Here is a 244,684-nt window from a genome sequence, read left to right as displayed (position 1 = left end):
TGTGTTTTCGAACCAAGTTAAATTAACACATTTCTCAAACAAATGAAACAACCATTTATACTTATTTCAATGTGACTCGTAATGCAACATGAACATCTATCGAAAGTTACTTCCAAACTTGAAACCACACATGTCACTTAAAACGTCCAACACGTTAGGTCCCACACTTACTTATAGATCAAACAATAGGAGTCCATGCAGTTGGCAGTGGCAGTTTGACGTTCTGGAACCAGGAATTTATATACCTAATATAGCCTCCCTGCTAGAATCTGCTGGTGGTTCCCTCAGATTGACGAGTCCTTATGGGAGGCTGCTGGGAGGCTCTAAGCCTCACCGCCCCTGTCTGTCTGGGATTCACGGGCTCCACGCGCACCCGCCGACACGTCAGAAGCTTGACAACATTCTTCCGAAAGCGTTCATTCATAAAGGCATATATGATAGGATTGTAGCAAGCACTGCTCAGAGCGAACCATTGGAGGAAGTACTTGAGTATGAGGTTGCTCTGGGACGCCTTCAAGCTTTCTTCTCTGCCGATGACGTCAAAGAGAAGAAGCGGCGTCCAGCAGCAAGCAAATAGCACCACCACCAGCACCATCATCATCACCGCTTTTTTCTTGTACCGGGTCCTTAGGTCCTCGGCTGTCGGTATCCGAGCCCCAATGGTCCTCTTGGACCACAGCCGCCAGATGACGATTCCGTAGGTGACCGCTATGAAGGAGAGCGGGAGGACCAGGAGCACAACCAGCGTTAGCCACATCTCCAGAGACGCCAGGAGGCCTCTGTCAGACCCGTAACAGAGGTGGGCCTCTGACTCACAGTTGTCTCCCTTGCAGATGTCGTAGATGTTGTATAGCAGAGCATAGGGTATGCTGGCGGAGATTGAGACGACCCAGACGCAAAGAAGAAGTATGACCGCTCGCTTTGGGTTCTTGGTGGCGTTCAATTTGAGAGGATGAATAATAGCATTGTAGCGATCTAATGCAATGCAACACAACGTCAGAGAACTAGAAGCTACAGACAAATTGGTCATGAACGGCATGGCTTTACAGGCAAATCCCCCAAGTATCCAGTATTTTGCCAACGCGTTTCCGATATTGATAGGAGAACAAGTTACGGTTATTAGAAAGTCACTGACAGCAAGTGAAACTATAAACACATTCATGACGGAACGCATGTGGCGGTGGAATACAAAGGACATGATTACTAATGTATTTCCTAAGAAAGAAACCGCCAGCGAAACGGTGTAGACGGCCACTAGCACATATTTCGCCTGTTCTGCTATATCTTGGATGGACTTGATGGCCAGACGGGACTCCTGTCCGTGCCGAGACATTATGCCGAGGACCCCCTCACAGTACGTCTTGTCCGTCCCGTTGCTCTTTTTCAGCAGTCTCTGACACACTCTGGTCAACAGGCGGTACTTGTCCATTCTTCCTTCTACCACACAACACGGTGCACAGTCCTTTTGAACAATGCTTGTGTCTGTCCAGTGAAAGTAAATGTTATCTGGATATAATATGATTGATGTTGACATTGCAGATTCCATATCTGCTTCCTACCCCAGATGGCCTTTTAATGGTGGACGTCACAGGAAGTGTAGGATGTAGCACCCGATCGATCCATCGGCCACGGCGGTTCAGGCTGTGGGGAATAATCCGGGAGCTGGGTATCATGTTTGCATAGATGCACGTCGATGGGGAAGTATCGAGTAGTCTCTGACAGGCTTCCGACTAAGACCGGTGCAGAACGGAAACACCCAAATGTGATCTCTCTCCCTCTTCAACGACAAAAACTTCCCTATCTGTGTTTGCTTGTAGTGGATGCGAAATGTCATGGTTGGTTAGTGAGAATCAGGTATTAAATGCGAGATATTACCAATGAGGACACGGATATAGGTGAAATTATTTTCAATAATACTCACTGAGACTTTTAACAACTGTTCAAATCTTTTCATTATTTGTGAAGATGTCCACAGCAACAGGGCGTCATATATTCGTAAATAATTGAAGATGACCTAATCTAATGTTATACGTCACGTCGCTTTTATGTGATGCCGTGCCAACAATAGCGTATCTGAGATGATGTCATGGCGCTTTTAAGTGTCGCCGTGCCAACAATAGCGTATGTGAGCTGACGTCATGGCGTTGTTATGTGACGTCGTGCTAACAATAGCGTATCTGAGCTGACGTCATGGCGCTTTTATGTGATGCTGTGCCAACAATAGCGTATCTGAGATGATGGCATGGCGCTTTTATGTGATGCCGTGCCATCAATCGCGTATCTGAGCTGACGTCATGGCGCTTTTATGTGATGCCGTGCCATCAATCGCGTATCTGAGCTGATGTCATGGCGCTTTTATGTGATGCCGTGCCATCAATCACGTATCTGAGCTGATGTCATGGCGCTTTTATGTGATGCCGTGCCAACAATAGCGTATCTGAGCTGACGTCATGGCGCTTTTATGTGATGCTGTGCCAACAATAGCGTATCTGAGCTGATGTCATGGCGCTTTTATGTGATGCTGTCAACAATAGCGTATCTGAGCTGATGTCATGGCGCTTTTATGTGATGCCGTGCCAACAATAGCGAATCTGAGCTGACGTCATGTCGCTTTTATGTGATGCCGTGCAAACAATAGCGTATGTGAGCTGACGTCATGGCGCTTTTATGTGATGCCGTGTCAACAATAGCTATATATAGCGTATGTGAGCTGATGGCATGGCGCTTTTATGTGATGCCGTGCCATCAATCGCGTATCTGAGCTGACGTCATGGCGCTTTTATGTGATGCCGTGCCAACAATAGCGTATCTGAGCTGACGTCATGGCGCTTTAATGTGATGCTGTGCCAACAATAGCGTATCTGAGCTGATGTCATGGCGCTTTTATGTGATGCTGTCAACAATAGCGTATGTGAGTTGACATCATGTCGCTTTTATGTGATGCTGTGCTAACAATAGCGTATGTGAGGTGACGTCATGGCGTTGTTATGTGACGTCTGGAAAACAATAGCGTATGGGAACTGTCGTCTGCATTGGAGAAAAGGAAATCCGCTGCTTTAAAAAAAAATCATAAAACGTTACTGAGGGTAATGTAATGAAAAATCTACTGACAACTCTGAATCATGGATCATCTGTCCCTCGTGAATTAATGTTGAAAGTTTCTCGACATGGCCAATTAATTCAGACGGGACGGATACTCCGTAATCCCTCGTAGCTCGTACGTTGTTCTGTAATTAGTAATTAGTTCTGTAATTAGTAAACGAGAACCTATAGGCTGCTGATAATCAGAGCTATAGAATCACCCCTAGTGAGGGTCGCGCGAAGTTAACTTTGTAATCAGGCTTCTAAATGTTCGATTTGAGTGAGCGAAGCATTCAGATATACATACTGTAACCACTGCTTGTACTAGTCCGGACTGAAGCCGAGTTATTGTGCTAGCCCACTGAGATACCATGCCGCAGTTAAACATGAATACCCCACTCAGACACATTATACTGACTCAGAGCCGACCAGTCCTTGTTTTAGCCTCTTAATGGCGAGCGACAGACAGAGTAACAACTAGGGTTAAGGCATAGAGTGAGTTTGGTTATACGCCGCTTTTAGCAATATTCCAGCAAAATTACGGCAGGGGACACCAGAAATCTGCTACTATGTGGGGAATCGAAGTCCATACCACACAACCAACTAAAACCACACAATCCTTCCGACTCCCAAACAACCAATCAATATTCACGGCAGAACTAATGGGCATGGCCTCAGCCCTCCATAATCAAGAATCCAAAAAACACAAAAAAATCCTAATACTTACCGACTCCCTAAGTGGACTGCAAGCCCTCCAAAACAAAAATACCAAAAAACGACCTAAATTAATAAATCAAATACTTAAAAGCTCCAACGACCTAACTAAGGCAGGCAAACAAATAACCTTCTTGTGGATACCCGCCCACGTAGGAATATCGGTAATGAAAACGCCGATAAAGCAGCTAAACTAGAAACCCCAGAACACGCACTTATCCACTGCACACACTACCTAACACATCGAACCGCATTACAAACCACCCTCAATCTAAACAAGGCTCTAACTCTAGAAGCAATACTAAACCCACAAAATAAACTAGAAAACTTCAAGGCCTTAGGCGTATTCTTAATCAAAACGGAACTAATTAAACGCATCTAAAAACACAATAATCTACCAAATCAAAATCACATAAACAAACAAACATCCACCATACCCAGCTCCCTTAGTTCTCCTCCCCAATACCATCGGCATCTATTCCAAATCTCAAATTTCCCAAATTCTATATAAGCAACCCCTAAAACCCCCCTCTTGGGTTGCACAGACCACTTTCGCCCCTTTCGGAAACACATTAAATGGCCGGGCCGGGCCCGTGTGCGAAATACGCATCAGTCGGAAAGCGCACGTTAAATCTCCAAAGTAAGTAAGTAAGTAAGTAACAGTGGCGTTGTACCGTGTGCGAAATAGGCTGCAGTCGGAAAGCGCACGTAAAATCTCCAATATAAGTAAGTAAGTAAGTAACAGTGGTGTTGAATACATAGTTTTTTGTTTTCAGCATATGTCTAAGTTTATTCCTGCTATCCAAAATGTCTTATTTCTATATAAATACGATGTATAATAATGCGCGCAAAGGCCTTTCGCATTTTTCGCATTTAATACACGCTTGCGTTAATTTCAAGATTTACAATATCTGATTTCTGTATCACAGGGTTCAAACTACCCTATAAGATGAGGTAAAATGGGGCTTAACATCGCGTGCGTGCATGTGTGTGTGTGTGGCTGCTTGTACTAGTCCGGACTGAAGCCGAGTTATTGTGCTAGCCCACTGAGATACCATGCCGCAGTTAAACATGAATACCCCACTCAGACACATTATACTGACTCAGAGCCGACCAGTCCTTGTTTTAGCCTCTTAATGGCGAGCGACAGACAGAGTAACAACTAGGGTTAAGGGTTAACCTAGAGTTTCATCTCTCCCAGCTATCCAGACCGCGCGCTTCCCACATGGTTCGGGGGCGGTCCGGTACCCTAATGGTTAAAGCGTTCGCTCGTCACGCCGAGGACCCGACATGGGTACAATATGTGAAGCCCATTTTTGGTGTCCCCTGTCGTGATATTGCTGGAATATTGCTAAACGCGGCGTTAAACCATACTCACTCACTCACCCAAACATGTTAAATGTAGTCTTAAAAAATATGATTTAATGTGTGTTCCGTGTTACACGTTTAATGATGATGTAACACGTCTTCCCCAACAACCATCAAGGATGATGTAACACGTCTTCCCCAACAACCATCAAGGATGATGTAACACGTCTTCCCCAACAACCATCAAGGATGATGTAACACGATTTCCCCAACAACCATCAGGGATAATGTAACACGTCTTCCCCAACAACCATCAAGGATGATGTAACACGTCTTCCCCAACAACCATCAAGGATGATGTAACACGTCTTCCCCAACAACCATCAAGGATGATGTAACACGTCTTCCCCAACAACCATCAGGTATGATGTAACACGTCTTCCCCAACAACCATCAGGTATGATGTAACACGTCTTCCCCAACAACGATCAGGGATGATGTAACACGTCTTCCCCAACAACCATCAGGGATAATGTAACACGTCTTCCCCAACAACCATCAGGTATGATGTAACACGTCTTCCCCAACAACCATCAGGGATGATGTAACACGTCTTCCCCAACAACCATCAGGTATGATGTAACACGTCTTCCCCAACAACCATCAGGGATGATGTAACACGATTTCCCCAACAACCATCAGGTATGATGTAACACGTCTTCCCCAACAACCATCAGGGATAATGTAACACGTCTTCCCCAACAACCATCAGGGATGATGTAACACGTCTTCCCCAACAACCATCAGGGATGATGTAACACGATTTCCCCAACAACCATCAGGGATGATGTAACACGTCTTCCCCAACAACCATCAGGTATGATGTAACACGTCTTCCCCAACAACCATCAAGGATGATGTAACACGTCTTCCCCAACAACCATCAGGGATGATGTAACACGTCTTCCCCAACAACCATCAGGTATGATGTAACACGTCTTCCCCAACAACCATCAGGTATGATGTAACACGTCTTCCCCAACAACCATCAGATATGATGTAACACGTCTTCCCCAACAACCATCAGGTATGATGTAACACGTCTTCCCCAACAACCATCAGGTATGATGTAACACGTCTTCCCCAACAACCATCAGGGATGATGTAACACGATTTCCCCAACAACCATCAGGGATAATGTAACACGTCTTCCCCAACAACGATCTCAAAACTCAAGACTCTTTTATTCTGTAATAAAGGCCTCCAGCCCAGAGTACATGTGTATATAATCAAGTCACAACAATTTTAAGTTACAAACAACAATTACAATCATTAAGAAGAGATCTACTATAATCATCAAGAGGAGGTGAAGCATTCGTAAACTGTATGTAGAGTTGTCTCCCTTTAACCTATGCGATAAACCTGCCTTGCCTGAGTGCATTTAACAATATAAAGTGCTAAGGATTCTGATAAAGAATTATCTGTCATAACTTTCTCAAATTTGTCGAGAGTACAAAGATTACTAGTACAAATACTTGGCAAAAGCATATTTCTGAATTTGTCATACAAATAACATGATGTAATAAAATGGACTTCATCCTCCACTCAGATTATCAAAACAATATTTACATACTCTATCCTCTCCAGCAACACGTCTTCCCCAACAACGATCAAGGATGATGTAACACGAACGTCTCAAACAACCGACACATGTAATAATTTTGACATTTCATTACTTCCCAGTTTTTATTTGTTGTGGATCCATCTTCATACACACACACACACACACACACACACACACACACACACACACACACACACACACACACACACACACATATATATATATATATATATATATATATATATATATATATATATACTGAGTCAAATTAAAAACTTCACATTTTTAAAAGTAATCCCATATATGATATACAACGGACAAATGTATCAGAGAAGGTAATTTTTAATCATTAATGTCCAAAGAAGGATTTGAATTAACGGTGGTAACCATAATTTGTCCCAAGCACCTACGGCATTCGGTAATAACATCAACAGTTTAAATCATAAGTCCCAAGCACGAGGATATGATGGCACACAAGTTCAGTAGCGTGTATGGCCACCATGTGCGTTGACACCTGCCACACAACGCCTCCGCATGGACCTTGTAGTGCTTGTGAACACATGATTGGGAAGACGACGCCATTGTTGCTGCAAAATGGTGATAAGATCTTGCACATTCTGTGGTTGGTTCTGGAGAGTGCGCAGACTTCTGCCAAGAGCATCCCAGACGTGTTCGATGGGATTGAGGTCGGGAGACCTTGACGGCCAGTCCATGACGTTGACTCCCGCATTCTGAAGGAAATTCCATGTCAAAATTGCTGTGTGGGGTCGTGTTGGAAGATCAAACCGGGTCCATGTGCTGCCATAAAAGGCAGAAGTTCTGGTGCCAGGACCTGGTCGCGGTAAGCAGCAGCTTTGAGGATGCCACGGATGACAAGAAGCCTGGAACGTGCATTGCCACAGAAAGCACCCAACACCATGACACTCCCGCCTTTAAATATGTCAACTTCCTTTACACAATGCTGGGCGTAACGTTCATGACGGCGCCTCCACACCCTCGCCCTATCATCAGCAAATCGAAGATTAAATCGGGATTCATCACTGAAGACGACTTGATTCCAATTCCTCTGAGCCCATCGTAAGTGTCGCTGTGCCCACAATTGACGTTGACGTCTGTGTAATTGAGTCAGAATCGGCCCGCAGTATGGCCGTCGTGCTTGAAGTTGAGCAGTTCTCAGACGGTATAGTATATCATGGTAATTAATGGGAGGAAATTTTGTATTACTGGTGCCCCTTAGATATTGTTTTAACAAGCCGCCACCATACTTTTTCACCGTACGCATCATTAATTTTACTATCAATCTTGAGTACATATTTTCTCTTTGCAGTGCGAACATAGGAGATTACACGGTTCCTTGTTGGACGACATGTAGTCCAGTCAGAATCTAAGTTACGCTTTTTAGCAACCTTATGAATTCTGTTACGTTTCCTGATCAGTCAACGTATCTCACTAGTGATCCATAGTGGATCATTTGGTCTAATTGTTACACACTTGCCTAAACCTAGACCAATTATGGTGAGTTCATAAACAACCGCCATAAACCGAAGGGAACTAGCTTCTCAAATAAGATATTCCTCAATGACGACCTGACCAAAGCTCGATCCAAACTTTCTGCCAGATGCAGGACTCTCCTAAAAGATGGCAAGATCAACGGTACTTGGACCAGGGGTGGTGTGATTTTTGTCAAGATGAAGGACGACCACTTACTTCGTTTTTCCAAAATCAGCAGTTTCTCTCAATTTGAAGAATCACTGAGATTAAAGGTGGTGGTCAAGTTGTCACAGATTTCCGAGGATACCCGTGAAAATGAGTGAAGATGATAAGACCCGTGAAAATGAGTGAAGATGATAAGACCCGTGAACATGAGTGAAGATGATAAGATGTAACTGTTTGATCATGAGGATCATTTATCAGAGTAATTTCGTTCAAAATGACTGCTACTTAATCGCCTTGCAAAGTCGCTCCAGCCTAAACCATTGATGGTGTTTTGTTTTGATGTGATCTGACTGACTGACTGACTGATATAGGAGATTTAACGTGCGCTTTCCGACTGTAGCGTATTTCGCACACGGGCCTGGCCGGGCCATTTAGTGTATTGCGAAAAGGGTGAAAGTGGTGTGTGCAACCCAAGAGGGGGCTTTTTAGGGGTTGCTTATATTGAATTTTTGGAATTTTTAAAATTTGGAATAAATGCCGAAGTGGGTGGAGGAGGGAACTAAGGGAGCCGGGTGAGGTGGGTGTTTGTATGTTTATTGGATTTTGGATTGGTAGATTAATGAGTTTTTAGATGCGCTTAATTAGATCTGTTTTGATTAGGAATACGCCTAGGTCCTTGAAGTTTTCTGGTTTATTTTGAGGGTTTAGTATTTCATCTAGAGTAGGAGCCTTATTTAGATTGAGGGTGGTTTGTAGAGTGGTTCTGTGTTTGGTAGTGGGTGCAGTGGATGAGTGCGTGTTCTGTGGTTTCGGTTTGTTTGCAGTGGGGGCAGTTTCCTGTGGTGTGTCTTTTAAGTTTTTTAAGGTGGTTATTTAGGTTCGTGTGTCCTGTTTGGATTTTTGTAATTAATCTGTCAATTGTTTTTTAGGGGTGTAGGATTCTAGGTTTGGTTAGTGGTTTTCTGAGTACTTTTTTTATTTGGCTATTTGAGTTTTGATATTGATTATGCCTTTTTTTGGTAATTTTTTGTTTGTTTACACTTTTAATTTCTGATGTTGAGATGGGTAGGTTTAGGCTTATTTCTGGTATTTTGAGAGATAATCCAGCTGCTTTATCGGCGTTTTCGTTGCCGTCAATTCCTACGTGGGCGGGGATACGCAAGAAGGTTATTTGTTTGCCTGCTTTTGTTGGAGTCGTTGGAGCTTTTAAGTATTTGGTTTATTAATTTAGGTCGGTTGTTTTTAGATTGTTGGTTATGCAGGGCTGAGGCCATGCCCATAAGTTCTGCCGTGAATATAGATTGGTTGTTAGGGAGTCGGTAACATTGTGTGGATTTAACTGGTTGTGTGGTATGGACTCCGAAGCCTGTGTGGTTGGAGATCGGGTCTGAAGATCCGTCCGTGTATATGTAACACCAATTTGGCCAATTTTCGTGTATGTATGCAAGTGTGGTGGTTTTAGTTAAGTTTGGGTCGGTTTGTTTATTTATTTGGTTAGCTAGCGTTGTGTCTATATTGGGTATTTTGAGTTTAGGGGTGAATATATTTGATTTTTTGCAGTTTTGTTTAAGATTTTGAGTTTGGTGTTCATTGAGGTAGTTAGTTATTCTTTGGGATATTGGGGTGAGTAAGAAGCTTGGTTTCTTGGGCTAATGTTTTGGTTAATTAAGTTTTGGATGAGAGGGTTTGTTTGGGACGCGGCCCAGAATTAAGGCTTAGATGTTCCCTGCGTAGATTTAGTGGCATTTCCCCTGTAACGGGCCTGAAGTGAGGTGTAGGAGGTGCCATGTTGGGTGCGTGTATTTATTTTAAGGGCTTGGTATTGTATTGAGTCAAGTTTTTTAGATAGAGAATTGTTAAGGGTATTGTATATGGCGCAGCGGTGTCGGGCCGGGAAGTCGAAAATCTATTTACCAGTAGTACCGGAAAGGCGAATGGAGGGGTAAGGGACTGGGGACTGGGAAGGCGAATGAAAAGATCAGTGATGTGTACCCTCGTTATGTATACAACGGACTCTTATACATTGAGGACACTGGGGTGTTGTGAGACGGAAAAGTGAAGAAAGAGATAAAAAAAATTGAACTCAGAGAATGTGATTACTAACTTCCATTGAACTCGTGAGACGGACAAATAAAGAAAGAGATAATCTACTAAAATTGTTAAAATTGAACTCAGAGAATGTGATTACTTACTTCCATTGAACTCAGATTAAGTAATCTAGTAAAGAAACGATGAAGCTATAACAACACGCGGGAATCAGTTAATCTCTACTACTATATCTTGTATTGAGAAGATACGACTTTAATGCAAAAGTTGTTTGAATTGTGAGTAGGATGTCTCTTTGTTCTGAAACCCAAGTAAGAAGTATATAAGATTTTTATATGTACAAGATCATTAACGCTCAAAACGATGGCTAATACACAGGTACGTTTGATTTCCATCGACTCTGTTCGTGGCGGCAAGCATCTTTACTACAGTGGTCATAAGTATCGTATTAACAAGAAGACTTTGGAGGCTCCCCAGTTAGAGCCGGTGAGACATCTTAGTGTGTTAAGGTCTTTGCTGCATCTAGTTTTTAGGTTTTGGACGTGAGCCTCCCAGGTGAGGTGTTGACCAAAAATGAGTCCTAAGAATTTGGTTTGTTTTTGGAGTTTGATTGTTTGGTTGTTTAGCTGGAGGATTGGGTAGGCAGGTTTCATGTTTTTGTATGTTTGAATACTACTCCTGTTGTTTTATCTGAGTTAAGGGAGAAGCCCCAGTTGTCTGCCCATTGTTGTATTTTATTTAGAGATTTTGGGATTAAAGTTTTCTGCCGTTTTAATGCGGATCCATAGGGTTCCGTCATCCGCGAATTTTGAAGTGTTTAGTTTAGGGGATAAGCCCTCGAAGAGATCATTTATCATTATATTGAAGAGGGTTGGGCTGAGGATGCTGCCCTGGGGAGTACCATTTTCTAGGGGACACTGGTTCGATAGCGTATGGTCTATACCCACGGTTATTTTGCGATTGTTTAGGAAATCTTGGATGAAGTTTATTATTTGGCCATTTAGTCCTATTTTTTTTAGTTTTTGTATTAGCCCGTGGTGCCATACCATGTCGAGGAATATGCCTATGGTGTATTGCTTGTTTAGTTGTCCTGTTTTTATATAAAAAAAAATTAATGTGATCTGTTGAGGGCGGTAATTGTAACACAACAGAAGTGTAGTAAGCTCTGATTGGATGACCTTTGTTGTCACGAGGGATAGTCTCGTTTCTGTTTCTTTCATTCATGGACACATACCAATCAGATTGTCTTTCCGTTGGGCTCCTCCCATTTATTGATTTTACTTTCTGCCGTGCGAGTGAACGGGCATCGACGGGTGTGCGAGATTTCTCCAGGCGTGGGAAACCAGTACTACGATTATAGATATGTTGTGGGTGACATTATGGTGGGATGATACAATCCTCAACGATATAATTTGACATGTTTCTATTGAATACATATTCAAGGACTGCTCGCCGAAACCAAGCGTTATTTATTTAGATTCAGGTGCAATTTAATTCATTTTATTTGACTTTTGTATTGAATAGCTGACACCGAGAATAACTAACCGAGTGAGATCTTATTCGTGGAAATGTAATCTCTCACTTTAATCGTTAATGTAATACACCGGAACCAGTTGTGTATGTATGCTACGGTGACATGCACATCATGCCATTTGTTGATTAGTTTGGCGTTTATTGTGTTTTCTTACTGCAAGATACCATTTGCTCAACTAAATATACTCTACAGCCTGAACATGATTTTAAAACTATACAAGATGAATATTGCACTGCCCACTGTCTCCCGCTCATATGGTTTGTATTGCTTGTTAGTTTCCTATATAATGGGGGTTGATATATGCCAGTATCGAATGGCAGTCGGGCGCTTTGCAACTATTCTTTATGCTAGAAATAGGCGCCGTTTTGACAAGTTTTTGTGTTTTTGTATAGTTTTATACCCATGTTTAGGGGTTCGTCACTTCTTAATAATATCAATATTGCTGCTATGCTCGGGGAATATTCACCCACATCCGGGACCTCTTACTATTGTACATCTGAACATAAGGAGCTTGAAGGATAAGGTTGATCTATTAACAGCAGAATACGGTAATTTCGACATTATCTGCCTTTGCGAAACCTGGTTACATCCTGGCATATCAAATGATGAGATTATGATATCTGGTTACCATCCACCGATTCGCAAAGACAGACCTACAAGGGGTGGAGGGGTCGCAGTGTATGTAAAAGATAACCTGTATTTTACGCATGTCCCCGGTCTTGATCATCCAAACTTAGCAGCTTTATGGATTGAGGTCATTGTTAATAATAATAAATTGTTGATTGGAACATTCTATAGAGGGGACCTCAGGAACTACTACTGGGACTTAATTGATGAATCATTTGCGAAAGCTGCTGATAAAAACATTAAAATGATTGTAGTAGGTGACTTTAATGCTAATATACTTAACAGACGTAACGACAAAATTGAATATTTACAATTATTTTACAACCTAATACATCTTGTTGCTGAACCTACACGAGTAACTGATACTACTAGTACTTTGCTTGATCTCATTTTTACCTTAGCATTGTACATGAATCAGGTGTTCTTCCTCCAGTATGCAGTGATCATAGTCCAGTATTCGTTTCCCTCAGGTTTGGAAAGGCACGTAAGGAATCTTTAAAGCGAATTATATATGATTATAACCATGCTGACTACGATGGCCTAAGTGATTGTATTGCTGCCACTTATTGGGGAAATATTATTGACCACACTGATATTGAAATGTCTATTTCACTATTTACTTCAAAATTATTACAGTTGATAGATCTGTACATACCCCCAAAAGAAGTGGTTGTACGACCAGGGGATTATTCTTGGATGAATGGCTACTTGCGTAAGCTGATGACAAATAGAAATCGATTGCATAGGACTGCTAAAAGAAGAAAGTAACAGATTGATTGGGAGCGCTTCAGATTAGCACGGAACAAATTTATTACTGAAGTTAGGAAAGCTAAGCGCGCTTATGATTTGAAATTAGATGATACTATTAATTCAGAATGTGGTACTAAATCATGGTGGCGCTTAATTAAAAACTTTATACAGCATAATAGAAATTCAAATACACAATCCCCTCCTATTATGATTAATGGAGACGTTGTTGATCATCCAAATGATATTGCTGAGGCTTTTAATGACTTCTTTATTCAACAAGCCCACGTTGAAGAACCCGAGAAGAAAACTAATAACTTACATGAACCTGTAAATAAACTTAACGACTTGCTCTTGTCTGAAAAAGAAGTCCATGATATTTTATTAAGTCTAAATACTACCAAAGCTAAAGGTCCAGATAATATTGGTAATAAGCTTTCAAAAACAATTAGCTATACCTCTATGTGCTCCCATTACTTTGCTGTTCAATTCATCGCTACGACTTTCCTCCTTTCCCTGTCAATGGGAAAAATCTCTTATTGTTCCAATCCATAAAAAGGTAGTGTTCATGATTGTAATAATTATAGACCATTATATTACCTTCTCTTTCTAAGGTATTTGAAAAATGTGTATTTAAGCATGTCATTTTTTCCTTTGATAATGATATCATAACCACTTCACAATCGGGATTCAAACCTAGAGATTCAACTGTTTATCAGTTAACTGAATTATATCACGTGATCTCCAAAGCCTTGGATGATGGAAAGGAAGTTCGCGCCATATTTTGTGATATAGGCGTTTGATAGTGTTTGGCATGAAGTCTTATTAGTTAAATTAAAGTCAACAGGGATAGGCGATAATCTTCTGGACTGGTTTGGAAGTTATCTTTGTAATAGACAACAGTCTGTAGTAATTAATGGCTATATGTCAAATTATAAACCTGTTCTAGCCGGAGTGCCACAGGGCTCAGTTTTAGGACCTCTGTTATTCCTTATTTATATTAATGATCTGACCCATGGGATAACCAGTAATATGAAACTTTTTGCGGATGATACATCTTTATTTTTAATTATTGAAGATCCTGAATCCACAGCCGCTATATTGAATAGTGATTTAGAATGTATATCAAACTGGGCAAGTAAATGGCAGGTGAAATTTAGTCCTTCCAAAACGGAAGCCATGTTATTTTCTACTAAAATTAATCCTAGTCCTAAATTACCTCTGCGAATGAATGATATTCTTATACCTGAAGTAAGTGATCATAAACATCTAGGACTTGTATTCCAGGAAGATGAAAAATGGCACAAACACATTGATTATATTGTACGTAAAGTGAGCCCATTAATTAATTGTTTGCGTAGCCTGAAATACCGTCTAAATCGAAGAACGCTCGAAACCATGTACAAATCTTTTATTTTACCTATTTTTGATTATTGTGATAATGAACAAGTAAAACTATTGGAAAATTAACACTTGGATGCTCTACGAACAATATGTGGAGCAGTACGAGGAACCAGTCACAAAAAAACTTTATAGGGAAACGGTATCTTGCTTTCAATTTTATTTCATTTTGTGTTACTCATTAATGTCTGCTCTATAGACTTCATTACAATCTACATGTATGATGTACAATATTAGGAGAAGCATTAATATAGGCCTTTTTGGCCTGTTTGCTAATCCTTTTTCCATTTTGTAACGTTATGTAATGTAAAATCTGAACATTAATGGAAATAAATTACTGTTTAAATCACATTTGTTAGGAATATGATTATTACATACGTCAGTAATTGTCCGGGTAAAACATTCTGCCATAACGTCAACATTTCTGGATGATAACAAACGATCCCACTTTGTCTCAGTTAAGCTATCAATAATGTCTTCATTATCAGCCATGTTGTAATTATAGATTTTTCTTTTAAAATTTGCATTGCTTGGTATGTTTGCCTTAATTTTAACGAATATAGGACAATGATCACTGCATATAGGATCGGATACACCCGAACTCCACACACTGTCTGCATTAGTTACGAACAGTAAATCAATCAGAGTTCTGGAGGTAGGTGTAATCCTGGTGGGCTCAGTTATAATTTGGGTCAACCCATATATTGCTTTAAGTGATCTATTTTGCTCTTACTTTCTCTAAGAATATCTAGATTAAAGTCCCCAGCTATAATAGTTGGTATATTCAAATCTATTGCATTACATATAGAATGATCTATCAACTCCCAGTAGGCCTCGCTTTTATCTGCCCTATAGAATGTCCCTACTACGTATTTACTGGTCTTGCATCTTACCTGTACCTATAATGCTTCGAGTCCATTTACGGACAGATGATCCATGTTTTTAACACATAAATTGTTTTTTACATATACAGCTACATCCCCCCTCGACTTGGTCGATCTTTTCTAATTGGCAAATGAAAACCTGGAATTGAAATATCAACAGTAGGTATGCCTCCATGCAGCCAAGTTTCGGTTAAGCAAATAATATCGTATGAATGAAATTCAGTGCAGAGTAGATCTACCTTGTCCTTTAAACTCTTTACATTTAGATGAACAATCTTTAAATTACCATATTTTACTGGCCCAGGGTTTGGATAAACATCCCCGCAACATAAGAGAAGTATCACCACTATAATAGACGTTCTTAGCTTATAGATACAACACGAAGAGAGAAACAGCAAGTACTTTGTAAACTTTGCAAGATGCATTGCTATAAAGGCGAGAAGCAAATATTCCCACCGCCTGTCTATAATGCTTATAGATACAACACGAAGAGAGAAACAGCAAGTACTTTGTAAATTTGCAAGATGCATTGCTATAAAGGCGAGAAGCAAATATTCCCACCGCCTGTCTATAATGCGTTATATCTACCGGCATCTGTTTTTAACAGAATATATTTGTTTTCTATAGAGGCAGGCGGGGAGGTTACGCGAAGTATAAATTTTCAATGCTGAAGTGTACTATATATAACCAAAACCTGACAACAGAAAGCTGAATGAAAACTACAGAGAGAAAGAATGTTACAACACTCACAGACAAAACATGACCAACACAAAATGAACTTTCGAAACATAAACAAAATCTATATACATCAACCGAAATTGTCGGTTGTAGAATAATAATAAAAGATCAATTGGGTAACTATAAGAAGAAAGGATAAAATCAAAGTTACCATAGTTTGGTGTAGAGTAATGAGAAACTAACTGAGAGAGGGGAATAATATAAGATCTGTTTTCATAACAGATTGTGTGAACGGAAGTAGTAGATAAATTTAATATAAAACAAAAATAGATGGATAAATAACAATAATAATATGAATAAACTGAGCTCACGCCAGGGGCAAGTCTAGGTTCTGGCACACCTGGGTTAATTGCACGGACTCGGCACGTGCACATGGACTGACTACTGTGTGTCGCACACCTGGCTAATTTGCACGGACTCGGCACGTGCACATGAAATGAACAAGCCACAACGATCAAAATTAGCCTTGGTTGGGATATCCTTCAAATATCAAGGAATATGCACCAAATTAAAGATTAAGGACATGATGGAGCAAATGTTCATGCGGACCATATCCAGGTAAGTTAAGAGTTAATCTGCTAACAAGACCAGAATACTAGAGATTATGCTATACGCTGCGTTTGAAGATACACATGGCCCTTGTAGTATGATATGGGTTGGCGACGCACATTGTATACATAGTTAATCACGCATAGCTGTACCGAGTAAGAAAGGCTAGTGAAGGGCAATAACGACACATACCGAGAAGTAGCCTACTTGTACCAACTGCCATAACGCATAAGCCAGGTGAGTGTCATATAGGTGGGTCACATCCCCACACAATGTTGACCTATACATTCAAGTACAATGGTAAAAACACAATGTACATTGTAATATATAAACGTTGATTTTATAGGTTACCATGTCAACATATCACACGTTCAAGTATAACGGTTAACTCACTATATACACTGTAATATATAAACGTTGATTTTATAGGTAACATATCACACGTTCGAGTTTGATGGTTAACTCACAATATACATTGTAATGCATATAAACTACCGTCCAAAAGAAACTTGGCAGCCTATTTGAAGTTCGATAGCGAAACAACACCAAAACATAAACGATCAGAATAAACTGTATTGTAAACATGAATATTTACCACAACCTTTGGCAGAAAGTCATAACAATAACATGACAAGTGAATTAAATATGGCTGGTAATTTTCAGGTGGGGTATGCAAAACAGTTTTTCATTACACGTGCAAATGACTAGCTCGGCACAAAATGACTATAGATGGTGTTTGTGTCACCCTAGTAGCGTGTGTGACCTCCATTGGCTTGAATGCAGGCAAATACTCTCCTACGAACTGAATTTGTCAGTCGCATGATGACGTCACGTGGGATGCGTCGCCATTCTTCGTGGAGGGCCTGGATGAGTTTATTCCTGGTGGTTGGAGGTTGTTGTCGTCGTCGAATTTGCCTGTCCATGAAATCCCAAAGGTGCTCTATGGGATTAAGGTCTGGTGAACGATCTGGCCAGGGCAACACATGGAAATTGTTGACATTAAGAATGTTTTGCATAATGTTAGCAGTATGTGGCCTAGCATTGTCATGCTGGAACACAATACCCTGTGGTTGTTGACGAAGAAATGGAAGCACAACAACGCGTAAAACCTGATCCATGTAGCGTACGGCATTCAAGTTACCGTTAATGATGACCAATGGCGTCCTCTCATCAGCATAAATGCCACCCCACACCATGACACTCATACCACCGAAGGGTACGACCTCTTCGACACAACAACGAGCAGTACGTTCGCCTCTTCGACGATACACACGGTGTCTGCCATCAGAATGGAACATACAGAACCTACTCTCGTCAGTGAAGAGGACACGCTGCCAATCACGTCGTTGCCAACGCCTAACTGTTCGCATCTCTAACAGATAAACTTCGCAGTTTTTCTAGCGATTGTTCACGTGCAATTTTAAAAAAACGCGAATAATGATTTTACTTCCAAATTCACTTTCCCACAACAACACGTGCACTACACTTCAGTAATTACACGAGTTTTTATTCGATGGGTTTAGGCGACTGGTTTTGGCTTGGTTGCGTTTGGGTGAAAGTATCTGTGTTTTAATAATTTCATTTTTCAAGTTGCCAAGATTTTTTTGGACGCTAGTTTACGTTGATTTTATAGGTCCCATGTCACACGTTCGATTACAATGGTAAACTCACAATATACATTGTAATATATCAACTTTGATATTCTAGGTCAACAGTTTGTTGTATGAGGTCATCCCGGCACATACTAATTGTCACTCAGTGTCACACGTTATTCCATGTCACACAATGTAACACAATATTAGCCGCTGGCCTATGTGTAAGTAATATCGTGAATAGCATGTCGTAGAAAAAAAAGGCACTCAACTAAGTCAGTTCCGATGAGTATTTATACACCCTGACATCCTGCTACGCACATACATATGTCAGAATCCCTGTATCATGAGTTAAGGCATTTACGTCCAATGGCTAAAATAATCAGTGTTTACGAAGACTACATGTACATTAGCCATTCTCAGTGATTATGATAACCGATATTTATACTTGAAAATGGGACGAGTTTCATTTGACAACAGGTAATCACATCATAGCATCATCATTATCGTCGTCGTCGGCATCGGTGTAGTATTCCGGTGGTCCTGTGTTTCCCTGTGTGAGTTTGAACCGCATTTTAAGCTTGAGTGATTGGGTTAACGTATTGAGTTGGGACTTCCTGGTGATGAGGACTACTTTATCGTCAAGTTTCTTCACAAATATCACTCCGTCACGGACCCATGTTCCAGATAAGCGTTTGTCAGCTACAAGCATACCGATTTCTGCAGCTAGTCTCGCTGGCTCGTGGGTTAGATCATCATTAATGAAAACCTTTGGTTGTCGACCCTTCAGTTTAGATTGGTTTTGCATGACCTCGCGTTTTGTCCGATAGGAGACGAACTTGTCCAAGATAGGGCGGGGCTTTTCGGGGAATTTGGCAGGGTCACCAGTTATATGAGAACGGTCGATGTCTCGAAGATCAACTTTAACACCGAGATCTCTAAATAAGTTTTGCACTATAGTGTCTGTATTTTCACCATGCTTCTGTGGTATGCCAGACACTCTGATGTTGTTACATCGGCCATATTGGTACAGTTCATCAATTTGAGCGTCTTTCGATGCCATCCTCTGGGTCAGATCAGTAACTTTAATGTTATTTGGCCTAGTGATGTGGCAGTGTTATGTAGTTTAGTTATGTGTCAATGTTGCGTAGCCTACTGCTGAGGCAATGATGTGTGGCTTAGTGCTGTGGCTTAGTGCTGTGGCAATGTTATGTGGTTTAGTGTTTGGGCAAAGTTATTTGGCCTAGTGATGTGGCAATGTTATGTACTTTAGTTATGTGGCAATGTTGCGTAGCCTAGTGCTGAGGTAATGTTATGACGCTGTGGCAATGTTATGTGGTTTAGTGTTTAGGCAATGTGGTTTTTTTTTGTTGGGGAAATGCTATGTGGTCTGGTGTAGCGGCAAACTTATGTGATCTAGTGTTTAGGCAATCGTATGAGGTTTAATGTTTGGGCAATGTTATGTGTTCTAGTGTAGCGGCAATATTATGTGATCTAGTGTTTGGGCAATCTTATGTGGCCAAGTGTAGGGGCAATGTTGTGTTATTTAGTGTAGGGGAAATGCTGTGTTGTTCACTTAACAGGCAATTTTATGTGGTCTAGTGTAGGGGCACTGTTGTGTTGTTAAGCGTAGGTGCAAAGTTGTGTGGTCTAGTTTAGGATCAGTGTTGTGTTTTTTAATGAACGGGCACAGTTGCGTTTTTAGTGGAGGGTCAGTGTTGTATTGTTTAGTGCAGTGCAATGTTGTGTTGTTTAGTGTAGTGGCAATGTAGTGTAATTTAGTGAGCGGGCAATGTTGCGTTTGTCATGTAGGTGCAATGTTGTTTATTGTATGAGCTATGTTATGTGGCCTAGTGTAGGGACAGCGTTGTATTGTATATAGTTGGAGCAATGTTGGGTTGTCTAGTAGAGGCAATGTTATGTGGCCTAGTGTAGGGACAGTGTTGTATTGTATATAGTTGGAGCAATGTTGGGTTGTCTAGTAGAGGCAATGTTATGTGGCCTAGTGTAGGGACAGTGTTGTATTGTATAAAGTTGGGGCAATGTTGGGTTGTTTACTGTAGAGGCAATGTTATGTGGCCTAGTGTAGGGACAGCGTTGTATTGTATATAGTTGGAGCAATGTTGGGTTGTCTAGTAGAGGCAATGTTATGTGGCCTAGTGTAGGGACAGTGTTGTATTGTATATAGTTGGAGCAATGTTGGGTTGTCTAGTAGAGGCAATGTTATGTGGCCTAGTGTAGGGACAGTGTTGTATTGTATAAAGTTGGGGCAATGTTGGGTTGTTTACTGTAGAGGCAATGTTATGTGGCCTAGTGAAGGGACAGTGTTGTATTGTATAAAGTTGGGGCAATGTTGGGTTGTCTAGTAGAGGCAATGTTATGTGGCCTAGTGTAGGGACAGTGTTGTATTGTATATAGTTGGGGCAATGTTGGGTTGTTTACTGTATGAGCTATGTTATGTGGCCTAGTGTAGGGACAGTGTTGTATTGTATATAGTTGGGGCAATGTTGGGTTGTTTACTGTATGAGCTATGTTAAGTGGCCTAGTGTAGGGACAGTTTGTATTGTATATAGTTGGGGCAATGTTGGGTTGTTTACTGTATGAGCTATGTTATGTGGCCTTGTGTAGGGACAGCGTTGTATTGTATATAGTTGGGGCAATGTTGGGTTGTTTACTGTATGAGCTATGTTATGTGGCCTAGTGTAGGGACAGTGTTGTATTGTATGTAGTTGGGGCAATGTTGGGTTGTTTACTGTATGAGCTATGTTATGTGGCCTAGTGTAGGGACAGTGTTGTATTGTATAAAGTTGGGGCAATGTTGGGTTGTCTAGTAGAGGCAATGTTATGTGGCCTAGTGTAGGGACAGTGTTGTATTGTATAAAGTTGGGGCAATGTTGGGTTGTCTAGTAGAGGCAATGTTATGTGGCCTAGTGTAGGGACAGTGTTGTATTGTATATAGTTGGGGCAATGTTGGGTTGTCTAGTAGAGGCAATGTTATGTGGCCTAGTGTAGGGACAGTGTTGTATTGTATATAGTTGGGGCAATGTTGGGTTGTTTACTGTATGAGCTATGTTATGTGGCCTAGTGTAGGGACAGTGTTGTATTGTATATAGTTGGGGCAATGTTGGGTTGTTTACTGTATGAGCTATGTTATGTGGCCTTGTGTAGGGACAGCGTTGTATTGTATATAGTTGGGGCAATGTTGGGTTGTTTACTGTATGAGCTATGTTATGTGGCCTAGTGTAGGGACAGTGTTGTATTGTATATAGTTGGGGCAATGTTGGGTTGTTTACTGTATGAGCTATGTTATGTGGCCTAGTGTAGGGACAGTGTTGTATTGTATATAGTTGGGGCAATGTTGGGTTGTTTACTGTATGAGCTATGTTATGTGGCCTTGTGTAGGGACAGCGTTGTATTGTATATAGTTGGGGCAATGTTGGGTTGTTTACTGTATGAGCTATGTTATGTGGCCTAGTGTAGGGACAGTGTTGTATTGTATATAGTTGGGGCAATGTTTGGTTGTTTACTGTATGAGCTATGTTATGTGGCCTAGTGTAGGGACAGTGTTGTATTGTATATAGTTGGGGCAATGTTGGGTTGTTTACTGTATGAGCTATGTTATGTGGCCTTGTGTAGGGACAGCGTTGTATTGTATATAGTTGGGGCAATGTTGGGTTGTTTACTGTATGAGCTATGTTATGTGGCCTAGTGTAGGGACAGTGTTGTATTGTATATAGTTGGGGCAATGTTTGGTTGTTTACTGTATGAGCTATGTTATGTGGCCTAGTGTAGGGACAGTGTTGTATTGTATATAGTTGGGGCAATGTTGGGTTGTTTACTGTATGAGCTATGTTATGTGGCCTAGTGTAGGGACAGTGTTGTATTGTATAAAGTTGGGGCAATGTTGGGTTGTCTAGTAGAGGCAATGTTATGTGGCCTAGTGTAGGGACAGTGTTGTATTGTATATAGTTGGGGCAATGTTGGGTTGTTTACTGTATGAGCTATGTTATGTGGCCTAGTGTAGGGACAGCGTTGTATTGTATAAAGTTGGGGCAATGTTGGGTTGTCTAGTAGAGGCAATGTTATGTGGCCTAGTGTAGGGACAGTGTTGTATTGTATATAGTTGGGGCAATGTTGGGTTGTTTACTGTATGAGCTATGTTATGTGGCCTAGTGTAGGGACAGCGTTGTATTGTGTATAGTTTGGGCAATGTTGGGTTGTCTACTGTATGAGCTATGTTATGTGGCCTAGTGTAGGGACAGTGTTGTATTGTATATAGTTGGGGCAATATTGGATTGTTTACTGTATGAGCTATGTTATGTGGCCTAGTGTAGGGACAGTGTTGTGTTGTATATAGCTGGGGGAATGTTGGGTTGTCTACTGTAGAGGCAATGTTACGTGATCTAGTGTACGGGCAATGTTGTGTTGTTTTGGATAGGGGCACTGTTGTGTTGTTTGGTGTAGGGGCAATGTAAATTTGAGGGACTGAATGTTAGGTAGAAAGTTTTCTTCCGAAACTGGAAACAATCATACATATTTTTCATCATAGAGTAGCGGCCAACCCTTAAACAGATACCTATTTAAAGAGTAACCCTCCGCCAATTCATCTGTCAACTTCTAAGTTATGCCTGTCAAACAACTCTACATGGAGACGTGACAATCAACATCATAAACAGCCTCGTCTGACCAGGGAAGAATCACATTCAAACCAGCAACCACCTCACCTTATCTCTCTGATGTATGCAATTGTTGCTACTGTTTATCCTCCACCTACCATATATATTCTGTACCATGTTCAGTATTCAGCCTTGCTTGACAACGGCATATGGATCTATACCGAAACGCCGCCTTTACAGTAAATTCGGAAGCTGTTATCCATAAATTATCTCCACTTTGTCATCCGTCAACTTCGACGTAATGCCTATTAAACAATTTAAAGATAATGTAACCTCCCTATGTACATTCATGTCGTTTGATATATCAAAATCTGACTGAAAGCTTTAGGAACGTAAACAAAATTCCACAATTAATGTAGGTATAATATAATGTATGAAAATTTAGTAAATATGATCCCACCCCTCTATCCCCCATCGTCTTAAAAGAACAAATGTATAATTACAAACTAAAATAAATACTATCACAACACCAACATTCTTGTACACCAAATTGTTTTATTTAAACACATGAATCGTTTTATTATCTTACATATATGAGCTTGAGAAATTTGACTTATCCATTATGTTCTTCTTTGATAGGCACTTAGAAGTTGGAGTACTAAGTAAGGATAAGAATTTATGGATGAACAACTTCTTTATTACAATTAAGAGCGACGTTTCGGTGTAGGTTCCAACACCGTTATCAAGCAAGTGATTTACAGAGTACTTACTTACTTACTTTGGAGATTTAACGTGCGCTTTCCGACTGATGCGTATTTCGCATACGGGCACGGCCCGGCCATTTAATGTGTTACCGAAAGGGGCGAAAGTGGTCTGTGCAACCCAAGAGGGGGCTTTAGAGGTTGCTTATATAGAATTTGGGAATTTTGATATTTGGAATAGATGCCGATGGGGTTGGGTAGGAGAACTATGGGAGCTGGGTATGGTGGGTGTTTGTTTGTTTATGTGATTTTGATTTGGTAGATTATTGTGTTTTTAGATGCGTTTTATTAGTTCCGTTTTGATTAAGAATACGCCTAAGGCCTTGAAGTTTTCTAGTTTATTTTGTGGGTTTAGTATTGCTTCTAGAGTGAGAGCCTTGTTTAGATTGAGGGTGGTTTGTAATGCGGTTCGATGTGTTAGGTAGTGTGTGCAGTGGATGAGTGCGTGTTCTGGGGTTTCTAGTTGTTTGCCGTGTGGGCAGTTACCTGTAGGGTGTTGTTTTTTTTAGTTGGTTATTTAGGTTGGTGTGTCCTGTTTGGAGTTTAGTGATTACTCTGTCGATTTTTTTTGATGGATGGAGAATGTTTGGTTTGGTTAGTGGTTTGCTGAGTACTTTTTTGATTTGGCTATTTGAGTTTAGATATAGGTTATGCCATTTTTTGGTGATTTTTTGTTTGTTTACACTTTTAATTTCTGATTTTGAGATGGGTAAGTTTAAGCTTATTTCTTGGATTTTGAGGGATAGTTTAGCTGCTTTATCGGCGTTTTCATTACCGTATATTCCTACGTGGGCGGGTATCCACAAGAAGGTTATTTGTTTGCCTGCCTTAGTTAGGTCGTTGGAGCTTTTAAGTATTTGATTTAATAATTTAGGTCGGTTTTTGGTATTTTTGTTTTGGAGGGCTCGCAGTCCACTTAGGGAGTCGATAAGTATTAAGATTTTTTTGGTGTTTTTTTTATTCTTGATTATGGAGGGCTGAGGCCATGCCCATTAGTTCTGCCGTGAATATTGATTGGTTGTTTGGGAGTCGGAAGGATTGTGGTTTTAGTTGGTTGTGTGGTATGGACTCCGAAACCTGTGTGTTTGGAGATCGGAACTGAAGATCCGTCCGTGTAAATGTGACACCAATTTGGCCAATTTTCGTGTATGTATGCTAGTGCGGTGGTTTTAGCTATGTTTGGGTCGGTTTGTTTATTTATTTGGCTAGCTAGTGTTGTGTCTATTTGGGGTATTTTAAGTTTAGGGGTGAAGATATTTGATTGTTTGAAGGTTTGTTTAAGATTTTTAATTTGGTGTTCATTTAGGTAGTTTGTTATTCTTTGGGATATTGGGGTAAGTAAGGAGTGTTTACGAGCTAGAGCTTGGTTTTAGGGGCTGATGTTTTGGTTTTATACCAGTGTAAAATACACTCAATATTGTTCCAATATGTTACGTAAATATTAGCGTTTTCTGATATAATTATTAGCTAAATATAAATGGAATTAAAATATTCATAAAGGTTTCATTACCTACAACATATCAACAAGCAATTAAATCTGGTAGACGTTCACGTGTCACACTGAACACTGACAGCTACATAGCAGGCTACAGAGATGTAAGATGGACGTATCCATCAAACCCATCGCGCTCAGTGAATTCTATTGTCCAGAGGCCGTAGTCGCGCCGGCGTAGAAGTTATTATTATGTAATAATACAGCATCACTACCTCGTGACGTATCGTCCGTCGGTCAAGAACTAGATGAAGACAATGCACAATTCATTGACTAGGGAATCACTCAAAGTCAAAATGTACGAGGCGATTACTATAAAAGTCAAGCATCTCCGCTGGTCAGTACACAACACCACTGACAGTAAACTGCTTGACTGTAATCGTTCCTCTTCTTCTTATTAAGGTAAGAAACATTTTATTATTTGATACATTTGGTCCTATATTATATATATGTGTGTGATATATTCTAGATAGTCTGTGTTTCTATAGATGGTTAACTCTAACAAGCTAATGTAAGATTGTGGAGACACATTTGCACTGTGCATGTGCACTGGTCCCTTGTATGTTTAAATAATGAAGCGTTCATTATTACCTATGTACGTATGAAAGACCAAACACAATAACGTGCGTGTTTGAGATATTTGTTTACCAGAACTTGTATGTACTATGAATAGATGTTTACTATACTTTGTATGTTTTATGAAATGTGTTTAGCACCACATGTGTCCGTAAATGAGCAGTAATTACCTATTAATTGAATATGATTTTCCATTATCAATATCCGAATATACACGGTATCAGAACACAATATGTATCAAATAAATGTCATGAAAGTAACGTTAATCGGGTGGTATGTTGAACGATAAAGGCACAGACAGTTAGTCTGTATATCTAATGTTCGGCCGTTACAGAAACTGTTACTTTATCATATTTTGATACAAACGATGACAAAGCATTGATGAACTTAGAAATCAAATTAACATCGTGATAAGTCAACTCCATGCAAATGATACTATTCTGATTATCAATATCGTTCATATCCGACATCTATATGTTTTATTATACTTGGTTTGAGGTTATTGTTATTATCATTTATCGCGTATATGTCTATCTACATTTAGTAAATAGCGCGTCTTTCTTCAGGCGTAATAAGCCAAGCGTATTTATAGTGACGTTACTTACAAATGCAGTCACAGGTCATAATGTTGGTGTCATGATGTAATGCTCTCTCTAGACATGAAAGTGTGCTTAGCTCTACCTATAGCTATATCCCCTACCTTTCCAGCTTTCCCCCTCAAGTATTATAACCGTTGCTTATTCGATCGTTCTATCATTATTCTATATGTTTCATGTATTCATACTATTATCATTCTATGTACCATGTATTGCTATTATGTCTCTTGTATTCTGTATTATAAAACACAACACCACTGACGGTAAACTGCTTGACTGTAATCGTTCCTCTTCTTCTTATTAAGGTATAATCAAGTTCCCAAACCCGGGACAAAAGCTTGATTATAGTTGGTGGAAACAAATTCGATCTCGACCTCGAAAAACACTACATGTCTAGAGGAGCGACACCAACGAACTTTTACCAACTGCGCAAATTAGGACCTGTCCAAGAAGAACTAGAACAATCACATACCAAGCTAACACAACTAGAACAACCACAAGCACAACTCCAACAAGAACAACTGCAAGAAGAACAAGAACAAACACAAGTACAACAAGAAGAACAAGAACATCTACAAGAACAGCTACAAGAAGAACAAGAACAAGAGCACCCACAACTCATTCAGCATAACCAGCCCCTACAACTACAAAGGAGACCTTATCACACCAACATGGCCACTGTATTCGCCCTGCAGACACTGCCTGAATTCCACGGCAAGGAACAAGACTGTGCCACTACCTGGCTCAACAGCTTTGACCAGTGGGCCCTGCTAAATGACATGGATGATGACCAGAAAAAAAGAGCTGCCTTTATGCTGTGTATGAAGGATGGTGCACAGATGTGGCTGACAAAGCTAGAGGCAGCTAAAAAAGACACGTTTCATCATTTATATGCCTCCTTTAAATCAAAATATGTAACAAAGAAGAAGTTCAATGCTGCTAATCTGCGCCCGGTACAGAAAGACGATGAAACAATTGAAGATTATCTTCTTAGGGCCCTCTCATACTTTCGTCACATCAATATGGACGAAACGTACGTTGTAACCCTTATTATGGACGGGTTACAACAAAGCATAAAAGATATTGTTTTGATGCATGACCCCCACACCCTGGATAATTTAGAAGCCAAATGTAAAATGGCAGAAGCCATTATAACAAACAGGAAACATTCGACAGTCGTCAATGGCATATCAGCTAAGGATGAACAGATAAGCAACCTGGTGGATGTCCTGAAGGTTATGCTGATTTCATCCCAAAAGCCATCCCCTGACCAAGTGACAATGGCCGGACATGAACGGTATAGACGACCCTTCAGAACTCGCCCTCAACATCAACAGTATCAACAGGAACCTTTACAGTACCAACAGGCGGAGCATCTTCAACCTGAATATGAACATCCTGGACTTCGGTCATCGCGACCACCAACAAATAACTGTAGGCCTTATCGACCTCAACAATTTCAGCCTATGCAGCTGAATTCTTCCCAGGACCCCTCCCGACAGTACCAGCCAAGACGTCAGAGTCAACAGAACAGGAGCAACAGAGCTGCTGCAAGAGCGGCATACTCACACTCGCCATGCTACCATTGTGGTGAGTATTGTAATGGGTTCAATTGTGCAGGATTTCATTCAGTATGTCTTAATTGTAATATGGTCAACAACCATACAACTAGAATGTGTAGGAAGGCTCAAAAAGCCCAATTCATTACACCCAATGTCATGTCAAATAGAGATACCCATAACCCATCCCAATGCAACCCCTCCCATACTGCCTAGGGATACTCGCCTGACACTTTGTCACATGCAAATGTCAGGCATACACAGCAAAGCATATCTTTGGTTGCACCTCTACATAAGAACACCATACTGGTTCATTTTGATGACAAAAGAACAAATGCACTCATAGACACAGGCGCATCCATCAGTTGTATTAGCCAAAATCTTTTAAACAAAATTCAGTTAGGTAATTCACAATTAAACAAATCCCCCATTCACGAAGTGGTTGGATTTGGAGGTGAAAGACAAACCATTTTAGGCACCATAAAATTGTGTTTTTCTGTAGGTCACCTAACGCTTTTACACCGCTTTTATGTCTTTGCAAAGCTGCACCATTCACTCATATTAGGAATGGACTTTCTTGAAAATAACAAAGTTACTGTAGACCTTGGTTCTCGAACCGTTTCTATTCATGATGGGTTAACCTTTGTCTCACTGGTTCAAGCTAATACAGGTTTAGCTCGTGCTTACAAACCAATCACCATACCACCTAGAGGACAAATGGACATTCCAGTTCGAATTTCTCGGAACACAGATGACACAGTTCTTTTATTGGAACCCACTCAAAATCTGATTAATCACAATCTACAAGGTGCAAAGTGTCTGGTACAAAGACAGAAAGGTAAAACCGCATTTCGTTTACTAAATCCAACTTACAGCACCATTAGCTTACCAGCTTGTACAGTTCTTGCAACAGTAAGTGAAGTAGATGTCACTTCCATTCAGACTTTGTATGAGGGAGATGATTCAGTAAGCGTTCTGTCTATCTCAAGTAACAACAGCAACCAAGGTAAATCTACCAATAATATCGACTTTGATCTTTCCACTTCTGATCTCTCACCTCTACAAAAGAGCCAACTGAACACTTTTCTTCAAGACAACAGAGAAGTCTTTGCTGAAAACTGGCATGAGCTGGGGAAAACCAACTTGTACCACCACAAGATAGAAACAGGAGATGCTCGACCCATACGACTCCCGTTTTATAGACAGAATCCAGAAATTCGAAAAGAATGTTCCAGACAGGTACAGGACATGCTTGACGCAGGTATCATTGAACCAAGTCGCTCAGATTGGAGAAGCCCTGTTGTCATGGTCAAGAAGAAATTGGGTGAGTATCGCTTTGCCGTTGATTTCCGAAAATTGAACAGCGTTACTCAAGTCGAATTCTTCCCTCTGCCTCGTTTTGAAGATGTGGTGGACACTATTGCAGAAACTCAAGCTCAGATATTCTCAGTTTTGGACTGCGCCAGTGGATTTTGGAAAATACCAATGGACCCAGACACAAAACACAAGTCAGCCTTTATTACGCCGGAGGGAGTGTTTCAGTGGAACCGGATGCCTTTTGGGTTGACCAATGCACCCATGTCCTTCCAGATGTTGATGACAGATGTCCTACGTGAGATGAACTGGAGGTTCGCGCTCGTATACGTCGATGACATAATAATCTACTCAAGGAACTTTGAGGAACATCTAAAGCACCTCAAACAGGTTTTCCAGAAGCTCCGACAGGCAGGTCTTACACTGAAACCGAGTAAATGCAAATTTGCTGAAAAGAAGGTAACTTATCTGGGCCATGTCTTCAGTAAGGATGGCATTGAGGTAGACAAAACCAAAATCGAAGCAGTAAGAAGCATGCCAGCTCCAAGAAATCAACAAGAGGTACGACAGGTCATTGGACTTGCCAACTATTATAGGAAATTTGTTCAAGGGTTTTCGCAAATTGCTGCACCTCTTAATCAGTTGCTTAGAAAAGTAGCAAAGTTCAATTGGGATGAAAAATGTCAACATGCCTTTGCAAAGCTCAAAATTGCCCTTACATCTGCACCTGTTCTGGTGTATCCAGATGTAACAAAACCCTTCATTTTAACCACAGATGCTAGTGGAACCAGTTTAGGCTATATCTTAGGACAGCTTAATGACAAAGAATGCGAAAATGTGATTTCCTATGGCGGTAGATCCTTAAATGAAAGCGAAAGGAAATGGACAGTCACAGAACTGGAATGTCTCGCAGTTTTGGAAGGAATAAAAGCATTCCGAGTTTACCTCGCATCTCAAAGATTTACAGTGGTAACAGACCACAAAGCCCTCACATGGCTTCACAAATTTAAGCAAACAGGTTCAGGTCGTTTAGCTAGATGGGCTCTCCAACTCCAGGAATACACATTTGACATTATTCACAGAGAAGGAAAGAAAAACCAAAATGCTGATGCATTATCAAAGCGACCCTATCCTCCACAAGAACCAGCTTCCAAGAATGAGAATGATGACACATCAGTTGTAAGTATATCTCCAGGAATGCATGCCGATTCTCATGAGGAACAAGCAGACCCAACTTCTTGTTCGTCCCATACAATTCAAACCGCCAAGTTCATAAAGACAACGTTTGAATATACAAGTGACAAGCAGGAGATGGTAGCATCTGCTTCCTTAATTGACACATCAGCGCCTGACCTTCATGATATTGCACAAAGACAAAGAGAATGTCCAGACTTCAAACACATCATCCATTACTTGGAAACGTCTGAGATACCATCACATTTTACAGACAAGAAAAGCAAAGGATTGGTGCACAAGTCAGTAGAGTATGACTTGAAAAATGGAGTACTATACCATTTCTATCAAATCAGAGGTAAGAACATTCCCTCGTCTGAGAGACATATCACTCAGATTGCTTTACCAAAGATCTTCAGACCAGACGCCTTGAAGTCGTACCATGACTCCCTTGCTGGTGGATGTCACAAGGGTCGTGATGCCACAAGAGCTGCATTGATTCAGAAATACTTCTGGCCTCGTCTTTATCAAGATGTTGAAGACTACATCAGATCTTGTGATGCTTGTCAACGATCAAAACGTACATATCACAACAGACCAGCACCATTGACACCATTACCAGTTGAAGAACCTTTCTCTTGCCTCCATATGGATTTCATAGGTCCAATCACACAGTCGCCGGAAGGATATAAACACATCCTTTTGATTGTTGATGCGTTCGGTGGATGGTGTGAAGCCTTTCCAAAAAAGACACAAGATGCTAAGGAAGTTGCTACTAAATTGTATAATGAGATCTTTACACGTTATGGGGCACCTCGTACCATTGTGTCTGACCGTGGAGCAGCCTTCATGTCAAAACTGGTTTCAGCTATTTGTGAACTATTTCAGGTCACACGTCATAGCACCAGTTCATATCATCCCATGTCAAATGCTTCTTGTGAGCATCGTAACGCCGTCATAGAGCAAGCCTTGAAAACATACTGCAATGAAAAACATTCAAACTGGCCTGAGTTGATTCCAAGCATCATGATGACCTTTAGGACTACACAATCAGAATCGTCTGGGTTCTCACCTTTTCATCTCTTGTTTGGGAGAGAAATGATCTTGCCCTTTGACACATCATTGATCCCTAAAGAAACTCTTAGTCAAGATGCAGATGCCCATCTTAAATCAACCATTGAACATCTGAAGATGGTACACAAAATTGCATCGACAAACATCAGAAAGAGCCAGGAGAGAAATAAACATTACTATGACAGAAAGGCCAAAGAACCCTGCTTCAAACTTCAAGATCAAGTTTTGCTGAAGAATGAAAAGAAGCAGCCTGGCTTATCCGCAAAACTACAGCCCAAGTACATAGGACCTTACTACATAGTTAGATTAGGAGCCAATTATACATACAAGCTACGGTGTTGCCGAACAAACAAACCCATGAAAAGCATGATAAATGCAAACAGATTGATCCGGTATGATGATCCAAGAGACAGATCAACACACCTAGAACATCACTACCAAGAACAAGCACAAAACGAACAACACAGATCTCAACCACAACAAGACACCCAAACCAACAATCAGAAAAGACAAGAAACCAGCCAAGCACCCAACCAAACAGATCAAGGACAACAACGGTCAGGTGAAAAAGATCAATTTCAATCATCTGACTATATTGAAGTCGATAAGATCTTGTCATCGAAATGGGTAAATGGTACAAGAATGTACCATGTGAAGTGGAAAGAGGATGGCACCACCTCATGGGAACCAGATTCGCATGTTGGTGAGTATGCCAAACGACAATTCCACAGCTCAAAAACCATGTCAGGTAGAGAGAGGAAACGACCACGGAAATCATACTTTACAAAGAAATAGATCACAGAGATATAGTATTCAACACCTGGTATACCATTTTAATTTTTTTTTTTTTTTTTGTATGTGCACATACATCATAGTTCCATTCCATCCCTCCCTTCCCCTTTTTGTCCAGGAAAATTATTGTAGATCTGTCTTGCTATAAAAGTGCTAGAAGGTATTGTTGGCCGCTTTACCTCACCCCTACCCATGAGACAGCTACATCATTTTTTTTTCTCTTTAGCACTTCCAGGACCACTGTGGATCTACTTCTTGCTACTGTTGAGTATGCTTCTCCCATTTGCGGTTTCCTCAGCTCCAGATATCGTCCAGAGACTGAACTATGGTATTGTCTTCAAACCAGTCTTTGCTCATCCATATGTTACATTGGGTACAGAACAATGGCTTCATACTTTTGAACTGCCCCTCCCAGAACATGTTCACATGCCAATGCGTCCAAAATGCCATTCCGAATCGCACAAATGTACTGCATTGAATAATGTTAACACGATTCTACACTCAACTCAAACCGATGTCATGACAACACTCAATGAAACAGTCAAACTTGTGCATACATTGGTTCCACACACAACCTTTCCATCGCCAAGCAAAACTAAACGTGCTATATTTTCTTTTATAGGTGATCTGTCTCGATCACTTTTTAACACAGCCACACTTGACGATGTGAAGGTTTTAGCTGAACACATCAATGCCCTTACAAAGGATCGTTCTCGTATCACCAATGCTTTAAGTCAACATTCAGAACATCTTTCATCGTTTATGGCATCAGTTGATAACAGGTTCCAAAATATTATTCGTGGGATGAAACAAAACCACGACGATATATCTAATATCACATATTCGGTAAATGCAGCTCTTTCGATCCTTCAAGCTGAAAACGTATTTATGTCTTCTCTGCTTACCAAACACATGATGCAATCATCACATTTAAAACACCAACTCTACCAGCTTAGTTCAGGTGTTCAAGATCCAGCAAAAGGAAAACTTTCTCCACTCCTTGTACAACCACAGGACATGAGACACAGTATTCGGCAAATAACTGCCATTATACATGACAAATACAAAACGTTTACACTGATGCACCAAAACACAAATTACTATTATTCACAGGCTGATTTCATCTTTGCTCGACACCACAAGAACTTATATGTTTCTGTTCAATTCCCCATCTCAGCTATGAAATTACCAATGTCTCTTTATGAAATTATTTCTCTTCCTGTTCCCATTAACTCCACTTCAGCTCATGCTAACCAACTTTTAGATTTACCCAAATATTTAGCTATTTCTTCAGATGGTCAATATCATGTTCCCTTAACATACAAACATCTTTCCCAGTGTCAAGGATTCAAACAATTACAATGTCCTTTCAAACTCGCCTTGATACCTAACACCCAGTCGTCCTGTGTTATGTCCTTGTTTCATAACAAAGTAAAAGATGTTAAACAGTTTTGCAACTTCCGTTTTCTCATCACTACCAAACAGTCTAATTTCATTCAAATATCCCCTTCCAAAGTACTAGTTTATCATGTTCCTCTAATTTCATTGGACTGCGAGTCAGGTTTAAAAATGGTAAAAGGTTGTAATTTCTGCATATTGTCCATTCCATGTCGATGTGCGCTATCCACCCAATCACTATTTATTCCTGCAAGTCTTAATTCATGCAGTAACGCAAGTGACACTGTTACTCCTTCTCATCCAGTCAATTTGGCCTTGCTACAGCATTTCTTTGAGGACAATACATTAGAATCACTTACAGGAACCACCACCTACCTATCTCCTGTCAAAGTTGAAATTCCAGACTTTCACATTTATTCACACAATTTTTCGAACATCATAGCTAATGACCATAATAGTCACCTCAATCTCAGACGCATGGCTGAGAGCGCTAAAAAGGACCAACTCATTTTCCAAACACTTACTGAACCCTTATTGGATGGTCAAATAAACTTACAAACGTCATGGTTAGATGGTAAGTCTATGATTTCCTATGCTTCCTTATTCATGGTATGTGTATTATCCATTATCAGTTTTTGGATGTTTTTAAGATTGCGCGCTCTTACAGCAATGATATAATACTGTTTACACAAACTCCATCTGCCAAAGCCTTGGGAGATCCGACCGTTCCATCCTTTAAATATTCATTTGAGACCACGCCCCCTCCCTCCTCACCAGTCTACATTGATGTAGACTATGCTTTCCCCTTAGCATCATTATTGGTTGGTATCTGTACATTGCTTGTACTTCTTCTGTTCATTTCCAAATTGATTAAGAAGCGTTCCCACACCACTGAGCTACATTTGGAAATCACCACAGGTTCTGCGTGTGTTATTATCCCTATAATCAAACTGTCCCTCTGTCCGTCATATTGGCATCTGACACACCCTATTACCATCGATAATTTATCCCTTACTGGAACATTTTGGCCGACCCTTTCTCTTAACTGGCCAGGATTCAAAATTGAAAACAAATTTTCGGGTAAAAGCATATTAGTAAGTTCTACTCTAAATGTACCATTCCTTTCTGGTAAAACATTGAAGACCGTCTTAAAGCAACCCTTTCAAGCCCACATTCTGGTTGTACATCAAAGATTCTTCACCGTGCTGGAACCAGAGATTATCAGTGACAAAATGTATCCAGACATGTGAATACTGAACCCATTACAGTACTTATCACCATGCCTTTATATAATTATGTATTTTTGTATAGATTCCATATGTTATTAGTCTTATATTCAATTTGTCATTGTTTAACATGTTCTTTAATTCAGCTTTTGAGGCCAAAAGCTAAAACACACAAGAGGGAAATTATACCAGTGTAAAATACACTCAATATTGTTCCAATATGTTACGTAAATATTAGCGTTTTCTGATATAATTATTAGCTAAATATAAATGGAATTAAAATATTCATAAAGGTTTCATTACCTACAACATATCAACAAGCAATTAAATCTGGTAGACGTTCACGTGTCACACTGAACACTGACAGCTACATAGCAGGCTACAGTGATGTAAGATGGACGTATCCATCAAACCCATCGCGCTCAGTGAATTCTTTTGTCCAGAGGCCGTAGTCGCGCCGGCGTAGAAGTTATTATTATGTAATAATACAGCATCACTACCTCGTGACGTATCGTCCGTCGGTCAAGAACTAGATGAAGACAATGCACAATTCATTGACTAGGGAATCACTCAAAGTCAAAATGTACGAGGCGATTACTATAAAAGTCAAGCATCTCCGCTGGTCAGTACACAACACCACTGACAGTAAACTGCTTGACTGTAATCGTTCCTCTTCTTCTTATTAAGGTAAGAAACATTTTATTATTTGATACATTTGGTCCTATATTATATATATGTGTGTGATATATTCTAGATAGTCTGTGTTTCTATAGATGGTTAACTCTAACAAGCTAATGTAAGATTGTGGAGACATATTTGCACTGTGCAATGAAGCGTTCATTATTACCTATGTACGTATGAAAGATCAAACACAATAACGTGCGTGTTTGAGATATTTGTTTACCAGAACTTGTATGTACTATGAATAGATGTTTACTATACTTTGTATGTTTTATGAAATGTGTTTAGCACCACATGTGTCCGTAAATGAGCATTAATTACCTATTAATTGAATATGATTTTCCATTATCAATATCCGAATATGCACGGTATCAGAACACAATATGTATCAAATAAATGTCATGAAAGTAACGTTAATCGGGTGGTATGTTGAACGATAAAGACACAGACAGTTAGTCTGTATATCTAATGTTCGGCCGTTACAGAAACTGTTACTTTATCATATTTTGATACAAACGATGACAAAGCATTGATGAGCTTAGAAATCAAATCTAACATCGTGATAAGTCAACTCCATGCAAATGATACTATTCTGATTATCAATATCGTTCATATCCTACATCTACATGTTTTATTATACTTGGTTTGAGGTTATTGTTATTATCATTTATCGCGTATATGTCTATCTACATTTAGTAAATAGCGCGTCTTACTTCAGGCGTAATAAGCCAAGCGTATTTATAGTGACGTTACTTACAAATGCAGTCACAGGTCATAATGTTGGTGTTATGATGTAATGCTCTCTCTAGACATGAAAGTGTGCTTAGCTTTGCCTATAGCTATATCCCCTACCTTTCCAGCTTCCCCCCTCAAGTATTATAACCGTTGCTTATTCGATCGTTCTATCATTATTCTATATGTTTCATGTATTCATACTATTATCATTCTATGTACCATGTATTGCTATTATGTCTCTTGTATTCTGTATTATAAAAGACAACACCACTGACGGTAAACTGCTTGACTGTAATCGTCCTCTTCTTCTTATTAAGGTATAATCAAGTTCCCAAACCCGGGACAAAAGCTTGATTATAGTTTATTAAGTTTTGGATGAGAGGGTTTGATTGGGACGCGGCCCAGAAATTTAAGCTTAGCTGTTCCCTGCGTAGACTTAGTGGCATTTCTCCTGTTAAGGCCTGAAGTGAAGTGTAGGAGGTGCCATGTTGGGTGCGTGTAATTAGTTTGAGAGCCTGATATTGTATTGAGTCAAGTTTTTTAGATAGAGAGTTGTTTAGGGTGTTGTATATGGCGCAGCCGTAGTCTAGTTTTGATCTAATTAGTGATATGTAGAGTGAGGGGAGGGTATCTTTGGAGGCTCCCCAGTTAGAGCCAGTTAGGCATCTTAGGGTTTTTAGGTCTTTACTGCATTTAGTTGTTAGGTTTTGGATGTGAGCATCACAGGTGAGATGTTCATCGAAAATAAGTCTTAAGAATTTGGGGGTTTTTTTAAACTTGATTGTTTGGTTGTTTAGCTGGAGGATTCAGGAGGCGGGTTTCATGTTTTTATGTTTAAATACTATTCCTGTTGTTTTTTCTGAGTTAAGGGAGAAGCCCAATTTGTCAGCCCTTTGTTGTATTTTATTAAGAGATTTTTGAAATAAATTTTGGGCCATTTTCATGCTTTTAGTGCGGATCCAGAGGGCTCCATCATCCGCGAATTTTGATGTGTTTACTTTAGGGGATAGGCCCTCGAATAGATCGTTTATCATTATATTGAAGAGAGTGGGGCTGAGGATACTGCCCTGGGGAGTGCCATTTTCTAGGTGACATTGGTCTGATAGTGTTTGGTCTATACCCACGGTTATTTTACGTCCTGGATGTAATTTATTATCTGACCTTTGAGTCCTATTTTTTTAAGTTTTTGTATTAGCCCGTCGTGCCATACCATGTCGAAAGCTTTAGATAAGTCTAAGAAGATGCCTGTGGTATATTGTTTATTTAGTTGTCCTGTCTTAATATCCTGCTCTAGTCGGGCGAGGTTATCTAGGGTTGAGCGGCCAGGAGTGAAACCGCTTTGATCTGGGTTTATGATGTTATTTTGGGTTAGGTAATGTTGTAATCCATTTTTAGCCATTGATTCCATTACTTTACATAAGTTTGAAGTTAGGGATATTGGTCTATATGAGTTAGCTTGATTAGCTGGTTTATTAGGTTTAGGGATTGGTATGACTAGGGCCTGTTTCCAGGGAGTAGGAACCTGTCCGTTTAGGTAGATGAGATTGTATAGTTTGAGTAGTGCCTGGAGTAGTTTAGAAGGGAGTTTTATAATTATTTGGTAAGAAGTTAGGTCTAATCCTGGGGCTGTGCCCTTTTTTCTGTTTTGGATTACGTAGAGGAGCTCCTCCATTGTGTAGGGTTGGTTTATTTCTAGATTGTTATTGTTTGGTTCTTTTGTGGGTTTGTTTTCTGTTTTAAGTTTATCTTGGAATTTTTGGCTGAAGTTGGTGTTACTGCTAACGGCCGAAAAGTGGTTGGCGAGTTTATTTGCTTTTTGGGCGGGGTTGGTTGAGTTGTTAATGTGAGGTTTTTTTTAATGTCATTTTAAGCCTCTAATGGCGTGGATTTTGCGCCAGACCGTTCTGTCATCTGTACGGTTATTTATACTTTCGCAGAATTTTTTCCAGTCTCTACTTTTGGCTATTTGGACTAGTTTTTGAATTTGGTGGTTTAGTTCGTGGGCTATGTTTAGATGTTTGTAGTCGCGTTTTGCTTTATTGAAGGCTGATTTACGTTTTCGTCTAGTCTGTTCTATTTCCTCATTCCACCATGGTACCGTCGGTTTGCCTGTCTTAGATATTTTGCAGGGGATGGAGGTTTTGGCTGCGTTTATTATATAGTCTGTTAGGTTTTTACAATAGGTTTCTGGATCATTATTTTCTATTTCGTTTAAGTTATCTTCGTTGCAGATATCTTGGAATTGGTCCCAGTTAGCTTTATTGTAATGGAATTTTGGTTCTTGGTTTTCTGTTTGGATTGGTACGTTTGTATTTCCTATGGTTATGTTTATGGGGAAGTGGTCACTACCTAGCGGGACGTCGTGCACTTCCCATTGAGTACTTTGAGTACTTGAGCGGTGCATATGGTTAGGTCGATAGCCGACTTTTTTTGGTTTATCTTATCGTACCTCGTGGGTTGGTTGCTATTTAGGAGTACTAGGTCGTTTGTTTCTATCCATTCGGAGATTTATTTGCCATGATTATCTATTTTATCATCTATGCTCCATGTAGGATGGTGAGCGTTAAAGTATCCTAGGAATATAGTAGATTTATCGCTTATTTGGAGTAGTTTGTTTAGATCCTCAGGTTGGACTTTTCGCCCAGTGGTAAATATTTATGATGTTTATGTTTCGGTTATTTAATGTGATTTTAATGCCGTTGGCTTCTAGGTTTGGCGTGTCTATTTTTATTTCTTCGTAAATCATATCTTCCCTGATAAATATGATAAGTCCTCCTGCGGCTCTTCTTGTTTTGGGTTTAGCTCTGACAGTTCTAACTGAGTTGTAGTAGTAGGTAGTGTGAATTTGGATTTTTTTGAGAATTTGGTTTCCTGGATACAAGCAATGTGAGGGCCTTTATTTAGTTTAAATTTAGTTTTTAGTTCATGGCCGTGGGAGGTGAGTCCGTTGGCGTTCCACTGAAAAATATTTAGTCTTTCCATTATTGGGTTCGGGTGATTGGTGATTTAGTTATTAGTTTTTAATTTATTCGGTGAGTTCTTTTAGATGGAGGTTAAAGAGGAAGAGGGAAGATTGGTTAATTTTAGATTGAAAGCTACTTTGCGGAAGGATTTCATTCTAGCTTTTGGTGAGTTTTGACTATGCATGTATGCTAGGAGTAAGGTGAGGTTATTTAGGTTTTAGATGTTGGCTGGCTGGGAAGTTTGGTTTGTTTTATTTGGAGTAGAGTCTATTGTTTCCTCAGTAGTGGGGAAATCTTCGTCATCGGTTAGATTAGGTTTAGCTGTTTAAGTTTCCATGGGGGAGGCATGTGATGTGGAGGGTTGTGTAGGTGTTTACGGGATGGGTGTAGCTGATGATTTCTTAGTGTTTGTGTTTTGTTGTTGTGCTTGCTTGTGGGGGAGTGTTGTTGCCATGTGGGCTGTAGGGTGCTTGGATGAGGGTCGTGGTGTGGCGGTCGTTTTGTGGTTTGTTTTGCATGCGGGGGTTGATGTTTTTGCTATGTGAGATGTGGGAGAGTTTGTGGTTGGATGAGTGGCTGCTTGTGTGCGTGAGGTGGGTGCGGTTTCTCGGTAGGGGCCCCAGACAGAGCTGTCGGTTATTGGTGTGGTGTTTGTTTGTGGGATGGTGTTTGGGTGTGGTGTAGGGAGGAGTGGTTTGGATGCGGGTGTAGCAAATTTTCGTGTTTGGATTTTAGCCGTGTCTATGTTTATGTGTTTGTTGGCCTGCTGGGTGAGTGTGTCTGTGTTGGATGGATTTGCAGTGGATGTTCTTTATTACAATTAAGAGCGACGTTTCAGTGTAGGTTCTAAAACCGTTATCAAGCAAGTGTTTTACAGAGTGTGTTTGGCAAGTATATATACAAGTAGGAGGCAATGTTTATACAGTAGAGTAGATATTGTAATACTGGAGTAGAGAAGCCTGTTATGTACACACAAAGGTAGTGATGACAATCATCGGTGAAGTCAGTGACATAAACAAAGGATGAAGCCAGTAATATAAACAACGGGATTATGGCTGATTGGGGTCTTTGATGAGTTGATGGTACGCCGGGGGTATGTAATAGCCTTGGTCACGGTTGATTGAGGGCTGAAGTCTTTTGATGTTGATGGCTTCTTGTAGTTTCCTGATCTTGAAGTCTTTGAGGTTGGTGGCGAGGGTTGTGACACTACTGTGAACTACAAGAAGTCATCAACATACATACATAACAGGCTTCTCTACTCCAGTATAACAATATAACACTACCTAACACATCGAACCGCATTACAAACCACCCTCAGTCTAAACAAGGCTCTCACTCTAGAAGCAATACTAAACCCACAAAATAAACTAGTAAACCTCAAGGCCTTAGGCGTATTCTTAACCAAAACGGAACTAATAAAACGCATCTAAAAACACAATAATCTACCAAATCAAAATCACATAAACAAACTAACACCCACCATACCCAGCTCCCATAGTTCTCCTCCCCAACCCCATCGGCATCTATTCCAAATATCAAAATTCCCAAATTCTGTATAAGCAACCCCTAAACCCCCCTCTTGGGTTGCACAGACCACTTTCGCCCCTTTCGGAAACACATTAAATGCCTGGCCGGGCCCGAGTGCGAAATACGCATCAGTCGGAAAGCGCACGTTAAATCTCCAAAGTAAGTAAGTACTCTGTAAATCACTTGCTTGATAACGGTTTTAGAACCTACACTGAAACGTCGCTCTTAATTGTAATAAAGAAGTTGTTCATCCATGAATTCTTATCCTTACTTATCCAATATGGCGGACAAAATAGCCTCCAAGATGGCCGTCAATACAGGAAAAAGACACTATTTCATCTTCACTTCGGAATGTATAAGAAATTTAAATGTCTGACTTCGACCAGGAACTCCATCTATCATGTTATTGTCATATATAAGATAATTATCGTCGATGTTATATCATATAATTGCTGATCATATTGACTTACTTTCAAGTGTCAATGTGAAGCACTCATTTGCAATTGCTTCAATATTGGTCAGTAACTCATTAACAAATCCCCTTTTAGGCAATACAGTAAAATGCATTTAGTCAATGCCAATGTCACTGTCGCTCAAACCTTCAGGTTCATCATCATGTGCAGAGTTTTGGCAACCAGAGCAGGTGCTGTGTTCAGTAGTTGCAGTCCAGAGACTTTCTGGAGACGACATATGATCTGTAGCTTGAAAGCATCTTCTGTTGGTGGAAGCATTGTAGCTGCCTTGTCAGTGTTGGAAGCCTGGACAGAGCCTAGGTCATCCAGGGTGCTCAAAAGGACGAATGCTCTAGCAGAGTTTAGGGACACTTCTAGGGGGCTCAATACAAACTGACGAGTTGTTCATCATTTCAACATGTATCAGCTAGTTGAGAAAGCTGTCTTCTTTCAGTTTATAACCAGACATCACCATCAGGATATAACGTATTGTTTCACAATGTGCTTCTTGATCACAATTACCAGCATGTAACTTCCTTTCCCGGTTCACTCACAAATAAATAACAGAAAATACCCAGTCTCGATTATCTCAGCTCAGAACAATTACGCTATTGAAGCTCCCAAGCAGTGTATCGTTAAGTGTCACAAGAATGTGAGTTCAAATAATTTTCATAAGATCTTGTTGCGCAGTTGAACTGAATGTTTGAGCGTGGTTTAACTTAAATGAAAACTTATCTTAAAATTGTATGACTTACCTTTTTTGAATGAAACAAGGAGTGAGTGAGTGAGTTTGGTTTAATATATTCCAGCTATATCGCGGCGTGTCAGCTTAATGTGGGAGGAAAGCCTGAAAGCTCAGACGTTTATCACTGCGGTGAAACCCACGAGTACGGGTTTGGTGCTGACAAACCTAGGAACATAATCGGGGCGAACCGGGAATCGAACCCACAATCATAGGTTTCTGGCGTGCCGAAGGGACGCAACTCTGCACAGCGAATCGCGGCGCCTCAGACGACTGGGCCACCCGTGCCCCCGAATGAAACTAGGAACTAAACGTGATAACCTATAAAAAACTATGAAAATCTATAAGGAACTAAACATGATTACCTGTTATTATGTGAAGGAAAGATGAATAAACCTCAAATGAAAGAAACTAAATATCTAGAACTAATTCTAACAGTCACTGTATGTTTGTATGCTTCTGTGGACCGCCTCCGTGGTCTAGTGGTAGAGTGTCAGCCCGGAGAGGGAAAGGTCCGGGGTTCGATCCCCGACCGCGTCATACCAAAAGACGTAAAAGATGGTACTTGTTGTTACCCCGTCTGGCGCTCGACATTAAGGGGCTAAAACAAGGACTGGTCGGCTCGGTGTCAGTATACTGTGTCTGAGTGGGGTATTCATGTTAAACTGCGGCTTGGTATCTCAGTGAGCTAGCACTATAAATCGGCATCAGTCCGGACTAGTACAAGCAGCCACACAAACACACACACACACACACGTACATGCACGTCGCTATATAAGTGCAATAATCTTGGACGCGACGTTAAACCCCATTTCACCTCACCTGTACGCTTATGTGTCTAACACCAACTCTCTAACGATCTAACTAACCAGCTCTCTAACGAACTCTGGCCAACTAACAAATTGATGCGCGCTACCGCCTTATATTTGTTCACAACCCTCACATTTCACGTGCAGTCACAGCCATACATGTACGTTGGTGTGTTCAGGCGATGCGATCGTTATGCATCGGGTGCGTTTTGGAGAACAGATTCTTTATTTAAAACTAACATGACTGCACGTGAAGCGCGATCTATAGGCTCCGGGTGCGTTTTGGAGCACTCTTTTAATGAACAAACATGTCTTCAGAACACAGCTCATATTTAGTCATCTAATATGATCTCTGTCTTCATATTAGTAGTGGGCACTCGCCACCGACCCACCCATCCCTCTCTCTAACCCTCTCAACTATTTATACAGTTTTGGTAGTTGGTGTATCATGCTCTGGGGCTCTAAGCAAGAGCTTAAACATGTCTGTTCAAATATGTACATTTCTACAATCCTTGCTCGACTCTTGTTTGCTATCAAAGCAAAGTAAATGTGTTCCGATTGGACATCACACAATGATTGACATTTCTCTTCTGACTCTTCTAGACTCTTGATATAACGATTGTTACGGCAGTGGATATATGTAAACATACCTCGAGTTGACTCGCAAGCGGGAGGGGGTAACTAATGAATGACACCAATAACTATATTCCACACTTTTCATGAGCATGTTATGTTCAAAATATATTTTGGGATTTTGAGCACCTGACATGTCTTTAGGAGGAGGAGGAGAGAGGGAGGGAGGAGGAGGAGGAGGAGGAGGAGGTTGGTTCTTTGTTTTGGTTTGAGGGTCGTCAAAGCAAAGGATGAAAAGCGTTCTTTCGGGAGAGATGGATGGCCCTGTAAAGGTCCGTTTCGGAGACCCACTCACTCGGGGCTGCGCTGCAAAGGCACGGATGGCCTGACACCTGTCTCCTGACAGGACACTTACTGATGTGGCATAGCAGCTGCATGTAGGTGTCCTTCAGGACAGTGTTACAGTAGATGCACTGAAATGTACCATCCCGTGCCCTTGCGCCAAGGGCGTATACTGGCAGGCACCCTTTGCACTTGTTGCATTGCCATGGAGGTAGCGATGGCAATGCTGCTACTGCTTCTTTCTCCAAGTCCCAGCGGCAATGGGTGCACAACTGAAACGAGCACCAGATCCCAGTTTTCCATGTTGATCTCGTAGAATGCAGTGTGTGAGAGGCTTCGCTCTTGTTTTATAGGAAAGGGACTGACACCCTGCTTCTTGGTTGGTTCGCCACGCAGCGCCCCGATTGGTTCATTCTGGCGCCTGGCCTGCACCTCAGTTTTCCAAAATGGACCGACCCTTGTGTTTCTTTTCCATAGGAAAGGGATTTTACCATGGGAGAGAATCAATCAGAGCCCACAACGGTCCGAGCGCAGCCTCTGATTGGTCCACAACCCAGGCTTCTGATTGGTCAGATTTCGATCCTATTATTTTGGGTATTCATGTTTTTAAGTAGACGGTCGTCTGAATGCTAAGGGTAGACCGTCATGGGCAGACATGGATGTGGTGCGGGAATGCCTACGTGGTGTACGTTGTGTCCCCATGCAAATCGTGGTGTCATGTGTGTGTCTTCAAACAGACGTTTATCCATATGATTATTCCTATTAGTTATACCGAGGTGTTGGCACTCGTGTATGCCTATATGCGTACTGTCACGCGTGTTTCCATGCACACGTGATGTACTTCGTGTCTCCATGCAAACGTAGTGTCACGCGTCTCTCCATGCAAAACGTGGTGTCATGTGTGTGTCTTCAAACAGACGTTTATCAAAATGATTATTTATCATAATTATATTTAGATGGATAGAGAGAGATAGATAGACATACGAGGTGTTTGACTCGTGTCTCTATGCAAACATGATGTAACTCGTGTACGTATACATACATTCATACACACACACACACACACACACACATACAAACATACATAGAGGCGTACAATTGTGGTGTCACTCGTAGGCGTGTGCCTCCAAGAGGACTGGGGAGGGTGTGGGTTCTTTTGGATTGTTGTTTGTGTTGGCAAAGCAAAGGATGAAAGCGTTCTTTCAGGTGAGATGGGTGGCCCTGAAAAGGGCCGTTTTGAAGAAGAAGAAGAAGAAGAAGAAGAAAAAAACTTTTCTGCTACTGTCCAAGAAGCAACATCATGTCCAGTCTTATTGCAAGACAAGGATCGTCGAAGCGTAATTTGCTGCCATCTGGGTATGTCATCTGGGTGCCCTGCGTGGCACAACTTGTGGGTCCAACAAAGAAAAGCTTGTTGGTAACAGGAAGCAGAAATAGACTGAACCATCCACAACAACAGCAGTAACAGCAACAGCAGCAGCAGACAAACGGGAACTTGAACGGGAACTTGAACCGGAACAGGAACAGGAACACAGGAAACGGGAAACGTCCTCCTAGGCAGTCGGCCATGCTACACCATTCGTGTTCCTCTGATCGAAATCTGACCAATCAGAAGCCTGGGTTTTCCACCAATCAGAGGCCGCCTTTGCCCTGGGCACCCAGATGACACCATAAGCAGTCAAGATAAGCAGAAGACTCCCCATGGCCCATGTTACAACTGCCAAGTCGTGGGTCATTTCGCTGCAGATTGCCCAGAACCCAGTCGAAAGAAGACTTCAGCAGCGTCGTTCATGTCGACACCAGTGACACCAGTGACACAAGTGACACAAGAGCTTCATCTCATAGAAGCCCTGCATATCGATGTCCGTGCCCTAAAACTCCTTATGGGCATTACACGAGGTCTAGGAAAAAAACAAACGCGACAGAAGCCCCTCAAGAAAGCACTCTTCAAAGCGCCGACGACGTCATCAGTCTGAGGAGGAGGAAGAGGTAGAGGATGAAGAAGATAGATCATCTGAGCAAAGACTAACGCATGGGACATGCTGCTCCACTGTTTTTCCAGTTTCCAATCGTTTCCTGTTTCCAGTTTTTGTAGTGTTCCAGTGTTCCTACAGTTTCTTACCGTTTCCAGTTTCCAGTTTGTTTTCCAACGGCCCTTTTCAGGGCCACCCATCTCTCCCAAAAGGACGCTTTTCATCCTTTGCTTTGACGACCCTCAAAGCAAAACAAAGAACCCACCTCCTCCTCCTCCCTTCCTCCTTCCTCCTCTCCCTCCTCCTCCTCCTCCCTCCCTCCCTCCCTCCTCCGGATGTGACGTGCTCTTGGAGGTGCGCACGACTCCCGGAAACGGACATGTCGCCATCTTGGATAAGCGCGCCACCGGAAACGGAAGTACCGCCATCTTGGATGCGCACGCATCACCGGAACCGGAAGTGACGTTATCACGGGTGCGCAAGGACTGGGTAGATAGATGCCCTGGACACGGTTCATTCCCTCATCAGTTGTTTAAAAAATCATTGATTTTAGTTAAACATTTAATAATATCCTTGTGCTGTTACAGCGTAACAGTTTTCCGCAAAGTATGCTCCCTGACTGTCGGAACTCTCCTGTGCACGAGTCAAATTTGTTGTTGCGTAAACGAGACAAACCACGCCGTCCGCTCTCGCAATAAGAAAAATTAGGTTTTGACCACTTGTGACACACCACATTGTGAGTATTGGCAGTATATGTATGATAGTATGGTTGAAATTGTTTGTGTACAGTTTAATCAGGCTGTCATAGGATAATATGTCATGAATTCGCTTTGACAAGCCTTGTAATGTGACTAGGTTTTCGCGCGTTTTTTGAATATGCTGACGTATTCAATTTATGTGTTCGATTTCCCTTATAATTTATTGTCGCATAAGGTTATATGTAAAAGGATATTTCTTACGTTGTTTAGGTGTGTCTTTAAGGCATTTTGGACTAATAGTTGTTATATTTGTTGTATAGCAAATTACCGTAATTATCTTAAAATGTGGACACATTTTGTTAAACACATGATATCATATGCTAGCGACCAGGTTAAGTAACCATTTGTGTTTGTATTTCTTACAGCCTTTTACCCTTTATGAGAACCTCCATCTACAGAATAAACACCTTCAAATCTGATGACACTTGTACCATCATTTCTTGAATGGAAGAGGTTCGGGGTTATCTGACTTGTAGCTCGCAAGGGTGATGCAAGTACAATCCTATACAGAAATGGTATTTGCAAACGTTGACATGTATGTGTTGTGTAAAGCTATTATTAATTCCCTATTAACAATGGGTATAAAAATTGCACATTTTGACAAAATGGGGGTTGGGATAACACATTACCATTTTTTTCAAAAATCATAAAAGTTATGTGGAATATGAACACTGCCATCTCATAATAAGACGTGTCGGCTCATTTTGAGAGATAAAATGGATTAGCGGATAATACTAATAATTCATATCAGTTAATTTTCCATTAATTGGAAAGTGAAAATAGAGCGAAATTTACCATTGTTTGGCTTATTTTTACTAAAACCTTAATTTGTGAGAGTCTTTAATTAAGTTTACTCTGTGTAAACTATCATACATGATAAAATAAGAACTCAATAAATACACTACCTTTTAAGGGGACGTTATTTGTATTTGATTTTGTTCTGTGTTTTTTTCATAACAAAAATGGGCATTTGGACCCCAGAACATGTTGCAGCATCTCCCACCAAAACACTTGACCACAATCATCATTTTCTAGTCTGTTGGATGCAAAAACATAAAGAAATCTAAGTTTGCTTTGTATTACTATGGTGTGGAGTATGTCGGCAGTTTGAGGGTATGGCCACTGCTCTAATAATGCTCAAGAGTGAAAACTGTCAACCGCTTAGGAACATTGCTTGGCAACGGGTTGTTGACTACATGTCTAAAGTAAGAACAATAATCACGCATTGTCTATTGTTGGTGTTTGATGTACAAGTCAGCCAGCAAAGTTACCCAGCCAGCAAAGCAACACGTTCAACCCTAAGACTCTGACATTTAATATAGTTATTAAATATATATATAGTTAAGCCTCAGATCTACAGAGAACCTGGTATCTAGTGTGCATTGCGTGAATCTCCAGTTAATACCCTTTAACTGATTTCACATTTTGATGGAAGTGTTGAGATTATCGCTTTTGGGGGGTCGTCTTACTCTTGGAGGACAGCATGTGTTACGTCACGATGGCTGAAGTGTAGACAACGGACATTTCTCAGGAAGGCGAAGTCCTCCACACGTCAGAGACTCACAAAGGATCCATAATTATGGTATAACACAGAGTGAAAAGGAGGGTCCATCATTGTGGTAAATTACAATGAGACAAGGAAGGTCCATCATTGCTGTATAACGCAGTGGGACAAGGAAGGTCTTTCATTGCGGTGGCATAATACAGTGGGACAAGAAGGGTCCATCATTTCGGTGGTATAACTCAGTGAGGCAAGAAGGGTCCATTATTGTTGTATACCACAGTGAAGCAAGGAGAGTCCTTCATTGTGGTATAACACAGTGAGACAAGGAAGGTCCTTCATTGCGGTGGTATGACATAGTGAGACAAGAAGGGTCCATCATTGCGGTGGTATAACACAGTGGGACAAGGAAGGTCCTTCATTGCGGTGGTATGACATAGTGAGACAAGAAGGGTCCATCATTGCGGTGGTATAACACAGTGAGACAAGAAGGGTCCATCATTGTGGTGGTATAACATAGTGAGACAAGAAGGGTCCATCATTGCGGTGGTATAACACAGTGAGACAAGAAGGGTCCATCATTGCGGTGGTATAACATAGAGAGACAAGAAGGGTCGATCATTGCGGTGGTATAACACAGTGAGACAAGAAGGGTCCATCATTGTGGTGGTATAACATAGTGAGGCAAGAAGGGTCCATCATTGTGGTGGTCTTACACAGTGAGACAAGGAAGGTCCATCATTGTGGTATAACACAGTGAGACTAGAAGGGTCCATTATTGTTGTATAACATAGAGAGACAAGGAAGGTCCATCATTGCGGTATAACACAGTGAGACAAGAAAAGACCATCATTGCGGTATAACAGAGAGATAAGAAGGGTCCATCAGCTTACTCAGGATAGCATGTGCACGTCACGACAGCTGAAGTGTGAACAACTGATATTTCTCACAAACGCGAAGTCCCCTAAGACATTAAATCTAGCCATGCACTGCTTCAAAACAGCGAAGCGAGGAGGAACCTTCATTATGTTATAACACAGTGAGATAAGAAGGGACCAGTATTGCGGTATAACATAGTGAGACAAGAAGGGACCAGTATTGTGTTATAACACAGTGAAGCAAGGAGAGTCTTATCATTGTGGTAGAACAATTTGAGGCAAGGAGGGTCCATCTTTGTTGTGAAATAACACAGTGAAAAAGGAAAGGTCCATTATGATTGTGGTATAACACAGAGAGACAAGGATGATTCATCATTGAGGTTGTAAAAGAAAGTGAGACACGGAGCGTCTACCCTTGTGGTGGTATGACACGGTGAGACAAGGAGGGTCCATCATTATGGTGGTATGACACGGTGAGACAAGGAGGGTCCATCATTATGGTGGTATGATACGGTGAGACAAGGAGGGTCCATCATTATGGTGGTATGATACGGTGAGACAAGGAGCGTCCATCAGTGTGGAATAACACGGTGAGACAAGGATGTACGCGCCTTCCTCCAGCCCCAACACAAGCTTGGACGCCCTGTTTCAGTGGTTGGAAGAGAGTGCCCATCCAACATCTCTGCAGGAGACCACTGGCCTCATCTGCATGTACGTCGCTTCCGCATCTTTCGCCATAGCCGACAACATCATCGTTCTCGTCATCCTTGGCCAGACCTTGGGCCGCCGGTCCCAGATATTCGTTTACCAGATGAACCTTGCCCTGGCAGACCTACTGATTTCCGTGTTCTGCGTACCCTTCACCTTCGCTCAGGCCCACGTGGGGTACTGGGCGTTCGGGAGCATCACCTGCCCCCTCATCCTCTTCTTACAGCTGTGTTTTGTAAACGTCAGTGCCTACACAAACGTAGCCATAGGTATGGACAGGTAAGTACAAGATAAGTATTTTACTAGTATCATTTAGTTCAGGAGTTAACATTTTTTCACCAGATTGATTTGCCCCCTGGTTAGTGCCTAGCGTTGTCTGCGTTCCATGCCAAGAGCGTTCAGATTTGTGACGTCCCTATTGTAATGACAGAAACACTGCTTAAACTCTCCAGGGCCCACTTGCACAAAGCGATCTGAGTGCTGAGACTATCGTAAGCCTATGTTAAAGTATGGGAGTTACAATCATCTTAGCGCTAAGATCACTTTGTGCAAGTGGGCCCTGAAGGTTATTTATTCTTACAACGTTAACAATAATTAAGATATTTTTCCTATTTATTATGAATTGAATCTTTTAAATAAAATTTCTTAGTAATGCATTTATTGGTCACTTAGGTTCTTTGGGGTTATTTTCCCCCTCAAGTGGAAGCCCACAGTGAACCAGCGGAAGGTGATTGTGTTTCTGGTGTGGTCCTTCTCCGCCATGATCGCCTTCCCGGAGGTCGTTGTAGGTCGGAGCAAAGAGCAGGACCTGGGAAATGGCACCCAGCCGCTGTGTAACGAGTACTGGCGGACCCCGAGACAGAAGGAGATGTACACCCTGGCTGTGGTCCTCCTCACCCTCATCCTGCCCCTCACAACGCTCGTCATCACCTACTCGTGCGTGGTGTACAGGCTGTGGATCCGGGAGACGCCGGGCAACGCCGACATCAGGAGGGACAGGAGGCGGTTGTCCTCGAAGAAGAAGGTGAGACGCTGAGTTGACTGACTGAGACGTTGTGTTGACTGACTGAGACCCTGAGTTGACTGACTGAGACGCTGAGTTGACTGACTGATACGTTGTGTTGACTGATTGAGACGCTGAGTTGACTGACTGAGACGTTGAGTTGACTGACTGAGACGCTGAGTTGACTGACTGAGACGTTGTGTTGACTGACTGAGACGTTGTGTTGACTGACTGAGACCCTGAGTTGACTGACTGATACGTTGTGTTGACTGACTGAGACGCTGAGTTGACTGACTGAGACGTTGAGTTGACTGACTGAGACGCTGAGTTGACTGACTGAGACGTTGTGTTGACTGACTGAGACGTTGTGCTGACTGAGATGTTGTGCTGACTGAGATGTTATGACTGAGATGTTGTTATGACTGATTGAAGTGTTGTGTTGACTTGTCTTGGTATTTGTACACGATACAGCACGCACCGTCTTGTTTTGGTGTCTATACACGATACAGCTCGGGCTGTCAGGTCTCGGTGCTTTACACAAAATAGCTCATTTGTATACTGGCTTGTTTTGGTGTTTATGTATGCTACAATTTGGACGCACCTGTATGGTAGCAATGTCTTTAAACAACTGTTGGTTTCAATGTGGTCTCAGCTCTTACATTACTGTGTATGTCGACATATACCTTACTGCCTGCGTTCTCTGTACAGGTGACCCGGATGTTGATCATCGTGGTTGTCATGTTCGCCGTGTGCTGGCTGCCACTTCATCTGTTCAACCTCCTCGTCGACTTTTACCCCGACCTCCTCCATTCCGCCCCCGAACACGTTGTTCAAACGGTGTTTTTTTCCTTCCACTGGGTCGCCATGTCACACGCCTTTATCAACCCTGTCATCTACCTCACGGCAGACGCTGACTTCAGAGTAAGATCACATTGTCTGCTGTAACTCAGTAGTCGTGTGGAACTGGCAATCCCTGCCGCACAGGGGCTGTAGCCCGTAATAGTTGTCGAGTGCATGGAATTAGGTGTACTGGAAATGTGGTTGTTATTTATTCTAGTGAAGTTCTAGATTACCTTAAAGTGTCAATGTGAACTGCTGTTATACTGAACATATCCATGTCATGTTCACAAAGCATTCCCAATACGTCACTAAGCACAACAACGTTAACTTTTCATTTTGAAAAAATCAAAATGTACGCCACAGCAGGATCTTCAGCCCACGCACTGACTTCAACTCCTCAGACACCATTGACTTGGGGCTCCAAATGGTTGATTCGGGATGGGGGCACGTATATCCATGTGTTAGGAATCAAACCCGTGACGAGCGAACACTTTAACTATTGGAAGTTCCGACCACCCAATTAAAAAACGCATTTGTATTACACAGAGTATGAAAGCTTTGACACTGAGCTCATGAAAAGAGATAATACCTTGAATCCCTTCCATCCAGCTCCCCTGTACAACCCCTCTTGAATCCCTTCCATCTAGCTCCCCTGTACAACCTCTGTTGAATCCCTTCCATCCAGCTCCTCTGTACAACCCCTGTTGAATCCCTTCCATCCAGCTCCCCTGTACAACCCCTGTTGAATCCCTTCCATCCAGCTCCCCTGTACAACCCCTATTGAATCCCTTCCATCTAGCTCCCCTGTACAAACCCTGTTGAATCCCTTCCATCCAGCTCCTCTGTACAGCCCCTGTTGAATCCCTTCCATCCAGCTCCCCTGTACAACCCCGGGTTGAATCCCTTCCATCCAGCTCCCCTGTACAACCCGTTGAATCCCTTCCATCCAGCTCCCCTGAACAACTGTTGAATCCCTTCCATCCAGCTCCCCTGAACAACTGTTGAATCCCTTCCATCCAGCTCCCCTGTACAACCCCTGTTGAATTCCTTCCATCCAGCTCCCCTGTACAACCCCTGTTAAATCCCTTCAATCCTGCTCCCCTATACAACCCGTGTTGAATTCCTTCCATCCAGCTCCTCTGTACAGCCCCTGTTGAATCCCTTCCATCCAGCTCCCCTGTACAACCCCTGTTGAATTCCTTCCATCAAGCTCCCCTGTACAACCCCTGTTGAATCCCTTCCATCCAGCTCCCCTGTACAACCCCTGTTGAATCTCTTCCATCCAGCTTCCCTGTACAACCCCTGTTGAATCCCTTCCATCCAGCTCCCCTGTACAACTACTGTTGAATCCCTTCCATCCAGCTCCCCTGTTGAATCCCTTCCATCCAGCTCCTCTGTACAACTGTTGAATCCCTTCCATCCAGCTCCCCTGTACAACAACTGTTGAAATTCTTCCATCCGGATCCCCTGTACAACCCCCGTTGAATCCCTTCCATCCAGCTCCCCTGTACAACCTCTGTAGAATCTCTTCCATCAAGCTTCCCTGTACAACCCCTGTTGAATCCCTTCCATCCAGCTCCCCTGTTGCATCCCTTCCATCCAGCTCCTCTGTACAACAACTGTTGAATCCCTTCCATCCAGCCCCCCTGTACAACCCCTGTTGAATCCCTTCCATCATGCTCTTCTGTACAACAACTGTTGAATCTCTTCCATCCAGCTCCACTGTACAACCCCATTGAATCTCTTCCATCCAGCTCCCCTGTACAACAACTGTTGAATCCCTTCCATCCAGCTCCCCTGTACAACCCCTGTTGAATCTCTTCGATCCAGCTCCCCTAACCCCTGTTGAATCCCTTCCATCCAGCTCCCCTGTTGAATCCCTTCCATCCAGCTCCCCTCTACAACCTCTGTTGAATCCCTTCCATCCAGCTCCCCTGTACAACCCGTTGAATCCCTTCCATCCAGCTCCCTTGTACAACCCTTTGAATCCCTTCCATCCAGCTCCCCTGTACAACTGTTGAATCCCTTCCATCCAGCTCCCCTGTACAGCCCCTGTTGAATCCCTTCCATCCAGCTCCCCTGTACAACCCGTTGAATACCTTCCATCCAGCTCCCTTGTACAACCCTTTGAATCCCTTCCATCCAGCTCCCCTGTACAACTGTTGAATCCCTTCCATCCAGCTCCCCTGTACAGCCCCTGTTGAATCCCTTCCATCCAGCTCCCCTGTACAACCCGTTGAATCCCTTCCATCCAGCTCCCTTGTACAACCCTTTGAATCCCTTCCATCCAGCTCCCCTGTACAACTGTTGAATCCCTTCCATCCAGCTCCCCTGTACAGCCCCTGTTGAATCCCTTCCATCCAGCTCCCCTGTACAACCCCTGTTGAATCCCTTCCATCCAGCTCCCTTGTACAACCCTTTGAATCCCTTCCATCCAGCTCCCCTGTACAACTGTTGAATCCCTTCCATCCAGCTCCCCTGTACAACTGTTGAATCCCTTCCATCCAGCTCCCCTGTACAAGCCGTTGAATCCCTTCCATCCAGCTCCCCTGTACAAGCCGTTGAATCCCTTCCATCCAGCTCCCCTGTACAACTGTTGAATCCCTTCCATCCAGCTCCCCTGTACAACTGTTGAATCCCTTCCATCCAGCTCCCTTGTACAAGTCGTTGAATCCCTTCCATCCAGCTCCTCTGTACAACAACTGTTGAATCCCTTCCATCCAGCTCCCCTGTACAACCCCTGTTCAATCCCTTCCATCATGCTCCCCTATACAAACCCCTGTTGAATCTCTTCCATCCAGCTCCACTGTACAACCCCTGTTGAATCCCTTCCATCCAGCTCCCCTGTACAACCCCTGTTGAATCCCTTCCATCCAGCTCCACTGTACAACCCCTGTTGAATCCCTTCCATCCAGCTCCCCTGTACAACTACTGTTGAATCTCTTCCATCCAGCTCCACTGTACAACCCCATTGAATCTCTTCCATCCAGCTCCCCTGTACAACCACTGTTGAATCCCTTCCATCCAGCTCACCTGTTGAATCCCTTCCATCCAGCTCCCCTGTACAGCAACTGTTGAATCCCTTCCATCCAGCTCACCTGTAAAACCCCTGTTGAATCCCTTCCATCCAGCTCACCTGTTGATTCCCTTCCATCCAGTAAGGCTTGTGATAGCCTTTGTAAGACAACAATATTGATTTATTGACATTTTTTTTAAGTAAGGCTTGTGATATCGTCTGTATGACAACAATATTGATTCAAGGACATTGTTTATAGTAAGGCTTGTGATAGCCTCTGTAGGAGAATAATATTGATTCAAGGACATTGTTTAAAGTAAATCTCGTGGTAGCCTCTGTATGACAACAATATTGATTCAAGGACATGGTTTGAAGTTAGGCTTGTGATAGCCTCTGTATGACAACAATACTGATTGAAGCACATTGTTTGAAGAAAGGCTTGTGATAGCGTCTGTATGACCGCAATATTGATTCAAGGACATTGTTTGAAGTAAAGCTTGTGATAGCGTCTGTATGACAACAATATTGATTCAAGGACATTGTTTGAAGAAAGGCTTGTGATAGCGTCTGTATGACAACAATACTGATTGAAGCACATTGTTTGAAGAAAGGCTTGTGATAGCGTCTGTATGACAACAATATTGATTCAAGGACATTGTTTGAAGAAAGGCTTGTGATAGCGTCTGTATGACAACAATATTGATTCAAGGACATTGTTTGAAGTAAGGCTTGTGATAGCCTTTGTAAGACAACAATATTGATTCAAGGACATTGTTTGAAGTTAGGATTGTGATAGCCTCTGTATGACAACAATACTGGATTTTGATAGCCTGTGTATGACAACAATACTGATTGAAGGACATTGTTTGAAGTTAGGCTTGTGATAGCATACACCTCCCCTGTACAACCCCTGTTAAATCCCTTTATTCCTGCTCCCCTATACAACCTCTGTTGAATCCCTTCCATCAAGCTTCCCTGTACAACCCCTGTTGAATCCCATCCATCCAGCTTCCCTGTACAACCCCTATTGAATCCCTTCCATCCAGCTCCCCTATACAAACCCCTGTTGAATCCCTTCAATCCAGCTCCTCTGTACAACCCCTGTTGAATCCCTTCTATCCAGCTCCCCTGTACAACCCCTGTTGAATCTCTTCCATCAAGCTTCCCTGTACAACCCCTGTTGAATCCCTTCCATCCAGCTCCCCTGTTGAATCCCTTCCATCCAGCTCCTCTGTACAACAACTGTTGAATCCCTTCCATCCAGCTCCCCTGTACAACCCCTGTTCAATCCCTTCCATCATGCTCCTCTGTACAACAACTGTTGAATCTCTTCCATCCAGCTCCCCTGTACAACTACTGTTGAATCCCTTCCATTCAGCTCACCTGTTGAATCCCTTCCATCCAGCTCCCCTGTACAACAACTGTTGATTCCCTTCCATCCAGCTCCCCTGTAAAACCCCTGTTGAATCTCTTCCATCCAGCTCCCCTGTTGAATTCCTTCCATCCAGCTCCCCTGTACAACCCCTGTTGAATCCCTTCCATCCAGCTCCCCTGTTGAATCCCTTCCATCATGCTCCCCTGTACAACAACTTTTGAATCCCTTCCATCCAGCTCCCCTGTACAACCCCTGTTGAATCCCTTCCATCCAGCTCCCCTGTACAACCCCTGTTGAAATTCTTCCATCCAGATCCCCTGTACAAACCCTGGACAACCGGCATTGATTCCATTCCATCAAGCTCCCTGAGAAACCCTTCCACCCACCTTTTCCTGTACAACCATGCAAGCATGTCCATCTGTCCATCCGCCCAGCACAAAGAGTTACACGTTGCACGCAGTATCACAGCTAGTCCCCAGATCAAAACATTACACGTTGCACGCAGTATCACAGCTAGTCCCCAGATCAAAACAGTGTGAAACCTTGTGATATTGCATGACACAGTGTGTGTCTTGTTACAGATTAAAGTATGGAAGCTCCTGACGTGCCGAAACCCCAATTGTGTCCGCCGCCGGCTCATGTCCAATACGACAACACGGAAGTCTGCCCTGCCGCTCACTTCCATCAGGAGGGCAAATCCCACCACACCAGAACCACAACACAGGAGCAACGGGAGGGACGAACACGCCAATGCCCCCCTCACACCCTCATTCAGTGCAGCCAAGCAGTTATTCTGAGAAGAAACATAGTTTCCCTTTCCTTCCTTGGCAACCTGTACGGCATCTCCTCCCTCCACAGGGCTGCTTGTGATAGCCTCTGAATAACAACAATATTGATTCAAGGTCATTGTATGAAGTTAGGCTTGTGATATCGTCTGTGTGACAATATTGATTCAAGGACATTGTTTGAAGTAAGGCTTGTGATAGCCTCTGTATGACAACAATATTGATTTATTGACATTTTTTTAAGTAAGGCTTGTGATATCGTCTGTATGACAACAATATTGATTCGAGGACATGGTTTGAAGTTAGGCTTGTGATAGCCTCTGTATGACAACAATATTGATTTATTGACATTTTTTTTAAGTAAGGCTTGTGATATCGTCTGTATGACAACAATATTGATTCAAGGACATTGTTTGAAGTAAGGCTTGTGATAGCCTTTGTAAGACAACAATATTGATTTATTGACATTTTTTTTAAGTAAGGCTTGTGATATCGTCTGTATGACAATATTGATTCAAGGACATTGTTAAAGTAAGGCTTGTGATAGCCTTTGTAAGACAACAATATTGATTCAAGGACATTGTTTATAGTAAGGCTTGTGATAGCCTCTGTAGGAGAATAATATTGATTCAAGGACATTGTTTAAAGTAAATCTCATGGTAGCCTCTGTATGACAACAATATTGATTCAAGGACATGGTTTGAAGTTAGGCTTGCGATAGCCTCTGTATGACAACAATACTGATTGAAGCACTTTGTTTGAAGAAAGGCTTGTGATAGCGTCTGTATGACCGCAATATTGATTCAAGGACATTGTTTAAAGTAAAGCTTGTGATAGCGTCTGTATGACAACAATATTGATTCAAGGACATTGTTTGAAGAAAGGCTTGTGATAGCGTATGTATGACAACAATACTGATTGAAGCACATTGTTTGAAGAAAGGCTTGTGATAGCGTCTGTATGACAACAATATTGATTCACGGACATTGTTTGAAGAAAGGCTTGTGATAGCGTCTGTATGACAACAATATTGATTCAAGGACATTGTTTGAAGTAAGGCTTGTGATAGCGTCTGTATGACAACAATATTGATTCAAGGACATTGTTTGAAGTTAGGATTGTGATAGCCTCTGTATGACAACAATTCTGGATTTTGATAGCGTCTGTATGACAACAATACTGATTGAAGGACATTGTTTGAAGTTAGGCTTGTGATAGCCTCTGTATGACAACAATACTGATTGAAGCACACTGTTTGAAGTTAGGCTTGTGATAGCCTCTGTATGACAAGAATACTGATTATCACACTGTTTGAAGTTTGGCTTGTGATAGCCTCTGTATGACAACAATATTGATTCCAGGACATTGTTTATAGTAAGGCTTGTGATAGTCTCTGTAGGAGAATAATATTGATTCAAAGACATTGTTTAAAGTTAATCTCGTGGTATTCTCTGTATGACAACAATACTGATTGAAGCACACTGTTTGAAGTTAGGCTTGTTATAGCCTCTGTATGACAAGAATACTGATTGAAGCACATTGTTTGAAGTAAGGCTTGTGATAGCGTCTGTATGACAACAATATTGATTCAAGGACATTGTTTGAAGTTAGGCTTGTGATAGCCTCTGTATGACAAGAATATTGATTCAAGGACATTGTTTGAAGTAAGACTTGTGATAGCATCTGTATGATAAGAATATTGATTGAAGGACATTGTTTGAAATGCGGCTCATGATAGCCTCTGTATGACAACAATACTTATTCAAGGACATTGTTTGAAGTTAGGCTTGTGATAGCATCTGTATGACAACAATATTGATTCAAGGACATTGTTTGAAGTTAGGCTTGTGATAGCATCTGTATGACAACAATATTGATTCAAGGACATTGTTTGAAGTTAGGCTTGTGATAGCATCTGTATGACAACAATATTGATTCAAGGACATTGTTTGAAGTTAGGCTCATGATAGCCTCTGTATGACAACAATACTTATTCAAGGACATTGTTTGAAGTTAGGCTTGTGATAGCATCTGTATGACAAGAATACTGATTGAAGGACATTGTTTATGTTAGACTTGTGATAGCCTCTGTATGACAAGAATATTGATTCAAGGACATTGTTTGAAGTTAGGCTTGTGATAGCCTCTGTATGACAAGAATATTGATTCAAGGACATTGTTTGAAGTTAGGCTTGTGATAGCATCTGTATGACAAGAATATTGATTCAAGGACATTGTTTGAAGTTAGGCTTGTGATAGCATCTGTATGACAAGAATACTGATTGAAGGACATTGTTTATGTTAGACTTGTGATAGTCTCTGTATGACTATTGACTTAAGGACATTGTTTGAAGTTTGGCTTGTGGTAGCCTCTGCATGACAACAGTATTGATTCAAGGACATTGTTTGAAGTTAGGCTTGTGATAGCCTCTGTGTAACAAGAATATTGATTCAAGGACATTGTTTATGTTAGACTTGTGATAGTCTCTGTATGACTATCGACTTAAGGACATTGTTTGAAGTTTGGCTTGTGGTAGCCTCTGCATGACAACATTATTGATTCAAGGACTTCATCTGAAAACAGCCCTTGGTTGAAGTTAGCAGTTGGTGATGTTATAAAAAGACAACAAGAAATAATATAACAAACAATGTGTATTTTTATTTTTTTTATTTTTCTTCAAATATCTTAATTCATGGTATAAAGGTATAATTGTGCAAACCAGGAATGTACATATGAAGTCACTCCATTGAAGCCGAGAAATAATCTAGCATTGTGCAAATATGTTGCAAGGGGAATCTCTTAAACTCATGACAACATATTCATCTCAAATAAGAGGCAAACTTAAAAAATAAAAGTAATTAAACGACAAATTCATTACATTTTTGGTTTTTCCTTTTTCATACTAAATACAGGAAAGCACTGCTATATGTATTTAGTATCACATTTATAAAACATGTATAAAACCCTCAATAAAATGTCCTAAAAGGAAATCTCTGCAATGACCTCACAGCTTGGTAACTTCGGACTGAGTTTGCCTGAACCAAGAGAGCACTCTTGGTAACCTCACGTTGATCAGTCTATCTCCAATAGTCATTCCTGCCTTAACGATGAGCAGAGGCTCAACATATATGAGCCCTTGTGTTATAGAATCTCTGCTATTCAGATCACGCCATCTGAAGCTTCCTTCCTCAAACATGATCATGTCTGTCTGAAGCTGAAGTAAGGAAGGTGTTTGCATCACATACTATGCAACAACATTATTATCCAAATCTTAGAACTAACTCTCAAAACTCCAATAATCCAACTGATTAACATATTATGGCATTATGTTATGGACTTTATTATGTCTCAATCACAGCAAATATAGGAAAAAAACAAATTAAATAGAAGATCTAGAATAACATAATAAATATTTAATAATGACATGCATTATCCCAGAGAAATATGAAAGGTCTGATCATACATGTATTGACAAAATATTGTGTAAAGTGGATAGTATGTATCTATTCTCATAGAACACAAAACAGTGTGTATTTATAGTGTATCTACTTGTATACAACTCAACTGTGTAAAAGCACAACTATTTGAACAACACAATGCACAATTTACTGATAGGGTTTGTCTTGTTGTAACACAATATTGTGTAATATTGATATTGTATCTATTTGTATACAACACAGCACAGTGTCATTTTGATAGTGTATATATTTGATTTCCTCACACTGGTGAGTTATCTGACATGATCTAGGTGTCAGTAATATCCGGAAGCATAGTACAAGAAAACCCTGTACCACCACTCATTTAATACATTCATATCCTCCATATTTAAGGGGTGGTCGGGTAGCCTGGAGGTTAAAGCGTTTACTCGTCACGCCGAAAACCTGGGTTCGGTTCCCAACATGGGTACAATGTGTAGAGCCCATTTCTGGTGTCTCGCGCTGTGATATTGCTGGAATATTGCTGGAATATTGATAAAAGCAGCATAAAACCATACTCACTCACTCACTCACTCCATATTTAATCTCTAAACAAACATAAGAGAACAAGGTAGACCTGGAACCCTCTATCAGATCATACTGGGGAGCAGTTCACACTGGTAATCAGTTGGTAGGCTAGCTGGTAGGGGAATCAGTTTGTAGGCTAGGCAGTAGGGGAATCAGTTGGTAGGCTAGCTGATAGCGGTATCAGTTGGTAGGCTAGCTGATAGGGGAATCAGTTTGTAGGCTAGGCAGTAGGGGAATCAGTTGGTAGGCTAGCTGATAGCGGTATCAGTTGGTAGGCTAGCTGGTAGGGGAATCAGTTTGTAGGCTAGGCAGTAGGGGAATCAGTTGGTAGGCTAGCTGATAGCGGTATCAGTTGGTAGGCTAGCTGATAGGGGAATCAGTTGGTAAGCTAGCTGATAGGGGAATCAGTTGGTAGGCTAGCTGATAGGGGAATCAGTTGGTAGGCTAGCTGATAGGGGTATCAGTTGGTAGGCTAGGCAGTAGGGGAATCAGTTGGTAGGCTAGGCAGTAGGGGAATCAGTTGGTAGGCTAGCTGACAGGGAAAGCAGCCAAGCACTGGAGTCAGACCGAAGTGTTCCCTGCCCTCACAGGTGATGACACGAGCTGGGCTACTGAGTATCTGTGTCAGTTGGTCAGGCTCAGCAAGGCCTCCATACAGGCAGTGTAGCAGAACAAATACTGATCCTGGGAAGAGAAATTGTCACCATTAACATTTGTCATTAAAGACAGACTATCTGAATGTCAGATCATGTCATAACAAAATGAAACACAACAATGTGCAACAAGTCAGCTTGACTATATCTCAATGATACATGCAGACACAGCAATGTAATGAGTAATGATGACATCTTCAACATGACAGCAATGATAAAATTGGATCAGATTTCCATGAGCAATTTTTTACACACCATTGCTGGAATAACATACATATAATTTCAGCTTAAAAAGCCATAAGGACTAGGTTTAAGAGGAAATTTCGAAAATGAAGTAAGTCTAGATTATTGGGGGTATGTGGAGGGGTAGACTGTATCAGGGGCAAACAGAATCAAACAAACATATTGTTCCTAATACAACATACATACTGCATAGTTATGAAATTTAAAATCAGATTAAAATTCTGGGAGAGCTTTATAGCTGGGAACACCATTTCAAAGTTTCAATAATGTTAAAGCGATAAATGTCGGACGGATGGACAAAGTGATAATACACTATACCCCCAAAAAGAATCGCAAGGTCTATAATGAATTTGAACATATTTATTTTCGAATACTTGTGAACACAATATTTAACAGCCGAGAATGTCAAGGTTTTACACAGATTTAGGGGAAAATTTGAAGGATTAAAGTCAGTGTCTCGTAAGCCCACCACAAGCGTTAATGATGGCGACACATCTTCCGCTGCGATATCCGCCTAGGTTGGAGGTCATTGAGACGTCTTTGGATCTCATCCCACAAGTGTTCTTTTGGATTCAAATCCGAACTGAGGGCAGGCCAAGGCATGGTGATGATGTTATGCTGCCTTAGGATGTCTCTAGTGGCTCTAGCCATATAGGGACTAGCTCTGTCCTACTGGAATACATGGCGTCGATGATGGGCGAAAAAGGGATAGACGTAAGGTCGGAGGACTTGGTCAATGTTGGCTGCGCTGTGACACCATTACCCCTGCCTGGACCAATATTTGGGAAGACCACAGGTGCAGGTCTTTGGTTCAGTCCACTGCTGCCCCTCATCATGATGCTTGGGGCTCCCCATGGGTTTCTTTCAAGTACACAAGCGTCTGCAAATCATTCACCTACCATCCTACCATCTGCCATCGACACAAATAAGACTTTCATCAGAGAAGATGATGTTTCTCCATTGCAGATGACGCCAATGTTGACGCTGTGTTGCCTATCGGAGATGTACCTGACCATGTCTGTCTGTAAGGAGGGGCACTCGAACAGGTCGCTGAGAAAAGATTATTGCTGGCGACTAAATGACGTCACACTGCATGGGCACTGATAGGTTGCTGGTGGCTGCCAATTGTCTGCCAAGTTGTTTCAGTGGCGCAGAGGAAACGGTTCTGCAGGTTCTGATGGCGATGCATGTTAAATCTTGTCGAGGCGTGACTCAGAGCCAACAACTACATGGACGGTCGTCGGTGCTGTTGGTGGTGTTGAGTCGTTGCTGCAATCGATATATTTTGTAATGTGCACATTAAGATGATTTGCGATAACCTGTGCACTCTGACCAACATTCAGTCTTCCAACAGCCTGTTGTCCCTCGTTGGCAGTTAATCTTACCATTGCTACTGTATCGATCTAATGACAGGGTTAGGGTAGCTTTTCCACCCATAGCTATCTCATTTTGCACATGCTTCTTGATTTGCACGAGAAATGTTCGCAACCTCTACCACAGACGTTTGTGAGGTTGCATTTGCGGTTTCAAGAAGGGTATGATGCAAGTAAAGGTTTACTTACACTCAATTCCCAAACAAAATGTATCCGAGCTAATATGACTTGTATCACAAATGTTTATAGATATTGTGTTCCTATAGGAGTTAAGTGTATTTGAGCCAAATGAGCTATCACATTATAACAGTGAAGCCAAAGTGAACCTATCATATAACAGTGAAGCCAAAGTGAACCTATCATATAACAGTGAAGCCAAAGTGAACCTATCACATAACAGTGAAGCAACAGTGAACCTATCACATAATAACAGTGAAGCCAAAGTGAACCTATCACATAACAGTGAAGCAACAGTGAACCTATCACATTACAGTGAAGCCAATGTGAACCTATCACATAACAGTGAAGCCACAGTGAACCTATTACATAACAGTGAAGCAACAGTGAACCTATCATAAAACAGTGAAGCCAAAGTGAACCTATCACATAAAAGTGAAGCCACAGTGAACCTATCACATAATAACAGTGAAGCCAAAGTGAACCTATCACATAACAGTGAAGCCACAGTGAACCTATCACATAACAGTGAAGCCAAAGTGAACCTATCATATAACAGTGAAGCCAAAGTGAACCTATCACATAAAAGTGAAGCCACAGTGAACCTATCACATAATAACAGTGAAGCCAAAGTGAACCTATCACATAATAACAGTGAAGCCAAAGTGAACCTATCACATAACAGTGAAGCAACAGTGAACCTATCACTTTTCAACAGTGAAGCCACAGTAAACCTATCACATAATAACAGTGAAGTCAATGTGAACCTATCACATAACAGTGAAGCCACAGTGAACCTATCACAAAACAACACTGAAGCCAAAGTGAACCTATCACATAACAGTGAAGCAACAGTGAACCTATCATATAACAGTGAAGCCAAAGTGAACCTATCACATAAAAGTGAAGCCACAGTGAACCTATCACATAATAACAGTGAAGCCAAAGTGAACCTATCACATAATAACAGTGAAGCCAAAGTGAACCTATCACATAACAGTGAAGCAACAGTGAACCTATCACTTTTCAACAGTGAAGCCACAGTAAACCTATCACATAATAACAGTGAAGTCAATGTGAACCTATCACATAACAGTGAAGCCACAGTGAACCTATCACAAAACAACACTGAAGCCAAAGTGAACCTATCATATAACAGTGAAGCCAAAGTGAACCTATCACATAACAGTGAAGCCAATGTGAACCTATCACATAACAGTGAAGCCACAGTGAACCTATCACATTACAGTGAAGCCAATGTGAACCTATCACATAACAGTGAAGCCACAGTGCACCTATCACATAACAACACTGAAGCCAAAGTGAACCTATCACATAACAGTGAAGTCAATGTGAACCTATCACATAACAGTGAAGCCACAGTGAACCTATCACATAACAGTGAAGCCACAGTGAACCTATCACATAACAGTGAAGCCACAGTGCACCTATCACATTACAGTGAAGCCACAGTGAACCTATCACATAACAGTGAAGCCAAAGTGAACCTATCACATAACAGTGAAGCCAAAGTGAACCTATCACATAACAGTGAAGTCAATGTGAACCTATCACATAACAGTGAAGCCACAGTGAACCTATCACATTACAGTGAAGCCAATGTGAACCTATCACATAACAGTGAAGCCACAGTGCACCTATCACATAACAGTGAAGCCAAAGTGAACCTATCACATAACAGTGAAGCCACAGTGCACCTATCACATTACAGTGAAGCCAATGTGAACCTATCACATAACAGTGAAGCCACAGTGCACCTATCACATAACAACACTGAAGCCAAAGTGAACCTATCATATAACAGTGAAGCCAAAGTGAACATATCACATAACAGTGAAGCCACAGTGAACCTATGACATAACAACAGTGAAGCCAAAGTGAACCTATCACTTTAGAACAGTGAAACCAAAGTGAACCAATCACTTTTCAACAGTGAAGCCACAGTAAACCTATCACATAATAACAGTGAAGCCAATGTGAACCTATCACATAACAGTGAAGCCACAGTGAACCTATCACATAACAGTGAAGCCACAGTGAACCTATCACATAACAGTGAAGCCACAGTGAACCTATCACATAACAGTGAAGCCAAAGTGAACCTATCACATAACAGTGAAGCCAAAGAGAACCTATCATATAACAACACTGAAGCCACAATGAACCTATCACATAACAGTGAAGCCACAGTGAACCTATCACATAACATTGAAGCCACAGTGAACCTATCACATAACAGTGAAGCCACAGTGAACCTATCACATAACAGTGAAGCCAAAGAGAACCTATCATATAACAACACTGAAGCCACAATGAACCTATCACATAACAGTGAAGCCACAGTGAACCTATCACATAACAGTGAAGCCACAGTGAACCTATCACATAACAGTGAAGCCACAGTGAACCTATCACATAACAGTGAAGCCAAAGAGAACCTATCATATAACAACACTGAAGCCACAATGAACCTATCACATAACAGTGAAGCCACAGTAAACCTATCACATAATAACAGTGAAGCCAATGTGAACCTATCACATAACAGTGAAACCAAAGTGAACCTATCACATAACAGTGAAGCCAAAGAGAACCTATCATATAACAGTGAAGCCAAAGTGAACCTATCTCATAACAGTGAAGCAACAGTGAACCTATCACATAATAACAGTGAAGCCAAAGTGAACCTATCATATAACAGTGAAGCCACAGTGAACCTATCACATTACAGTGAAGCCAATGTGAACCTATCACATAACAGTGAAGCCACAGTGAACCTATCACAAAACAACACTGAAGCCAAAGTGAACCTATCATATAACAGTGAAGCCAAAGTGAACCTATCACATAACAGTGAAGTCAATGTGAACCTATCACATAACATTGAAGCCACAGTGGACCTATCACATTACAGTGAAGCCAATGTGAACCTATCACATAACAGTGAAGCCACAGTGCACCTATCACATAACAACACTGAAGCCACAATGAACCTATGACATAACAGTGGAGCCAAAGTGAACGTATCACATAACAGTGAAGCCACAGTGAACCTATCACATAACAGTGAAGCCACAGTGAACCTATGACATAACAACAGTGAAGCCAAAGTGAACCTATCACTTTAGAACAGTGAAACCAAAGTGAACCAATCACTTTTCAACAGTGAAGCCACAGTAAACCTATCACATAATAACAGTGAAGCCAATGTGAACCTATCACATAACAGTGAAGCCACAGTGAACCTATCACAAAACAACACTGAAGCCAAAGTGAACCTATCATATAACAGTGAAGCCAAAGTGAACCTATCACATAACAGTGAAGTCAATGTGAACCTATCACATAACATTGAAGCCACAGTGGACCTATCACATTACAGTGAAGCCAATGTGAACCTATCACATAACAGTGAAGCCACAGTGAACCTATCACATAACAGTGAAGCCACAGTGAACCTATCACATAACATTGAAGCCACAGTGAACCTATCACATAACAGTGAAGCCACAGTGAACCTATCACATAACAGTGAAGCCAAAGAGAACCTATCATATAACAACACTGAAGCCACAATGAACCTATCACATAACAGTGAAGCCACAGTGAACCTATCACAAAACAGTGAAGCCACAGTGAACCTATCACATAACAGTGAAACCAAAGTGAACCTATCACATAACAGTGAAGCCAAAGAGAACCTATCATATAACAGTGAGGCCAAAGTGAACCTATCTCATAACAGTGAAGCAACAGTGAACCTATCACATAATAACAGTGAAGCCAAAGTGAACCTATCATATAACAGTGAAGCCAAAGTGAACCTATCATATAACAGTGAAGCCAAAGTGAACCTATCATATAACAGTGAAGCCAAAGTGAACCTATCTCATAACAGTGAAGCCACATGAGCTACACATTATGGATTGTATGAAGGAAAAGGACAATCTTCCTTCATGATGGTCTACTCACCTTGGTCTGGATCATTCCACATCTTTGTCTGCGTAGATCACTAACTATGTTAAATATATCAAACTGAAAATAAAATAAAATAGGGAGTTACATTGTGGCCAGATCAAGCAAAGAAACATTTCGAGGAGAGTTGATAACTTTGCTGTTCCTCTCCTGCCTTTTCTCACACAGCTGTTTTGTTGTTGGTATCCTGGTGCTCAGTTTAGGCTACAGTAAGTTGTAAACTGACTTAAACAACAAACAGGAGTAAAATGTTGGTATCCTGGTACTCATTGTAGGCTACAGTAAGTTGCAAACTGACTTAAACAACAAACAGGAGTAAAATGTTGGTATCCTGGTACTCATTGTAGGCTACAGTAAGTTGCAAACTGACTTAAACAACAAACAGGAGTAAAATGTTGGTATCCTGGTACTCATTGTAGGCTACAGTAAGCTGCAAACTGACTTAAACAACAAACAGGAGTAAAATGTTGGTATCCTGGTACTCATTGAAGGCTACAGTAAGTTGCAAACTGACTTAAACAACAAACAGGAGTAAAATGTTGGTATCCTGGTACTCATTGTAGGCTACAGTAAGCTGCAAACTGACTTAAACAACAAACAGGAGTAAAATGTTGGTATCCTGGTACTCATTGTAGGCTACAGTAAGTTGCAAACTGACTTAAACAACAAACAGGAGTAAAATGTTGGTATCCTGGTACTCATTGTAGGCTACAGTAAGTTGTAAACTGACTTAAACAACAAACAGGAGTAAAATGTTGGTATCCTGGTACTCATTGTAGGCTACAGTAAGTTGTAAACTGATTTAAACAACAAACAGGAGTAAAATGTTGGTATCCTGGTACTCATTGTAGGCTACAGTAAGTTGTAAACTGACTTAAACAACAAACAGGAGTAAAATGTTGGTATCCTGGTACTCATTGTAGGCTACAGTAAGTTGCAAACTGACTTAAACAACAAACAGGAGTAAAATGTTGGTATCCTGGTACTCATTGTAGGCTACAGTAAGTTGCAAACTGACTTAAACAACAAACAGGAGTAAAATGTTGGTATCCTGGTACTCATTGTAGGCTACAGTAAGTTGTAAACTGACTTAAACAACAAACAGGAGTAAAATGTTGGTATCCTGGTACTCATTGTAGGCTACAGTAAGTTGCAAACTGACTTAAACAACAAACAGGAGTAAAATGTTGGTATCCTGGTACTCATTGTAGGCTACAGTAAGTTGCAAACTGACTTAAACAACAAACAGGAGTAAAATGTTGGTATCCTGGTACTCATTGTAGGCTACAGTAAGTTGTAAACTGACTTAAACAACAAACAGGAGTAAAATGTTGGTATCCTGGTTCTCAGTTTAGGCTACAGTAAGTTGTAAACTGACTTAAACAACAAACAGGAGTAAAATGTTGGTATCCTGGTACTCAATGTAGGCTACAGTAAGTTGTAAACTGACTTAAACAACAAACAGGAATTAAATGTTGGTATCCTGGTACTCATTGTAGGCTACAGTAAGTTGTAAACTGACTTAAACAACAAACAGGAGTAAAATGTTGGTATCCTGGTTCTCAGTTTAGGCTACAGTAAGTTGTAAACTGACTTAAACAACAAACAGGAGTAAAATGTTGGTATCCTGGTACTCATTGTAGGCTACAGTAAGTTGCAAACTGACTTAAACAACAAACAGGAGTAAAATGTTGGTATCCTGGTTCTCAGTTTAGGCTACAGTAAGTTGTAAACTGACTTAAACAACAAACAGGAGTAAAATGTTGGTATCCTGGTACTCATTGTAGGCTACAGTAAGTTGCAAACTGACTTAAACAACAAACAGGAGTAAAATGTTGGTATCCTGGTACTCATTGTAGGCTACAGTAAGTTGTAAACTGACTTAAACAACAAACAGGAGTAAAATGTTGGTATCCTGGTACTCATTGTAGGCTACAGTAAGTTGTAAACTGATTTAAACAACAAACAGGAGTAAAATGTTGGTATCCTGGTACTCATTGTAGGCTACAGTAAGTTGTAAACTGACTTAAACAACAAACAGGAGTAAAATGTTGGTATCCTGGTACTCGTTGTAGGCTACAGTAAGTTGCAAACTGACTTAAACAACAAACAGGAGTAAAATGTTGGTATCCTGGTACTCATTGTAGGCTACAGTAAGTTGCAAACTGACTTAAACAACAAACAGGAGTAAAATGTTGGTATCCTGGTACTCATTGTAGGCTACATTAAGTTGTAAACTGACTTAAACAACAAACAGGAGTAAAATGTTGGTATCCTGGTACTCATTGTAGGCTACAGTAAGTTGCAAACTGACTTAAACAACAAACAGGAGTAAATGTTGGTATCCTGGTACTCATTGTAGGCTACAGTAAGTTGCAAACTGACTTAAACAACAAACAGGAGTAAAATGTTGGTATCCTGGTACTCATTGTAGGCTACAGTAAGTTGTAAACTGACTTAAACAACAAACAGGAGTAAAATGTTGGTATCCTGGTACTCATTGTAGGCTACAGTAAGTTGCAAACTGACTTAAACAACAAACAGGAGTAAAATGTTGGTATCCTGGTACTCGTTGTAGGCTACAGTAAGTTGTAAACTGACTTAAACAACAAACAGGAGTAAAATGTTGGTATCCTGGTACTCATTGTAGGCTACAGTAAGTTGCAAACTGACTTAAACAACAAACAGGAGTAAAATGTTGGTATCCTGGTACTCATTGTAGGCTACAGTAAGTTGCAAACTGACTTAAACAACAAACAGGAGTAAAATGTTGGTATCAAAGAAATGAGAGGCACACACTTATGTACCTTATATAATTGGTCGTAAGCCAAGTTTCAAGATCAAGTTTGTTTGTTTGTTTGCTTGATGCTTAAAGCAACACTCAGCAATATTCCAGCTGTATGACACGGGTATGTAAAGCACTCAGTCTCGACCAGACTATCCAGTGACTGACATCATCAAAATCTAAAGATCATGTATTTATTTATGTGAGATGTATTTATTCATACGAGAAGTATTTACTTAGGTAAGATGTATTTAATCATGTGAGATGTATTTATTTATGTGAGATGTATTTATTTATGTGAGATGTATCTATTCATGTGAGATGTATATATGTTTATTTAAGACATAAATATTTATGTGAGATGTATTTATTTATGTGAGATGTATTTATTTTGGTGAGATGTATATATTCATGAGATATATATATACTTATGCGAAGTATTTATTTAAGTGAGATGTATATATATTTATGTGAGATGTATTTATGAAGATGAGATATATATATATATATCAATGTTAGATATATTTATTTAGGTAAGATGTATTTATTCATGATATATATATATATGTGTGTGTGAGATGTATGAGAGATGTATTAATGAAGACGAGATATACATTGAAGATGTATTTATTCATGTGATATATATATATGTATATATTTATTTATGTGAGATATATTTATTCATGACATATATTCATGATGTATATATATACATATTCATGTGAGAAGTATTTATTTATTTTTTTAGCATGAATAAATACATCTTACCTAAATAGATACATCTATATATATATATATATATATATTCATGTGAGAAGTATTTATTTATTTTTTTAGCATGAATAAATACATCTTACCTAAATAGATACATCTCTCTCTCTATATATATATATTCATGTGAGAAGTATTTATTTATGGGCAACAAAGACAAAAACATACAACCTTCAAGTTGGACTCTATGTGAGCGAGGGTGGTGTCGATGGTGATGAGGGAGCCAGTGCGTCCGATGCCTGCACTGCAGTGGAGGAGTATGGGACCGCTGTGATGGTAGAGGTGCATCAGCTGGAGATACTGCAACAACAACACTTAACATCAACTCTCATCAACACTCTACAACAACACAACACACTGCAGCAACTACGTTCTAACCTATACAACACACCACATCAACACAACACACTACAGCAACAACGTTCTGACCTATAGAACGCACCACGTCAACACAACACACTGCAGCAACTACGTTCTGACCTATACAACACACCACGTCCACACCACACACTGCAGCAACAACGTTCTGACCTATACAACACAACACAACACACTGCAGCAACTATGTTCTGACCTATACAACACACCACATCAACACAACACACTACAGCAACAACGTTCTGACCTATACAACACAACACAACACACTGCAGCAACTATGTTCTGACCTATACAACACACCACATCAACACAACACACTGCAGCAACAACGTTCTGACCTATACAACACGCCACATCGACACAACACACTGCAGCAACTACGTTCTCACCTATACAACACACCACGTCAACACCACACACTGCAGCAACTACGTTCTGACCCATACAACTCACCACATCAACACAACACACTGCAGCAACTACGTTCTCACCTATACAACACACCACGTCAACACCACACACTGCAGCAACTACGTTCTGACCCATACAACTCACCACGTCAACACAACACACTGCAGCAACTACGTTCTGACCTATACAACACACCACGTCAACACAACACACTGCAGCAACAACGTTCTGACCTATACAACACGCCACATCAACACAACACACTGCAGCAACTACGTTCTCACCTATACAACACACCACGTCAACACCACACACTGCAGCAACTACGTTCTGACCTATACAACTCACCACGTCAACACAACACACTGCAGCAACAACGTTCTGACCTATACAACACACCACTTCAACACAACACACTGCAGCAACTATGTTCTGACCTATACAACACACCACGTCACACAACACACTGCAGCAACAACGTTCTAACGTATACAACTCACCATGTGAACTCAACACACTGCAGCAACAACGTTCTGACCTATACAACACACCACGTCAACAAAACACACTGCAGCAACAACGTTCTAACCTATACAACACACCATGTCAACAAAACACACTGCAGCAACAACGTTCTAACCTATACAACTCACCACGTCAACACAACACACTGCAGCAACTACGTTCTGACCTATACAACACACCATGTCAACAAAACACACTGCAGCAACAACGTTCTAACCTATACAACTCACCACGTCAACAAAACACACTGCAGCAACAACGTTCTAACCTATACAACTCACCACGTCAACACAACACACTGCAGCAACTACGTTCTGACCTATACAACACACCATGTCAACAAAACACACTGCAGCAACAACGTTCTAACCTATACAACTCACCATGTGAACCCAACACACTGCAGCAACAACGTTCTGACCTATACAACTCACCACGTCAACACAACACACTGCAGCAACAACGTTCTGACCTATACAACACACCACGTCAACACAACACACTGCAGCAACAACGTTCTAACCTATACACGCACCACGTCAACACAACACACTGCAGCAACAACGTTCTGACCTATACAACACACCACATGAACACAACACACTGCAGCAACAACGTTCTAACCTATACAACGCACCACGTCAACAAAACACACTACAGCAACAACGTTCTGACCTATACAACACAACACAACACACGGCAGCAACAACGTTCTGACCTATACAACACACCACATGAACACAACACACTGCAGCAACAACGTTCTAACCTATACAACGCACCACGTCAACACAACACACTGCAGCAACAACGTTCTGACCTATACAACACGCCACATCAACACAACACAACTGACTACAGGTTTGATCAGCTGGAGATACTGCAACCACAACACTTAACATCAACTCTCATCAACACTTTACAACAACACAACACACTGCAGCAACAACGTTCTGACCTATACAACACACCACATCAACACAACACACTACAGCAACAACGTTCTGACCTATACAACACAACACAACACACGGCAGCAACAACGTTCTTACCTATACAACACACCACATCAACACAACACACTGCAGCAACAACGTTCTGCCCCATACAACTCACCACATCAACACAACACACTGCAGCAACTATGTTCTGACCTATACAAAACACCACATCAACACAACACACTGCAGCAACAACGTTCTGACCTATACAACACACCACATCAACACAACACACTGCAGCAACTATGTTCTGAGCTATACAACACACCACATCAACACAACACACTACAGCAACAATGTTCTGACCTATACAACACAACACAACACACGGCAGCAACTACGTTCTGACCTATACAACACACCACATCAACACAACACACTGCAGCAACAACGTTCTGCCCCATACAACTCACCACATCAACACAACACACTGCAGCAACTATGTTCTGACCTATACAACACACCACATCAACACAACACACTGCAGCAACAACGTTCTGACCTATACAACTCACCACGTCAACACAACACACTGCAGCAACTACGTTCGCACCTATACAACACACCACGTCAACACCACACACTGCAGCAACTACGTTCTGACCTATACAACTCACCACGTCAACACCACACACTGCAGCAACTACGTTCTGACCTATACAATATGGGAGAGTTGATCAGCTGCCTATACATGTACTGACTGTAGACAGCTGGGAGAGTTGATCAGCTGCCATATACATGTACTGACTATAGACAGCTGGGAGAGTTGATCAGTGGCTATTTACATGTACTGACTATAGACAGCTGGGAGACTTGATCAGCTGCCATATACATGTGCTGACTATAGACAGCTGGGAGAGTTGATCAGCTGCCATATACATGTGCTGACTATAGACAGCTGGGAGAGTTGATCAGCTGCCTATACATGTACTGACTATAGACAGCTGGGAGAGTTGATCAGCTGCCATATACATGTGCTGACTATAGACAGCTGGGAGAGTTGATCAGCTGCCTATACATGTACTGACTATAGACAGCTGGGAGAGTTGATCAGCTGCCATATACATGTACTGACTATAGACAGCTGGGAGAGTTGATCAGCTGCCATATACATGTACTGACTATAGACAGCTGGGAGAGTTGATCAGCTGCCATATACATGTACTGACTATAGACAGCTGGGAGACTTGATCAGCTGCCTATACATGTACTGACTATAGACAGCTGGGAGAGTTGATCAGCTGCCATATACATGTGCTGACTATAGACAGCTGGGAGAGTTGATCAGCTGCCTATACATGTACTGACTATAGACAGCTGGGAGAGTTGATCAGCTGCCATATACATGTGCTGACTATAGACAGCTGGGAGAGTTGATCAGCTGCCTATACATGTAGAGTCACTTTATTCACATTACATTTTCAAATACCATAATCGACGTAATAAGTGCCCTGCTTTAATAAGCGCCCACAGCGATATTTGCAAATATATTGGCAAGTGAACAAACCCAAACAAAACTTATTTATTCGTCTATAATACGCAGTCGTGTGTCATATGCACACTTAATTATGGGCAGTTAAATTCTGGAAAAATATATCTGTCGTATATAAACTTTCAAATTTTTTTTTTCACAAAAATAATATTCTAATAAGAGCCCCCTATTTCAAAGTTTGAGAGCGCCCTGTGTGCTTATTACATTGAATACAGTAGCTAATGGCAACAAACATGGTTCTATGTAGAGGTACTCGTATTCTCACCTGCAGGAGGGGCAGTGCCGTGTCCGGAACCCCGTGGTCTGGCCAAGTCACAAAGTTCAGGTGAGCTACATTCATCATCATCTTTGATTCACACTCATGTATGACAATATGGCGGATATGAACATTGTCCATGACCTGATGGGACTTGAGGCTCACAGTCAGGCTGCAACATAGGAACACATGACGACTTGACAATATTCTAGGACTGTGACATGCCCAGATAGAGCCTCAGTAGTAACCCTGTCACACGCCCAGACTGAGCCTCAGTAGTAACCCCGTCACAAGCCCAGACTGAGCCTCAGTAGTAACCCTGTCACACGCCCAGACTGAGCCTCAGTAGTAACCCCGTCACAAGCCCAGATAGAGCGTCAGTAGTAACCCCGTCACAAGCCCAGACTGAGCCTCAGTAGTAACCCCGTCACACGCCCAGACTGAGCCTCAGTAGTAACCCCGTCACAAGCCCAGACTGAGCCTCAGTAGTAACCCTGTCACACGCCCAGACTGAGCCTCAGTAGTAACCCTGTCACACGCCCAGACTGAGCCTCAGTAGTAACCCCGTCACAAGCCCAGACTGAGCCTCAGTAGTAACCCTGTCACACGCCCAGACTGAGCCTCAGTAGTAACCCTGTCACACGCCCAGACTGAGCCTCAGTAGTAACCCCATCACAAGCCCAGACTGAGCCTCAGTAGTAACCCCGTCACACGCCCAGACTGAGCCTCAGTAGTAACCCCGTCACAAGCCCAGATAGAGCGTCAGTAGTAACCCTGTCACATATCCAGATACAGCCTCAGCAAAAACCCTGTCACATGCCCAGATAGAGCCTCAGTAGTAACCCTGTCACACGCCCAGACTGAGCCTCAGTAGTAACCCCGTCACAAGCCCAGATAGAGCGTCAGTAGTAACCCTGTCACATATCCAGATACAGCCTCAGCAAAAACCCTGTCACATGCCCAGATAGACCCTCAGTAGTAACCCTGTCACAGGCCCAGGTAGTGCCTCAGTAGTAACCCTGTCACACATCCAGATAGAGCCTCAGCAAAAACTCTGTCACACGCCCAGATAGACCCTCAGTAGTAACCCTGTCACACATCCAGATAGACACTGAATAGAAAACTTGTCACACATCAAGAAAGAGCCTCAGCAAAAACCCTGTCACACGCCCAGGTAGAGCCTCAGCAAAAACCCTGTCACACACCCAGACTGAGCCTCAGTAGTAACCCTGTCACACGCCCAGATAGAGCCTCAGTAGTAACCCCGTCACACACCCAGATACAGCCTCAGTAGTAACCCTGTCACACGCTCAGATAGAGCCTCAGTAGTAACCCTGTCGCACACCCAGATACAGACTAAGTAGTAACCCTGTCACACACCCAGACTGAGCCTCAGTAGTAACCCCCTCACAAGCCCAGATACAGCCTCAGTAGTAACCCTGTCACACACCCAGATAGAGCCTCAGTAGTAACCCTGTCACACACCCAGACTGAGCCTCAGTAGTAACCCTGTCACACGCCCAGACTGAGCCTCAGTAGTAACCCCGTCACAAGCCCAGATACAGCCTCAGTAGTAACCCCGTCACAAGCCCAGATACAGCCTCAGCAGTAACCCTGAAACACACCCACATAGAGCCTCAGTAGTAACCCTGTCACACGCCCAGACTGAGCCTCAGTAGTAACCCCGTCACAAGCCCAGACTGAGCCTCAGTAGTAACCCTGTCACAAGCCCAGATACAGCCTCAGTAGTAACCCTGTCACACACCCAGATACAGCCTCAGCAAAAACACTGTCACACACCCAGACTGAGCCTCAGTAGTAACCCCGTCACAAGCCCAGATACAGCCTCAGTAGTAACCCTGTCACACACCCAGATAGAGCCTCAGTAGTAACCCTGTCACACGCTCAGATAGAGCCTCAGTAGTAACCCTGTCGCACACCCAGATACAGACTCAGTAGTAACCCTGTCACACACCCAGACTGAGCCTCAGTAGTAACCCCCTCACAAGCCCAGATACAGCCTCAGTAGTAACCCTGTCACACACCCAGACTGAGCCTCAGTAGTAACCCCGTCACAAGCCCAGATACAACCTCAGTAGTAACCCTGTCACAAGCCCAGATAGAGCCTCAGCAAAAACCATGTCACACACCCAGACTGAGCCTCAGTAGTAACCCTGTCACCCACCCAGACTGAGCCTCAGTAGTAACCCCGTCACAAGTCCAGATACAGGCTCAGTAGTAACCCTGTCACAAGCCCAGATACAGCCTCAGTAGTAACCCTGTCACACACCCAGATAGAGCCTCAGTAGTAACCCTGTCACACACCCAGACTTAGCCTCAGTAGTAACCCCGTCACAAGCCCAGATACAGCCTCAGTAGTAACCCTGTCACACACCCAGATAGAGCCTCAGTAGTAACCCTGTCACACACCCAGACTGAGCCTCAGTAGTAACCCCGTCACAAGCCCAGATACAGCCTCAGTAGTAACCCTGAAACACACCCACATAGAGCCTCAGTAGTAACCCTGTCACACGCCCAGACTGAGCCTCAGTAGTAACCCTGTCACACGCCCTTATACAGCCTCAGCAGTAACCCTGAAACACACCCAGATAGAGCCTCAGTAGTAACCCCATCACAAGCCCAGATACAGCCTCAGCAGTAACCCTGAAACACACCCAGACTGAGCCTCAGTAGTAACCCTGTCACACGCCCAGATACAGCCTCAGCAGTAACCCTGTCACACACCCAGACTGAGCCTCAGTAGTAACCCCGTCACAAGCCCAGATACAGACTCAGCAGTAACCCTGAAACACACCCTGATACAGCCTCAGTAGTAACCCCGTCACACACCCAGATACAACCTCAGTAGTAACCCTGAAACACACCCAGATACAGCCTCAGTAGTAACCCTGTCACACACCCAGATACAGCCTCAGTAGTAACCCTGTCACACACCCAGATACAGCCTCAGTAGTAACCCTGAAACACACCCAGATCGAGCCTCACTAGTAACCATGTGACATGCCAAGATAGAGCGTCAGTAGTAACCCTGTCACACACCCAGATAGACACAGAGTCTACCTGCTTGTCAGAGACACGGAGTCTACCTAACTGTCAGAGACACAGAGTCTTCCAGCATATCAGAGACACGGATTCTCCTTACCTATCAGAGACACAGTCTACCTACCTGTCAGACACACAAAGTCTACCAGCCTGTCAGAGACACAGAGTCCATCTGACTGTCAGATACACAGAGTCTACCTGCCTGTCAGAGACAAGGAGTCTATCAGCCTGTCAGAGACACGGAGTCTACCTACCTGTCAGAGACACAGAGTCAGAGACACATAGTGAGAGACACAGAGTCTACCAGCCTATCAGAGACACATAGTCAGAGACACAGAGTCTACCTACCTGTCAGAGACACAGCGTTTATCAGCCTGTCAGAGACACGGAGTCTACCTACCTGTCAGAGACACAGAGTCTACCTCCCTGTCAGAGACACAGAGTTTACCAGCCTGTCAGAGACATGGATTTCTACCAGCCTGTCAGAGAAACAGAGTCTACCAGCCTGTCAGAGACACAGTCCATCTGCCTGTCAGAGACACAGAGTTTACCAGCCTGTCAGATACATGGATTTCTACCAGCCTGTCAGAGAAACACAGTTTACCAGCCTGTCAGAGACACAGTCTACCTGCCTGTCAGAGACACAGAGTCAGAGACACATAGTGATAGATACAGAGTCTACCAGCCTGTCAGAGACACAGTCTACCAGCCTGTCAGAGACAAAGAGTCTACCAGCCTGTCAGAGACACATAGTGAGAGATACAGAGTCCATCTGCCTGTCAGAGATACAGAGTCCATCTGCCTGTCAGAGACACAGAGTCCATCTGACTGTCAGAGACACAGAGTCTACCAGCCTGTCAGAGACACAGTCTACCTGCCTGTCAGAGACAAGGAGTCTATCAGCCTGTCAGAGACACGGAGTCTACCTACCTGTCAGAGACACAGAGTCAGAGACACATAGTGAGAGACACAGAGTCTACCAGCCTATCAGAGACACATAGTCAGAGACACAGAGTCTACCTACCTGTCAGAGACACAGCGTTTATCAGCCTGTCAGAGACACGGAGTCTACCTACCTGTCAGAGACACAGAGTCAGAGACACATAGTGATAGATACAGAGTCTACCAGCCTGTCAGAGACACAGTCTACCAGCCTGTCAGAGACAAAGAGTCTACCAGCCTGTCAGAGACACATAGTGAGAGATACAGAGTCCATCTGCCTGTCAGAGATACAGAGTCCATCTGCCTGTCAGAGACACAGAGTCCATCTGACTGTCAGAGACACAGAGTCTACCAGCCTGTCAGAGACACAGTCTACCTGCCTGTCAGAGACAAGGAGTCTATCAGCCTGTCAGAGACACGGAGTCTACCTACCTGTCAGAGACACAGAGTCAGAGACACATAGTGAGAGACACAGAGTCTACCAGCCTATCAGAGACACATAGTCAGAGACACAGAGTCTACCTACCTGTCAGAGACACAGCGTTTATCAGCCTGTCAGAGACACAGAGTCAGAGACACATAGTGAGAGACACAGAGTCTACCTCCCTGTCAGAGACACAGAGTTTACCAGCCTGTCAGATACATGGATTTCTACCAGCCTGTCAGAGACACAGTCTACCTGCCTGTCAGAGACACAGAGTCAGAGACACATAGTGATAGATACAGAGTCCATCTGCCTGTCAGAGATACAGAGTCTACCAGCCTGTCAGAGACACAGTCTACCTGCCTGTCAGAGACACAGAGTCAGAGACACATAGTGATAGATACAGAGTCCATCTGCCTGTCAGAGATACAGAGTCTACCAGCCTGTCAGAGACACAGTCTACCAGCCTGTCAGAGACAAAGAGTCTACCAGCCTGTCAGAGACACATAGTGAGAGATACAGAGTCCATCTGCCTGTCAGAGATACAGAGTCCATCTGCCTGTCAGAGACACAGAGTCTACCTGCCTATCAGAGACACGGATTCTCCCTACATGTCAGAGACACAGAGTCTACAAGCCTGTCAGACACGGAGTCTACCTACCTGTCAGAGACACAGAGTCTACCTAGTTGTCAGAGACACAGAGTCTACCAGCCTGTCAGAGACACAGAGTCAGAGACACAGAGTCCATCTGACTGTCAGAGACACAGAGTCTACCAGCCTGTCAGAGACACAGTCTACCTGCCTGTCAGAGACACAGAGTCAGAGACACATAGTGAGAGATACAGAGTCCATCTGCCTGTCAGAGACACAGAGTCTACCAGCCTGTCAGAGACACAGAGTCAGAGACACATAGTGAGAGATACAGGGTCATGAATGGAAGATGTGGGTCAGACTCAGAAGTTGGAGACTATACGTTTATTGGCCATCAAGGTGCTAGCGTCATAGATTACATAATCTGTTCATCTGGGTTGTTTGACGTATGCTGTAATTTCACCATTGTATCACGCACGGAATCCTGTCATCTTCCTGTCATGGCGAGCTTATATACTTCTGTGCAGACTAAACCCGTGCAAGCTCATGGTAATAAGAAGGCTTCCAAATTCGTTTGGGTCAATGATAAAGCTGACCAATTTATGTATAACTTGTTGAGCAGTGAATGCTACTCTTTATTAGAAAAGGCTGTTGACGAAGTGTTACACAATATAGACGAAAGTGTTAGATACATGTCAGAGGCCTTGTGCACGGCAGCAAGCGACATGAAAAGAGTGTGTACTTCTAACACATCTAGTCAACAGTGGTTTGACCGTGAATGTGAGCTACTCAAAAAGGAAAGATGTAAATATTTAAACAATTTTAGGAGAAAAAAGGATAATAACTCATTATATGAGTATAATTATATTAGAAATAAATATAATAGTGTATGCAGAGAAAAGAAAACGAATTTTTTCAAAGAGAAACAGGAAAAACTTGAACATTGTATACGCGATTCTAAACAATTTTGGGCCACTCTTAAAGGGCTAAATACTAATCGTTATACACAAAACAATATTCCAATTGATGATTGGTTTAACTATTTCAGGGATCTGTTTTCAACTTCTACAGAGAACGAGGAAAGATGTTTTGATATCGACGAATGGAATGTATTTGATAACTCTTTTTGTCAGTTAACTTCAGATATTCTTGATTCACCTATAACAAGAAATGAAATTTCAGAAAGCATCGCAAACTTAAAAAGCAATAAAGCAGCTGGTGAAGATAATTTAATTCCTGAATTTTTTAAATATTCGTCCGATATTCTCCTCCCCTACCTTGAAATTCTTTTTAACGTTATGCTTGAAAAGACTTATTTTCCAGAACAGTGGACTCTGGGGATAATAATTCCTTTGCACAAACAGGGATCAACTAATGTCACCAATAACTATAGGGGTATAACTCTTTTGAGTGTTTTCAGTAAGATTTTTACCAGTATTATACACAAACGTTTAGTATTTTGGACAGATTCCTTTAATAAGATAGATGAAGCACAAGCCGGTTTCAGGCATGGATACTCTACAATTGATAATGTATTTGTATTGCAGACACTTGTACAGAGATATTTAGCACGAAAAGGAGAAAAAATGTATGCTATATTTGTTGATTTTGCTAAGGCGTTTGACTCAATTAACAGAAACATGTTGTGGTCCCTTTGCAAATCTCAAGGTATCAGTACTAAAATTGGTAAATTACTATGTTGTATATATCACAATGTGAAGGTCTGTGTTCGAAACAATAACACCTTATCTGATTCCTTCTACTGTAATATTGGGGTTAGACAAGGATGTATTCTAAGTCCATTCCTGTTTTCATTTTTCATAAATGAACTTTTGATACAAATATCTGAAAATTGTAACGAGGGTATCCAACTCCATCCAGAAACTATTAAACTTTTCCTACTCCTTTTTGCTGATGATATAGTTATGTTCTCGAGCACAGTACCTGGACTTCAAAAGTTAATAAATGAACTTGAGTATTATTGTAACAAATGGAAATTGAAGGTCAATATCGATAAGACAAAGGTTGTAGTTTTCAAAAATGGAGGGAAATTATCCAAACGAGAAAAATGGCTATATAAAGGTGAAAAACTTGAGGTTGTAAGAAGTTACAAATATTTGGGGGTACATTTTACAAATCGACTTACTTGGTCACTGCATTGCAACAAAGCCGCACTACAAGCCAAAAAGATTTTAATTGGCATTTTACAAAACCTAAAACCCCTTGGAAATATTAGCTTTGAAACATTCTCTAAGATTTTCGACACTAAGATCAGTCCTATTTTACTCTATGGTGCTGAAGTCTGGGGCCTAGAGAACTATGATACAATAGAGAAGGTTCATCTATTTGCGTATAAAAGATTTCTAGGAGTAAATTCCAACACTCCAAATGTTACAGTTTACGGGGAATCTGGGAGATACACAATGTATATATTCAGTTACATAAAAGTAATAAAATATTGGATAAAATTGCTTAAAATGCCAAATACCAGATTCCCAAAGAAATGCTATAACATGATGATTCTTTACGATAGCAGAGGTAAAAATAACTGGGCCTCGGGTGTCAAAAAGATACTCCAATCTTGCAGGTATGAGTACATTTGGAGAGAGCAACATGTAACAGTACCAGATCGTTTTATATATAATTTAAGACAAAGGCTAAAAGATATGTATTTTCAAAAGTGGTACTCTTCACTAAACTTACATAATAAGTTAAAGCATTACACCTGTTTTAAATCATTCATTCTGACCGAAAAATATCTTTTGGATATAAATGTTAAGAAATTCCGAACGGCACTATCCCGTTTCAGATGTAGTTCTCATGACCTTCTAATAGAAAAAGGTAGACATTTAGCGATACCAAGGGAAAACAGATTGTGTAAATATTGTACTTGCCAAGAGATAGAAGATGAATACCATTTTTTGCTAGTCTGTCCATTGTATGCAAATATCAGAAAAGAATACATACATAAATATTTTTATCTGAATCCTAGAATAGACAAATTTTATATCCTCATGTCATCCCAAAATGAAACAGTCACAAAATATCTTTCAATGTATATATATCATGCAATGAACATCAGATCCTCTGCACTATAGATGTGATATTTTGTTACGATATATGTAATTCCTATTGCACCCATTGCTACTGTATGTATATATGTACTATAGGCCAATGGCCTTTTCAGTACTCGAAATAAAGATTGACATTGATACAGGGTCTGCCAGCCTGTCAGAGACACAGAGTCTATATACCTGTCAGAGACACAGAGTCTACCTACCTGTCAGAGACACAGAGTATACCTACCTGTCAGAGACACAGAGTCTACCAGCCTGTCAGAGACACAGTCTACCAGCCTGTAAGAGACACAGAGTCTACCAGCCTGTCAGAGACACAGAGTCTACCTACCTGTCAGAGACAAAGAGTCTACCAGCCTGTCAGAGACACAGAGTCTACCAGCCTGTCAGAGACACAGAGTATACCTACCTGTCAGAGACACAGATTCAGAGACACATAGTGAGAGATACAGAGTCCATCTGCCTGTCAGAGACACAGTCTACCAGCCTGTCAGAGACACAGAGTCTACCAGCCTGTCAGAGACACAGAGTCAGAGACACATAGTGAGAGATACAGGGTCTACCAGCCTGTCAGAGACACGGAGTCTACCTACCTGTCAGAGACACAGAGTCAGAGACACATAGTGAGAGACACAGAGTCTACCAGCCTATCAGAGACACATAGTCAGAGACAAAGAGTCTACCTACCTGTCAGAGACACAGAGTTTATCAGCCTGTCAGAGACACAGAGTCTACCTACCTGTCAGAGACACAGAGTCTACCTCCCTGTCAGAGACACAGAGTTTACCAGCCTGTCAGATACATGGATTTCTACCAGCCTGTCAGAGAAACAGAGTCTACCAGCCTGTCAGAGACACAGTCCATCTGCCTGTCAGAGACACAGAGTTTACCAGCCTGTCAGATACACGGATTTCTACCAGCCTGTCAGAGACAAAGAGTCTATCTGCCTGTCAGAGACACAGAGTCTACCTGCCTATCAGAGACACGGTTTCTCCCTACTCGGAGTCTACTTACCTGTCAGAGACACAGAGTCTACCTAGTTGTCAGAGACACAGAGTCTACCAGCCTGTCAGAGACACAGAGTCCATCTGACAGTCAGAGACACAGAGTCTACAAGCCTGTCAGACACGGAGTCTACCTAGTTGTCAGAGACACAGAGTCTACCAGCCTGTCACAGACACAGAGTCAGAGACACAGAGTCCATCTGACTGTCAGAGACACAGAGTCTACAGCCTGTCAGAAACACAAAGTCTAACAGTCTGTCAGAGACACAGAGTCCATCTGCCTGTCAGAGACACATAGTCTACTAGCCTGTCAGAGTCACAGTCTACCTGCCTGACAGAGACACATAGTGAGAGACACAGAGTCTACCTGCCTGTCAGAGACACAGATTCTACCTGCCTATCAGAGACACGGATTCTCCCTTCATGTCAGAGACACAGAGTCTACAAGCCTGTCAGACACGGAGTCTACCTACCTGTCAGAGACACAGAGTTTACCTAGTTGTCAGAGACACAGAGTCTACCAGCCTGTCAGAGACACAGAGTCTACCAGCCTGTCAGAGACACAGTCTACCTGCCTGTCAGAGACACAGAGTCAGAGACACATAGTGAGAGATACAGAGTCCATCTGCCTGTCAGAGACACAGAGTCTACCAGCCTGTCAGAGACACAGAGTCTACCAGCCTGTCAGAGACACAGAGTATACCTACCTGTCAGAGACACAGAGTCAGAGACACATAGTGAGAGGTACAGAGTTTATCTGCCTGTCAGAGACACAGAGTCTACCAGCCTGTCAGGGACACAGTCTACCTGCCTGTCAGAGACACAGAGTCAGAGACACATAGTGAGAGATACAGAGTCCATCTGCCTGTCAGAGACACAGAGTCTACCAGCCTGTCAGAGACACAGAGTCTACCAGCCTGTCAGAGACACAGAGTATACCTACCTGTCAGAGACACAGTCTACCTGCCTGTCAGAGACACAGAGTCAGAGACACATAGTGAGAGATACAGAGTTTATCTGCCTGTCAGAGACACAGAGTCTACCAGCCTGTCAGGGACACAGTCTACCTGCCTGTCAGAGACACAGAGTCAGAGACACATAGTGAGAGATACAGAGTCCATCTGCCTGTCAGAGACACAGTCTACCAGCCTGTCAGAGACACAGAGTCTACCAGCCTGTCAGAGACACAGTCTACCAGCCTGTCAGAGACACAGAGTATACCTACCTGTCAGAGACACAGTCTACCAGCCTGTCAGAGACACAGAGTCTACCTACCTGTCAGAGACACAGAGTATACCTACCTGTCAGAGACACAGAGTCAGAGACACATAGTGAGAGATACAGAGTCCATCTGCCTGTCAGAGACACAGTCTACCAGCCTGTCAGAGACACAGAGTCTACCAGCCTGTCAGAGACACAGAGTCAGAGACACATAGTGAGAGATACAGGGTCTACCAGCCTGTCAGAGACACAGAGTCTATCTACCTGTCAGAGACACAGAGTGTACCTTCCTGTCAGAGACACAGAGTATACCTACCTGTCAGAGACACAGAGTCTACCAGCCTGTCAGAGACACAGTCTACCAGCCTGTAAGAGACACAGAGCCTACCAGCCTGTCAGAGACACAGAGTCTACCTACCTGTCAGAGACAAAGAGTCTATCTGCCTGTCAGATACACGGATTTCTACCAGCCTGTCAGAGACAAAGAGTCTATCTGCCTGTCAGAGACACAGAGTCTACCAGCCTGTCAGAGACACAGAGTCTACCAGCCTGTCAGAGACACAGAGTCTACCTACCTATCAGAGACAATAAGAGGAAGTTGTGGAAGTAACTATAACAATATATGTACCTATCTGAGACACTAAGGGGCATGTCGGTGGCCTCGGGCCAGTAGCGGTGACATTTGACCCGCTCGGCCTCCACGTCCAGTGTGAGCATGCCAATAACATCTGCCTGTTGCTGCCACACCATGTTCCAGAAGTCAGCAGTGGTGTGGGGCAGTGGGCCTTGACACGCGATGTACTGCAGGGTGTCAATGCCAACATTCACATCCAGGTGACTGGCATTGATAAAATCCTCAGTTCCTAACAAGTGAACTCGGTTAAAGTCAACTGAAATCAAATCAATATCATGAATAAATGGCTGTGAAATGGAATAACTTGAATGTGTTTTTTAAATCCTAAAAACATATGTACCCACTCTTTTTATTCATACATTAGTTCAAATTGTTACTATAAATCTGTTTGCAAATCTGAAACACAATAATATACCAGTACATGTTCTGATTAGTGCATCAAAGAAGGAGCATTACAGTTGATGCCATGTTGACTCTTTATGGCAGATAAGACAACTGACCTTGTAACAGCAGTTTGGCTGATAGATTGCTGTGTGCAAGCAGATGCAGTATGTAAGTAGATGCACCCATAATGAGTGAGTGAGTAAGTGAGTGAGTGAGTTGAGTTTAACGCCAATTTAACCCACAATCATAGGTTTCTGTAGTGCCCAAGGGATGCAACTCTGCACAGCGAATTGCGGCGCCTTAGATGACTGGGCCACCCTTGTCCCCCACCCATAATGACAATCTTTAGCTTTATGCTCAGTAGAAAAACTCTTAAGAATTTCCAAATTGTTTCCATGGAAACACTTGAAATTAAAAAAAACCTACAAATTGAACAGTATGAAAAGGCAGTAGTAACGCATGTGGTCATTGCACATGTGTAGTTTCATGTGTAAATACCAGTCAAGCAGGACTGGTTGACCACGGTATAAAAATCTATACTGAAACGTCACTTTTTACAGTATTAAAGAGGTTGTTACCCATTAAATTGTTTCTACCTTGGCATTCTAGAAGTTGGTAAGTAAGAAAACGTACAACTTTATGGATAACAACTTCTGGTTTATTGTATTTAGCGACATTACAGTGAAGATTCTTACACTGTTATCAAGGTGGAGTGACAACAAGTAAGTGATGAGAGGTAATTATCCATGTTTGTTGTGACAAGCAGCAGTTTACATTAACAACAGGTGATAGATAACAAGGCGCATACAGATAAGTGGATGAAGCCAGGTGTACAGTAAGCTTGGAAGATGGTTCTAAGGGATGGGGAGCCAGTGAAGATGGTATCGATGCCTGCTTGGTGCTGATTTGATGAGAGGTGTTGCTAATGTAGGGTAGGGTGATTGTGATGAGACATACTCTGGTCTGGTAGATTTGGGTTCAGGCTGGAGTTTGTACAACCAACCTCCAAGCTAATGCAGACAGCAAATTAGCCCTCTCAGACTACCAGCATAAATTCTCCAGCCATCAAATTCAGACAGACAAAGTCCAAATCTATTCAGCCAAACATTGGGACTTCATCAAAAGAAAACTCTAATAAGCTACGGAAATCTGCCGTCACAAACCTTGGATCAACAGTGATCAAGGGTATTACATCTTGTCTGCCTATGAGGATCTAATCAAGCAATAGACTTTTTTAATTAGGATCCAATCCTCTTGTCACAACTGTTGAATCTTTTTAATCCTTATCATACTGTAGATCTGGCTTCATCCTCTTTGTGCTTCATTACCTGTGTGCTATTTGTTATTCTTACTGTACATCTGGCTTTAACCAATTATCTGTGTGCTACTTGTTATCTATTATCTTTGTTGTTAATCTGCTGCTTATCACAACCTGTCCTACATATATATATACTTCTCATCACTTGGTTGTGACAGGCAAACCGATGGTACCATGGTGGAATGAGGAAATAGAACAGACTAGACGAAAACGTAAATCAGCCTTCAATAAAGCAAAACGCGACTACAAATATTTAAACATAGCCCACGAACTAAACCACCAGGTTCAAAAACTAGTCCAAATAGCCAAAAGTAGAGACTGGAAAAAATTCTGCGAAGGTATAAATAACCGTACAGATGCCAGAACGGTCTGGCGCAAAATCCACGCCATCAGAGGCTTAAAACGACATAAAAAAAACCCTAACATTGACAACTCAACCAACCCCGCCCAAAAAGCAAATAATCTCGCCAACCACTTTTCGGCCGTTAGCAGTAACACCAACTTCAGTAAAAAATTCCAAGATAAACTTAAAACAGAAAACAAACCCACAAAAGAACCAAACAATAACAATCTAGAAATAAATCAACCCTACACAATGGAGGAGCTCCTCTACGTAATCCAAAACAGGAAAAAGGGCACAGCCCAAGGATTAGACCTAACTTCTTACCAAATAATTAAAAAACTCCCCCTAAAACTACTCCAGGCACTAATCAAACTATACAATCTCATCTACCTAAACGGACAGGTTCCTACTCCCTGGAAACAGGCCCTAGTCATACCAATCCCTAAACCTAATAAACCAGCTAATCAAGCTAACTCATATAGACCAATATCCCTAACTTCAAACTTATGTAAAGTAATGGAATCAATGGCTAAAAATAGATTACAACATTACTTAACCCAAAATAACATCATAAACCCAGATCAAAGCGGTTTCACTCCTGGCCGCTCAACCCTAGATAACCTCACCCGACTAGAACAAGATATTAAGACAGGACAGCTAAATAAACAATATACCACAGGCATCTTCTTAGACTTCTCTAAAGCTTTCGACATGGTATGGCACGATGGGCTAATACAAAAACTTAAAAAAATAGGACTCAAAGGTCAGATAATAAATTACATCCAGGACTTCCTAAACAATCGTAAAATAACCGTGGGTATAGACCAAACTCTATCGGACCAATGTCCCCTAGAAAATGGTACTCCACAGGGCAGTATCCTCAGCCCCACCCTCTTCAATATAATGATAAACGATCTATTCGAGGGCCTATCCCCTAAAGTAAACACATCAAAATTCGCGGATGATGGAGCCATCTGGATCCGCACTAAAAGCATGAACATGATCCAAAATTTACTCCAAAAATCTCTTAATAAAATACAACAGTGGGCTGACAAATGGGGCTTCTCCCTTAACTCAGAAAAAACAACAGGAATAGTATTCAAACATAAAAACATGAAACCCGCCTCCCCAATCCTCCAGCTAAACAATCAAACAATCAAATTTCAAAAACAAACCAAATTCTTAGGACTTATTTTCGATGAACATCTCACCTGGGATGCTCACATCCAAAACCTAACAACTAAATGCAGTAAAGACCTAAACACCCTAAGATGCCTAACTGGTTCTAACTGGGGAGCATCCAAAGATACCCTCCTCTCTCTCTACATATGACTAATTAGATCAAAACTAGACTACGGCTGCGCCATATACAACACCCTAAACAACTCTCTATCTAAAAAACTTGACTCAATACAATATCAGGCTCTCAAACTAATTACACGCACCCAACATGGCACCTCCTACACCTCACTTCAGGCCTTAACAGGAGAAATGCCACTAAGTCTACGCAGGGAACAGCTAAGCTTAAATTTCTGGGCCGCGTCCCAATCAAACCCTCTCATCCAAAACTAAATAAACCAAAACATCAGCCCCAAAAACCAAGCTCTAGCTCGTAAACACCCCTTACTTACCCCAATATCCCAAAGAATAACAAACTACCTAAATGAACACCAAATTAAAAATCTTAAACAAAACTGCAAACAATCAAGTATCTTCACCCCTAAACTTAAAATACCCAAAATAGACACAACACTAGCTAGCCAAATAAATAAACAAACCGACCCAAACATAGCTAAAACTACCACACTAGCATACATACACGAAAATTGGCCAAATTGGTGTCACATTTACACGGACGGATCCTCAGATCCGACCTCCAAACACACAGGTTTCGGAGTCCATACCACACAACCAACTAAAACCACACAATCCTTCCGACTCCCAAACAACCAATCAATATTCACGGCAGAACTAATGGGCATGGCCTCAGCCCTCCATAATCAAGAATCCAAAAACCACAAAAAAATCCTAATACTTACCGACTCCCTAAGTGGACTGCAAGCCCTCCAAAACAAAAATACCAAAAACCGACCTAAATTAATAAATCAAATACTTAAAAGCTCCAACGACCTAACTAAGGCAGGCAAACAAATAACCTTCTTGTGGATACCCGCCCACGTAGGAATATACGGTAATGAAAACGCCGATAAAGCAGCTAAACTATCCCTCAAAATCCCAGAAATAAGCTTAAACTTACCCATCTCAAAATCAGAAATTAAAAGTGTAAACAAGCAAAAAATCACCAAAAAATGGCATAACCTATATCTAAACTCAAATAGCCAAATCAAAAAAGTGCTCAGCAAACCACTAACCAAACCAAAAATTCTCCATCCATCCAAAAAAATCGACAGAGTAATCACAAAACTCCAAACAGGACACACCAACCTAAATAACCACCTAAAAAATTTTAAAAAACACACTACAGGTAACTGCCCACACTGCAAACAACCAGAAACCCCAGAACACGCACTCATCCACTGCACACACTACCTAACACATCGAACCGCATTACAAACCACCCTCAATCTAAACAAGGCTCTAACTCTAGAAGCAATACTAAACCCACAAAATAAACTAGAAAACTTCAAGGCCTTAGGCGTATTCTTAATCAAAACGGAACTAATAAAACGCATCTAAAAACACAATAACTCACCAAATCAAAATCACATAAACAAACAAACATCCACCATACCCAGCTCCCTTAGTTCTCCTCCCCAATCCCATCGGCATCTATTCCAAATCTCAAAATTCCCAAATTCTATATAAGCAACCCCTAAAACCCCCCTCTTGGGTTGCACAGACCACCTTCGCCCCTTTTGGAAACACATTAAATGGCCTGGCCGGGCCCGTGTGCGAAATACGCATCAGTCGGAAAGCGCACGTTAAATCTCCAAAGTAAGTAAGTAAGTAAGTAACTTGGTTGTTGTCACTCAAGCTTGATGTCAGTGGCCAAACATTGCTGTATGAGAGTAAGTCCAAATTACCAGGGAAAGGTAACAAAATAAAATCTAGAAAACCTAAAAATAGAAAAAGGCTGCAGTGAAGCTGATGAGCAATGCATATGCCAAGTTTTGATGAGAAAGGTTTTGAAAGTTTTTAAGTTAAGGCTAGGAAATTAACCCCACCCTCGTCTAAGTCAAAATTCTTTCGTTTGAAACATAAATTTATTTTTTTGACAAATCTTAAATTAGTAAGAGGCGCCAGTTAAGCTGATGAGCAATGCACATGTCAAGTTTCATTGAAAAACATCTACCCACAAACATCCATGTCTACCCACAAACACCCATGTCTACCCACAACCGCCCATATCTACCAACCACCACCCATGTCTACTACAAACCACCCAAGTCTACCTACAAACATCCATGTCTATCCACAAACACCCATGTCTACCCACAACCGCCCATATCTACCAACCACCACCCATGTCTACTACAAACCACCCAAGTCTACCTACAAACATCCATGTCTACCCACAAACACCCATGTCTACCCACAACCGCCCATATCTACCAACAACCACCCATGTCTACTACCAACCACCCATGTCTGCCTACAAACATCCATGTCTACCCACAAACACCCATGTCTACCCACAACCGCCCATATCTACCAACAACCACCCATGTCTACTAATAACCATCCAAGTCTACCAACAACCACCCTTATCTACCTACAAACACCCATATCTACTCACAAACACTCATGTCTACCCAAAAACACCCATATCTACTCACAAATACCCATATCAACCCACAAACACCCATATCTACTCACAAACACCAATATCTACCACCAACCACCCATATCAACCCACAAACACCCATATCTACCCACAACCACCCATATCTACTCACAAACTACCATATCTACCAACAATCACCCATATCTACCCACAAACACTCATATCTACCCACAAACACCCATATCCACTCACAAACACCCATATCAACCAACATCTACCAACAACCACCCATATCTAACCACAAACACTCATGTCTACCAACAACCATCCATATCTACCGACAACCACCCATATCTACCAACAACCACCCATATCTAACCACAACCACCCATATCTACCAACAACCACCCATATCTACCGACAACCCTGACAGCTATATTGACAATGAATGCACTCACAGGGCAGGACATTTCTGTATCTGTTCTTGTGTCTGTTGTCTGGTAACCGGGCATCCTCACTTTCATCTGTAGGCTGCAAATGGCGCAGATTCTGGAAAAATTCATAAATAGTGTCAGTTCAACATGCAATGTAGGTTAATATTAGTGTTTGTGAGTATACTTAATGTTCCACAGCAATGAAGTGCATGCAAAAACTGAAAGACCCATCCCAACCTATTCCTGAAAGCCTCCACACTTTCTGTAAACAGTAGGTATGATCCTGAGGATGATGTTTACCTTTGAAATGACATGTATAAGAAGATGAAAATGTGAACCATACTTTAAGAATGGCCTTCTCTGAGACCTTGGCCTCATATGGATGTCACTCACAAAATTTTCTGATCTAATCTGAACCCACTTTAGGAAGACTTGACCTGTGGGTGTTTCTCCCCTCCCTTTGTGTGGTAACAAGTTGTCATGACCTGAGCGTTTCTACCCTATCTTTGTGTGAAGACACCCTGTGTTGACCTGTGAGTGTTTCTACCCTATCTTTGTGTGAAGACACCCCGTCATGACCTGTGGGTGTTTCTACCCTCCCTTTGTGTGAAGACACCCTATGATGGCCTGTAAGTGTGTTTCTCCCCTCCCTTTGTGTGAAGACACCCTGTCATGACCTGTGAGTGTTTCTTTGCCTTCTCCCCTCCCTTTGTGTGAAGACACCCTATCATGGCCTGTGTTTCTCCCCTCCCTTTGTGTGAAGACACCCTGTCATGACCTGTGAGTGTTTCTTTGCCTTCTCCTCCCCCCCCCCCCCTTGTGTGAAGACACCCTATCATGGCCTGTGTTTCTCCCCTCCCTTTGTGTGAAGACACCCTGTCATGACCTGTGGATGTGACTCCCCTCCCTTTGTGTGAAGACACCCTGTCATGGCCTGTGTGTTTCTCCCCACCCTTTGTGTGAAGACACCTTGTCCTGACCTATGAGTTTTTCTCCACTCCCTTTGTGTGAAGACACCCTGTCTTGACCTGTGGGTGTTTCTCCCCTCCCTTTGTGTGAAAACACCCTGTCTGGACCTGTGAGTGTTTCTACCCTCCCTTTGTGTGAAGACACCCTGTGTTGACCTGTGAGTGTTTCTACCCTCCCTTTGTGTGAAGAAAACCTGTCTTGACTTGAGGCTGATTCTTTCCTCCCTTTGTGTGAAGACACCCTGTGTTGACCTGTGAGTGTTTCTCCCCTCCCTTTGTGTGAAGACACCCTGTCTTGACCTGTGGAAGTTACTCCCCTCCCTTTGTGTGAAGAAAACCTGTCATTACCTGTGGGTGATTCTCCCCTCCCTTTGTGTGAAGACACCCTGTCTTGACCTGTGAGTGTTTCTCCCCTCCCTTTGTGTGAAGACAACCTGTCTTGACCTGTGGGTGATTCTCCCCTCCCTTTGTGTGAAGACACCCTGTCGTTACCTGTGGGTGATTCCCCCCCCCCCCCTTTTGTGTGAAGACACCCTGTCATTACCTGTGGGTGTTTTTCCCCTCCCTTTGTGTGAAGACACCCTGTCTTGACCTCTAAGTGTTTCTACCCTATCTTTGTGTGAATACACCCTGTCATGGCCTGTGGGTGTTTTTCCCCTCCCTTTGTGTGAAGACACCCTGTCTTGACCTGTGGGTGATTCTCCCCTCCTTTTGTGTGAAGACACCCTGTCTTGACCTGTGGGTGATTCTCCCCTCCCTTTGTGTGAAGACACCCTGTCGTTACCTGTGGGTGTTTTTCCCCTCCCTTTGTGTGAAGACACCCTGTCTTGACCTGTGGGTGATTCTCCCCTCCCTTTGAGTGAAGACACCCTGTCTTGACCTGTGGGTGATTCTCCCCTCCCTTTCAGTGAAGACACCCTGTCGTTACCTGTGGGTGTTTTTCCCCTCCCTTTGTGTGAAGACACCCTGTCATTACCTGTGGGTGATTCTCCCCTCCCTTTGAGTGAAGACACCCTGTCTTGACCTGTGGGTGATTCTCCCCTCCCTTTGAGTGAAGACACCCTGTCTTGACCTGTGGGTGATTCTCCCCTCTCTTTGAGTGAAGACAACCTGTCTTGACCTGTGGGTGATTCTCCCCTCCCTTTGTGTGAAGACAACCTGTCTTGACTTGTGGGTGATTCTCCCCTCCCTTTGTGTGAATACACCCTGTCTTGACTTGTGGGTGTTTTTCCCCTCCCTTTGTGTGAAGACACCCTGTCTTGACCTCTAAGTGTTTCTACCCTATCTTTGTGTGAATACACCCTGTCATGGCCTGTGGGTGATTCTCCCCTCCCTTTGTGTGAAGACACCCTGTCTTGACCTGTGGGTGATTCTCCCCTCCCTTTGTGTGAAGACACCCTGTCTTGACCTGTGGGTGATTCTCCCCTCCTTTTGTGTGAAGACACCCTGTCTTGACCTGTGGGTGATTCTCCCCTCCCTTTGTGTGAAGACACCCTGTCGTTACCTGTGGGTGTTTTTCCCCTCCCTTTGTGTGAAGACACCCTGTCTTGACCTGTGGGTGATTCTCCCCTCCCTTTGAGTGAAGACACCCTGTCTTGACCTGTGGGTGATTCTCCCCTCCCTTTCAGTGAAGACACCCTGTCGTTACCTGTGGGTGTTTTTCCCCTCCCTTTGTGTGAATACACCCTGTCATTACCTGTGGGTGATTCTCCCCTCCCTTTGAGTGAAGACACCCTGTCTTGACCTGTGGGTGATTCTCCCCTCCCTTTGTGTGAAGACACCCTGTCATTACCTGTGGGTGTTTTTCCCCACCCTTTGTGTGAAGACACCCTGTCTTGACTTGTGGGTGATTCTCCCCTCCTTTTGTGTGAAGACACCCTGTCTTGACCTGTGGGTGATTCTCCCCTCCCTTTGTGTGAAGACACCCTGTCGTTACCTGTGGGTGATTCTCCCCTCCTTTTGTGTGAAGACACCCTGTCGTTACCTGTGGGTGTTTTTCCCCACCCTTTGTGTGAAGACACCCTGTCTTGACCTGTGGGTGATTCTCCCCTCCCTTTGAGTGAAGACACCCTGTCTTGACCTGTGGGTGATTCTCCCCTCTCTTTGAGTGAAGACACCCTGTCTTGACCTGTGGGTGATTCTCCCCTCCCTTTGTGTGAAGACAACCTGTCTTGACTTGTGGGTGATTCTCCCCTCCCTTTGTGTGAATACACCCTGTCTTGACTTGTGGGTGATTCTCCCCTCCCTTTGTGTGAAGACACCCTGTCATTACCTGTGGGTGTTTTTCCCCAGCCTTTGTGTGAAGACACCCTGTCTTGACCTGTGGGTGATTCTCCCCTCCCTTTGTGTGAAGAAAACCTGTCATGACCTGAGGGTGTTTCTCCCCTCCCTTTGAGTGAAGACACCCTGTCTTGACCTGTGGGCGATTCTCCCCTCCCTTTGTGTGAAGACACCTTGTCATGACCTGTGGATGATTCTCCCCTCCCTTTGTGTGAAGACAACCTGTCTTGACTTGTGGGTGATTCTCCCCTCCTTTTGTGTGAAGAAACCCTGTCTTGACTTGTGGGTGATTCTCCCCTCCCTTTGTGTGAAGACACCCTGTCTTGACCTGTGGGTGATTCTCCCCTCCTTTTGTGTGAAGACACCCTGTCTTGACTTGTGGGTGATTCTCCCCTCCCTTTGTGTGAAGACACCCTGTCTTGACCTGTGGGTGATTCTCCCCTCCCTTTGTGTGAAGACACCCTGTCATGACCTGTGAGTGTTTCTTTGCCTTCTCCCCTCCCTTTGTGTGAAGACACCCTGTCTTGACTTGTGGGTGTTTTTCCCCTCCCTTTGTGTGAAGACACCCTGTCTTGACCTGTGGATGTTACTCCCCTCCCTTTGTTTGAAGACACCTTGCCATGACCTGTGGGTGGCAACTCTTCTCCATTACCCCTATGATCTGGACACGTGACTCCCCTCAGCTGAAGATCTGTGTTCCTACCATAAACTCCTCCAGGGGGTCCTCCTGCTCCACCTTATCTGTCAGCTGCTGCAGCAGTGCCAGAATCACATCCTCATCATCCTCAGCCATTGACATCAATGGGAGAGAACTCAGCCACTCGTCTGTGATCAGGTTTGGAACAGTCAGTGGAAGTTTGCGAATGTCATTCAGATGAGAATCAACTGTAATTAGTTTATAATTACTATCATCAAAGAGTCCATTGACATCATTTGTCTCCTGTGAATTCTCAGACATGTGATTGTTGCCCATGTCTGAGTTTGGTGTTCGTAAATCATGGGCCATGAAACCGCTGTCAATGGAGTCGTTCCTAAAGATGGCCACATCGACAGAGTCATTGTCAGTGGTGTCTTTGCCCACACTGTCCACAACACTCACATCTGACTTGATATCAATGAAGGTTGGACCTGGTCTGAAACAGTAGGATACAATTTACTAAAGTTTAATACAGTTAGGATTCTAATAATAAAACTCTCACCATATACCATCCTACAGATTTGGGCCCCCATACTCTGCATCTATTTTACAGCTGGCAATGACAGGATCAATGTCACAGATGGTAATTTTTGTTTGTTTGTTGTTTAATGCAGAACTTCGCAATATTCCAGCCATATGACGGCGGTCTGTAAAAAAACAAGTCTGGACCCGACAATTCAGTGATTGATATCATGAGCATTGATCCACTCAACTGGGATATGATGACAAGCATCAACCAAGTCAGGTAGCCTGACCACCCAATCCGTTAGTCTCCTCTTACAACAAACAAAGTCGCCTCTAACTACAAGCTTGGGTTGCTGAAGACCTATTCTATCCCGGATTGTCACAGGTCCATGACTGGATCTATGTCACAGGCGACAATGACTGGATCTATGTCACAGATGGCAATGAATGGATCCATGTCACAGGCACCAATGACTGGATCTATGTCACAGATGGCAATGACTGCATCTATGTGACAGATGACAATGACTGGATCTATGTCAAGGCACAAATGACTGGATCTATATCACAGATGGCAATGAATGGATCTATGTCACAGACACCAATGATTGGATCTATGTCACAGATGGCAATAAAAAGGATCTATGTCACAGATGGAAATGACTGGATCTTTGTCACAGGAGCCAATGACAGGATCTATGCCACAGATGCCAATGACTGGATCTGTCACAGATATGAATGACCAGATCTATGTCACAGGCAACAATGTCTGGACTGGATCTATGTCACAGATGGCAATGACTGCATCTATGTCACTGATGACAATGACTGGATCTATGTCAAGGCACAAATGACTGGATCTATATCACAGATGGCAATGAATGGATCTATGTCACAGACACCAATGACTGGATCTATGTCACAGATGGCAATAAAAAGGATCTATGTCACAGCTGGCAATGACTGGATCTTTGTCACAGGAGCCAATGACAGGATCTATGCCACAGATGCCAATGACTGGATCTGTCACAGATGTGAATGACCAGATCTATGTCACAGGCAACAATGACTGGATCTATGTCACAGATGGCAATGACTGGATCTATCTCACATGCTCCAATGACTAGATCTATGTCACAGATGACAATAACTGGATCCATGTCAAAGGCACAAATGACTGGATCTATATTACAGATGGCAATGACTGGATCTGTCACAGATGTGAATGACCAGATCTATGCACAGGCAACAATGACTGGATCTATGTCACAGATGACAATGACTGGATCTATGTCACAGATGGCAATGACAGGATCTATGTCACAGATGGCAATGAATGGATCTATGTAACAGGCACCAATAACTGGATCTATGTCACAGATGGCAATGATTGGATCTGTCACAGATGTGAATAACTAGATCTATGTCACAGATCCAAATGACTGGATCTATGTCACAGATGCTAATGAATGGATCTATGTCACAGAATGAAACGACTGGATCTATGTCACAGCTGGCAATGACTAGATCTATGTCACAGGCAACAATGACTGGATCTATATCACAGATGGCAATGAATGGATCTATGTTACAGACACTAATGATTGGATCTATGTCACAGATGGCAATGACTGGATCTATGTCACAGATGTCAATGACTGGATCTATGTCACAGATGGCAATGAATGGATCTATATTACAGGCACCAATAACTGGATCTATGTCACAGATGGCAATGACTGGATGTATGTCACAGATGGCAATGATTGGATCTGTCACAGATGTGAATGACTAGATCTATGTCACAGGTCCAAATGACTGGAACTATGTCACAGATGCTAATGAATGGATCTATGTCACAGAATTAAACAACTGGATCTATGTCACAGATGGCAATGACTAGATCTATGTCACAGGTGACAATGACTGGATCTATGTCAAAGATGGCAATGACTAGGTCTATGTCACAGGTCACAATGACTGGATCTTTGTTGCAGGCGCCAATGACTGGATCTATGTCACAGATGGCAATGACTGGATCTATGTCACAGATGTCAGTGATTGGATTTATGTCACAGGAGCCAATGACTGCATATATGTCACAGATGACAATGACTGGATCTATGTCACAGATGGCAATGAATGGATCTATGTCACAGATGACAATAACTTGATCTTTGTTGCAGGTGCCAATGACTGGATCTATGTCACAGATGGCAATGACTGGATCTATGTCACATTACAATGACTGGATCTGTGTCACAGGTGCCAATGACTGGATCTATGTCACAGGTGCAAATAAATGGATCTATGTCACAAACGCTAATGACTGGATCAATGTCACATGACAATGACTGGATCTGTGTCATAGGCACCAATGACTGGATCTATGTCACAGGAGCCAATAAATGGATCTATGTCACAAACTCTAATGACTGTATCTATGTCACAAGCGGCAATGTGAGTGAGTGAGAGTATGTGTAAGGTTTAATTTGGAGATAAACATACTTGTGTTTGCAATGTTTCCTGTATATCTAACTATCTTAAATGAATTTGGAGCCTTAATTGGTAGAATGAAGCTTCAAACGGAAAAAAGTAGCTTGGTTTAGTGCATTTTGTAACCTATTATTGAACAAAATATTATTTAAAAATGCTAACTGACTATGCTTAAGAAACAACTACTTTTCTATAAATATAAGCTTCCTTGGAGATCAAATCATCTGTTTTATTCAGAAGTGATTATGTTATAGTTAAAACATGAATCCAAGGTTGTACATTTTCAATCAAAACTGATGCATGTTTTAATTAATTTATGAACTTTATGAATCTGGTGCAACAAATACCAGAAAGAATACGACTGAAACAATACAGTAGTTGTGGTAAAACATGAACATGTGCAGCATGCTGAGAACTGTAGTCAGTGACGTAAGATTGAACCTGCCTTTGACACAGTTGGTTACAATACTAAACATGATACATGACGTTGCAGGTTCACATCAGGGAATTTCCATGTGAAATCAAAGCATATCAAAAGGCTAGCAAGATACCTATCAATACTATAGGTGAAAGTGGCAGTAGGTTTATATGAGACAGCAAGATATCTATCAATACTATAGGTGAAAGTGGCAGTAGGTTTATATGAGACAGCAAGATATCTATCAATACTATAGGTGAAAGTGGCAGTAGGTTTATATGAGACAGCAAGATACCTATCAATACTATAGGTGAAAGTTGCAGTAGGTTTATATGAGACAGCAAGATATCTATCAATACCTTAGGTGAAAGTGGCAGTAGGTTTATATGAGACAGCAAGATACCTATCAATACTTTAGGTGAAAGTGGCAGTAGGTTTATATGAGACAGCAAGATACCTATCAATACTTTAGGTGAAAGTGGCAGTAGGTTTATATGAGACAGCAAGATACCTATCAATACTTTAGGTGAAAGTGGCAGTAGGTTTATATGAGACAGCAAGATACCTATCAATACTTTAGGTGAAAGTGGCAGTAGGTTTATATGAGACAGCAAGATACCTATCAATACTATAGGTGAAAGTGGCAGTAGGTTTATATGAGACAGCAAGATACCTATCAATACTATAGGTGAAAGTGGCAGTAGGTTTATATACATGAGACAGCAAGATACCTATCAATACTATAGGTGAAAGTGGCAGTAGGTTTATATGAGACAGCAAGATACCTATCAATACTTTAGGTGAAAGTGGCAGTAGGTTTATATGAGACAGCAAGATACCTATCAATACTTTAGGTGAAAGTGGCAGGAGGTTTATATGAGACAGCAAGATACCTATCAATACTTTAGGTGAAAGTGGCAGTAGGTTTATATGAGACAGCAAGATACCTATCAATACTATAGGTGAAAGTGGCAGTAGGTTTATATGAGACAGCAAGATACCTATCAATACTATAGGTGAAAGTGGCAGTAGGTTTATATGAGACAGCAAGATACCTATCAATACTATAGGTGAAAGTGGCAGTAGGTTTATATGAGACAGCAAGATACCTATCAATACTATAGGTGAAAGTGGCAGTAGGTTTATATGAGACAGCAAGATATCTATCAATACTATAGGTGAAAGTGGCAGTAGGTTTATATGAGACAGCAAGATACCTATCAATACTTTAGGTGAAAGTGGCAGTAGGTTTATATGAGACAGCAAGATACCTATCAATACTTTAGGTGAAAGTGGCAGTAGGTTTACATGAGACAGCAAGATACCTATCAATACTTTAGGTGAAAGTGGCAGTAGGTTTATATGAGACAGCAAGATACCTATCAATACTATAGGTGAAAGTGGCAGTAGGTTTATATGAGACAGCAAGATACCTATCAATACTTTAGGTGAAAGTGGCAGTAGGTGGATCAAGTATATTGAAACCTTTGACCAATAAGAATTCAGTATTTCCAAATTCAAGGTAGAATGAAAAGTATTACATTTCACAGCATGTCACCTTTATGTGGAGCTATACCTCAAGCGATGCAAGTCTTCCAACATTACAACTCTGCGGAAACCCACTAGCACAGAGCTCACAACTGCAGAACAATAATCAGGACAGATCTGCAGCCAACAAACTGAGGCCTACTTACCTTGATATCGTCACTTGAACAGTTCCTGGTTTTGCCTTTCTGAGAATTTTCACAGCCTTTACATGGTTCATTCCTACCAGAGATTCCCCATTCACCTGCACACACAGAACACAATCATTCAAAAGATCATTCAAGTCTGCTTTAAAAAATATCCCCAGATGTAAGTTTGCAGCAGCTTGAAATGAGAGAGAACATAGTGACGTAAGTTGCCTACCTCCACAACCCTTAATGGAGAGAGTATACAGTGACGTAAGTTGCCTACCTCCACAACCCTTAATGGAGAGAGAATATAGTGACGTAAGTTGCCTACCTCCACAACCCTTAATGGAGAGAGAATATAGTGACGTAAGTTGCCTACCTCCACAACCCTTAATGGAGAGATAACATAGTGATGTAAGTTGCCTACCTCCACAACCCTTAATGGAGGGAGAACATAGTGACGGAAGTTGCCTACCTCCACAACCCTTAATGAAGAGAGTATATAGTGACGTAAGTTGCCTACCTCCACAACCCTTAATGGAAAGATAACATAGTGATGTAAGTTGCCTACCTCCACAACCCTTAATGGAGGGAGAACATAGTGACGGAAGTTGCCTACCTCCACAACCCTTAATGGAGGGAGAACATAGTGACGTAAGTTGCCTACCTCAACAACCCTTAATGGAGAGAGAACATAGTGACGTAAGTTGCCTACCTCCACAACCCTTAATGGAGAGAGAACATAGTGACATAAGTTGCCTACCTCCACAACCCTTAATGGAGAGAGAACATAGTGACGTAAGTTGCCTACCTCCACAACCCTTAATGGAGAGAGAACATAGTGACGTAAGTTGCCTACCTCAATAACCTTCAATGGAGAGATAACATAGTGACGTAAGTTGCCTACCTCAACAACCCTTAATGGAGGGAACATAGTGACATAAGTTGCCTACCTCCACAACCCTTAATGGAGGGAGAACATAGTGACATAAGTTGCCTACCTCAACAACCCTTAATGGAGAAAGAACATAGATACGTAAGTTGCCTACCTCAACAACCCTTAATGGAGGGAACATAGTGACATAAGTTGCCTACCTCAACAACCCTTAATGGAGGGAGAACATAGTGACGTAAGTTGCCTACCTCAACAACCCTTAATGGAGGGAACATAGTGACATAAGTTGCCTACCTCCACAACCCTTAATGGAGAGAGAACATAGTGACGTAAGTTGCCTACCTCCACAACCCTTAATGGAGAGAGAACATAGTGACGTAAGTTGCCTACCCCGAAAATCCTTAATGGAGAGCATATAGTGACCTAAGTTTGCCTACCTGCAGCAGTCTGTCTCCCACATGCAGCCTGCCATCGGCATCTGCCACCCCTCCCTCTGAGATGGTCCTGACAAACACCCCCACCTCCTGGTGCTTCTGTGCCGTCACCAAACTGAACCCCAGACCACCAGTGGCTGGCTTCTGTAGCTCCACCCGTTGCACCACTGTCTGCACAAACACAACACATGTAGCCACTGTCTGCACAAACACAACACATGTAGCCACTGTCTGCACAAACACAACACATGTAGCCACTGTCTGCACAAACACAACACATGTAGCCACTGTCTGCACAAACACAACACATGTAGCCACTGTCTGCACAAACACAACACATGTAGCCACTGTCTGCACAAACACAACTGTAAACTGCACCCAGAAAAAACAACCTGTTAACTGCACTAAGAAAACTGCATCCCGTAAACTGCACCCTGTAAATGGCATCCCGTAAACTGCACCCCGTAAGCTGCACCCAGAAAACTTCACTCCATGAACTGCATCACGTAAACTGCATCCGTAAACTGCACTAAGAAAACTGCACTAAGAAAACTGCACCCCATAAACTGCAACCAAAAAACTACACCCCGTAAACTACATCCCCTAACTGCACCCCTTAAACTGTACCCGTAAACTTTATCCTGTAAACTGCACCCAGAAAACTGCACTAAGAAAACTGCACCCAGAAAACTGCACCCCATAAACTGCATCTGGTAAATTGCACCCCGTAAACTGCACACTGTAGAAAACTGCATGCTTCAAAATACATCCCGTAAACTGCAGCCATAAATTGCATCCCGTAAACTGCACCCCGTTAGCTGCACCCCGTAAGCTGCATCCCGTAAACTGCATCTGGTAAATTGCACCCAGAAAACTGCACCCAGTACACTGCATCAAGTAAATGGCACACTGTCAAGTGCTCCCCGTAAACTGCAGCAATGCCCCCAAGAAAAATACTACCTGTTAACTGCACTAAGAAAACTGCATCCCGTAAACTGCACCCGGAAAAATACACCCTGTAAACTGCACCCAGAAAACTGTACCCCATAAACTGCATCCTGTAAAATACATCCCGTAAACTGAACCCAGAAAACTGCATCCCGTAAACTGCATCTCGTAAACTGCACCCAGAAAACTACATCCCATAAACTGAAGCCAGAAAACTGCATTCTGTAAACTGCATCCCTGTAAACAGCACCCAGAAAACTGCATCCTGCAAAATAGACCCTGTAATCTGCATCACGTAAACTGCATTAAGAAAACTGCACCCTCTTAACTGCATCCTGTAAACTGCACCCAATAAACTGCACCCAAAAAACTATACCCCGTAAACTACATCCTGTTAACTTACCCCGTAAACTGCACCCAGAAAACTGCACCCCATAAACTGCACATGTAAACTGCACTATGTAAACTGTACCTGTAAACTTCATCCCGTAAACTGCACCCATAAACTGCACTAAGAAAACTGCATCCCGTAAACTACAACCAAAAAAAATACAACCCTTAAACTACATCCTGTATACTGCAATCAAAAAACTACACCCCATAAACTGCACCCAGAAAATTGCATCCTTGTAAACTGCATGCTGCAAAATACATCCTGTAAACAGCATCCCGTAAACTGCACCCCATAAATTGCACCCCGTAAACTGCACTAAGAAAACTGCACTCTGTAACATGGGTCAGGAAAATTTAAAATCCCAATCGGACATTTACATTTATGCCACGCCCCCTTCAAACAGCATATTTTAGTACGACTTTTTACACACAAATTACAATTTGTTACGTATTCATAATATGATGAATTATGAATTGTTTCAATTTAAATTGTTATCATTTTAGATATATATGGAAAACATACGTTTGTTTCTGTTATAATAACGATCTGTTAATGTTGTGAACGGTCTAATTAATATTCATCAGCCTGCTCAAGTGTACGCGTTGTAACATTTGGATCGAGACTATTATCCCATATTTGGTTATCACATGACCTCACGGGAAAAGGGTTTTTTTAAACTAAAGATTATTTAAAAACAAGACAGATAATATAATCATAAATCCTAAACTAACGTTGATAGCAATAGTTATTTGAATACTTTTTCATCTGAACTTAATTATTGACCATAAAAAAATTGGATATCGATCGTCACAGAAAGCAAAATGGCGGTCAAACAAGATTCAATATACGACTAGCTACTGAAAACAATAAAATCTGCAAATCCTCATTGTATGTCAACCAAGTGAAAGTCGTTAGCCACGACTTACAAAATGATCATTCAGACTTTGAGGGTTTGGCAGATCCGCTCGATTGATCTGCATCGGTCGACTGGCTGTCGTCACGCTTTCGCTTCTTGTCTGAGGTTACGTATCGTAGCATTGTGAGGATAATGAGGTACATCGATGATGCAAGGTATTTATGTACAGTTGTAAACACATTTTACTCAAATTAACAAGATGTTCTCAGTAATTAATCCTCGATTAATCAGTGTCAACTCAGTTTATTGCCTATTACAGTGATTGACCGATTGGACTATCATTGTCGGTATGATGTATTTACAGCAATCAAAACAAACAAAGCTTGTCAGTGTAGATAATCTTCATTGTGTTACAACTGCAGACAGAAACTGCTCAGTCCTAACTGTTGATCATGTCCGGTCAAAATTTAAGAATGTCCGGACAATACTTTTTAAAATGTCCGGACAGAAAAATTTAAATGTCCGGTAAGCAATATTTTAAACCGGACATTTGAGATTCCCAATCGGACATGTCCGGCGCATATGACGGTTTCCGGACCCCTGGTCTGTAAGCTGCATCCCGTAAACTGCATCCTGTAAAATACATCCCATAAACTGAACCCAGAAAACTGCACCCCGTAAACTGCATCTGGTAAATTGCACCCTGTAAACTGCACCCATAAAACTGCACCCCGTAAACTGCATCAAGTAAATGGCACCCTGTCAAGTGCACCCCGTAAACTGCAGTAATGCCCTCAAGTCTCACCTCTGTGCCTCCTCCATGTCGCTGTGAAGGGGACATATCGTCACCTCCATCTTGCGAGGACTCATCCATGCCTTCTGTGTCTCGCAGCAAACAGGACGTATCGTCAACCCCGTCCTGCGAGGGCTCCTCCGTGCCTCCAGTGTCTTGCTGTGAGGGTGACATATGATCACCGCCATCCTCTGACGGTTCCTGGCTATGTCCAGGTTTCATTGTCTCCGGGGCAACATCAGCACTCTCCTGATGTCTCTCATCAAGGGTCTCTCCTGAGCTCAACTCAGGATTGATGCATGACTTCAGTGAAATAACAAAGTCAAGCTTAAACATCTGCTAAAAGAGTAAATCTCTATCATGGTTCAACATCAAAACTGACGACAATGAAGAGAAAATGATAATCTAGGATTTTTGTTTGCCTATTCTGACAGAGATTTCACAAATACCACAGCAATATAGGAGAATGATCTTTAGCCTTAAGCAGCCAGGATGGCACTGAACAGTCACAGATTTAAGTGAGTGAGTGAGTGAGCTGGGTTTAAGGCCACTTTTAACAATATTCCAGTTATATCAAGGCACGTCTGCTTAATGTGGGAGGAAAGCCCGAGGTGATGCAGGTCTCAGACATTTACCACTTAGGTGAAACCCACAAGCACAGGTATGGTGCTGACAAACCTAGAAACATAATCAGGGCAAACCGGGATTCAAACCCACAATCATAGGTCATAGGGACATAGCTCTGCAGCGAAATGGGGCAACTTAGACGACTGATCCATCCGTGCCCCCTGAGATCTAAGTGTCCCTGTTGGGTGATGCTGGTGGGTTCACCAAGACAGCTTGGTGCTGCAACAAGCACAACAACAGGTCATAACCAGTTCCAATAGCTGCCTGCCCACAAGCCAAATGCCAGTGACTCTTAAATTGGGCTGGTAACATTTCCATAAAGCTAGCCCGACTGTCCAGTTCAAAATTCTAGTCATACATATATATTTCTACAAACCATCAATTCATTTAAAGTCAAAGTTGTCATTTTTGTCTTCATCTTGTAGTATCATTTCAAAGTAGTAAACTGGGTTTTTGCTGACAAACAAAATAAAACCACAAAAATTTAGGTTAACACAAAATATGTTGGCTATCGCCATGAAGTAGTCTAGTAAGATATGACAAGGGCTTGCAACATGTATTTATTAATGATCCCCCCTGGCCAAACAACTCGAAACTAATTCACACACTGGTGACAACTAGAACCGGAAACTCGATGCTCGCGCTGTCCAGCACAACAAGGCTGTAACAGAAGACAGGGCATCATTCTGTATTACCTGTGACTTGGCAGTGCTTCGCTCATTACTGTGTGAAGTATCCACTTGACCTTCACCTTGACTGCTACTGACATGTACCGGGAGGAAGTCTTCGTTGCTGGCATCTCGTTGGATCGCTATAGTAACGACTTGGGGAGCCTTCCTCAGATATGTCACAGCCTCGAAATGACTCATCTCAGTCATATCCTGACTGTTGACCTGCACAGGAAACCATGTCCGTGTCATGCAACACTGTCAAGTCTCATACAACTGGCTGTTCTCATACAACTGGCTTCATGCATATGTAATCCATACTAAATGATAACCCATGCCATAGGAATAAAAAGAGATGTTTCACACAAGGCGGATCAAACATAAACAGATTCTGATCTTAAACACATAACTGTCAATCTAAACATACATACTCTGAAGTCTAAACACACATACTGTCAGTCACAACATACATACTGACTCTCAGTCTAAACATACATACTGACACTCAATCTAAAAATACATGCTGACTCTCAGTCTAAACACACATACTGTCAGTCTAAACATACATACTGACTGTCAGTCTAAACATACATACTGACTGTCAGTCTATACATACATACTGACTGTCAGTCTAAACACACATACTGTCAGTCACAACATACATACTGACTCTCAGTCTAAACATACATACTGACACTCAATCTAAAAATACATGCTGACTCTCAGTCTAAACACACATACTGTCAGTCTAAACACACATACTGACTGTCAGTCTAAACATACATACTGACTGTCAGTCTAAACACACATACTGACTGTCAGTCTATACATACTGACACTCAATCTAAACAAACATACTGACTCTCAGTCTAAAAATACATGCGGACTCTCAGTCTAAAAATACATGCGGACTCTCAGTCTAAACACACATACTGTCAGTCTAAACATACATACTGACTGTCAGTCTAAACATACATACTGACTCTCTTTCTAAACATACATACTGACTCTCTTTCTAAACATACATACTGACTGTCAGTCTAAACACACATACTGACTGTCAGTCTATACATACATACTGACACTCAATCTAAACAAACATACTGACTCTCAGTCTATAAATACATGCTGACTCTCAGTCTAAACACACATACTGTCAGTCTAAACATACATACTGACTCTCTTTCTAAACATACATACTGACTGTCAGTCTAAACATACATACTGACTCTCAGTCTAAACATCAAACAATAGTTATCATTGTGAATAATTCTAAGAATACCACCTCTATCACATCAGTGCCATAAATTCCTGTTTATGCTGAGAACCACGCTATAAATTTTTTTATAAATTTTCAACAGATGTCCACCACACTGTCAACATATCCATAGTTGAGAGGGAAACCCTATCCCTTGCCAGAGGCGCCACTGCGCATGCGCAAGGCGGGAATCTAGTCACTTCTTTCAACCCATTACTCTCATCAACTAGATGCAGATGGGGAGGTGGGAGGGATTAATTCCTGATGTGATAGAGGTGGTATTCTTAGAATTATTCACAATGATAACTATTGTTTGATAATTCTTGTGAATACCTCACCTCTATCACATCAGTGCCAGTATACACCAGAGGGACCGGCGGGTTCTGGTATCTAGCATCCCTTAGATATTTGGCTAGTGAAGTGGTAAAACCAAGGATTATATGCCAAAAAGGGGTCTAAAACGGATGTGTCTAATAGTCTACTTACAAGACCTAGACGTATAGAATTTTCCAGACGTCATATGAAGGGTATATGTATATTCCCTTGTGATACTTAGACATATTGTGACGTCACTTCCTGTGATGACGTCATCTGTGACGTCACTTCCTGTGATAATGTCATCTGTGACGTCATTTCCGGTGTCCATTCTCTCGTATCACTTATGACGTGGTTTACCGTTATGCCCTTTTGGATAGTGATATTTAACGTATCTTAACGTTATTCCGGTGTGATGACTCCTATGACATCACTTCCGGTGGTAGTACATTGACGTTCTATCATGTAGATTACCCTATATCACTTAATCCTTCGATCTCTGATTTCAGTGTTGTCATTTGCCCTGTTTTACTAACTCAAAAGCGCAGTCCAGTAACAAATACAACTTACCCTGAGTTCATGAGGTACTTCTGAAATCTTCACCCCTCCCCCCTTTTTTTTCCCTTCCTGGAAGAGGGAGGGAACAGGTTACTTGGTGACTATCACCGGGGCAGCCACCAAGGGCCCCAGGGTGTATAGTCCATTTAGATCGGTCTGTATGTCTCGTAAGTAAAAGTTTGAAAAAGTGTTGTGGGACTTCCACTGGCAGCTGGCCACGATTTGTTCGATGGATGTAGTATTCCATGTGGCTAGGCTTGTTGCAAGTGCTCTGATTTCGTGAGGTCTGCAGTTACCCCAAATCGGAGTGGAGATTTGTGCGATTTTATAGCTATCTGTGATAACTGATTTTAGCCATCCTGCTACAGTGCCCTTTGTGAAGTCCTTTTCTGACGAGGGCTTGCAAGAGATAAATAGACGTTTTCTCTGATTTCTGTGGGGTTGAGTTGCTGTTATGAAATATCTCAAGGCTCTTATGGGACAAAGCAGTCTGCCCGAGAAGTCCACACTTTTACTTAGGGCTGGTATTGTGTATTGCCTGTGTCCGAGTGGGCCAAAGGTTGACGACTGTTTTTTGGCAATAAATTCAGGGAGCGATCTGAACGACACTGCTTTCCATTCTTGGGTATGAGTTACAGTGGAGATGTCAATAGTGTGTAGTTCTGACACGCGAGCCGCCGTAGCCATGGCTAGGAGAAAAGCAGTTTTCTTGGAGACTGATAGTAATGTCGCACTACTCATGGGTTCATATGGTGCTTTCATCAATGCTGACAATACTATAGATAGATCCCATTTTGGGAAGGTACGCGGTACTTTTATATCTTCCAGGGCAAAAGACTTCATAAGTCGATTTAGTACCAAATGGGTACCTATAGATAGGTCATCGTGTTGTAATACTGATGACAGGGCTGATCTATATCCTTCGATAGTGCCGTGTCGTAATTTCTTGTCGTTTCTGAGATGGAGCAAGAATTCGGCTACTATAGGTATCGTTATATCTCCATGTAACTGTTTTCCTCTTCTCCATTCGACGAACTTGTCCCATCTGTTATTGTATAAGGCAGATGAGGCTGGTCTCCATGAGCTAGCCACTCTTCGTGCAGCTGATTTAGAGTAACCGGCGGCTTGCATCTTATGCGAGATAACTTCCAAGCGTGAAGATGGAGGTTGTCGAGGCGGCCGTAAAATATGTCCGTCTTTGGTTGTCTCAATAGGTCGTGACGTACTGGGAGTTTCAGAGGTACTTCTACCAGGAGTTGTAGAAGTCTCAGAAACCAAGCCCTTTTCGGCCAAGCCGGGGCTATGAGGATTCTGACACAGTCCATTTCCTCTATTTTCTTCAGTACTCTCTCTAGGAGAGCCCATGGGGGAAATGCGTAACCAAACATTCCCTTCCATTCCATGGAGAGCGCATCGACTTGGAGTGCTAGTGGGTCTGGTACTGGGCTGACGTAGACTGGTAGTTTGTTGTTGAGACATGTGGCGAATAGATCTAGGTTTGGAGTGTCCCATATCTGGGTTATCCACTTGAACACCTCGGGATGTAGTGACCATTCTGTTGGTACTATCTTGTTCTTCCGGGATATGTAATCTGCTAGTATATTTAGCTTGCCCGGAATGTGTCTTACTTCGATCTTGCAACTCACTGAGTCTACCAAGGCATATAAACGTGTAACCTCCTTCAGTAAAAGCTGAGATCTTGTGCCACCTTGGTGCTGTATGTAAGCGACCACGGTTGAGTTGTCTGTAGCGATCTTCACTGACGAGTGGTGTAGACAATTTAGCCAAGCTGTTAATCTAGATATATCGCTCTCATTTCTAGACAATTGATGTGTATTTCTTTGTCTTGGGAGGACCATTTCCCTTGAATGGTGACATCGTCCATATGGGCGCCCCAACCCTCTCCTGATGCATCTGTGTAGAGTTGATGTAGGGGGGTGGGGTAGTTTAGTGGAATACCTGGCATGACATTTTGATGATTTAGCCACCAAAGGAGTTCTGCGATTCGAACTTGTGGGGGTTGGATTAGTGCTTCCAGCTCTAGGTTCTTGGTTGTGTTCATCCAAATCTGCAAGGGCAGTAATTGTAGCCTGCCTCTGTAGGTTAGGTCTTGGATAGATGTGAGCGTGCCTAGGCAAGACATCCACCAGCGTCTCGACTTGACGGGCTGATCGAGTGCGCTTGTAATCATGTGCTGTACTCTTGCATATCTGTCCTCTGGGGGTGCTACTATGCCCTTGTCGAGAATAAATCTTGTGCCTATGTAGGTAATGACCTGTGTGGGTACTAGCTCTGATTTTTTAGAGTGAACCAGGAAACCTAAGTGTGTGAGAAGTTGGATGAGACACACTGTGTTTAGACTGAGTTGTGATTTGTCCTGATCGACCGATAGGAAATCGTCTATATATCTGTGAAGCCTTATGAGCTTTAGATTGGCGAAACCAATGACGGGATTGGTGATCCTGGTGAATAACCATGGGGCGATGGATATGCCGAATGGTAGTACCCTGAACTGGTATCTCTGACCGTTGACAGCGAATCGTAGGTATCGACGATGACTTGGATGGATCGGGACGTGAAGATATGCGTCTTGCAGATCTATGCTTATCATCCAATCTGCTTGTCTTAGGGAATTCTTCAACCTCTTTATAGATTCCATCTGAAATGTGGGTTTTTGTTCCAGGTAATCTTTGTTCAGAGTTTTTAGTCTATTATTAATCTCATCTCTGAAGAATTCTTCTTCGGTACCAGGAAAACTGGGGAGTAGAATCTGAGGGTGGTGTCTGACTCCTTTAGGGTGCTGATAGCTCCTTTTGTGAGTAATTTTTGTATGGCTACTTCTGCTGCAATTAGCTTCGGTCCTGATAGCTGGAATCGGGGTCCGGTAGGATGAATGACTAGTTTTGGTCGTTTAAAGAAGTGAAGTTTGTAGCCTCTTCTTATTACTTCGAGTAACCATGAGTCGTCTGTGATGGTCTCCCAGTTGTCTGCGTACTGCATAAGACAGCCTCCGACTGGTCCCGGAATAGGATGAGATTTGAACTTGGGTAGTCTTGGGTCGATGTTTGTAAGATTGGCTAGTTCGACTGGATTTGGAGTAGACGTGTCCATGGTCTTCAGTAATTGTAAATCGTTGTCCGTAGGGCAGGCGAAGTCGGTAGGATCTGGATGGGTCTGTAGATTTATGGTGGAGTCATTTCCGAAGGGGACCCCTACGGGAACTGCCTCTTCATCTTCCAAGTCCTCTCTGTGAAGTGGGAAGATCAACTTTGGAGTTCTTGTACCTGGGTTGATACGATCTGTTTCTCTGTGTAGAGGCTCGAAAAGAATCTCCGTTGGACTGTTCGCGTCGGGGTCCAGGAATCCGTCGCTGGAGTCGAGTAACCGCCGGTTGTTTCTCTAACTTGGATGCTAACGAGATGGTGGATTCCTGAAATTTCTGGTTAGTTGACGAGATAATGGCTCCCTTCACCGACTTCAGTCTACTGTTGAAAATCTGCGATGACGTAATGGGCTGTGACATCATGGATCTCTTTAAAGGGTCTGGCATCACATGATGAACTTGCTGAGGTAAGTGTCTTCTTTGCATGAGCAAAAACTGCGCTGACATCCATACTTGAGCTGATAGGAGGTCTTCCTGCATCTTCAGTATGGGGTCTAATGAGCTGTGGATAAATCCCGTCTTCTGACTAGTCATCTCTGTGGAAGTGTCTAAGGGAAGATCATCGCTCTGGTTGTACAGGGGTATGACATGGCGAATACCAGCTGCTAACCAGTTGATGTAAGAACTGGTATTAATCATTTGTTTATTGACCTTATCTAAGCTCTTGATCTTGGACATACCAATGCGCATATTGGGGTTAGGTTTCTTAACAAGATCGAAGTAATCTTCGTCAATGCTAGGCTGTAGTGTGAACGGATCATCCTGTGTTTTGTAAGCAGATCTAATATAGACAGGCCTCAGTTTAGCACTAGGACCCGCTGAAAAGTTCAATTGATTTTCAGTTCTCTTGATGACGTCATCCAAATATGACGGAGGGGGAAGCGTATGGAATGGTTCGGTCCCCTTATCGGGTCCCTCGTATCCTGCACGTTCAATCAAGGGTTTAACGGGTGTACTGTCCTGATCTGGTTTTAAGGTGGGCATTAGTTCATAAAGTTCTGCTATGATGTCTCTAAGGGAGTAATTGTTGGTCTATAATCCTCCTCTATAGCAGTGTCCCCATAGCCTGAATGTAGATCGGCACCCCCTACTCTGGCTCTGCTGGGAGTGGGTCGTTTGGCTGAGGGTATCGTAATCCCGGTCGTCTGATTTACGGCAAGCTGTGCGGGAATCACGTGGTCTGTAACTGTATGGTGATGTCATATTTCCCTCGCTTTCTTCCTCTGAATAACAGGTCTGTGTGGCAGTATGAGAAGGTGCACGCTTAGGATTACTATCCTGATATGCACGAGCTTTGTCGGTGCGTATATCATAGTGGCTTGACGGTGATTGGTGCGTATTTCTGTGCATACTGCGGTGTGAAGACCGTGATTCACGATGAGCCCTGTGGTGTGCGTGGTAGGGAGTATCTTAGTATAATTCTCCTACTGTCCTCATAATCTGATTCAGCGTAACCTTGTACATGTCTGCTGTATGAGGGTGTACTGCCATATTCAGCCTTAGATCTCTGTTTTCTCTCGTGATCAATCCCTGATTGGCCAAGCCGGGTTTGATTAACTGATTCTTTTAGATCTGAGATTTCTCGAGACATAGATTGCATGCGCGTGTCAATCATAACAGACGTTGAATTTGTTATTCTTTCCGTGAACTCATTTACATTAGAGGGGGAATGCGGCAGAGGGTGAAAATCGTTACTTTCTGTCCAAACTCGATGATCGACCGTACCAAACGTTGCCGGATGCAAGTTAGAGGCACTTTCTGTTTGACCGGTAAAATGCAACTGCTCCTCAACATTATTGGGAGAGTGGGATGAGCGACAGGGTCTCTTCTCCTCATAAGGTGAGACGGCGCCCTCGCGCCACACTCGCTTGTCACCCACGTGATTAATTTGGCCGCCACGGGCTTAATCACTTGTTTTCTTGATGTAGATGCTCTAGTGACCTTTTTATAATCAGGATTTTTGATCCATGCCTTGGAGAGCTTGTCAAATTTTTCTTTTGACAGATGCTCGCAATAACTGCACCTTGACTTCTGTGTACAGCTGCTTTTCTTGCATGCGAGACATCTAGGGTGAGGATCACCAGGAGCTTGGTGTTGTCCACAGCCCGAACAGACAGGTGTCTGCTTATGAGATGAAGATCTCATCCCACAACACTTTTCTTAACTAATTACTCACTAGAGACTCCGATCTTCTATACCCCCGTTCTGCTTGTAGAACTGCTCTTTGCTTGTAATCTATGAAGCTTGAGACGAACTATCTTGTAATGTGGAACTCAATCACGTGTTTGGATGTGCAACAAAAAGAATTTCCTTGTTGTCATCAGGACACACAGGAAAGAAGTGACTAGATTCCCGCCTTGCGCATGCGCAGTGGCGCCTCTGGCAAGGGATAGGGTTTCCCTCACAACTATGGATATGTTGGCAGTGTGGTGGACGTCTGTTGAAAATTTATAAAAAATCTCAGCATAAACAGGAATTTATGGCACTGATGTGATAGAGGTGAGGTATTCACAAGAATTATACATGTTGACTATCAGTCTTAACATTCATACTCTCAGTCAAAACAAAAATACTATCAGTCTGAATATACATACTGACTGTCAGTCTTAACATACATACCGACTCTCAGTCTAAACACATACCCTGATGAGTTTATCTCCGACTCTCAGTCTGCCATCGGAAAGTGCTGGGTCTTGTACAACACCCTTGATGTAACAGCCGCCGGTTGTGGTGGCGCCACCTGCCACCGTGAAACCAAGCCCTCCTCCGGGGCGCTTGCACAGAGTCACTTCCAACATCTGCCAATATCAAACAGAGTTTTCTACATTGTTGTGTAGATTGCTACAATGTTGTGTACATTGCTATAGAGTTGTGTACAATGCCACATCACTGTGTACATTGCTATAGAGTTGTGTACAATGCCACATCACTGTGTACATTGCTATAGAGTTGCGTACATTGCCACATCACTGTGTACATTGCTACAGTATTGTGTACATTGCAACAGTGTACACTGCTACAGTGATGCGTACATTGCTACAGAGTTGCGTACATTGCAAGAGCTGTGTACATTGCTCCAGTTTTGTGTACATTGCTACAGTATTGTGTACATTGCTATAGTGTTGTATACATTGCTACAGTGTTGTGTACATTGCTACAGTGTACACTGCTACAGTGTTGTGTACATTGCCACATCATTTTGCACTTTGCTACACAGTGTACACTGCTACAGTGCTGTGTACATTGCCACAGTGTTGTGTACATTGCTATAGAGTTGTGTATGTTGCTATAGAGCTGTGTACATTGCGACAGAGTTTTGTACATTCCTACAGTGTTGTGTACATTTCCAGAGTGTTGTGTACATTGCACTGTCACATCATTGTGTACATTGCTACAGTGTTGTGTACACTGCCACATCATTGTGTACATTGCTACAGTGTTGTGTACACTGTCACATCATTGTGTACATAGCTACAGTGTTGTGTGCATTGCTACATCATTGTGTACATAGCTACAGTGTTGTGTGCATTGCTACATCATTGTGTACATAGCTACAGTGTTGTGTGCATTGCTACATCATTGTGTACATAGCTACAGTGTTGTGTGCATTGCTACATCATTGTGTACATAGCTACAGTGTTGTGTGCATTGCTACATCATTGTGTACACTACCACATCATTGTGTACATAGCTACAGTGTTGTGTACATTGCTACAGTGTTGTATACATTGCTACAGTGTTGTGAACATTGCTACAGTGTTGTGTAAATTGTTACAGTGTTGTATACATTGCTACAGTGTTGTGTACATTGCTAGTGTTGTGTACATTGCTACAGTGTTGTATACATTGCTACAGTGTTGTGTACATTGCTACAGTGTTGTGTACATTGCTACAGTGTTGTGTACATTCTTACAACATATGTTGTAGCAGGATCATGGGGGATACATGGGGTTTTATCCATCCCTAATGAGTGCAGCCTGTCTACCTCTTGATGGGAAATATGGCCGGCCTCAAAGTTTATATTTTCACCAAGTAGCCATAATGCTAGAAGTAGTTTTTTTCAAGGTAGCCAGGGGTAAAATCACAAAGTCAAGCCAATATTGTAGGTAGCCAAAAGCATTTGAAATTATCTTTTATCAAGTAACTATTACATGCACAAGTCATAGCACTAAGTCTTGGAATTGTATATTAGTGGAAACTGTACTTGAGTTTTGTTATTTGTGACTCGAACAATGATACAATTTATGTTACCCAGATTAGATACATATATCCTTGTTTATCCAATAGACTATCAACTAAAACAAGTATTTGTCACAGAGTGACGAAATATCCCCCGCCTGTACACCATAGTACCAAATATGAAGACAATCCAGCGATTAGTTCTTGAGATATTGTGGCAACACCGTTTTCCAACTCCAAAAACAGATTTGCCTGCTGTGACCTTGAAAATGGGGTCAAGGTCACCAAATATGACAGGTGTATGCGGTGTCTGTATATACACCATAGTTCCAAATATGAAGACAATCCAGCGATTAGTTCTTGAGATATCGCGGCAACACCGTTTTCTAACTCTAAAAGCAGATTTGCCTGCTGTGACCTTGACAATGGGGTCAAGGTCACCAAAACCGACTGGTGTCTGCGGTGTCTGTATATACACCATAGTTCCAAATATGAAGACAATCCAGTGTTTAGTTCTTGAGATATCGCGGCAACACCGTTTTCCAACTCCAAAAGCAGATTTGCCTGCTGTGACCTTGAAAATGTGATCAAGGTCACCAAAACCGACTGGTGTCTGCGGAGTCTGTATATACACCATAGTTCCAAATATGAAGACAATCCAGTGTTTAGTTCTTGAGATATCGCAGCAACACCGTTTTCCAACTCTAAAAGCAGATTAATCTGCTGTGACCTTGAAAATGGGATCAAGGTCACCAAAACCGACTGGTGTCTGCGGAGTCTGTATATACACCATAGTTCCAAATATGAAGACAATCCAGTGTTTAGTTCTTGAGATATCGCGGCAACACCGTTTTCCAACTCTAAAAGCAGATTTGTCTGCTGTGACCTTGAAAATGGGATCAAGGTCACCAAAACCGACTGGTGTCTGCGGAGTCTGTATATACACCATAGTTCCAAATATGAAGACAATCCAGTGTTTAGTTCTTGAGATATCGCGGCAAGAAACAGGTGGGACGTACGGACGGACGTACGGACGTACGTACGGACGGTCGTGAATACTATATCCCCCGCTTTGCGCTTTCGCGCGGCGGGGGATAAAAATATACTAATTACATTAATATTTATGTATTTCAGTTCATTGTTGATTTTAGGAGGAGTTATTTGCAAGTACAATCAGTAGCAGACATGTTTATTTTTGTGTCTACATGTGTAGCAATAGAAGTAGTAGTATAGGGAATGGGGATTCTGGCTCACTTCTACTGGAGCCAGATTTATACCCCAATACCTATACTACAGAGGTCATTTTTTGTGCAAAAGCCACGATGCACACAAATAATCGTCATGAGACTAAGCTAAATTGTAATGAAAAGGGCTCTGGCTCACCACCACCTGAGCCATTCCCAAACCCTATAAATGCTTCTATGCTGTAAATGATATAAAGTTTTATATGTAATGGTGATTCTGGCTCACTGCCATTGGAGTATTTATACCCCAATACCTCTACTACAGAGGAAGAGAATATATGGATGTCAAGTTCTTTATTATGAGAAACACAAAGTTTCGGAGTATATGCTTACTCCTTCATCAGGTGAATGAATGCCATGAGGCAGAGAGCATATACTGTAAAAGGTGAAATTAACTTGAGCGTGAATTAAATACGAAAAATGCGAGTGGTCTTTGCTCGCATTATTAAACATCACATTTATATCAACAATTAGACATTTTGGATAGCAGAAATACCAACTTAGACAAACGCTGAAAACAAACAACTATCTATTCCACATCAATGTTTATTGAGCAGCACTTGTAACAAGTACATAAACAATGTCATTCAAACACTAATTACATCCTGTGAATTGATACTGCTGGGGTGAAGACAAGCGTTCTTCTCACTCATGTCATCACTTATCATACCTGCAAGTCCAGACAGACGCCACCCAACACGGTAGTCTTTGCTCTTTGCGACTGCATCAAAGGCCGACACAAGCCAGCGCGCACGTAGTGCTTTAGCTGAAGTACTGTACTCAGCGCTAATAAGCGGTGCTATTTGGTGTGTGATTGGATTAATGTAAGGTTGGATTAAGGTGAGGATTCTCCTGTAAACCTGACAGAGGATAATTTGTTTAGATATAAATCCACTGATGCTTGAGAGGAGGGGGTGTTGCATTCATATTGAGTCGCATATTTGGCTAGGGCCGGCGGTCGCATTCTTTTGGAGACGCATTAATTTCACGTTTTACAGTATATGTACATGTGAGGACAACAAAATTAATAAGATAACAAAAGAAGGAAAATAACAAAAGGTACAAGCTAACAAAGGAAGCCAAAAGATGATTGAGATGATAAGTGATTAGCAATGGACAATGGAAGCCAACACTTCATAGCTAAGTAATTCATAATTGACACTGGGCAAATGGGGGTTGGGGGTGGGTTAACATCAGAACACGTGAAATGGCCGAGTTATTTCAAGTAGATCCTGGTCGCGGGTTTATGGGATCATTAACTAAACTATTAACAAAATACGATGTCATAATAAGGCATGGTGAAAAAGAAGCCAAACGTAGTCAAGCTATTGTTGAAAGATTTAACCCGACATTAGCAGAACGTTTGTTTGGATATCAGTATGGGATTGAAATGAAATCGGATCGATTAAGATCAACCGAATGGGTGACACGATTATCAGCTGTTGTATCTGCACTAAATAATGAAGTAACGAGATTAATTGGGAAAAACCATCAGATGCGGTTAAAATGAAATCTGTGACTTCAGAATCTTCAGCACCTCGGAGAGGCAAAGAACAAAATCTTCCGGATAGAGTAAGCGTAAGATATTTATACCAGCCCGGTGAACTCGAGGGAGGCTAACATCGTGCAACTGATCCAATTTGGTCTCTTAAGATATAGACAATTAGTTGGTTGGTTATGAAACAAATTAAGCCTATTCTATATTATCTTAAAGATGGAACGGGCCGGGGATTTGTACGAGAATAGTTGCTCATAGTTCCCAGCGACACAGTATTACCACCATAACCATAAGCATAGGTAGTTACACCATCCTTATCAATCCATGTCTTTGTATCTCAGGGGGATAATGATGTCTTGTTCATTCTTAATCCATATATCCTGTGATTGACACTTCTTAAAGTGTTCATCTCGTGTTTGAGTGTTCTACCATTGACCGTGTTTGATATGCTTTTTTACCACATACTTCTTAACACCCTTAGCTTTTCTTATCTCCCCATCATCAGCCTCATTTATAGAATACATCTTAGGTCTTAATCCAACATACTCCGCAATAGGAATTCCAGCATACTCATCCTTCATCTTACCTAAAACCTTTTTATTTACTGCGCTGTGCAATGGATTATCTTTTGGGTAATCGCTCGTATCGTACAAATCTATTTTTTCTGCCATATCTTTACACAGATCCTCGGTTTGTATTTTCATCAAAAAAGAATCTGTATCGGTATATAACACCTCACATCTATCGCCGTATTGCTTCTTAAGTTCTTTGTAATAAAAGTTATATATTAAGTATTTTGACAAGTCAAGAATACTCATACCAGCATACACCGGTCTGTTCAATATTATATTACTCTTCCGCAAATGTAGTGCCGGACTGGCTATAATTTTCCTGTGTCTTTCTTCCTCATTAGATCTGACCAATTTAACATCAACACGTTTCTTTAGATTCTCCATAGTTTTACCAAATACTGAGTTATTCATGAGCTTATATAGGTTCTTTTCTAAATAGCTTGTAGCCATCTTTCTTAAATCTGTGTTCAGCCTTACATAGGGCTCCATCCAAGGGCTTTGATCAAACTGAAGAACTCTGTGTATTTTCTTTATTTTCATGCCTAGTGATAAATACAACTGGAGATTTCTAAAGTGAACTATATATTTTGTCTTATCCATCAAATTTGGTTCGAGTTTTTCTACGTTAGCTAACCTAGTATTGCCCGTTAAGGAGTGTTGATATTCTGACATCCAATCTCTGTTAACAATTAATCTTTTGGAAGCTAGCGGATAACTGTTATGGTCTTTGTGTAAGTCTGTTGGATATTCCAAGTCAGCTTCTAGTATGTACCCTTTATCGGAATCTGTGGGGATATCATTCACATCGATATCTTTTATCCACTCAAAACCACCCGTGGGTAAAGGTTGACTCATAGCCCATCCGTACAAATTGTTGTCGTCAAGATATAGTATGTGTGTATCAGGTTTACTCGAATCATATCCTTCCACTAATTTATTATTAGCCTTAGAATACCTTTTCGCCATCATCTATATACCACCTCTTAATACTTTCTCAACGAACAAGTGCATATCATAATCGGTGAGTAATTATAATTCTACACCGGCCTTCTTCAACAATGCATCCCAAGTGAGTCCAGGACTGGAATAGTACCATGCAAGATCTAAGCCGTATTGTTTTAAACATGTCTTTCTAAATATCTCGAATATATCGGCGAGTAACGGTACATAGGTTGTTAAGTACAGATCATGATAATCGCCTAAATTCTTACAACCTAATTTATCCCACACCGTCAGAGCGTGTTCATAATCGGCATCGGTTATTTAAGATTCTGTTAAGTGACTATAGAATGATTCAATGGGTGGTAATTTAGTTTCGTCAAATCTAGACCAATCATCCATATATTTGTAAGGATATACACCTTTTCTTCTCAACAAATTCCGACACCGATCAGTATATTGATTTGTTATTGCAAAGTCATCGGGATTGTTTGCATTAGCTAAATTGTCCAGGGAAGATAACAGAAACTGTATGGAGTCTATGAATCTAAGTACATTACTTTGTTTTGTTCTCGCTTTCCCATCCTTGTCCGTATAATGTATAGTTTTAGTCAACGAGAATGATATATATCTTTCCATATTATTAAGAATTTTAATACTTTGTTTTCTTCTTGCTCTCCCATCCTTGTCCGTATAATGTATAGTTTTAGTCAAAGAGAATTATATATATCTTTCTATATTATTAGGAATGCACGTTAAGCCGCCGTCAGTCTTTGAGATGGCTTGCATAATGAGATGAGAATCATATCCTCTAAGGTTATGAAACACAACGGGGATGGGAATTGTTTGAGAATTCATTTTTAGTTTCAAGTTACACTCGTTATGCGCATCTCCCCTGTAATTACCTGTGATGTGGCAATGATCTCTCAGAGAATCCCCATTCAGGGGTTTATTACAAACCTGACAACTTGTTGACTTCTTATAGGCCATCCCATCATCCCTCGTCATACACATGGGTTTCTTACGAGAAAATTTTCCCTGATTATTCTCTCTTCATTTTGTAGATATTCTAAGAACTTTTCCGCTGCATCGGGACCTCAGTAAATCACGGGCGCATTTGTTATCCCATCATACCTTACAACTATTTATCCAAACCCGCAAGGAGTATGTTCTTGAGTTTTGTATGTAAAACTACATTCAGTACAGTGTTCGGTATTTTCTATTGGTGCTTCGAAGTCAGCATAAATTATGTCCAGTACTGGCATTTGATTACAATAATGCTCAAATTTTAATACATTTTTACCCTTTTTAGGCATATTGATCCTGATAGCAGTCTGCCCAACACCTCTGCAGTCTTCCTTATGCGCTTCTAAAAGATCTTGTCTGCTGTACCCATGCAGACATCTTTCGCAGATTGTTTGATCACATAATAGCCTTTGAAGGTAGGTGAGTTGGGAATTCCAGGATTAGATCTTGTCATTCATGCCCTGTGGGTGGATGGTTTTCAGATCAAATATCCATTTGAGTTCAATGGATTGGGGTCTAGCCATGCTCTGAACTGATTCAGGGTCTGTTTTAAGCTGTTGTATGATTTGATAATATAGGTCTCTGGTTAAGTGTCCTACAGAGTTGAAGTGTTATGCGACAGGTTTGTCCCTTTGATGGTTGATATCCGCAAAGTGTTCTTTGAGTCTAGTACAAAAGTGTCGTTTGGTTTCATCTACGTATTGTTTACCACATTTGGTGCAACTTAGGTAGATTATGTTTCTGCTTTTGCAAGTGAAATGTGAATGGCATTGTGGCTGCTGAAGTTACATAGTTGTTTGTGACAGCTGTCATCCAAGTTGGACACAGTGCGGCCGCTAATTTGTGGTTTAGGTGGTGGATATGTGATTGCCACTCTCATGAGGATAGTAGAAGTACTACTTGAAGTAGGTGCCAGGACTTTTTGATCATGGAGCTTACCTTGAGTGCAGTAGGGTTGTAATCTGTGATATAGATCACTGGTTTAGTGTCTTTTGAGGGTGTCTGTTTTTGTGATAAGAGGGATGTTCTCTCTTTAGCTCTAGCTTTCATTTTATCATCCAAAAGAATTTTCTTAGGGTAACCTCTCCTAAGATAGTACTTTACTAGATTGTTGCTAAGTTTGGTGTGCCAGTTTGTTGATTCCCGGGTGGAGATTGTGCGGCACGCAGCAAGTATTGTATCCAGTGATGTTTTGTCAGCATCCTTTTGGAGTTTGTTTTTCTCCATGGTGGCTAGGTCTCTGAGCTCACATATGTTGACTTGTAATTGGGAAATGTGTGTTTCCATAAGCTTTAAGGCACATGAATTTACCGCCTCACTTCTGGTTCTGGCCAACTGTTGGTTATAATTGGTCTGGTAATGTTGGATGAATGGTCTGAAGGACCTCGGGATCAGACTTTTCTCTTCACATGCAATCATGAATTCTAATAGCATATTATTACGGGCGGTTTTGCTCGTAAGATTTCTATATGTTTTGTATGGGCCGACTAAATTGTCAGGTAAATCCACCGCTTTTGCGATGTTGTCAGTTGATTTGGATTCTGTGGTTCCGAATTCAACCTTCTTCCTTATACTCGATGGTTCTACTTGAACCACCGTAGTGATTGAGTGGCTTTCTAGGCTGCTGAAGGAGGAAGACGGAGTAATCTCAGCCATAACTCTTGGGTGTTAGAGAGGTATGATAGATGAATAAGAGTTTGGGGCTAAAACCCAAGAGCAATCTTTGTTACTAGTTTCAAGCTGTGGGTGCTCTCATCAGACTGTTGTGTGTAGGTATGGGGGCTCCTCATATACACTTTATGTTCCCTAACAGTAGACTCTACCCATGAGTGTACATCTGCACAGATTCATGGTTGTTATACACATATCATATCATTTGTCTAAATGCAAATCAGCCGAGTCTCTGCCAGCTCCTAGCTGATAAGACTCAGATCGACATAGCTCATGATTTATGCTGCCTAGTGTGTTGCCAGGTCATAGCTGATAAGACTCAGCGCTATTAATGGCTCATAACTGATAAGACTCAACCAAGCCATCATGGCTATAAATAGCTCATAGCTGATAAGATTCAGCCCAGCTGTCAGGGCTATTAATAGAATGTTGTCAGTTCATGGCTTATGCGTAATAACGTAGCTAAAAATAGCTACACCCGTCAATCAAAAACTATAAATACTATCTCTCTGTCTTTTTGTTCCTTTGTACAAAACTGAGTGATTGTTGGCCTTTTGTCAATTGGATCAAGTGTCTTTCCGTAAACAAGGAAGTATTTGTGCATGGCAGATTCAACATCCTTAAACGTTTGAATTGAATGGTTCTGTTTACGAGGTTCATCATTGATAAAATCTCTGGGTCCTTCTCCTGGACCATTGTGACTGGGCTGTTTCGAGTTGATCTAATGCTTTATTGTGTCGTTTCCACTCCTCTTTGATTTCTTTAGCGTTTGATTCTCTCATGGTAGAAAATAAAAAATTACTCCCAGAAAAAGCTAGAGCATTAACAATAGCTCCACCGACCATCATCGCAATTGATGCCATTTTATGTTCAACAATACTATGTTTATAAAATATTCAAATGTTTAATTACTTCATTATGTCTTCTGGGATAAGCCCTTGTTTGATTAGCATATCTTTAGCAGCCGTAGCTAGGCCTACATCTAGGAACATTATACCGATATCATAACCATTAAAATCAAGCTTAAATGGTGTGGCTTTAGTAATCATTTTACCTATACGTGCATAGCCGATAGCTATTCTGCTAACCACAGCTGAATGAAATGCTGCGTTTCCCAACATTTTACCATCGGTAACTGGAGTAGTCATGCTATTATAACATTTTGTGAGGGCTTAACTCTAATTGAACCTCGACTGGTAGTGTTTTCTCTTCTCCTGTCCTAAAAAACAAGCATACCACTACTATAACACCTATCGCATAGGGAGCCCAAGTTTTAATAGGGTGTTTACTATGTTCAGTGTGGGCCCCCCTTTTACCGCCTGCGACTTTTCGAGGATTCTTAGTCAGTCTCACTTGCGGTGTTTCCACCTTCACTTGTAGTGGTGATTGTGCAATCAGTGTTTCCTCATTCCTCATTCACTTGTGGCGTTTCCATCTCCATTGTTATTAAGTGGGCATGTATGTTTAAATTGATAATACTTAGCCGTTATTAAAGCGGTGGTAAGTGGTGCCAAAAACATTCCGTATCTATGGTAAAACTCACAGCTTACTGTGCTTAAAGCATGTTTGATGAATGGGTCTTTCTTGGGAGATTCGCATAAATACATGTGATTTTCTGGTGGAGAGGAAGAAACGTACTACCTACAGCTGTGTATATTTGTACCATAGCCGAACCTATTGTTTTAGTCATGGTAGCTCCTAGTCTAGACTTGTAACCTGCGTACAGTTTTTAAATTTCTTTGTCGGTCATGTTATAAATTTTTCCCCAATTATTGGGAACATTTTCTACCAGCTAACAAAGCAGCGAGTCTTTCTCTATGTTGATCTGTAACTACAGGTTCTGGCTCATCTTGGAGCAGTTGTTCAATAAGTTCGTCACATTCCATCTTTTAAATGTAATACCCTAGCCGATATTTAAGTCTAACAAAATGAAACATGGCATATCCAATACAGCCCGAAATAATAAACTGTTGCAAAAGAATGAGGATTTCCAACCACATTATTACATAATCACCACTAATGTTCAAGTTACCGCATTTTGCTATATTTTGCTATATTTTTGCTATATTTTTGCAATATATTTTGCTAAGCAGTTGCTAAAGTTTCCTTATCAGTTGCTATATTTTTACTATATTTTGCTAAGCAGTTGCTTAAGTTTGCTAAAGTTTGCTAAGCAGTTTCTATATTTTGCGAATCAGTTGCTAAAGTTGCTATGCAATTGCATAAGCAGCTGGTTGGTCAGTTTTTAATACGAGTTTACAGTGCTTCGTTTCCGCTAACAGTTTTCTGACTTTATCCTGCTCGAGCTTGGTAGAAATAACATCATATTCGCATAGACATTCCTCAAATGAATCTTGAGCTTTGCAATGAAACAGGGCTACCCATTTGGTCTGCTATCTGAGTTCTTTCAGAACAGAGTTGTATTTTTGAGTAAGGACCCAAACGCTATTCTTCATATGCTGACCGGATAATGCTAAATATGAAAGTATATCTTTCCTTTTGGTAAGTTTTTTGATCGCACAGCAGTCGTCTATTATGAAAATTGTTGATTCTTCTTTGTATTTTTGTGACATACTCTGAAACAGTCTTGTAAATGGTCGCCCGGTTCAACTTTGTGCACCCTGGGATCTTTCATTACCCAGTCTATCGTTAGGTATGTTTTATTAACGTTTATAATAAGACACAGAATAATAATATGAACAAAAACATTCTGATAATGACTTTGTAAAATATCTAGAATACAAGCTGTTTTTTCACAATCCGTTTGCCACAGATGATAGTGCAGTGTGGTTCTTTCACTAGACAAAATATCATCCATTCCAAATAATCCAAAACTTGGAAATACCACCATTCCAAATGGAAAAATTACCATTCCAAAATTTGTCAAGGTCATATTTCCAAGCATGGATTTGTTTGGATTTGTTTGGATATGTTTGGATGCAACATGTCATAATCGTATCTGTTAAACGCTGTACAACTTTTGTCCTTAAGTGAGATTAGTAATGACATGAAAGTAAATAAAAGAGTATTTTGGCACTATTTACCACTAAAAGACCAAATCATGAGCAAATTTAACTAAAAGAATTTCTGTCATTTAAAGTGGCTACTCTTAATATTTAATTTCTTATCTTCCTTGTCTATAATCATATGACATTGACTATGAACTTTGAACAATTAAACAAATATTTTGTTTTCCCATACCGACTTACGGTTGTCATAGAACAAAGACCGTTTTGAGAATAGAGGGCCTCATTATTATAATTTGAACTAATATACATATGTACATAATAGTACTAGGTATAAATGAATTTTGATAAGTGTTCGTAAAAGAATATGAACTTCGAATTATCTCGGAATTATGCGCAACACATAGGGCTGGAAATTTTATAATTGGTCTGGAACTATATGACGGTAATTCAAAACAGGGAACTAGATTTCAAATGAATCATTGAGCCAGGAATGCAACGATTTAAATGCTGACAAAATGAATAAACATATCTGGAACAGAGTAGACTGTTCATGCGGACAATTATATGCTACGTCTATTGCCAATGAAGTTTATCACCCCATGTTATAGCATTTGTTTCACATAAAAGATAGAAGCCAAATAAATGGGACAATTAGTTGTTATGAATTAGCTTTACCTCTGTGACATATTACGCAACTAAAGGTGAATATGTTTATCAAATAATCAATTACAGTAATTAACCTAATGTCCTTATTTATACACAATTTAATTACGTGTTGGGGTACAATATATAATACACATATATACGGAATGATTTCTTATTTTGTCAATTTAATCATAACCCAAATCATACAAATCGAACATGTGAAAATAAAAGTAGTGACTAACTTTATGATCAAGGGTATAAATACTCAATTGTATCTATTATCCTAATAGTATAACAATAAATCCTGTGTATTTACTGGGCATATTTAGATACATCCGGATCTACGACCGCAGTCATATAATCAATCAAGGAAAGTATATTAGATTGAATTAAAACTGTGCTATCACTCAAACAAAATTTACTGTTATCCACATAAGCCTAAACCTGGGAGAAATAAAGTTCTGTTCTGTTCTGAAGACCCCGTCAGTTGATTAGTTGGCGCCAGTCTAGACTGTCCAATCAACGTGAATATACAAACCGTGATGTTACTTGACCAGTTAATGACACCTGTGAAACTCAAAGTGCCCCTGGTCCTCCACCCACCATGTGTAATACTTTAGCGTACTTGATTGTTTTATTTGCAGTTATATCACTGTTAGGCTGAGTGATGAGAGAATACATTTTGTTGTTTTTGTTAACGATTGTTTCCATTTTCAAGGTGGTAACCTTATAAGTGACTAACTTTTTTATCATGATGAAATGAAACATATTAAAATAATCAGAGGAAACTGACGATCGCATTTTTTGCATAAATGTCATGCTCGCATTAATTTCATGATTTACTGAAGATAGATTTGAACATTTCTGAGCAACGATCATGTTTGGGTATGGGAAGTAATCTTGTCTCCGCTTGCAATTGGATTCAATCGGGCGAGCAGTTCCGAGATCGCAGCTTGACTGTTCGGTACAGCCGAAAGGCGGCATCCATGTTGTTCACGCTCCACTGAACACAGGGCCTCATTTGTCTGTATTCTGCGTATGAGCCGGGATGCGCATGAAACACGGGTGTCAAAACGAATATATTTACCAATTATATGTACGGTCAATTAGCCAGTTCAAGAGACAATACCCTGGTTCTACCACCTTTAGGTGTAATTACGTCGCATGCCCCTGGTTCACGGTTTGTCTGATCTCCCGTCATAAAACCACGATGTTTATTTACCTGGAGCCTCAGACAGCGCCGACTTCCTGTGTACAAATGTATAATTGTGAAAGCAAACCCTTTTCCCCTGATCGTTAAAAGACAGGAGACTTTGATTTTGTCTGAAATATCAACGTTGAAGTCGTTTATATATTCGGAAATCCATAGTATGGTAAATTTTTATTAAATGCATGTCCTGTTTTGTATATATGTATATATTATTATGTTAATATGGACAATGGTAAAATTCATTATAGTTTAAGTGCTATTCACAAATGTATGTAAATCTGCTTCTTGATGAATGAAGCATGGCAATAAATGTATACATCTGATTCTTCATTTGTTCTGTATTCTTTGATGAGAATGAGTTTCGTTAATGATGATCACTCTCACAGATTATTTGATAAGAGGATAGGACTTTAACTGGAGAATAGTTATGAAAAATATATATATAAGTATAGGCGGTCTGTGCACATGTGGTGAGACTGATACCTCATTGATTTGATAATCGGGACTTGGAAATCATAGTCTGTCATTAAATTGATTTTAAAATATATGGTTTTGACTGTAGTACGTCCTGCATGATAATATTATGTTGTAAACAACTTATCTTATCTTATGTTAAGTAAAACAATTATTGATAACTTCCTGAATTCCAATTGTTCAATGAACAGAATTTTTCAAAGCTCTGGCGTGAGATAACAATGCATTAGATGTTACCAAAGATTGTCCATTTTATGATCTTAGGCACATGTCGGCGCACTTACATGTGAGCCGTCTAGACGACTGTCTGTTTTATAATAAATGGCAGCTGCCATCCAAGCCGAATACTTAATCTTGAGACCTATTATTGTCTTGTCGAGTCATGTGCGGGTCTCTCTCTCACCTTAGGGAGAATGCGACTGTAAAAGCCCCTCGCTAGACAGACAAGTAGTGAATGTTTCAGATAAGTTTATTATTTATTATATATAGTTTAAACTCAATAGATAATTCATAGTCTTTTTATTGTTCAAACATACTTCCAAACAATTCCCAAAAATTCCAAACAATTCCAAACCATTCCAAGTCATTCCAAACATTTCCTGTTTTGGAAATATGTTTGGAAATGTTGCCAATCCAATTTTGGATTTTCCATAAAGATCGATCCTTCCAAATTGGAATGGACACTCCTTGGTCTTGTGTTTAGATAAAAGATTATTAATAGATCGCTTGCACAAACCTTCCATTCTGTATATTAAGTTGTGCGTCCATAATCACGTACAAAGTTTTTTAATCTCATCTCACTGTTGATATGCTTGCTCGCATGCCTTGACTATATATAGATGATGAGGCACGCCCTCGATAGTCAATTCCACTTTTGTTATCTTGGGATTATAGAACGCCTCGGTATCTCTGTGCCATGGTTCAGAAGGTTCCTCGAACAACATTAAAATACCCTTCAACGATGTAGCGGGGACGTTTAGATTGACATTCCATGTCGTATCACATTTGTCCCTGGAAATCTTTCAGTGTCAAAGCACGCAATCGTACCAAATGGCTAAACGTCCGTCAAACTGGTCACGAATTTGTCTGGCTAATTCAGAATCTGTTATCATATCATACTCCAGTGATATATTGTTAATGGAATAGCTACCATCTTCGGTGGTTTTGATTACTCTGCTGTAGTCATTAAAAGTGAGTTTGTATTCTAACCTATCACCTAGGGATGCTTGATAAAAGGGCATGTGACTATCTAGTAATTCAGTCGAGCGAAAATAGAATCGGTTATTCAATGCATTCGCAACAGCCTTATCTTTTACGAAGGTATTGTCACCATTCTCAGCACCCACACGCAGTCTTATTGTATTTTTATTACTAATACCTTGGTACTGTAAGTTTTCCCGTTCTTTTGCCGTTCTCCAGAGTTCCATGTAACAGAAATAGACATCGCTGTCGTCAATACTCAAAACCTCATTACCACTAATTTTAATCGTAATTTTCTTTACAATTGCACGACCTATGTTATTGTCACCAGAAGTCAAACTAATTGTACTGTAACTAACACATCGTGAGTGCCGAGATTAGGAAAGCGAACCAAAAGTGTCTGATTCTGATCAATGGAAGTCAGGTTATTAGTTATACTTACAGACTGGCTAATTGCTTTGACTCCTAATGGATCCCGAAGTCTACGTTGTGGATTTAACTTGCGTCCGTATTGCGAAGACATTGATATATTGAAATAATGTAACCTTTGTTTAATATAAAAATGGATGATATGAATCTAGATAACCTAACTGATACAAGCACAGTCGAAGAGGGTACTGATGAAACCAGCTTTATGAATCTTAACGAGGAACTTTTGCAATCAACCATTTGGTCGTAAAGTAAAGGAATATTGTGACTGCGTGGCTCCCCGGATATTGACCTTATGCATTCTCGTACTAAGAAACCCCTAGCGTTGTCTACGATAGCCAGGCGTCGTGGTGGCATCAACATTATTCATAATAAATTAGGTCTGGTAGACTACGACAACTCACAAGCAAAACTTTCTGCAAAGACTACTAAGGTTCTTTAGACAGTGCGGACTGAACTCGGTGCAACGGCGGCTGCCATAGATAAAGATAATTTGGAAGATGTACCACAACGCGCTAAGCAGGTCTCAGATGGACTCCAAGAAATCTTGGAAACCTACGATAATTCCACGTTACAGGTACCATCCTTGGAGTACAATATAAGAGAATAACGAGGTCTTGACAAGGCAATGCAAACAATGTGGGGGTCACTCATCAATAATGTAGCCAAGCTAAATGAACTCGACAAGCATATAGCTTAGGAGAAACAAAACTTGAACAGGCAGGCGATGAATTCAGTAGACTCCCCGTTGCAGAAAGATTGCGTACCAGTAACTTGGAAGATGAAAGATCGGCCTGCCTCAAAGCAGCATCTTCTAATAGAGAGGCACTTCATTCACTAATCAGCCAAATTCGAGAAACTAATGATCAAGTCCTCAATGATGATACTACACTGGCCAAAAAAATTAAAACATTGTTCAGAGAACAAGGGATAACCATTTCCAGTATTTTAAATGCATTGGGATTTATTATATCAACTTTGACTCTCACATTAGAAGGAGGCGGTGGCGGCCACAGTGGTACACCTACACCTCCCACTAATAAAAATGGTGTAAAAGAGTGGATAAAAAAGCATTTAAAGGCATTAGGAGAAGCACTAGGAAAGCTCGCTGGGAAAGCAGCGTCTGCACTTCCCGGTAGAATAGGGAGTATTGTATCCTGGCTCTTGAATTTATTAGCCAAGACCGCCACTTGGCTTAGTCAAAACTTGTGGGCACTGATCGTAGCAATTGCCGGGCTGTCTTACGTATCCACTAAAGACTATTTATCCAAATTATGAGTAAACCAGCCATGACTCCACCTACTATAAGCGATGTTTTTTCGTTGATATGTTGTTGAATTTTGGCAGCAATATGTGGTTTTACAACTTGTGTCTGTTGCACTTCTGTTACAGTAGATGACTGTATAACTATTCCTGTGTTTGTTTGCATTATTTATTCGGTGTTAATATCTGAATTTATACCTGGTTTTTGTTTATCGGTAGCAACCACAATTTTATTATCATAACCTATCACTTGGCCAATTTTAAGTTCAATATTACTTGGGGACCTGTAGGTTCCCGCCCCAAAAACGTAGTCTACTTTGGATTGAGCGTACTGTAATACATCTTGATAACGCTTTATAGAAGGTGGTATGTCAACTGGTGAAGCAATAGCATCCTCTACGTTTGCAACAAACTGTTTTTGATCATCGAGCGCCGTCCCAGAACCAATTATTCCTGTTCGTGTTTGCGACTGTGGACCAAGAATTGCCCATACATAAGTTCTTATTGATTCATTAACTCTTACAACTTCTGGGTTAGTAAAATTATTTTCTGTTTTATCATAGAGAAATTCATTCAAAGCATTTTTGACATCTTGAAAGCAACACCACCCTTAAAGTTCATACGATCGTCTCGCCACTCGTTACTCGAGAGAGCAAAGCTCGGAAGAAGCCAACCTCTTTTCAGTAAATCATTTCTGACTTCTTTAACAGAGTGTTCACCAGTTTACAGAATACCTAGACCATGGTTAACTCCACGCAGACGCCAATCTTTACTAGCAGAAACATAAAATTAATTCTTGACAAATACATTCATATGCGAACCCATTGTACGAATTATCTGATGCATTCCATGCTCGATCCTGCGGTAATGGGGCATTAATTTCTTTGAGTATGCGTCTAATCTGATAGTATACATGAAATAATAAAACAGACTTATTTAGTTTAAAGCCGGCGGCATGAAGAGATACACCACATCCTGTTGTGGCACACCATATGGCAAAACTTAACTGGTTTTGCCAAAATTGCATTGGATTGTGGAACCCATCATGCACTATTTTGGTGCTAGTTGCTGCGAACCTGTATTTTTCAAAGATATCAGGAAAGTGAGCAAAAAACTTAGCACCAGAGGCTTTTACTAAAATCGACTGGTTCGTAAGGTAAGTTGCCTTGATTCTACTCTCGTTATTAGCACCTCCCATATTGAAGTTATGATATAGTAACTTTGTATATTTAATGTGTATGTTGCACTCCCGGGAATAACAAATGGCCAGTCTATTCAACTGCTTCACGCTATCGACAACTCGGCTGGGCAACTTCAAGTTGCACTATATCTGATGGGCATTACAGCGTATGCTCACTCAATGATGAAATTTTAAACCCTTTGGGAGCTAGTCTCACACTAAATGAGTCGAATGGGGTGCTGATTTTAAGCTCCATATTATAAATAATGGTGATTCTTTAGGCCCTGGAACGCATAACCTTAGACAATGTAATACAATTGCGCTTTCCGATCTTGGAGACACAACAAAAGAATTTGATAAACCCGGTAAGTAATATGCTTTACATTTACAAGATAATGTACACAAGCGGAAAGAAGTTGTATTCACTAACACCTAATCTTGAAGATTTAAACAATACCAGCATTAGTAGTTTCCATAAAAACACTTCATACAATCTTTTTCGCAGCAATGATAATAAATGCGCTATGGTCGAAGCAAAAATTGAGTGGCTACTATATATCATCATTTCCCCATCATATGTGACAACGGGTAAAGGACATTATTTAACTAAGATAATGAATAGTGGGATCGTACTGGGGCTTATATTCCCTCAAAACGTAAGAGTGTGTTAGTGGCTCCCCTGCCAGATGACCCAGGCTATATGTTATAGGGTCGCCCATCATTAAAAGAAGTTAGTTTATATTTGGTTACTGAATTCAATGATATATTAAATAACTTCAATGCTATACATGGTCTTTCTACACCTATTATTGAAGTCTTGTCGGGGGATGCACCAGAAGAAGCCTTGCCTGCATTACAGGGTCTATTAATTAAATGGCTTAAAAAACATCAGCGTCAACATTGCAGTATTATTGATATTGGATTATCTCCCTTGCAACAACACTTGAGGGCGCCCAAGTTAATATTTCCGATGTCATTTTGCTTACTAAGATATTTATGCCACATAATATACATCTAATAAAGCTGATGTATACTCTCAAGTCATTTACACTCGACCAATTAAACACTCTTGTGGATTTATATCCGGTGCTCGATGAAGCATCTGAAAAGATGGATACTGTTGATGGATTTCGATTACATCAAATAAACGACATAAAACATCGAATAGAGAAGGAGAGGGAGTTGAGACTTGGATTGTATAAAAAGTATCACAGAGCTGCGAATGCTCTCGATGGAGTGGACACTGGGCTTGTAACAGCTAGTATGGGACTTGGTGTAGCTAGTGTTGGTTTATCATAAACTATAAATGCCATGCCTATCGTACTTGGCATGGAAATAGCGACCAGAGTCTCTGGACTGGCAGGAATAGCGATAAAATTTATTTCTCGTAAGTTGCAAAAGAAAGCATTAAAACATGATAGTATTCGTATACTCGCCGAAGCAAAGTTGAACAGCATTGAGGATCATATTTCAACAGCACTGGCTGATTGCAAGATATCCGAGGAGGAGTTTCATTACTGTTGTCAGAACACACCAAATACAACACAATGAAGCAGGAGATTCGATCAAATTCTTGTAAGACCAGTGGCATTAGTGAAGACGAGAAAAAAAGTTCATAGAACATGGGCGACAACAAGCTCGTCAATTATTCCGTGCCAAAACTAAAGAACTGGTTGGAGATTAAGAATAGATTGTTTCCTGGATTAATCGTTTAGAAAAATGCCTACATAAGTCTATAATAATGGAAAATTACAAGCCAACAAAGGAAAAGCTATCAAAGCATTTATGCTCTGGGACAAAATTATCAAATGGCGAGATTAACCTCAAGGTACATATTATATCGGTGATGTCAAACCAACTAAATACAGTCATCAATTGTTTCTTTCTAATTTCGAAGAAGAGTATACAGTTTGGTCTCCTAGTAAAATTAACAAAGAACTAAGTAAAAATGTTGAATATCACTTTCTTCAAAATAATGGTATGCATATGAGTAAAAAATAATAGAGAATATTTTCATTACAATTTAGTTTAGAGTCATGAAGATAATTTGTTTGCATTGTCGTTTTTGCAAAAAAATTTATCTCCGTAGTAGAGGTATTGGGGTATAAAACTGGCTCTAGTGGCAGTGAGCCCGAATCACCATTACATATAAAACTTTATATCATTTACAGCATAGAAGCATTTATAGGGTTTGGGAATGGCTCAGGTGGTGGTGAGCCAGAGCCCTTTTCATTACAATTTAGCTTAGTCTCATAACAATTATTTGTGTGCATCATGGTTTTTGCACAAAAAATGACCTCTGTAGTATAGGTATTGGGGTATAAATCTGGCTCCAGTAGAAGTGAGCCAGAATCACCATTCCCTACACTAAAGAAGATAGTCGCCACAAGATATTTTTCTAGGTAGTCATTTGGCTACCACTGAATTTTAGGTAGTAGACAAACTGAAATTTAGGTCGCATTGGCGACCATTTTAGTCGCAAATCTGAGGCCTGCTGAAATTATTTTCCTTCAAGGCGGGATACAGAGTATCGTATCAAGATCATGTGGGCAAATCATATCTCATCATTCTTACATGGAGGTACAATGATGTTGCATACATACTGAACAACAAAAGTTCCTGTGACACTGAATAACAGTTAATGCAAAGTTATGTTTTTTATAAAATCTTAAACAATTTTGGTTTGCAACAGATAAAAGACTCCTCTAAGTGTTCAAATGGTTTAATTTGCCATACTGATTTCAGAAAATGCGTGATTTCATAAAAAACATGAACATGCCAAAATGTCAATTTACAAATCAATAGCGTGTGTGTCTACCTCTGGTTGCAATGCAAACAACACATCTTCGTCTCATGGAATGGACCAGGCGTCGCACAAAGTCCTGTGGGATATCTGTCCATATCTGCTGGAGCATGTTCCTGGAGTGTCTGTGGAACATGTGGTTGACGTCGAAGGCACCGATCCATCTCATCCCACATATGCTCGATTGGTGAGAGATCAGGGGAGTTAGCCAGGCAGGGGATGACATTCACGTTGTTTTGTTGAAAAGAATCCTGAACAAGTCGAGCAATATGAGGCCTGGCGTTGTCGCGTTGAAAGGTAGAAAGGCAAAAACGGTAGAACAATAGGGCCTATGATCTCGTCGCTGTAGCACTGTCCATTGAGATTTCCCTCTACCACTATCAAACGGGTCCTCTGTCTTGCTGTAATTCCACCCCATACCATAACGCTGTCGCCCCCGAACTGATCTTCTTCCATGACACAATGATTGACGTAACGTTCACCTCGACGTAGGTACACTCGAATCCGTCCATCGTTGTGGCTGAGGTGAAAACGAGACTCGTCAGTGAATAGAACTTGTCCCCACTGAATGGCCGTCCAGCGTAGACGCTGTCTGCACCACTGTAGACGTTCTTGACCGTGGTTTCTTGTCAAAAAGGGACGTCTGGCGGGTCTTCTGGCGACAATCCCTGCACATCTGAGGGGGCGACGTACGGTTTGTGAAGATAGTCGTCGAATGCCAGGAATGCTTCTTGCAGTCACTGTTGCTGGCTAGGAATTGATTTCGTAGGTGTGTTGTTCGAATCCAGATGTCTGGTCGATTATTGATTACGCGTGGCCTGCCACACCGAGGATGGTCTCTGCATTCGTCTGTTGCCAACGTTGCCATAAACACCAAATGGAGTTTCTGTGGATGTTAAATTGTCTTGCAACATTGCACGTTGACAACTCAATCCTGCTTCAAGCATACCAATGGCTCACAGACGCTCATTTTCGGACAGGCGTGGCATTTCGTGATGTTGAATAATTGCGTAATTTTGTTGTTTTTCTGAGTGGTTGTTGTCAACACGATGCTAAACAATGCATATGGAATCCTGTTAACGCACATGTTTTTATACCAATTCTTGGGTAGTGAAATGCATGTGGCTTGCATAAAAGTCAACTTTTGCATGGAATGCATGCTTTTCTGTAGCAGTTGCAGTTTTGTGACTTGATTCCATACATGTAGTACAACAAGCATGAAATACTCATATCCCCCGCAAATAAGACATGTCTGGTTGTGTGCAATGCATTAGCTCATGTGAACTATGTTCACTGGGCCTTTTTGCAAATGACCTAATTGCAGCACTAAAAAAAGTTATTACTGGTGTTGTTTTGCCATCTGCAGTTTAGGATAGAATATGTAACTGTATTTGTAATGAGTAAGGATGAGACATATGGACAAACAACTTCTTTATTACAATTAGGAGCAATGGTTTCGGTGTAAGTTCTAACACCGTTATCAAGCAAGTGAAGTACAGAGTATGGTTGACAAGAATATATAGTGTTTATACAGTTGAGTAGGTTTAAGATCAGTTACACTGTTGTATTTGTAATGAGTTGTGTTTCTGCATGAAGTTTGTCAGTGAATGCAACAATTGTGTCCATGACAGTTTTGGAGGAACATACACTCAAGCAATGTAGAACTAACCAACAAGAAAGGAAATGTATTCAATACTGTGAGATGACATTATGTGCCAAGTTTGGTGAAGAAATATGGTACGGTTTTCAAGATCTGCTCCGGAAACGAGGACTACCGCCATTTTCAGTCAAAGTCAAAATCATTGCCATGGAAACTCGAAAAATAACTTTTTTTAAAAATCCCAAACTATCAAAAGGCACCAGTTCACCACTAGACCTATTTATGTGCCAAATGTGGTGAAGAAAAATGGTACGGTTTTCAAGATCTGCTCCGGAAACGAGGACTACAGCCATTTTGAGTCTAAATCAAAGTCGTTGCCATTGAAACATGAAAAGTAATTTGTTTAAAAATCCCAAACTATCAAAAGGCACCAGTTCACCACTAGACCTATCTATGTGCCGAGTTTTATGAAGAAATATAGTACGGTTTTCAAGGTCCGCTCCGGAAACGAAATGTGACAGACGGACGGAAGGATGGAAGGAGGGACGGAAGGACGGACGGACGGCACCCATTCCTATATCCCCATTCCACTTCGTGGCGGGGGATAATAATGAAAACCAAACTTTACTTGTTTGAAAAATACACTAAAATATTGGTGTCACAGGAACTTTTGTCGTTGAGTATAGTTGTATACATTACTACAGACCTGGCTACGTTACTACATTGTTATTGTGAACATTATTGAAGTGTTGTAAGCATTGCTACATTGTTGAATACATTTCTACATTTGCTACATTGATGATGTGAACATTACTGAACTGTTGAATTTGTTTATTTTGTTTATTTGTGTTTACAGTGTTGCTTTGTTTTCAAGTAAATCTTCTCTTATTATTTACAATACCTTTACTTTTACTCTTCATGTCTTTTCAAGAATAGAATTCCAACATACACTGTTTGACAGCTTCCACCAGCACCTGTAATACATCACTCACCTGTGCAGGACCTATCTGTTCTTGTGTAGGAGTTATCTGTTCTTGTGTAGGAGTTATCTGTTCTTGTGTAGGGGTTATCTGCTCCTGTTCAGACACCAAGCCATTATCCACATCTTCAATTTCACTGACATGTTTATTTTGGGAGGCCTGTTTCACATCCTGATCTCCTTCACCTGTCTCTGTGTCAGATGCTACATGTTTTTGTCGAGTCAGCAACTTCTGACTATGAATATCCTCCCTGTGTTCTGTCACACCACTCAGCTGTGCTGAACCAGATGCAGGATGGCAAATGCCACCCACCTTTTTATCTACCTGTACCATATTGTCATCTATTTGTTCCACTATATGATCATTTTGTTCCATGTTTTGATCGACTGTTGACACTGAGCCGCTGTCCGATGCCTCTGATTGTCTTGCATATCGAGGTCTTGGCGTGTTCCCCTCGTCATCAGAGTCTGACTCGGACTCAAAGAGGGAGTGGCCATCCTTGTCGAAGTAGACTGGCATCCTCAGCTGAGAGACAAGGGAGTCCTCACTGTCCTGCAATATCAAGCACAAACATCTCAATTCTACTAGCTTTACTTAAAGTATCAGGGGTATGGGTCTGTTTGGGGGAGGATGAGGGGATGGTGGGGGATGGTGTGGTTGGTGGGGTTGGTGGGATGGATGATGGGATGGGTTGTGTTGAGGTGGGGGAGGATGGATCTGAGGGTGAGAAATGAAGATTAGTCGGAGTTGAAGGTGAGGATATTGGAATGGTGGCATCCTCCCATTTACCTTCCCCAAAACAATCAGATTTTCCTTTCTAAGTCAATTCCTCATGCTACATTTGTTATCTACTATCCATTGCGTCATTTAGGTTTTAGGTATTCGTCCTCCACATTCCAAGTGTCATGTTGCTAGTGGACATATCCCACTTACTGTGCATTGCATGGTCGGTAAATCTCCAGGTCTCGGATGACACATCGTCAGTCTGACGGATCTACTTGATCTCATTGCTTGCATAATACCCTGTTGAGAAAAATCATCTGAATCAGTTACATTAATAACTGAGGCAATGAGTGAAAGAGTCAATCAACATGGTCCTAATGGAATACAATACGGAAAGATACTGAAGAATAACTGGCATGTGTCTCACCGTTCTTGTTAAATGTCTCATTGGTTTGCCATTGACTTCAAGGATGACATCCCCGGGATGGATGAGTCCGCTCTCTGCTGCAGGACCGATGATGAAAATCTTCTTGATGCGAGGCACACAGAGGGTGGGGTTGTTGGGGTGCAGGTCCTCCCCGCCCTGGAAGCTGAAGCCTAGCCCACTCACACCCTTCACCAGCTCCACCTCATAGATCTCCCCTGTAGAGCAGAACACATCTCACTCTTAGGATACAACACATCTCAGCCCTTAGGACACAACACATCTCACCCTTAGGGCAGAACACATCTCACCCTTAGGGCAGAACACATCTCACCCTTAGGGCAGAACACATCTCACCCTTAGAACACAACGCATCTCACCCTTAGGTGCAGAACACATCTCACTCTTAGGAGAAAACACTTCTCACCCTTAGGACACAACACATCTCACCCTTAGGGCAGAACACATCTTACCCTAAGCACAAAACACATCTCACCCTTAAGGCAGAACACAACTCACCCTTAGGACATAACGCATCTCACCCTTAGGGCAGAACACATCTCACCCTGTGGATACAACACATCTCACCCTTAGGACACAACGCATCTCACCTTTAGGGCAGAACACATCTAACTCTTAGGAGAAAACACTTCTCACCCTTAGGACACAACACATCTTACCCTTGGGCAGAACATATCTCACCCTTAGAACACACCGCATCTCACCCTTAGGGCAGAACACATCTCACCCTTAGAACACACCACATCTCACCCTTAGGGCAGAACACATCTCACCCTTAGAACACACCGCATCTCACCCTTAGGGCAGAACACATCTCATCCTTAGGGCAGAACACATCTCACCCTTAGGGCAGAACACATCTCACCCTAAGGGCAGAACACATCTCACTCTTAGAACACACTGCATCTCACCCTTAGGGCAGAACACATCTCACCCTTAGGGCAGAACACATCTCACCCTTAGAACACAACGCATCTCACCCTTAGGTGCAGAACACATCTCACTCTTAGGAGAAAACACTTCTCACCCTTAGGACACAACACATCTCACCTTTAGGGCAGAACACATGTCACCCTTAGGGCAGAACACATCTCACCCTCAGGATACAACACAACTCACCCTTAGGACACAATGCATCTCACCCTTAGGACACAATGCATCTTACCCTTAGGGCAGAACACATCTCACCCTTAGGGCAGAACACAACTCACCCTTAGGACATAACGCATCTCACCCTTAGGGCAGAACACATCTCACCCTTAGGATACAACACATCTCACCCTCAGGATGCAACACATCTCACCCTTAGGACACAACACATCTCACCCTTAGGACACAACACATCTCACCCTTAGGGCAGAACACATCTCACTCTTAGGATACAACACAATTCACCCCTAGGACATAATGCATCTCACCCTTAGGGCAGAACACATCTCACCCTTAGGATACAACACATCTCACCTTTAGGATACAACACTTCTCACCCTAAGGATGCAACACATCTCACCCTTAGGACACAATGCATCTCACCCTTAGGGCAGAACACATCTCACCCTTAGGATACAATACATCTAACCCTCAGGATGCAACACATCTCACCCTTAGGATGCAACACATCTCACCCTTAGGACACAATGCATCTCACCCTTAGGGCAGAACACATCTCACCCTTAGTATACAACACATCTCACCCTCAGAATGCAACACATCTCACCCTTAGGGCAGAACACATCTTACCCTTAGGATACAACACATCTCACCCTTAGGATAGAACACATCTCACCCTTAGGATACAACACATCTCACCCTCCGCTACATACATGTAGTGGTCAACTTGGTACAGGACACCACAAACACCTACCCTCGGCAACAAATGAATATGGATCTGGTGAGATGTCGTCCAGAAGGCTGGCCAGAGCTGGTGTGATGCTTGGCTGACTCCCTGGCTCAGTGGGTGATGGAGCTAATCGCCGGACCAGCAGTGGACAGACAGATGGTGCCCGATGTAGCAGGTCCACTACCTGCCCGTACGTCCGACCGTGGACACCGAAGTCATTGATCTCCAACAGCTGGTCTCCTGCACACATAAAGAAGACACTCAGTAACACAACTGTAGTACAGTGTCAAGCCATCACTCTAACAACTGAGGAACAATGTCAAGCATCACTCTATCAGCTGTAGTACAGTGTCAAGCCATCACACTATCAGCGTTAGTACAGTGTCAAGCCATCACTCTTACAACTGAAGAACAATGTCAAGCATCACTCTATCAGCTGTAGTACAGTGTCAAGCCATCACTCTATCAGCTGTAGTACAGTGTCAAGCCATAACTCTATCAGCTGGTGTACAGTGTCAAGCCATCACTCTAACAACTGTAGTAAAGTGTCAAGCCATCACTCTATAACCTGTAGTACAGTGTCAAGCCATCACTCTATCAGCTGTAGTACTGTGTCAAGCCATCACTCTATCAGCTGCAGAACAGTGTCAAGCCATCACTCTATCAGCTGAAGTACAGTGTCAAGCCATCACTCTATCAGCTGAAGTAAAGTGTCTACCTATCACTCTATCAGCTGTAGAACAGTGTCAAGCCATCACTCTATCAGCTGTAGTACAGTGTCAAGCCATAACTCTATCAGCTGGTGTACCGTGTCAAGCCATCACTCTAACAACTGTAGTAAAGTGTCAAGCCATCACTCTATAACCTGCAGTACAGTGTCAAGCCATCACTCTATCAGCTGTAGTGCAGTGTCAAGCCACCACTCTAACAACTGTAGCACAGTGTCAAGCCATCACACTATCAGCTGTAGTACAGTGTCAAGCCATCACTCTATCAGCTGTAGTAAAGTGTCTAGCTATCACTCTATCAGCTGTAGTAGAGCATCAAGCCATCACTCTATCAGCTGTAGTACAGTGCCATGCCAAATTTCTTACAGCTGCCATGCCTTATCTTGAACAGCTGTACTACATCTTCAAGCCATATCTTTAACAGCTGTAGGAAGCTTCAAGCCATATATCTAACAGCTGTAGTACAGTGCCATGCCATATATCTAACAGCTGTAGTACAGTGTCTTGCCATATCTTTTACAGCTGTAGCACAGTATCAAGCCATATCTCTAACAGCTGTAGTACAGTGCCATGCCATATTTCTAACAGCTGCCATGCCATATCTCAAACAGCTGTAGCACAGTGTCAAGCCATATCTCTATCAGCTGTAGTACAGTGCCATGCCATATATCTAACAGCTGTAGTAAAGTTTCTTGCCATATCTCTTACAGCTGTAGCACAGTGTCAAGCCATATCTCTAACAGCTGTAGTACAGTGTCAAGCCATATCTCTAACAGCTGTAGTACAGTGCCATGCCATATATCTAACAGCTGTAGTAAAGTTTCTTGCCATATCTCTTACAGCTGTAGCACAGTGTCAAGCCATATCTCTAACAGCTGTAGTACAGTGCCATGCCATATTTCTTACAGCTGCCATGCCATATCTTGAAAAACTGTAGTAAGCTTCAATCCTTATCTCATACAGCTGTAGTACAGTGCCAAGCCATATCTCTAACAGCTGTAGTACAGTGCCATGCCATATATCTAACAGCTGTAGTAAAGTTTCTTGCGATATCTCTTACAGCTGTACCACAGTGTCAAGCCATATCTCTAACAGCTGTAGTACAGTGTCAAGCCATATCTCTTACAGCTGTAGTACAGTGCCATGCCATATATCTAACAGCTGTAGTACAGTGCCATGCCATATATCTAACAGCTGTAGTAAAGTTTCTTGCCATATCTCTTACAGCTGTAGCACAGTGTCAAGCCATATCTCTAACAGCTGTAGTACAGTGCCATGCCATATTTCTAACAGCTGCCATGCCATATCTTGAAAAACTGTAGTAAGCTTCAATCCTTATCTCATACAGCTGTAGTACAGTGCCAAGCCATATCTCTAACAGCTGTAGCACAGCATCAAGCCATATCTCTAACAGCTGTAGCACAGCATCAAGCCATATCTCTAACAGCTGTAGTACAGCATCAAGTCATTTCTCTAACAGCTGTAGTACAGCATCAAGCCATATCTCTAACAGCTGTAGTACAGCATCAAGCCATATCTCTAACAGCTGTAGTACAGCATCAAGTCATTTCTCTAACAGCTGTAGTACAGCATCAAGCCATATCTCTAACAGCTGTAGTACAGCATCAAGTCATTTCTCTAACAGCTGTAGTACAGCATCAAGTCATATCTCTAACAGCTGTAGTACAATGTCAATCTATATCTCTAACAGCTGTTGCACAATATTAATGTATAGAGGCGTCTTCTACTCACCTACTATCATAGAGTTGTGTTTCTCTGATAGAGAAGAATTGACTGAGATGACATACACAGCACCATCTTCAAACTTGGAGTCACTGCCACCCTGCAACAGCAGACATTCATTCAATGAGTGTCACCCTACAACAGTGTACTCGCTGTGACAGTGTGATGGTGTATTCACGGGGATGGTGTGATGTGTACTCGCTGTAACAGTGGGATGGTGTATTCACGGGGATGGTGTGATGTGTAGTCGCTGTAACAGTGTGATGGTGTTTTCACGGGGATGGTGTGATGTGTACTCGCTGTAACAGTGGGATGGTGTTTTCACGGGGATGGTGTGATGTGTACTAGCTGTAACAGTGTGATGGTGTTTTCACGGGGATGGTGTGATGTGTACTCGCTGTGACAGTGATGGTGTATTCACGGGGATGGTGTGATGTGTACTCGCTGTGACATTGTGATGGTGTATTAACAGGGATGGTGATGTGTGTACTCGCTGTGACATTGTGATGGTGTTTTCACGGGGATGGTGTGATGTGTACTCGCTGTAACAGTGTGATGGTGTATTCACGGGGATGGTGTGATTCGTACTCGCTGTGACATTGTGATGGTTTTTTCACGGGGATGGTGTGATGTGTACTCGCTGTAACAGTGTGATGGTGTATTCACGGGGATGGTGTGATGTGTACTCGCTGTAACATTGTGATGGTGTATTCACGGGGATGGTGTGATGTGTACTCGCTGTGACATTGTGATGGTGTATTCACAGGGATGGTGTGATGTGTACTCGCTGTGACATTGTGATGGTGTATTCACAGGGATGGTGTGATGTGTGTACTCGCTGTGACATTGTGATGGTGTTTTCACGGGGATGGTGTGATGTGTACTCGCTGTAACAGTGTGATGGTGTATTCACGGGGATGGTGTGATTCGTACTCGCTGTGACAGAGTGATGGTGTTTTCATGGGGATGGTGTGATGTGTACTCGCTGTAACAGTGTGATGGTGTATTCACGGGGATGGTGTGATGTGTACTCGCTGTGACAGTGTGATGGTGTTTTCACAGGGATGGTGTGATGTGTGTACTCGCTGTGAGATTGTGATGGTGTTTTCACGGGGATGGTGTGATGTGTACTCGCTATGACATTGTGATGGTGTTTTCACGGGGATGGTGTGATGTGTAGTCGCTGTAACAGTGGGATGGTGTTTTCACGGGGATGGTGTGATGTGTACTCGCTGTGACATTGTGATGGTGTTTTCACGGGGATGGTGTGATGTGTAGTCGCTGTAACAGTGTGATGGTGTTTTCATGGGGATGGTGTGATGTGTACTCGCTGTGACATAGTGATGGTGTTTTCATGGGGATGGTGTGATGTGTACTCGCTGTGACAGTGTGATGGTGTATTCACAGGGATGGTGTGATGTTTACTCGCTGTGACAGTGTGATGGTGTTTTCACGGGATGGTGTGATGTGTACTCGCTGTAACAGTGTGATGGTGTATTCACGGGGATGGTGTGATGTGTACTCGCTGTGACATTGTGATGGTGTTTTCACGGGGATGGTGTGATGTGTACTCGCTGTGACATTGTGATGGTGTTTTCACGGGATGGTGTGATGTGTACTCGCTGTAACATTGTGATGGTGTTTTGACGGAGATGGTGTGATGTGTACTCGCTGTGACATTGTGATGGTGTTTCCACGGGGATGGTGTGATGTGTACTCGCTGTAACAGTGGGATGGTGTTTTCACGGGGATGGTGTGATGTGTACTCGCTGTGACATTGTGATGGTGTTTTCACGGGGATGGTGTGATGTGTACTCGCTGTGACATTGTGATGGTGTTTTCACGGGGATGGTGTGATGTGTACTCGCTGTGACAGTGTGATGGTGTATTAACAGGGATGGTGATGTGTGTACTCGCTGTGACATTGTGATGGTGTATTCACGGGGATGGTGTGATTCGTACTCGCTGTGACAGTGTGATGGTGTTTTCACGGGGATGGTGTGATGTGTACGCGCTGTAACAGTGTGATGGTGTATTCACGGGGATGGTGTGATTCGTACTCGCTGTGACATTGTGATGGTGTTTTCACGGGGATGGTGTGATGTGTACTCGCTGTGACAGTGTGATGGTGTATTCACGGGGATGGTGTGATGTGTACTTGCTGTGACATTGTGATAGTGTTTTCACGGGGATGGTGTGATGTGTACTTGCTGTGACATTGTGATGGTGTATTCACGGGGATGGTGTGATTCGTACTCGCTGTGACATTGTGATGGTGTTTTCACGGGGATGGTGTGATGTGTACTCGCTGTGACATTGTGATGGTGTTTTCACGGGATGGTGTGATGTGTACTCGCTGTAACATTGTGATGGTGTTTTGACGGAGATGGTGTGATGTGTACTCGCTGTGACATTGTGATGGTGTTTCCACGGGGATGGTGTGATGTGTACTCGCTGTAACAGTGGGATGGTGTTTTCACGGGGATGGTGTGATGTGTACTCGCTGTGACATTGTGATGGTGTTTTCACGGGGATGGTGTGATGTGTACTCGCTGTGACATTGTGATGGTGTTTTCACGGGGATGGTGTGATGTGTACTCGCTGTGACATTGTGATGGTGTATTAACAGGGATGGTGATGTGTGTACTCGCTGTGACATTGTGATGGTGTATTCACGGGGATGGTGTGATTCGTACTCGCTGTGACAGTGTGATGGTGTTTTCACGGGGATGGTGTGATGTGTACGCGCTGTAACAGTGTGATGGTGTATTCACGGGGATGGTGTGATTCGTACTCGCTGTGACATTGTGATGGTGTTTTCACGGGGATGGTGTGATGCGTACTCGCTGTGACAGTGTGATGGTGTATTCACGGGGATGGTGTGATGTGTACTTGCTGTGACATTGTGATGGTGTTTTCACAGGGATGGTGTGATGTGTACTTGCTGTGACATTGTGATGGTGTTTTCACGGGGATGGTGTGATGTGTACTCGCTGTAACATTGTGATGGTGTATTCACGGGGATGGTGTGATGTGTACTCGTTGTGACATTGTGATGGTGTATTCACAGGGATTGTGTGATGTGTACTCGCTGTGACATTGTGATGGTGTATTCACAGGGATGGTGTGATGTGTGTACTCGCTGTGACATTGTGATGGTGTTTTCACGGGGATGGTGTGATGTGTACTCGCTGTAACAGTGTGATGGTGTATTCACGGGGATGGTGTGATTCGTACTCGCTGTGACATTGTGATGGTGTTTTCATGGGGATGGTGTGATGTGTACTCGCTGTAACAGTGTGATGGTGTATTCACGGGGATGGTGTGATGTGTACTCGCTGTGACAGTGTGATGGTGTTTTCACAGGGATGGTGTGATGTGTGTACTCGCTGTGAGATTGTGATGGTGTTTTCACGGGGATGGTGTGATGTGTACTCGCTGTAACAGTGTGATGGTGTATTCACGGGGATGGTGTGATTCATACTCGCTGTGACATTGTGATGCTGTTTTCACGGGGATGGTGTGATGTGTACTCGCTGTAACATTGTGATGGTGTTTTCACGGGGATGGTGTGATGTGTACTCGCTATGACATTGTGATGGTGTTTTCACGGGGATGGTGTGATGTGTAGTCGCTGTAACAGTGGGATGGTGTTTTCACGGGGATGGTGTGATGTGTACTCGCTGTGACATTGTGATGGTGTTTTCACGGGGATGGTGTGATGTGTACTCGCTGTAACATTGTGATGGTGTTTTCACGGGGATGGTGTGATGTGTACTCGCTATGACATTGTGATGGTGTTTTCACGGGGATGGTGTGATGTGTAGTCGCTGTAACAGTGGGATGGTGTTTTCACGGGGATGGTGTGATGTGTACTCGCTGTGACATTGTGATGGTGTTTTCACGGGGATGGTGTGATGTGTAGTCGCTGTAACAGTGTGATGGTGTTTTCATGGGGATGGTGTGATGTGTACTCGCTGTGACATAGTGATGGTGTTTTCATGGGGATGGTGTGATGTGTACTCGCTGTGACAGTGTGATGGCGTATTCACAGGGATGGTGTGATGTGTACTCGCTGTGACAGTGTGATGGTGTTTTCACGGGATGGTGTGATGTGTACTCGCTGTAACAGTGTGATGGTGTATTCACGGGGATGGTGTGATTCGTACTCGCTGTGACATTGTGATGGTGTTTTCACGGGGATGGTGTGATGTGTACTCGCTGTGACATTGTGATGGTGTTTTCACAGGATGGTGTGATGTGTACTCGCTGTAACATTGTGATGGTGTTTTGACGGAGATGGTGTGATGTGTACTCGCTGTGACATTGTGATGGTGTTTCCACGGGGATGGTGTGATGTGTACTCGCTGTAACAGTGGGATGGTGTTTTCACGGGGATGGTGTGATGTGTACTCGCTGTGACATTGTGATGGTGTTTTCACGGGGATGGTGTGATGTGTACTCGCTGTGACATTGTGATGGTGTTTTCACGGGGATGGTGTGATGTGTACTCGCTGTGACATTGTGATGGTGTTTTCACGGGGATGGTGTGATGTGTACTCGCTGTAACAGTGTGATGGTGTTTTCACGGGGATGGTGTGATGTGTACTCGCTGTGACATTGTGATGGTGTTTTCACGGGGATGGTGTGATGTGTACTCGCTGTAACAGTGGGATGGTGTTTTCACGGGGATGGTGTGATGTGTACTCGCTGTGACATTGTGATGGTGTTTTCACGGGGATGGTGTGATGTGTACTCGCTGTGACATTGTGATGGTGTTTTCACGGGGATGGTGTGATGTGTACTCGCTGTGACAGTGTGATGGTGTTTTCACGGGGATGGTGTGATGTGTACTCGCTGTAACAGTGTGATGGTGTATTCACGGGGATGGTGTGATGTGTACTCGCTGTGACAGTGTGATGGTGTATTCACGGGGATGGTGTGATGTGTACTCGCTGTGACATTGTGATGGTGTTTTCACGGGGATGGTGTGATGTGTACTCGCTGTGACATTGTGATGGTGTTTTCACGGGGATGGTGTGATGTGTACTCGCTGTAACAGTGGGATGGTGTTTTCATGGGGATGGTGTGATGTGTACTCGCTGTGACATTGTGATGGTGTTTTCACGGGGATGGTGTGATGTGTACTCGCTGTGACAGTGTGATGGTGTATTCACGGGGATGGTGTGATGTGTAGTCGCTGTAACAGTGTGATGGTGTTTTCACGGGGATGGTGTGATGTGTACTCGCTGTGACAGTGTGATGGTGTTTTCACAGGGATGGTGTGATGTGTACTCGCTGTAACAGTGTGATGGTGTTTTCACGGGGATGGTGTGATGTGTACTCGCTGTAACAGTGTGATGGTGTTTTCATTGGGATGGTGTGATGTGTACTCGCTGTGACATTGTGATGGTGTTTTCACGGGGATGGTGTGATGTGTACTAGGTGTGACATTGTGATGGTGTATTCATGGGGATGGTGTGATGTGTACTCGCTGTGACATTGTGATGGTGTATTCACGGGGATGGTGTGATGTGCACTCGCTGTAACAGTGTGATGGGGTATTCACGGGGATGGTGTGATGTGTACTCGCTGTAACAGTGTGATGGTGTATTCATGGGGATGGTGTGATGTGTACTCGCTGTAACAGTGTGATGGTGTATTCACGGGGATGGTGTGATGTGTACTCGCTGTAACAGTGTGATGGTGTATTCACGGGGATGGTGTGATGTGTACTCGCTGTGACAGTGTGATGGTGTTTTCACGGGGATGGTGTGATGTGTACTCGCTGTGATCGATATTGTGATGGTGTATTCACAGGGATTGTGTGATGTGTACTCGCTGTAACAGTGTGATGGTGTTTTCACGGGGATGGTGTGATGTGTACTCGCTGTAACAGTGTGATGGTGTATAATGGGGATGGTGTGATGTGTACTCGCTGTGACATTGTGATGGTGTATTCACGGGGATGGTGTGATGTGTACTCGCTGTAACAGTGTGATGGTGTATTCACAGGGATGGAGTGATGTGTACTTGCTGTGACAGTGTGATGGTGTTTTCACAGGGATGGTGTGATGTGTACTCGCTGTGACAGTGTGATGGTGGTAACAGGGATGGCGTGATGTGTACTCGCTGTGACAGTGTGATGGTGTACTCACCGTGATGGTTATCCCTGACTGACTGCCCTGTTTGTGCAGGCTGACTTTGATGACAGAGGTGTTCTGGGAAGGTTTCCGAGTCAGGCGGCCCTTCACAGCATTCTCCAAGGCTGTGTCGAAGTCCGAGTCAGACGAAGAATCATCAATTATTGTGAGGCCTGCAATGTCTGCAAGCAATATGTTGAATAATTTCATTGTTTATATTCTCAGAATATAGATGGGTACATGTAAAAGGGACAAGGATAACCTCAGCTTGAAGACATTCACAATGGCCAACAACAGCCATTGTACACTGGGACTATTTAGACAAAACAAAGACCTTCATATCTCCTACAATTTAACATATGGCAATCCTAATAAGACTGTCCTCAAATCATTGAGCAAACAGTCATAGTGTGAGGATGTAATGACTCATATACCCTAAAAATGCTTACCACAGTCATCACATCAGCATCACAAAGCCCTAATTTAACATGGTTAGAAGAGGTGTCAAAAAGCCCTTCTACAACAAGGTCTTCAACAGTCATTAAAAAAGCCTGCCTTCCCCACAAGCTGCTTCCCCCAACTACATCAAGGCCCTGCATCCCAACAAGCTGCTCACCCCTGAGTACCTCAAGGCCCTGCATCCCCAACAAGCTGCATAGCCCTGAGGACCTCAAATCCCTGTATCCCAAGCAAGCTGCTCACCCCTGAGTACCTCGAGGCCCTGCATTCCCAACAAGCTGCTCACCCCTGAGTACCTCGAGGCCCTGCATCCCCAACAAGCTGCATACCCCTGAGTACCTCAAATCCCTGTATCCAGAGCAAGCTGCTCACCCCTGAGTACCTCGAGGCCCTGCATTCCCAACAAGCTGCTCACACCTGAGTATCTGGAGGCCCTGCATCCCCAACAAGCTGCTCAACCCTGAGTACCTCGAGGCCCTGCATCCCCAACAAGCTGCTCACCCCCTGAGTACCTTAAATCCCTGTGTCCCCCGAAAGTTTAGCTCCAAGTAACTCAAGGCCCTGCATCCCCAACAAGCTGCTTACCCCTGAATATCTCGAGGCCCTGCATTCCCAACAAGCTGCTCAGCCTCTAGTACCTTAAAGTCCTGCATCTCCAAAAAGCTGCTCAGCCCCTAATACCTCAAAGGCCTCCATCCCAAACAAGCTGCTGAAGCCCTAGTACCTCAAAGCCCTGCCTCCCCTACAAGCTCCTCAGCCCATAGAACCTCTAGACTCTGCCTCCCCTACAAGTTGCACAGCCACTAGTACCTTCAGACCCTGCATTCACAACAAGCTGCTTGGCCCCTGAGTACCTCAAGGCCCTGCATCCCCAACAAGCTGCTCACCCCTGAGTACCTCGAGGCCCTGCATTCCCAACAAGCTGCTCACACCTGAGTATCTCGAGGCCCTGCACCCCCAACAAGCTGTTCAACCCTGAGTACCTCGAGGCCCTGCATCCCCAACAAGCTGCTTACCCCCTGAGTACCTTAAATCCCTGTGTCCCCCGAAAGTTTAGCTCCAAGTAACTCAAGGCCCTGCATCCCAACAAGCTGCTTATCCCTGAATATCTTGAGGCCCTGCATTCCCAACAAGCTGTTCACCCCTGAGTACCTCGAGGCCCTGCATCCCAAACAAGCTGCTTACCCCCTGAGTACCTCAAATCCCTGTATCCCCCGAAAGCTGTTCAGCTCCTAGTAACTCAAGGCCCTGCATCCCCAAAAAGCTGCTTACCCCTAATAGCTCGAGGCCCTGCATTCACAAGCTTTTCAGCCCTGAGTACCTTGAGGCCCTGCATCCCCAACAAGCTGCTTACCCCTAGTACCTCGAGGCCCTGCATCCCCAACAAGCTGCTCACCCCTGAGTACCTCAAGGCCCTGCATCCCAAACAAGCTGCTCACCCCTGAGTATGTCGAGGCCCTACATCCCCAACAAGCTGCTTACCCCTAATAGCTTGAGGCCCTGAATCCCCAACAAGCTGCTTACCCCTGAATATCTCGAGGCCCTGCATCCCAAACAAGCTGCTCATCCCCTGAGTACCTCAAATCCCTATATCCCCCAACAAGCTGCTCACCCCTGAGTACCTCCAGGCCCTGCATCCCCACAAGTTGTACAGCCCCTAGAACCTTGAGGCAATGCATCCCCCACAAGCTGCTCAGCCTCTAGTACCTTAAAGTCCTGCATCTCCAACAAGCTGCTCAGCCCCTATTACCTCAAAGGCCTCCATCCCAAACAAGCTGCTGAACCCCTAGTACCTCAAGGCCCTGCCTCCCCTACAAGCTCCTCAGCCCATAGAACCTCTAGACTCTGCCTCCCCTACAAGTCGCACAGCCCCTAGTACCTTCAGACCCTGAATTCACAACAAGCTGCTCAGCCCCTAGTACCTCAAGGCCCTGCATCCCCAACAAGCTGCTCACCCCTGAGTACCTCAAATCTCTGTATCCCCCTAAAGCTGTTCAGCCCCTAGTACTTCGGGGCCCTCCACCCACAACAAGCTGCTCACCCCTGAGTACCTTGAGGCTCTGCATCCCCAACAAGCTGCTTACCCCTGAGTATCTCGAGGCCCTGCATCTCGAACAAACTGCTCACCCCTGAGTACCTCGAGGCCCTGCATCCCCAACAAGCTGCTTACCCCTAATACCTCGACGCCCTGCATCCCCAACAAGCTGCTTACCCCTAATACCTCGGCGCCCTGCATCCCAACAAGCTGCTCACCCCTGAGTACCCTAAATCCCTGTATCCCCAACAAGCTGCTCACCCCTGAGTACCTTGAGGCTCTGCATCCCCAACAAGCTGCTTACCCCTGAGTATCTCGAGGCCCTGCATCTCGAACAAACTGCTCACCCCTGAGTACCTCGAGGCCCTGCATCCCCAACAAGCTCCCACCCCTGAGTATCTCGAGGCCCTGCATCCCCAACAAGCTGCTTACCCCTAGTACCTCGAGGCCCTGCATCCCCAACATGCTGCACAGCCCCTAGTACCTTGAGACCCTGCATTCACAACAAGCTGCTCAGACCCTAGTACCTCAAGGCCCTGCATCCCCAACAAGCTGCTCACCCTTGAGTACCTCAAATCCCTGTATCCCCCAAAAGCTGTTCAGCCCTGAGTAGTTTGAGGCCCTGCATTCCCAACAAGCTGCTCACCCCTGAGTACCTTGAGGCCCTGCATCCCCAACAAACTGTTCACCCCTGAGTACCTCGAGGCCCTGCATCCCCAACCACCTGCTCACCCCTGAGTACCTCAAATCCCTGTATCCCCTAAAAGCTGTTCAGCCCCTAGTACTTCGGGGCCCTCCACCCCCAACAAGCTGCTCACCCCTGAGTACCTAGAGGCCCTGCATTCACAACAAGCTGCTCACCCCTGAGTATCTCGAGGTCCTGCATCCCCAACAAGCTACTTACCCCTAATACCTCGAGGATCTGCATCCCGACCAAGCTGATTACCCCTGAGTACCTAGAGGCCCTGCATCCCCAACAAGCTGCTTACCCCTAATACCTCGACCCTCTGCATTCCCAACAAGCTGCTCACCCCGAATACCTCGACACCCTGCATCCTAACAAGCTGCTCACCCCTGAGTACCCTAAATCCCTGTATCCCCAACAAGCTGCTTACCTCTGAGTACCTCGAGGCCCTGCATCCCCACAAGTTGTGCAGCCTCTAGAACCTTGAGGCAATGCATCCCCCACAAGCTGCTCAGCCTCTAGTACCTCAAAGTCCTGCATCCCCAACAAGCTGCTCAGCCCCTAATACCTCAAAGGCCTGTATCCCCAACAAGCTGCTGAACCCCTAGTACCTCAAGGCCCTGCCTCCCCTAAAAGCTGCTTAGCCCATAGAACCTCTAGCTCTGCCTCCCCAACAAGTTGCACAGCCCCTAGCACCTTGAGACCCTGCATTCCAAACAAGCTGCTCAGCCCCTAGTACCTCAAGGCCCTGCATCCCCAACAAGCTGCTCACCCCTGAGTACCTCGAGGCCCTGCATCCCCAACAAGCTACTCACCCCTGAGTATCTCGAGGCCCTGCATCCACAACAAGCTACTTACCCCTAATACCTCGAGGCCCTGCATCCACAACAAGCTGCTTACCCCTAATACCTCGAGGCCCTGCATCCCCGACAAGCTGCTTACCCCTAATACCTCGAGGCCCTGCATCCCCAACAAGCTACTTACCCCTAATACCTCGAGGCCCTGCATCCCCAACAAGATGCTCACCCCTGAGTACCTAGAGGCCCTGCATCCCCAACAAGCTACTTACCCCTAATACCTCGAGGCCCTGCATCCCCAACAAGATGCTCACCCCTGAGTACCTAGAGGCCCTGCATCCCCAACAAGCTACTTACCCCTAATACCTCGAGGCCCTGCATCCCCAACAAGCTGCTCACCCCTGAGTACCTCGAGGCCCTGCATCCACAACAAGCTGCTTACCCCTAATACCTCGAGGCCCTGCATCCCCGACAAGCTGCTTACCCCTAATACCTCGACCCTCTGCATTTCCAACAAACTGCTTACCCCTGAATATCTCGAGGCCCTGCATCACCAACAAGCTGCTTACCACCTGAGTACCTCAAATACCTGTATCCCCGGAAAGCTGTTCAGCTCCTAGTAACTCGAGGCCCTGCATCCCAAACAAGCAGCTTACCCCTAATACCTCGAGGCCCTGCCTCCCCTACAAGCTGCTCAGCCCCTAGTACCTCAAAGTCCTATGTCCCCTACAAGCTGCTCAGCTCCTAGTACCTCAAAGTCCTGTGTCCCCTACAAGCTGCTCAGCTCCTAGTACCTGGATGCCCTGCCTCCCCTACAAGCTGCTCACCCCTAATACCTTGAGGCCCTGCATCCCAAACAAGCTGCTTACCCCTTATACCTCGAGGCCCTGCATCCACAACAAGCTGCTTACCCCTAATACCTTGAGGCCCTGCATCCCCGACAAGCTGCTTACCCCTAATACCTCGACCCCCTGCAACAACAAACTGCTCACCCCTGAGTACCTCGTGGCCCTGCATCCCCAAATAGCTGCTCACCCCTGAGTATCTCGAGGCCCTGCATCCCCAACAAGCTGCTTACCCCTGAATATCTCGAGGCCATGCATTCCCAACAAGCTGCTCACCCCTGAGTACCTCGAGGCCCTGCATCCCAAACAAGCTGCTTACCACCTGAGTACCTCAAATACCTGTATCCCCGGAAAGCTGTTTGGCTCCTAGTAACTCGAGGCCCTGCATCCCAACAAGCTGCTCACCCCAGAGTACCTCGAGGCTCTGCATCCCAAACAAGCAGCTTACCCCTAATACTTCGAGGCCCTGCCTCCCCTACAAGCTGCTCAGCTCCTAGTACCTCAAAGTCCTGTGTCCCCTACAAGCTGCTCAGCTCCTAGTACCTCAAATCCCTGTATCCCCCACAAGCTGCTCACATCTGACCCTGCATCTCCAACAAGTTGCGCAGGCCCTAGTACCTTGAGGCCGTGCATCCCCTACAAGCTGCTCAGCCCCTAGTACCTCTAGGCCCTGCCTTCCCAAGAAGCTGCTTAGCCCCAGAGTACCTCGAGGCTCTGCATCCCCCACAAGCTGCTCAGCCTCTTGTACCTTTAAGTCCTGTATCCCCTACAAGCTGCTCAGCCCCTAGTACCTTGACGCCCTGCCTCCCTGTTAAGCTGCTCAGCCCCTTGTACCTCAAATCCCCGCCTTCCCCTCTGACCACAAGCTGCTCAGCCCTTAGTACCTGGATGCCCTGCCTCCCGGTTAAGCTGCTCAGCCCCCAGTACCTCAAATCCCCACCTTCCCCACAAGCTGCTCACCTCCAAGTACCTTGAGTTCCTCCTCCTCCCTGGCTGCCCACTGATCGCTGTCCACCATCAACACACCCGATTCCTCCCTGTCAGTACCCAGAATGCTCTCTGCCAGGTCAGCAGCAATTGTTTCACTTACACCTGACACAGACTCATCACACAACCCAGCAGTGTCCCAGGCTATCCCAACTGTAGGCTGCATGTCGCTTGTCAACTTGACATCCCTGTTCATCTGTCGTGGTGGTTTTTCAGGTGGAATGTTTCTAAGATCTCCATACGAGGAATGAGAAACTGCTTGGTCTACAAGTGAATCTGACTGACCAACATCACCACTTTGGGGCAGAGAGTGCACAGCAGACGATGCTGGTGTCAAAGCATCAACAGACACAACCTTTCGTCGCAGTGTCGTGGGTGCCCTGACCTGTGACACAAGCAAGCTAACAAGGTCATCCGACTCACGAATCATCTGCACAGCTTGGTGATGCTGTACCCCCTCCAGACTCTGTCCGTTGATAGCCACGAGACGGTCACCTGGCCTGATGCAGCCAGCCTTGTTCGCTGGACCTCCAGCCGTCACAGACTTGACAAAGATCCCCAGGTCCAGTTTGCTGGTGCTCTCCCCGCCCACGATGGTGATGCCGATGCCATGACTGCCGTCTTTCAGCAGAGACACCTCAAAGATCTGTCGTCCATGATGTGTTTCAGGTGAAAGACGGGCCTCAACTATGGAATGATCTAGTTCTGGAAACAAGGAACATTCTTTGAGTGTGAGGTAAAAACATGACAGCAAAATGAAAACTTGCCAAAGAAGTTTCATAAAATACATCCATGGTAAACAGAAGAAGCTGAAACAGTGGTCGCTAAGATCTGTTTCCTCAGCTGGTTCACTGTAACAGGTCACTAAGATCTATGCTTCCTCACCTTGTTCACTGTAACAGATCACTAAGATCTGTGTTTCCTCACCTGGTTCACAGTGACAGGTCACTAAGATCTGTGTTGTCTCACCTGGTTCACTGTAACAAGTCACTAAGATCTGTTTCCTCACCTGGTTGACTGTAACAAGTCACTAAGATCTGTGTTTTCCAACGTAGTTCACTGTAAATGGTCGCTAAGATCTATGTTTCCTCACCTTGTTCACTGTAACAGGTCACTAAGATCTATGCTTCCTCACCTGGTTCACTGTAACAGGTCACTAAGATCTATGCTTCCTCACCTTGTTCACTGTAACAGATCACTAAGATCTGTGTTTCCTCACCTGGTTCACAGTGACAGGTCACTAATATCTGTGTTTCCTCACCTGGTTCACTGTAACAAGTCACTAAGATCTGTGTTTCCTCACCTGGTTCACTGTAACAAGTCACTAGGATCTGTTTCCTCACCTGGTTCACTGTAACAGGTCACTCAGATCTATGTTTCTTCACCTTGTTCACTGTAATAGGTCACTAAGATCTATGCTTCCTCACCTGGTTCACTGTAACAGGTCATTAAGATCTATGCTTCCTCACCTTGTTCACTGTAACAGATCACTAAGATCTGTGTTTCCTCATCTGGTTCACAGTGACAGGTCACTAACATCTGTGTTTCCTCACCTGGTTCACTGTAACAAGTCACTAAGATCTGTGTTTCCTCACCTGGTTCACTGTAACAAGTCGCTAAGATCTGTTTCCTCACCTGGTTGACTGTAACAAGTCACTAAGATCTGTGTTTTCCAACCTAGTTCACTGTAACAGGTCACTCAGATCTATGCTTCCTCACCTTGTTCACTATAACTGGTCACTAAGATCTATGCTTCCTCACCTTGTTCACTGTAACAGGTCACTAAGATCTATGCTTCCTCACCTTGTTCACTGTAACAGGTCGCTAAGATCTGTGTTTTCTCACCTGGTTCACTGTATCAGGTCGCTAAGATCTGTGTTTCCTCACCTGGTTCACTGTAACAGGTCGCTAGGATCTGCGTTTCCTCACCTGGTTGAGTGTAACAGGTCCCTCAGATCTATGCTTCCTCACCTTGTTCACTATAACTGGTCACTAAGATCTATGCTTCCTCACCTTGCTCACTGTAACAGGTCACTAAGATCTGTGTTTCCTCACCTGGTTCACTGTAACAGGTCGCTAAGATCTGTGTTACCTCACCTGGTTGAGTGTAACAGGTCACTCAGATCTATGTTTTCTCACCTTGTTCACTGTAACAGGTCACTAAGATCTATGCTTCCTCACCTTGTTCACTGTAACAGGTCGCTAAGATCTGTGTTTCCTCACCTGGCTCACTGTAACAGGTCGCTAAGATCTGTTTCCTCACCTGGTTCACTGTAACAGGTCACTAAGATCTGTGTTTCCTCACCTGGCTCACTGTAGCAGGTCACTACGATCTATGTTTCCTCACCTGGTTCACTAACTGCTTGGGATGAAGTTGCCCCTGGGTAGGATGGGAGCTGAATCATATCTAGAAGTTAGAAAAAACAGAAACCCAATGTATTACTGATAAAGCAAGTTTTCACATCTATCTCTGAACATACAAGGATATAGATATGCACATTCTGTAATGAGCCTTTTCTATAACATAAAGTCCTATGGTAATAGAATCCTTCAACTTCTACTTGAGTGTGTCCGATGTTCAGTGTCAAAGCATCACCAGGAAGTGATAGATGACTTCCTGTTATGAGAGAACTTGCAAAGGGAGAAACACTGAGCCAGACATACATGCACCAGCAAGGCAGCATTCTGTCGTTAGGCCTGCTACAACTACTGCTGACATTATCAGTTCCCCAGTAATATTGGAAACACATTTATCAGATCTCCAGTAAAATCAGAAAGACAATTATCAGTTCTCCTGTAATATGGAAATGACAACTATCAGTTCTGCAAACAAGGCATATGTTGACCTACAACAACTCCTTCTTGAAAAGGCAGTACACAAACTATTCATTAAGCTGTGGCCTTAAAGATGATCTTGACTTAACATATCAATGTGTTGACAGGGCTGTAATGAAGACATGAATGATATGATATCCCTAAGATGTCCCTTCTTTTGTAGCATGATCTCCTATTCTGCTGTACATATTGACAAAAGAATCAAAGAAATGACAACTAAGTCATATCCCACAGTCACATTGTTACTGTGTTCAAACTGGATAGAGTGTTACCGTGTTCAAACTAGATAGAGTGTCAATGTTTTGAAACTAGATAGAGTGCGACTGTGTTCAAACTAGAGAGAGTTTAAAGTGTACAAACTGGACAGAGTGTTACTGTGTTGAAACTAGATAGAGTGTTACTGTGTACAAACTGGACAGAGTGTTACTGTGTTGAAACTGGATAGAGTGTTACTGTGTACAAACTAGACAGAGCGTTACTGTGTTGAAACTGGACAGAGTGTTAATGTGTACAAACTGGACAGTGTTACTGTGTTGAAACTAAATAGAGTGTTACTGTGTACAAACTGGACAGAGTGTTACTGTGTTGAAACTAGATAGAGTGTAACTGTGTACAAACTGGACAGAGTGTTACTGTGTACAAACTGGACAGAGTGTTACTGTGTTGAAACTGGATAGAGTGTTACAGTGTACAAACTGGACAGAGTGTTACTGTGTTGAAACTGGATAGAGTGTTACTGTGTACAAACTGGGCATAGCGTTACTGTGTTGAAACTGGATAGAGTGTTACTGTGTACAAACTGGACAGAGTGTTACTGTGTTGAAACTAGATAGAGTGTAACTGTGTACAAACTGGACAGAGTGTTACTGTGTACAAACTGGATAGAGTGTATCTGTGTTCAAACTAGATAGAGTGTCAATGTTTTGAAACTAGATAGAGTGCTACTGTGTTCAAACTAGAGAGAGTGTTACTGTGTTCAAACTAGATAGAGTGTTACTATGTTGAAACACGATAGAATGTTAATGTGTACAAACTGGATAGAGTGTTACTGTGTACAAACTGGACAGAGTGTTACTGTGTTGAAACTGGATAGAGTGTTACTGTGTACAAACTGGACAGAGTGTTACTATGTTCAAACTGGATAGAGTGTTACTGTGTACAAACTGGACAGACTGTTACTGTGTTGAAACTAGATAGAGTACTAATGTGTACAAACTGGACAGAGTGTTACTATGTTCAAACTAGATAGAGTGTAACTGTGTACAAACTGGATAGAGTGTTACTGTGTACAAACTGGACAGAGTGTTACTGTGTTGAAACTGGATAGAGTGTTACAGTGTACAAACTGGACAGAGTGTTACTGTGTTGAAACTGGATAGAGTGTTACTGTGTACAAACTGGACAGAGTGTTACTGTATTGAAACTGGATAGAGGGTTACTGTGTACAAACTGGACAGAGTGTTACTGTGTTCAAACTGGATAGAGTGTTACTGTGTACAAACTGGATAGAGTGTTACTGTGTTCAAACTAGATAGAGTGTCAATGTTTTGAAACTAGATAGAGTGCTACTGTGTTCAAACTAGAGAGAGTTTAAAGTGTACAAACTGGACAGGCTGTTACTGTGTTGAAACTAGATAGAGTGCTACTGTGTACAAACTGGACAGAGTGTTACTGTGTTGAAACTGGATAGAGTGTTACTGTGTACAAACTGGACAGAGTGTTACTGTGTTGAAACTGGATAGAGTGTTACTGTGTTGAAACTGGACAGAGTATAACTGTGTTGAAACTGGATAGAGTCTTACTGTGCACAAACTGGACAGAGTGTTACTGTGTTGAAACTGGATAGAGTGTTACTGTGTACAAACTGGACAGAGTGTTACTGTGTTGAAACTGGATAGAGTGTTACTGTGTACAAACTGGACAGAGTGTTACTGTGTTGAAACTAGATAGAGTGTAACTGTGTACAAACTGGACAGAGTGTTACTGTGTACAAACTGGACAGAGTGTTACTGTGTTGAAACTAGATAGAGTGTTACTGTGTACAAACTAGACAGAGTGTTACTGTGTTGAAACTGGATAGAGTGTTACTGTGTTGAAACTAGATAGAGTGTAACTGTGTACAAACTGGACAGAGTGTTACTGTGTACAAACTGGACAGAGTGTTACTGTGTTGAAACTAGATAGAGTGTTACTGTGTACAAACTGGACAGAGTGTTACTGTGTTGAAACTGGATAGAGTGTTACTGTGTACAAACTGGACAGAGTGTTACTGTGTTGAAACTGGATAGAGCGTTACTGTGTACAAACTAGATAGAGTGTCAATGTTTTGAAACTAGATAGAGTGCTACTGTGTTCAAACTAGAGAGAGTTTAAAGTGTACAAACTGGATAGAGCGTTACTGTACTCAAACTCGATAGAGTGTTACTGTGTACAAACTGGACAGAGTGTTACTGTGTTGAAACTGGATAGAGTGTTACTGTGTACAAACTGGACAGAGTGTTACTGTGTTGAAGCTGGATAGAGTGTTACTGTGTACAAACTGGACAGAGTGTTACTGTGTTGAAACTGGATAGAGTGTTACTGTGTACAAACTGGACAGAGTGTTACTGTGTTGAAACTGGATAGAGTGTTACTGTGTACAAACTAGACAGAGTGTTACTGTGTTGAAACTAGATAGAGTGTTACTGTGTACAAACTGGACAGAGTGTTACTGTGTTGAAACTGGATAGAGTGTAACTGGGTACAAACTGGACAGAATGTTAATGTGTACAAACTAGATAGAGTGTCAATGTTTTGAAACTATATAGAGTGTTACTATGTTCAAACTAGAGACAGTTTAAAGTGTACAAACTGGACAGACTGTTACTGTGTTGAAACTAGATAGAGTGCTAATGTGTACAAACTGGACAGAGTGTTACTATGTTTAAACTGGATAGAGTGTTACTGTGTACAAACTGGATAGAGGGTTACTATGTTGAAACTGGATAGAGTGTTACTGTTTTCAAACTAGATAGAGTGTCAATGTTTTGAAACTAGATAGAGTGTTACTGTGTTCAAACTAGAGACAGTTTAAAGTGTACAAACTGGACAGACTGTTACTGTGTTGAAACTAGATAGAGTGCTAATGTGTACAAACTGGACAGAGTGTTACTATGTTGAAACTAGATAGAGTGTAACTGTGTACAAACTGGACAGAGTGTTACTGTGTACAAACTGGACAGAGTGTTACTGTGTTGAAACTGGATAGAGTGTTACAGTGTACAAACTGGACAGAGTGTTACTGTCTTGAAACTGGATAGAGTGTTACTGTGTACAAACTGGGCATGGCGTTACTGTGTTGAAACTGGATAGAGTGTTACTGTGTACAAACTGGACAGAGTGTTACTGTGTTGAAACTAGATAGAGTGTAACTGTGTACAAACTGGACAGAGTGTTACTGTGTACAAACTGGATAGAGTGTTACTGTGTTCAAACTAGATAGAGTGTCAATGTTTTGAAACTAGATAGAGTGCTACTGTGTTCAAACTAGAGAGAGTGTTACTGTGTTCAAACTAGATAGAGTGTTACTATGTTGAAACACGATAGAATGTTAATGTGTACAAACTGGATAGAGTGTTAATGTGTACAAACTGGACAGAGTGTTACTGTGTTGAAACTGGATAGAGTGTTACTGTGTACAAACTGGATAGAGTGTTACTGTGTTCAAACTAGATAGAGTGTCAATGTTTTGAAACTAGATAGAGTGTTACTGTGTTCAAACTAGAGAGAGTTTAAAGTGTACAAACTGGACAGACTGTTACTGTGTTGAAACTAGATAGAGTGCTACTGTGTACAAACTGGACAGAGTGTTACTGTGTTGAAACTGGATAGAGTGTTACTGTGTACAAACTGGACAGAGTGTTACTGTGTTGAAACTGGATAGAGTGTTACTGTGTTGAAACTGGACAGAGTATAACTGTGTTGAAACTGGATAGAGTGTTACTGTGCACAAACTGGACAGAGTGTTACTGTGTTGAAACTGGATAGAGTGTTACTGTGTACAAACTGGACAGAGTGTTACTGTGTTGAAACTGGATAGGGTGTTACTGTGTACAAACTGGACAGAGTGTTACTGTGTTGAAACTAGATAGAGTGTAACTGTGTACAAACTGGACAGAGTGTTACTGTGTACAAACTGGACAGAGTGTTACTGTGTTGAAACTAGATAGAGTGTTACTGTGTACAAACTGGACAGAGTGTTACTGTGTTGAAACTGGATAGAGTGTTACTGTGTTGAAACTAGATAGAGTGTAACTGTGTACAAACTGGATAGAGTGTTACTGTGTACAAACTGGACAGAGTGTTACTGTGTTCAAACTAGATAGAGTGTTACTGTGTACAAACTGGACAGAGTGTTACTGTGTTGAAACTGGATAGAGTGTTACTGTGTACAAACTGGAAAGAGTGTTACTGTGTTGAAACTGGATAGAGTGTTACTGTGTACAAACTAGATAGAGTGTCAATGTTTTGAAACTAGATAGAGTGCTACTGTGTTCAAACTAGAGAGAGTTTAAAGTGTACAAACTGGATAGAGCGTTACTGTACTCAAACTAGATAGAGTGTTACTGTGTACAAACTGGACAGAGTGTTACTGTGTTGAAACTGGATAGAGTGTTACTGTGTACAAACTGGACAGAGTGTTACTGTGTTGAAGCTGGATAGAGTGTTACTGTGTACAAACTGGACAGAGTGTTACTGTGTTGAAACTGGATAGAGTGTTACTGTGTACAAACTGGACAGAGTGTTACTGTGTTGAAACTGGATAGAGTGTTACTGTGTACAAACTGGACAGAGTGTTACTGTGTTGAAACTAGATAGAGCGTTACTGTGTACAAACTGGACAGAGTGTTACTGTGTTGAAACTGGATAGAGTGTAACTGGGTACAAACTGGACAGAATGTTAATGTGTACAAACTAGATAGAGTGTCAATGTTTTGAAACTATATAGAGTGTTACTATGTTCAAACTAGAGACAGTTTAAAGTGTACAAACTGGACAGACTGTTACTGTGTTGAAACTAGATAGAGTGCTAATGTGTACAAACTGGACAGAGTGTTACTATGTTGAAACTGGATAGAGTGTTACTGTGTACAAACTGGATAGAGGGTTACTATGTTGAAACTGGATAGAGTGTTACTGTTTTCAAACTAGATAGAGTGTCAATGTTTTGAAACTAGATAGAGTGTTACTGTGTTCAAACTAGAGACAGTTTAAAGTGTACAAACTGGACAGACTGTTACTGTGTTGAAACTAGATAGAGTGCTAATGTGTACAAACTGGGCAGAGTGTTACTATGTTGAAACTAGATAGAGTGTAACTGTGTACAAACTGGACAGAGTGTTACTGTGTACAAACTGGACAGAGTGTTACTGTGTTGAAACTGGATAGAGTGTTACAGTGTACAAACTGGACAGAGTGTTACTGTGTTGAAACTGGATAGAGTGTTACTGTGTACAAACTGGGCATAGCGTTACTGTGTTGAAACTGGATAGAGTGTTACTGTGTACAAACTGGACAGAGTGTTACTGTGTTGAAACTAGATAGAGTGTAACTGTGTACAAACTGGACAGAGTGTTACTGTGTACAAACTGGATAGAGTGTTACTGTGTTCAAACTAGATAGAGTGTCAATGTTTTGAAACTAGATAGAGTGCTACTGTGTTCAAACTAGAGAGAGTGTTACTGTGTTCAAACTAGATAGAGTGTTACTATGTTGAAACACGATAGAATGTTAATGTGTACAAACTGGATAGAGTGTTAATGTGTACAAACTGGACAGAGTGTTACTGTGTTGAAACTGGATAGAGTGTTACTGTGTACAAACTGGATAGAGTGTTACTGTGTTCAAACTAGATAGAGTGTCAATGTTTTGAAACTAGATAGAGTGCTACTGTGTTCAAACTAGAGAGAGTTTAAAGTGTACAAACTGGACAGACTGTTACTGTGTTGAAACTAGATAGAGTGCTACTGTGTACAAACTGGACAGAGTGTTACTGTGTTGAAACTGGATAGAGTGTTACTGTGTACAAACTGGAAAGAGTGTTACTGTGTTCAAACTAGATAGTGTGTTAATGTGTACAACTAGACAGAGAGTTACTATGTTGAAACTGGATAGAGTGTTACTGTGTACAAACTTGATAGTGTTACTGAGTACAAACTGGACAGAGTGTTACTATGTTCAAACTGGATAGAGTGTTAATGTGTTCAAACTAGATAGAGTGTTAATGTGTACAAACTCGATAGAGTTTTACTGTGTTCAAACTAGATAGCAAGTGTTACTATGTTGAAACTTGATAGAGTGTTAATGTGTACAAAATGGATAGAGTGTTACTGTGTTCAAACTAGATAGAGTGTTATTATGTTGAAACTGGATAGAGTGTTAATGTGTACAAACTGGATAGAGTGTTAATGTGTACAAACTAGATAGAGTGTAACTGTGTTCAAACTAGATAGAGTGCTACTATGTTGAAACTGGATAGAATGTTAATGTGTACAAACTGGATAGAGTGTTACTGTGTTCAAACTAGATAGAGTGTTTCTATGTTGAAACTGGATAGAGTGTTCCTGTGTTCATACTAGATAGAGTGTTACTATGTTGAAACTGGATAGAGTGTTACTGTGTTGAAACTGATAGTGTTACTGAGTACAAACTGGATAGTGTCACTGTGTTCAAACCGGAGAGAGTGTTACTGTGGTTACACTGGAATGAGTGAACAATTCTTTGTGAAATTGATCGTGTGAACTTTTGCCGGAACTACTTTCCGGGGTTCCCCAATTATCGATCAGTGTTTACAATCAACTCGTTTTTCTATTTTCTTTTTGATCCCTGCATTAACAGGAATATAATTAATTTAGTATTTTTGACTTGTCTTGTAACATCTGATCTGACTTAAAAATAAATAAATGCTTTGGTTTTGTTTAATGTCCTCTTCGGTGGCGTGTGCACATCCAAGATGGCGGCACTTCCGGGTTCCGGTGGCATGCGCATCAAAGGTGGTGGCACGTCCGGTTCCGAGGGGCCATCTTCCCATCCAAGATGGCGGCACAGCCCCTCCAAGATGGGGGTGGCAGGGGAGGAGGAGAGGGAGGGAGGGAGGGAGGAGTGAAGGGAGTCGGGTTCTTTGTTTTTGGTTTGGTGGGTGTTTGGGTGGTGATGGTGAAGAGGGTAGTCAAAGCAAGAATGAAAGCGTTCTTTCGGGAAAGATGGGTGGCCCTGAAAAGGGCTGTTTTGGAGAAGAAGAAGATTACTTCTTCAACCACATTACTGCAGTGGTGCAAAGGCACGGATGGATCGTTATCTGTCTCCTGACAGGACACCTACTTGTGTGGCTTAAACGCCTCACGTAAGTGTCCTTCAGGACGGTGTTGGAATGTTCCATCACATGCCTTCGTCCCATGCGCATACACAGGCAGGCAGCCATGGCAGAGGCTACATTGCCATGGAGGAAGCAATGGCAATGCTGGTGATGGTACTGTCTTCGTAGAAAAAGTTTCACCGGCACTCTTTGCACAGTGGCACCCTTTCTTCAATCAAAACTATCTCCATGTCTCAATTCTCTTCGTTGTTTTGCATGATGATTGATTGCAGTGTGAGTGAACCATCAACAACAGCAGCAGTAACAGCAACAGCAGCAGACATAGAGGAACGGGAACAGGAACAGGGAAACGGGAAACATCCTCCTAGGCAGCCGGCCATGCTACACCATTCGCGTTGCTCTGATTCACATTTTCCACACAGAGATAGTGTAGCTGTAGCTTCTTCTTGTGTCTCACAAGGCCGGTCAGCTTGAGGTAGACGCAGTGTGGGGACCACTTGTGGTGTTCCACCCAAGGATTGTCGTGGGATGCCCATCTTCTCAGCCGCATGCCGCATTGGAAACAGTACACACCATCGGCACTCTGCGTGTACACGAAGCCCGCATGGGCCATCTCTTCAGCGGTCTGGTTCATTTGCGTCAGCCACGCTTCAAACGAAGCGAGCCTTCTTTTAAAGCGTAGATAATAGAGTGCTACTATGTTGAAACTGGATAGAATGTTAATGTGTACAAACTGGATAGAGTGTTACTGTGTTCAAACTAGATAGAGTGTTTCTATGTTGAAACTGGATAGAGTGTTCCTGTGTTCATACTAGATAGAGTGTTACTATGTTGAAACTGGATAGAGTGTTACTGTGTTGAAACTGATAGTGTTACTGAGTACAAACTGGATAGTGTCACTGTGTTCAAACCGGAGAGAGTGTTACTGTGGTTACACTGGAATGAGTGAACAATTCTTTGTGAAATTGATCGTGTGAACTTTTGCCGGAACTACTTTCCGGGGTTCCCCAATTATCGATCAGTGTTTACAATCAACTCGTTTTTCTATTTTCTTTTTGATCCCTGCATTAACAGGAATATAATTAATTTAGTATTTTTGACTTGTCTTGTAACATCTGATCTGACTTAAAAATAAATAAATGCTTTGGTTTTGTTTAATGTCCTCTTCGGTGGCGTGTGCACATCCAAGATGGCGGCACTTCCGGTTCCGGTGGTGTGTGCCCATCCAAGATGGTGGCACTTCCGGGTTCCGGTGGCATGCGCATCAAAGGTGGTGGCACGTCCGGTTCCGAGGGGCCATCTTCCCATCCAAGATGGCGGCACAGCCCCTCCAAGATGGGGGTGGCAGGGGAGGAGGAGAGGGAGGGAGGGAGGGAGGAGTGAAGGGAGTCGGGTTCTTTGTTTTTGGTTTGGTGGGTGTTTGGGTGGTGATGGTGAAGAGGGTAGTCAAAGCAAGAATGAAAGCGTTCTTTCGGGAAAGATGGGTGGCCCTGAAAAGGGCTGTTTTGGAGAAGAAGAAGATTACTTCTTCAACCACATTACTGCAGTGGTGCAAAGGCACGGATGGATCGTTATCTGTCTCCTGACAGGACACCTACTTGTGTGGCTTAAACGCCTCACGTAAGTGTCCTTCAGGACGGTGTTGGAATGTTCCATCACATGCCTTCGTCCCATGCGCATACACAGGCAGGCAGCCATGGCAGAGGCTACATTGCCATGGAGGAAGCAATGGCAATGCTGGTGATGGTACTGTCTTCGTAGAAAAAGTTTCACCGGCACTCTTTGCACAGTGGCACCCTTTCTTCAATCAAAACTATCTCCATGTCTCAATTCTCTTCGTTGTTTTGCATGATGATTGATTGCAGTGTGAGTGGTTTGGCTCTTGATTTATAGAAGAGGCACTGAAACCCTGCTTCTTGATTGGTCTAAAAAACGTAGCGCCCCGATTCGTTCGTTCCGGTGCCTGGCCTGCACCTCGGTTTTCCAAAACGGACCAACCCTTGTGTTTCTTTTCCATAGGAAATGGATTTTACCATGGGAGAGAAAGCACAACCCCAGTTCGACCAATCAGAGGCCAGCACAGACCGAGCGCGACCTCTGATTGGTCCACAACCCAAGCCTCTGATTGGTCAGATTTCGATCCTCTTTTTTTTGGTAGTCATATTTTTGGGTAGACGGTCATCTGAATTCTAAAGGTGGACTGTCATGGGCAGACATGGACGTGATGTGGGAATGCCTACGTGATGTACTTTGTGTCTCCATGCAAATGTGATGTCACTCATGACTACAAATAGATGTTTATAAATATTATTATGATGTCGTCACTCGTTCATCCACACCGAGGTGTTGGCACACGTGTATGCCTACATGCATACTACCATTCGTGTCTCCATGCAAACGTGTCTCTATGCAAGCATAGTGTCACAGGTGTCATCATGCAAAACATGGTGTCATGCGTGTCTTCAAACAGACGTTTATAAATATTTTTATTTAGATGGATAAGGATATAGAGAGAGAGAGATCAATAGACATGCATGTCCAATCTTATTGACAAGACAAGGATTGTCGAAGTGGAAATTGCTGCCATCTGGGTGCCCTGTGTGGCACAACTTGTGGCCAACAAAGAAAAGCTTGTTGGAAACAGGAAGCGGAAAAAGACTGAACCATCAACAACAGCAGCAGTAACAGCAACAGCAGCAGACATAGAGGAACGGGAACAGGAACAGGGAAACGGGAAACATCCTCCTAGGCAGCCGGCCATGCTACACCATTCGCGTTGCTCTGATTCACATTTTCCTCAGAGATAGTGTAGCTGTAGCTTCTTCTTGTGTCTCACAAGGCCAGTCAGCTTGAGGTAGACGCAGTGTGGGGACCACTTGTGGTGTTCCACCCAAGGATTGTCGTGGGATGCCCATCTTCTCAGCCGCATGCCGCATTGGAAACAGTACACACCATCGGCACTCTGCGTGTACACGAAGCCCGCATGGGCCATCTCTTCAGCGGTCTGGTTCATTTGCGTCAGCCACGCTTCAAACGAAGCGAGCCTTCTTTTAAAGCGTAGATAATAGGGTGATGGTGTGTTACTGAGGGGCGACATGCCATCACAGGCATCCGTACTCTTACTCTTGCATCCACAAGCATCTGAACTATCAGTCACCATGTCTCCCTCATACGTATTCGTACAGCTCTTCTTCGTCTCTGCCATTCTCGATGCGATGATTTTTTTTTTCACAAGTGACACTGACCCACTCGAGAGGTTGTTCTATGTTTTATAGAAGTGGAACCGGATCGATATGGTCCCTATTTTGATTGGTCTTCAACCCGGCGAGCTGATTGGTCCGTTCTGGCACCTGACCTGCACCTCGGTTTTCCAAAACAGACCAACCCTTGTGTTTCTTTTCCATAGAAAATGTTTTTATCCATGGGAGAGAGTGCTGTCTTCTGATTGGTCGGTGCTGTCTTCTGATTTGTCGAAAACCCAAGCCTCTGATTGGTCAGGTTACGATAATCTTCCTGTGGAACCATGTAACGTCTGTGCAACATTTGTGTTACATTGCAGACTAGTTGTTGAGTCACGTTGAGGGTAACGTTGGATACCACTTTGCCTAAATAAAGTAACCTTCTTACAACATTGTGGGGACGTCCTTTTCTTAGCTGGTAACACTTGCAGTCTGTCCTTTCAGACCTTTGTCATGCATTAGATTAATGGTTTCTATTGAGTTCGACCGAAAACGTCCCCACGCACCAAAACAGCGCTGACGAATGCGAATTGTGCTTTTAATGTTAGTGTTTTTTATCTAATCTTATTGATACTAACTTCTCACAATATTTTTTATTCGTTTGTGAAGTGGCAGTTCATATTTAGAAATATTATAGGGTTGAAGTTTGTATGTAAATATACCAACTTGCGTGCCAATGTAATATAAATGTGCATCAATATAATTATATCAGATTAAGATTACAACATTTATATATTATTGCGCTGAAATATACTTGGCATCATGTTAACACTTTGAAACAATAATCATTAAACGCTATTTCTAAGACCACAATGAACATTTTATGCGTGGGGATGTTTTAGGTTGGGGACGTTTTCGGTGTACCCCTTTCTGTTTACGTAAGTAGATGAAAGTATTATCTGTATATAAAAGTATCATTTACCAGGATTATCATCTACCTAGATGAAACTATGGAAAACGTTTTTGAAAGTATTATCAACGCAGATGTTTGCAGAAATTTTCGACTGTGACGCTAATAGGCTTCCTACTCTTTTGAATTCTGAGAATATGTGTTTCCGAGAACATTTTCTGATGAAGGTAGACGGATGAGCGTACATATGTTCTTGACAGCATAAAAAATGGTTTTAACTTCAAATTTTGTTTCTGAGATTTGTAATAAAAAAAGATGAATCTGGGAACTTTTGGAACTTAATCTATCTGATATCTTTCAGTTAATATGTTCCTGAGAAAGGTATACATATACATGTAGATATTTTAGGCAACTTGGAGGACAAACATTTTAGAACACTACAAGGAAAGAAGAATCTTCAAAAGGATGGAACACCAGTTCATTTTGAACAACAGAGGTTCGGGTTCCAGTGATTGACGTTAACAAAGGAACCTCTCTCTCTCTCTCACACACACACACATATACATATACACGAACACGGGGTTTTGCGTCTCTGAAAATACTACCCTGCACCTACATACTTGCTCTTACACACATGCACCTGCATTCGTTCAGCCCGTGCCCCATTGTAGCCACTGTGGCGTTATGGTTGAAATACTTCCCAAAGCCACGTAAAACCCAATCAAACAAACATAACACACGTGCAAGCATACGCACAGGCAGTCACTGGACGCTCAAAACAGCTGTACATGCACACACATTTTTGGACATTTCTGAAGCCAGGAACCATGGCAATTTGTATACGTATACGTTAACACATGCATATAAATGGGTATGTTTTCAACATGTAATACTGACTCCCGAGTCACAGTGTGAAGTTAAACACAGTTTAACCAGTGCTTTCAATTGTTCACACTTCAATGAACCCATCAAAACTGCCGTTCAATTCTTAAATGAGTGATGCTGTGTTGAAACTGGATAGAGTGTTACTGTGTTTAAACTAGAGAGAGTGTAACTGTCTTCAAACTGGATAGTGTTACTGTCTTCAAACTGGATAGTGTTACTGTCTTCAAACCGGATAGTGTTACTGTCTTCAAACTGGATAGAGTGTTACTGTGTTTAAACTAGATAGAGTGTTACTGTGTTTAAACTAGATAGAGTGTTACTGTGTTTAAACTAGATAGAGTGCTACTGTGTTTAAACTGGATAGAGTGTTACTGTGTTTAAACTGGATAGGGTATTGCTGTGTTTAAACTAGATAGAGTGTTACTGTGTTTAAACTGGATAGAGTGTTACTGTGTTCAAACTGGATAGGGTGTTGCTGTGTTCAAACTGGATAGAGTGTTACTGTGTTAAAACTGGACAGAGTGTTACTGTGTTTAAACTAGATAAAGTGTGACTGTATACAAACTAGATAGAGCATTACAGTGTTCAAACTTAGTGATATTGACAACCTGATTAATGAAATTCCTGGGGACCTAACTCAGACCCTCATAGTTAGAGGAATAGCCAACAGTGAGAGAGATATCCCTGTGGGATGAGTCACTGGTAATGCAGGGACCCACATGTGGCCCAGAAGGTTAGGGTTAGAGTACAAACCTATATGTTTCTCTACATCATGCGAGTCATGCGGTGTGGGTCTGACATCAATGGAGGAAGCAGCAAAGTCTGACGGCCATCCCCGCCGCACAACCCGAGGTCCCACATCTCGGAGGTCGTTCAAACTAAAACTGAGGTTAGGTCTGTAGGGCGGCGGGCTGCAGAAAAATACATGCAGAACATGCAGCACATACCGCCACATGCCGCACGGAGGTCAACTGCCTGTACAGAATCAGAATCCGAGCACAGCGCTAAGATGATTGTAACTCCCATACCTTAACACAGGCTAAGATCGCTTTATGCAAGTGGGCTCAGGACTCTAAATAGCAGAAGACATAATCCATCATCAATGTATAAATTTATTAGCCCCTTCATCACTAAAAGCAAGGGTTTATTTCACATCAGCACCATTGCCTGTGTTTGTTTCTGTACATTGTGATTACTGGGAGTTTACAGCTTCATGACCACCGTGTGGCAGTAGGCAACTTCAAAGTCTCAACCATTGGTAAATTAACAAACAGTGATTCAGAAATTGATATTTTCCAAAAGAAATCGTCTAATCTAAATTCCAAATTATTGTTCATTTGTAATCGTCTAAAAATTTAGGTTACCAGAATAACAGGGTCTGGATTAATCAGGTTCACTGTATCAAGTTAGCTGTTGTTTGATATGTACATGCTTCCTCACACACACATGCACGTATGTGCGTGAGAACATTCATCTAGCTTACACTAACAGAATTAAACACTGTATCAAACAGGAAGAAGATTCACAACCAATCTCATTAAAATCAGATCTAAGTTCTCACTTCCGCTAAACAAAGATCTGAGGACATCCCATTACTGGTCATGTCAGACTGTCCTTTCGTGAACTTTGACCGACCAATGGAATGACTAACAAGAAGTCGACAATAGCCAATCAGAAGACAGCTTAATCAGGCTTTACTGCACAAGTTTCAAACTGGCGACTACGCTTCGAAACATATTTTGACATATACTTGATTAAAATATTAAAACTGAACAAAAGAACATTCTTGAATGGCTAATAGATGGTCTAGATTGTATGAATACAGACATAACGCCCATAACTGTCGTTCGGAATACCCTGTGTGTGTTTTTTTTAGGTAGATTCCAACTGTCACTTTCATGATCTGACAAGCGATACTCTGATTGGTCAGATGAAAGGTCGTTCTGACATGACCTGTAATGAGATGTCCTCACATCTTTGTTTAGCGGTAGCAAGAACTAAGATCTGATTTCAGTTGCCTACAGAGTTGTTGTCAAGTTTCTGCCAAGACAGAAGAGGACTGAACCTCTGACATCCTGCACACTGCCACAGCAACTTGTGTCTGTGTCTCCAGATGGACTGAGACTGTGGAGAGACTCCCTCTGGAGAGCATCCAGCAACAAACTAAACATGGCACAATGATGCCCCATCAGTAACTTTGCAGCTAAGAGAGCAACAATCTACACACAGAACAATGATGCACTGGCAGTAACTTATGGTGACTAATGGCTCCCACATTCATGCACAAAGTGCAAGAAGTGTCCCTTGCCAGCACCTGACCCTGACTGTTGTTGACTGTGGCAACAAGTGTGGGTTCTGGACTCTGTGTTGGGCAGCTCCAGAAAGTGAATCATAATGCAGGGACGAGTAGAGAGCGATGCTGCCAGACAAGATGCATGCTTCAGTTAGAACATAGCATCACAACTTCTAAATATTGTCCTAATGCCAATATCTATCACATCAACACTATAAGGAGAGGGCAAGCTGTTAGTATCAGACAAAGAGTGCAGAACAGACAGTGGCTTTACCTTCTGTACTTGGCTGGTGGGAAGTGCACTCTCATGTCCTCACTGGCATCGTCGCCAACAGAGCTTCCCTGCAAAGATATCAGTACTAAATTAAAAATGTCGTCAAGTAATGATATCGCAGAGCATCTACAGCTTATCCTAATCACTCATATTCCTTCTCAATTGTTATTTGGGAGGCACGTCCCTTGGGTGCGCCAGAAACCTACGATTGTGAGTTCAAATTCCAGTTCACCCCGATTATGTTTTTAGGTTTGTCAGAACCATGTCTATGCTTGTGGCTTTCACCAAAGTGATCTGAGACCTGCATCATTTCGGGTTTTCCTCTCACATTAAGCTGACATGCCTAGATATAACTGGAATACTGTTCAAAGCTGCATTAAACCCAACCACTCACTCACTCCCACTTGCTCTTCACATCCGTGAGATCTGATGAGTAGCCTAGCGGTTAAAGTGTTCGCTCATCACACCGAAGACCTGAGTTTGATTTCCAACATGGTCACAATGTGTGATGCCAATTTCTGGTGTTCTTCGCCATGATATTGCTGGAATATTGCTACAAGCAGCGTAAAACCTCTCTCACTCACTCACTCACTCACTCACTCACAATTCCTCACCTGCTGACTGGCTGACAGAGATGTATCGCCTATCTCCTCCTCCCTCTCTTCTATCAGGGCATTTCCCTCCAGGTACATGTCAGGACCTGCAGTGCACATGTGACATCACAAATGTGATACATTGTGCAATAGGAACACACATGATATGTGATTACAGTTTAAGACATTCAAGGAGAAGAGAGGTCTTTCATATGTTTGTAGACTTGATAGACTAAATTACGTTCTAAAATCTGTAAACGTTGTAACGCACCATACCCCTAAGAGTCAACTACAAACTCACACATCATACCTCGCAATATCCATGGCAACCACACAGTCACACATCACACCTCGCAGTCTCCATGGCAACCACACAGTTACATATCATACCTCACAGTCTCCATGGTAAACACACAGTTACATATCATACCTCGCAGAGTCCCCATGGCAACCACACAGTTACATATCATACCTCACAGTCTCCATGGTAAACACACAGTTACATATCATACCTCGCAGAGTCCCCATGGCAACCACACAGTTACATATCATACCTCACAGTCTCCATGGTAACAACACAGTCGCACATCATACCTCGCAGAGTCCCCATGGCAACCACAGTTAATTATGATACCTCGCAGAGTCTCCATGGCAACCACACAGTCACACATCATACCTTGCAGAGTCTCCATGGCAACCAGACAGTTACATATCATACCTCGCAGAGTCTCCATGTCAACAACACAGTCACATCATACCTCGCAGTCTCCATGGCAACCACACAGTCACACATCATGCTTTGCAGTCTCCATAGCAACCACACTGTTACATATCATACCTCCCAGTGTCTCCATGGCAACTACACAGTTACATATCATACCTCACAGTCTCCATGACAACCACAGTCACACATCATACCTTGCAGAGTCTCCATGGCAACCAGACAGTTACATATCATACCTCGCAGAGTCTCCATGTCAACCACACAGTCACACATCATACCTCACAGAGTCTCCATGGCAACCACACAGTCACACATCATACCTCGCAGTCTCCATGGCAAACACACAGTTACATATCATACCTCGCAGAGTCTCCATGGCAACTACACAGTTACATATCATACCTCAGTCTCCATGGCAACCATAGTCACACATCATACCTCTCAGAGTCTCCATTGCAACCAGTCACACATCATACCTCACAGAGTCTCCATGGCAACCACACAGTCACACATCATACCTCGCAAAGTCTCCATGGCAACCACACAGTCACACATCATACCTCACAGAGTCTCCATGGCGACCACACAGTCACACATCACATCATACCTCGCAGAGTCTCCATGGCGACCACACAGTCACACATCATACCTCGCAGAGTCTCCATGGCAACCACACAGTCACACATCATACCTCACAGAGTCTCCATGGCGACCACACAGTCACACATCATACCTCGCAGAGTCTCCATGTTACTGGGTCTGGTTCTCATCCTCATCTGGAAACGATGCTGTGCTGTGGAAAACTGAAGCAAGTAGCGACCCCTGAAGGAAATGTTAAATATTAATTAATCTTCCTATTTCTCAAGGCATGTCCTACAGGCAGGAGGTGCTTTGGAAGGAGCTAGGAAGGCTAAACAACAGAGTAATAAATTCTTCAAAACATATGCCTTGCTGATTGCCTAGCCACCATCTTCTACATAAGATTATGATACCAATCTGAAAAAGTTATGAGGAATGTAATGTTTCCCGCACTTTTTGTCCATTGCTAGGCAACCACTACTACATCACATCACATGTTACTCTATGTCATGTTTGTGGTGATGTCACTTTGTACCATGCTCCTGAAAAGTAAACAGTTGAAACTTTCGAGTCTCTTACTCTTAACTTACAAGCTGCTGTAAATTTGTATGCTCCGGGTAAAGGTACCTGTGGAATATGGATACACAACAAGAATGACATCTGGCTAGCCAGCCATGTTGTTTGACCTGACACCACAAACACAATGCCATGTTTGGTATGACGAGACTTTTACATACATAATGCCATGTTTTGTATGACACAACTTGACAAAAAATAATACTATGTTTGACATGATATAACTCATACAAACATAGTCCATGTTTGGTGTTACATAACTCATACAAACATAATGCCATGTTTGGTGTTACATAACTCATACAAGCATAATGCCACGTTTAGTTTGGCATAACTCGTACAAACATAATGCCATGTTTGGTGTTACATAACTCATACAAGCATAATGCCACGTTTAGTTTGGCATAACTCTCACAAACATAATGCCATGTTTGGTGTTACATAACTCATACAAACATAATGCCATGTTTGGTCTTACATAACTCATACTAACATAATGCCATGTTTGGTGTGACATAAATCATACAAACATAATGTCATGTTGAGTGTTACATGACTCGAACAAACATAATGCCATGTTTGGTGTTACATAACTCGTACAAACATAATGCCATGTTTAGTGTTACATAACTCATACAAACATAATGCCATGTTTTGTGTTACATAACTTGTACAAACATAATGCCATGTTTGGTGTTACATAACTCGTACAAACATAATGCCATGTTTGGTGTGACATAACTTGTACAAATATAATACCCTCTTTGGTTTGACATAACTTCTACAAACATAATGCCATGTTTCGTGTGCCATAACTTGTACAAACATAATGCCATGTTTTGTGTGACATAACTCATACAAACATTATGCCATGTTTGGTGTTACATAACTCATACACACATAATGCCCTGTTTGGTGTGACATAACTCATACAAACATAATGCCATGTTTGGTGTGACATTAATCATACAAACATAATGCCCTGTTTAGTGTTACATAACTCGTACAAACATAATGCCATGTTTAGTGTTACATAACTCATACACACATAATGCCATGTTTCATGTGACATAACTCATACAAACATAATGTCCTGTTTAGTGTGACATAACTCGTACAAACATAATGCCATGTTTGGTGTTACATAACTCATACACACATAATGCCATGTTTTGTGTTACATAACTCATACACACATAATGCCATGTTTTGTGTTACATAACTCATACAAACATAATGCCATGTTTTGTGTGACATAACTTATACACACATAATGCCATGTTTTGTGTGACATAACTCGAACAAACATAATGTCATGTTTGGTGTGACATAACTCGTACAAACATAATGTCATGTTTGATGTTACGTCATGCATACAAACATAATGTCATGTTTGGTGTGACATAACTCATACACACATAATGCCATGTTTTGTGTGACATAACTCGAACAAACATAATGTCATGTTTGGTGTGACATAACTCGTACAAACATAATGTCATGTTTGATGTTACGTCATGCATACAAACATAATGTCATGTTTGGTGTTACATAACTCATACACACATAATGCCATGTTTTGTGTTACATAACTCATACAAACATAATGCCATGTTTTGTGTGACATAACTTGTACAAACATAATGCCATGTTTGGTGTTACATAACTCATACAAACATAATGCCATGTTTGGTGTTACATAACTCATACAAACATAATGCCATGTCTTGTGTGACATAACTCATACACACATAATGCCATGTTTTGTGTTACATAACTCATACAAACATAATGCCATGTTTCATGTGACATAACTCATACAAACATAATGCCATGTTTTGTGTGACATAACTTGTACAAACATAATGCCATGTTTGGTGTTACATAACTCATACAAACATAATGCCATGTTTTGTGTGACATAACTCATACACACATAATGCCATGTTTTGTGTGACATAACTCATACAAACATAATGCCATGTTTTGTGTGACATAACTTGTACAAACATAATGCCATGTTTAGTGTGACATAACTCATACAAACATAATGCCATGTTTTGTGTGACATAACTTGTACAAACATAATGCCATGTTTGGTGTGACATAACTCATACAAACATAATGCCATGTTTTGTGTGACATAACTTTTACAAACATAATGCCATGTTTTGTGTTACATAACTCATACAAACATAATGCCATGTTTTGTGTGACATAACTCATACACACATAATGCCATGTTTTGTGTTACATAACTCATACAAACATAATGCCATGTTTTGTGTGACATAACTTGTACAAACATAATGCCATTTTTGGTGTTACATAACTCGTACAAACATAATGTCATGTTTAGTGTGACATAACTCATACAAGTATAATGCCATGTTTAGTTTGGCATAACTCGCACAAACATAATGCCATGTTTGGTGTGACATAACTTGTACAAACATAATGCCCTCTTTGGTGTGACATAACTTGTACAAACATAATGCCATGTTTGGTGTGACATAACTTGTACAAACATAATGCCCTCTTTGGTGTGACATAACTTGTACAAACATAATGCCATGTTTGGTGTGACATAACTCGTACAAACATAATGCCCTCTTTGGTGTGACATAACTTGTACAAACATAATGCCATGTTTGGTGTGACATAACTTGTACAAACATAATGCCATGTTTGGTGTGACATAACTTGTACAAACATAATGCCATGTTTGGTGTGACATAACTTGTACAAACATAATGCCATGTTTGGTGTGACATAACTTGTACAAACATAGTGCCATGTTTTGTGTGACATAACTTGTACAAACATAATGCCATGTTTTGTGTTACATAACTCATTCAAACATAATGCCATGTTTTGTGTTACATAACTCATACAAACATAATGCCATGTTTGGTGTGACATAACTTGTACAAACATAATGCCATGTTTGGTGTTACATAACTCGTACAAACATAATGCCATGTTTGGTGTGACATAACTTGTACAAACATAATGCCATGTTTGGTGTGACATAACTCGTACAAACATAATGCCACGTTTAGTTTGGCATAACTCGTACAAACATAATGCCATGTTTGGCGTGACATAACTTGTACAAATATAATACCCTCTTTGGTTTGACATAACTTCTTTTGGATTGACTCTAACACGTTACATGGATCAGTGGGACTGACTCTAACACGTTACATGGATCAGTGGGACTGACTCTAACACATTACATGGATCAGTGGGACTGACTCTAACACATTACATTGATCAGTGGGATTGACTCTAACACATTACATTGATCAGTGGGATTGACTCTAACATGTTACATAGATCAGTGGGATTGACTCTAACATGTTACATAGATCAGTGGGATGATTCTAACATGTTAAGTGGATCAGTGGGACTGACTCAAACACATTACGTGGATCAGTGGGACCGACTCTTACATATTACACAGATCATTTGGATTGACTCTAACACGTTACATGGATCAGTGGGACTGACTCTAACATATTACACATGATCATTTGGATTGACTCTAACACGTTACATTGATCAGTGGGACTGATTCTAACACATAACACAGATCATTTGGATTGACTGTAACACATTACACAGATCATTTGGATTGACTCTAACACGTTACATAGATCAGTGGGACTGACTCGAACACATTACATTGATCAGTGGGATTGACTCTAACATGTTGCATAGATCAGTGGGATTGACTAAGACGTTTAATGGATCAGTGGGACTAACTCTAACATGTTACATAGATCAGTGGGATTGACTAAGACGTTACATGGATCAGTGGGACTGACTCTAACATGTTACATAGATAAGTTGGATTGACTAAGACGTTACATGGATCAGTGGGACTGACTCTAACATGTTACATAGATAAGTGGGATTGACTCTAACACATTACATAGATCAGTGGGATTGACAAAGATGTTACATGGATCAGTGGGACTGACTCGAACACATTACGTGGATCAGTTTGAGTTACTCTTACATGTTACATAGATCAGTTGGATTGACTCTAACACGTTACATGGATCAGTGGGACTGATTCTAACCCAGTGGGAATGACTAACACGTTACACAGATCAGTGGGAGTGACTCTAACACGTTGAGTGCATCAGTTTGACTGATCCTAACACGTTACACAGATCAGTGGGAGTGACTCTAACACGTTACATGGATCAGTTGGACTGACTCTAACACGTTAGGTGGATCAGTGGGACTGACTCACTTCCTGTAGCTGCTTGAGAAGAAGTTGATCTTGGGTGGCTTGCCCTTGGCAGCCATGTCTGGCTTGGGCTGGACGCTGAACCTGCGCTTGTTGAAGGAGATCTTCAGAATGTTATTCCAGGCATGGCGGTTGGTGATGATGCGCTGATGGCCCTGGAGCTCGGCTAGCACTAAGTTGTGGCTGGCCATACCCACGTACATCACATTTGATGTGTCATTCTTGCTCTGATGACAAGTCAGGGTCATATTAGATATGTCATTTCACAAATTGCAGTGTTAATGTTATTGATAATACAAATAAAAAATAAAAAATAAAAATATTAATAATAATAATAATAATAATAATAATAATAATAATAATGGACTTTAGTAATGTGCTACATCAACCCATTCTCATTGCACAAGAAGTTGCAGATTGGAGATTAAAGTATCTGTCACATAAAAGTTATTCCTTGTTTATTCTATGAATGATTCATATCAGGGTATTTTGAGAGCATGTCTCTCACTGACCTTGAACAGTTTGTGGAAGTGCACCCCATACTCTGGAAGACTCATGGCCAGCTGAAATGGATGGGATATCATTCACTAATTAACTGAAAAAAACACTGTAACTTGAGGATCTGATGGTGTCAATGTGTGGCCTGCCTGACCAAAAACACCAATGTACCTTGAGGATCTGATGGTGTGAATGTGTGGCCTGACTGACTGATAACACTAATGTAACTTGAGGATCTGATGGTGTCAATGTGTGGCCTAACTGACTGAAAACACCAATGTAACTTGAGGATCTGATGGTGTCAATGTGTGGCCTGACTGACTGGAAACACCAATGTAGCTTGAGGATCTGATGATGTCAATGTGTGGCCTGCCTGACTGAAAACACCAATGTAACTTGAGGATCTGATGGTGTCAATGTGTGGCCTAACTGACTGAAACCACCAATGTAACTTGAGGATCTGATGGTGTCAAGGTGTGGCCTGACTGACTGGAAACACTAATGTAACTTGAGGATCTGATGGTGTCAAGGTGTGGCCTGACTGACTGGAAACACTAATGTAACTTGAGGATCTGATGGTGTCAAGGTGTGGCCTAACTGACTGGAAACACTAATGTAACTAGAGGATCTGATGGTGTCAATGTGTGGCCTGACTGACTGAAACCACCAATGTAACTTGAGGATCTGATGATGTCAATGTGTGGCCTGACTGACTGGAAACACCAATGTAACTTGAGGATCTGATGGTGTCAATGTGTGGCCTGCCTGACTGAAAACACCAATGTAACTTGAGGATCTGATGGTGTCAATGTGTGGCCTGCCTGACTGGAAACACCAACGACCTCACCTTGATGTACTCCAGCTCTGCTTGTGTTGGGGGTAGGCCAGTATTCTGCCTATGTGCCACAACCGCCTTCTCCCTGACTGCACCGAGTCCCAGCCGGCGAGCCACACGTCCAGGGAAGTACTGCTCGGGCACAAAGTAGTTCCTGCCCAAAGTGTCCTGGTCTCCGACTTCTACCTGCAGCGCCAAACCGGCCAGGGACACCGCCTGCTCCTCCGTGCAGTGGGTGCGCTCTTCCAGAACGTCATGGCGCAACTGCAGGTACAGCAGGTGGTGGCTGCACAGGTGCCTGCAGATAAACATCGCAGATATATAGTCAGGTGCCTGCAGATAAACATCACAGATATATAGTCAGGTGCCTGCAGATAAACATCACAGACATATAGTCAGGTGCCTGCAGATAAACATCACAGATATATAGTCAGGTGCCTGCAGATAAACATCACAGATATTAAGTCAGGTGCCTGCAGATAAACATCACAGATATTAAGTCAGATGCCTGCAGATAAACATCACAGATATAAACTCAGGTCCCTCCAGATAAACATCGCAGATATATAGTCAGGTGCCTGCAGAAAAACATCAGAGATATTTAGTCATATACCTGCAGACAAACATCACAAATATAAAGTCAGGTGCCAGCAGATAAACATCACAGATATTAAGTCAGGTGCCTGCAGATAAACATCACAGATATTAAGTCAGATGCCTGCAGATAAACATCACAGATATAAACTCAGGTCCCTCCAGATAAACATCGCAGATATATAGTCAGGTGCCTGCAGATAAACACCAGAGATATTTAGTCATATACCTGCAGACAAACATCACAAATATAAAGGCAGGTGCCAGCAGATAAACATCACAGATATTAAGTCAGATGCCTGCAGATAAACATCACAGATATATAGTCGGGTGTCTACAGATAAACATCACAGATATATAGTCAGGTGCCTGGATGCAGAGATACAACTCACATATATAAAGTCAGGTGCCTGGATCAAGATAAACATCACAGATATATAGTAAGGTGTCTACAGATGCACATCACAGATATATAGTCGGGTGTCTACAGATAAACATCACAGATATAAAGTCAGGTGTCTACAGATACACACCACAGATATATAGTCGGGTGTCTACAGAACACTGATATAAAGTTAGGTGTCTACAGATACACATCATAGATATATAGTCGGGTGTCTACAGATACACATCACAGATATAAAGTCAGGTGTCTACAGAACACTGATATAAAGTTAGGTGTCTACAGAACAAAGATATATAATCATGTGTCTACAGAACAAAGATATATAGTCAGTTGTCCACAGAACACAGATATATCGTCCGGTGTCTACAGAACACCAATATAAAGTCAGGTGTCCACAGAACACAGATATATTGTCAGGTGTCTACAGAACACCGATATATAGTCAGGTGTCTACAGAACACAGATATATCGTCATGTGTCTACAGAACACAGATATATCGTCAGGTGTCTACAGAACACACATATATCAGGTGTCTACAGAACACCGATATATAGTCAGGTGTCCACCGAACACAGATATATAGTCAGTTGTCCACAGAACACTGATATAAAGTTAGGTGTCTACAGAACACAGATATATAGTCAGTTGTCCACAGAACACAGATATATCATCAGGTGTCCACAGAACACAGATATATCGTCAGGTGTCTACAGAACACAGATATATAGTCAGGTGTCCACAGAACCCGGGTATATCGTCAGGTGTCTACAGAACACATATATATAGTCAGGTGTCTAAAGAACACAGATATATAGTCAGTTGTCCACAGAACACAGATATATCATCAGGTGTCTACAGAACACAGATATATAGTCAGATGTCCACAGAACACAGATAAATCGTCAGGTGTCTACAGAACACAGATATATAGTCAGGTGTCCACAGAACACAGATATATCATCAGGTGTCTACAGAACACAGATATATAGTCAGGTGTCTACAGAACACAGATATATAGTCAGGTGTCCACAGAACACAGATATATCGTCAGGTGTCCTCAGAACACCGATATATAGTCAGGTGTCCACAGAACACCGATATATAGTCAGGTGTCCACAGAACACAGATATATAGTCAGGTGTCCACAGAACACAGATATATAGTCAGGTGTCTACAGATACAACATGAAACATATATATATTTCAAAATAAACAATTCTTACCTGAGATCAGCCATGGCATCAACATAGTACTTGACCCTGAGATGGAGTGTGAGGGTGACCGTGGAGACACAGCCTTTCCTCCAATCCCTCCATCCTTCTGGCGCCACCTTGTGGAGCTTCGTGTCCCCCTCCAGGAAGAAGTGCTCACTCTCTGTCAACACCCACACAACCTCACCTTACTTCTGTCAGCACAAACATCTTTTCCAAAGTTGAAATCTACATTTTCCAATCATAAAACCATTTTCTGAGTATATATATTGTTCAAAACAATATTTGTATCTATCATTACTGTGTTATGGTAATACCTGCACAATATCATTTATATCTCAACCATGTTGTGTGATGACCTTGAAATGTAACGGTTGTGGGCTTGAACCCTGGTTGTTCCAAATCCTTTTCACTTTTACATTTAAAGACCCTCGACCTGATAATGGTCTCATGACATAGAAATATATTTCTTGTACATTGTATAAAATTACAATATGTCATATTATTTTATGACATCTTTTAAATTTCCATCAGGAGATTCTGTCCCTGTGTTGTACCGTTGACGTAGGACAGACCAAAGAAGAAGAACTCTGCAATGCCGAGGTGAGCTATGACTGCATCAAACAGCTGGCGTCCGGTGGTGCTGGGGTCCACGATTGACTCCAACTTCTGCCCAGTCAAGTGAATGATGACCACGCGGCGGGCGAGGGACGGGTTCTTCAAGCTCTGAAATAACAACACATCAACAATTTGTACAAGAACAGACAAGACAAGAGATTAGCAGATGAACAATATCATAGGATAAGATGCGAGGCATAGAGAAAAACAAAGTCATATAAGGATATGATGAGAGATATAGAGAAGAACAAAGTAATATAAGGATATGATGAGAGATATAGAGAAGAACAAAGTCATATAAGGATATGATGAGAGATATAGAGAAGAACAAAGTCATATAAAGATAAGATAAGAGGTATAGAGAAGAACAAAGTCATATAAAGATAAGATGCGAGGCATAGAGATGAACAAAGTCATATAAGGATATGATGAGAGATATAGAGAAGAACAAAGTCATATAAAGATAAGATAAGAGGTATAGAGAAGAACAAAGTCATATAAAGATAAGATGCGAGGCATAGAGAAGAACAAAGTCATATAAAGATAAGATGCGAGGCATAGAGAAGAACAAAGTCATATAAAGATAAGATGAGAGATATAGAGAAGAACAAAGTCATATAAGGATATGATGAGAGATATAGAGAAGAACAAAGTCATATAAAGATAAGATGCGAGGCATAGAGAAGAACAAAGTCATATAAGGATAAGATGAGAGATATAAAGAAAAACAAAGCCATATAAGGATAAGATGTCAGATATAGAGAAGAACAAAGTCATATAAGGATATGATGAGAGATATAAAGAAAAACAAAGCCATATAAGGATAAGATGAGAGATATAGAGAAGAACAAAGTCATATAAGGATATGATGAGAGATATAAAGAAAAACAAAGCCATATAAGGATAAGATGAGAGATATAGAGAAGAACATAGTCATATAAAGATAAGATGAGAGATATAGAGAAGAACAAAGTCATATAAAGATAAGATGCGAGGCATAGAGAAGAACAAAGTCATATAAAGATAAGATGAGAGATATAGAGAAGAACAAAGTCATATAAGGATATGATGAGAGATATAGAGAAGAACAAAGTCATATAAAGATAAGATGCGAGGCATAGAGAAGAACAAAGTCATATAAGGATAAGATGAGAGATATAAAGAAAAACAAAGCCATATAAGGATAAGATGTCAGATATAGAGAAGAACAAAGTCATATAAGGATATGATGAGAGATATAAAGAAAAACAAAGCCATATAAGGATAAGATGAGAGATATAGAGAAGAACAAAGTCATATAAGGATATGATGAGAGATATAAAGAAAAACAAAGCCATATAAGGATAAGATGAGAGATATAGAGAAGAACATAGTCATATAAAGATAATATGAGAGATATAGAGAAGAACATAGTCATATAAAGATAAGATGAGAGATATAGAGAAGAACAAAGCCATATAAGGATAAGATGTGAGATATAGAGAAGAACAAAGTCATATAAGGATATGATGAGAGATATAAAGAAAAACAAAGCCATATAAAGATAAGATGAGAGATATAGAGAAGAACAAAGTCATATAAGGATAAGATGAGAGATATAGAGAAGAACAAAGTCATATAAGGATAAGATGCGAGGCATAGAGAAGAACAATGTCATATAAGGATAAGATGAGAGACATAGAGAACAGTGAAAGGATGAGAGTAGTAGGGCAATCACTGTGTGAAGCATGCGACATGACTTACCTCCCCTTGCAGTGGCATGGTCAGCTTAGTGATAGGTTTGCCAGCACGGTACGCAAACTCTGGGCCAACAAACTCCTGAAACACAGAGACATGTCATTGTCAAGTCCTACATTAGGCTAAAAAGATAACAGTCTTGGTTCTCAGGCACCACCGCATCATCATATAGTCTGCCTCATGTTTTTTTAATTACCATTTTCAAAAAAATAAAAAAATCCTAATACATGTACTTAAACACAATGCCTTAGATTGCTTCTTTAATAGTCTTGTAATGGGAACAAATTACATTGATGGCAAGGAATGTGTTGTTATCCACTACATTGATTGTGAGGAATGTGTTGTTACCAACCCACCTTTTGTTGGTTGTTCAGTTTTGGTTGGTTGGTGTCAGCTGCTGTGTTACAATGTTCCTTGTGGTTGATTGCTGGGGAATCCTCTGTAGCCCTACATGGTGACAATCATAAAGCACATTATGTGAAGCCTACCAACTTCAAGTACAGAAGCTGCATGTACAATGAAAACACTTTTTTGTACTTATCCTGATATTGAAGCTGTAACACATTAAGTGTGTGTCTGTTATCTGAATGTGTGTATGTTACCTGAGTATGTGTCTGTTATCTGAGTGTGTGTCTGTTATCTGAATGTGTGTCTGCTACCTGAATGTGTGTATGTTATTTGAATGTGTCTGTTACCTGAATTTGTGTCTGTTATCTGAATGTGTCTGTTACCTTAGTGTGTCTGTCACCTGAGTGTGTGTCTGTTACCTGAATGTGTGTCTGTTATCTGTATGTCTCTGTCACCCGAGTGTGTGTATGTTACCTGAGTATGTGTCTGTTAAATGAGTGTGTGTCTGTTATCTGAATGTGTGTCTGTTAAATGAGTGTGTGTCTGTTATCTGAATGTGTTTTTGTCACCTAAGTGTGTGTCTGTTACCTGGATGTGTGTCTGTCACCTGAGTGTGTGTCTGTTACCTGAGTATGAGTCTGTTATCTGTATGTGTCTGTTATCTGAAAGTGTGTCTATTATCTGAATGTGTCTGTTATCTGAATGTATGTATGTTACCTGAGTATGTGTCTGTTACCTGAGTATGTGTCTGTTATCTGAGTGTGTGTCCGTTACCTGAATGTGTCTGTTATCTGAGTATGTGTCTGTTATCTGACTATGTTATCTGAATGGATGTCTATTACCTGAGTGTGTGTCTGTTACCTGAGTGTGTGTCTGTTACCTGAATGTGTGTCTGTTATCTGTATGTCTCTGTCACCCGAGTGTGTGTATGTTACCCGAGTATGTGTCTCTTAAATGAGTGTGTGTCTGTTAAATGAGTGTGTGTCTGTTATCTGAATGTGTTTTTGTCACCTAAGTGTGTGTCTGTTACCTGAATGTGTGTCTGTTACCTGAATGTGTGTCTGTTATCTCTATGTCTCTGTCACCTGAGTGTGTGTCTGTTACCTGAGTGTGTGTCTGTTACCTGAGTGTGTGTCTGTTATCTGAGTGTGTGTCTGTTATCTCAATGTGTGTCTGTTACCTGAGTATGTGTCTGTTATCTGAGTGTGTGTCTGTTACCTGAATGTGTGTGTTATCTGAGTATGTGTCTGTTATCTCACTAAGTTATCTGAATGGATGTCTATTACCTGAGTGTGTGTCTGTTACCTGAGTGTGTGTCTGTAACCTGAGTGTGTGTCTGTTATCTGAGTGTGTGTCTGTTACCTGAATGTGTCTGTTTCCTTAGTGTGTGTCTGTTATCTGTGTGTGTGTCTGTTATCTGAATGTGTCTGTTACCTGAGTCTGTGTCTGTCATCTGAATGTGTCTGTTACCTGAGTGTGTGTCTGTTATCTCAGTGTGTGTCTGTTACCTGAATGTGTCTGTTACCTGAGTGTGTGTCTGTTACCTGAGTGTGTCTGTTACCTGAATGTGTCTGTTATCTGAGTGTGTGTCTGTTATCTCAGTATGTGTCTGTTACCTGAGTATGTGTCTGTTACCTGAGTATGTGTCTGTTATCTCAATGTGTGTCTGTAATCTCAATGTGTCTGTTACCTGAATGTGTGTCTGTTACCTGAATGTGTCTGTTATCTGACTGTGTGTCTGTTACCTGAATGTGTCTGTTACCTTAGTATATGTCTGTTATCTGACTCTGTTATCTGAATGGATGTCTATTACCTGAGTGTGTGTCTGTCACCTGAGAGTGTGTCTGTTATCTGAGTATGTGTCTGTTACCTGAATGTATGTCTCTTACCTGAGTATGTGTCTGTTATCTCAATGTGTGTCTGTTATCTGAATGTGTCTTTTACCTGAATCTGTGTCTGTTACCTGAATGTGTGTCTGTTATCTGTATGTCTCTGTCACCCGAGTGTGTGTATGTTACCCGAGTATGTGTCTCTTAAATGAGTGTGTGTCTGTTAAATGAGTGTGTGTCTGTTATCTGAATGTGTTTTTGTCACCTAAGTGTGTGTCTGTTACCTGAATGTGTCTGTTACCTGAATGTGTGTCTGTTATCTGTATGTCTCTGTCACCTGAGTGTGTGTCTGTTACCTGAGTGTGTGTCTGTTACCTGAGTGTGTGTCTGTTATCTGAGTGTGTGTCTGTTATCTCAATGTGTGTCTGTTACCTGAGTATGTGTCTGTTACCTGAATGTGTGTGTTATCTGAGTATGTGTCTGTTATCTCACTAAGTTATCTGAATGGATGTCTATTACCTGAGTGTGTGTCTGTTACCTGAGTGTGTGTCTGTAACCTGAGTGTGTGTTTGTTATCTGAGTGTGTGTCTGTTACCTGAATGTGTCTGTTTCCTTAGTGTGTGTCTGTTATCTGTGTGTGTGTCTGTTATCTGAATGTGTCTGTTACCTGAGTCTGTGTCTGTCATCTGAATGTGTCTGCTACCTGAGTGTGTGTCTGTTATCTCAGTGTGTGTCTGTTACCTGAATGTGTCTGTTACCTGAGTGTGTGTCTGTTACCTGAGTGTGTCTGTTACCTGAATGTGTCTGTTATCTGAGTGTGTGTCTGTTATCTCAGTATGTGTCTGTTACCTGAGTATGTGTCTGTTACCTGAGTATGTGTCTGTTATCTCAATGTGTGTCTGTAATCTCAATGTGTCTGTTACCTGAATGTGTGTCTGTTACCTGAATGTGTCTGTTATCTGACTGTGTGTCTGTTACCTGAATGTGTCTGTTACCTTAGTATATGTCTGTTATCTGACTCTGTTATCTGAATGGATGTCTATTACCTGAGTGTGTGTCTGTCACCTGAGAGTGTGTCTGTTATCTGAGTATGTGTCTGTTACCTGAATGTATGTCTCTTACCTGAGTATGTGTCTGTTATCTCAATGTGTGTCTGTTATCTGAATGTGTCTTTTACCTGAATCTGTGTCTGTTATCTGAATGTGTGTCTGTTACCTGAGTATGTGTCTGTAACCTGAATGTGTGTCTGTTACCTGAGTGTGTGTATCTTACCTTAGTATCTGTCTGTCACCTGAGTGTGTGTCTGTTACCTGAGTATGTGTCTGTTACCTGAGTGTGTGTCTGTTACCTGAGTATGTGTCTGTTACCTGAGTGTGTGTCTGTTACCTGAGTATGTGTCTGTTACCTGAGTGTGTGTCTGTTACCTGAATGAATGTCTGTTATCTGAGTAAGTGTCTGTTATCTGAATGTCTCTGTCACCCGAGTTCGTGTCTGTTATCTGAATGTGTATCTGTTACCTGAGTATGTGTCTGTTTTCTGAATGTCTCTGTCACCTGAGTGTGTGTCTGTTACCTGAGTATGTGTCTGTTACCTGAGACTGTGCATGTTACCTTAGTATGTGTCTGTTACCTGAGTGTGTGTCTGTAACCTGAGTATGTGTCTGTTACCCGAGTGTGTGTCTGTTACCTTAGTATGTGTCTGTTACCTGAGTATGTGTCTGTTAACTGAGTGTGTGTCTGTTACCTGAGTATGTGTCTGTTACCTGAGTGTGTGTCTGTTACCTTATAATGTGTCTGTTACCAGTACCTGTGTGTCTGTTACCTGAGTATGTGTCTGTTACCTGAGTGTGTGTCTGTTACCTTAGTATGTGTCTGTTACCTGAGTGTGTGTCTGTAACCTGAGTATGTGTCTGTTACCCGAGTGTGTGTCTGTTACCTTAGTATGTGTCTGTTACCTGAGTATGTGTCTGTTACCTGAGTATGTGTCTGTTAGCTGAGTGTGTGTCTGTTACCTGAGTATGTGTCTGTTACCTGAGTGTGTGTCTGTTACCTGAGTATGTGTCTGTTACCTGAGTGTGTGTCTGTTACCTGAATGAATATCTGTTACCTGAGTATGTGTCTGTTATCTGAATGTCTCTGTCACCCGAGTTTGTGTCTGTTATCTGAATGTGTGTCTGTTACCTGAGTATGTGTCTGTTACCTGAGTGTGTGTCTGTTACCTGAGTATGTGTCTGTTACCTGAGTGTGTGTCTGTTACCTGAGTATGTGTCTGTCACCTGAGTGTGTGTCTGTTACCTGAGTATGTGTGTGTCTGTTACCTGAGTATGTGTCTGTTACCTGAGTATGTGTCTGTTACCTGAGTGTGGCTGTTACCTGAATGCTTTAGATTCGGACATTAAAGAGAAGAGGTCACTGCTGAAGATGCTGTCCTGGTCGAGGTCTGTCATCAGGAGCGCTGCCTCAGACCCGTACTGGGCATGGATTCCTGGCATATAACTCCCTGTGGGTGAAAACATAGCTGACTGTGCCATCATCATAATCATTGTAGAAGATCAAAGGCACTATTTTGTTAATAAGTGTAAATGGTCAACAACAATGGTCACCTTACATAAAATGGTATTCCTAAATGTGAGGAGCAAGAGTCTAAGGCATCCCTTAGGTGTGCAAGGATCCTTGCTTAATGGTTGGAGTCCAAGATTCACCCTGGTAATGATACGCGCCTTTTTAGCGCATTTCCTTCACTGATTGGTTTCAGTGAAGTGGAAAAAGCCCTGCAGTCTCCCACAAATAAAGGGATTTTCACACAGTGATGTAACTGAAATACTGTTCAAAGCAGTGTTAAACCTTGCACACTCAATCATTCCCTATGATACTTGGCTTGGGATTCCCAAGATGAGACGTCTACTGAATCTCACCTAATGTACAGGAAATGAGGGACACAGTTGAGTGAGTGTCCGACATGTTTTCTGCACCATGGCCCTGTGACAGGTCCTGACTCACATCCACTCCATACTTGCCCTGTCGCAGAGCACGGAGCTTCCGCTGACGCTCTTTTAAACGCATGTATTTCTGGTAGGCAGAGTGCTTCATTCCAGGAGAGAGGAATCCCTGGCTCCGCACAGTGTGGTAAGGAGGTGGTAGCTGGTACTGTCCTACTGTTGATGTAATAGGCTGGCCCTGCTGTAGAGTTTGTTCTGAGGTACCAGCATGGGTCACAGCTGGAGGCGTGTTCTCATCAGGTGATGCTACAAACATGGACTGTAATGGTGGTGCCAAGCCTCTGTGGAGGTTGAAATGTTGGCTGTTGAAACTGAGATTCTGTGGTGTGTGGTGTGAGGCCACGGCTGGTTCATCGTGATGTCGTGAACCTCCCTCTCTACGATATGGATGATAGCCTGAGTCACTTGTTCCTAAAAATATTATCTTCAGTTATCCAGTGTATTTTATCTCTACCATGGTGACGCTGGGACGTATTCAGGTGATTAGTTTTTAGAAGCTGGAAACTTTGTCCAAGCATGTTTCCACATAAGGATCAAAAGAAGAAGGAAGCATTGCATCATGTGAGACAGGTTAAGCTTAAAAATTACTGAAATAGTTTTGCAAGAGGTGTACTTGTACTGCTTAATACTGGACCCGTGAAGATCTGGGGTAGAATAGGTCTTCAGCAACCATGCTTGTCGTAAAAGGCTATTATGCTTGTCATAAGAGGCAACTAACGGGATCAGGTGGTTAGGTTCGCTGACTTGGTTGATGCATGTCATTGTATCCCAGTTGCGTGGATCTCTGCTCATGATGTCAATCACGGGATTGTCTGGTCCAGACTTGATTATTTACAGACCACCGTCATATAGCTGGAATATTGCTGAGTGTGGCAAACAACAAACAAACAAAACAAAGCGTAATACTGCAAATGTTTAGTATCATAGACAAACCTCGACTCCTACTACAAGACCTTGACCTAGATCTTGACCTTGACCTGCTCCTATTACTGTGGTCATGTTGGTGGCGATGTCGCGGTCTGGCCGACGATCTGCGTCGTCGTGACAAAGTGCTCTGGCGGCTTTGATCGCTACCATAACTGCTGTCATTGCTGACTTCCATCTGATCAACAGAAGTTTACCAGCTTGATATAGGAAACACAGGCATTTAGCATCTTCTACAGTGAACTTACAACATGCACACCAAATATGACGACAGGCCATATTCAAGTGATGAGCCCTCAGCATTCAGGGGATAAACCAAGGAATAGTGGGCTCAGAGTCTGCATACAGTGTCTGAGTGGGGTATCCATGTTGAACTGCAGCATGGTATCTCACTGGGCTAGCACTATAAAATAGACACAAGTCTGGACATTGTACACGCACGCACGCACGCACGCACGCACGCACACACGCACGCACGCAGGAGAGTCATACCTTGTCTGGGTTAGGTCCCAGGACAGACTGGTGCAGTCTGGTTATATAGTGGGAGTACGGCAGCTTGTTGCCTCGCTGTTGCGAGTTAAGGGTACAGGCCTGAAATTCAAAATAATCTCAATATATTTGTAACTAATGAAAACATCTTAACACATGACTGGTTCTTCTGAAGACATAATCGTCAAAATACAACAAATATGATTTTTCAATGAGTCGATGTAGGGCATTTATGATATATGTATCCATTCTCTGTCGACTAAAGTTTATTTCAAGGCATCAATAGCGGTAAACTGACTGTGGTTGCTATAAATAACAGTGAGTTGTGAAATCTACTGATCACTTCACATTCATGATTTCGCTAAGATTTATGTGAACAATATTGATGAAATTTTGAATAAAATTAATAAAATAGGTTACAAATTTAGGTCCAGATATACAATAAACACTTTTTATAACCAGACAGTGTCATTACATGATTAATTTGCATACTTCAGTACGGGTTTGTTGGCATGGTATTTTCAGTGTTACGTGCTCATGGTAATGTCAAAACTCTTCTATCCTGTGTATAGGGCGGCCCCCTCTTGAAACACGCTTAAAACCTCCAAAATGAATGTATGGTGATGTAAGGTAAATGAATGTAGGGTGGCAAATGGGCCCATGTTCTTCATCTCAATAACATTAATGAAAGATTGAACCATTGTAGATTTCTGGCAATCGTGAGATTTACCAGATCAGAGTGTGCAATGCAATCAATACTACACACTACAGGACATTGATCGCTAGCACAACCCGAATAACAACAGGATCTGTTGTGCTGTGTAGAAATAGGCCAGTGAGAGCGATCTGGGTCTGATTGGCAGGAACATCTGGCAGCTGCTTGACACTGCAACAGCTGGGAGCAGTGAGGAATAGTGACAGTCAATAATATAGAAACCAGGCAGTACGTACAGAAGTACATGTATAGCACCAGGACATGACAGTGTTATGTATAGCAGCAGGACATCACAGTGTTATGTATAGCACCAGGTCATCACAGTGTTATGTATAGCACCAGGACATCACAGTGTTATGTGTAGCAGCAGGACATCACAGTGTTATGTATAGCAGCAGGACATCACAGTGTTATCTATAGCAGCAGGACATCACAGTGTTATGTATAGCAGCAGGACATCACAGTGTTATGTATAGCAGCAGGACGCACAGTGTTATGTATAGCAGCAGCACATGACAACATTATGTATAGCAGCAGGACATCACAGTGTTATGTATAGCAGCAGGACATCACAGTGTTATGTATAGCAGCAGGATGCACAGTGTTATGTATAGCAGCAGGACATGACAGTGTTATGTATAGCAGCAGGACGCACAGTGTTATATATAGCAGCAGGACATCACAGTGTTATGTATAGCAGCAGGACATCACAGTGTTATGTATAGCAGCAGCACATGACAGCATTATGTATAGCACCAGGACATCACAGTATTATGTATAGCAGCAGGACATCACAGTGTTATTTATAGCAGCAGGACATCACAGTGTTATGTATAGCAGCAGGACATAACAGTGTTATGTCTAAAACAGGACATCACAGTGTTATACAAAGCAGCAGGACATCACAGTGTTATATAAAGCAGCAGGACATCACAGAGTTATATAAAGGAGCAGGACATCACAGTGTTATGTATAGCAGCAGGACATCACAGTGTTATGTATAGTAGCAGGACATCACAGTGTTATGTATAGCAGCAGGACATCACAGTGTTATGTATAGCAGCAGGACATCACAGTGTTATGTATAGCAGCAGGACATCACAGTGTTATTTATAGCAGCAGGACATCACAGTGTTATGTATAGCAGCAGGACATCACAGTGTTATGTATAGCAGCAGGACATCACAGTGTTATATAAAGCAGCAGGACATCACAGTGTTATGTATAGCAGCAGGAAGCACAGTGTTATGTATAGCAGCAGGATGCACAGTGTTATGTATAGCAGCAGGACATGACAGTGTTATGTTTAGCAGCAGGACATGACAGTGTTATGTATAGCAACTGGACATAACAGTGTTATGTATAGCAGCAGGACATCACAGTGTTATGTAAAGCAGCAGGAAATAGCAGTGTTATATATAGCAGCAGGACATAACAGTGTTATGTATAGCAGCAGGACATCAGTGTTATGTATAGCAGCAGGACATCACTGTGTTACGTATAGCAGCAGGACATCACAGTGTTATGTATAGCAGCAGAACATAACAGTGTTATGTATAGCAGCAGGACATAACAGTGTTATGTATAGCAGCAGGACATCACAGTGTTATATAAAGCAGCAGGACATGACAGTGTTATTTAAAGCAGCAGGACATAACAGTGTTATGTATAGCAGCAGGACATCAGTGTTATGTATAGCAGCAGGACATCACTGTGTTACGTATAGCAGCAGGACATCACAGTGTTATGTATAGCAGCAGGACATAACTGTTATGTCTAAAACAGGACATCACAGTGTTATACAAAGCAGCAGGACATCACAGTGTTATATAAAGCAGCAGGACATCACAGAGTTATATAAAGGAGCAGGACATCACAGTGTTATGTATAGCAGCAGGACATCACAGTGTTATGTATAGTAGCAGGACATCACAGTGTTATGTATAGCAGCAGGACATCACAGTGTTATGTATAGCAGCAGGACATCACAGTGTTATCTATAGCAGCAGGACATCACAGTGTTATGTATAGCAGCAGGACGCACAGTGTTATGTATAGCAGCAGCACATGACAACATTATGTATAGCAGCAGGACATCACAGTGTTATATAAAGCAGCAGGACATCACAGTGTTATGTATAGCAGCAGGAAGCACAGTGTTATGTATAGCAGCAGGACATAACAGTGTTATGTATAGCAGCAGGACATGACAGTGTTATGTTTAGCAGCAGGACATGACAGTGTTATGTATAGCAACTGGACATAACAGTGTTATGTATAGCAGCAGGACATCACAGTGTTATGTAAAGCAGCAGGAAATAGCAGTGTTATATATAGCAGCAGGACATAACAGTGTTATGTATAGCAGCAGGACATCAGTGTTATGTATAGCAGCAGGACATCACTGTGTTACGTATAGCAGCAGGACATAACAGTGTTATGTATAGCAGCAGGACATCACAGTGTTATGTATAGCAGCAGGACATCACAGTGTGATAGCAGCAGGACATGACAGTGTTATATAAAGCAGCAGGACATGACAGTGTTATTTAAAGCAGCAGGACATGACAGTGTTATGTATAGCAGCAGGATGCACAGTGTTATGTATAGCAGCAGGACATGACAGTGTTATATATAGCAGCAGGACATGACAGTGTTGTGTATAGCAGCAGGATGCACAGTGTTATGTATAGCAGCAGGACATCACAGAGTTATATATAACAGCAGGACATCACAGTGTTATGTATAGCATCTGGACATCACAGTGTTATGTATAGCAGCAGGACAGGACATTGTTATATATAGAATCAGAGCATGACAGTGCTATGCATAGAATAAGGACATGATAGTGTTATGCATAGAATCAGGGTAGGATAGTGTTATATATAGAATCAGAGCATGACAGTGTTATATAGAGAGGAAGAGCATAACAGTGTTATATATAGAGGAAGAGCATGATAGTGTCATATAGAGAGGAAGTGTATGACAGTGTTATATATAGAGGAAGAGCATTACTGTTATATAGAGAGGAAGAGCTTGACAGTGTTATATATAGAGGAAGAGCATGATAGTGTCATATAGAGGGGAAGAACATGACAGTGTCATATAGAGAGGAAGAGCATGACAGTGTTATGTAGAGAGGAAGAGCATGACCGTGTCATATAGAGAGGAAAAGCATGACAGTGTTATATAGAGAGGAAGAGCATAACAGTGTAATATAGACAGGAAGAGCATGACAGTGCTATGTAGAGAGGAAGAGCATGATAGTGTTATATAGATAAGAAGAGCATAACTGTTATATAGAGAGGAAGACCTTGACAGTGTTATGTATAGAGGAAGAGCATGATAGTGTCATATAGAGGGGAAGAGCATGACAGTGTCATATAGAGAGGAAGAGCATGACAGTGTCATATAGAGTGGAAGAGCATGACAGTGTAATATAGAGAGGAAGAGCATGACTGCTATATAAAGAGGAAGAGCATGATAGTGCTATGTAAAGAGGAAGAGCATGACAGTGTTATATAGAGAGGAAGAGCATAACAGTGTCATATAGAAAGGAAGAGCATCACAATGTAATATAGAGAGGAAGAGCATGAAAAGTGTTTTATAGAGAGGAAGAGCATGACAGTTGTATGTATAGAGGGAGAGCCAGACAGTGTTATATATAAAAGCAGAGCATGACTGTTATATTTAGCAGCAGCGCATGAAAGTGTTATATAGAGAGGAAGAGCATGAGAGTGTCATATAGAGAGGAAGAGCATCACACTGTATGTAAAGAAGTAGTGCATGAAAGTGTTTTGTATAGAAGCAGAGCATGACAGTGTCATATATGGCAGCTAGATATGATACTACATATGATGTACCTCAAGGACATGAGCTGGAGACATGTGGAGAAGACCTACCTCAAGGACATGAGCTGGAGACTTGTGGAGAAGACGTACCTCAAGGACATGAGCTGGAGAGATGTGGAGAAGACTTACCTCAAGGACATGAGCTGGAGAGATGTGGAGAAGACTTACCTCAAGGACATGAGCTGGAGACTTGTGGAGAAGACGTACCTCAAGGACATGAGCTGGAGACATGTGGAGAAGACTTACCACAAGGACATGAGCTGGAGAGATGTGGAGAAGACGTACCTCAAGGACATGAGCTGGAGAGATGTGGAGAAGACGTACCTCAAGGACATGAGCTGGAGACATGTGGAGAAGACGTACCTCAAGGACATGAGCTGGAGATATGTGGATAGGACTTACCTCAAGGACATGAGCTGGAGAGATGTGGAGAAGACGTACCTCAAGGACATGAGCTGGAGAGATGTGGAGAAGACATACCTCAAGGACATGAGCTGGAGACATGTGGAGAAGAAAGACGTACCTCAAGGACATGAGCTGGAGAGATGTGGAGAAGACTTACCTCAAGGACATGAGCTGGAGAGATGTGGAGAAGACGTACCTCAAGGACATGAGCTGGAGAGATGTGGAGAAGACGTACCTCAAGGACATGAGCTGGAGACATGTGGAGAAGACGTACCTCAAGGACATGAGCTGGAGAGATGTGGAGAAGACTTACCTCAAGGACATGAGCTGGAGAGATGTGGAGAAGACGTACCTCAAGGACATGAGCTGGAGAGATGTGGAGAAGACGTACCTCAAGGACATGAGCTGGAGACATGTGGATAGGACTTACCTCAAGGACATGAGCTGGAGAGATGTGGAGAAGACGTACCTCAAGGACATGAGCTGGAGACATGCGGATAGGACTTACCTCAAGGACATGAGCTGGAGATATGTGGAGAAGACGTACTTCAAAGACATGAGCTGGAGACATGTGGATAGGACTTACCTCAAGGACATGAGCTGGAGACATGTGGAGAAGACGTACCTCAAGGACATGAGCTAGAGAGATGTGGAGAAGACGTACCTCAAGGACATGAGCTGGAGAGATGTGGAGAAGACGTACCTCAAGGACATGAGCTGGAGAGATGTGGAGAAGATGTACCTCAAGGACATGGGCTTGAGACATGTGGAGAAGACGTACTTCAAGGACATGAGCTGGAGACATGTGGAGAAGATGTACCTCAAGGACATGAGCTGTAGACATGTGGAGAAGACTTACCTCAAGGACATGAGCTCAAGAGATGTGGAGAAGACTTACCTTAAGGACATGAGGTGGAGACATGTGGAGAAGACGTACCACAAGGACATGAGCTCAAGAGATGTGGAGAAGACTTACCTTAAGGACATGAGCTGGAGACATGTGGAGAAGACTTTCCTCAAGGACATAAGCTGGAGACATGCGGAGAAGACTTACCTCAAGGACATGAGCTGGAGACATGTGGATAGGACTTACCTCAAGGACATGAGCTGGAGAGATGTGGAGAAGACTTACCTCAAGGACATGAGCCAGAGACATGCGAAGAAGAACGTCGTCTTCACACATGGCAGACAGCAAGGACTCCAGGTCCTTACTGATATTCACCTCCTAGAAGGGAGAGATTACAGGATTTATAACATCCTGAATTCTTGGACTATGTGATAGCTTCCACACAGACCACCACCACTTCCTCCACACACGTGTCACCATGCTCCCAGCAGACACAGGGCGGCAGGGGCTGACAAGGAACTAACTGTGGACCTAATGACAGCAGACACAGGGCGGCAGGGGCTGACAAGGAACTAACTGTGGTCCTAATGACAGCAGACACAGGGCGGCAGGGGCTGACAAGGAACTAACTGTGGTCCTAATGACAGCAGACACAGGGCGGCAGGGGCTGACAAGGAACTAACTGTGGTCCTAATGACAGCAGACACAGGGTGGCAGGGGCTGACAAGGAACTAACTGTGGTCCTAATGACAGCAGACACAGGGCGGCAGTGGCTGACAAGGAACTAACTGTGGACCTAATGACAGCAGACACAGGGCGGCAGGGGCTGACAAGGAACTAACTGTGGTCCTAATGACAGCAGACACAGGGCGGCAGGGGCTGAGAAGGAACTAACTGTGGACCTAATGACAGCAGACACAGGGCGGCAGGGGCTGACAAGGAACTAACTGTGGTCCTAATGACAGCAGACACAGGGTGGCAGGGGCTGACAAGGAACTAACTGTGGTCCTAATGACAGCAGACACAGGGCGGCAGGGGCTGACAAGGAACTAACTGTGGTCCTAATGACAGCAGACACAGGGCGGCAGGGGCTGACAAGGAACTAACTGTGGTCCTAATGACAGCAGACACAGGGCGGCAGGGGCTGACAAGGAACTAACTGTGGTCCTTATGACAGCAGACACAGGGCGGCAGGCGCTGACAAGGAACTAACTGTGGTCCTAATGACAGCAGACACAGGGCGGCAGGGGCTGACAAGGAACTAACTGTGGTCCTAATGACAGCAGACACAGGGCGGCAGGGGCTGAGAAGGAACTAACTGTGGTCCTTATGACAGCAGACACAGGGCGGCAGGGGCTGACAAGGAACTAACTGTGGTCCTAATGACAGCAGACACAGGGCGGCAGGGGCTGACAAGGAACTAACTGTGGACCTAATGACAGCAGACACAGGGCGGCAGGGGCTGACAAGGAACTAACTGTGGTCCTAATGACAGCAGACACAGGGCGGCAGGGGCTGACAAGGAAATAACTGTGGTCCTAATGACAGCAGACACAGGGCGGCAGGGGCTGACAAGGAACTAACTGTGGTCCTAATGACAGCAGAGACAGGGCGGCAGGGGCTGACAAGGAACTAACTGTGGACCTAATGACAGCAGACACAGGGCGGCAGGGGCTGACAAGGAACTAACTGTGGTCCTAATGACAGCAGACACAGGCGGCAGGGGCTGACAAGGAACTAACTGTGGTCCTAATGACAGCAGACACAGGGCGGCAGGGGCTGACAAGGAACTAACTGTGGTCCTAATGACAGCAGACACAGGGCGGCAGGGGCTGAGAAGGAACTAACTGTGGTCCTTATGACAGCAGACACAGGGCGGCAGGGGCTGACAAGGAACTAACTGTGGTCCTAATGACAGCAGACACAGGGCGGCAGGGGCTGACAAGGAACTAACTGTGGTCCTAATGACAGCAGACACAGGGCGGCAGGGGCTGACAAGGAACTAACTGTGGACCTAATGACAGCAGACACAGGGCGGCAGGGGCTGACAAGGAACTAACTGTGGTCCTAATGACAGCAGACACAGGCGGCAGGGGCTGACAAGGAACTAACTGTGGTCCTAATGACAGCAGACACAGGGCGGCAGGGGCTGACAAGGAACTAACTGTGGACCTAATGACAGCAGACACAGGGCGGCAGGGGCTGAGAAGGAACTAACTGTGGTCCTAATGACAGCAGACACAGGGTGGCAGGGGCTGACAAGGAACTAACTGTGGTCCTAATGACAGCAGACACAGGGCGGCAGGGGCTGACAAGGAACTAACTGTGGTCCTAATGACAGCAGACACAGGCAGCAGGGGCTGACAAGGAACTAACTGTGGTCCTAATGACAGCAGACACAGGGTGGCAGGGGCTGAGAAGGAACTAACTGTGGACCTAATGACAGCAGACACAGGGCGGCAGGGGCTGACAAGGAAATAACTGTGGTCCTAATGACAGCAGACACAGGGCGGCAGGGGCTGACAAGGAACTAACTGTGGACCTAATGACAGCAGACACAGGGCGGCAGGGGCTGACAAGGAACTAACTGTGGACCTAATGACAGCAGTCAGCGGATAACTTGCCTCTCACAGCAGCACTCCACAGGAAAAGGTCAACAACAATAATTGTTGACAATAATTGTTAACAGGAGGAAATATAATGCTGTGCAGTCATAACACTACTGGAAGACATTAAAAAGCTTTAACACTGAGATTTACCTTCCCTGATAATCTGTCATACTGACCCTGAATCAAATATATCCAATTTACCCCGTGCAAGTCTATAACAGATTACTACAATGTCAGGAAAATGAAGAGAGTCTCTGGGCATCTTTTTATTACATAATATTTAGATGATTCAACAACTCTTTGTTTGTTAAATATGTTCATTTCTACTTCCGTGACAGAGGTTGGGTTACGTACCTTGTTCTGGCCATTCTGCACTGCCTCCTTGAGCAGTCTCCCCAGGGCAAACACATACACCTGGGACAACACAACACAACGGTCTTCAATAAACATCGGGTTACAGCCGAAATCCATCATTATATCAATCAGCTGTTGTAATCTCAGCCTCCCTTTCCTTACAAAATAACATCTAGCTCTATAGATTAACCCGAAGGATTAATAGATATTGAAATAACGCTGTAAATGGTGAATTATTAATAAATTAAAAATGGCAAGATATACCTGAAACAACCTCAAACAAATATACCCTGTACTATTTACCTGAAACAACCTCAAACATATATACCCTGTACTATTTACCTGAAACAACCTCAAACATATATACCCTGTACTATTTACCTGAAACAACCTCAAACATATATACCCTGTACTATTTACCTGAAACAACCTCAAACATATATACCCTGTACTATTTACCCGAAACTACTTGAGGCATGTATGTCCAGTACTATTTACCTGAAACTACCTCAGAAATATATGCACAGTACTAACTACACACAGGAACTCGTTATTGGTCGGTAAATAAAAATATATACCCCCAATGTAAGTAGAGAAAAGGAGTGTCACTCGCCATCTTGCTGTTTGTTTACATTTGATATGCAAAGTGATTTTTTTATTATACACTTAATGACAAGCGCATTTCTGGCCGTAGATTGATTGATAACACATTTCTACACATGTACAAGTCATCCACATTCAATTAATGTACCCTTATATCGACAGTTTATTTCGCGAGCTGGGAAAATGTTACCCGCTCAGGGTTGGTAACATTTTTACTGACTAATAACGAGTTCCTGTGTAACTACATCATTTGAACACATGCATCACAGGAAATATACCTTTTCTAGTGATGCCTCGGAGACTGAGCTGCTGCCATTGAGTTCAGGTGCCACGTACATGATGTTTTGTCGAACGGGATCTGACTCCGCGAAGGACACTCTTCCAGAAGCCCCAAGCAGCAGTGTGCTTGGGCTGATAGCGAAAACATGGCCTTCCTCAGAGAAGGCCTTGCCTGCAATACACAACGTCACATCACTGAAAACATGGCCTTCCACAGAGAAGGCCTTGCCTGCAATACACAATGCCACTTCACTGGCAACACGGCCTTCCACAAGTGGCCTTGCCTGCAATACACAATGTCACATCACTGAAAACACGGCCTTCAGCAGAGAAGGCCTTGCCTGCAATACACAACGTTACACCACTGATAACACGGCCATAACTCATCAAGTAATGGATGTCACGATACGGTGTCACATGATACAAGACATATCTCAATACAGAAAATAATATCAAAATAAAAAGACTCAGCCTCTTGTTTTAATAATCTCTTGAGTTTGTTTTTATCAAAACAGGAAATAAATAGTTTCCTGTTATACAGTTTGACATTTTATTCAACTCAAGATAGCTGTCAAAACTGTATAGCTCTAACTGTAAGGTTCATGTCTCACAGCACAGTTCATGTCTCACTGAACAGTTCATGTCTCACTGCACAGTTCATCATCATGTCTCACAGCACAGTTCATTTCTCACAGCTCAGTTCATGTCTCAATGAGCACAGTTCATGTCTCACAGCACAGTTCATGTCTTACTGCACAGTTCATGTCTCACTGCACAGTTCATGTCTCACTGCACAGTTCATGTCTCATAGTACAGTTATGTTTCACAGCTCAGTTCATGTCTCACTGCACAGTTCATGTCTCACTGCACAGTCCATGTCTCAATGCACAGTTCATGTCTCATAGTACAGTTATGTTTCACAGCTCAGTTCATGTCTCACTGCACAGTTCATGTCTCACTGAACAGTTCATGTCTCTCAGCACAGTTCATGTCTCACTGAACAGTTCATGTCTCACTGCACAGTTCATGTCTCACTGAACAGTTCATGTCTTACTGCACAGTTCATGTCTCACTGAACAGTTCATGTCTCACTGCACAGTTCATGTCTCATAGTACAGTTATGTTTCACAGCTCAGTTCATGTCTCACAGCACAGTTCATGTCTCACTGCACAGTTCATGTCTCATAGTACAGTTATGTTTCACAGCTCAGTTCATGTCTCACTGAACAGTTCATGTCTCATTGTACAGTTATATTTCACAGCTCAATTCATGTCTTACTGCACAGTTCATGTCTTACTGCACAGTTCATCATCATGTCTCACAGCACAGTTCATGTCTCACTGCACAGTTCATCATCATGTCTCACAGCACAGTTCATGTCTTACTGCACAGTTCATGTCTTACTGCACAGTTCATCATCATGTCTCACAGCACAGTTCATGTCTCACACCTCAGTTCATGTCTCACTGCACAGTTCATGTCTTACTGCACAGTTCATGTCTTACTGCACAGTTCATCATCATGTCTCACTGCACAGTTCATGTCTTACAGCACAGTTCATGTCTCACTGCACAGTTCATGTCTCACAGCACAGTTCATGTCTTACTGCACAGTTCATGTCTTACTGCACAGTTCATCATCATGTCTCACAGCACAGTTCATGTCTCACTGCACAGTTCATGTCTCACTGCACAGTTCAGTATCATGTCTCACTCACAGCACAGTTGATGTCTTACTGCACAGTTCATGTCTTACTGCACAGTTCATCATCATGTCTCACAGCACAGTTCATGTCTCACTGCACAGTTCATGTCTCACAGCACAGTTCATGTCTCACAGCACAGTTCATGTCTCACTGCACAGTTCATCATCATGTCTCACAGCACAGTTCATGTCTTACTGCACAGTTCATGTCTCACTGCACAGTTCATGTCTCTCAGCACAGTTCATGTCTCACAGCACAGTTCATGCCTCACAGCACAGTTCATGTCTCACTGCACAGTTCATGTCTCACAGCACAGTACATGTCTTACTGCACAGTTCATCATCATGTCTCACTGCACAGTTCATGTCTCACAGCACAGTTCATGTCTTACAGCACAGTTCATTTCTCATTGCACAGTTCATGTCTCATAGTACAGTTATGTTTCACAGCTCAGTTCATGTCTCACTGCACAGTTCATGTCTCACTGCACAGTTCATGTCTCACTGAACAGTTCATGCCTCACAGCACAGTTCATGTCTTACTGCACAGTTCATCATCATGTCTCACAGCACAGTTCATGTCTCACTGCACAGTTCATCATCATGTCTCACAGCACAGTTCATGTCTCACTGCACAGTTCATGTCTCACTGAACAGTTCATGTCTCACTGCACAGTTCATGTCTTACTGCACAGTTCATCATCATGTCTCACAGCACAGTTCATGTCTTACTGCACAGTTCATCATCATGTCTCACAGCACAGTTCATGTCTCACTGCACAGTTCATCATCATGTCTCACAGCACAGTTCATGTCTTACTGCACAGTTCATGTCTTACTGCACAGTTCATCATCATGTCTCACAGCACAGTTCATGTCTCACACCTCAGTTCATGTCTCACTGCACAGTTCATGTCTTACTGCACAGTTCATGTCTTACTGCACAGTTCATCATCATGTCTCACTGCACAGTTCATGTCTTACAGCACAGTTCATGTCTCACTGCACAGTTCATGTCTCACAGCACAGTTCATGTCTTACTGCACAGTTCATGTCTTACTGCACAGTTCATCATCATGTCTCACAGCACAGTTCATGTCTCACTGCACAGTTCATGTCTCACTGCACAGTTCAGTATCATGTCTCACTCACAGCACAGTTGATGTCTTACTGCACAGTTCATGTCTTACTGCACAGTTCATCATCATGTCTCACAGCACAGTTCATGTCTCACTGCACAGTTCATGTCTCACAGCACAGTTCATGTCTCACAGCACAGTTCATGTCTCACTGCACAGTTCATCATCATGTCTCACAGCACAGTTCATGTCTTACTGCACAGTTCATGTCTCACTGCACAGTTCATGTCTCTCAGCACAGTTCATGTCTCACAGCACAGTTCATGCCTCACAGCACAGTTCATGTCTCACTGCACAGTTCATGTCTCACAGCACAGTACATGTCTTACTGCACAGTTCATCATCATGTCTCACTGCACAGTTCATGTCTCACAGCACAGTTCATGTCTTACAGCACAGTTCATTTCTCATTGCACAGTTCATGTCTCATAGTACAGTTATGTTTCACAGCTCAGTTCATGTCTCACTGCACAGTTCATGTCTCACTGCACAGTTCATGTCTCACTGAACAGTTCATGCCTCACAGCACAGTTCATGTCTTACTGCACAGTTCATCATCATGTCTCACAGCACAGTTCATGTCTCACTGCACAGTTCATCATCATGTCTCACAGCACAGTTCATGTCTCACTGCACAGTTCATGTCTCACTGAACAGTTCATGTCTCACTGCACAGTTCATGTCTTACTGCACAGTTCATCATCATGTCTCACAACACAGTTCATGTCTCACTGCACAGTTCATCATCATGTCTAACAGCACATTTCAAGTCTCACAGCACAGTTCATGTCTTACAGCACAGTTCATGTCTCAATGAGCACAATGAACTCAAAATGTTAGCAAACAAGAAAACCTGAGTTCTGTAAACTGTTTTCACACTTTCAAGGGTGGTCGGATAGCCTAGTGTTTAAAGGTTCGCTCGTCACGCCCAAGCCCCGGGTTCGATTTCCGACATGGGTACAATGTGTGAAGCCCATCTCTGGTGTCCCTCGCCTTGATATATTTGCTGGAACATTGCTAAAAGCAGCGTAAAACAATACTGGGTAGAATAGCTCTTCAGCAACCCATGCTTGCCGTAAAAGGTGACTAATGGGATTGGGTGGTCAGACTCGCTGACTTAGTTGATGGATGTCATCAATCCCAATTGCGTGGATTGATGCTTATGATATCAATCACTGGATTGTCTGGTCCAGACTCGATTATTTACAGACCGCCATCATATAACAGAATATTGCCGAATGCGGCATTAAATAACAAACAAACAAACTCAATGACAGGCATAAAGTACTGCAGCTGAGTGCAGCTGTACCTACCTCTGATGAAGAGGTCTTGCAGGGCCTCGCCGCTCTGACAGAGGACTCCCCAGACCTCTGCTTCCTGGAGCGGCGCCCCACGGATCTCCAGTGCCTCGGACAGGCTCACTGGAATGTCCACGCTCGGCATTCTCAACAGACAACCTTCCTGAAGAAGACAAACACAACTGAATATCTCTTAGATAAGCATTCAAACTTTCATTCATGCAACTTTGTTATATGGCAGTGTATTTTATTGTTGAACAATGATTGCAACTGTGTTGCATTGTTTCTGCTGAGATTCAGTAGATGGTCATTGCATTGTATTTGGGCAGTGATAAGTCGTCAGGAATGTGTGTACTAGTTAATCTAAGCAGATATCAGGAAGTTGCAATATATTTAGATGCTAGTGTGGTGTTTGTCTTCCGGTCTGTATACCGCAGACGGTGACAGTATGTTATAGAGACATATGGACATTTCTGTATGTTCTCTAGTAGGAGAGAAATACTTAAACTACCCTATATAGTGCAATATCATACTCAAATACTTAAACTACCCTATATAGTGCAATATCATACTCAAATACTTATACTACCCTATATAGTGCAATATCATACTCAAATACTTATACTACCCTATATAGTGCAATATCATACTCAAATACTTATACTACCCTATATAGTGCAATATCATACTCAAATACTTATACTACCCTATATAGTGCAATATCATACTCAAATACTTATACTACCCTATATAGTGCAATATCATACTCAAATACTTATACTACCCTATATAGTGCAATATCATACTCAAATACTTATACTACCCTATATAGTGCAATATCATACTCAAATACTTATACTACCCTATATAGTGCAATATCATACTCAAATACTTATACTACCCTATATAGTGCAATATCATACTCAAATACTTATTGTTGTGTATGTATTATGTTATTTGTCCGACCCGCACATTGGAGGAACATCAAATCTTCAATACATAACAAAACCGTAGTTGGCTCAATCACTGTTTAATGTAGAACTGGCGCTGCCTCACACAGCTGCCTAGGTTACAACAACATAATGACGTCACACCTAAAGTGACGTCACTGCACGTGCGCATTGGCGCACTTACAATGTAAACATACCTAACATGCACAACATTTCTCCCCCTTAAAAGAAATTACTTTCTACTTCTCTAACCAATACATTTACAATATTCAGAACACAGGACTAAAGTTAAAATTTAACAATGTTACAACTTTCAACCACAAATGATAAACTCATATATATATGATATCTGCTACACATTGCTGAATACTTTATTCAATGACTTAATTGTCAAAACTGTCAGTTTCCACATTGTGTTCTCACAGGGTTAGTCTATCGGGAGATTTTCTCACTCTTTCTGAACGTCTCACGGTTTGTTTTGCTGGTACATTTGCAATTGTCACCTCACTGTCTTCACACTGGTGTTCATCACATTGCTGTGATGCACTAGGTATTACGATAGGGTCGCCTTTGTTGACCCTGATACTTTCTACAGTCCCTGCACTACAGTCACTTTGAACAATCATGTTCTCGTTACCATGGTTACTAGTTGCATCTCTACACCTTAATTGATCAATATGACGCTTGACAGTTCTATTGCCAATGTCAACATCATAATGTCTTTCACCACATTTTGTCATCACCTTGCCAGCAGTCCATTTGTCTTCTTTGTTGTACTCACGCACCCACACCTTATCATTGTCATTTAGCTGTCTTGTGTCGCCAGGTTGACACAATGAAGAAGACTGTTTTGTAGCAACAACATCAGCATGATTAGGCTTGATTAAGTCAAGTCTACATCTTAGTTCTCTTCCAAGAAAAAGTTTTGCTGGAGTTTCTTGAGTTGTGCAATGGGGACTAGAACGATAGGCTAGCAGAAACCTATCAATCTTCTTCTGTAATGTTGCATCATCCCCTCTAGTTGATTTCATAGCTTGTTTGAAGGATTGAACAGCTCTCTCAGCAAGTCCGTTTGTAGCAGGATGATATGGAGCAGATAAGATGTGTTTTACACCATTACTTCTCAAGAATGTTTCAAACTCATTTGACACAAATTGTGGACCATTATCTGTAACAACTTGCAGTGGTAATCCATATTTCCCGAACAAACCTCTCATCACTTTCACTGTCACATCAGCAGTAGTTGAATTCATAACAATCACCTCTAACCATTTGGAATGAGAATCTACAACAATGAGGTACATGTGACCCATGAAAGGACCAGCAAAGTCCAAATGAATGCGACACCATGGTTTTGATGGCCATGACCAATGATGAACAGGAGCTTTTGTTGGATCATTTTGAAGATTCTGGCATGTAATACACATTCTTGCAGTACTTTCAATATCAGCATCTACTCCAGGCCACCACACATAACTTCTAGCAACTGATTTCATTTTCACCATTCCAAAATGACCACCATGTAACTCATTTAGAACACCGTTTCTGAGTTTAGAAGGAATCACTACTCTCATTCCCCATACAATACATCCTAATTGAATAGAAAGCTCATATCTTCTTGAGTGAAATGGTTTCATTATTTTGTTCTCACTGTGATCTTTATCCCAACCGTTCATCACTGCCATGTACACTTGTGAAAGAACAGGATCTCGCCTTGTCTCATTTCTCACATCACCTGCTGTAAAAGGCAGATGTTCAAACTGACTTGCATAGAACAAATCTACATCATCACTCACACATTTTGTTGTATCAGGTAGAGGTAAACGAGACAACACATCAGCATTTGCATTGGCAGAGGAAGATTTGTACTGAATTTTGTAATCATATGCACTGAGAATCAATGCCCATCTCTGTAGACGAGCAGCAACTAATGATGGTACTGACCGTCCCTCACCAAACAGGGCAGTGAGAGGTTGATGATCTGTCACGAGTGTGAAATGCCTACCATACACATACTGATGAAATCTTTTCACACCAAATATAATTGCTAGGGCTTCTCTGTCAATTTGTGAATATCCCTTTTCAGCCTTGTTCAGTGTTCTTGAAGCAAATGCAATCGGTCGTTCAGTACCATCACTCATCTCATGAGACAACACAGCACCCACGCCATAGGAGGATGCATCACATGCCAATGTTATTGGCAACAATGGATCATAATGACACAACACATCGGAACTTGCAATTTTTGCTTTAGACATTTTGAAAGATTTCTCACATTCAGTTGACCATAGCCATTTCTTGTCTTTCTGCAACAGTTCGTTTAACGGGTGAACGATTGTAGAAAGGTTCTGGATGAATCTGCCATAGTAGTTGACTCCACCGAGAAAGGAACGTAGTTGTGTCACATTTTCAGGTCTTGGAGCACTGATGATAGCTTTCACCTTATCTTCTGAAGTATGAAGTCCTTCTTTGTCAATAACATGACCGAGATATTTGACTGAGTCTACAAAGAATTTACACTTACTTTGTTTTACTCTCAAGCCGAATTGTTGTAATCTTGACAAAACTGCATCCAAGTTCTGTAAGTGTTCTTCATCGTTTGAACCGGTCACTAGAATATCATCTTGATGACATAATACTTTCTGCAAACCTTGAAGAATTTGGTCCATAGTAGCTTGAAAAATTGCGGGAGCTGAAGCAATGCCGAAAGCAAGTCTTGTGTACCTGTAGAGTCCTTTTGGAGTATTGATGGTGAGTAGTTTCTGTGAGTCTTAATCCACCTCCATTTGTTGATAAGCATGAGCAAGATCAATCTTTGAGAATTTCTGACCTCCGGCAAGTTGAGCAAACATGTCTTCAATCTTGTTTTGTGGATACTGGTTCACATTTAAAGCTGGGTTTACAGTAGATTTGAAATCGCCGCATATTCTGACAGATTTGTCAGGTTTGACCACTGGAACTATTGGTGTAGCCCACTCAGAATGTTCTACTTTGATAATCACGGCATTTTTCTCCATTCTTGAAATTTCTTCATTCACTCTATCATGAAGTGCATAAGGAACAGGCCTAGCTTTCATGTATTTAGGAGACATGCCATCTTTCACTTCTAAATGGGCTTTGATTCCATTAATTGTACCCGGTCCATCAGAAAATACATCACAGTATTTCACAAACATTTCACTGAGTTGATCTTCACTTGACATTTTGTGACACATGTTGACATTATTTCCTAATGATTTCCAGTCAATATTTACGTATGGTAACCACGCCCTCCCCAGTAACGGAGGACCTTTTCCCTGCACGACATGTAGTGGTAACTGGTTTACTCTTTCACCATCACGAACGTCAACATGTATGATACCAAGATTTGTGACAAGCTCACCTGTGTATGTTCTCATTGGGATTGGCGATTCTTGTAAGCTGCATTCTGAAAAGTTCTTTCTGTAAACGCCTTCAGTAATGATAGAACTTCTTGAGCCAGTATCTAACTCCATCTTTAGATCATGTCCATTTACATTCACTGTCACCCATATGACATCTGCAGCACCGTGAATAGCGAGCAAATGATTTAGACAGTCACCTAAATCATCTAGAATGTCATCTTCATATTCATGGGTTGAACAATGTTCTTCATTGATAGCATTTACACGAAAAGTTTGACGCCTACCGTTTCTGTTTACATTGCTGGAGCTAGCACTTCCTGGTTGACGAAACCCGGATGTTGAACTTTGACCTGACCTTTGACTCCATTTCTTCGCTTTGCATACCTCCTGAATATGGCCTTTCTTTTGACAGAATGAGCAAACTGTATCTTTGTAATTACAAGTATCAGCTAAATGCGAAGGCTTTCCACATCTATAACAATAATGTTCATACCTTGCATTAGATCTTCTGTTGTTGAAAGAAAACACCTCTGACTGTGATTGTTTCTTCGGTAATCCGTTGCGGCACAATTCTTCTGAATCTTTCGCAGCTAATTCCAATGAATTTGCAATTGAAACTGCACGTTCTAGTGTCAATTCTAATTCTGCAAGCAATTTTCTTTGAACATTTACACTTTTCAGTCCAAGAACTAACTGATCTCTTAAACATTCATTCAGTGTAGCGCCGAAGTCACAAAATCTAGCCAGTCCTTTCAAAACAACAACATATTGTGAAACAGTTTCGTTTTCGGTCTGCATTCTCTTGTGAAATCTGTATCTTTCAGCAATAACACTTGGTCTAGGCATGTAATGATCACGTAAAACAGTGAATAATTGTTCCAAAGTACGTGTACGAGGCAAATCAGGAGAAACCAACGATTTGAGAACATTGTAAGTTTTTGCACCAATCATGGAAAGAAACCCGGAAACTCTTCGTTCATTTGGAATGTCATTAGCATCGAAATATAAACTCACTCTTTCAGAATATGACATCCAATCTTGTAAACTTTCATCGAACTGTCCAACATCTCCAATGACGCCTGCCATTATGGAAAAGCACTGAATGTAATCACGTATAGAAAGTTTTATCCTCGTCGCCACTGTTGTGTATGTATTATGTTATTTGTCCGACCCGCACATTGGAGGAACATCAAATCTTCAATACATAACAAAACCGTAGTTGGCTCAATCACTGTTTAATGTAGAACTGGCGTTGCCTCACACAGCTGCCTAGGTTACAACAACATAATGACGTCACACCTAAAGTGACGTCACTGCACGTGTGCATTGGCGCACTTACAATGTAATCATACCTAACATGCACAACACTTATACTACCCTATATAGTGCAATATCATACTCAAATACTTAAACTACCCTATATAGTGCAATATCATACTCAAATACTTATACTACCCTATATAGTGCAATATCATACTCAAATACTTATACTACCCTATATAGTGCAATATCATACTCAAATACTTATACTACACTATATAGTGCAATTTCATACTCAAATACTTATACTACCCTATATAGTGCAATATCATACTCAAATACTTATACTACCCTATATAGTGCAATATCATACTCAAATACTTATACTACCCTATATAGTGCAATATCATACTCAAATACTTATACTACCCTATATAGTGCAATATCATACTCAAATACTTATACTACCCTATATAGTGCAATAGCATACTCAAATACTTATACTACCCTATATAGTGCAATATCATACTCAAATACTTATACTACCCTATATAGTGCAATATCATACTCAAATACTTATACTACCCTATATAGTGACATATATAACTCAAATACTTAAACAACCCTATATAGTGCAATATCATACTCAAATACTTATACTACCCTATATAGTGCAATATATAACTCAAATACTTATACTACCCTATATAGTGCAATATATAACTCAAATACTTATACTACCCTATATAGTGCAATATATAACCCAAATACTTATACTACCCTATATAGTGCAAATATATAACTCAATTACTTATACTACCCTAAAGTGCAATATATAAATCGCAAATATATCTTATCATCCACATTTTCCACAACAATATCCGGAAAGACAAAAAGTCCAGTACAGGCTCATAAACTTAAAAGTGAAAAGCTTGACCGCCCACAACATAATGATTTATTGAGGCGTCGAAACAAGACCATCTACAAATATGCTAACTGCTGACTGCCTTCTGGCTCAGATCCTTCTGCTAATTCTGCCCTACATAACTCCACAGCCAGAGGCATGGAGTGTCTCCATTTAGGTAGTGCTACTAACTCACTGTCACATGTGACGACATAATAACCTTCAGTTGGCTGCTAGGGTTTCTTGTTTAAATATCACAATAACTTTCTTTCCACCCACAATTCAATCAGGTGATAAACTTTCTGTGTTCTGTTTTCAGAGGTACATTTGCTATGCGTCATATATATAACGGGCAGGGCCACCTGACTACTGGGTGGGTCTACAGGGTGGGTCTAATGGGTGGGTCTATTTGGCGGGTCAACTGGGCATGTCTACAGGGTGGGTCTACTGAGTTGATCTACTGGGTAGGTCTACTGGGTGGGTCTATTGGGTAGGTCTACTGGTTAGATTTACTGGCTTGGTCTACTTGATTGGTCTACTTGAGGGGTCTACTTGACAAGTCTACTGGGTGGGTCTACTTGATGGGTCTTCTGAGTCAGTCTACTTGACAGGTCTACTTGGTCGGTCTACTGGGCTGGTTTACTGGGTAGGTCTACTTGATGGGTCTACTGAGTGGATCTACTTGACAGGCCTACTGGGTGGGTCTACTGGGTGGGTCTACAGGGCTGATCTTCTAGGTGGGTCTAATTAGTGGGCCTAATTAGTGGGTCTACTGGTGGGTCTACTGGGTGGGTCTACAGGGCTGATCTTCTAGGTGGGCCTAATTAGTGGGTCTACTGGGTGGGTCTACTTGTTGGGTAACAGGGCGGGTCTACTGGGTGGGTCTAAAAAACACTGACTGCTGCGAACTCTACATGCAACTGTCAGCTGACAGAAGGTATGTGTGTCACTAATTTTGTACAATGTCACTCAAAACTGGTGCTCTCTGTAGGGTTTGAATCAAAACATGATAATGTGCTTATTAAAAAGAAAATCACTCAACGTTCACAGGCTTTTTTCTTTTTGTTTCCAACATTGACGTAAATGGCTGAAAAATACTTAATAGTAGCCTCAAGTTAACAATATCCAATCCAGCAGCGGATGCATCATTCAAATGCTGTATATTTAACAACCATAATAAGCCAAACTAATAACATATTTAAATGTCTCCAAGCATATAAGAGAAGGTTGTCTTACATATATGTTTGGTTGTTTTGACATAACGTGAACGTAGCAGGTTTGTTAATCAGACTTGATATAACACATGTAGAAATGTGATCTAGTCAATCTTCCTGCAATGTTGCCTACTGCTGACTAACGGAAGCCTGCATTCAGACAGGTACCTAGGGTGCAGCAACTATGCCTGGTTAAAAAGATTGATAATCGTAACTATCGTCGATGGGAAGAAATATTAACCATCGACATGAAATTTCTGTCCTCGATAATAACTTATATCAACATTGTGATGAAATAAAGTTTACATTTACCTAAACAGACTTGTTATTGTCAATAATGTCAATTGTTGAAGACGGAAAGCAACTGTTTTTGTGAAATGTCCACAAAGTAATCTATGCATAAGTGTGTCACTGGAGTGAAATATGTTGATTTCTTTCAGGACTTTCTTGCATAATAGTTTATACTTATTTCTTCGACTTTTATCGATAATTACTTGATATTTAGTTAGCAATGATCGATCTCTATAACCTATATCGATAGCCAGAACTAGCAGCAATCCCCTGCCATCTCCTGTATCCTGCATGGCTCTGGGCTTGTGAGAGCTCCTATGTCAAAGACATGTAACTTGTACAACAATGTTCCTATGTGTAGCCATGTGTAACTCCATCGAGGACTTACTACCTAATATCAACACAAGCCATATATTCCCACTGGGTAATAACCCAATTATCTACCAGCCTCAATCTGGTGTATGTATGTAGGTAGTAATGCAGGCAGTAGTGACGAAAATAGCCCTTGCAACCTGATTCCCCATCCTCAACCCTGCTGGCACTGGTCCAGCTCAGCTGAAGCATCAGTGAGGATCCCAGCTTCAGACAACTAGTGCACAGTCTATCTACCTGATACAGACATGGGGAATACATGGGCAGTGAGTTCAGTAGGATAAATCTGCCATATTCTGTGGGTTATGTGCTTGATAAGACTTATAGTTTTAGACATATATTTGTGATAATGCATTTATTAATTTGCAACATCTGTTCATCTGCTTTGTATTAAGCTATTAATCCTTGATGCATCATGCATGGTCCAGTCAATCAACGTTTCTGGTTTTACTTCAAGTCCTATCATCTTGTTGAGGAGTGGACAATTAAACCATCCATTTGAAAACATGATGCAAAGACGAAATAGTTAGTTTCATCTGAAGTCTTTCCCTAAGAACAGGTTGACTAAAACGACATGTGACCGCCATCACATGTCAACTAAAAAACAAAACACAAGTACGTCTACCATGACCCCGCCCACTCCCAACAACATGGCTCATTGGCAGTCGCGGTGGTTACCTCCCTTTAAATGACTTTTGACACGAATAACGGTAATAACACGAGACTTTTACAGGTTCTGTAAGCTTGCTCGGAATGTCAGTCTTGCGTGGCTCGATTATTTGGCTTTAGCTACATCAGCTGCTTAAATGTACAATATACTTTACACATATGCTAGCTGTGAGTACTCACCCACTTATTATTCTTGTTTTGTCTTCGTTTCGAAAGTACTCCCGTTAGTTTTCAGTGGGTAAGAAGTGGCACTGGTTGGCCGCCATAGCACTGGTGTTCTTGGTCCTAGCCACCCTACAACTAGTTTTATTCAAAATCGGACTTCTATTTATTTATTTCTTGAACGATACACCCAGCGATAAAAAACCCGGAATCCTATGCAAAGTTGTTTTTAAATATAACATATTTTGTTTTGCGAGGTGGGAGAAATTCGCAATCACAAAGTGTATACGATGTAGAATCCGTTTCGTGAATATGACAGACTGTTCGTCTGGACCCGACAGCACCTAGGCACATATACACCAATGTATGGTTTGTTCGTGTCTAATGTGATTGCTCTTAAACATTTTCGCCTCAGTCTATATTTTGAAGGAGAACTTACTTACTCAATCACTAGCTGGAAGTTTCAGATTTCATTACCCACAAAATATCATTAAACTGAACTAAAAATGTAGAATCTTACAGCCTCTCTCACTAGAGATACGTTTCAGATCTCAAAGATAATTACAAACAATCACCAAAGATAATCAAATTGAACTGTGAAGTGCACCATTTTAAAGGTACATTTTGAGATATATGTGGAGTAACACAATGAAGAGACTCGGGGGGGGGGGGGGGGGGGGGGTGTGGATTGCTAGATCTACATCAGTCATTAAACTAATAGCATCTATTTTAAGAAGGTTATGCATCAATATAATGAAAACTATTTTATTTTTAACGGCGATTCCAATTTGACTGAACTCACATTTTATTAACACAGTAGACACCTGAACTGGCATACATATATAGTTAGTTGTCAAGTCAGTAGTATACAACCCCGCCTGTAGCAGACGCGCCTGGACTGCGATGAATCACGGCGTGTGCTCGCCAGCCGCTAAATAAAGACTCTTTGTTTTAACGGGCGTTATTATTTCAGTTTATTGTAACAGCATAACGTGTCTGTTTCATTATTGAGACATTACGAGGTTTATTTCTGGCCGATATTCCGTCTCCATACAAATGATAGCGGCTGTATAAGTGTTATACACGCTACTCCCAATTCACACAGATTAACATAGAACTTGGGGCTGTCTAACAAGCACCCTGTTTATGTTCTCGAGACGCCGTTGTTCTGACTGGTCCCGTCATTAACCTACTGATCACACAAGAACAACGCTGAACTGTCGATCTTTCCTCAATGTCTTGGGTTTCCGTATGGTTTGCTCCACCAGGTGTTAGGGGTTTCCATCGAGAGTAATATAGGCGTGTTTAAGATGCTGAATTTCTTTGCTGAGACGGTCTGAATTGCAGATGACGGAACATCTCATCACCACATTTCCTGGCCAAAAACCAAGACTCTGCATACCAACATCTGTCATTGGAAAAAGATAAAACTTCAAGAAAGCAATGGGATCGAAGAAAGAAGCCAGCCATTAACAGAGATCAAGATATCTACCTACCTAGTGTGTACTCTACTGTGCTATAATCACATCATCAACCACAATGGACATCTGGATTGCCTCTTGATCTCATTGGCTGTCTATTGGTTATTAGTTAAAGCAAGAAATTGATATATACCTCTTGATTGTTTGTTTAAGGCATTTGACAACACGATTCTTCAAAGAATGCTATATAGTTGCGAAGTGTGGGGAAATGCCAAAATCAATCCTTTAGAAATGGTTCATAAGAAGTTTATGAGGAAACAGGACGCTTTCCTTTGGATAGACGGATAAAGAAACGAGTTCTATCATATTGGTGTAAAATATTAACTTCCGAAAACCAAAATGAGTGATCTGTTATTGTATTTCAATCTTTGTTCCCCAAAATTATAAACAACCAGTATAAACAACACTGGATTGCTTTTTTAAAAGATACTCTTCATGAAGGTGGCTCATCATATATTGGGACTAACCAAGTTGTACCAATACAAAATAGGTGAAAAGACCACTTTTTACAAAGTTGGCATCATGATTAATCCTTATCTTCACAAGGAAAGGTATATACTTGTATTAAACCCGACTTTCACTTTGAAATTTATACATTGTTACCACGTAAAATATCCCAAGTTATTTTAGAATTTCGTACAAGTAATACAATTTTGCCCGTAGAAACGGGTCGTTGGCAGAATGTTCCTTTCACTGACAGACTCTTCCCGATGTGTGACTCGGGTACAGTGGGAGATAAATATCACTATATGTTCGAGTGCAGTTGTTTAAGACTTGAAAGAAACGTGTCTTTACCAAAATACACACTTCAAAAAAAGAAACGCACAGGTAGATTTTTAGTAAATTTATTGTACTTAATAAAGTCGATATATTTAACTTATTATCATAGTTACAAAGATGAAATTTTGGAGCTTGATAGTCACATGTTGTCGTATAAAAGCATTGAAAACTGTTCACTGTCGTGTCACATAAGGCCACAAGGTTGCGCTGATCTCAGTATCTCGTGTGACGGCCCCGGGCAGCAACACGGCTCTGCATCTCCTCGGCGCTGACTGGATAAGTGTACGAATTCTGTCTTGGGAATTCTGCGCCTTTCTGCTTGTTACGCGTTGACCAGGTGTGGGATTGTCTGCGGCGTGTTTCGACGTTGACGTACACGTCGATCGAGTTTATCCCAGAGGTGTTCGATTGGGTTGAGATCTGGAGATCTCGACGGACAGGGCAAGTCGTTGATATTGGCATTATGAAGGTAGTCTACCGCAACACGAGCTGTGTGTCATGGATCGTTGTCCTGTTGAAACAGCTCCCTCTGACGGTCAATGATTGGAAGAAGGTGAGGCCGAAGAATTTGATTCATGGACCGATTTGCTGTCAAATGTCCCTGAACCACAACGAAGTCAGATCTCCTGGTGTAGGATATGGTGCCCCACACCATGACACTAATGCCACCGAAATTGTGGAATTCACGTACAAAATGTGGGGCACAACGCTCATTTCGACGACGATAAACACGTTGTCTTCCATCTCGCCGGTGAAGAAGAAATCGTGATTCTTCGCTAAACCACACTCGTCTCCAGTTTCTCAAATTCCAAGGGTGTAAGGTATGGTACCATAGCAAGCGTCGCTGTCGATGAACCTGTTGCAAAACAGGGACGATAACTGGTCTTCTGTGTCCGATTCCAGCCTCGCGAAAATGGTTCCTGAAAATCTGGTCCGATATCCTCCTCAAACCAGGGATGCGTCTTGCAGTCTCGTAGGTGGAACAGTCGAATGTAGCGATTCTGTGCAGGGATGGTAACTCTTGGTCGGCCGGTTCTCGGACGGTCTGCAGTGGAATTGAGCTGTGTGTATCTGTCCCAAAGGCGACAAATGGTGCTGTGGTAGACGTTGAAGTGGCGTGCAACAGAAGACTGCGATTCCCCTCCTTGGATACGTCCTATGGCGATGTTCCGATCGGCAGCGCTGAGTCTCGGCATTGTCAACGTGCATGTTGACGGGGAATTAGCTCTTGGGGGAATAAAGGACAAAATCGACATCACTGTCCCGGAACGCTTTATGCACAACATGTAAACAATAAACAACAGTAGTATAGTCTAAGTCCGCAGAAGGTAGTTTTGGTTGATCCGGTTGATCCAGGCGGATGCGAAGGTGATTGGTTGATCCAAGTCACGTGATCGGATAGGATGACTCATGCATCAACAGCGCGTTACAGGTGAGGGGGAATGAAAGGTGTGTGTTTATAAGACAGAAAAGAATTCATAAGAAAACAAAAGTAAAAGGTTATGAATAGAGCTATGTGTATAGCGTGCTGCCTTGAATAGACACACCGTACCCGTCAGCCCAGTTTGAATTAAGCGCGCTTAACAACTGACGTGGCCTCGTCGTTTAACCCGCGCTCGCTAGAGCGTGCGACCTGGTTTTGATGAATGCAGGGTGTGTGTTGAAAGTACAAGTACCACAATGGAGACGGGTTAAGTCAACACGATATACGTCGGGTAATGTAGGAAAAAAAACTGTACGTCTAGCTGGAACAGATCCATCTTATACGGTCTACACGTTGTACACCACGAACGTTAGACAACCTATATAGAAAAAAATACATAGAGACAAAATAGATAAGACTACGCAATCAGTAAGCTAGCAGTGTCGTTTAATTACATTTAGCGCGCAAGAACGAGGTAGTCACGTCACCCTGCATTGACTATAACGCTGAAGGCAGCCGGATTTCGAATCACCCCGCGCTGCGTACTATTGTGAACCATTTGTATAGAGGGCGTTCACTTATTCAGCCCTATCCCGACTAGCGTAGTTCATGTTTCAACGCTAGCGTTTCCATTTAACGCGATGACAAATAAACCGTACGGTTTGAGTTTTAACCGTGTATCATGATGTGCACAGTTTTACTTCAGAACGTGCTATTTTGACAATTGATAGTTAGAACCATGTCTATGTTCAATAGAAAACTGATGAGTACATGTAGCAGTGTGACGGCACGAAGCTAGGTTTGTTGGGAAAGTGATGGAAGCCATCTATAGGACATTTTCATGTTTACAATACTCACCCTTAATTCGAAGAGAGAACAGAGTTTATCATGGAAAATTGTTTGACGAGGAAAATGTTTTATTGGAAATATATGTCGAAGTAGGTTTATTCATAGCTAATGTATAGCAGAGAGACTAAGCGACCGACCGCCCATAACAATGTCAACATACCCCGGCCTTACAATTAATGTCAACATACCAGCCTCGCCTGAAGCTTCCCATTCATAAATGGTGTGATCAGTGTCCCGTATTTATGATATGTCAGGGAAGATGTGTTGTACATTTGTTATTTTAAAAGGGAGTTATTTCAGAGAGGATATATATGGGTATTCCCCCTCATTAAACCTTTCTTTCGTTGGTGTCTATTAAACGTATCCGGTATTTAATACATTTGAATGATGTAGGAATGTATGTGCGTGTAGATGTTGTACCAATATCCGACCACGAATGTATGACACCTTTCTATAGATCAATTACGGTTCTAACCACGACACGCAACATGACTATGAGCGTGGTTAGCAGTTCATATTTTTTAAACACATCGTAAATGACAGATTTCTGATGAATGAACTCGCCCGCACACATGTCTATAGGGTTATGTTCGCCCGAACTGTAAACAGTGACACATTGATAACAGGAAGGGTGTGTGGAATGCACTCGTCCTTGTAAGGGTAAAATACGCGTTTAAACGCACCATTTAAATGATGACGACATTACTTTTTAGATGTATTGGTATCAGTGAGTGAGTGAATTTAGTTTTACGCCACACTCGGCATTATTCAAGCTCTAGGACGGTGGTCTGTCAATAAACGAGCTTGGACCAGACAATCCAGTGATCAACAGCATGAGCAGCGATCTGTGCAACTAGGAACCGATGGCACGTGTCATCCGAGTCGGCGAGACTGACCAACCGATCCCCGCCAGTCGCCGATAAGCATGGGTTACTGAAGGTCCATTCTATAACCCGGGACCTTCACGGGTGTAGTATGACGAAGACTATATACTAATATGCCAAAAAAAAATGAGAAAAAACAAACAAACAATTCATTCGTATCATTTATTGATTCGAGCCAATCGGTTCCATACAAAGCCGTGATATACGAATGGACAATAGTATTCACTCTGGAACATTATTTAGTCACTCATATACACATGCTGCTGCTGCTCGAAGGCCCTATTGTTTAAATAGCGAGTCCATGTTTTGAAACACATTTCGCACTGTTGAATGTTTCCTTTTCTACGCTGTTTTAAGGTTGAATGGTTGTCTATAGTCTATGCTTTATCCATTGCTTGTAACGATTTCCGTCCAGGAGGTCCCAGTTTCACCATTCCTCTCACGTAGAGGGAAATTCGGCGTTTCTTATCGTTCAAACGCCTCAGTTTACGAGGTGTTTTCAAAATATGAATCAAACTAGACGCGTGGCGTTGACTTGGCATTCTCTTCTGACTGTTAGACTGATATAGTAGTGATGGGTATTTATGCCTAATCGTTCTGCTCACGATCATCATCCTCCTCCTCGTCATCACCGTCGTTATCCTCTGCAACGCTATCAGATTCAGTCTCACTTTCTATTTCCGGCATATCCATCAAAGGCAGGATCTCTTTCATCTTGGGTTTTAGGAGGAGTTTGATTTTATTTTTGAGAACGGATTGTTCCGTGGAAGGATTCATGTCTCCCAGGTTGTATAGCATGTTTTGAAACAGAGGTGCCTCTTTAAAGTACGTGGTATATTCCATCGCATAGTTGAGAGTACTACGCACTAGATCCTCCCACCTCAGTTTCAATCTTCTCTCAATCCATTCTTGCGTTCGTCCCTGTCGCTCGTACTGTTTTTTCTGCAGTTTCATCTTGTCATGAAACGTATCGTACACCTGTTTCCAGATGCGTTGTAAGCCTACATTTTGCCACTCCTCGGCTTCCATATTAGTGAATGTTGACTTCCCACGTGGAGGTTTGACGGCAAGACCACTGCCTTTCTGGGAAGAGGCTAGGTCGTCAAAGTCACTGTCATCGTCATCACTCTCGAGTCTGGCACGCTTTCTCTTAGGTTGAAGGCTATTGGCCGGACACCAGTGTTTGATATGTCGCTGTAGATCGTGCATGTTATCTATCAGCACCCCGCAATCTGCGCAAGCCATGGCCATAGTCAATGATGTCTCACTACTCGTGTCTGAATCGGTTTCAATTGGAGTGAGCTGATGTTGGGGCAATCTCTCTTCTTGTGTCAGAGGACTATCCAGAGATTCTGTCGTAGTCAACTTCTCCCTACGCAGATCAGGTTCATACTGTGCTGTTGTTCTCCTGTTTTCCTCATTTATGAGGTTAACATGCAGTCGATCCTTATCTTTGGTGGTAGGTTTTAGATCGATGGTGAGTTGCCCATAGGGAGTTTCAGCAACCTTTTCATACATAGCCATAAAGTGATCCATATGTTCGGGGAAAATTCTACGAGCGAAGAGTTTGATTTGCTGTTTATCTATGGGGGAATGAAACAGGGTGACATAATGCGCGTTCAAAGCAATGTCTCTCGATTCCTTACCTCTCGGAAACAGATTTTGTATCAAGAGAAAGATCAATACATTCTTGTGATGTGAGGTTTGAGTAAACAGACGCGAAATACGCTTGTCGTGCTTTGCTTCGGCCAGGAAATCATCCAGGACCAACACGTTCTGTTGACGAGCATCAAAGTAATCCTCGTCCAAGATATCGTAGGGAATTCCTTTGACAAAGGTCAGCTGAGGCAGCTGCTCACCGAGGTCCTGATATAATGGCTGCCATTGAGTATAACACCAAACGATGCGGGTAGGTTGGGGTTGAATCAGGCCATGCCGGAGTACATGAGAGGTAAACACAGACTTTCCACAACCACTGGGTCCCACAACGATAGCATTTGAGGGAATCAGGAACTTGAATTGTTCTCGAAGATCAGATATACATGGTAAATGAGGCAGCCACGAGTGGACTTGCGATGGCGGCGGCGGCGGCGGATGTGCTTGTAACGGCGGGTTGGCTTGACGCAGCGGCGGCGGTGGGTGGACTTGCGGCGGCGGCGTTAGCGGGTGGGCTTGTAATGGCGAATGGACTTGCGGCGGCGGGTGGGCTTGTAACAGCGGCGGTATGCTATGTTTATTTCTCCTGTGTCGTAACATGACATCTCTCCTTGAAAACATTTTTTCACAGTCCGGACAGGTGGCAACCCCCATGGTGATCCAATACGGTGTGCGATTAGAGGGTATGAAGCTTTCTTTTATACCCTTGACTCTGTTGACGCTTCAAGGCAGCAAGTGCCCGTTCCACCACAGCCTTCACCTCCGACACATGTTGTATTTTCACGGGTTGGGTTGTTGTCTTCGATCCCTGTTTGGTTGTCATCGTTTTCATTTTAGGTGTTACCTGTCGCTTCTTTGTCTTCAGCGTCGACTTCTTGGCTGCTTGTGGTTTCTTTCTCTGTTGTGATTTTCTCAACGTAGTCTTCCTAAATATATCTCTAGGGTCAAGTCTAATCTCTGATGCTTTCTTCATGTTGTTCACGTCCAATCCGTTTGCTGGCGAGAGTAAAACTGTTTGTCGGGCTACACTACTGTAGAGTTTATACTGTCTTACACGTGCAGGGAATATTGGAAGACACTCTTTTCTTCACAGCACACTTGTGAGTATGTTCAAAAAGCGATCATATTAGTATATAGTCTTCGTCATACTACACCCGTGAAGGTCCTGGGTTATAGAATGGACCTTCAGTAACCCATCCTTATCGGCGACTGGCGGGGATCGGTTGGTCAGTCTCGCCGACTCGGATGACACGTGCCATCGGTTCCTAGTTGCACAGATCGCTGCTCATGCTGTTGATCACTGGATTGTCTGGTCCAAGCTCGTTTATTGACAGACCACCGTCCTAGAGCTTGAATAATGCCGAGTGTGGCGTAAAACTAAATTCACTCACTCACTGATACCAATACATCTAAAAAGTAATGTCGTCATCATTTAAATGGTGCGTTTAAACGCGTATTTTACCCTTACAAGGACGAGTGCATTCCACACACCCTTCCTGTTATCAATGTGTCACTGTTTACAGTTCGGGCGAACATAACCCTATAGACATGTGTGCGGGCGAGTTCATTCATCAGAAATCTGTCATTTACGATGTGTTTAAAAAATATGAACTGCTAACCACGCTCATAGTCATGTTGCGTGTCGTGGTTAGAACCGTAATTGATCTATAGAAAGGTGTCATACATTCGTGGTCGGATATTGGTACAACATCTACACGCACATACATTCCTACATCATTCAAATGTATTAAATACCGGATACGTTTAATAGACACCAACGAAAGAAAGGTTTAATGAGGGGGAATACCCATATATATCCTCTCTGAAATAACTCCCTTTTAAAATAACAAATGTACAACACATCTTCCCTGACATATCATAAATACGGGACACTGATCACACCATTTATGAATGGGAAGCTTCAGGCGAGGCTGGTATGTTGACATTAATTGTAAGGCCGGGGTATGTTGACATTGTTATGGGCGGTCGGTCGCTTAGTCTCTCTGCTATACATTAGCTATGAATAAACCTACTTCGACATATATTTCCAATAAAACATTTTCCTCGTCAAACAATTTTCCATGATAAACTCTGTTCTCTCTTCGAATTAAGGGTGAGTATTGTAAACATGAAAATGTCCTATAGATGGCTTCCATCACTTTCCCAACAAACCTAGCTTCGTGCCGTCACACTGCTACATGTACTCATCAGTTTTCTATTGAACATAGACATGGTTCTAACTATCAATTGTCAAAATAGCACGTTCTGAAGTAAAACTGTGCACATCATGATACACGGTTAAAACTCAAACCGTACGGTTTATTTGTCATCGCGTTAAATGGAAACGCTAGCGTTGAAACATGAACTACGCTAGTCGGGATAGGGCTGAATAAGTGAACGCCCTCTATACAAATGGTTCACAATAGTACGCAGCGCGGGGTGATTCGAAATCCGGCTGCCTTCAGCGTTATAGTCAATGCAGGGTGACGTGACTACCTCGTTCTTGCGCGCTAAATGTAATTAAACGACACTGCTAGCTTACTGATTGCGTAGTCTTATCTATTTTGTCTCTATGTATTTTTTTCTATATAGGTTGTCTAACGTTCGTGGTGTACAACGTGTAGACCGTATAAGATGGATCTGTTCCAGCTAGACGTACAGTTTTTTTTCCTACATTACCCGACGTATATCGTGTTGACTTAACCCGTCTCCATTGTGGTACTTGTACTTTCAACACACACCCTGCATTCATCAAAACCAGGTCGCACGCTCTAGCGAGCGCGGGTTAAACGACGAGGCCACGTCAGTTGTTAAGCGCGCTTAATTCAAACTGGGCTGACGGGTACGGTGTGTCTATTCAAGGCAGCACGCTATACACATAGCTCTATTCATAACCTTTTACTTTTGTTTTCTTATGAATTCTTTTCTGTCTTATAAACACACACCTTTCATTCCCCCTCACCTGTAACGCGCTGTTGATGCATGAGTCATCCTATCCGATCACGTGACTTGGATCAACCAATCACCTTCGCATCCGCCTGGATCAACCGGATCAACCAAAACTACCTTCTGCGGACTTAGACTATACTACTAACAACAATTGCACAATGAGCGGAATACCTGCTCTGACAACACAAACACAGCAATGAGCGGATTTTCCAGCTCAGGCGTACAAGAGGTGAGCGGAGCTCCAGCTCACCTCAGGGCGTTTCCTACGAGCAGCATATCCTGCTCGAGGTCGTCCCTATGCCAGCACTCGGAATACCAAGCCTGACTAACACCGTAGTAACTGTGTAATGGTAGCACATATATAGTAATGAACAACAATGGACAGACAAAGAGACAACGACGTTGCTTTTGACATGTGGGCGTGATTAACAAACACAGTTCATGGGATGATCAATTAGGGCAATAAATGCCATACTATAAAAAGCAGTAGTTAAAGGGAAGTAATATGGTAGTCCAGGCTGACTGACAGTCAAAATACAATGAAATGTTGGTGAGGATTAACAACGGGGATTAGCGCCTAAAACGTAATGACAATTAAGTTGTGGAGACATGGCTACAGGGTAAATTGCGCTTGAAGTCAAATGTACTGCAGACAATGGTAGTTATAAATCAGTCACTATGACAACTTCCCTCCGTTCCGTGAAGCTTGGACCCCAAGCTTTGACAAGTCCAAATTGATATGTGTGAACTTTTTCACCAACGGAAACAATAGTGCAAAATGTGAACAAAATCAGTTAGATGAATTCATGATATCGTTGAAATTTTTGTGCAACAAATATACCTATGCAATGACGGTATGAAAGTGATCATCTAGCCAATTTGATCAAGTGCCAGTTTGAAAGTGATCTTTGTAATGTGCAAATTCACTACGAGTTAATTACCGCTTTGGACAGATTCAATAAATATATTATTGAGGTTCTTTGAATTCAGGAGTCTGGTTTGGCGGTGCGACTCAGTACTGAATAATGATAATGAGTAATGTCATAAAAAGTACAAATTAAACATCTCAGCAAATATTTCACATAAAGAAATTTGAAACCAGGAGTCTAACTTTACCGCGCGACTCAAACGTTACTTGTGGGTACGTTTGCCCTTTTAAGTACAATGGGTGCTCTTCCCGTGTCTTTAACGGAGCTTGCCCATATGTTATGGGTGCTATGCCCAAGGAAAATAATAATCCTTAATTCCGACATCAAAATTCTGAAATGCTGAATACCGCTGTGCTGTTAATTACTTAATACTGACATACAATATACATGTGTGTGGGTGGTTAACCCAAGAAAATCCCTAATCTGAATTCAAAGTCCAAGACAATACTTTCAATTTTGTACCAAACTGTGCACATTAAAAACTTGTAACGAATGACAAATTTGGTCGTTTAGATTTTTGAAATTACGAGTCTAACTTTCAGGTGTGACTCGATAACCCTACAGCTTTGGTTTGTCTGGGACCTAGCTGTATCTATATGTCTGGCGTGGCCTATAGCTAGAGACATTTCAAAGATTCCCTACACAATAACTTCAAAGATCTAGCGTGACTAAACATGGAATTGGAGTATATTGCACATATAGAAATTAATTTTGGAAAGACACATTTTGGCATTAATATACTGGCTTTGATTAAACATACCTGGTTGCACTTATCAACAGTCGCACATCATATATCCTGGATTGAGTCCATGTAAGTAAACACAAATTAGTAAGTCCCAATGAGATATCTTGTACACAGTGTCCATCTTGTAGGTGCCCGTGAGGCGGTTTCTGTATGATCTGCATCATGATGGCTGTGGTCAGGATCACTGCGGGTTAGGCGTTTATACTTCCTTGGTCCTGTGTATGAACGAAATCTTGAGAGATTCGGAGAGATTTCTGTTGTTTTCTTCAATCTTGTTTCTTCATGGCTCGAGTTGATGATTGTTTTTCAGGGTGGTAGGCATACAGAGAGGTTACTGGATCGGGAGTAAACTCAAGAGTTACTCCAGCCGGATTCTAACAACAGTTGTCAACGTGCATGTTGACGGGGAATTAGCTCTTGGGGGAATAAAGGACAAAATCGACATCACTGTCCCGGAACGCTTTATGCACAACATGTAAACAATAAACAACAATTGCACAATGAGAGGAATACCTGCTCTGACAACACAAACACAGCAATGAGCGGATTTTCCAGCTCAGGCGTACAAGAGGTGAGCGGAGCTCCAGCTCACCTCAGGGCGTTTCCTACGAGCAGCATATCCTGCTCGAGGTCGTCCCTATGCCAGCACTCGGAATACCAAGCCTGACTAACATCGTAGTAACTGTGTAATGGTAGCACATATATAGTAATGAACAACAATGGACAGACAAAGAGACAACGACGTTGCTTTTGACATGTGGGCGTGATTAACAAACACAGTTCATGGGATGATCAATTAGGGCAATAAATGCCATACTATAAAAAGCAGTAGTTAAAGGGAAGTAATATGGTAGTCCAGGCTGACTGACAGTCAAAATACAATGACAACTTCCCTCCGTTCCGTGAAGCTTGGACCCCAAGCTTTGACAAGTCCAAATTGATATGTGTGAACTTTTTCACCAACGGAAACAATAGTGCAAAATGTGAACAAAATCAGTTAGATGAATTCATGATATCGTTGAAATTTTTGTGCAACAAATATACCTATGCAATGACGGTATGAAAGTGATCATCTAGCCAATTTGATCAAGTGCCAGTTTGAAAGTGATCTTTGTAATGTGCAAATTCACTACGAGTTAATTACCGCTTTGGACAGATTCAATAAATATATTATTGAGGTTCTTTGAATTCAGGAGTCTGGTTTGGCGGTGCGACTCAGTACTGAATAATGATAATGAGTAATGTCATAAAAAGTACAAATTAAACATCTCAGCAAATATTTCACATAAAGAAATTTGAAACCAGGAGTCTAACTTTACCGCGCGACTCAAACGTTACTTGTGGGTACGTTTGCCCTTTTAAGTACAATGGGTGCTCTTCCCGTGTCTTTAACGGAGCTTGCCCATATGTTATGGGTGCTATGCCCAAGGAAAATAATAATCCTTAATTCCGACATCAAAATTCTGAAATGCTGAATACCGCTGTGCTGTTAATTACTTAATACTGACATACAATATACATGTGTGTGGGTGGTTAACCCAAGAAAATCCCTAATCTGAATTCAAAGTCCAAGACAATACTTTCAATTTTGTACCAAACTGTGCACATTAAAAACTTGTAACGAATGACAAATTTGGTCGTTTAGATTTTTGAAATTACGAGTCTAACTTTCAGGTGTGACTCGATAACCCTACAGCTTTGGTTTGTCTGGGACCTAGCTGTATCTATATGTCTGGCGTGGCCTATAGCTAGAGACATTTCAAAGATTCCCTACACAATAACTTCAAAGATCTAGCGTGACTAAACATGGAATTGGAGTATATTGCACATATAGAAATTAATTTTGGAAAGACACATTTTGGCATTAATATACTGGCTTTGATTAAACATACCTGGTTGCACTTATCAACAGTCGCACATCATATATCCTGGATTGAGTCCATGTAAGTAAACACAAATTAGTAAGTCCCAATGAGATATCTTGTACACAGTGTCCATCTTGTAGGTGCCCGTGAGGCGGTTTCTGTATGATCTGCATCATGATGGCTGTGGTCAGGATCACTGCGGGTTAGGCGTTTATACTTCCTTGGTCCTGTGTATGAACGAAATCTTGAGAGATTCGGAGAGATTTCTGTTGTTTTCTTCAATCTTGTTTCTTCATGGCTCGAGTTGATGATTGTTTTTCAGGGTGGTAGGCATACAGAGAGGTTACTGGATCGGGAGTAAACTCAAGAGTTACTCCAGCCGGATTCTAACAACAGTTGTCAACGTGCATGTTGACGGGGAATTAGCTCTTGGGGGAATAAAGGACAAAATCGACATCACTGTCCCGGAACGCTTTATGCACAACATGTAAACAATAAACAACAATTGCACAATGAGTGGAATACCTGCTCTGACAACACAAACACAGCAATGAGCGGATTTTCCAGCTCAGGCGTACAAGAGGTGAGCGGAGCTCCAGCTCACCTCAGGGCGTTTCCTACGAGCAGCATATCCTGCTCGAGGTCGTCCCTATGCCAGCACTCGGAATACCAAGCCTGACTAACACCGTAGTAACTGTGTAATGGTAGCACATATATAGTAATGAACAACAATGGACAGACAAAGAGACAACGACGTTGCTTTTGACATGTGGGCGTGATTAACAAACACAGTTCATGGGATGATCAATTAGGGCAATAAATGCCATACTATAAAAAGCAGTAGTTAAAGGGAAGTAATATGGTAGTCCAGGCTGACTGACAGTCAAAATACAATGAAATGTTGGTGAGGATTAACAACGGGGATTAGCGCCTAAAACGTAATGATAATTAAGTTATGGAGACATGGCTACAGGGTAAATTGCGCTTGAAGTCAAATGTACTGCAGACAATGGTAGTTATAAATCAGTCGCTATGACAACTTCCCTCCGTTCCGTGAAGCTTGGACCCCAAGCTTTGGCAAGTCCAAATTGATATGTGTGAACTTTTTCACCAACGGAAACAATAGTGCAAAATGTGAACAAAATCAGTTAGATGAATTCATGATATCGTTGAAATTTTTGTGCAACAAATATACCTATGCAATGACGGTATGAAAGTGATCATCTAGCCAATTTAATCAAGTGCCAGTTTGAAAGTGATCTTTGTAATGTGCAAATTCACTACGAGTTAATTACCGCTTTGGACAGATTCAATAAATATATTATTGAGGTTCTTTGAATTCAGGAGTCTGGTTTGGCGGTGCGACTCAGTACTGAATAATGATAATGAGTAATGTCATAAAAAGTACAAATTAAACATCTCAGCAAATATTTCACATAAAGAAATTTGAAACCAGGAGTCTAACTTTACCGCGCGACTCAAACGTTACTTGTGGGTACGTTTGCCCTTTTAAGTACAATGGGTGCTCTTCCCGTGTCTTTAACGGAGCTTGCCCATATGTTATGGGTGCTATGCCCAAGGAAAATAATAATCCTTAATTCCGACATCAAAATTCTGAAATGCTGAATACCGCTGTGCTGTTAATTACTTAATACTGACATACAATATACATGTGTGTGGGTGGTTAACCCAAGAAAATCCCTAATCTGAATTCAAAGTCCAAGACAATACTTTCAATTTTGTACCAAACTGTGCACATTAAAAACTTGTAACGAATGACAAATTTGGTCGTTTAGATTTTTGAAATTACGAGTCTAACTTTCAGGTGTGACTCGATAACCCTACAGCTTTGGTTTGTCTGGGACCTAGCTGTATCTATATGTCTGGCGTGGCCTATAGCTAGAGACATTTCAAAGATTCCCTACACAATAACTTCAAAGATCTAGCGTGACTAAACATGGAATTGGAGTATATTGCACATATAGAAATTAATTTTGGAAAGACACATTTTGGCATTAATATACTGGCTTTGATTAAACATACCTGGTTGCACTTATCAACAGTCGCACATCATATATCCTGGATTGAGTCCATGTAAGTAAACACAAATTAGTAAGTCCCAATGAGATATCTTGTACACAGTGTCCATCTTGTAGGTGCCCGTGAGGCGGTTTCTGTATGATCTGCATCATGATGGCTGTGGTCAGGATCACTGCGGGTTAGGCGTTTATACTTCCTTGGTCCTGTGTATGAACGAAATCTTGAGAGATTCGGAGAGATTTCTGTTGTTTTCTTCAATCTTGTTTCTTCATGGCTCGAGTTGATGATTGTTTTTCAGGGTGGTAGGCATACAGAGAGGTTACTGGATAGGGAGTAAACTCAAGAGTTACTCCAGCCGGATTCTAACAACAGTTGTCAACGTGCATGTTGACGGGGAATTAGCTCTTGGGGGAATAAAGGACAAAATCGACATCACTGTCCCGGAACGCTTTATGCACAACATGTAAACAATAAACAACAATTGCACAATGAGCGGAATACCTGCTCTGACAACACAAACACAGCAATGAGCGGATTTTCCAGCTCAGGCGTACAAGAGGTGAGCGGAGCTCCAGCTCACCTCAGGGCGTTTCCTACGAGCAGCATATCCTGCTCGAGGTCGTCCCTATGCCAGCACTCGGAATACCAAGCCTGACTAACATCGTAGTAACTGTGTAATGGTAGCACATATATAGTAATGAACAACAATGGACAGACAAAGAGACAACGACGTTGCTTTTGACATGTGGGCGTGATTAACAAACACAGTTCATGGGATGATCAATTAGGGCAATAAATGCCATACTATAAAAAGCAGTAGTTAAAGGGAAGTAATATGGTAGTCCAGGCTGACTGACAGTCAAAATACAATGAAATGTTGGTGAGGATTAACAACGGGGATTAGCGCCTAAAACGTAATGACAATTAAGTTATGGAGACATGGCTACAGGGTAAATTGCGCTTGAAGTCAAATGTACTGCAGACAATGGTAGTTATAAATCAGTCGCTATGACAGCATTTTCGAACTTGGAAAATGTTGACAATTAAATGACAAATTATTGGCTTATGCTTGCCTTTCTATAGCCACTACCACGAGTTACGAATGTCATAACTTGCACTGGCATTTTTATTTACTGTTTTCCTCCATTACATTTTTAACATTTTTGCAAATCGACAATGGCTGCGTTTTGACGCACCGTTTGTCGAATATCAGGCCATCAACATTTTCCAATAACATATATCCAATTTATATACCGGATTTTTTGTCTAGTCAGGTTCAATGAACTACATACTACCTGTGCGTTTCTTTGGGAAAGTGCATTATTGTAGAAGTCCTAATTATTTTAAACTTCAATGCTTATTCACAACTAATGACAGTTGAACATTCAGCCGTTCAACAAAGTATATTGGTTGCAAATTTCAGAAGTAACAAAAGATTGATAGTGATGGCACTTGTTATGACTTGACTACCACTGACCTGTTAAAATAGCTTTCACTTGCCAACTGTCATATCATTATACCATTAGTAGTAATTTTTTATTATGAAAATGCTTCGTATAATTACACAACTCAACATTTTGTAAGGACCAACATAGCCACATTTAATAAAAGACGTGTCCATTGCTTAACGCTGAGTGGCATACAGTTACTGAATTGTACCGTGCGCTACTTTGAGCGGTATACATACATTTACTGAATTGTACCGTGTGCCACTCTGAGCGGTATAGATACAGTTACTGAATTGTATTGTGTGCCACTGTGATCGGTATAGATACAGTTACTGAATTGTACCGTGTGCCACTGTGAGCGGTATACACACAGTTACTGAAGTGTACCATGTGCTACTGTGAGCGGTATACATACAGTTACTGAATTGTACCGTGTGCCACTGTGATCGGTATAGATACAGTTACTGAATTGTACCGTGTGCCACTGTGAGCGGTATACACACAGTTACTGAATTGTCCTGTGACGGTGTGAGCGGTATACATACAGTTACTGAATTGTACCATGTGCCACTGTGAGCGGTATACATACAGTTACTGAATTGTACTGTGCCACTGTGAGCGGTATACATACAGTTACTGAATTCTCCTGTGCCACTGTGAGCGGTATAGATACAGTTACTGAATTGTACCATGTGCTACTGTGAGCGGTATACATACAGTTACTGAATTGTACTGTGCCACTGTGAGCGGTATACATACAGTTACTGATTTGTACTGTGTGCCACTGTGAGGGGTATACATACAGTTAGTGAATTGTACTGTGTGCAACTGTGAGTGGTATACATACAGTTACTGAATTGTACTGTGCCACTGTGAGCGGTATACATACAGTAACTGAATTGTACTGTGCCACTGTGAGCGGTATACATCTGTTACTGAATTCTCATGTGCCACTGTGAGCGGTATACATACAGTAACTGAATTGTACTGTGCCACTGTGAGCGGTATACATCGGTTACTGAATTCTCCTGTGCCACTGTGAGCGGTATACATACAGTTACTGAATTGTACTGTGCCACTATGAGCGGTATACATACAGTAACTGAATTGCACTGTGCCACTGTGAGCGGTATACATCGGTTACAGAATTCTCCTGTGCCACTGTGAGCGGTATACATACAGTAACTGAATTGTACTGTGCCACTGTGAGCGGTATACATACAGTTACTGAATTCTCCTGTGCCACTGTGAGCGTTATAGATACAGCTACTGAATTGTACTTTGCCACTGTGACCTGTATAGATACAGTTACTGAATTGGCCTGTGCCACTGTGAGTGGTATCGTTACAGTTACCGAATTGTACCATGTGCCACTGTGAGCGGTATACATACAGTTATTGAATTGTACTGCGCCACTGTGAGCGGTATACATACAGTTACTGAATTGTCCTGTGACGGTGTGAGCGGTATACATACAGTTACTGAATTGTACCATGTGCCACTGTGAGCGGTATACATACAGTTACTGAATTGTACTGTGCCACTGTGAGCGGTATACATACAGTTACTGAATTGTACCATGTGCCACTGTGAGCGGTATACATACAGTAACTGAATTGTACTGTGCCACTGTCAGCGGTATACATACAGTTACTGAATTCTCCTGTGCCACTGTGAGCGGTATAGATACAGTTACTGAATTGTACTGTGCCACTGTGACCTGTATAGATACAGTTACTTAATTGCCCTGTTCCACTGTGAGCGGTATAGATACAGTTACTGAATTGTACCATGTGCCACTGTGAGCGGTATACATACAGTTACTGAATTCTCCTGTGCCACTGTGAGTGGTATACATACAGTAACTGAATTGTACTGTGCCACTGTGAGCGGTATACATACAGTTACTGAATTGTACTGTGCCACTGTGAGCGGTATAGATACAGTTACTGAATTGTCCTGTGCCACTGTGAGCGGTATAGATACAGTTACTGAATTGTACTGTGCCACTGTGAGCGGTATAGATACAGTTACTGAATTGTACTGTGCTACTGTGAGCGGTATACATACAGTTACTGAATTGTACCGTGTGCCACTGTGAGCGGTATACATACAGTTACTGAATTCTGCCGTGTGCTGCTGTGAGCGGTATACATACAGTTACTGAATTGTACCGTGTGCCACAGTGAGCGGTATACATACAGTCGCTGAATTGTACTGTGTGCCACTCTGATCGGTATAGATACAGTTACTGAATTGCACTGCGTGCCACTGTGAGCGGTATAGATACAGTTACTGAATTGTCCTGTGCCACTGTGAGCGGTATACATACAGTAACTGAATTGTACTGTGCCACTGTGAGCGGTATACATCGGTTACTGAATTCTCCTGTGCCACTGTGAGCGGTATACATACAGTTACTGAATTGTACTGTGCCACTGTGAGCGGTATACATACAGTAACTGAATTGTACTGTGCAACTGTGAGCGGTATACATCGGTTACTGAATTCCCCTGTGCCACTGTGAGCGGTATACATACAGTAACTGAATTGTACTGTGCCACTGTGAGCGGTATTCATCGGTTACTGAATTCTCCTGTGCCACTGTGAGCGGTATACATACAGTAACTGAATTGTACTGTGCCACTGTGAGCGGTATACATCGGTTACTGAATTCTCCTGTGCCACTGTGAGCGATATACATACAGTTACTGAATTGTATTGTGCCACTGTGAGCGGTATACATACAGTTACTGAATTGTCCTGTGACGGTGTGAGCGGTATACATACAGTAACTGAATTGTACCATGTGCCACTGTGAGCGGTATACATACAGTTACTGAATCGTACTGTGCCACAGTGAGCGGTATACATACAGTTACTGAATTGTCCTGTGACGGTGTGAGCGGTATACATACAGTTACTGAATTGTACCATGTGCCACTGTGAGCGGTATACATACAGTTACTGAATTGTACTGTGCCACTGTGAGCGGTATACATACAGTTACTGAATTCTCCTGTGCCACTGTGAGCGGTATAGATACAGTTACTGAATTGTACTGTGCCACTGTGACCTGTATAGATACAGTTACTTCATTGCCCTGTTCCACTGTGAGCGGTATAGATACAGTTACTGAATTGTACCATGTGCTACTGTGAGCGGTATACATACAGTTACTGAATTGTACTGTGCCACTGTGAGCGGTATACATACAGTTACTGATTTGTACTGTGTGCCACTGTGAGGGGTATACATACAGTTAGTGAATTGTACTGTGTGCAACTGTGAGTGGTATACATACAGTTACTGAATTGTACTGTGCCACTGTGAGCGGTATACATACAGTAACTGAATTGTACTGTGCCACTGTGAGCGGTATACATCTGTTACTGAATTCTCATGTGCCACTGTGAGCGGTATACATACAGTAACTGAATTGTACTGTGCCACTGTGAGCGGTATACATCGGTTACTGAATTCTCCTGTGCCACTGTGAGCGGTATACATACAGTTACTGAATTGTACTGTGCCACTATGAGCGGTATACATACAGTAACTGAATTGCACTGTGCCACTGTGAGTGGTATACATCGGTTACATAATTCTCCTGTGCCACTGTGAGCGGTATACATACAGTAACTGAATTGTACTGTGCCACTGTGAGCGGTATACATACAGTTACTGAATTCTCCTGTGCCACTGTGAGCGTTATAGATACAGCTACTGAATTGTACTTTGCCACTGTGACCTGTATAGATACAGTTACTGAATTGGCCTGTGCCACTGTGAGTGGTATCGTTACAGTTACCGAATTGTACCATGTGCCACTGTGAGCGGTATACATACAGTTATTGAATTGTACTGCGCCACTGTGAGCGGTATACATACAGTTACTGAATTGTCCTGTGACGGTGTGAGCGGTATACATACAGTTACTGAATTGTACCATGTGCCACTGTGAGCGGTATACATACAGTTACTGAATTGTACTGTGCCACTGTGAGCGGTATACATACAGTTACTGAATTGTACCATGTGCCACTGTGAGCGGTATACATACAGTAACTGAATTGTACTGTGCCACTGTCAGCGGTATACATACAGTTACTGAATTCTCCTGTGCCACTGTGAGCGGTATAGATACAGTTACTGAATTGTACTGTGCCACTGTGACCTGTATAGATACAGTTACTTAATTGCCCTGTTCCACTGTGAGCGGTATAGATACAGTTACTGAATTGTACCATGTGCCACTGTGAGCGGTATACATACAGTTACTGAATTCTCCTGTGCCACTGTGAGTGGTATACATACAGTAACTGAATTGTACTGTGCCACTGTGAGCGGTATACATACAGTTACTGAATTGTACTGTGCCACTGTGAGCGGTATAGATACAGTTACTGAATTGTCCTGTGCCACTGTGAGCGGTATAGATACAGTTACTGAATTGTACTGTGCCACTGTGAGCGGTATAGATACAGTTACTAAATTGTACTGTGCTACTGTGAGCGGTATACATACAGTTACTGAATTCTGCCGTGTGCTACTGTGAGCGGTATACATACAGTTACTGAATTGTACCGTGTGCCACAGTGAGCGGTATACATACAGTCGCTGAATTGTACTGTGTGCCACTCTGATCGGTATAGATACAGTTACTGAATTGTACTGCGTGCCACTGTGAGCGGTATACATACAGTTACTGAATTGTCCTGTGCCACTGTGAGCGGTATACATACAGTAACTGAATTGTACTGTGCCACTGTGAGCGGTATACATCGGTTACTGAATTCTCCTGTGCCACTGTGAGCGGTATACATACAGTTACTGAATTGTACTGTGCCACTGTGAGCGGTATACATACAGTAACTGAATTGTACTGTGCCACTGTGAGCGGTATACATCGGTTACTGAATTCCCCTGTGCCACTGTGAGCGGTATACATACAGTAACTGAATTGTACTGTGCCACTGTGAGCGGTATTCATCGGTTACTGAATTCTCCTGTGCCACTGTGAGCGGTATACATACAGTAACTGAATTGTACTGTGCCACTGTGAGCGGTATACATCGGTTACTGAATTCTCCTGTGCCACTGTGAGCGGTATACATACAGTTACTGAATTGTACTGTGCCACTGTGAGCGGTATACATACAGTTACTGAATTGTCCTGTGAAGGTGTGAGCGGTATACATACAGTAACTGAATTGTACCATGTGCCACTGTGAGCGGTATACATACAGTTACTGAATCGTACTGTGCCACAGTGAGCGGTATACATACAGTTACTGAATTGTCCTGTGACGGTGTGAGCGGTATACATACAGTTACTGAATTGTACCATGTGCCACTGTGAGCGGTATACATACAGTTACTGAATTGTACTGTGCCACTGTGAGCGGTATACATACAGTTACTGAATTCTCCTGTGCCACTGTGAGCGGTATAGATACAGTTACTGAATTGTACTGTGCCACTGTGACCTGTATAGATACAGTTACTTCATTGCCCTGTTCCACTGTGAGCGGTATAGATACAGTTACTGAATTGTACCATGTGCCACTGTGAGCGGTATACATACAGTTACTGAATTGTACTGTGCCACTGTGAGCGGTATACATACAGTTACTGATTTGTACTGTGTGCCACTGTGAGGGGTATACATACAGTTAGTGAATTGTACTGTGTGCAACTGTGAGTGGTATACATACAGTTACTGAATTCTCATGTGCCACTGTGAGCGGTATACATACAGTAACTGAATTGTACTGTGCCACTGTGAGCGGTATACATCTGTTACTGAATTCTCATGTGCCACTGTGAGCGGTATAGATACAGTTACTGAATTGTACTGTGCCACTGTGACCTGTATAGATAGAGTTCGGAATTGGCCTGTGCCACTGTGAGTGGTATAAATACAGTTACTGAATTATACCGTGTGCCACTGTGAGCGGTATCCATACAGTCGCTGAATTGTACTGTGCCACTGTGAGCGGTATACATCTGTTACTGAATTCTCATGTGCCACTGTGAGCGGTATAGATACAGCTACTGAATTGTACTGTGCCACTGTGACCTGTATAGATAGAGTTCGGAATTGGCCTGTGCCACTGTGAGTGGTATAAATACAGTTACTGAATTATACCGTGTGCCACTGTGAGCGGTATCCATACAGTTACTGAATTTTACTGTGTGCCACTGTGAGCGGTATAGATACAGTTACTGAATTGTACTGTGTGCCACTGTGACCGGTATAGATACAGTTACTGAATTGACTGTGTGCCACTGTGAGCGGTATACATACAGTTACTGAATTGTACCATGTGTCACTGTGACCGGAATACATACAGTTACTGAATTGTACTGTGTGCCACTGTGAGCGGTATACATACAGTTACTGAATTGTACTGTACCACTGTGAGCGTATAGATACAGTTACTGAATTGTCCCGTGCCACTGTGAGCGGTATACATACAGTTATTGAATTGTACTGTGTGCCACTGTTAGCGGTATACATACAGTTACTGAATTGTATTGTGTGCCACTGTGAGCGGTATACATACAGTTACTGAATTGTCCTGTGACGGTGTGAGCGGTATACATACAGTAACTGAATTGTCCTGTGCCACTTTGAGCGGTATACATACAGTTACTGAATTGTACTGTGTGCCACTGTGAGCGGTATACATACAGTTACTGAATTGTACCGTGTGCCACTGTGAGCGGTATACATACAGTCGCTGAATTGTACTGTGTGCCACTGTGATCGGTATAGAAACAGTTACTGAATTGTACCGTGTGCCACTGTGAGCGGTATACATACAGTTACTGTATTGTACCGTGTGCTACTGTGAGCAGTATACATATAGTCGCTGAATTGTACCATGTGCCACTGTGATCGGTATAGATACAGTTACTGAATTGTACCGTGTGCCACTGTGATCGGTATAGGTACAGTTACTGAATTGTACCGTGTGCTACTGTGAGCGGTATAGATACAGTTACTGAATTGTACTGTGTGCCACTGTGAGCGGTATACATACAGTTACTGAATTGTACTGTGTGCCACTGTGAGGGGTATCCTATCTCATCCCAACTCTATGACTTTGAAGTTTGAAAACAATGTCCCTATCTGCTCTTTGGCTGCCAGTGTATACAAGAACACAACTTTTATTCGCGTTTTATATTTACAAGCATATTCATGGACTTCAAAACTTCCTTTGCATTCCTATCTGTGAAGAACTAACTTAGTGTTCTATCGTCTGCTACAGCACAGTAGGAATATGGTCCCCACCAATGATAAGCCCTGTATTGGCAGACTCTAAAACATCATGCTGATAGAACTCGTCCTTGCCCTACACCCTGGCGAACTTTGAAGAAGTCACATGTACATCTGTCATAGTTGACACATGCTGTCGCGCTTTATACGACTGTAACTTTCCAATCGATGACGTCAGAGTTATTGCCTGTAGTTCGCAGGGTCCGATTTATCTGTGGTTGATATGACATTTGAATCTGAAATAACTAATAATTAATTTCATTTATGCTAAGAAAGACATATTTTTAGTTTGCCGGTTTGATCAAGCCGTTTTGGTATATGTACTGTGCTCCAAAATAATGATGACTCCCTGTTGTGTATTGCGAGCTCCAGCGATGAGCGTGAGTGACCCGCGATGGTCAAATGTGTGAGAATTTCTGTGTGTTGCAGAGAGTTAGCGGCTGAGCACTAATCTTCAGGTATGAAATACTGTTTTTTGTTTAATATATTATCATGTCATAAATGCAAGTTTTGGAAATACTTCAACTTTATTGATAATTCATTTTGCATTTTTCAAAGAGCGTGTTGTTCGATTTTCAATCATCTTTGAGTGCTCAAAATATATGCTGGAAGTATTTGTAATGTTTTCAAGTATTGTTATATCACCTAAATGGTATAACTATTCTTTGTTGCGTAAATATCAGTCAAAGAAAATGTTTATTTACCGTAAATTTGAATTTTGTAGGGAGTTAAATTTAAGGAGAAATCCTTGTTTCAAAATGAAATGTAACCTTTATTGGGGATGATTTGGGTGAACATTATGAATGTTTGAATACTTTTCAAGAACTTTAAGTGATTTATTTGCTTTATTATCACTAAAGAGTATATTTATTTTACTCTTCAGAACATATTTAATGTTACGAAGGACTCAGCCAATAAAGAGTGGTGAACACTATCTTCTCTTTATCATTTGTACCAAAACTTTCTGAAGATTATTGGAAGAGTTGGTACAGAGAAGAAATGAGTGATTCAGATGAATTAGCGTTGGAACTTGATGGAGTTGGACAGTTGTGGAATGGAAGTTTACAAGAGGCTGAAGGTGCAGGTGTTACCAATGTAAAAGAGAGAATGCAGATTGTGAAAGCAAAGAGAAAGGTGATTAAAGGGAAAATTACCAGAACTATAAATAGACTTAAAGACAACATGCAAACTAAAATGGTGAAAAAAAGAAGAATTTTAAAGGAGTTAGAAGAACTCAGAGCTGATTATACAAAGGCATGTGAATTACATGGAGAACTGTATGAGTATACAGAAGAGGCAAAAGTTGCAGGTTTAGATAAATGGGAGTCGGATCTAACCAATGATATCTATGGAATAGAAGAATTAGCAGAGGATTATCTAGCATCACTTGACATCACAGAACATGAAACAGAGACTGTGTCAAAGGGAAAGGGTAAATTTGTCAAGGTTCAAAGTGGTCCTTCAACATCATTTCAAGCTGCTGAAGATGATGACAGTGCATCTTATAAAGATAATGCATCTCAGGATGACAATACATCTCTTGCTGGATCAAGTGAAGGATTTGACTGGTGGATAACTTCACTGAAGGAGTATCAGGAGACTAAACACTGTCTAAGCAACACCCCGAACATGAGTTTAGCGGAGGCATTGATCAAGATTGAAGCCAGTAGGGACATACCTAATATCACTCTTCCTAAATATTCAGGGGATCCTTTGGAATATGTGAATTTCATGGAAAGATTCAAAATTCATATCCATGATAAAGCACATTTAACAGATGCCATGAGACTGGTACAATTAAAGATGCATCTGACTGGTGAGGCTGAGAGGGCCATTGCAGGACTTGGATCTAGTGGTACCATGTACGCTACTGCTTTAAAAATGTTAAAGGAACAGTTCGGCCAGGAAAGTTATATTGCAAGAGCATATGTGAACAAGCTGACTAAGGGGAACAGAATACAGGGACGAGAGGCGCTGCGAGATTTCTCCTTAGATCTGATTAATTGCATAGCAACTTTAACACGGATGGGTTCCTTTGCAGATATAAACGCAAATGATAATTTGCGGCAGATAGTAATGCGTATGCCAGGGTACCTTATTGATAGATGGAAAGTGAAGGCATCTGATATCAGAGAAAGAGGTGAACGGCCGTCAATTCGCCATATCAGTGATTTTATCAGAAAACAGGTAAAAGCAGAGTTCGACCCAGACTTTGGGGATTTGGAAAGAAGAAGTGATTCCAGAAGGATAAAGGGGTTATATTCTCATCAGCAGATGAAGAGGGGGCCCATATGTTATCTTTGTTCTGAAGAACATAGAATCTCAGATTGCCCAACATTCACAGATTGTACTGTTCCAGAGAGGACTCAGAAGGTTCGAGACCTACGTCTGTGTTTTGGCTGTCTTGTCAGAGGCCATATTACGAGAGACTGTAAGACCAAGAAGGCCTGTGGTATCAACGGATGTTCACGTACACACAACAAGATGTTGCATTTTGACCCACAGGTGGCCAGTTCTATCATTGATACAAATAGTATTCTACCAGTGGTCAGGGTGATGTTTAAATCCTTAAATGGTAGGACCAGGGAAGGTAATGTCCTCATAGATGGAGGTGCAGGAACCACAATCATTCGCAAAGAATTTGCAAAATCACTTGGTCTCCAGGGTAACAAGGAGAGACTTGATCTATCACTTGTAGGATGTGAGAAACTTGAGAACATTAACAGTCGCAGATTGAAATTTTGGATTTCTTCACTTGAAAGTAGTGAGGCATTTGAAGTAGAAGCTTATGAGATTGATAAGACTGTTTTGAATGTTAAGCCTTTGGATAGAAACTGGTTGAGATCATTCTCACATCTTAACAACATCGAATTGTCGCACAAGGCGGGACCTATTGATCTTATCTTGGGAGTTCAGTATTCTCACTTGCATGCTGAAGAAAAGGTTCGTCAAGGTCTTCCATTTGATCCGATCGGAAAGAAGAGCAAGCTCGGATGGTATGTGATGGGTCCAGACAAAACTCAACGTTCAGTGATATGCTCAGTGAACTTTGTGGAGAAACTTAATCTTGACAAATTCTACCAATTTGAAACATTGGGGGTACAAGCTCCAAATTGTAAATGTTCTGTTGAAGTACTCTCAAGTGAGGATCGAGTAGCACTCAAACTGATGAAAGAATCGTGTCGCAAGGTTCAGGACAGATACGAGATTGGTCTTCCTTGGAAGAAGAACCCTGCCTTACTTCCAAACAACTATAATGTAGCCTATAGAAGACTTGTGTCTCTTGAGAAGAATCTCCTGAAGAATGACCAAAAGGCTAAAATGTATTGTGATGCTGTGAATGAGTATGAGCAGAAAGAATGGGCAGAAAAGATTGATGAACCCAATGTGAAAACTAGTGGTTTCCCAGTTTATTATCTTCCACACCATGGAGTTTATAGACCGGACAAGCCCAGTACCCCATTGAGAGTTGTGTTTGATCCGGCATGTGTGTGTGATGGTGTATCCCTCAACTCATATCTGTATAAGGGTCCAGGTCTCATTGGGAACTTGCTGAGTGTTCTTCTGAGGTTTCGAGAGGACAGAGTTGCTATAGTTGGAGACATCTCCAAGATGTATCTCCAGATCAGGTTGAGAGAGAGTGACACTCATTTACACAGATTCCTATGGAGAGACTTAGAGGTGGATAGAGAGCCGTCAGTGTACAGATTGCTCAGAGTGGCTTTCGGTGATAAGTCCTCTCCAGAGATGGCAAGTTATGTAATGCTTCGAATTGCTGAAGAGAATGAGGACAGATATCCTGAGGCATCAGCAATTTTGAGAGACGACAGGTATATGGACGATCTGATTCATTCGTGTGAAACCCCAGGAAAGGCTACGAAGAAAATCAATGAGGTTAATGCTGTGTTAGCCACTGGACAGTTTCAGATCAAAAAGTGGTTTTGTTCTTCGCAGTTGGTTCGTGAACAGAGTAGAGAAAATTAACCACAAGCGTCTTCGTCTGTCAGTCTTGATGGTGAAGAAATCAAGACCTTGGGTATTCGATGGAATCCGGATACTGATAATCTGAGTTTTGCAGTCAAGAATCTGGTTGCAGAGAAATACACTAAGAGACAAGTTTTATCCAGAATGTCAATGTTGTACGACCCACTTGGACTAGCTTTAGCAATCACGATCAAAGCCAGAGTAGCTATGCAGGATATCTGGCGTCAGAAATCGTTGGATTGGGATGATGAGTTACCCAAAGAAATGTATGTTCAGTGGTCGAATCTGTTTCTGGAACTGCAAAGGTTGAGAGATGTTCAGTTTCCACGTTGTTTGAAACCTCCTGATTCCGTGAACACAACAACTCTACACGTCTTTGCAGACGCAAGCATGAAAGCCTATGGAGCTGCAGCATATCTCACATGTACAACAGAAAATGAGACTTCAACACAGTTGATTATGGCAAAGGCTAGAGTTGCGCCATTGCATCAGACAACAATACCGAGATTGGAGCTTATGGCGGCATTGATTGCTTCAAGGTTGGCCACAACAATCAAAAGAGAAATCAGACAGAAGCTGTCAGATGTGATATTGTGGACAGACTCACAAATTGTGCTTCATTGGATCAGAGCAGAATCAATAACATTCAAAGCCTTTGTTGGTGTCCGCATAGCCGAGATACAATCTCAGTGGAATCAGACACACTGGAGATATGTGCCATCTTAGCAGAGGAATTTCTGTGGAGGAATTGAATGGTAGCTGGATGAATGGGCCAGAATTCTTGAAGTTACCAGCTAATGAGTGGCCAACCCAGCCATGTGATGCAGCAACTACTGAATCCAGTGAGGAGAAAAGGAAGTGTCCAGCTATTGCTGCTTGTGCACCAATCAACCCTGTCATAGAAGCAGATAAGTTTTCATCATGGCAACGACTTCTGCGAGTTACAGCATACTGCCTAAGGTTTGTCAGGAAACTCAAGGACAAGATACACAAGGTTTCACAACTAGGGGATAATGCTATAACAGTGAGTTGTGAAGAGATGAAAGCAGCTGAATTGTATTGGATCAAGTGTGTCCAACGTGGAATGAATGATTGGAAGAGTGACTTCTGTGATCTAGCTCCCTTTGAGGAAAAGGGTATTGTTCGAGTAGGAGGTAGACTCAGACATTCTCCACTGCAGTATGACCAGATTCATCCAG

The 244,684-nt window shown here is 42.2% G+C and overlaps 4 protein-coding genes across 8 annotated transcripts; 2 read left to right on the top strand and 2 right to left on the bottom strand.

Annotated features, from left to right (window-relative positions):
• Nucleotides 1-262: 262 nt before the first annotated feature.
• On the bottom strand, nucleotides 263-1,429 carry LOC124121062 (QRFP-like peptide receptor). The gene has a single exon (XM_046484014.1). It carries the CDS (start codon nucleotides 1,427-1,429, stop codon nucleotides 263-265), a length of 1,167 nt encoding a protein of 388 aa, XP_046339970.1.
• Nucleotides 1,430-49,613: 48,184 nt separating this feature from the next.
• Nucleotides 49,614-52,347, top strand: LOC124121052 (RYamide receptor-like). The gene is made up of 4 exons (XM_048393003.1): nucleotides 49,614-49,999; nucleotides 50,393-50,744; nucleotides 51,432-51,644; nucleotides 52,249-52,347. The coding sequence occupies exons 1-4, from the start codon at nucleotides 49,614-49,616 to the stop codon at nucleotides 52,345-52,347; spliced, it is 1,050 nt and encodes a 349-aa protein (XP_048248960.1).
• Nucleotides 52,348-59,392: 7,045 nt separating this feature from the next.
• Nucleotides 59,393-215,310, bottom strand: LOC124121061 (tyrosine-protein phosphatase non-receptor type 13-like). 5 transcript variants are annotated; one of them, XM_046484009.2, is made up of 40 exons: nucleotides 215,186-215,310; nucleotides 205,978-206,125; nucleotides 201,820-201,992; nucleotides 200,939-200,998; nucleotides 198,261-198,353; nucleotides 192,161-192,259; nucleotides 191,678-191,846; nucleotides 190,661-191,155; nucleotides 190,119-190,245; nucleotides 185,926-186,016; nucleotides 185,576-185,650; nucleotides 183,772-183,940; nucleotides 183,227-183,377; nucleotides 181,016-181,301; nucleotides 180,183-180,233; nucleotides 179,674-179,897; nucleotides 174,988-175,076; nucleotides 173,552-173,637; nucleotides 172,938-173,005; nucleotides 171,124-171,281; nucleotides 157,555-157,614; nucleotides 155,181-155,912; nucleotides 149,415-149,581; nucleotides 143,266-143,356; nucleotides 140,810-141,025; nucleotides 138,928-139,142; nucleotides 138,711-138,800; nucleotides 137,790-138,329; nucleotides 114,538-114,693; nucleotides 106,629-106,826; nucleotides 105,319-105,609; nucleotides 102,319-102,486; nucleotides 101,008-101,102; nucleotides 95,941-96,370; nucleotides 92,014-92,104; nucleotides 85,760-86,021; nucleotides 74,818-74,980; nucleotides 70,914-71,042; nucleotides 67,184-67,246; nucleotides 59,393-61,428 (listed from the first exon to the last, which is right to left on the bottom strand). In XM_046484009.2, the coding sequence occupies exons 2-40, from the start codon at nucleotides 206,105-206,107 to the stop codon at nucleotides 61,369-61,371; spliced, it is 7,011 nt and encodes a 2,336-aa protein (XP_046339965.1). In that variant the 5' UTR covers nucleotides 206,108-206,125; nucleotides 215,186-215,310; the 3' UTR covers nucleotides 59,393-61,368. The 5 variants fall into 5 exon arrangements, with proteins under 5 accessions (XP_046339965.1, XP_046339966.1, XP_048248800.1 ...); XM_046484010.2 differs by having other exon boundaries at nucleotides 171,124-171,254; XM_048392843.1 differs by lacking the exons at nucleotides 59,393-61,428; nucleotides 67,184-67,246; nucleotides 70,914-71,042 and adding an exon at nucleotides 72,865-72,939.
• Nucleotides 215,311-239,722: 24,412 nt separating this feature from the next.
• On the top strand, nucleotides 239,723-243,485 carry LOC124121053. Its single transcript, XM_046484002.2, has 2 exons — nucleotides 239,723-239,959; nucleotides 240,385-243,485. Exon 2 carries the CDS (start codon nucleotides 240,501-240,503, stop codon nucleotides 243,483-243,485), a length of 2,985 nt encoding a protein of 994 aa, XP_046339958.2. The 5' UTR covers nucleotides 239,723-239,959; nucleotides 240,385-240,500.
• The last annotated feature ends 1,199 nt before the right edge of the window (nucleotides 243,486-244,684 follow it).

The sequence above is a fragment of the Haliotis rufescens genome, unplaced genomic scaffold, assembly GCF_023055435.1.
Source record: "Haliotis rufescens isolate VD_foot unplaced genomic scaffold, xgHalRufe1.0.p SCAF_11, whole genome shotgun sequence".
Taxonomy (NCBI): domain Eukaryota; kingdom Metazoa; phylum Mollusca; class Gastropoda; order Lepetellida; family Haliotidae; genus Haliotis; species Haliotis rufescens.
The sequence above is the reverse complement of the archived record's forward strand: the minus strand, read 5'-3'. Positions and strand labels throughout refer to the sequence as shown.

Coding starts and splice junctions, on each gene's coding strand:
- LOC124121062 (XM_046484014.1), bottom strand. CDS start 1,429: ATGGACAAGTACCGCCTGTTGACCAGAGTGTGTCAGAGACTGCTGAAA.
- LOC124121052 (XM_048393003.1), top strand. CDS start 49,614: ATGTACGCGCCTTCCTCCAGCCCCAACACAAGCTTGGACGCCCTGTTT. Junction 50,000..50,392: donor GTAGCCATAGGTATGGACAG/GTAAGTACAAGA, acceptor TTGGTCACTTAG/GTTCTTTGGGGTTATTTTCC. Junction 50,745..51,431: donor GGTTGTCCTCGAAGAAGAAG/GTGAGACGCTGA, acceptor TTCTCTGTACAG/GTGACCCGGATGTTGATCAT.
- LOC124121061 (XM_046484009.2), bottom strand. CDS start 206,107: ATGCCGAGCGTGGACATTCCAGTGAGCCTGTCCGAGGCACTGGAGATC. Junction 185,651..185,925: donor AACTGAACAACCAACAAAAG/GTGGGTTGGTAA, acceptor TCTGTGTTTCAG/GAGTTTGTTGGCCCAGAGTT. Junction 157,615..171,123: donor TGATGTAGAGAAACATATAG/GTTTGTACTCTA, acceptor TCTAACTTCTAG/ATATGATTCAGCTCCCATCC.
- LOC124121053 (XM_046484002.2), top strand. CDS start 240,501: ATGAGTGATTCAGATGAATTAGCGTTGGAACTTGATGGAGTTGGACAG.